Below are 288,358 nucleotides of genomic sequence, written 5' to 3' on the forward strand. Positions count from 1 at the left end.
CCCGGTGCTTGCAGGGTGAGGACCTCAGCCACCAGGACACCACGCTGGGCTCATATATCACTTTTTCTAAACTTTATCTGCTGCTACCTTTAATGTGAACCTGGGCCTGGTAGTTGCTGGTATGTTTTGGTCCACAGAAAATGCTGAAAGATCTAAACCTGAATTCTGAACCCAAGTGTACAAAAGTAAAAATCACAGTGAGGATCTGTAGTCAGTGGCTTAATATGGCTGCTGGTTATGGAAACCCAAGTTTGCACCTAGCTCTATATTATGCTCCCAAGTCCCAGTTCTCTCATATAGGGTTCATTTCCTAGGTGCCTCCAGACATGTTAGTTGGTAAAGTTTAATTTATATTTGGTGTGTGCATTAAGTTGTTGCATTGTGGCTTTTGTCTGTGTGGTATATATTTGTGAGTTATTTGAGGGTGTGCATATGTGAGTGCAAATATGTGTATTGTGTGGTTTGATGAGTATAGTAACAGATACATTGCTTATCTCTATATAGGGAGTGTGTGTGGTTTGTATTTGTGGGATATATAGATAAGCAATGTATGTGGTATAGAGCTGTACAGATTGGTTTATGTGTGTGTGTTTGTATACTTGCATACACAGTTTGTGTGTGCATGTTGTTTTGCTGTGTATAATGTATGTGTGTGCATGAAAATGTGTGGTTTACATGCGTATCCAGTGAATATATACATGATATATGTCTGTGTTTGGTGAATCTGTAGGTGGTATGTGTATGAGAATACTTTGAAAAGTTTGTGGAAAATTGAATTGAAAGAGGTTTATTTTGGTCCCGAAATGTGGAATTTGATGACTAAATCTCTTCATAGTACATCTTTGTGAGCTTTTTGAAGATCCTTCATATATATGAATTCCAAGATATTTTTTGCATAAAAATAAAATTGCATGTAATTGCATTTTCCAAAACCTTTGAGGTGCTCGGTGCACCTGGGAATGTGACACTGATATGTGATATATAGTTGTAGTTGGCTTGGAATGGGTCAGTGCATGTTGAATGTGCATATGTGTGTGATGTTTGAGTGCTTATGATATATTCATGTATCTATTTGCATTTGAGGTATGTATTTGAATTTGGGATAATATGAGTATATATGCTAAATTGATATGTGAATGCCTGTGGGGTGTGTCTTGTATTACCTTTATGTATGTTGCATGTATTTCTGCATGCCATGAATAGTATACAAACCTGTATGTGCTGTGTTCTCATTTGTGTTGAGAGTTCTTCACAAGGTCATGGGAGCAGCGCATGTCCATTAGCTTCACTTGCCACAAACTTTTTGAAGTACCTTTGTATATTGATATATGATGTATCCATGTGGTATTTGCTTGTGGCTTATATGTGTTCCATGTATATGTGTGTTTACATGTGGTATGCTAAATGGCATCCCTTATTGGCTTGTAATGATATGTCTATGTGTGCTGTGTGATAGTGTGTATATATAATCTGTGTGCATGTGGTGGCATACACACATCACAGCATTGTGACAGAAAGAAAGAAAGGCATATGTGCTATAGTTACTAATAGCCATTCAAAACTGCTGTAATTAATTCTGTCTTGAAATAGTTGAATACAATAGTATTTCAGAAATAACTTGATCCTTTTTCCTTGGTTCTTACAAAGTCACAATAGGTTACAAGCAGGAATGCCTTGCCATTCATCCTAATAGGCTTCCTCTGTCCCTCCCAACTTGTCCTCCAAAGAGCTGGCTTATGGAGCAAGTAGAGGCCTCTGTGGAAGAGTTTGAAAAAAATAGGGACTCTTTCATTGGTTTGTGCTCGTATATGTGTCTTGCTGCAGATCAGAGACACAATTTCATTTGCATTGGCAGAATCCCCTCTTCAAAGTGCAGAATGCTTCAGGTGGATTTAACTGACGCACATTGAGACTTCAACATTGGAGAGAACATTATTTCTCAATCTGAAAAGAAACTTGGCCACCCAGCAGTAGCATAACAAAGAAATCTCCATAATCTCCTTGAAGCTCCTTCGTCTTAATATCTGAAAAGTGATATTTTCTGGCTGTTAGAAATTTCAGATTTTTTTAATATCATTTTTGTTAGACTTCTGAAAATAAACCTGTCACGAACCTCTGGCTCTAAGGCAAGATGTGAATACAAACGCTGCTTGCCATTTGTGCCATTTGTCCCTACATGCACTCCATTCAGGGAGCCAGTCTAAAATGCAATTTTGAAGTTGAAACAACAAACCTTTTTTCTGAATCCTCTGGCAGAGACGCCAGGGTAACGCCAGGAAGGAGTGTGCCAAATCCTAATTACTCCCTCGAGAGCTGATCATTCTGCATAAACCTGTAAAATGCTCCGTCTCCTGTGTGGTGCAGATGCTGACGGCTTGCCTGCCTTGTTGCTTCCTGTCGGTGGGAGCTGTTGCTATTTGTCACACATTAGGCAGATGCGGAGAGGACGGCAGAGTATCTTTCAGGTATTTGGGCAATTTTTATCAAAATAACCAACAGAGGTGGCTGTTTTGAAAGGCTTTCGTCTTAAGTGTTGGCAATCGTGAAGCGCTGGTCACTCTGGTGCCTTGGCATCTCACTAGTCGGCTTGCCTCCAAGGGACTGCAGGGACTGAGCCAGGGCATGTGGGAACCAATGGTCAGGCTTTGACCAGAGCCCGTTTTCTTAAGTAGAACAACTTTACTGAATGCACTGTTTTATCCTAGGATTTGTGTAAGATTTAATTTTGAAAAACTAAATAACCTCATTGCACTATAGTTTTCAGAGATACAGGGACTGTATGAGTAAAGAACAGTATGGTAGGGAACTCACTTGTCTAGAAGAATGGTGTAAAGCAGTCCTGAAAATCAGCAAGCTGCCCCGATGCAGCAACAACAGCCTGCAGGAATAATCTCTGAACCTAAACCTATTTACTACTTCATGTCTTCCCTGTCAGAGATGGAAATAACATACGATGAAGCTTGAAATATAGGAAAGAGGTAGATCCAAAAAGGCTCTTGTAAGCCAGATGAAACGATGGACTTTATTGTCCAAGTCGTAAAGTTCCATTGACATGACTTTAGCAGGTTTGAGTTTTGGACAGACCACTTGTAGCAGTTGGGTGGCAAAGCATGAAATGGAATAAATTTGAAGTTAATAGCCTTTTAATTTTCTCTTTGTCATTAGAAAAACATACTTCTGTGATGGGTAGAAGGGAAATTATTGCCAGCAGAACTCTTGTGAATTGAAAGAAGGATAACCATTTGTTTATTTACAAAATATCTGATTCATGTATTCAATCATTTTGTTCAACGGGTATCTGCAGGCCTACCACGTGCCTGCCATGACTCTGAGTATGGGGTTCAAAGTCATTGTCTTCATGGAGCTTATGTTCTGCAATGGAAGAGACAGACAGCCAGCACAGAGAAGTCAAGACAGTGTTGGATGGTAATGATGCCTCAGACAAAAGAGAGAGGGGGCACCCCAGATTTTGTAGGAGAGATGTGTTTTGTAAAAATAATGGTGTGCTAGCAATGAAAGACATCAAGAGGTGATGTTTCACCAAAGGCCCAGAGTAGGAGGCAACTGCATGTTTGCCTACAGAAATCGATTTGGAGGGGTGGAAACAACAGGACCAAAGGCTGTTGGAAAGCACCGAACCAGAGTTTTCAAGAAAGAGTGAGAGTGAGTTTCAGCTCAGTGAGACCGAAGCTGCATAATCCCAGAAGAAATCAGGAAGAACTGAACTCAGAGAGGTCTATGATGTCAAGGACCACGGAGGGCCACATGAACATTTTTGTTTTGTTCTGATCGAGATGGGACATGCTGCAGAGTTTTCAGCAGAGGAAAGACATGGTTTAATTTATAATTTGAGAGGTCTGTCTGGCTGCTGTGTGAAGGATGGACTTTTGGAGGCAAAGGCGTTAGGAACAGAGAAGAGGAGTAGTTGTCATATTCTGCAGGCATTTATAAAAGTAGAAGACACACAACGGATTGAACTGACTCCATCAGAGAAATGAGGCTTCAGCAATGGAAGGAGAAGATTTCCATTCACTGATTGAGGGAAAAAGATGGGACCCTTGGACTTGATGGGGGGGGGGGCAGGGAGATAAAGAATTTAATTGGGGACATGGAAAGTTGGTGAGCTCTATCCAAACAGAGAACTAGCGGTGCTTGACTCATCTCAGGGATGGGCTCTGAGATGCAGTTAGGATTTTGAAATGTCTCAGTTTATAGGTTTAGGTATGGACATTTCAAAATTTGGATCACTAGGGGAGATGATGTACCTAGAGAACAAGGAAGTGAAATCAGCCCTAAATTATTATCTGCTGACTTCTAAATGCCTTAATATTCCTTTATAGCCTTTTGTCAGGAGTTCTAGATAATTACTATTTTGTTTTCAACTTTCTCATCTTTTTGCAACTTATTCCTGTTCCAATGTTTTTTATTTTTTCCCCCTGCTGAAGCACAATGCAGATTAATAGGGTTTTGGCTACCTGCTTGGTTGAAATAGAATTCACAGATAATCTTAGAACCTAATTTACAATTTCAGAAATGTTTCTATGGGAACACATAATCTGAACTCCATGGAGTTGCTTAGCAAATTACCTTGGGGCCAATACCCTGGTTCAATTTGGAAACTTCCTTTAATTTCAATGCAGAATTCTTTTTGTTTCTTTTTAAAATCATCTTTTGTATTTTTCCATTTTCCAAAATATCCTTCAGTCATCATTCATATCTACAATACAACCAAAATATTTATTTCTTTAAATTTGAATGCAGTATTCAAACTTAGTGTTTTCATTAATAAGTATTTTTCTTTCTTTCTTTCTTTCTTTTTTTTTTTTTTTTAAGATTTACTTATTTGAAAGCCAGGGTTGTAGAGAGTGGGAGAGACAAAGATCTTTCTGCTAGTTCACTTCCAAGATGGTCTTAACAGCCAGGGCTAGCCCCATGAAAGCTAGGAACAAGGAGCTTCAGCTCATGTGGGTGTCAGGGGCCCAATCACTTGGCCATCTCTCTTGTTTTTCCTAGGCTAGATTGGTACTAGTTTGGAGGTAGAGCAGCTTAGACATGAACTGCTATGCCGTGACCCTGTCCCATTATTTCCATTTTATAATCGTTTTTCCCTTTATTTTTGTTTGCCTTCATTTCTATACCTGTTGATATACATTAGTAGCTATCTAATTTTACGCTAAAGTAAGTTGTATTTAGGAGAACTCTCCTGGTTTTTATGCATATTGGGAATGTGTCCACTTGGTGCTGTTCTATGTCTATTTGCTATAATCCTGAAGTGATGACTCCATTCCTTCTTGTGTCTCATGGGTTCTAGATGGCTCTTGGTTGTAGGAGGCAGGGAAGAGTGTGAATTGCCATTGGGGTGATGGAAATTTAGGAAAGCAGCCACCAAAGCTGTTTCTCATCCTTGGTTCAAATTTTTAGAGGCTCTAAAAAACATCCCATCCTTTCCTTTAGTTGAGACTTTTTACACAAAGACTATAGTATTAATTAGTCTCTTTGAGTAAACCAACTTGCTTTTCACACTCATTTCAGAGATTCCTTTTCTGAAGGCCACTGTGACATTCTACATGAAATGGCCAATCTAATCAAGAGTATCTCCCAGATTAGATTCTTTCTGTTAATCAGTCATGCTGACCCTCGTTGTTAGAGTCAATCTCTTTGAAAACCATTGAGTTTCAGTATTTGTAAAGTACGTCCTTAAGTCACATTCTTTTTGTTGCACCATTCACTGTGTTAATCTTTGAATGGGGTGAAATATCACCAGAGGACTTCACAGTCTCCTTCATTTGTTTCAGCTGAGCAGTCCCTTTCCTGACTGGGGTAAATGATCACTAGGTCCTACAGTCAAATTCTTTGACTCCACTGAACTGAAAAGCTTTGATTTCTGTGTACACTTCTAGGTCACGTTTTCATTGCCACTTCTCATTCATATTTTCTCAAGTAATTGGAAAATAATGCTTAAGTGTGTTATTCAGGTACAATAGAAGAACACGTGACAAGGCATCTGAAAATCTGGAATGTAACCCCATGGGTCAATGGATGAATACCCTCCTTGCATTTCAGTTTAAGTGGGTTCTGCATGACCTCCTCTCCCGCTGTTATTATATAGGTTACATGAAGTGACAGGCTCAGACATGGAGGACTCCTAAGTAGCACTTCATCACAATATAGCAAGGTGCCGATCAAAGTATCTTTTATAAGTGATCCACACTTTCTTTTATTGAGTATCTTTGGACATACAAATTTCCATCCAATTAAAGCAAAACTAGTTGTTGATGACTCATTTGAAACAGGGGTGGGGGTTCCAAGATTGCGCCTCATAGGAATATACTAGAATTTTTTGAGATTCCAACCACCAATGTAACAAGGTATGAGTTTGGTTTTCATTGATGGATTGTTGTCACAGTTGGGAGTCATTTCTGGAGGATTTGAATATTTCTGTTCCCAGAGAAAGGTCAACTCTGTCGTTTGTGGAGTCAGAGCTTGCAGTGTTTCCTCTCCTCCAGGAGCTGGCACATGTATAGTTTTATGGAGCCATGATACTGTGTGGAGATAGGACTAGTTCTCAGAAGGCAGAAGTAGACACATAAATAAAGAAAAATTGATGAAATGTTTTTAAGTATTGAAAAGAAGGAGAAAATGGTAATGAAAAACTTGAAGAGAAAAAAGGAGAAGGGGATGTGTAAAGAAAAAAAGGAGAAAAAGAAAACAGCAAAATCTTTGCTGTATTGCAGGTTTCCGTTAGTGTTGGCATGAGAAAATCTCAAGAATGTAGTTGTCAATCTGACTCCCTAGTTCAGGCCGCTTCTGTCTAGACAGAACTGCAGGAGACGTCCTACCCCACATAGTAAGCCTGTGTTGTAGCTTATCTGATACCCTGTCCGTATAACCACCACCGTTATGTGATCTGTACTCACTGGCCTTTTGACAGAACTGTGGTGGTGGTCTTTCATAGTCAGTATTTCTGGGGGATAATGTTCATGCCCTTTTTAGTATACCATTTTAAGGATATTAAACTTGTGTTAGCTAATAATATATAAGGTGGCTACCATGCAAATAGATCACATTTTATGTAGCAGAATGATATAGCATTTATTTGTAAGCTTGAATACACAAGTTCTCTACATTTTGGTAGCTTCACTGCTAGCTGGAATGATCAGATTCTATTATCATTTTGTCATAAAAAGAGCTGTTTTTTTTTTGAGTGTTGGTGGGTGTGTTACTTGCATTGGCCATTTCCAAGGTGTCAGGCCCTTCTCTTTTATGTGAATCTTTCTGGTTATACATTTTCTGTGGCTGACTTTTTTGGGAAAGCTTCAGGTAGACATTGCCTTTTCTCTTTTTAAAACCTATTTATTTATCTATTTGAAAGAGAGATAGAGACAGAAAAGGAGGAAAGGAGGAGGGATAGAGAAAGATAGATGCTGAAATCTGTATGTTGAATCACTTCCCAAATGCCCACAATAGCCAAGACTAAGCTAGGTTGAAGCCAGGAACCAGGAATTCCATCTGGTTTTCCACAAGGATTTTAGGGGCCAAGCACTTGTGCCCATAATCTGTTGCTTTCCTAAGCCCATTAGCAGAGAACTAGATTGGAAGTAGAATAGCCAAGAATTGAACCAATCCTCACAGTGTTATAGGCGGCCACTTAACTTGATGTGCCGTAATACCTTCTCCAGTTATCTTATCTTGATCAGAACCATTCATCTGTAATGTCGATTTTCTGGTGCCATATCTATTTTTCCATATATCCATCTATGATCTATATCTGCTTCTCATTCCTTTGTACAAAGACCTGTGATGTTATTGCTGCCCGTAACTTTTTGAGACGTGGTCCTTCGCTCAACAGCACAAGAACAATGTGTTACTTTTGTTATCTATTAGGAATATCCAAATTTTAGTTCAAACTTCTTTGAGAAAGCATGGTCTTCTGTATTAAAAAATGAAATTTGAATCTACTTAAGAGAATCATTCTAAAATACATACAGAAGGAAAATGTTTTTTTTTAAATAATGTTACTTTCATTTTATCTGAAAGATGGAGAGAGAAAGAGAGAGAGAAACCAACAGAAATGGAAAGACAAGAAAAGATCTTCCATCTGTTGATTTATTCCCAAAATGCCCATAACTAATTGGGCTGGATCAAGCTGGAGACTGGAACTCCATTTGAGTCTCCCACATGATAGAAGGGACCCAAGTACAGATTAGCAGGAAGCTTGATTAAAGTGGAGGGGCCAAAATTTGGACCAAACACCAACAACTATATTCACTTATCTTATTGAGGCTTTAGGATAAATTTTATGCTTACCACAAAATATTGCTGGTGAAGTCTGTTGTCCCAGATCTCATGAAAAAAATAAGGAAGATATGGTTGATAGACCCACTATTATATGAGCTTTGTATCTATAAATACTATTGATATTCATCATAGTCTTATTGGGCACACTGACTCTTGGCCTATTAGGAATTCGGTCCTGATGACATTCTAAATCAAACATGAAGTTATGGATTGATCTCATGTCTATATGGTTAACAAAGCCTGTCCTCACTTCAATCCTAACTTCACTGACATCCCTTTTCTTTGCAAGTACCAAAACTTTACTCAAATCCTTATCTCTCCCTCAAGTCAGACAACTCTTTTTCAAATTGGATAAAGCCAGGATAAATTAAAAGTCAAAAGTGGCATTAGTAATGGAAGTGAGGAGAAAAACAGGTGAGAAATGCACTGGAAAGAAATGGACTTTGCTGTGATGATTGGGACAGGGTGTGAAACCCAGTTCCATATGTAACTATGCAAGATATTAAACAACCCTTTTCAAAAATATTTTCTTAATTTAAAAATTCATAGTAACCTGAGATACATATTTTATGTGAAGGCTGAAAATGATGTGTGTGTGTGTGTGTGTGTGTGTGTGTGTGTGTGTGTGTGTGTGTGACTGGATCAATAAATCCTTTTCTATTCCCTCTGAGCTCTGCCTTTCTTATCTAGAGATTGACAGGAGAGAGTTAATCATTATTTAAGCTGTTTGCCAGCTCTCATACCTTCTGACTGGCACCATAAACATGAACCCCTATAAGGAATGTTTGAGGTCTGGGGGGCAGGTAAAGGTCTAGAGTGTAAAGTCTGTATAAATTAAAAAATACTAACTGTTATATATTCATTTATTATTTAATATGTATATTTAAACTATCATTTAAACACCAAACATTGGTGAGAAACAGAGGTGGACAAGATTGTGGTTGTGGGTTACAGGGCCAAGAAAGTACAGTTTCATGGTGTGTTTATGAATTACATGGCTATAAATACTTTAAAATGTGAGAATGGTGTGTTCTGGAAGACAGAGAAGTAGTTAACATGGTCTCATTGAAGACTCTGCAGCAGAGGTGGTGTTGAAGCTGGAATTTGAAAGGTGGAGCTTTACTTGTAACCTTCAAGAGGTAGTGGGCTTTTTCTCCAAAAACTCCAAGGTCAAAGGCATAGAGGCAGGAGAAGAATGGAGCAGGGTAAAGTGACTCAGGGTTGAGTGTGTGAGAAATAAAATATGCTTTATGCCATTGTGAACATTGGAATCCTCTTCCTGGAGACAGTGAGGAGCAATTAGAGCATTTAATTGACCTTATTAGATCTATGTTTTACAAAGATAGTGACATTTTTGAAGATGAAATGATAAGGGGAAAGGTAAAATGTGGAGTTCATTATAGTTTATGCTGTTATTATCACAGCTTTTATACTTGTGAATCTTTAAATTTTTCTTTTTTAAAAGTTATGTTTATTTTTTGGAAAGACAAATTTTACAGAGGCAGAGAGATCTTCTGACTTCTAGTTCATTCCTCAAGGGGCTACAATAAGTGGAGTTGAGTCAATCTGAATCCAGAAGTCAGCGTCCAGGTCTCCCACATGGGTGCAGCATCCCAAGACTTTGGGCCATCCTCTACTGTATTCACAGGCCACAAGAAGGGAGCTGATGGGAAGTGGAACAGCTGGATCAAGAGCTGGTGCTCATACGGGATCCTGGCACTTAGAAGGCAAGGATTTAGCCACTGAGTCACCAGGCAACCCAGAAACCATGAATTTTAACTTCTTGAATATTTTTCATTGGCCTGTGAAAACTCCATAGTGCCAAGGCACAGTGTTTCTGGTATCTTGTGAATAAATGATTTATTGCTTCATTTCTTTTCTCCCCGTGTTCCCAGCTGTAGGACATAGTGGTCCCCTAGGCATTAGAACTCTTTTGCTATCCTCTGCTTTCTTGGGGTGATTAATCATGTGTTCTTATCTTTCTATTTTCCCCCTGTATTTTTGTGTTATAGGCTGAATTATATTCCCCCAAATTTATAAGTTAAAGTCCTAATCCCCATTATCTTATTATGTGACTGTATTTGTATTGGTTCTTTTTTAAAGTTAATTAATTAATTAATCTACCATTTTATGGTACAGTTCCATAGACTCTGGGATTTCCCTTTCCCCTCTCCAAGTCCTCTACCCACACTCCCAAAAAGATTCTCCCTATGTTATTACCATAGTGTAGTCCTTCACAATCGGTCATAAGTCCATCATTCTGCTATTTAAGTGTGTCCTGACATTGTTAGCGTGAACAAAGAGTCCAGCATCCAATTGTCAAGATATATTTGCGAGTTTCATTGAGAGTCCATCTTTGACCTGCAACTAGAGATGCATACTGAATTGTATCCTCACATCTGGATATATATAGTCTCTATTACACAGTTGATATCTATCTCCTTAAATGAAAAGCCATAAAACAAAATCAACATGGGGAAGAATAGAAAGTTTACAACAACATAAAGTTAAATTACATGCTACTGAGTGACCAATGTGACACTAAAGAAATGAAAAAGAAAATAAAACACCTTCTTGAAGAAAATGATGCAACTGTGTGACCTTTATGTCATCGAAGAAATTAATAAGGACAAAAAAAATTTGAAGATATGAAAATAGGAGTTTTAAGCCCCTGAAATGTAGCAAAAAAAAAGTATATAGAGGGACATTCATAACATCAGGTGCTAACAAAAAATGTAGTTACCTCAAATAAATGATCTAATAATGCATCTCAAGGACTTATTAAAAAAGAAAAATGAACAGGAAGCAAGAAATGATAACAATCACAGCAAAAACAAATGGAATCGAAACTAAATCTGCAAACTGCAACAAGAGTGAGCCATTTTTAAGGAAATCAGCAAAACCAATTTTTAGCCAGACCAGCAAAGCAAAGCAAGAGAGAAAAAACAAGTAAATTAGAGATGAAAAAGAAGACATCACAAGAAAATAATAAGGTGATCTCTTCTTGTTGAATGGATCCATTGATCATTATGTGGTGTTTTTCATCATCTCTTTTAATTTTTCATGTCAAAGTCTATATTATCAGATATAACAATGATTACCCAAGCTCATTTTTATTTCCCATTAGCCTGGACTATCTTTTTCCATCCTTCCACTTTCAGTTTCTGCTTATTTTTGTTGATGAGATGTGTCTTCTGTAGGCAACAGATAAATGGGTTTTGTTTTTTGATTCAGTTTGCTAGTCTATGATGCTAGATTAATAAGTTTAGGCCATTAACATTCAGGGTTAATATCAATAAGCAGCAATTTGGTTCTGTGATTTTAGCAATGAGTTTTTTGTTGTTTGATTTAGTCTTCTTTTGCTGTTTTATTCATATGTTCTAGGTGCTATTCCTTTTCTCTGTCAATAGAACATCTTTAAGAATAATTTGTAGGGCACTTCTGGAAGAGGCAAATTTTTGAACTTTTCTTTAGTGTGGAAGAATTTCCTTTCATTTTTAAAAGACAAAGGAAAGCTTTACTGGGTAAATGATTCTGGCCTGACTCTTTTTATTTTTTTTAAGTATCTGTAATATCACTCCATTCTCTTCTGGCTTGTAGAGTTTCCTATGAGAATTCAGTGGTGAGTCTCATTGGGGTTCCTCTAAATGTTAATTGATTTTTTTCACATGCATTTTTACAGATCTTCTCCAGTGTTCAACTAAAGAGATCTTGATTATCATGTGTTGTAAAGATTGCTTTTGGTCAACACCTTTGAGAGTTCTGCGCCCCCTCCTGTGTTTTGCTTCCCAATTCTTTCCCCAAATTGGGGGAGTTTCCTTTATTATTTCATTGAATATAGTTTAAACCAGATTCTCTTTCCATGCTTTTGGAACTTCCATAATTCTTATATTTAGCCTTTTGATAGTGTCCATTATTCTTGAATACTTTCATTTAGCTTGACTATGTTCCTCTTCCAGCTTTTTAAAAAAAATATTTATTTTTATTGCAAAGTCGGATATACAGAGAGGAGGAGAGACAGAGACGAAGATCTTCCATCCAATGATTCACTCCTGAAGTAACTGCAATGGCTGGTGTTGTGCCGATCCAAAGCCAGGAGCCAGGAACTTCCTCCAGGTCTCCCACACAGATGCAGTTTCCCAAGCCACAAGCAGGGAGCTGGATGAGAAGTGGAGCTGCCGGGATTAAGACTGGTGCCCATATGGGATCGGGCACATTCAAGGTGAGGACTTTAGCTGCTAGACCACTGCGCCGGGCCCGCTTCCAAGTTTTTGATTTTTTTTCTCCCAACTGTTGAAGGAAGGAACTTCCAATTCTGAAATGCTTTCTTCTGCCCCACTCATTCTATTATTGAGGCTTTTCCCTAAATTTTAAATTTGCTCCATTGTGTCCTTCATTTCGAATAATTGAGCTTCATTTTATTTCAGTGTTTCCATGACCTGCGTGACATATGCTTTAAATTCCCTGAACTCCTGTATGTGCTTCTCAATGTTGCTAAGAAGCTTTAACAAGTTTTAAAATTCTTTATCCTCCATTTTCTTGACGTATTCCGAAGTTAACTCTAAGGCTGGCAAAGACTGCTCCCTTGCAGGACAGGCATCAGTAGTATTGATTGTGCCTGTTCTTTTGCTCTTGGCCGTTGCTATTCTGGTTAGCATATTCCTCTCCTTAGGGCAGGTTTCCAAGTTGTGTTGCCCACTGGTCTGCAGGTCGATGTTACTGGTTGTGTTTGGTATCCAGTTATTCATTTGCAGTCACTTATACCACTGCCTCCAGTGAGTTTCAGTTCCAGGCTTGTGTGCCAAGTTTCCATCACAGTCTCTGTAGCCCCAGCTCCTGGCTCACCACTTTCCATCCTCTGTGATCCTGTGCTATGACTGCACCATTGCTTGCACAGCCTTTTTCCCACTCTCGGTTCAAGAAGTATCTGCAATTATGGAGACACCAGCTATCCTAAATCACTGGGTTGTCGGGCTGTTGATCTTGCTAGAATCTGCTGGCCGTTAGGTCTGAAGACATCCTGGACCTATGTTGATTGGGATCCATAGGATATCAAGTCACTGCTATTTTCCATGTGAGACCAGTGCAATGTGTTGAGCCAGAACTGAATTCTCTCCTGGCTCAGTGCCTATGTAGCCCACTGTTGTGCCAACAGCCCCACAGACTTCTCAGCATACAAAATATATACTCAGTATACATACTGTCATACAGTATGCCACTTGATGTGGCACTCGTGGAGTTCTCAGCCTACTGACTCTTAGGTCTAGAGACCATCTGGACCTATTTTGAGAGGAACCTGCAGAATGCCAAGTTGGTACTGTTTTTCTTGTGGAACCAGTGCAATGCATTGTATTGATGTAGGTTCTTTCCCAGTTTGGTGCATGTGGAGCTCACTGTTATTCCCAAACCCCTTCCACAGCCTTTTCCTCAGTACACAAAATAGTGCCTGATGTGGCACTGGTGAGGGTCTGGACCTGCTCTCCCTCAGGTCTGGGGACCACCTGGTTCTATCTTGGGTGGAACCTGTAGGATTCCAAATTGGTACCATATTCCCTGTGGCACCAATGTAATGTGTTAGGCCCGAAATGAGCTGGCTAGTGGCTTAGAACATGTGCAGGTCACTGTTGTCCCTCTAATCCCTCAGTCTTTTCCTCAGTGCACAAAATGGCACCTGATGGGGCACTGGTGGAGATCTGAGCTGTGAAATTTACCCTGTTCCTGTACCCACCTTCTTGGGCTCTCCCACTTTACTTCTGCTCATTGTCAAAACAAGCAATCAGCAGGATGGGCAGTTCTATGCCTGGGTTTACCTTTTGAGCTCCTGGCAACATCCGCTTCGCACACAGTGGAGCTATGATCATCAACCACCAGTGTGGTATCTGTCCCTCTACCATTGGCCAGTCCTCTTCTATTTCCCAGGATCATGGCCCCTCTATTTAATTCTTCGTAATGACTCTCCATGCATTTAAACATGTCCTCATCATATCCTGCCATCTTGTTCCTTTGCTGTATTTGTTCTTGACAGAAGTGATAAAGGGCTCATGTTGTGGCATAGTAGGAAATACTACATATTGGCATCCTATATGGGTGCTGGTTCATGTTCCAGCTGCCCTACTTCCAATCCAGTTCCTTGCTAATGACCCCAGAAAAGCAGCACATTGTCACCCAAATGCTTGGGCACCAGCACCCTTGTGGGAGACTTGCATGAATTTCTAGGCTCTGCGTTACAGGCTTTGCACAGCAATAACAATTTTTTGTCATCTGAGGAGTAGACCAGCAGATGAATAATCTCTCCTTCTGTTTTTTTCTCTCTTTGTAAACCAGAATTTTTAATTAATTAATTAAATCTTTAAAAAAGATATGATCAAGATAAAATGAAATATTTGAGACTGTTGACCTAGGAAGAGGAAATTTAGACCCACACACAAAAAAGAGGACCACATGAAGACAGAGATTGAAGTATTCGTCTTTGTTTCTGCTTCTTATGATCAGATAAACATGCATTTTTCCATGAATTTTTTTGAAATGCCCTCACATGTTCAAATTGAAATCACCTGTTTTTCATAACTTACAGCATGGAAGAATAGTAAATGGAGAGTAAATAATGTATTGCCCTTACCTAGTTCCCAATTTATCTTGATAAACTCTCATGCTCATACTCCACTCTAGGTTGATTGCAAAATGACATTGCACTCAACCATCAAGAAATGAGTTTGAAAGATTGAGCCAAGATTGAGAAAATCATTACAGAAAAAAATACAGACACAAATTCTCCAAGTGCACTATCACCTTGAGTTTGAGCTCTGTGTGTCTGAATGTGTGTTCTGGAAATGAATCAAGAAGGATGAATTCATTTCCCCTAACAAGTCAATGAAAGCCAGAAGAGAGCATTGATGTTCCACAAAACTGTCCTCTTGAGTGCTTGGTTATTTCCAGTTTTGGCAAACATTTTTATAGTAATATCATTGGTTAGGGACAGAGGGAAGAGGGGGAAAAAGAATGGGCATTATTTTAGAATCTAAATGACTGAATAATGTTTATGAACTTGGGTGACTAGGAAAGCAAATGATAAATAGAAATTATGTATATATTCTCAGCTTCTTTGGCTTTGTATTCACTTTAAAAAAAGATTTATTTATGTTTTTCTTGAAAGTCAGAGCTAGAGAGAGGGAGAGACAAACAGAGAGGTCCTCCATTGACTGGTTCACTAACCAAATGATCTAATACTCAAAGCTGAACTGATCTGCAGCCATAATCCAGGAACTTCTTTTGGGGCTCCAAAGTGGGTGCAGGGTCCCAAGGCTTTGGGCCATCCTCCACTGCTTTCCCATATAGAGAGAGCTGGACCAGAAGTCCAGCAGCCAGGACACAAACTGGTACCATTACGGGATGCCAGCACTTGCAGGCGGAGAATTAGCCAAAAGAGTCATCATGTCAGCTCATGCTAGTATCTTGTTGAAAATATTTGCATCTAGAGTTGGGCAGAGTTCCATCCTGCTAAATGGTTTGGAATAATTTGAAGATTATTGGAGTTCTTTGAATGTTTTGTAGAGTTCAGTAGGAAAGCCATCAGGTTCTGGACTTTTCCTTGATGGAAAACTTCTGATTATTGCTTCAATCTCATTGCTTTTTATGGTCTATTTAGCCTGTCTAGTAGTGATTTAATCTTGATAGTCTATAGATTCCAGGAACTTACCTATGTCTTTAAAGTTTTTCAGATTATTAGTGTCTAGTTCTTCATAGCAGTTTCTTTCTCTTTTTCTGAGATTGATTTTTTAAAAATTTTCATTGGAAAGTCAGATTTACAGAAAGAAGAAGAGATAGAAAGATTTTTCGTTTACTGATTCACTCCTGAAGTGGCTGCAATGGTGGGAGTTGAGTCAGATTAAGTCACAGCTTACAACACCAGAATGCCACATCAGGTCACCAGGTCTAGACCTAGTTGCTCTACCCCTGATCTAGCTCTCAGTTAAATACAACCAGGAAGACAATGGAATATGGCCCAAGGCTTGAGTCCCTGCCACCCATGTGGAGTTCTGTATAGTTTTCAGGGCCCATTTTCTGGGCCCTTATATCTGCATGGGAGACTTGGAAGAAGCTTCTGGCTCCTGGTTTGGACCAGTCCATCTCTAGCCATTGTAACCATTTGGGAAATGAACCAGCAGTTGAAAAAGCTCTCTTTCTCTCTCTTCCTCCTGCCTTCCTTGCAATTGTGCCTTTCACTGTTGCCTTTCAAATATAAATACATCTCAAAAAATGTATCAGCTGTCTATTGTCACAATAATTGTGCAGAAGCAATTATATGGGCTTATTAGTTTTAAAACAAAAAGCATTTGGTTACCTCATGATATTGTAGGGCTCAGCTGATCTGAACTGGTCTCACATGTTTAGGAGTTGGCTGGGTGTTGATGGTACTGCAATGGCTTGCATTGCTGCTGTTTGGTTCATGTAGTCTCAGGCCTTAATACGAGAGTAAACAGTCACAGTCAACACTGAAAATGATTATCAAATTGTTTTATGCTACTGACTAGCACAAATCACGTGACCAAGAAGAGCTAGGATACTGAGACCAACTTGCCCCACCCCCATCCTCTGGAAGCCTGCACAGCCTTTTCCTCTGTCTTGTATTTTAGGCTCCCGGCTTTTTGGTTTATGGCTTAGACCACGAGGAATCAATGATTCTGGAATGATCTATTGACCTTACCACTTTGGCCCTAAAAGACATGAAAGATTTTGGAGCCACAAGAAATGCCCTGTATAATTTTACAAGTCTACTCCATCTTTCATATTCTATTTCTTCCAAAACTCAGCATCAGAAATGGCAGCAATGAAGAGAATCCTTGGGCCCCAAATTTGGATCATCATGATCTTAGGAAAAATGAATCTATGGTAAATGAAGTGAAAATAGTGGTTGAGGTTGGAGTATGTTGACATGCAGGACATGAAGGGCTCTTCTTGGTGTGAAATGTGTGCAAGCACTAACTGGTATGGTGAGAACATGCAGGTAAAAATACACTAAGCTGAATTCTTAAGATTTTTGTATACTTTATACATGTAAAATATACTTCAATCATGCAACAAAATTCCATTGTGAAAATTATGAATAACTCTATGTACTGATGAGATAATAAAATAAGTTATTATTTATGGAAACTAAAATAATAGAGGTCAAACTCTGAAGAAGTTGCCTATTGGCAGGGTTTAAGAGAGAGGGAGGAAAATGGATAGGGCTTAGCTAGTGGCCCAAGGGAATCTTAATCTTGTTTGATCCTAAATAGAGACTAGCATGTGGCTGTCATAATCAGAAACGAAGATTGCTCAGTACATATGGGTAGTGATCGTTCCAGAACAATTCTGCTGACACATGCTTATCACCTTTCTGACAGCAACTGACAAAAGACTTTGTACCTAAAATTACTTTAATAGGACAGCATATAATTCATTTCTCGCTTATTTCCTCGTAACTCTACTCTGAAGGCAGATTTTTAAATCTAATCTTGACACAGACCCAGTTTCAAGATATCAGCTTGGATCACATATTCATTATCATATGCCACTTAGAACATGTCATGATAGTAAACTCATATAGCTTTCATTTTTCCATGGAGATGGATAAGAAAAAGAAAACAAGACAGAAAACTGCTTCTGCTCTGTATTTTCCTTCTTACAGTAGATATTCACCATGGAAGATAGATTGAATCAAAATACCTTTAATATTTCTCTAAAAGATAAAATTTAGGGAAATTATTTCTTAGAAATCAAATTGACACATGTAATTACTATTTAATAGTGATGTAATTGCTATTTAAAACATATAATTAAATAACACATGTAATTATATTTAATAACACATGTATTTGCTATTTAATAAAATAACATGAATGCCAGGAAAACTATATTGGTCAGAATTCTTCAGAGATGCAGAGTAGTTTATCTATCTATCTATATATCTAATCCATTATGACTTATCTATTTATTGTTAAAAATTGTCCCCTGAAAATAGGAAGGCTGAGAAGCACCCTGATCTGATATTTGTAAGTCAAACAGCCATAAAAGCCAGGAGTATTGGTAAATTTGAGTTCAAAGACCCGAGAACCAGGTGCAACTACGCACAAGGATGAAAGAATATGAATGCCCAAGCTTGGCTAAATGGATTCTCCTTGCTCTTTTTTTCCCTCTGTCTAGGTTCTTAAGATGGATCGGCTGGTCCCACTCCATTTGTGGGTGGAGGCTTCTTTATGAGACACACCTTCACAGACATAACCAAAAATAATGTTTTTTCAGCTATTCAGATAACCTTTAGCCTAGCCAAGTGGAAATATAAAATTAACTTACACAGAACATGAAGATAATGGGACATACATGTACAGTCTTGTAGTAGTGTAATCTGATTAGAATTTACATTTGAGGATTACTGCGGTTTCACAAGAAATAGTTTTGGTCTTTGTTCTCAATTCCTAGGATAATGATCCTTGAACCCTTGGGATTTCCTGATTAACAAGAATGTGTTTTTTAAAGGAGATTTATTGATTTGAAAGATAGAGCGGTAAAGTCTCTCTCACACACACACACACACACACACACACACACACACACACACACATACACACACACAGATACACACACACAGAGATACACACACGAGGGGCAAGAGGAGAGAGATCTACCTGCTGGTTTACACTTAGCTAGATATAGACCATTCTGAAATAAGGAGCCAGGAATTTCTTTAACATGGGTCACAGGATTCTAGGTAATTAGGCCATCATTTGCATGCCAGGTACATTAGCAGGAAGCTGAACTAGAAGCGAAGCAGCTGGGGCTCAAACTGGTATTCTGACATGGAGCGCTGTATTGCAAGTGGTTGAACTCACTGTACCACAACACTGACCCCAAGAATGTCTTTTGTTGACATGAGCTGCTTCTAAGCTCACTGTACTTTATGGTAACGTGGTCTTAAAGGGAAGTCTCGAGGTAGTCTCATATTGGCGTCAGTCATCATGAAAATCAAGTAAGGTTGATTGGAGGGTTCAGACTCTCAGGTCCCTCTCCTGACTTGCTGGAAGAAGGTGGAGGGCTGGAGAGAAGGCTCCGTAAAACACTCAAATGTGATTTCTCGCGTGTTCCAATCAGTACAAAGTTTTTCAGTGGGGATAGAGAAACCTGTGCTCAAGACGCTTTGGGATCTCATCCCAGTCAGTGCCTATTCAGCTGGCTGTCCATCTCTCTCCTTTACAGTCAATCTAACAGTAGTAAAATAGTATTTTTCTGATTTCTGTGTAGGGTGATTGTGATTATTGAGCATAGGTGGGTATTGTAGAAATCCCTGATATAGACAGTGGATCAGAAATACACGGCATCTGAAGTGAGGGCAAGCATGTGGAACTGCACCCATCAACTTGGAGGATTCCAGTGACTAAATCGAATTAAATTGGAGCATTCCCAGCCAGTGTTTGCCAGGGAACTTTACTGAATTCTTGTGGTAAAAACCTTACATGCTTTGTTTCAGATGTATGAGTAGAAAAATAGCATTTTCAGGAGAACTGGGGATAATTTTATAAACAATCTTGAGTTTTTAATTGAAAAGTCTGGCTTTGGGTCAGTGTTAATTTGTGGTCTTTCTCTCATTTGCTTGGGGTTTCAGTAAAATGTATTTTTAAGGTATGTATTAAATTTTATCAAACAGCCTGGGATTTGACACCTGTTTCAAAATCAGGCCATATGTCAGTCACACAGTGTGCCTCAAGTTTGAGTCAGAAAATCTTATGACAGGCAGGACAAGTAATTAAGTTAATTGGACTTTTCCATATTGTATCTTTTCCATGCTTCAGAAAATTATATTACCATTCAAATATTCTTCCTGCAAGAATGATCATAAAATTGCAGGCCCAGACCAGGGTTCTCAGCATGTACATGAAGTCTGATATGGGTCAGCATCGAGATCATGTGATTGGAGCATAGGTGAGGCCAAACTAAAGAAATCTCATGTGTATGTGGCCTGCTGTGTATTAACTGCTTCCTTCTTAGGATTTGTCACCTCCCTGTATCTTTTCTTTCATTTTTCTTTTTAAAATGTGTCTGTTGATATGCGGTGTAAAACAAAATCATATCTCTCACAGTCCAGGTTTAGGATCACACTGATATAACCCACCCTGTTCCCACTCCTGTCCACATTCCCCACTCATCCTCTTCCTTCCTTCTTTCTGGTTTTTACTTTCATTTCATTTCACAATCACAAGTTTAACACTCCATTAAGTAAAGATGTTAATGACTTGTAAGAAGAAAATATTAGTAACAAGGAGATGCAATATCAACAAAAACCAAAATCAAGCCTAAAGAAAACAGAAAGCAAAATGAAACAAAACAAAAACCCTACTATTCCTTGGATGTGTTAATAAAGGTTGTAACACAATAATATGATCCAAGAATGTACTTGTTCCATTAAAAAAAATTAGACTTCTAGTACAATTATTTTGGTGCATGGGTTAAGCTTCTGTTTGGAGTGCCCACATCCCATGTGACAGTGCCTGGGACCAAGCCTCCTGAAAATGTTCCTGAGAGGTAGCAGGTGATGGCCAAAGTATCTGGGTTTGGACTACCTATGTTGGTGACCTGGGTGAAGTTCTTGGTTACTAACCTTGGCCTGGCCCACCCCTGGTTGTAGGCATTTTGGGGAGTGAATCAGCAGCTGGAAGAATCTCCTCCCTCCCTCTCTGCCTTTCAAATAAATTGAAAACAAAGCAAAACAAAACAAAACAAAATCCCCAAACTCCTAAACACTTTTTTGTTGCATTGGGCCTATATTTGATGAACACAAATCTGGCAAAACCTGGTTCTTGCCAAGACATGTTCCCTGGACTCATAGAAGTTACTACGAGAAATCACAATGCCCCAAAATTGATGCTATTCTGAACCTCTTGGAGGAGACCTCATGAGACATATATGTGTCCCGTCATGAATTCCATTAAGATCTTGGATCCTAAAAACACGAAGAAATTCATTCACTTACTGTTCAAAAATTTTTCACAACAATTGGGAGTTAAAGATAGATCATAGAAACAGCACATGACTTGACTTCAGGCAAAGTGCACTTAAGTTGTGCAGGTAACCAGGAAATAACAATTACATTGCCTAGTGATCAGAATTACTGTGTCCAAGAGGTTCCTCCTGAATCAAGTTCATCTGACACACAACTGCCAAATTCATAAAGCATCAGTGCTGCATCAATGAGATGCACAGCCTCAGATTCCCTTGTGCCTTGGAAATTTTCTATCGAGCAGATGTTGAGGCTTCAGTTATGATCTCTGAAATGACCTTAGAACTCTATTATAAAGCTGGAGGACAGAGGAGTATTTTACTAAGCCTTCTGCCCAGTATCAAGGGAATCCTCCCTGGAGTAATCACGAGGATAAAAATGATCTTTTTTTCATATAAAATGACTATTTTGTGTCTGTTTTTTCTTTCAGGATGCAATTGCTAGTAAAACAGGCAAAGATACACCAAGCTATGGGCTTTCACAGGAACTGAAATTCTCAGAATCATTATTCAAATTAAATCCTCTGCTGTCTAAATCTGTTTTGTCTGTTGCCAGTGATTTATTTATCCGGAAGGTTTGGCTATAAGCAGAAGTCTAGCTCATTTGGAACTAATTTCTTTGAGTCAAATATATATATATATTTAAAGTTTAAGAAACCTGAACCATCCCTGTATAGTTCTTAATTCATGCACCAGTGCAGCTTCTGCCAATATCTTTCTCATGTTGCTAGAAAAAAAGGAGCTAGAGAATGCATTTCTCTTATCTGTCCTATGCATGTAGAGGTGATAAAACATGTATTAATTGTTTTTGATACTATAACAAAGTACATTGCATGAAGTACATCTAAGGGAGAATTATGTTCTCACAGTTTTTAAGACTGAAAGTTCAAGACTGGACAGTTTCACTTGTTCAGTCTCTGGTGATGGTCTCATGGTAGATGGAATCACAGCTTGAGAAGATGCAAGAGATTGCATGGCAGCCAGGGAGAAAATGGGAGTAGAGCCAGTCTTGCTTTTAGCAAAACTTTCCTCTACAAATCACCAGAGGCCCATGAGAACTGCATGAATTCTACCACCTGTGATCCAATTGTCTTGCATTAAAAAACCAAAACAAACCCATAACCTTTATTTACTTGAAAGAGTAATGGAGAGCTTACATGCCTGTGTGCACATGCAAGAGAAAGAGAGAGAGAAATACATCTACTATCTGCTGGGTCACTTTCAAGATGGTCCATGGCCCAGCCAGATCCAGTAGCCAAGGTCCCCAGCCAGGTCTCCTGCCTAGGTAGCAGAGGCTTAGGCATTTGGGCCATCCTCTGCTGCTTCCCTCAAACCATTAACACAGAGATGTACTGAAAGTGGAGCTGGTGCAGTGGGCGTTATTGGGGTCACTCTGACTGGGCTTCAGCTCCCCTTGGTGTATGTGAGGGCTAAGCAAGTGGTAGGCATCGGCCACAAGTGGTTGGGCTGGACCACAGCACCCATCAGTTTGCAGAGGAAGGAGGACAGAACAAACTATCCCAGGTGAAACTAAACCAGATTAACTATCTCAGTGAAACTGGACGGCAAATTCCTGGGCAATTGGAGACTCAGAGGTGGACTATGTCAGCCAACGGACTTTGGAAGGATTTCCTCATCCTTTGAGCAGCAACATCAACAGCATCTCAGAACTGTTGAAATCACTTGAGCAGAATCCCCAGAACGTGCTCCACAACAGGGACCCTGGGATGACATCAAGTACTGAGGAGTCTAGGCGTGGTCCCTCCCATTGTATTGTCCCCTTCCCCAGATAACAGAAAGAAGAAAATGTGTAAACAATGGTCTTACCCACTTTCTCCTGGTTCTTGATCCTTCCCACACTGATCAACTATGTAAGCATCATATAAAATAAAATGAAATGAAATAATAATGAGTCCTCCGGGGGGAACATATTCCAATCTTGTCAAAATCATTGCAGCAGGATCAGAAGGTATTAGAAATACTGTGATTTTTCTTTTGTTATGATGCAGAGGTAGTTGTTCTGACCACATTTGGTTCAAAGACCCAAGAATGTTCGTGTCTGGGTGTTTGAGGTACATTTACAAAGGAGTGTTTTAAAAGGTTATGGGAAGATGCAATTAAAAAATTGGTTTGTATGGCAAGTGTTTGGTATAACATTTGTTTCGGCATGTCCTGGCTTGATTTGGGCACATCCTGGCTGTGTGTTTGATTTCAGCTTCCTGTTAATGCACACTCTGGGAGACAAAAAGTGATGGCTCAGATAGTTGGTCCTTGTCATCCATATGGGAGACCTGGGTTGAGTTCAGAGTGTATAACTTTAGCCTGGCTTCATCATGGCTTTTGTGGAATAGGCTAGAAGATAGACAACCTCTCGATCTCTCTCCTTTTATTCTTAAAATAAATAAAAAATGTTAAAGAAATAATTGAAGGAGAAGACTTATTTTGGTACCAAAACTAAACTTAAATTGTATTCACTAATTCGTTAGCTTTTACAGGGTCTGTGTTAGGACCCGTTTTATGTTGACAGAGGTGTGTTAGACTGAATGCTTCCGCAAGGTGCCATTTAGGCTAAAACCAGTATACTTTCACATTGAGAACAAACTGCCTCTAAAAGGCCTGCAAGGGATTTGAAAAGAAAATTGAAAACAAACAAACAATTCAGACTTGACTTAGGAGTAGCCAGACAGAGCTATTAATCTTTCTGCCAGGTCAATTTAAGTTGGGTGATGTGCACATGGGGCCTATTTTGTCTTAACCATCTGGAGCCACCGTGAAGAATCTTTTTTTTTTTAATCTCTTCATTATCTATTTATTCCCAGAATGTCCTCTACACAATTAATCTGTGGTCTTCTTTTTCAGATATGACATTTTTGCCATCATGAAGTACTTGTAGCAAATCATATTCTAAAGAAACTAATATCCAAACAGAAAATCAGCCCCTGCTGCTTCCATAAAATTTGCTTTGGTGCTAAGCCAATGTATGTTGCCTGTGTGATATACAAATTCTGATCAGAAATCACTATGAGTATGAGTATGAAATCACACTTCCCAAGACCCATTGAATCATTGGACTTGGAACATTCTGCCATGAGCAACCTTACATTACCCCTTTTGAAAATGATGCTTATTTTGATTGACAATATCAGATATAAGATGTTGCAAGGGTTCTTGTATCCTAGGACAAATGTACTGAGAGAAGGGCCCAGAAAGATGTGGACTATTAGAGCCTTACATTGGCTATGAAGTTGAGCAGATAACTATGTAGTCAGCTAGAGGCTATGTTCTAATATAATGACTAAGTTTATAAAAAAAATTATGCAGGTGTCATCACAGGTTGGCTTGGGATTCTACCTGTGGTGGGGGTGCCCATATGGGTGCTGGTTTGTGTCCCAGCTGTTCTTCTTCTGATTCAGAGCCCAGCTAATTTGCCTGGAAAGGCAGTGGAGTGCTTGGACACTTTCCATTCATGTGGGAGACCTGGAAGAAGCTCCTGACTCCTGATTGTGGATTAGCTCACCCCAACTCTTACAGCTACTTGGGTAGTGAATCAAGAGCTGCCTCTGTCTTTCCTTCGTTCTGCAGATCTTTCTTTCAAATAAATACATGACTCTTAAAAAAATAATTATGAAAATGAGGTGGCTATGGTCAAGTATTTCTTGACTGGAAAAAAATCTTCTGGTTGTTTTTAGTTTATGTAAATTAGGTAAAATATTTAGACTCAATTCTGGTTGTTAACTTTTTTCTAACATTCTACATGAATTTATTTGTAAACAAGAGTTGGCAAGTTTGGATTAGCAAATTCATGGTGGACTCAGTAAATGTGTTTTTTAACTTTTTCTGATTTTAATGGATTTACCTTGTTCTCTAGAATGAGAAGTAATAGCTTTCAAGTTCTTAGTTAAGGTATTCCCTGTCTAGTGAATGGAAAAAAGATCTCATTTCTTCTTCTAGTATTTAAAATCCCTGAAATAAAGGTAGTGCTTGGTTTATTCTATCCTTTGTTAGATTTTCTGTCACAGCATAGATGTTAGAGAATAAGAATTGCTAATTCAAATCTCAATGAAATGTGTTTCTCTGGCTCGCAATGGTGGGACAGAAAGTAAATAGTCAATTTTATATAGTTATGCATATATATATATATATGTCTAGACAAACACATGAGGTATCTTCAAAGAGCTAACTGAAAATGGACATCATGAAAATTTATTATGGATTTTAGATTTTTCATTTCCATTGCTTTAATTCAATTTTCATTAATTTGTATCTTCACATGAAAATATAATGCCCATAATCACCATTTTTCACAAACTATATATTTTAATTATCTTTATAATGCAATACATATACAGCTATATAATGTTCCTGAGAAAAGCCTCCTAGTAGTGACTATTTAGGTTGAAAGAGCATTTCAAAGAGAGTGCTTTTGCAAAAATCCTCAGTCATTCTAAAAGTAGAATCTGAGTCAAAGGGAATGAGCACTCGATCATTTCATCATATAGTCTCTGAATAGTTTACATCAATTCATAATTCATGTTTCAGACAACCACATTGCCTAGTTCCAAGTTCCACATCATGGGATTTGAAGGCCAAGCCAGTCTACGTCAATGTCAATATAGGCATGGCCTCCTAAAACCATCTTCTCCATTGACTAGGCACTAAAGTTCACCATGGAGGACCTCCCCGTGATTGAAATGCATTAATGATCAGCATAAGTGGTTTAAGCAAATCAGTACACAAGTGTGTGTGTGTGTGTATGTGCATAGAAAATGTCAGAACAACAGTGATTGTACTTATCAGTATAGCTCATGTATCTGCCAAATTTATTAGGACAGTGTTAATCTTCTTGTTTTCTTAATTTTTTTCAAATTACTTTTTTGAAAGGAAGAGAGACAAAGAGATAGAGGCAGACTGCGCATACACACACACACACACACACACACACACACACACACACTCACACACACACACTCACACACACATCCTCTGTCTGCTGATGCAGTCATCAAAAGCCCACAATGACCAGGAGTGGTCCAGGCTGAAGCCAGGAGCCAAGAATTCAGTCTGGTCCAGGTCCTGGAGTCATCAGCTGCTGCCTGCCAGGCCGCACATTAGCAGGGACATGCAACTGAAGTGGAGATGGGACTTGGACACTCACTCTGGGACAGAATACAGTTGTCTCAAATGGCATCTGAGCTGCTCTGCCTAATGCCTCCTCTTGTATTATTTTCTATTAAAACAACTTTGATATAAAATGTGTTGACAATGAGATTATGTGTGTACATGAACCATTTTCAAGTCTTTGGTCCCCTTATTGGTGCTTCTGTCTTAGATCACCTCACTGTCATAATGGCCATTATCTTGAAAGAGTGAACCAACACTGCACCTCACGAGGGCAGGTACCCCCACGGAATGGGGTTTGTGGTTCTGGGTCATGAGGCCTGTTCAGCAGAGGAGCTCTTTAAGCTGCTGCTCGCCGCCCTAGTACTCCTGCACTGACTGTGGAAAAAGTGTACAGAGGCCTCCCTTGCACTCTGAGAAGCTGTGATCCAGGGCCTACCTCCCTCTGAGACATCTTCTCCTGCTTCTGCTCTCAACTTGTCCTCTTGTGCCTCTTTTTTTTTTTTTTTTTAAGATTTCTTTAATTTTTATTTGAAAGAGTTACACTGAGAAAAGGAGAGACAAAGATTTTCCATCTGCTAATTCATTCCCCAAATGATCACAGATGGCCACAGGTGAACCAGTCTGAAGCTGGGAGCTAGGAGTTTCTTCTGGGTCTCCCATGTGTGTGCAGTGACCCAAGGCCTTGAGTCATCTGCTTTCCCAGGCCATAAGCAGGGAGCTGGGTCTGAAGTGGAACAATGGGACCACAACCTCGGCCCATATGGGATGTCAGCATCTCAGGTGGAGGCTTAATCTGTTATGCCATAGTGCTGGCCCTGGCTTTGTTTTTTTTCATGGTGATAAAGGGGAGTCAGGAATCAGAAAATGCACCATTTTTTTTTTTCCTGCAGGCTGTGTGGAGATTTGGTGATGATTTTGTTTAAACTTCAGTGACCTATTCCAAACAGGTAGCCTTAGGCTTTCTCTCCTATGTCCCTAGCATTTTCTGCTTTGGCTTGTGTGGATTACCATATACTGGCCTGGACTCATTCTCTCCCTTCTTTCTGTGTAAAAAGATGAGCATGCCGGCCTCCTGTGCTAGCTCTGCCCCCCAAATCTGCAGCACCCCTGTTGGAGTGGAGGGTGCATTAGCATCTTGAAACATCGTCTTAGTTGAGACAGACCAGAAAGCAGCGTTACAACACCACGGGGGAGATTTTGCAGGATGCCTACACAGGGCAAAGAGCAACAGAGCCAGGGCTGGGGAGGCAGACACATCCGGGCTGCCACAAACACTGGGGATGGCAGGGGAGTGGCTGCCGGCTGCTAGGCACAGGTTTTTAGGACAATGCTTAACTCTTCTACAGGGAGCAAGGAGTGCAACCAAGAAACAAAGGCCAACGTTGTCCCCAAGGGACAAACATAGAATTCCATCTGTTCTCTTTGACTATAATCATTTCCAGAAGTTTAGAATGCCTCTCCTCTAGCCCCCCATTTTTTTTCTGATCTATTTATAACAAGCTGAGGTATGACTTCGTTGTATGCCTTCATTTCTGGTTATGATCTGGAGTAAGGGGAGGGAGTGGGGAAGCGCAGAAGAACTTTCTACCTGGCCTTTACTGAATAATCAAGGAACACAATTTCTTCCCTTTCATGTCACAGACGAACTGCCAGGGGACATTATCTATGGGGTTTTTGTAGGCCACCTGTGCCACGGCCATGAAGAAGATGACCTATGATTGAGAGCCGACTTTGCAAATGTAACGTCCGCCCGGGTGGGACCCTTCAGGAGAGCCGAGAGTGGGGGAAGGGCCAGTTAGGAGGCAGGGCTGATTTTAAGAGTATTGGATGTCTTTCAGGAGTTTCCCAGGGGAATGGAGAAATAGTAGCTTTCCCTAAGGGCTGTTCTGATGCTTGTCTTGGCAGCACTTTAATATTTGTTCATTTCTCCTCTCCTTTCAGACAGTGACTGCCCTCCCATTACACAGTGTTGCCGAGAATGGTGGAACTGAGAGCGATTTGGATGACAAAAGACATCTTCACAAACTTTGCCGTATTAAATCTTCACAGCAATGCTGGTTGTGTAGACAAGATAGCTTGCTCCATTGACTTGTGAGAAAACTAAGCTGTGAGAATGAAATGACTCTTGAGGGATCACCCGGAGAATAGCCGGCAGGCTGCGTTAAAAGCCAGGTACTCCCACTCTAAGCCATGGGTAGGGTTTCACCTGCGTGCGGTACTTTTTGCATATACTTTTGCTGGGTTTCTTGCTCATCTAATCTGTGTTCGTTTTTTATGCTGTTGTGTTGGTTTGGAAACAGAGTGCTTGTGGCTGGATAATGTGCAAAGGAAGGAAGGTTATTTGGCTCAGAATTTTGGTGAGTCGAAGTCCAAATGGCATGGAACTGGCATGGTGAGCGTCCTGCTGATTGTGTCCCAACATTGCAGGTAAGTAACGTGGGTACATGGGGCAGGACAAACATGTGGTAGCTTTGGTTTATAAACACTTACTCTTTTTTTTTCTCAGATTTATTTTATGTTTATTGAAAGTCAGATATACAGAGAGGAGGAGAGACAGAGAGGAAGATCTTCTGTCTGATGATTCACTCCCCAAGTGACTGCAACATCCAGAACTGAGATCATCTGAAGCCAGGAGCCTGGAGCCTCTTCCAGGTCACCCATGTAGGTGCAGGGTCCCAAGGCTTTGGGTCATCCTTGACTGCTTTCCTAGGCCACAGGCGGGGAATCAAATGGGAAGTGGGGCTGCTGGGATTAGAACTGGCATCCACATGGAATCCCAGTGCATGCAAGATGAGGACCCCAGCTGCTAGGCTACAGCACCAGACCCATAAGAACTCACTTTTGAGAATGCATTCTTGTAAAAACAACAAGAATCTCTTCCAGGTGCATTAGCCGCACGACTGCACAGCCTTACACCAGATCCTAATTCTGGAAGGTTCACCACTTCTCCAAGCATTGGAGTTCTAGCTTCTAGCTTATGAACCATTGAGGGACAGCTGCAAACTGTGTCTGAGACACAGCAAAATCTCAACTGCGGAAAGATTCAAAAGCAGTGAGATCCTAAATGAGTAGGAGGACAAAGGCTGGGGGCTTCCCAGTCATTCCTCATTGACTACCAGATGGAACAAGGACATAGGCCTTTCTCCTGCATAGGTCAGACTGGGGCTAACCCAGAAAAAGGAACACATTGAAAAGAGAAGATTCCCATCATGGAAAGAGGTGGGGTGGGAGAATTACGGATATGGGAGCACTCAGGTTCCAATAGCTGCCCCATGCATTTCTAGATGTGTGACTGTAGGCCAGCTGGCTCGCCTCTGCAAACCCTCATCTCGGCTCTTAAGCAGTGATCGTAGTAATTATCTCATGAGTATTAGATGAAATGACTCTCGTAGACACATAGTTAACCTTGTAGGAATCATGATTATGAAGATTTAAACATGAAGGTACACGCACGGTTTATCTGCTGTATATCCAGGGTCCTGTGGACAATGGCCAAGCGTTTTCTTTTGGGGAGGGTCAGGTGACATAGTGAAATGAATTTGTAGGACTTCAGTGAAAGCAGACTTCGAGTGGCAATGCAGTTGCTGTAGTGCCTGGTCGCCACGCTCATCCCTTTGCATGAGGGCCTTTGAAAAGTATCCCTGGAGCCCAAGAGATGAAGTCTGTGTTTCTCTCTGCACTGAACATTATGCCCGAGAATCAGTGGCTACTCTGCTGCCAAGGGGGGCCGAGGCCTCCAGACAGCCTTCATGTACCAGGTCAGGAGGGGAGAAAGTTCGGAGCTGGCACCTCACTTGCTAGGGTGACAGGAACCTTGCAATACCTGCTTGCCCTACCTGCCACCGCCTTATTTCTGCTCCATCACAGCAGAAGGGTACCCTGCGAAGCCTATGAATTATTCATGAAGCTTAATGCCTTGGTTACAAGGGAGCATTGCCAAGATGCAATTAAGTGGTGCTTTAACTTGAGACATTTCTATTGTAGTGGTGTTAAAACTTTCATTCAAATCTGAGCAACAATTTGATTGTAAACAGAGAGGGACATTCCAGAGCATTGATAGAAAAGAAGTCCCTTTCCAGGACAGCTGTTCTGCTTGCCCTGGCCTCACTACATCATAATGCAACCTAAGTCTCGATTTCAAGACATCACATTGGTCCGTTATATTGAGGGCAATGTGTTGGTCCCAGAAAGCATGAATTACCAATCACCAGGACCACAATGGCCTGCTGGGGAGTGAACAATAGATCTCATATAACTTCATTGGCTTTCCACCCGATAGAAACTGCTCCGTCCAGGGGTCTGACACAGAGGATGGGTTGTCGTGTCAGGTCAGTCCCACAACTGGGATAGCTACTTGCCACTTTGAAGGCAACATGTACCTCTTTGAGGGGGCTGTGCCACAAGGGGGACCCAGAATGTCTGCTGGTTTTGAGTGGAGCCTAGAGGAGAAGGTTCTGCAACAGATCTAGGCTACTTTTAAGCCATTTTGCCTCAGTGTCTGAAACAGCAATATAAATTCTGTGAGGGTCGAAGTTTTTGCCTACTTGTCCGCAGCTATATTCCCGGAGCTCTGAATGCTACCTATCACAGAATAAGTGCTGAGAAAATGATTTGGTGAGTGAATGAACACCTTTTGTAGTGGTACATAAATGAAAATTTTGATAGGTCTAGTTGCTCATCACGTGGAGTAAGTGAAAGCACCAGGAATCCCACTCAGGTCGGTTTGGCAAGGCGCTTTTACTGTCCTGCCCAGAAGGTCCTGGACAAAAGACATGCAATGAGCCTCCTCTCTGTAGATCTGCCTTTCCAATAAAAAATAAATGAATCTTAAAAACAAAAAAAGACAAGTATTGAGCCATTTGGGATTCCTCTCTCAATAATCTTCCCTGCAGAGGGCACGCGGGGCAAAGCTGGAAAATCAATGACATCACACGTGAATTACCTGTAATATCCACTCCCTTTTCTTTTGGTTTTTGTTGCATCCTGGACTCCTTTTATTTGTGCTACTTTGCTTGAATTTTAAAAATTATATTTGCTTATTTTCATTTTACTTACAAAGTAGAGATAGAGCTCTTCCATTTGCTCACTTGCTTCTCAAATAATCCCACCCCGTGGGCCAGGCAAGGTCAAAGCCAGGAGCTCGGAAGTCAATGGAAGTTTCCCAGGGAGGAGGATGGGCACCCAAGTATTTGAACCAAATCTTCTGCCCCTCTGGTTGCACATTAGCAGGAAGCTGGATCTGAAGTAGAAGAGCCAGATTGAAACCAAACTTCCCAAAATGGGATGCAGGTGCTTCAAAAGATGACTTAGCTGCTGTGCCAAGGACCGTCCCTATTTGTTTGTTTTTCTCTCCCTTTCCTTTAAAGAATATTTTATATGTTTATTTTATATGTTTACTTGAGATGCAAAACTGCAGAGAGAGGTTTAAGGAAAGAGAGGAAAATATTCTGGTCCACTCTCCAATGGCTACAGTGAATAAGGCTGAGTCAGTCTGAAGCCAGGATCCTGGAACTCCAGCTGGCTCTTGCACATGGATGAAGAGGCTCAAGGACATGGGCTATCTGCTGCTGCTTTTTCAGGCAGGTTAACAGGGAGCTAAATCAGAAGTAGACCAGCCAGGTCTCAATTGCTGCCTGCCTGGGATCACAGCCAGCATCAAAGGCAGCAACTTAACCTACTAAGCCACAATACTGCTGCCCATCTCTCCATTCCTGCCCTGCTTGTTTGTTAACATAAAAGAAATTTTCCCTGTTGAATAATTTCTTTCACAATCAATTTTTACTAGCTATTTTGCATTTGCTAATACTAGGTGTACACCACATTTGAGCATTTTCTTAAGTATTCTGGGAGAATCCACTAAGCCCCAATATCTAGAATTTGTAGTATTTCCAAAACAATGTTGTGAAAAATGTTGCTACGCCAGGATTAAACCGCTGTGGTTGGAGGATTCTGTATGTAATGAGCCTAATGGATATTCATCATTTTGTTGTATAGATACAGTCCGTACATACCCAAAAGAATAGTAAAAGTGTGGTGGGTTTCCTGTCCAAAACAACCTGTCTTCTAAGATGGTAGCCTGGTGGCTAAAGTCCTCACCTTGTACATGCCGGGATCCCATATGGGTGCCAATTCTAATCCCAGTGGCCCCACTTCCCATTTGATTCCCTGCCTGTGGCCTGGAAAAGTAGTCCAGTTGGAGACCTGGAAGAGGCTCCAGACTACTGGCTTTGGATCGTTTCAGCTCTGGCTATTGTGGCCACTTGGGGAGTGAATCATTAGATAGACCTTCCTCTCTGTCTCTCCTCCTCTCTGTATATATGACTTTTAATAAAAATAAATAATTCTTAGGGAAAAAAAGTGTTCTTTTGATCATTGATCTTTATCAATTCATTTAATATGAAATGCAAATTTGAGCTGCAAGTTGCCAGAGGTGATTGCCTTTGTATATGCGATGAGACTATTTAGAAGGTTTCATTTTCTACTCTTTTCCCGGGTAGTTACTGTTAATGACCTTGAAAATTTCTAGTCCATGATAATGCACATTTGCCTGTTATTTCACAATATAATAGCGACTCAGAAACCTATACCATGGCAGGGAGCAACTATAGCTGGAAGCAGTCCTATTGTTAAAAAGCTTAGTATCCATGTTGATTTATTAAAAATTAAAGTTATTTTTAAAAACCCTCACTTTTCTCTAAAAAGCATTTCCTGTTTCTCATGTGCAGTCTCTCTTTTTTTTATTTCATTTTATGACACAGTTTCATAAGCTCTGGGATTCCTCCAACTCCTCCCCATGCTCTCCCCCATATTGGATTCCTCCACATTGTTGCAGTAGTACAGTTCAAACCCAGTCATGATTCCTTCATTGCAAGCATGCACCATGCATAGAGTCCAGCATCTTACTGTCCAAATACATTCAACAGTTTCTTGGGAAGACCATCCCTGGTCCGAAGGCAGAGCTGACAGGATGTCATCCCGTCCAATAAAAAGCCTCATGTGCAGTCTCTTAATTGGATTCTCTTGCAACTTACATATTTATTATGATGATAAAGTATCCCTTATTTGAAATGCTTAGGACCACAAGTGTTTCGGAGTTTTTAAATGTTGTAATGTTTAATACTGCTGGATCTATTAAGGTGGAAAACACATGGTTCAGTTGTTAAATATAAGCTATTTTCTTCATTTCATTTTAGGATGACATGGGATGTGACATTGAGGGCCTGGGAGACTCTAGAGGGCCAGGCTTATAGACATGCTTTCCTGCTGCTGGTGGGTACTTGACCCTACTCTCCAACCTCCAGAGACACCTCCATTCTCTGAAAACCTATACCAGGGATCCTCAAAAAGATTCCCTGAAGAGCAGCCTGAACATTTCCTAGGACTTTGTGAGAAAAACAGACGCTCTAGCCAATCCTGAGAAATCCTGAATCAGAATCTATGGGATAGGGCCGAGCTGTCTATGTTTCATTTCTAATCATATTTATTCAATGTTGCTTGAGAAGCAGAGGGGGGAGAAGCAAAGATTAGGAGAAAGAGATCCTCCATGTGATGTTTCACTTCCCTGGTGCCCACAAGGCAGGACGGAGCCAGGCAGAAGCCAGGAGCCAGGGGCTTCATCGGGGTCGCTCAGGTAGGTGGCAGGATTCCAAACTCTTGGGCCGTCTTCTGCAGCTTTGTCTGGGCCATTAGTAGAGAGCTGGCTCAGAAGTGGCTTAGCTGGAATTTGAAATGATATCATATGTGATGCCAGTATAGTAGGTGTCAGGTACACCACAGCACTGTCACTGTAAAGATTTTTTTTTTTAAACTCAGGCTTCCAGACATACAATTTGATGACTATAAGGCTCCACGTGAATCCATTTAATAGTATACATTACCAATTTAAAATCTATTGTACCTTCTCAAAGTAAATTGTAATCCAATTATAAAATAACTTAAAAGCAAATACACTGTCAGACGTGGTTAATATTTAAGTTTTTAGATCTTAGTGACCATGACAATAGTAGCTAACATCTTTGAGAGCTTATTATGATTAGAAAATACATTGGGGACTTACTGTGCAGTATGCTATCCTTTGTTTGCAACAATTTTATGAAGCTATGAGATCAATTTAGAGAAAGAACACTGAGTTATCGACTGAGTAGCTTACATAAATACATGCAACTACTAAAGAGCATTTCTGAGACTCAGATGGTTTTCTATTAACTAGGTAATAGCTGTCGCACCATAGAGCCACTATGAAAAAGAAAAGCACATAAAATAGCTCATTACTCCAATGTTTGTGGCTGTTAACATTTCATGTGTGTGTGTGATGGGCTCCATGTGAGGTAAGTTAACTCTGTGTCATTAATTGGAATGTCAAGTGAACAAATTATGGCGTCTATTTGATGATCCATTCTAACTTTTCCACAGGGTTAAATTACTCTGTGGAATAATACTCAGTCATTAAAAAGTATGAAATTCTACCATTTACAACCAAATGGTCCTAACTAGAGGCCATTATGCTCAGTGAGATAAGTCAATCCCCAAACAACAAATATCATATTCACTCTCTTATATAAGGCACATTCATGCAAAATACAAGATCAATAGCCCCTGCAATACTGTTTTTGCTACATCTTAAGGGCTTGATATTTACGTTTTTATTTTTATCATTCAGAGAAAAGTTTTGTTTTTTCTCATCAGTTTCCTCACTGACTCATAGGTCACACAATAGCATCATTGTTCAAGAACTCTTTAAATTTTCTTTTTTATTGCTTCAGTGACATATTGGTCATTCAGTAACATATTATTTAATTTTATGTTGCTAATTTTCTATTTTTTCTTCCTGTTGATTTTGTTTTACGGCTTTTCATTTAAGGAGATGTATAGCAACTGAATAATAGAAACTAATCACATTTAGATGTGAAGAGACAATGCAGTATGCATCTCTGCTGCCAGGTCAATGATGGACTTCCAATGAAAGTCTTAAATATATCTTAACAGAACGCTGGACTTCCTGCCATTGTCCATACCTACAATGTCAGATATACTTAAGTAGTAGACAGATGGACTTACGATTGACTGTGAAGAACTATACTATTGTAATAATTTAGTGGAAATCAGTGTATAGGTGGGGGGTTTCAGGAGGGTGAAGGGAAATCCCAGAGCCTATGGAACTGTAGCGTAAAATAATAAACACATTTAATACAAAAAACCTAAAAAATTGTTTTAAGAAGCATCCTAGCTGTTGAAGGTGTGATAACACATGTGACATGAATGATGTAGATTGTAGGAAAGGCCATACTTCTTTTGTTGTGATAGTATAAAATAAAACCACACACTTTTCATTAAGACAACTAGAGGCAGACAAAACATCAGAGCTTGACATTACCTGCCAGATCACACGAACATTCACCTTTTTGCCAATTTTAACTACCCAAATCTACCTCTGTTCCCCTCTATTCAGTTGCATTTTTAAATTAAAATGGTTATTTTTACTGAGTCTCTAAATGCAGAAGGACTTTTGTGCTTTTCAGTGGGATGCTAGCAATGCTACCTAAAACTGCTGTAATAAATGAGGAGATTTATTGATGAAGCTCTTCTTACTGAGTTTTTCTCAAGGTTGTTTTGGGGGATTTTCCTATGGTGGAATGAATAGCTGATGGAGCTACCATGCTCATTCCGTTTAGGCACTGGATGCTCATGCTTTGGTTTCGTTGCCTGAGCTGGGGGGCACATCTTCTCAGAGGTTCACAAGTGTACCTGAGAGCACTGCTCCTTAGATTTACATGTGTAGAACAGTCACCTTTAGTTCTTGTTAAAATGCAGAATCTCTTATGCCCCAATATGAACATATTGCATTTCTAACAAACTCCCAGATGATGCTGGTGTTACTGGTTTTCCAGCCAAACTTTGAGTATCAAAGACTCAAAACAGTGGCTTTTAAACCTGTCAGGATGTCAGCTTTAAAAAATAACAGCTTTAATGAAATATAGCTCAACACTCTATTTTATTCATCTAAATGTTATACTTCAATGGCTTTAGTATATTCATACAGTTATGACACAGCTCACCACAATCAATTTTAGCATATTTTAATTACCACTCCCCTTACCTAAAAGAAAAAAAAATCCTTATATTTTTTAGCAGTAAAATTTCCTTTTCTTCTCTCCAACTTCATGCCTCCAAATTTAGGCAATCACCAACTTACTCTCCAAATCTACAGATTTGCCTCATCTCGCCATTTTACGTGAATGAAGATATATAATCTATGGTCTCTTGTGGCTGTTTTTTGTTTTTGTTTGTTCGTGTTTTTGTAGTGAAACAGTATTTCCAAGGCCCATCCATGCTGTGGCATTATCAGGGCTCTCTTGCTTTTTATGGGCAAGCACTGTCTTTGTATTTCTTGATCACATTTATCCATTGATTGGTTGATGGACCTTTGAATTGCTACGACTTTTGGCTACTAGGGATTATACTTTTCTGAACCTTTGTATGCCCGTTTTTTTCCTGGACTTAGGATTTAGTGAAATTGCTAAATCAGTTGATAGCTCTGTGTTTAAGCTTTTGACAAACTACTAGATTGTTGGCCAGAGCTAACGTACTATTTTTCATTTCCAGTAACAGTGTGTGAGATTCCAGGTTTTTTCTACATCCTCACCAATGTTTAGTCTTCCGGTCATAGATATCCTAATGGGTATGAAGTTGTATGACATTATGACTTTGATTTGCATTTCCTTGGTGGTTACTGAATAGCTTTCAAAAATTATTTTTATTGAAAAGGCAGATTTGCAGAAAAAAGGAGATACAGAGAAAAAGATCTTCCATTTGCTGGTTTACTATTCAAGTGACTGCATTGCCGGAGCTGAGCCAATCCAAGCCAAGAGCCATGAGCTTCTTCGGTGTCTCCCAGGTGGGTACAGGGTCCCCAGGCTTGGGGCCATCCTCTACTTCTTTCCCAGGTTACAAGTGGGGAGCTGGAAAGGAATTGGAGCAGCTGTAACACAAACTGGTGCCAAAATGGGATCCTGATGCACGCAAGGCAAGGATTTCACCATTCAGCCATTGCACCAGACCCGTAGTGAATAGCTTTTCAAACATATTTATTCCCAGACAATATCCCAGACTTATTTTGGGAACCTGGAGAAGTTGGAGATGAGGTGTTGGATGATTTTAATCACCAATCAGCTATCATAATTGTTTTCTATTCTAGCAATTACCCCAAGGAAATACTTTCAGCCATACAGGGAGATCTCTGTGTTGTAGATTTCAGATTTCCTTGCTATGTGACTTGGTAGAATGGATTAAAAACAAGTAGTTTTTTTCAAGACATGTGGATTAAGTAACTAGATCTCTTAAATGAAAAAAAGCATTTATGGTCACATTGATACATTTTTCTACTTTCAATAGATTTTTCAGTAGTGAATATTCTTAGCAGTTACTTGATTTAGGAATCTTTCTTGGGCATACTTATGTGACTCTATAGTTTATTAATTGAAATGGTTAGTCTGTGGTGGCATCTTTGGTTTGGGTAACTACAGAATCTAGGAGCAATTAACTAGGTAGCAGTTTAAAAATATGTGGAATCAAGGAACTGGGCGATTTAGCTGTTCCGGGAACTAGGAAATGAGAATTCTTGTCCTGACTCTAACTTATCTTGATTGTTAAACAAATCACTTTCTGTTTTATCTGAGTTGCCTCACCTACTGAGAAATGAAATAATTACAGAAAATAGAATACTCATTTGGATAATTGTGTCCTGGTGTCTGTTCTTGAAGCTATAATTAAGATGGATGCTACTTAGTTATTGAGGGCTTTGCTCTTGTGAAATATTATGTTAAATGCTTTCTACATTTCTCATTTAACTTCCATACCACTCTCCAAGATAAACATCATTAAATGTACTGTGTAAGCAAGGAAATGAACACTTTTAGCAGCTCAAGTCTACTGAGGGATATATAACCATTATGATGTAGTGCTGGAGTGGCATTTGGCATAGTATTTGAAGCTAATTGATTTTTCCACATCCCCTATTTGAGAGCCTGGGCTTGAGTGCCAGATCTGCTCCCAATTCCAGCTTCCTGTTAGCACACACCTAGGGAGGTAGCCGGTGATGGCTCAAGTAGTCAATCGCAATCGTTCATGTGGGAAGCCTGCTCTGACATTCTGGGGTCTTGGCTTTGGCCATGGTGGGCATTTGGGGAGTGAATCAGCAGAGAAGCGATCTCTGTCTCATGCCTTTCTCTGCCTTGCTGTCTCTAATTCTCCGCATTGTCTCCTGAGCTCCATGTGTGGCTCTCCTTGTTCATTCCAAATATATCCTTCTTGATGGTGTTTATGGTGCCTTCCCACATCACCAGTCTAAAAATTCACTTGGTTCTTCCTTTATCCGGTCACATGGATCCGTTCCTTCCTTTTCTTTTCTTTTTTCTTCTTTTCTCTTCTTTTTTCTTTTGCATAGCACTTAAAGTGGTTTCAAATGTGCATCTTCTTTTACATATACTTGGAGAAATAATTGCTCATTGAATATGATAACCAGAGAGCAGAGTAGTTTGATGAGCCAACTAATTATAAGCACAATGGAGTACCATACAGGTTAGAGAAGATCCAGTGGTCTCAATTGTTTTTAAATTTTGTTTTATTTACTTGAGGGGGAGAGAGAGAGATCAAGCTTCAACTTCTTGCTCACCCCCAAATGCCTGCAGCAACCGTGACAAAGTCAGGATCTGCCAGCTCAGTCCCGCTCTCCCTTGTGGGTGGCATAGACCAAGCTCTTGAGACATCACCTGCTGACTTTCAGGGTGCACATCAACATTAAGCTAGAATTGAGAACAAACCAGGACATGAACACAACCACTGTAACAGGATTCAGGAGTCAAAAGCAGTAGGACAAATGCTAGTGCCTAGTGCTTTCAATTCTGAAGTTCACAAGGAGCTGGGTTCTTTGAGCTGATTAGAATTCCAATGGGGGAAAGTGTAGAGATAGGCCAAGAAAAGCCAAAGGAATAAATTCATAATAATGAACAGCCAAGACGCAGCTTGACATGACTAGGGAAGATGGGCTGTGATGTCTCAGAAGGCAGATGGAGGCAGATGGCTTAGAGTCTCAAATGCTGATCAGAAGCTCTTGCACCATTGTGTTGGTGAAGCAGCTTTTTGTTCTCTCTGTTCAGAGCTGAGCTCACACACAATACTCTTGGGAATGCAGAGACCTATGAACTGGTGAAATAGCTGTAATTTGCATTGGTGATTTTTACCTTTATTTAGGATGTGTTGTAAAAGTTAGGCAGCCAGCCATAGAGTAAGGATGAAGTCAGGTTACATGAGATGGAAGATGAAGGAAACAGTCTGAAGAAAACCATAGTCCACTTGTCATGTTTTTCGGGACAGGCAATGCCATGCTTCACTTCCATTAGTAGCATTATCATAAAGAGATAAAGAATTTCTTCTTTTCAACGAAAATCTACAGTACTTTGTTATAGACTGCTCTCATTACTGGGAGATTATTAGTGATGATAAAAATATGTACACATTGGTAACTTCCTTGGCTCTTTTATTTTAATGCTTTAAAGAATCAGAGGTTATGGAAACTAGTGTGCTGTGGATAAAGTTTTCCAAACTGCAAAAGCCAAGGTGCTCCTAGGTATGGAAGGCACTGCCTGCCACCCAAGTGCCCAACAACGTACCCCTGGGCTGGCCTCCTCCCTGCAGGCAGGTCCCCAGCCACTGGGGTGTTCTGAGGGCATTCATTCTGGAGCTAAAACAGATGTCATAGCAGCAGTGTTTCTTCCCATTTGCAGGAAGAATAAAAGAACAGCGTGGGTTGTTGAATTTGTCTGTTTAGAGATGGGAGGATATTGGAAGCTATTGCCAAATCATTTCTTTCCTCAGGCATCCATCAACCGTGGGTAGGATCAGCTTTTAAGCTGGCCTTGCAAATCAAGTTTTGAAAACAACAAGCCATCCTGTTGAAAACCTGCTTTGTGTTTTTAATTTTAATTCTCTTGAGTTCTTTGGTTATACTTTCAGGCACTGTGGAATTGGAGCTAGGGAGGAAGGGAAGGTAATGTTTTATGGTTTTTTGTTATATATATATATGTGTGTGTGTGTGTGTGTTATATTTGTTATATATGTGTGTGTTATGTATAAGCCACATACACATGCATTTGTATAAACATGCATTTGGTGTATATATTACATATTGTTTATAAACTACGTATTACACACATATATACACATTTTTATTATATGCTTGCTTATAGAGACACGCACACAAAAGAGAGAGCTTCAAAAAGTTAGTGGAGAAGGTTTTATTTGATGCAGTGTTTGGGACTCTACTTGAAGTGTCCACATACGATGTCAGAGTGCATGGGTTTGAGCCCAGCTCTGCTTTTCATTCCAGCTTCCAGCTGATGTATACCTGGGGAGGTAGCAGGTAATAGCCCAAGTATTTGGATTTCTGCCATCCATGTGGTATCCCTGAATTGAGTTCTTGGCCCTTAGCTCAGCTCCACTCTAGCTGCGGCAGGCCACTAGGGAGTGAACCAGTGTATGGAATATTTCTCTCCTATCTATTCATGCCTTTTAAATAAAGTAAACATTTTATGAAAAGGTTAGTGGAAAGTACACAATATCTCTTAAACACATTTCACAAACTTTTTGATAATTGACAATGGGGTGTGTATGTGATTCCCCACCAGCTTTTGGACTCTCCCGTAGTTCTCCTTTTTCTCGTCCAATTTTCCCATCAACTGTACTGAGGTTGTAGCATGGGAATTCTGACTCTTCCTTCTTGACAGGATGAGGGAGACAGATGACTGAGCTCTGGCTTTTTTCCAGGATGCAAGACAGGAGACACTGTGACCCACAGGAAGCTTCCTTCTGGAGAAACACAACAGAGTCCTGTCTGAGAGACTTCCGAAAGAGTGCGCTGCCTGCCCACAGGGCTGGAGTGGTGGCTTGGCCTTGGCTTGGGTTCATAAACATTTTCCCTTCATTATGCAGACATTTAGCTTCAGTTAGGTAAGTGAACTCTACTTCCCTGTCCTCCCCGCAGCCGCACACACACCATGAGGAGGTGGAAGTAGGGATCCTACACTCTATACCTGGTTCACTGTCAGGGCCTAATAATGGTCCCTATCTTGTCTTCACACCTGAAAATTGATTATTTTTGTTCACAGTGGCAGGTTGAAAAAAAGCATCGTCTTCCAGTAACAGGTACCAAGAAAGTTATTTTTGGATGAGAAAGAAAAGGTGGTAGTAATCACTGGTTCGATGAAGCATTGACTAAATGAATAGGTAGCTGAGGGAGTTGGAACTTCCCATCTGACTCAAGTGTGGATTTTCTACAGAGGGATAATTGAACTAGGCAATGGGAGTGACTATGAGACTAAAAAGAGTCAACCTTTGATATTTGCATTAAGAAGATTTTTTTTCTATATATCTGAATGTTAAGAGTTTAGTAATTCTTGATAAAAATTGTTTTCTCTCCAGCTGGTTACATCCTTACAGTGTATGTTGTTATGTGGTCCCTGGTGATGTTGGAGTCGGGGAAAGGCCATTAATTATGTGAGTTGAACACTACAAATGTTCCCCATTTTGTATGCATTTTTCAGGAGTAAATTGAAATGTTTTAGGAGGTCTAGTAGGAAGTTATGGGAAATAATTCTGGGATAAAAGAAGTTTAGCAATGCCCTTTGTAAACACAAGGACATTGTAAATAAACCAGACCTCCCATTTACTTCCCTTTCAGCCCTAAATACAGCTTTTCCTCTTGCAGACCTAACTAGTATGTTCTGATAGGGTTCCTAGCTTGCATCATGCTTAACAGACTTAATTTATCTCTGCACTCCATCCAGTCTTTCCTCAACCAACTGGACTTTCCACCCCTGGTGTAGGATACACACCCCTTCTTGCCATTGCTTGATGAACAGAGACTTGTCTCAGGCACAGATGAGTAACCCCAAAACCCACTGTGACTGTGCTTCTCAAAGCTGGGGGTGGGTCCTTTCAGTCTTTTCCTAGCTGATAGGATTCCATCAGGTGATAGCCGAGTTTCCTACAGTAATCATGTGACTCTATACTACATTGCAGAACAAAATGAAGACACCGGACAGAAACTCCCTTAGCTTCTTCTACCAAACATATCAACATGCCTGCCCTTGCTTCTGCACCCCTCCCTTTGTTAATTGTTCAAGTAAAGCAATATTTCTTTACATTTCTTTACATTTTCTTTACATTCTTTACATTCTTTACATATTACCCAGCTAGACTACATGTGGAAAAGTCCTGGACTGAAGTAGACATTTGTCCTCTCAGTGAGGAAGCCAGTTTAGAATGCCTATGTCCTATTACGGAGTGCCACTTCCACTCTGATTCTACCTTCTGGCCAATGCAAACTTGTGGAGGCAATAGTGACAGTTCAAATGCTTGGGTTCTGTGTGGGAGACTTGAGTGCGGTTCTTCTCTCCTTCTTTGGCCTAGCCTGACCCTTCTTTCAGGGGTTGCTAATGGGGTGCTGACAACAAATGGGAGCTCTCTTTATCCCTTGTCCCACCACTAAAAATGGTAAGTGGTGCTATAGTAAAAAATTTTAAAGGCTAAACCTACTGGTTCAGAAAACTGGAGGAGGCTTGGACATTTGACCCAGTAGTTAAGACATAAGTTAAAATGCCCATGTGTCATGCTTAAATACTCAGTTATGGCTGCCAATTCTAGCTTCCTGCTAACATGAACTCTTGGAGGCAGAAGGTGATTGTTCAGTAGTTGGGTCTCTGCCACCCACAGGAGAGACCTGAGTTTCCACTTCTGGCTTCAGCTTGGAGCAGCCGTGGCCACGGTGGGCATCTTGGGAGAGAGAATGAGCAGGCAGGCACACTCTTTCTCTCTCTGCCTCTGTCTATATACATACGTACATTCATATATACATACACATATAATATAAATCATATTTTTGCTATGTATGCGAAAAAATTCAGAGATTAGGTAGGGTATAGGAATCTGAATTTATGAGCATACTTGTTGATTGCCATGTATACTTACTGGTGTTTATGAACTATCACCGCAACCCATTGATTATCCATTAAAATGTATTCATCCTTTTGTCCATACACAATAGGAGTGGATTTGATATGGGTTACGGACCTTGTAACTCTGATGTTCACTACCTGGGCAAATTACTTAAACTATAAAGTGAGAGTAAGAGTACCTATTTCTCAAAGCTGTGATATGTAGAGAATATACATAATTTGTTTAAAACATATGATCAATAAGATATGTGTTAGCTAATATTACTCTCAATTCTTCTTATATTTAAAGCAAAACTTTTCTATATTTCAAGTAAATTTTTTACAAATCTCCATAGATTTTTGTATCTATCTCATACATATTTATGTGCACATAATATATACATATATTATTTAAAAGGCAGAGCCACAGAGAGAAAGAGAAAAATCTTCCATCCACTAGTTCATTCCCTGAATGGTTGCAACAACTGGAGCTAATCCATTCTAAAGCCAGGAACCAAGAGCTTGTTTCAGCTCTGCCACATGGGTGCAGGCCACGGTTTGAGCTGTTATCCTTCACTGCTTTTCCAGGCCGTTAGTAGGAAGCTGAATCAGAAGTGGAGCAGCTGGGACGTGAACTGGTGCCTATATGTGATACCAACATCAGAGACAGAGGCTTGACCTGTTACACCATGGCATCAGCCCTTTCTCTTTCTAGAGTCACAATATTACCTCCTTTCATTTCTATCATTCTCTCCCCAAGTCCTGTTCCCTCTGGTCCTCCGTAGGCCTTTAACACAAGATGAAATGACAGTATCAACACCACCTCTTACCTAGTTATCTTCCACTAGTTGTTTTGTCAACTTACTAGTCCCCTTGGTAGAGAATCCTCAGTCTGCAAATGCTTCTACTCTCTGCTTTTAGATCCTGTGTTGTAGTTATCAAAGTGGTAATTCTATATTTATATGTACAATGATGGCTGTTTGCTTTGCTGAAAATTGGTTAATTTTGTCATAAAAGCTTCTGTAGTGCTGAACTCTGGGACTGGCCTATAGAAGTTTCTCCCATGAATCTTTGTGGACTGATTTGGTGAACATTTACACATGAAAACCCTAAGCAGAGAGCTATGGCAAGGCATAAGTCAGCATTGTTTAGAGTCAGCCTCTGGAGTAAGAGACAAACATGGGAACTGTCTTCATTATGCCAGGTGCCCGCTGGGTGAGCCTGAGCAAGTCAGCCTTCCCAGGTGCTCCCTTTCCTCATCTGTAAAAAAGCCATGCCTGTCTAGGTGAGGACCATGTCTGCCACTCACAGGCATTGTGGGGATGAAAGAGATCATGGTGCAGACGCACAATGGCTGCATCAAAACGGAAATCCAGTGAGTGTTCATTGTGACTGTCGATAATGACCTTCCTTTTAGCAAAGCTCCCAAGAAGTTGGCATCTCTCTCTCTTCCTCCCTCTCTCTCTCCCTTTCTCATTAATTTCAATAGCATATATCTAAGGAAAGCATCATACACTTTTCCACCCATTTTTACTCGTGGCAGAGACAGTATGGTGCCTCACATGTCGGCACCTGCACGTTCTCCTTGGTTTTCCTTATTCCTTTGTTCATCCTACTTCTCACTGCTTCACGAAACTCAGCCTGCCTGTGGTTTTTGTCTTGCTTGTGTATGGTGTGTGTGTGTGTTCATTTTGCTCGTGGCTCCAGCACCTGCAGCTCTGGACACATTCATTACTTGCCAAGCCTTTTCTACCCTTTCACCCTCAGTGCCATCCATGTCAGTTTGTTGGGTTCCTCTTTTTACTGCCATTGGCAGAAGATGATGATGTGCAGCCTCAACTCCCTAATTCCTTTTCTGCACTTTCCTCAGCCAGTGAGATGTGTGGTCTAGGAGGCACGGTTTTCCTAATGCTTCTGTTGAGCTTTGGGATCCCTTTCTCTAGGGCACAAACAAGAGGACTACGGTAAACAAGGCCAAGATCTTCTTAGAGATGCTAGATTGTGTCCCTCTTGCTGTATATCCATGATATGAGTGGGCAGTATGAGAAGGAAGAGAGACCCACCCGTGGAGCTGGGAACAATTATGGTGTGAGCTCTCTTTCAACTTCATGGCACCCTCTCTCCCAGTCAATAGGTCAACTTTCTGTCATGAAGAAAGTTTTCTCTTTTCTCCTGAAAAAGTAACCTTGCCTTTATCAGGTGGCATCTGATGATCCCCCAGAGCATTTAAGAAATTCCCTAGCAGTTTGTTTAAATTAAAAGTGTTTGTTTATTTTTATTTTATCTGGATAAGATATACATGTATACATATATACATATATACACATATACATATATACATATATACCTACTGAGAGAGCAATAGAAAGAGAATTTTTTTGATCCTTTGGTTCACCCCACAAATGTTAACAAGAGCCTTGGCTGGGTCAGGCTGAGGCCTGAGCCAAAATCTCTGTCAGGATCTACATGTGAGTGGCAGGCATGCAACCAGGACCCAATTCCTTTATCCACCACTTGCTGCCCTCCAGGGTGGACATTTACAGGAACCTGGGATCTGAAGCACAGCAGATGCTGTGGATGGAACATGGTTTCCCAAGCAGTACTTTCATTGTTACTCTAAGCATCCAACTGCCCCCCTGCCCCATGCAGTTTTAGATTATGGAGATGTCCCCACTACACACACACACTTTTTTTTTTTTAAATGCTGTGCTTTTGACACTAAAGTATGTACAGCTATTTGCTTATCTCCTCATGGGTGTCTTTTGGCAATAGCACTCTTCTGTCCATTGATTTCATGAGATTGCTTCTTTATGCAGAGGCAGAGGAACTGGTAGGGCAGGTAGATTATATGATCACTTGCCTTCCTAAAGCAGCCTTGATAAATGATGGAAATAATAATTTGAGGAAAATACTGGGGAAGATTTCCACTCTCCCAAGACCATCTCTGAGGAACAGAAAGAAATGCAGGCAGGCAGTGGATCAGTATTCTGAGTTTTGCTCATCTTTTCCCAAGGTGAAATGCATTTATTATTTTTTTCTCTGATTTCCTGATTTTTCTTTCAAGGACAAAAGATTTGCAGTCTGAGCAGCTGGATTGCTTCCTCCCACGATTCTGTCCTTGGAGACATTTGGCCCATTCAAAGAGAGCCCGTGGATTCCATTTCAGCAGATGCATCTCACATTTATTCAGGATATAAGTGATAGGGTGACTCATTGTGTGGCTAATACAATTACAGCCTTTGTTGTCTGAGAATCAGATCTTGGTTCCATATAGGTAAAGGGATTTATCACTCTGCTGTGTTGTAAGGACAGAGCAACAGGACAACGTGTGTGTGTGACAATGTAAGAAAGACCAGATTGTTTCTACTTGGAAATAAAATACGCAGCTTGTCATTTGACTCCCAGACATAGGTGAAGTCACATAGAATGTGGGGCTTTCTGCAGTTCAGTAAAAAATCATCATCTCCAGGTTTGCAATGTCGGAAAACCCAACACAGTAGGCTGCCTGTTGCACAGTAAGAAGGAAGTTACTTACAGGCACCTTCTTTTAGGTTTTATACCATGCTTACTTCTGTGTCCGAAAAATATGCAAGCAAGTATAGGGTTTGAATTTTAGTTGTGATCATCTTTGAACCAATGCATGTAGAAATGTCAGTTCCTCAAGAAAGGACTTCATGAGCATATCTTTGCTTCTCTCGCATGAATGTCTTTCCTCCTGTCTTCTTATCTTGCTGTCTTCCACGCTAGTTTTGTGTAGGGGCTGGAGACAGTGGGAGGAATGGAGTGGCTGCACTGAGAGTGGTTTACTTCTCCTTGGGTTTCTTTCCTTGAGCTCAGAGGTGTATTTAGATGATTATGGGGGAAAAAAGTATGTAATCTGCTGGAGGTATTATTGTTGGTAGCAGGGAAACTGTCTCTGTGATTTTTTTCCCTCCAAGGCCTAGATGTATAAATGATTTAATCCCATTTCTGCTACATAACTAGTCAGGTGACACAGAGCAAATTGCACTCTCGCTGAGAGACAATTTAGACAAAATGGAGCTATGGGGGACAGCAAAAGTTCATGGAAAATGAAATGAAAAGATAATTGTATTTTAGTGCAAAACATTTTAAATTCATAAATATGTGTATTATGAAAAAACTATGAATTTTGTGTTTTTGTGACAGCATAAATATCTTTCAAAGTCATTTTCAATAAACACAGCTCCTTGTGTAATAGCCCTACCACACAGAATGATCAAAGGTTTATTAAATGCCATTACCTATTGCCACATACTTAGTTCCTAGTAAATATTAACGATTTTTTGTTATGATTATATTATCAAACTAGGTTTTTAGCTAAATGCATGACTGTTAGGGAATATTTAGAACCTGGCTCCAGTTAACTGAGAAGGAAGAATGATATAGTTTTTGATACATGGCCTATTCCTTGATTTCTAGTGTCCAATAATCTTAGACAGGGCTACCCATATATCAATCATAAGATTTGGTGATTTTAAAAATATTTCCTTAGTTGAAAGAGGCCAATCTCCCATCTGCTGGTTGATTCCCCGATGTCCACAGAAGCTGGATTGGGCCAGGCAAAAACTACCACTCACGTGGATGGTAGAGATGCAAAGACTTGAGCCATTACTCATTGCTCCCTGGAGTGCACCTTAGCGAGAAGATGGAATTGGGACCAGAGCTGGTACCTGAATCCAGGCACTCTGATGTGGGATGTGGGATTCACAAATGGTGTTTCAACAGTTGCAGAAACACCTGCCCGATTGGATACTTTTTAAAGGCTATATTGTTTGTAGTTTGATTCAACAATGGAGAATGAGAGGACACAATAAGTGAAAGGAAGATGAAGTGAAAGCTTCAGATGAGCAAAATTCTGATGCTTGACACTCAAGAGCCAATGTTGTTTAACAGAAACCTGTGCACTGTGGAAACAGAGCTATGAGTTCAGACCTCAGTTCTTGGAGTGGTTGTGCAAATAGAGAGATTTTCAGTTATGGCATTTTCTATAATATATGGCTTTCATTAATATGCATACCCTTAACTGTTCTGTCACAAAAAAATAATGAAGAGAGATGACAATGTTAATCTAGTTCACTATAGTAACAATTTTATTGTCTGTGTGTATCCCATAGCAACACATTGTAAGCCTCAAATATACAGAGAATTTATTTTTAAAAACTTTATCTTTATGATAAAGTAAGATGTCTGGATAGGAGGAAAGACACAGAAAGACATTGTCCATCTGCTGGTTTACTCCCCAAATAGCCACAATTGCCTAAGCTGAGCCAATTTGATGCCAGGAGCCAGGAGCTTCCTCTAGGTATTTCACATGCAGACAGGGACTTTAGGACTTGAGCCATCCTCTGCTGCTTTCTCAGGCCATAAGCAGAGAACTAGATCAGAAGCGGAGCAGACAGAACACGAACTGGTGCCCGTACCTGATGCTGGTCCCACAGGCATAGTATTAACCTGATGTGTTACCATGCTTGCCACTACAATGGAATTTATGAAACAAACAAAAAGAGTGGGAACGGGCCTTGTGGCACGATGATTAAGTTTCCCACCTATCCATTTTAGAGTGCCTGGTTTCGAGTCTCACCATCACTTCCATTCCAGCCAACGTGTATCCTGTGAGACAACAGGTGCTTGTGCCCCTGGCACTGTCAAGGAAAACCAGAATGGAACTCTGGACTCTGAGCCCAGACCTGGCTGTTGCAGCCATTTGGGGAATGAACTTGTGGATGGAAAACTCTCTCTTCCTTTTTCTGTCATTCCACCTTTCAAATAAATAAAAAGAGAAATAAAATTTAGAATAAAGAAATTTACAGAAAAAAAGGAAGGGCTGCTCCATTTTAATATACTTAACGGCATGCTTGGAAATAAGTTCTCTGAAAATGTCAATGCTCTTTTTCTTCCATTCCTTATTATCATCATCATATTTCTAAATGATTTATTTATCTATTTATCTGTCCAAAAGGTGTAGTGACAGAGAGAGGGAAAGATCGTCCATATGTTGGCTCACTCCCCAAATGAGTGTAACAACCAGATCTGGGCTAGAGTAAATTCCATGATGTAGGAATTTCATCCTTGTCTCCCACATGAGTGTCAGGGGCATGAGAAGTTGACCTGCTCCTGCTGCCTTCCCAACCGTGTAAGCAGTGACCTGTGCTGGCACACGAGTAGCCAAGACTCTGATACGGGTTGTCATTGTAAGAGGTGGCCTAACCAGCTGTGTCACAATGCTAGCAGCAGTTGTCTGCCTTTAGTGTGACTAATGCAATGATTTAATAGGAACTCCAAATTTAGTCCATATTCCATCCCCTGAAATATTTTGTCTGTTAGATTGTGATCTGCTTTGGACACTTTCTGAGAAGCCCTCTATCCTTGTTATTTTTTTTTTCTACTCAAGTTTGGCACATTCAGTCTTAATGCAGTGTTGGAAGAAAGCAAATGCTCATCACTAGTGAGTTTCTACTTGGTGACATATAAAGCTGCCTAGAGTCACACTGGGTGAGGAGTTGTCCTCAATAACAACATGTAGGCAAGCCTTTATGTGTATATTCAATGACAGCTAGTTTAGATTCTTTCTGAAAGTAGATGAAGCATAAATCATGAATTAATAAAGCACTCTGACAATGAAACTACTTCTGCATCTGGCTAATGGCATTCGTTGATGTCTCGAGTGCCAGCACTGGAAAAAAAAATCAGATTGTAATTTTTAAAAAGAATAGTTTACTTTGATTCTTCTTGTTTCTCTCACTTGGTTTCCAGGTGACTTATAAGGACCCTGAAAATGACAGCCTAATGACCTTGCTACCTGCTTTTAAATTAAGTTTTATTGGAACATAGTCGTACACATTAATTGATGTACTGTCATGAGTGCATTCACACTGTGATGGTCAATTGACTGGATGTGACAGAGATTGATAACTTGCCTATGGTGTCACGGCTTCGTACTATTTGGCTTTTTACAAGAAAATGTGGCTGACCTCTGCTGAAGAGTTATAAACTTTGTTATGAAGAGTTATATAAATATACACATATCTGTATATCCCAGGGATATACATGCAATAGCAAGACATGTCTATTGAATTCAATGTCTCCAAAGCATTGGGATTGAAATATGCTCATCAGTAAATCTTAGCATAACATAATGTGATATTTTCCCTATTTATTCACTTTGTCCTAAAAATAAGAAGAGTATATATTATCCAACAAAAGGTTGGCACCACCAAAAATGGACATTTTCACAAATCCAGTAGAGATGTCAGAGGTATGAACAATCCCTGAGTAGAAATGGTTATGGGTCACTCAATACTGTTGTGTTTCCATGGCGCTAGGCCCCCTCTGAAGTATTTCTCCTGAACTGAAAGTGAGATGCAATGGTTCCTGCTTACACAATTTCAACCTGAAGCCTCCTTGTCCTTTATTTGTCTCAACAGCCTCTTTTCCCCATGGTAAGCACCGCTCTATTTAATCCTTTTTACAAGATTATGACCAAGAAATGAAAAAAACATTTCAAGTTGAAAAATTTTCCCAACTGGCATAATTTAGTTAAGTCAGTGTACTTAAATTGTCACACATTTGCAGCTTCACTGTGTGAGTTATTTCTCCAGAAAGAGCCTGCAGCTCAGTGGCAGCTTTCTTAGTTAACTCCAGCCTGTGAGTGCAGCATATGTCGCTCTTTGTACATAGTTGAACTCTAGACCCTTTCCTGTGCCGAGTGTGGGAACCGCTGTCTGAACGTCGACCACCTACTCATTTCACACAGTCCGTGAAACAGTTATCATAGGATGCTTTTGTGACTCCTTCTGTTGACCTTGCTCTGAAGGGCTGTGTGTCCAATTACAAATTACATCTCCAGCCCTGCTATGCAAATGCCATTTAATTTCCACCTCCACTCTTGGAAGCCATGCTGCTCAGCTGGAGTTGCTGTTGTAACTGCAGGAGCTAGCAGCTGCTTGCTGAGCGGTGGGTTAACATTCCATCATCACGGTCACCACTACCAGCGAGAAATGCTTTCTTAAATGAATCATGATAGCTAACGAGAAGGAGAGAGAGAACAAAGAAAGCAAGCTACCTTGTGTTTACTGTGGAAGTTGCACTACTCAGAAGCATTCTTGTGCCTCAATCCCATTACTGCTTGACATTGTACACTTTTCTGGGCCGTATGGAAACATCAAGCCACCATCTGGGAGTTCCATCATCTGAAGAATGTCTCTAAAGATTAGGCTTTGCCTACTTGGAGAGGAAATCCTGCTTTAGCTTCAGTGATTAGGAAACGCAAGCAGTGATTTCCCTCTAACCAGACTCGAAAGGCAAGTCCAGACAGACATAGGAATTCCCATGAAAACCCTCCCAACTGTAGGTCATAATTTACCTTGAGCTGCTGTAATATGTCTGCCAGGATCTTGCTAGTAAGATTTCACAAAAATTAACATTGTAAGTAACCCATTAGCCTACAGTGTTTTATAGAATGCTACAGGCATGATCGTTGTTGAACTTGAGGGAGGATATTGTTGCATAGTAAGTCATCTGAGAGTTAGAGATGGCAATTGCAGTAGGGCAGAGGAGCAATAGGGAGGTTGCTAGTAAACATTATTTTGCTGTAAACATAGGCTTCTTGCTATGTGAAGACACTTGAAGCCATCAGAAATAGTTCATTAGAACTATTCACGCCTATCAAACAAGGCTGAGTTCTGAATCTCCTGATTTTAAAACAGGAACCCAGAGTCATTTCATTCTTTTATAAATCAGTGCCAAAATCAAAGCAGAGCTCTTAACACAGTTACTGTTTTTTTGTTTTATCATGTTTTAAAATAAAGTTTTATTGAGAAAATCCTAGTTGACTATCAATGTATATTTTCTGAGACAAAGAAATAAGCAAAATATAATACTTGCTTTTGTTATTTATGTCTTCTCTTTCATTAATTTCCTTTTTTAAACATTAATTGAACACCGTATACCTGCTATTATGTTAGGACATGGAAATATCAGTATGATGTGAGAAATAATAGATTCAATTCCTACTTCATGGGGTTATGATATATCCTGATGGGTAAGATATGTTAATCGTATGTGAACCAACACATCTAAGGAAGAGCAAATATAATAACTTTATAGGTGGTTGTGTGGTGACATCCTTTACCTCACACAGGATTACAGTCTTTCTACTTTACTAAAATTCGCTATCGTCTGTTTTTCTGTCAACTTCTTTTGAATTAAAATAATTACGCATTTTCAATCAAATGGAAAGTTTGGAAATAGTCTGTGCCTTAAAATACACTCTACTTATTAGTTTTTATCTTTCAATGTTTTTGTGACGATTGAAGTTGCTCTCATTCCCAACCTGCCTTTCCAGGCTTGTTTTCCATTCTCTCTGCTCCACATTGCAGTCAAGCCAAGTCGTTTTTACTCCATGAGGATGCCTCCGCTTGCTTCTCTCTGTGTCCCTGGCTCCTTTCCTGTAAAGCTGTTATCTCCATCAGCCTCACCTAACTGATCCCGCTTATAGTGTAAAAACCAGTGTTAAGGTCATGTCTTTTATGAGGATGTGCCTACAGCCACACTTTTTTTTTAAAACGACAGAATTTTTAAGTTGAATTGAAGCAGCTTCCCAGAGTAAAATACAGTAATTGTGTGTGTGGTGTGTGTGTGTGTGTGAGTGTGTGTGTGTGTGGTGTGTGTGTGTGTGTGTGTGTGTGTGGTGTGTGTGGTGTGTTTGTGGTGTGTGTGTGTGTATTTGTGTGTGTTTCTGTGTGTGGTGTGTGTGTGTGTATTTGTGTGTGGTGTGTGTGTGTGTGTGTGTGGTGTGTGTGTGTGTTTTGGTGGAGTGCTTGCTTATAGACAGCAGATTTTTTTTTTTAGGTTTTTTTTTTTTTTACTGGAAAGTCAGATATACAGAGAGGAGAAGAGACAGAGAGCAAGATCTTCCACCCGATGATTCAGCTGATATTTTAAAAAATATTTATTTTGTGATACAGTTTCATAGGCTCAGTGATTTCCCCTCCTCCACTGATTTCCCCCTAATTTATTACAATAGTATGATCCTTCAGAAACCATCATCAGCCCCTCATTCTGCTGTGTGAGTGTATTCTGACATTATAGACACAGACAGCAGAAGTAATATCTTCTTTTTACTGTGGTGACACGGCACAAATATTTTTTGAGAATTTGCTATGTATTGGTTGATATGCAAGACCTTCAGTGATATACATATGCACTCTCTGCTATTAGGGTAGTCATTAAGCATATGAATATTTTAAGTGCGATATTTGTGAGATATCAAATTAGCTCTCTGTAAACTTGACACAATTGTTGACTTTTTACATATGATCCAGAAGCTCCAGGGTTCCAAGGTGCTAATACATCCTAGGAGCTTACATGTTCTGCTAGAATTAATACCACCTGACTCCTTATTTATCTTATATCGTGACAAATTTGATCCTAATGCAACATTGCTCGCCTAGAAGAAAGAGTTGGACAACCTTTTTGCAGTTTCACTTGCTGAGAATCAGGTCAGGGGTTGCAGCCTTTGCTATTTCCCAGGCTTCACTGCTTCCTTTTTCAGCCAGACAGTAGTAAAGTGTCTAAATGAGCAAAGTAGTCTTTGGTGGTAGCCAGCTATTCAGTGTCAAAACAGCTTCATATAGCACTAACGGTGAAGTGCTATGGAAATCAGTTAACTAACCTGTAAAAGGAAAATCATAATAGTCATAGTGTATATGATGACTTATGTAAACCCTAGAATAGGGGCCCTATAGGCCAAATTCAATCTGTGTCTGTTTTGTGGGTACAGACATATTCATTTATGTTGTATTGTCTATGTCTGCTTTTGGTTATGCTAGCAAAGCTAACCAGTCTTATTCAAGATCCAATGGCTTACAGAGTCTAAACTATTTACTGTTTGGTGCGTGAAAAATAAAGTTTGTTGAGTTTGTTGACTCCTGCAATAGAGTATGACTCTGTACTTTGGAGATGCTCAACACATATTTATTATCATATTTATTCTCTTTTTTTCACCAAGAACTCATCTAAGGTGAGAGTATACAGGAAGGAATGGCAAGGGTTGGCAGAGCAGAAACTACAGTTCGATCCAATGGAAGCTTGAACTGGAATTAAATTTGAGGCTATGATTAAAATTTAATAGGCACCTAAGGAAGTTTTTTTTTTCTTTTACCTAATTGAAAACTTTCACTGGTCCAAAGACTTTTGTTTCCTTTGGAAAGCACTGTGAGTCATCATTAAAGTTAATAGTTCGTTCTTGATAATGGTTGTCATTGGCAGAGACCGTGAAAATATTCCATCAGAGTATGGCGCTGCCATTCCAGGCAGGCTTGCTTGCATTGGTATTGATTTCAACTAAAACAAGTTATCTGAGTCGCCGGGCTTCCTGTTGGCTGCACTTATTGTCCACTGATGCAAATGGAAAGCCTTCCTTGAACCTGTAGTATCTGGTTACTTACAACAAGGTCCAGGCAGCTGAGGTATAAGCAGAACTCAAACGCCAATCAATGTACACGGAAATGATCTTCATTTGCCCTGTATGATGTCATTCCAACTTGAGCTTAACAATTTTATCACAGTTATCACCATGAGGGCAGGAATATCTTACACATTCATTTTTATCTGGGCAGGTAGTCAAGCATATCCAAAAATATTTGATTTGGTTCAGTTCCTATATACATATCTTTTCTCTCTCTTTCCCTCCCCTCCTTTGTTATTTCAACCTCCGGGGGAGGAGCTTGTGTTTTTGCACAAAGCACAGAATTGTGGTGTTCTGTGAGTCTGTGTTACTCTATGCATTTGGCTATTCCCTTTCACCTTTTAGCTTAGTTCAGTGAGAACCCCAAAAAGCTTAATCCAATGATCAGGCGCCTTAGTTTTCAAAGAATGATTCAGCAGTTTGTAGAGAATGGTGCCTTATCATCGCAAAACAGCCCTTTGTTATTCCCAAAGGTACATGACACACGAGGACAAATGTACAGAGCGTGTTGTCTCTCACGATTCTGTAAATGAACATATCGGAGCCATTGGCTTTGAGGTCTATGTACCAGGTCTGGCCACCTAGATAATGCTTATGCCTAGTCACTGTAGTGCACATTGACAAATGGTTTCTCAATTATTTCCTTTTGACACAGTTAGTCTATATTTCCCAATTCTTTTTTGAAGCCTTATGTCCTGAACTTGTGGTCAATGAACTTGGTGAAACTGAGAAGCAGCTGTTCTAGGCCACAACTTCAAATCTTCCCAAACGCAGATTTCTACTTTGCTTTCCTACCTCACTGTTACATGGAGAGGGCTCCTAGGATGTAGCAGAGGATGGAATGGAAAAAGAGTAGACACCTGCATTCCTGAATGAGTATGGAGCAAAACTTTTGCCCAAGCTCCTCCACCTCCACCAAGCCACACGGGATAGATGACAGTGAGATTAAGAATAAATGATTACTGCATTAAATCACTGAGATTTGGGTTATTTGCTATATTGGTTCATATAAGCTGACTCATATAATAATGGCTGATATTCTCCCATGGGAGATTATCCATTCCTAATTTACCAACTTCACAAATGAAAAAAAATTGATACTGCTGTGCTTTGCTGTATTTTTATGAAACAGATGATAAACTATGAAGGTGTTTAGAAACAGAAGGTTTGTTGAGATATGTGGACATTTCCCCTGAGAAACAAAGGCTTGTTAGTAGCTTCTCCTCCACATCATTCTTGTGTTACAGGTAACTTGCTCAATGGAGAGTAACTATGAGGTCTTGAGGTCCTCGAGTTGTTTTACAAACAAAACTTTTCGGGCAATACAGAACTCTTACTTTCCTGGGAAGTTTTATTACTCTGCTTTTGCTGAACAACTTATAAAAGAAATATCAAATAGCCTTTGGGCAGAAGATTGCAAATAATATTTGTTTTTTTTTAAAAAGATTTATTTATTTTTATTAGGAAGATCACATTTATGGAGAGAAGGAGAGATAAGCACATTCCGTACACTGGTTCACTCCCTGAATGGCTGCAATAGCTGGAGCTGAGCCAATCTGAAGCCAGGAGCCAGGAGCCTCCTCTGGGTCTCCCACATATGTTCAAGGGCCCAAGGCATTGGACCATACTCTACTGTTTATCCTTTATTATAGGCTGTAAGCAGGAAGCTGGATAGGAAGTGGAATAGCCTGAACATGAACCTATACCCGTATGGGATCCTGGTGCTTTCAAGGTGAGGGTTTATGTATTTATATCACACTGGGCCCAATATTTTGGATTGGTTGTATTGAATATGTTTGAGAAGGGAATGAGTAAGGCATTAAGGAGGAAAGTTAAGAAGTTATTTTTAGACAAAATCATCTTTAGCCATCATGTTTAGTTGACCAAATTATTCACATGATTTCTGCACTTCTTCCTAATTCTGCCTCTTGACTTTTACAAGTGAAATGTGAGCAAAAGTGACATATGACATTTTGAAGTGAACATGGTTTAATGCCACATGCTTCCCCCTGCCACTGGCTAGCATGATTCAGAATGGGCTTGCGCCTTTAATGATGGTTACAGAATCAGGACATTACTGAGTATAGCCTCGGGGCCATGGTGGACAGGAACATGAGCAAAGAACAAGACTTTTTATTAATTTCTTTTATTGAAACTCACGAGATTTTGGCAATATTTGATTCTGTCACTCAGACTAAGCTCAGGTACCCAGAGAATTTAGGCACTTTGCTTAACGTCACAGTGTGAATAAGTTGTGGGATTGAGATTTGAATTAAGACCAGTGACTGCAAGAATTTCCTCATCTTTGGGCAACAGACTGGAAGAGGGGAGAGACTAGGCCAGGAGGCCATGTAAGAGTACTCCAAGCATGAGGCTATGACCATCCGGAGGAAGGTGGTTATTTAGGGTCCATGATTTATGTTGAGTAGGTGCCTCATTAAAAATATATTTTGCAAAGGTGAATGAGTGAGTTCTTTTTGCTGCAGGTGCCAGTAAATGCTGCTGTCCCCAGCACATTCTGGGGAGTAATTTTCCTTCCTGTAAGTCTTTGCCCAAATATCATTGCTGGCAGGGTTCCTGAGTCACAGAAGCTTCCCAGAGGCTGATTTCCCCACAGGAATGCCTTTCAGCCTGCATCATACAAACAGATGGGGGACTCTCTGCCTTTTGCTGCTAGGTCTCCACAGCTCTCCCTTGCCCTTCCTCATCTTTTCCCTACTGATTTGGCACCATCAGTGCAACTTAATACACGATTCCTCGATGACACTTAGAAGTTCCCGACAGAACATTTTCTTAGTGTTATCTTTTCCCTGGCTCCTCTTCTCACCCGTTCTTTTGCATTTGGGACAAAGGATGGCATAGGGGTTATTTATCAATAAAGAATATCTTAACCATTTCACAGTGGACACATATATATATACACACATCAGTATATATATAAATTATGTATATATGTGATTAATATCTATAAGTGGGTAACATTTTGATTTGTTGATTTTGAAAATGAAAAAGTCTGCATTCAGTTTCACAAATGTAGCTCTTTGCTGATGGGATGCCATGTGGAACAAGTCCACATTCCAAGTCTATACGGCCTGTTCAAGATGTTACACTGGAAAAGGAATTAACAAGATAATTATCCGAAGTTTTTCTAAGTGAGTCTAGCATGTTTAAATGCCACCAATGATTGGAAAACACACAGAAAGCAGGAGAAAACATAAAGAAGCAAAGCAGTGGGACAGAAGGAATGGATTGAGCAGGAGGAGAGTTGATGATAACAAATAAAATGCATTAGCCTTACTTTGTTCTAAAAGCATGCATTCTTATCAACAAGAAGTCCGCCTGATATTAATTTATAATTGTATGAGGGATATTGAAGCTGCTTTCTGTGGATGAATTTTGTTTAATATTTACCATGATTGTTACAGGAGTGAATAATTGCATAAAAACACCTGATACAAGCTTTTAATTCCAAAATAGTAAGGCTTAGTGGGAAAATACTGACTTCTAGCTAGGTATGTAGCTGTTTTTAATGTGAGTCTCATAGATTGTGGTAACTGGTCTGGGAAGAACATTCAGGAAGACTGGGTGAATTCCATGCAATCATGAAAGATATAGCTTTGCAATAGCAACAGCTCAGGTCTGTCCATGCTTATTGAGTAGATGCTGGATTTCAAGTCATGACCAAAGCTTGAGAACACAGAAAGGAAAGATGCTTCTTCCTACAATGAACTGCCGGCTCCTCCAGTAAGCCAGGGAGAGCAGCGCTGGTGGGAGGATGTTTGAGAGCGGTCCTGCAGAGCTCAAGTCACGAATTGGGAATAATCAGAATTCTGCCCTGAAAGGAAAACACTGTAGTTAGAAGAAAGGAAAATCCTCTGATGAAATGTGAATTGTTCATAATTGAGCAAGTTTAAAATGTGAAGCAGTGGGTGGTGAAAATGAGGGGGAAGAAGCAAGTAGGGATCCCATGGTAACCTTACAAGGTGACTAGGTTATTCAAGGACTGCCTGTATTATTCTGCAAAATGGCATGCACACATAAATATTTCAAATAAAATCCTAAGAATTCCAGTATAAATTAGCAGCAAGTTTTGGGACTGTGTTTGATGCTACTCTCAGGACATAAATATCTCATATAACAAGTAAATAGCAGGGATCTTCCGTGTTTATGATATTCCTCTGTGGCCACTGTGTAAGCAGTTTTTGCACATGCAAAAACGCAAAGAGAAGTAGCAGAGAAGTGAATATGTAAATATTAAATACACAGCCCAGCAACGAGATCCTGTGTGTTCGCAGGAGAAACCATTGAGGTTGAGCCATGTCCTACCCTTTTTTTGGGCTATTTCTCCGTGTTCTGCCCCTTCACCCTACATCTTAAATTCTCTCTTCCCCTCTTCCCTCCATTATTTTACTTCCATGGCTATATAATTGTCTCTCAGTGTCAGCACACAGTGGCACTTCGAAAATGTTTGAGGAAAATGGAATTAAAGGATAAGTATGTTTGGACATAAAAATGTTTAAAATTCGTGCATATTTGGGACCTACACACATGTTACAGAAAGTGCCAATTATGAAACATTCATGCATTTCAAAATCTTTGCACTAAGATAAACTATTTGCTTATTTTTATCTGAAGGATGCGAGGGGGAGATATCTCCTATCTTCTGGTTCACTTTCCAAATGCTCCAGCAGCTTGCACTGGGAAGGGTTAAAGTCAGAAACTCAATCTGATACATCCACACAGGTGCAAGAACCCAGCTACTTGAGCCATCACTGGCTGAATCCCAGGGTATACATTATCAAGTAGCTGGAATTGGGAGAATTCCCAGGATTGGAATTCAGGCACCGAGGGGCATGTTAACCTGTCTCTAAGCTTATCTTTTAATTCCATCTTTCCATTTACTTTTTGAAGTAGTCCTGCCCATGCCAAGGACTGGAAATCTAGTGTTAAGTAGAAATACAAAAGCTGTAAGAGAATTCTGTTCCCAAATATAATAGTAATAAGTTGTCTAGAAAGTACTGCCTTTAAAAGGCAAAGCAAACACTGCACTGAGTGGGAAAAGAGATCTTGCTGGAAAGTTTCTTAAAACAGTATCTGATGCATGGTTACATGATAATGTCTTTGTGCAGGTGAAGTACATGTAGGCAGATGGAGAGAAGCAGAAGAAGCTCCTGGCTACACATGAGCCAGGAAAAATGAGGTGATGAAGGCAGAGACCAGAAACCTCCAAGAATGAGCATAGAAAATGTGGTCTCATAACTATAGTGTGGGTTTTACAATTTACCTTCTTAATTCATTTTCTTAATCCACTCTTTCTTTTCCCTACCTTCAATATTGGTTACTTTAGTGGGACTTAATAGGCTGTTTTGTTTTTCAAATCCCTTTCCCTGATCCAGTTATTTAGAACTTTTTTGGCATAATTCAGGCTCAAGGGGATGGCCCGCAGTAGACTTGGAAAGAAGCACAACTACATTTTCCCCATTTATTGTCTCATTCATCCTTTAATTGGCATAGATCTCACACTGAGTTAGTGTGGTTGCTTGGCTTTTGTAACATGGCAATTTCCATGGCAACTAATCATCAGAGCAAATGTGGCTACAAGACTGTGCTTCCTACTGGATGCTCCAGGCCACTCGGGACTCAAGGATTGAGTATAGCTTTGTTATCACTGGCAGCTGTCCAGGCACAAAATATCTTGAAGCTGATGCTTCTTCTCTTCTATATTTAACAGATGGGCTTGACAAACTTTTCAGGGCCCAGTAGCCAGTGAGCAGGAAGAGGAATATGATAGGTCTGGAATGAATCACACAGGCTATTCTAAGATTGCAGGATTTTTCTGTTTTCTTTTTCCTTAAACCAAGAAGCAACTTTTTTGGGGGAAAAAAAATCACAAAGCCAAGATGACTGATTCAGAATTCGGGAACCTCAAGCGGGCACTCACCAGCACTCAGTAATCCTATTAAGTCTCTCCATCTCAATGGGATGACTGTACCATCTCATCTCATTTTTCCTTCAGCCTCCCACACATCCTCCTCCTACTGATGACCCAGACTCATACTTCATTGAGAAAATAGAAGTCACTGGAAACGAACTCACTCATCTTCCCACCGCAGAAGCTGCCAACGCTCGGCATCTGCACCCCCATTCGCCATCCACAGTGAAGGAAATGCTTTGTCCTGGATCCCATTACCTCTTTGCTTATCCAAGAAGTTTGCTCCTAAAGTAACTGAATAACTGAAGTTATTTTTGCTTTGCTTGAACAGTAGTACCTCATTGTTATCATGTCATCAGCCTGTCATAGATGCTGTGTCTTAAAAGAAAAATTTCTCATATACCACACACTATTCCACTTGCTGCCCTATTGTTCTATTTTCCTATATAAGAAATTCCTCACTATCCAAATAGACTGTCTCTACCTCCTCTTCTCCCATCTACCTTTCACAGAGAAAGAGTGCCTTTCCACCTCCTTGACCAGATTGGACACTTTTTTTTAAAGATTTATTTTATTTTTATTACAAAGTCAGATACACAGAGAGGAGGAGAGACAGAGAGGAAAATCCTCTGTCCGATGATTCACTCCCCAAGTGAGCATAGGAACTTCTTCCAGGTCTCCCACACGGGTGCAGGGTCCCAAGGCTTTGGGCCGTCCTAGACTGCTTTCCCAGGCCAGAAACAGGGAGCTGGATGGGAAGTGGAGCTGCCGGGATTAGAACCGGGGCCCATATGGGATCCCGGGCATTCAAGGTGAGGACTTTAGCCGCTAGGCCACGCTGCCGGGCCCAGATTGGACACTTTTTGTTGACATCAACATCAATGTTAGGTTGCTAAATGTCATGAACTTCTCCCTCGCTCGCTCTTGAGTTCTCAGCACTACTTGTCAAATTTGACATTGTACCTGCTTGAAGAATGTTTATCCCTCAGCTTCCAGACTGTTAACCAAAATTGCCACCTGCTTCTCGGTCTGCTTTGTTGGGGGTCTCACATGATGGCATTTCTAAAAGGTTCTCCGAGGTTTTTGCCCTCATCTTAAGTCTAAATTCTTAGGCCACTCACTTCCACTGTTAAATATTATGCCTCCAGCTCTTACATCTCTGCTGAGCTTATCACTTGTACAGCTGACTGATTTCTTGTAACTTCACCTATATGAATGATGAGCATCACATCCTCAAATGCATAAACAGAACACAGATATGTGCCCTCACTGGACATACAAAACTCTACCCAGGTGATGACAACAAAAATCTAAGATCCATTTTTTTGAATATGTTATTGAGATGAAACTCACATCATAATAGAATTTGCCATTTTAAATGGTTCGATGCATTTAGTACAATCACAATGTCATTCTATCTGGATCCAAAACATTTTCAGTTGCCCTAAGGGAAACACTATGTCAATTAAGCATTGGCTCTTCATCTGCATCTCCCCATAAACCCTGGTAGTCAGCTCTCATGTCTGTTTTCCCTTTCCATGATATTTCACATAAATGGGATCACCTAACATGCATTCTATTGTGTCTGCCTTCTTTTATTAGTGTAATGTTTGGGGGTTTATCTAAGTTGCACATTTGATAGCCAAGAGGGGTTTCTAGAACGAATTGCTTGCAGCTGTCAAAATCTGCAGTGCTCAAAACTGTTATCTGAAATCCTGCATGTAATCTGTACATGTAGCCATGCATAGCTTCCACCATTTCCAGCTTATTAATAATACAAGATAAGGTATAAATATTATGTAAAAGTTGTTATCCTGTGTTGTGGAGGGACTATTGACAAGCAAACAGCTTTGAATATTCAACACAGAAGCCATTTTTTTTCTGAATATTTTTAATCCAAGGATGGTTTAATCAGAGGATGCCGAACCCATGAATGTAGAGGGGTGACTACAAAAACCAAAATTTGGTTGACATGTTGGATTGTTTCAACCTTACAAGTACTGGGAGTTGTTTAAAGTTCTTTCTTGATCTCTCTTGTTCTCACTTTCATATCCAGTCTATCAAGATGTCCAGTTCCTCATGGCCAGGTCATGTAGTGATCTCTTTCTTAAAATCCGTGTGTCTTCATCTACATCTCCCCATAAACCCTGGCAGTCATCTGTTATGTCTGTTCTCTCTTTCCATGATATTTCATATAAATGGGATCACCTAACATGGATTCTATTCTATTTTATTGGCGTAATGTTTGGGGGTTTCAGGCATTCAGCTTTTCTATCTGATCTCAATCAATATATTCTCCTAATAAGTCTTCTGGTTACATTTTCCTTTGTTCCAATGATTTGTCCACACAAGGGCAGGAGAAATCACCTTAAAATGACAAAAAAAGAATACATGTAACTGTTGCATGTATAAATATGCTGATTGCATGTATGCTTTTTATATGTAAAAAGGTAGCATTGACTACTTCCTCTGACGTAGCCATAGGTAATGGCTTTTCCATGATCCATTTACATCTTAAAGCAATTGGAGTAGGTGCCATGATTATTTATCTCTGAAGATAGAGAGACACAGTCTTTCAATTATACTTGGTTGAGCCAAGAACCAAACCTCAACGTTCTGTTTTAAGAATGTGCCCTCTAATTCTTACACTAGAATTTCTAAATTGCAGCCTGTTTTTCCTCTCCTGAAAACTGGCTTCCTTTTCTCCTTACTACATGAGTCATGACCTGAAGGCCTGGCATGAGCTGTCCCTTGATTATTTTTCTGCCTTCCTCTTGACAATCTCCCATTACTCATTCTTCTTTAGTGATGCTTCCCTCAGGCTTTTATTACATTCAGTTCCCTTCTGCCTTCAGGTCTACGCAGGTCCTCTTCCCAGGCCTGCAACATTTGTCCTGCCTCTATGCTTCCTAACTAAGCTTGAATGGGTAGCTCTTACAGATTCTCCTTTGTCAAATAAGTGCATTTCCTCTCTAACTCTTTCTCCTGTGTAGGAAGGATCGATTTGTAATTACATTAATAGATTTTTTTTTTATCAGTGTAGGGCTCTTTAAAACTCTAGAATACGAGCCTTGCAAGGTCAAGGTTTATATGTAGAACTTGTCCCAGCCATAATGGCACATCTTGAATTTTTCATAGTTCTTGGCACAGGCTGGATTAGTGATTAAAAACTCCAATTCTATACTTTATGCAGCAAGAAAAAAAGGAATTGAACTATTTAGATGCTTAGTTTAGTTTTTGGCTCTGCCTGCTTCAGTAGAAAAGAAGTCCCCTGTTTCCAGATGTTGCTAAATAATTATTAACTTTATTGCCTTGGGCAGGCATTGGTTGAATTCTTCACTTGATCTTAGGGAAGATTAAACAGAACTTGTCCAAACAAAATATAGCCTAAAAACATCTGGTTTCTTTGTGGTCTAATTTGAAGTGCTTAGGGGTTGGTGGCTCCTTGTTTTTGCACTGCATCTCTATTTGTTTTTTAGAAAAGTAATACCACCGGGAGTTATTAGAGCAGACACCTGGCACATTGGTCAGGAAGTGCCATTTTACCTTATAATCAGCCCATCAGGAAGAAGAAAATAACACCGTGACAGAGTGGCAATTGTAAGAGTGTAGGAAGCAAGACAAGACCCATCCTGTGATGACAACCCACATTCTTCTGCCAGCTCTCTAGAAATTGAGCTCACAAATTGACTGCTTTGAGTTCTCCCAAATGAGCCTGCTCACAAAGATATTAGTGCCAGTTTTTTTAATTTTGAAGGAACACCACTGGAGTGATGACGAGCAGAGCTGTGTGAAGTGTCCTGAAAGGCGATGTTCTGCTACATATTTATCTTAAAAATCGTACAGCAGCTGCCCCTTAGGAGAATCAGACCGAAGACTCAGAATCACACAGCTGCCATTCAGTGACCACTGGGGGCCACGCGTGCACTTATAAACATTTGGCAAAGTAGGAATTATCTTTCTTGTGCCAAATGTGGACACTGAAGATTATAGAGATTAGCCTGTTTGTCCTGAGTCATTTCATTCATCTGAAGGATGCAATTCTAACTTGTGCCTCAATGTCTAGAAAGCTACCATGATACATGGATGCCATATCTTTTTTCAAGATTCAGACCAATTCATGTTAAGTCATTTAAATATTCAATATATGTATTCCTAAAAATTAATCTCAAATCTGTAGATATTTAGCATTTTCATTTTTTAAAATCTATTTGAATTCATGTTATTTTAAGCATGATATTAATTATGTATATTTAAGTACTTTTTTTTTTTGTCCCAAATGCTGTGCCACCTGTATTTTTTTTTAAAATTTCTTTATTGGAAAGACAGAGTTACACAAAAGGAGAGACAGAGAATCATCCACTGCATCACTCCCCAAGTGGACACAATGGCCAGAGCTGAGCAAATCCAAAGCCAAGAACCAGAAGCCAGGCAGGTGCAGGGTTCCAAGGTTTTGGATCATTCTCTGCTGTTTTCCCATGCCATAAGCTGAGAGCTGGAAGGGAAATGGAGCAGCTGGAATACAAAACCAGTGCCCATATGGGATCCTGGCACTTCTGAGGTGAGGATTTAGCCATTGAGCAAACACACTGGGCTCTCTTTCTATATTTTCTTTATCATTGTAAAGACTGAGCGATGCCAGAATATTATAACCTTCACCTTTTGTAAGAAAAAATGGAGTTAGGAGGTTAATAACATACCAATTGTAAAGTTACAGATGGACTGTTGGACCTCCAAAGCAGGCTCATGGCAAACATATTACCTGAACTTGGCTGCATTACTGTAATAATGTAGCTTTTCAGCTGCCTCAAAAACTTAACTTTGCAAAGTTACTATTGATGGTTCTACAATTTCTCATAGTTATACCTAAATCTAATTATATCTCTTCAAAGTACCATTTCCAAAGGCAGTGGGATTGTCAATAATTAACCACATGAATGGAGTCTTTATTGGGTGTGTTGTATTGCACAAAGAGCAAATCACTGATATATAGAAAAGGGACTAAATGAGAATAGGCACTCATGGACCCTAGTCTCAAGAAATTTGAGAAAAAAAACCCAATAGAACACTTAAACGTGTGGACGACTTGGTAAGCAATTTAATAGCAACAACTTAATCTCAGAAATAGTACTGCTTCAGTGTATAAGGGTCTATTGAGTACAAAAATGGTATACGCCAGTGGTTGACACATAACTTTTGATCAGGTGTCTGAGAATTGTAAGACACAGATTATTAGAGACGGAAGAAAAGTTGGAAAGGAAGTCAGGCATAAATGAGATCACAGATGCAGGATGTGACAACTTGGCAGGAAGTGATGGCCATGCCCAGATCCGGAATGTGTGACAGTGGCAGTAGGGAAGGGGCAAGCTGGCAGGTTTTTGGATGAGTGGACATAACCTCCGAGTGTGCCCAGAGTGTCTGTTCTTTAAATCATCCCGGGCAGTTTATACTTTTATAATCTTACTTACTACTCTTTGTGGCATCGAACTATAAACTCCAAGCAGATCTCTCACGTGAGTGGCAGAGACCCAAGCACTTGAGCCATGACCTGATCCCAGGGTTCATATTACCAGGAAGCTGGATGAAAAACAAAATCAAGACTTCAACTTAGATATTCCAATATGCAACGCAGGCATCCCCAGAGTCTTAACTGATATACTAAATAATTGCTCCAAAATAACTTCTTAAATGTGATGCTGTTTCCTCTCTGATCTTATACAACTGGTTAGCATTTAATCTACTGCAATCATTGCCAGCCATTGACTTCTACATAGACCTTACTTAGTTCGAAAGAACCAATGAATTAACAATTATTACATTTTCTACTTACAACTGTGTCCTCTAAATGCCCTCTAGCTCCCTACCAGTACTTGAGCAGTCAACAAGCCTTTATCAAGTTTCTTGATTCTTAGGGCATAGATCTGGCTACATTTCTAAAATTTAGATGTGTTTTATAAAGCATTCATAATGGAAGAAATTTCCTTTTCTTTGATCTAAAAAAGGCTAAGTGAAATCTCTAGGCTTTAAAAAAAAATAGAACTTGGAACTTTTCAGACACACAGTGTGGGTGTTAAGTGGGTTTTCAATGGTATTTGATTCATCAAATTTATCTTGCTATCATATTGAGTTATTATTTTTGTGTTGCAAAGTCGAATTTTCAGATGGGGAATACTGCCTTTGTTTTTCAGAATGTTTCCAATTCCCTGAAAATAGAAATAACAAAGAAGAAAAAAATGATAACATGATATTGCTTTGGATTAGTTAAGGCATGATTACTTCATAATGCCCAGGAAGCTAAACATCCCGTCCTCATTATGTGCAGGCAGAGCGCTGTGCCCATTAAGTGTGGATAACAGAGTCACGTCTAATCTAGCTGTACAAATGATCATTATAGTCAGTGACTTGCTCTTACACTCCCCAACCTCAGTCACTGGTCTGCATTCATTTGTGTCGTGATTAAGAAAAGCTTTTGCCTGCATTTACATCTGAACTCTGGCACTTGGCAATATACCTCATGGGGTTGTTATGGGGATTCGGAGTCGGGATGGGGGATTAAAAAGCTGTACATGCAAGTCTTGTCTACAAATTAGTAGTAATACTCGTTAAAATAAAACTCATTAAGTAAAACAAATGTGTCACCCAGCCCTTTAATTACTATACTAAGCTTGTCTTTGCAATGATAATGTTGATATTTTTGAGGTGAAAGCTGTAATTTGTCAGGCATTGTGCAGACATTCTTTTTCACCTGAACCCTATGTGAGTGGGTTAGTGCTATGACTGTGACCCTGACCTGACAGTGGTGGGTGTGCGGTCAAGTAACTTGCCTTAATTCACAAAGACGCACAGTAGCATAAAAGCACTTGTGGTGTTGACATCTTTATGTTATAAGCACTCTTTTGCATAATTTTCCTTTATCACAAAACAGTTCTAGAAATCCAGCTAGCCATCTGAGAAGCTTTCAATATTCCGTAGGTATTCCTAGAACCCAGACCAATCCACTCCTAAACAAAATATTCACACATTGCCGTTGGTCTAGGAAAATTGGTTAAATTAGCTTCGGCTGGAAATCATATTCTCAAGATGCCCCCAGATCTCACCTAAACTTGGAGATGTAGATTAAATATATATTGTACTTCCTATTTTGGAACTTTCTTACATAGTCTTATACGGTAGAACCCCATTGTTCCCATCTTGAAGATGCAAACTGGAGGCTCAGAAAGAGTGTGTAACACTCACCAGGTCATAGAATTAGTGTGAATCAGAAATCTGAGTTTCTGTCTAGTAGTCTTTCTGTAAGAGGTACCACTGAACCAGAACCAAGAGTTTTGTTTTTCCTTGTCAGTTGTCATCTTGAGGGAGAGGGGGTGTCTGAGAAAGAAGAACTGTAAATCAGTAATCCCTGCACTGGTTTACAAAGGCAAAGGCCACACAGGCTTCTTTTTGGCTGTGTGTCTTTAAGAAAGCGTTTATCACCCAGAGCTCTTGGTCTACTACCAACGCCCTACCAAGAGCATGCAAAATGTACATGCATGCTGTGAATTGAGCTCTGAGTTCATGTTCTTGAACTGTGTTTTCCACCTACTTGCACGCTGATGAAACTGGACAGCTGCTTTCTGGGAGCAAGGCGGAGATGCGGGCAGTACCCAGCCCCTTCTCACCAGGGCAGCACTGAAGACCCCCCTCAACCTCCCGCTCCACGGATGGCTTCTCCGTGATCTGCTTGCGCATTCTTTTCCTGCTTGGTAATTAGCACCAGCTGTCTCAACTTAAAAGGAAGGAATCCCTTTGAAATCCTCCCTATCCTCTGTGAAATGTGCTACTGAAACGTGCTAATGAGTAACTGGCCCTAGGACAACAAACACGTGTTTCCTCTGAGCACTGCTGAAGGAATAGGAGAAATACCAACATCTGCTGAGCTGCGTATGCGTATATGCTTTTCTAATGTTCAAAACAACAGTTTTAATGAAAATCTCTCTGCCCAAATGTGATCAGTAGCCGGTAGCTATAGTTCTGGCCCAACCGGTGTGTTGTTTTCTCAGTCCTCCTTTAAAAAAAAAAAAATCCCTGGTAACATGTCTTTTCTCCTCTGTGTGTGTGGAAGAAGGACTCCTAGGCGAGTCCCGTGCTTTTGTGCTAGAAATCTCCCCCAACCCCTTCTCATCATAGTGGGCTTCAGGGAAATACAAAACAATCCCCTTCCCTTGGAAACGCCTGTCCAAGAGTATGCTGATTACCAAGTGGTTCTGTAACAGCACGCCCTGGAAGCGCAATGATGTAGCGAAAACTAGAGAAGCCATTGGTTTCCAAAAGTAAACTGTGATTATGTGAAAATCTGTGTCTTTACGAATTATTTTGAGCAGTAATTTCCAAGGCTTCAAACTAGTTTGCCCACGTGGAGTCAAGACCAGCTCATGACATACAGGAGGAAAGAGGGAAGATCTTGTAGAACTTGGAGATTTATCGACAGGACAGAGGTGGCTCATGGAGTCTAGGGGCATGCAGTGTCTTCTACTTCCAAATCATTTCCCTGGTACCCTCTGGCCAGGAATCTACCCTAGCATTTTTCTTGCTGCCATGGCAGTATTTCTAGGTACCATCAACTGTTCTCATATTCTTGCCTAACTAGCTGATAATTGAAAGTCTCAGTGACTATTTGACAGATTTCAATTAAGTTACATCACCACCATCTGACAGTAAGGTGGGATGGAACAGCAGATTTGTTCAGTTCATGGAAATTGTGGTTGGAGGTTGGAGTTTGTTGTGTTTTTTTTTCTTCTAATTTCACAAATGGTAGTGAAAAGACAATTTACCAGTGGGAAATGAGGTTATTTTTGGCCAGGGAGTTGAACCCCTATCTTATCTACTTCAAAAACCCACAGAAGGAAGGTTCTGCTTGTCAGTTATGGGTAGAGACTACCCAGCCTGGCATGGACTGTCCTCTGAGACCAAGCCTGTAGACCAGAACACCCAGCCCTCCCGGGCTTGCTCTGGAGAGCTGGTTATCCCCTGCAAGTTGGGGCAGGCATCTGGTGAAGTGCTTTAGAGATCTGCATCCCGTATCTGGAGATCTGGGTTTGATTCCCTGCCCTGGTTTCTGGTTCCTGCTTCCTGCCTCCATTGAAGACTACAGGAGGCAGTTTATGAGGTTTAAGGAACTGGCACACTGCCAACCACGTGGAGCCTGACTGGGCTCTGGGCTTAGGGTCGGTGCAGTGCACACTGGTTATTAGGGGAGTAAAACTGCTGGTGGAGCTCTTTCTTTTCCTCCTTCTCTCTTTTAGTATTTTTATTTGAACGGCAGCTTTTACAGCAAGGGAAGGAGAGAGAGAGAAAGGTTTTCCATCTGCTCCCCAAATAGCTGAAGTGGCCAGAGCTGAGCTGATAAAAAGCTTGGAGCCAGGAGCTTCTTCCAGTTCTTGCACTTGGGTGCAGGGGCCCAAAGACTTGGGCCATGCTCCACTGCTTCCTCAGCCCATAAGCAGAGAGCAGGATGGAAAGTGGAGTAGCTGGAACATGAACCAGTGCCTGTATGGGATGCCAGTGCCACAGGGTAGAGGGTTAACCTGATGCACCACAACACCATGCCTTCTCTTAAATAAATAAATAGACAAATAAATAAATACATTTGAAGAGTATAACGGAGCCTGTTCCTTCACTCAGGAGGGTAATAGACTTGCTGGAGAAGAAAGCTTCACCTCAGAGATTCTGCACCTGTGTGCTTTGGGGCTGTCTCAGCTCGTTGACAACTTGCTCAGCTCTGACCCATTTCCTTGCCCGCTCCTTGCCCTGAGAGTTCCAGCCCATGGCTTGACTTCTCCTGGTCTTTGACTCAGGTTGATTCTAATTGAGTCAAGCAGAAACTGCCAGAGTTGCTGTTTTGTTCTCTCCCAGATGTTTGAGACACTGACTGCCCTCAGCTCTATTGTTTAAAGTCCCCTAGTCACAGTGCACATGACCATTCTTTCTCTGCTCCTTCTAGATGGAGCCACAGGAAAAAAAAAGAGAGAATCAAACTATCGGTGTTTCTTTGGAGAGCTGAGCAGATTGATGCACAGTGATGTGAGAGTTTCAGAATGGTGTTGGCTTCCTTTCCAGCTAAAAGTCCTTTATCACCCTTGCTGCTTTCAGAAGTAGATTCAAAACCTTAGGTAGACAAACCCTTTCCTGGACTCTGCTTCACGTTGCAGGCACAAAGTTGGCCATCCCTCTTCATGCCTCACACACAGTGGCTCATTTCTAACATTAGCAGGTTTCAAGGGTTGAGGGTAAGACTGGAGGTCACTGGTTCTATTTCTAAAACCTTAATATGCATACCTGAAGCTAACACAGCATAAAAATGCCCTATCGCTCTGTGACAAAACATATCTCAATAGCTACCTGGAAAGCTTGGTTTGAGTTTTGGGCTCTCAGATTCTTGGGATTTGCACAGCAGAATGTACCAACTCAGGAGAGCTTGTCCAGGACCCAGCCTGCCAACCCTCATCCCAGCCCTCAGTCTGTCCTGAACTGCACCATGCTTTGCATGCAGGTCAGGACACCCCAGGTCCACATGCAGGTGCCACCACATCCCTTGCCGTGACTGTGCTTAGTGGCCCTGTCCTTTGGGTAGACATCTCTTGGGAGGAAGCCCTTGCACTGGACCAGGACTTCTGGGATCTCAGGTTCTGGAGCAGGGTCAGGAATGGAGAGGTTGGGTGGTTTCTGGAAGGGCATAACTCTGGGGATTATAAACTCAGTGTCATGGCAAGGGGTGTGGCTACCGGAACACTGGAGTGGGGAGACACCTGCAGAGTCCAAAGGTTATACTGGCCTATGTATCTCCTTCTTCTTCCATCATCCATTGCACTCAGGTTCATCTCTCAAGTAGTATCTCAAAATCCCTCTCTTTCCTCCAGGAAATCTTCTCAACCCTGCCAGGGGGAGATACATGTTCCTCCTAAACTGGGTATAGAACTTCTCCAGCGACTTTATAAGTGCACTTACAAAAGTTCATGAAAAAGTAGAATTACAAGGTCAATTCATTTTGGTGCTAATTATGGAAATTTATGCCATTGTTTCATAGTGCAAATTCCCTTGTATATGGATTTCAACGGTTTTGGTGCCCAAATAATCTTATCTTTTAATTCCATCTTGAATTTTTTTTTTTGCAGTATCCTTGTCCATGTTTGGCACAAGACACTCACTGTGTGTCCCGATAGAGTTTTGATCTCAAGCATTGCATTCTGTGATGTCATTTCTGTATTCACATGAGCAAAAGGGTCTGCCAAATGTTCCTAGGGCTTCAAGCCCATGTCTTTGAGGCATCAATGATTTAGGGATAAGTGCCACGGTTGGCTTTAGTCAGACACGCGTGTTCTGACGATTTTCATGTAAGTAGAGCTCAGGAGAAAGGGTCAGGAGAAAGGCTTTCCTTATGTTTCTTCGATTATGATCAAAGTGTTCTGCAGGCTTTTCCCCCCATCGTTGACTCAAGTGTGGTCCAAGTAATTTTCAATACAGTCCCACAGTTAGAATGAATGGGCCTGGCTGCTGGTTGACCAGGAAACTTTTATGCATCACTCATTCATTCATTAGCCCTAGTCATAAACCGTGACTGGGTGTGCCAAATGGCTTTGCATGGAGTCCAAGAAACAAAATGAATGAAAGAGAAAAATCCTGTTGAGTTCCCTTTTCCCTTCTAACTTTCTGTTCTATTGTTTAATCAATACATGCTATAAGTGAGATGTTTTAATGCTTAGAGCATTAAAATAAATTTTTAAATGTTAGTTAAAATAAAGCTGTCAAAGACAATATAACATTTTCTTTTTTCATGGAATAATTGTAACTATATTAATAGCATTATTATGGCAAACACCTGATACTGGCTTCTGCCAGTGCGGGCACCAACTGTTTTGAGCATATTAACTCATTCACTCCTCACAGTGGTCTGCTATGGTAAGCATTGTGATTATCTTTATTTTACAAATGAGAAAATGGAGACATGGAGAATTAGAGTTTTAGATTGAACTTCTGCAAGATGAGGATTAGAATCCCATTCATTTATTCTTTTATATATTTAAGATTTATTTGGAAGAGGGAGAGAGAGAAATCTTCCTTCAGTTGGTCCACTCTTCAAATGGCTGGGCCAAGTTGAAAGCACAACCTGGAATTCCATCCAGGTCTCCCTAATAGGTGGCAGGGACGTGAGTATTTGGGTCATCATCTGCTTTGCATGGCACATTAACAGGGAGCTGGATCAAATCGTGGCTGTAGGATCTCCAGCCAACATCTCACATGATAGCAATGGTGAATGTTACAGGGAGCATCTTTTTTATTTTTTCCCTGAAGTTTTGAAAGATTCACAGAGAGAAGCAGAGACAGAAAGATCTTCCATCCACTAGTTCATCCCCCAAAAGGCCACAGTGGCCAGAGCTGAGCTGATGCGATGCCAAAAGTCAGGAGTCAGGAGCTTCCTCTTGGTACAGGGTCCCAAGGCTTTGGGCCATCCTACACTGCTTTCCCAGGCCACAGACAGGGAACTGGATGGGAAGTGGAGCAGCCAGAATATTCACTGGTGTCCATATGGGATCATGTAAGACAAGCTGCGTGTAGGACAAGGGTTTAGCTACTGAGCGATCGTGCCAGGCCCTCAGGCAGAATCATAACATGCTGGGCCACAAAAGGAGCTCTGGGGTTCTTAGAGTCTAATCGCTTCACAAGTATTTTCTGTGAAATAAATGTATGGAGAGTTTTACAGGGCTTTATCGACCAGAGACACCCCATTGAATGGAATTTGGAGATAGAATTCTCAGGTAATGATATTAACATAACTTTGAAGTCCATATTTTTGGTGTCCTATATTTGATTTTCTCATTTCTGAGCTATTCACCTTGCTATCACCAAACAATATACAGATGTGATATAAGATCAGTCATGACATTGATCAATGGGTTTTCATTTGTGAATTTTTACCTTTAATACATTGGGCAACTGCAATTTTTGTTCTGGTAGTATTTGGGAGTGACCTGTCAAAATGAAGACTTTTCTGAATGAAATGCATTAAGTGAAGATGAATGGAGTGCAAGGTGAGGTACGTTCTGTGTCCCTGGGGCTCCTATCGCCCTGATAGAGGGGTCTTGTTTCCGTGGAAACAGATGAAGGCATTAACTGGTGCAGGGCTGACTAATGGGAAGATTTGGATGCTGAGTTTGTCCTACATTGTTCTTGCCTTTGGAGGCTCTGCTGCTGCTTGTGGCTTCTGTCCTTATTACAATTTCATGGTAATTAGTCCTTACAGGAGGAAAAGAAAAAGGTTAACATTGAATGCAACAATCTAGAACTCGATGAAATGGGCAACACTCATAAGTTTTTGTTCCTTTCCAAAGAGAATTTCACAACGATTTTAAGAGGCTTGTGTTAGTTTGTTGTAAGTTATATAACTCTTTGTACTTGGATTTATGGTGGTGGTGAAATGAAGCAAACAAAACAAAGAAAAAAAAAAAAGGACTTTTCTCCTTCCATCATTTGCATCTGCTCTTTTACATGAACAATTAGGTGGAGAGAGCAGTTTGGGGGGGGGTGGGATGAAAAGGAGAGGAAAATAATTAGGACAGTTACAATGGGGATGGCTCAAAAACTGAACCAACTTTTCAATATTTCTCCAACCCTATGTTATCCAGTGTGTGCAATCTACTGCTTGTTTTGGCGAAAATAAAGCTTTGGTGATCTTTTATAAAAAGAGGCCATGACAAGGAGGGTGTTCAGAGATCTCGCGGGTGATTTACCTGTTTAAGGAAGAGAAAACGATAGAAAACACATTGATGGAGTTAACACGTGCCAACCCCGGTTTGAAATGCAGGACCTACACTCACCGATGCTTACTGTGAAAGAGAACTGTCTTACAGTTGAGACACAGAGCTTCAAAACCATTAGTTCAGAGGCAGTTTTCCAGCTTAGACAATCTGATGTCAGATCAGCAATAGTTATTATTCCACACATCTGATGTTTCCTAAAGTGATATTTCTGCATTTCTGATTTATTAATTCCTGTTCTTATTTATGGAATTTGATAATATCATTCAGTTCTTTGGTTTTGAGGCAATACTGCATGTTTTTTATTTGTTTATACATATATGAATGCACTTAAATTTTAATTAGAAATTCACAGTCTCGTCAGTAATAAATATGCACAATGTGGAATATCACAGGAACACCTTGGGTAATTGCTTATGCAACAAATCTGTCTCCATCTGATTTTGCATTTTATTTTAAATAGAAAACACTTTAATCACCCTTTAATCTTTTTTTGTTCCAAGTTCGCTTTGACTTTTCTTCAGTGCTTATATCCTAAGGCGAGTGGGTGGAACTGACAAACAGACTGCAAGATTTAGTGATGATATTAAATATCTTTTGACACTCAGGTTTCTGCTAGTGCAATATTTCTAGCAAAAAATGAATATTAATTTTTGGATCGTGTTTGTCAAGGTTTAACAAAATAATGGTTTGTTCCAATTTGGCGTTCATTTTTAGGCTTCAGCTCATGTTCCATTTTCCTAATTCCTCTTGGGTAATATCACAGAAAGTGGATGAGTTAAATCACACAGCATAATCAAATCTTCATAAAAGCAGTTTTGCCAATATAATCATAATATTATATCATCATAATAGTTATAATAATGCCATTGGCCATTTGCTAGGTCTCCGTTTAACATGTGACATTGTTAATAGGGAGTTTTAGTTTCAGGGTTATGACAATTAGCCTTTTATAAAGATTGACATCACTGAAAACTGTCAGGTAAATGCTGACTCACTGACGGTGTGTCACTGCCCTCTAGTGGTGTAGTTTTAACTGGAAAAGCCAGCCCAAGGATCTTCAGGAATGATTGTCCAGCAATCCTGAGGTCTCCTGGCAGTGCCTCAGTCTCTGGCTTTGAAGCAAAGGTTTTCATGATCTAGACTGCTTTTACAGGCGTGGCAGAGAGTTGTCAAGTTTTTAAAATTTGCTCTTGAAGTGTTTTGCTTCTCTTGGAATATTAGAATCTACGGTATATTGAATTACATGTTGTCTGAATTTCTCATCGGTGTCATTATTGATGTTTTGCGCCGGAGGATTCTCTGGTGTGGATGCAGTACTTTGTATGGTAGGCTGTTCAAGAGATTTGCTGGCTTTTTTGTTAAATACAAATAACATCCTAAGCCCCTTTCCTCTTTGGGATAACAAAGGTGTTTGCAGCATTGCCAAATTCCTCTGTGAATGAAATATGTCTTCTGATTGAGATGTATGTTATTCTTAAGGGTGTCTATCAGGCAAATTCAAAATCCTTTGCTAGTAAAATAGAATTTTATGAATTAGTTTAGTCTGGTATGTTTTAAATTAAATCTTTTAAAGACTTCTCAAAAGTGGGCCCTTTCCTGTTACTTTCCCAATATTATCTTACAAATTGAGAAAAAGTTAAGACAGGAGGAGCTGAATAGCATCCATGAACTCACACGGGTCAATCCAAAGACCCAGGAAATCTGGATATGGAATGTGCTGGAAAGTACTTACTCCATGATGCCACCCTTCACTAATCTTTGAAATGGACTGAAGAATGGTTTGCTTTATAAGTAATAAAAACCCAAAGATGCAAATTCATGCAATCTGCTGAAAGGCAATAACACAGAAGGAAGACACAGTGGAGCAGAGGAAAAAGATGCTCCCATTCTCACTCACTCCGTGAACACCTATTGTCTGTGCAGCTCCAGAAATACATGAAAGAAATTCTTGGCTCTCTGCAGCTTATTTATGTTGTTGTAGGCAATAAGTAAATGAACAAGATGAAGTGTATTTCATATTGCAATGCGGTGGAGAAAAAGAAAACACGTGAAAGGATAGAGACGTGAGATGTAGCCGTGTGCTGCTGCTTTCTGTAGGGGAGTCAGGGAGGGCCGCTCGGAGAGGGTGACTGTGAAGGAGGAGGGTGGGGATGTGGGTGGAAAGTGTTCCAAGCAGTGGGAAGAGAGGGTGAGAAGGTCCTGAGGCAGGAGCATGTTTGAAATGGAAGCAAGCTTGTAACCATGATAAGGGGAAGTGAAGCGATCGGAGGAGCTGCAGCAAATGAGTGAAGGGAAGCAGGGGCTGGTGCAGGGGTGATGGTCATGGCTGGGAGGTGGTGAGTGCACACGGAGGTTCAGGTCCTCTACGCTCCCGTATGTCCTTCGAAGGGTTTTGGTTTTTTGCTGTAAGTGAGATGAAACTCGATGGGAAAGTGCCACAATCTACCTTGATGTTTCAGTGGAGTGGCACTGCCCAATATTCCTTCCCTTTTTGGAAGGTGTATCATAATGGCCACGGTCCTCAATACTGGAGCAGATGCAGTGAATTTTGTGATATTTCTGAAATCTCACCTTCTGTGGGCCATGAGAAAAGTAATCAAACATGTCTGTTTTCTCATCTGAAGAAAAGATGTGGTCAGATCCTGATTCGTGGAATCTGTGTGCCATCAGAGCAGAGATGCACAGTCATTCCTGGGCAAGTTAGGAAAGACGCAACGCAGCACTGCCAGGCGCATGCGTGCTAGCAGAATCTGGCGCTCTGAGACTCGAACTGCTGCTCATGCATTCCTGGGATTTCTGCCATCTGCTCTGCTTTCCCATGCATGGCTTGTCATGTACTAAGCAATTAACTTGCAGAAATCTCAGTAATAAGATGAAACACAACGGTGTTTGTTAGAGTCTCCAAAAGCACGTGGTAACTGCTCTAGAAGAAAGGTGGACATTTTTCCCTATGATGAATATTTGTTATATGAATAGCAAATCTGCACCTACCTCTTTGCACAGATTTAATGTTTGTAAAGTTGTCATTAGATGCAGTGTCAGATGGTAAAAGGCTCTTATACCACAATTAAGCCTCAGTACACACAATGCGGACAACGTGCACAAGTCTACCCAGTTTTGACATAAATACAAGTTCAGATATTCATAGACATTGGCAGGATTACGTCACGTCTGCCCTTTGCCCGTGGTGATTGTGAGGTGGCATCAATCCTGCGTTAAAGTGTCATGTCAAAGCTGTGTGTGTGTGTGTGTGTGTCTGCGTGTGTGTGTGTGGTCCATGTGCATTGCAGAATGGATGGAATCTTGATTACTTCCGGCACTCGAGAGTAGAATTCCCATGGGACATTCCTGGCATGCTGGAAGCCCTTGGTACCTGCTGGTTATCATTCCCACCCCTCGGAGGACTTTATTTTACAGGACCCCATCTCCTTCGGTTAGAGCCCTTCAATTAATTTTGTTTCCCTTATCTTTATCTTCCATTTCTAATTCTTCAGGTGCCTTTCTCTGCTTTTACTCTTTCTAATCTCAAAGGGAAATGAAATAGCATGTACCCGACTCCCTAAACATTGCCTTTTCCCAGTCATTAATCAATGCTCAGATTACGAAAACTGGTTTTCCCTGGGTCCCCAGAGAACCACTCTGTGGTAAAATAGACTTTTCTTGGTTTCTTATTGCCTGCGTAGCTTTCAGTTGAAGATAGCAGCATGTACTATGTGTTAAACATTCCTCTGGTAAGTTGAATATTTGAAGGAGTGTTATCACTGTGTCTTATCGTTTATTTGTTAGTCACCATGTTCTAAACATGTGGCAGGTGCTCTAACCTTGCTAGTGAATGCCACAATGGCATGGCTGCCTGTAAGCTCTCCTTCCACCTTGGTTTCCTGTAGGAGACATTAGGAAGAAGGCTTCAGGCAGTGATGCTATTTATTATTCTTTACCCTATGCTTTTTTTTTTTAAATCTCTTCCTGAAGTGGTGTGCTTTTCAAACACCTGCCTCATCAAATTTAGCCAAGAATGCAAACAGGTGGAGTGGGGAGCAGAGGTCAAAAGCGGGACCGTGAGGACACGCCTCTGCACGGCAGCGTTCTCCAGCGTGCTCCGGGCCCTCAGCACTCCGGCCCAGGAATGTGCTGTGTGCTCAGCAGCCCTGGAATCTCACTCTTGGCAAGGATGCTGTCGGTGTCTGTCAGCCCTAGGGCACTGAGGACATCTCGAATCTGGAAATGAAATGGCTGTGAGTGGCCCTCGGGAGCAGGGGTGCTGTGCAGAACCAGACGCTCTGCGAGTGTGGGAGGCAGGAGCGGGCAGCCGCTCGGGAGGGACGGTGAGCAGCTGGAAGGGACTCTCCACTCCAGTCGGTGCTGCTTGCTTAGGGCTGGAGGGTAGCAAAGCTGACTCTTGAAACCTGCTCAAATTCTTTATTTGCAACTTAAGTGTGTCTAACTTGCACCTTCTTGGTCATTAAAAGTGCTCTAAGCAGTGTAATTCACTTGCTACCAGTGCCTAGACTGGAATTTGTGGAGAGGGTAGGGACAAGCTATTTGCCGCAAAGGTCACTTTTCAACTCATTTCGCTGGTCACCTTGCTCCTCCAACTCCAGCTGACTTTAACAGAAACAAAGAAATATATATAAAAAGATTTATTTATTTTTATCGGAAAGGCAGATTTGCAGAGAGAAGAGACAATGAACTTTCCTCTGCCTGCTCACTCCTCAGATGGCCACAGTGATTGGAACTGAGCTGATCTAAAGTCAGGAGCCTCTGTTGGGTCTCTCATGTGGATGCAGGATCCCCAGGACTTGAGCTATCCTCTGCTGCTTTCCCAGGCCACACATAGGGAGCTGGATTGGAGTGGAACAGCTGGGACTTGAACCGGTGCCCACATGTGATGCCAGTACTGCAGTAGAGGTTAGCGTGCTACCCCGTAGTATGACTGCTGAACATGTTTCCATTAGATGTTAGTATTGCTTTGTTCTAGTTTTCAAGTCCAACTGAAACAACTCGCAAGATATTTTTCTTCCTTTTTGATTTTATTATTATTTTAAGGACTGACAATTTCCTAAAATAGTTTGCCAAATTTACTTCACGTTTTGATATTGTATACTCTATTTTTCTTAAAAACAAAAAAATGGTGGATGTCACAGAATGTGGGATTCATGGCAATGACTGGAGTGTAAAAGAAAGATGTATTGTTATGTAGATGGAACAGTTTTGTGCAGACATTATTTATATACGCAATTTTATACTCTATATATTATTGTTCATGCATAAAGCATGGTATTTGTATTTCTCTATTTTCCTTCGCATAAAGTTCTTTAGTTCCATCCATTTTGCTGCAAATGTCAGGATGCAAATCATTTTTATGGCTGAGTAATATTCCATTATGCCTACAGAGCATGTTTTCTTCTCCTAGTCGCCAGCTGGCAGACATCTATATGGATTCCATATCTTTGCTATTGTGATTTGGGTTGGTTATAAACAGGGGAGCGTGGGTATGTCTTTTGAATGCTCACTTCACCTCCTTTTGACACAGCCCCGCAGGTGAGATGACTGGGTCATAGGGTAGGTCCGTGTGTTGGTTTGATGAGGAATCTTCACATTGGTGGCACTGATCTGCCTTCCTTCCAATGGTGCATCATGGGCGCCTGTTCTCCAAAAGCTTGCCAGCATTTGTTGTTTTGAGATTTTTGGACAACAGCCATCCTAACTGGAGTCAAATGAGCCACAATTTGTTTTTTATTTGCATTTCCCTGATGGCTAGAGATTCTAAGCACTTATTTTCATTTACCTGTGAGTCATTTTTTCTGCTTTGAAAAAAGATATATTCGTTCCTTTGCCTGTTTCATAACTGGATTGTTTTTGTGGTTGCGTTTCTTGAACTTCTCATATGTTCTGGATTCTTAACACTTATGAGAGGCAGACATCCCTCCCACCCCTGCCATTCCATCAACTATTAACTTGGTTAATAGTTTAATTTTAGTGAAAGAAGAGCAGAAACTTTTTAGCTATTCAAGCTCATTTGTCTATTTTTCTATTTTTCCGGCCTGTGGGTATTTCTGCATGCCGCTTTGCATGTCTAGAGTCCTGCCTTTCCTTTATAAAAGTTTCCGGTTTTGGTTTTATTTCAAAATACACAGCTTCAACCCCTTGTGGACTTTCATAAGCTTTCTTGTGCATTTCAGATGAAGAACATAGTTGCGGCGGGTGCCTGGGCAGTGCCTAGCCCTGTCCGGAAGTGCTTGCGTTCACCATCTAGAGAGGAAAGGCCGTGTCCTCAGAGTAACTGAACAACACCCCATGTACGTGCTGTCTTTGGCATTGGAGAAAGATCAGTTTAGCCAATAGGAGCTAAATAGATTTTGACAGAAACTTACAAGCAAATGATTAGATGTTAAACACATTCTTGGTGAGAAGCGTAAAAGCAAGATGTTCTTCCTAAATGAAAACAGGTTGATATCATGGATTTTCTGTTGTCAGAGATTTTTTTTTTTATTCTCTGCCAAAGGTAGTTAGAATTTGGTTCTAAAAACACTTAAACTTCAAGAATCTATCCTAATCACCTGTGTGATGCTACATATTTTGATACAGAAATATTTGCAATATCAATCTATTTGCAGAAAATATTCTGTTGACAGAGAACTTGGGAGGATCTGGTTTTGCTTGGTCAACACAAAAACCAAGCTACCATAGATGACTTTGACTTGTCATCTGTGGCTTGTTTTTCTAGTCACCGGGGAAACTCCAGCATTGAAAGTAGGATGGTTTTCTCCATGACCTTGATCTTTCATCTGGTTCCTATATCATGTTCTTTGCTGAGCGACTTTTAAGTGCATTGCACTAAAGGAATACAGAGATGTGTTGACTGGCAGCTGATCCCAGGTTATTGAAGACTTTCCTGATTTAAGAAAAAAATCAAGGATTAATTTACTTTTATGTTAAAGGCAGATTTACAGAGAAAGGAAGAGAGAGCTCTCTCATCCTCTGGTTCACTCCTCAGATGGCCCCAGTGGTCAGAGCTGATTTGATCTAAAGCCGGAACCAGGAGCTTCCTTGCAGTTTCCCATGTGTGCAGGGTCCCAAGGCTTTGGGCCATCCTCTGCTGCTTTCCCAGGCCACAGGCAGGAAGCTGGATGGGAAGTGGAACAGGTAGGACTCAAACTGGTACCCATGTAGGATATTGATGCCATATGTAGAGGCTAAGCCTACTGTGCCACAGTACCAGCCCAGACTTTCCTGATTTTAACATACAAATCTCTGGATTCAGAGAGACCCCCACAGTTCCTGGTGACAGATACGATTTGTCACCTTAGTGAAATGTGTCTCCAGTTCGCAGAGTGTAGCCATATGATATGTTTGTGGCCAGTAGAATGAGATAGAAATGACATGGTGCCCAATTCTGAACCTGTGTCTTACCCTTTGCAAGTTTCCACTCTTGGTGCTTCTCCCACCCCTGAGAGAAGCAGGTCTGGAGATGTGTGTGGAGAGCAGAGGTGAACCTGGCAGAGTGGCCCAATCAAATGGACTTCTAGCAAAGCTATGATTACTTATATAAGAAATGGTGGTTGTTTTAAAGTTCTAATCATTAACATGATTTATTACATAGCATGTAATAAATATGAATAGTATATTATATGCTTCATTATATAATAAGTATAACATAGTACAGTTCACCCATACAAATAAGTTTTTGTTAATATAAGGAAAAAGGCTAAAAGTCTTGTGCAGATCATTCCTTACTCTCACAAGAGGTGTTATTATTATTGTCATGATTTTACAGTTGGAGAAACAAGATTAATAGAAAGATAAAGTAAATGCTGAAGGTGAACAATAGGGTTGATTTAAAACTTCTTTTCAAATTAATGTATCACCTTTAAGCCTTTGGGAGTTATCAAGGAATGCAAGCTTATTGTGACAGGCTTGAGCAAATCACAAGTGTAAGAAGAGTATTTCAGTAAGTTCATGGAGCATTAAGTTAAAAGATTTTTATTTAGGTTCAAAAAGTTTTGAAATCCATGCATAGGTTTTTCATAACGTCCATGAGATTTTCAAACACCTCCTGTATATATAACTTTAAAAATTTGCATAAAAATAATTTTATCTGTAACTCCATTTCTATGAAATTTCAGAAGTTAATAAGTTAATGTCATTTCCTTCCTTTCCTGTCTACAACTTGCCTCCCTGCCTCTCATTTCTCTGATTATTCCTCTTATTTACTTTCTTAAATGTAAATCCCCCTATATAACTTTCTATGTATTTTGTAAGCACACTTACTCATTTTAAATGATGATAGAAATGGAAATTCATATTGTTCTGAAGTTTTCTCCCTGGATATCACAGACAGCTTTCCATGGCAATCCATAGGAAGTACTTTATGCTTTATTCGGCAGTTTATTTCACAATTTGAAAATACTGTTCAAAATAAAACTTTTCAATTGTTTAATTTTACCCTTCCAAATGATAATTCCATGAACTTTTCATGGATCATTGTGCATAAATGAGTATGCTTACAGAAAGAGCTGTAGAAATCAACTCTCTTGCCAGCCAACTTCACCTCAATGTTCAGTGACTTTTTGTTTAAATAAAGTACAGGGAGCACCAAATTATAGCTGAGCTTCTCCTTCTGGCCGTGCTGCTCTTACTGGCGGCATCTTGTAAGGCAGCCAGTGAGGTGTGCAGCTGTACCCGTTTTCTCTTGGGTGAGGGCACTTATGTGGAGATCTGCTTTTGAATCTGATGTCCTTCCACTTCATCTGCATGTGTTGAATGCTTTAGGACGAATCAGTGATGAATGTCTTCAGTGGAAATGTTTGTACAGCAGGAGAAGGAAATCATGGAGTGTTCTAATTTCTTTTTCTTACTAATATCTCATTTTATGACACGGTTCCATAGGCTCTGGGATTCTCCCAATCCTTCCCCAAGCCCTCCCCCAATATTGATTTCCCTTATTATTACAGCAGTACAGCTCATAACCAGTCATAATTCCATCAGTGTGGGCATGGACCATGCAGAGTCCAGCATCTTATTGTCCAGATAAATTCAACAGTTTCATTTTCAAATACCTCTTGCATATTATAACTTTAAAATTTTGCATAAAATAATTTTATCTTAAAGTAGAGCTGGCAGAATATCATCCCCTCCAATGAAAAGCCACAACACAAATTCAACAACAGGAAGAAACATGGAAATTTACAACAGCATGAAGTTAATTGGCATGGTTCTGAGTGACCAATGTTTTAGAAAATGCAAGTTTTTAACCACATCCTGTAACTATTGACATCTCAATTTTAGTTTGGACATGACCAACTGCTATAAACCTTAAAATGGCTATAGGGTACTATTCAGCTGTCTCATCTTTTTTCCTTCATATTTATATTTAGCAGCTTATAGTATTCAACAGTGATTTTTACTGAACTTTGTGATTTTTAGGATAGTCCCAACAGGCTTATAACTCTAACAAGCCATATGTTAATGATTGAGGAGCAGAACAGTTTTAGGAGGGGTGTGCAGAGAAATCTTCAATACCTTAATGAGGAGTAACTAATCTTTATGTCCGACCTAGTAAGGTATATGGGAGTCCAAGCTGACTTTTTCCTGTCTGCTCTAAGCTTTCCTTATTGGTCTCTGTCTGTCTATCTGATCTAATTTTTGGGCTCCAGTGTGACCCTGATGGTCATTGCAAGAGAGGGTGGGAAGCCAAAGTTGAAACTAGGTAAAGTTCCTCTCCTGAGTCCCGAAGGAAGTTCTTCTGTTTCTGAGGACCACTCAGGGCTCCCAGCTGTTGTTCCGATGACATTAGATCCTGTGATGAAGGATTTGGACTTCTTCCATCATCTGGGAGATCCCATAGGGTATAGTTGACCTCAGAGTTCTCAGCCTACGAGGGCACTCCAATTCCCTGAGATCTCCTTAGCAGTTGGGATATGGTCCTTGGGGCCCATACTTTCAGTCCTTGGTGAGGTACTGGGAGTCTCCGGGGTTAGGATACAAGCCTCCTCCTGTCCTCCTGCTCCACTCTGGGGTCCCCTCCAACACAGAGTGTTCTTAGGGTACACAGACACTATACCGAGGGCTCAGTCACTGCCTCCATTTAGACTGTTAAGAAATGGTCACAGCTGGGCTTGGCACCATAGCCTAGTGGTTAATCTTGCTTTGCATTGGCTAGGATCCCATATGGCCTGCACCTGCATGGGAGACCTGGAAGAAGCTCCTGGCTCCTGGATCATGGCTCCTGGCTTTGATTCAGCTCAGCTCCGGCCGTTGTGACTACTTGTGGAGTGAATCAGCAAATGGAAGATTTTCCTCTCTGTCTCTCTGTCTTTATATCTGACTTTCCAACAAAATAAGTAAATCTTGAAATAAAGAAAGAAAGAAAGGAAGGAAGAAAGAGAGAGAGAGAGAAAGAAAGAAAAGAAAGAAAGAAAGAAAGAAAGAAAAAGAAAGAAAGAAAGAAAGAAAGAAAGAAAGAAAGAAAGAAAGAAAGAAAGGAAGGAAGGAAGAAAGGAAGGAAGGAAGGAAGGAAGGAAGGAAGGAAGGAAGAAAGAAAGAAAGAAAAAAAGAAAAAGAAAGAAAGGGTCACAGCTGAAGAGACTCAAGGGTCTCTGTGTGGTGTCGGCTTCCTTGGCTGGAAGGAAAACTTGGAGGAGAAGGAAAAGAGGAAACCTTTTTAAAAAGTAGAGCAAGAGACGGGGAGTGTTGGGGTAACATATGTGACATGCCTGGTGCAGAAATTGTTTCTTTGATCCAGAGTTATTGAGAATCATCCATGTTTCAGGCTCATTACTAACCCTTGGAAATGCAGGTACATCCTCTGTAGAATATTCACAGGTTCCAGGATCAGGAATTGGATGTTTTGGGGGGCTGTAATCAGTGTAACAAATACTTCTACCATTTAGATTTACAATTAAAAATGCATGCACTATGTTGTTCTCTGGGAAAGTTACACTTAGATGGAAATCAATGGTTCAGTGCCCAATTCACGTAGGTGGGGGAAAAAAGTCACACCGTTTTGAAAACTTCTGTTCAGAAGTGTTAGTCTTTGTCACTCATGAATCTCTTGCTTAAGATCTGTTCAATTTATGCTGGGCAAATGCATGACATGGAGAGCGTTTATATTGTTGCACAGATAGAAATGTTTCAGATGATTCATGAAGCTGCCCATTGTGAAATTAGCTTTCTCGGAAGCTTCCTTTTCTAGGAACTTGATATGCTTTCAATTTTTCTATTTAAAAAAGACCTTCCTGCACCACTTCTATCATGTACATCGTGCGAATCCCTGTCAGCAGTGACAGGAAGCTCACTTCCGATGGAGGGCTGGCTGCTCCAGGACACCTGTTGTACTGGCGGTGAAAATGAGATATGAACCATGTGCTTCCTTGCCCCATCACAGGCTGCCAGATGGCAAGCTCAGCTGTGCCTCCAACCCGGGGATCTTCACTGCCTTCTTCAGCGACCTGAGGTCCCCAGGTCCTCTGCATTTCATCTTCCACATAGTTCACATTGTGTGAGACTTGAATGCTGGGGGCCTTGAGAGAGCACTTGTCTTCCTTAGCGTTTGTTGTCAGTTCACTCAACATGTGCTTGTCAAGTGTCTACTCCGTGCCTGGCATTTGGCTGGGTGCTGGGGATAGCAGGATGAATGAAGCAAGAATCCTGTCCCAAGGAGATTATTTAGTCAAAGGATAAACCTTCCCTTTTGATCATGGCAAATGAGTGACAGAAATCAAATTTACATGGCCTTAAACATTGTGGAATGGAAAAGCCCAGAGTTAGTGCTCTCTGTGTATCAGGCAGGATCCAATCAGAGAAGCCTTCAGTCAATCAAGTGTCTTAGGGCTTTATTCCAAGAACCTGACATATATGACTTGAAGGTTAGTTAGCCAGTACCTATGAATTTGTTGTCCAGGGGGCAGATGTCATGCGTACTGGTTAGGGTACTGCCTGGGATGCCCTCTTCTCACCAGTGTGCCTGGGTTTGTTTCCTGGATCTATTCCTGACTCTGGTTTATGGCTAACACATTCCCTTAGAGGTAGCAAGTAGGGGCTAAAGAGGCTTGGCTACTACCATCAAACAAAGGGTCCAAATGGAGTTCCTGGCTCCTGCTCTCATTCTGGTGCAATCTTGACTATTGCAGGCATCTGGGAGATTTCTGTCTTTCAAATTAAAAGCAAAATTTAAAAAGCCTGCAGTCCTTACTTCTTATGGGGAAGCTGGAAGACTTCAGAGATAGTGGTCAGCTGTGGAAGCTGCATAAAAGGAGGAAGCGTGAAGGCAGTTGGCACCTGTGAAAGCAAGCCGACATCTCTGAGGATACACAGGAGCCAAGGTCAGTGTCTTTCTTACTTGTGGGACACGATGACTCCTTCCTGCAGAAAGAAAGCTGGTGCCATTTGTCACACAGCCAAGCGTACACCTCGCCTGGGGTTTGGGGAAGCTTGTAAGAGCACTCACGTGGGTGGCATTGGGTGTAAGCCTGGATGCCACCCCACGGCCAGCAAGGCAAGGGATAGTTGGGGCATGTGGTAGTGACAACGTGAACCTTTGCCTGGAGCTTTTGTGCATGAAAATAACACGAGTGCCTTCACTTCTGCCTTTTGAATCCCCTGTAAATTGTATTGCCCTCAAACCCGAAAGCTATAGTGGAATTCTGGGAGCGGTGGTGCGGTCTCCTGACTGGTTTATTGGGTAGGGGGCTGGCTGGCTGGCTGGGGGTGTTTAGTGTTGTTCTAACAACTCCCTGAATTACTTTTCCCTGTTCTGAGTTAATCGAAGAGGTTCTTGTTCTCGTTCAACTAAGTTTATAAAGATAGACTATCTCTTTCTCAAAAGTTCTAGAAAATCCTAACGCTAACATTCAGTCTCTGGCTTACTAAGGTACAATAGAGCATTCTTGTTGGGAACTTCTAGATTGTTTATCTTCCCCTGAAGTCAGTATGAGGCCAACCCAGCCCCATTTTAAACTACGAGCACCGAGGAGAAAGGACTAGAAATTATCTAAAATAATATCAAGTTATACATGCAAAAAAAAATCTAGAAATAAAAGCCCACTAAAAAGATAGTGGCAAATGTGGAAGCACAGAGCCCTCAACCAGGCTGGAATCCCAGCCTTATGCTGTTTGCCATTGTGGGCTTTTCTTTATGGTTTCAGCAATGTTCTTAGAGTCTCGAGATAAATCAGATCACAGGACAAGCGAAAACATTAGCCTAGGCAGTCGTTCCCCCAGAAAGTAGTTATTGAATATTCCACAGCGTACCACTCCTGTGACCAGCCATAATCCAACCAGGAGCGTGTCTAACGAGGTAGACAAGTGACTGAAGTTGCAACATGTCTTGAACACTGGAAGAGAAAAAATGTGTCTCTCCAGAGCAAAGCGGAACTTTCTGAGGAAGGCTAGCCAAGAGAGCCTTATAGAAAAGGAGCAGAATTTTCTCAGGTTTCAGGGAGCTGCTCTTATTAGCAGAGATGCACTGCAGCAGGGCAGCCTCATCTTCAAGGTTACAGAATGACCAAATGCGGCACAGCTGTCCGCAGTCGGGGGAGCCGGGGAGGAAAGGTGCTGTACACCAAGCTCATCTCTGCAGTGTCTGCTCTCTATGGGGTGAGCTTCAACAGGAAGCTCTGAACACAGCCGTCTCCAGGGTGCCATGTAACAACTTTGATATCTAAAGGAAGAAAATGGTGAAAATAGAACAAGGGCCTAGCTGAGAAAGCATGTCCAACACCCAGGGAATGGAGTGCCTGAAGCTGGCTGGTGGCGGTCTGGGTTAAGACAAGGGAGGTTTACAGAATGGCTTGTTGGAATGTAGTAACTTGCTGACTCTGAGCAGGCTGGGGAGTACCAGGAGCAAAAGCCAAGCCCCAGATCCTTGGCCAGTGTGAACAGAAAGGGAAGGCCACAGGGACAGAGGAGGAGACTCAGTTCAGCTGGGGGCATGGAGGATGAAAGTAACGGTCAGTGTGTCCAGGTGAATACACTGATGAGAGCTGAAGCTTCGTATGGGGAGTTGATGTTCTGTTCGGTTTATTTCAATCATGGAAGAGAATGTATCCACTCAAAATAGAAGCATATGTAAAAGTGTGGGCTGAAGCCCAGAAGTGGTCGGTAGATGAGATCGAATTGTCTCTTGATATCCTGATTCCCAAAATTTACTAGAAAGGGTGAACAGAAGCTGCGATTTATGGCTGTTACAGCAGGGGAGCGACAGCAAGTTGTGTATTCACTTTTTTTAAATTTCTAGCACAGAGAAGACTAGAGCAAGGCAAATCTTTTTGGACAGTTCTTTAAAAAACAAAATCCCCCTACTTCTCACTATCTGACATATCTCTGAAGAATTAGTTTGGTAAAGAAATGCATTTTGTAAAAGATTTTACTGGAAAGGCAGATTCACAGGAGGAGAGGCAGGGATCTGTCCGCTGGGTCACTCCCCAAATGGCTGCAACAGTTGCAGCTGAGCCAGTCCGGCCTGGGAAAGCAGCAAAGGCTGGCTCAAGCCCACGGGCACCTGCACCGACATGGGAGACCCAGAGGAAGTTCCTGGCTTCAGCTCAGTTCTGTTCTAACCTTTGTGACAATTTGGGTAGTGAATGAACAGATGGAAGAAATCCCTCTCTCTGTCCTTCTCTGTAAATCTGCCTTTCAGATAAAAATGAATGTCTTCATATAACTGCAAAGCAATTTTTAAATCTTTGTGTATCTACATCTTTCTTACAGAAATGTGATGTTTGTGCGAGAGAAATTCTGGAGACTTCAAATGTGAGCATTTTCAAGTGAGTGTGACTTTGTATTGAATGTGGCCTCAACTTTGACAGGAACCATACTAATTACACAGATTGAACAGAAAAGCTCTTGAGGGTTTAGGGAAAGTAGGATTCACATTTTCTTTTTTTTTTCTTTTGGGGCTAAAAAATGGCATAGGAATCGCTATGCATTAACTCTCCATGGCAGAGAAAAAAAGACATCTATTTTCCTTGCTGATTCTTCCTTAAGGTCAATTTCTTTTGGTTAGAACCAAAAATGCAGTGACCTTTGACCGGCTTGGAAATGTGGAATCTCTTTCTCTAGGTGGCAGTACAGAAAGCAGCTGGGATTTCTCAAGTGAGAACTGTAATATAAGAAACAAGGCTACCTTGTTAGCTCATTGCTCTTATGATGCTCTTCTACATTGCATTTGGTTTCACCTAAACCCTACCCTATGTATTGGGCACCTGGGCATAGATACCATACCTTCTCGGTTGTGGGACTGGTAAGAATGGGTTCTGTGTTACTAGTTAATAGTTACTGACTTATTGTCAGTTGGATCACACCTCCACATTTAGTTTCTAAATTCATGAAGATGTCTGCATCTGTTCTTCCTAAGCTGGGGGCATAGGAATCGTGTGCATGCCGGAAGCCAGGTTGGTGTTGGGGGAGAGAGCAAAGGAGTCAAACTGGACATCCTAGCCAACCACTTGCTTAGCAGCTCGGCAACTTTGAGCAAGGCACTTTAAAGTCTTTCACTTCCTTATCTATTAAATGAGACTATTCACCCAGGGTCCTCCTATTTTGCAGAATAAAACATCCCAATGGAATGTGTATTAATCAACTTTTTATACACAGAAGTTAAAATTCTAGTCTTCTGGATAGAATTTATATTGGACAGCAGAGTATAACAAAACAAAACTATACCATATGCATATGGTTTTCTTCACTATTACCAGCTTTAGACAAGTGAGCTAAAAACAGGAATATATTACCCTGCACTGTCAGCAGGTTCGAAGTCCAACGCTGATCTCAGTAGGCAAGGACTAAGGTACCAGCAGGCAACAGCAAGTTGTTCACGTTCTTTTTTGCATCATTTTCTCTTTGTGGTTTTAGGGGAAAATGTGTTGCCTAACTTTCAGATAATACTGACCTGTCTTGGCTTCTGGCTCCTTCACTCCTCCTTCAGTGTTACTATTGTTGCATCTTGTTTTGCTTAAGATTTATTTTTGATGGAAAGTTAGATTTCCAGAGAGAAGGAGAGAGAAAGATCTTCCATCTGCTGGTTCACTCCCCAAGTGGCCCCAACAACCAGAGTTGAGCTGATTCGAAGCCAGGAGCTTCTTCAAGGTCTCCCATGCAAGTGCAGGATTGCAAGGTTTTGAGCCATTCTTTACTACTTTCCCAGACCACAAGCAGGCGGCTGGAAAAGTAGAGCAGCCAGGCTATGAACCGGTGCCCACATGGGATCCTGGTTCATTGCAAGGTGAAGACTTTAGCCACTGTGCTTCCAGGCCGGGTCCAGTGTTGCATCTTTTCAACATCATTTTGTTCAATCTTGCTTTGATCACAGCTAAGTAATTGTCTTTCATTTTAAAGGGAGTGTTAGGGAGTTTTTTTTCCCCTAAATGACTGCAGAAGTGGGGGTTCCACTTGATTGCGGGGGCCGAAAGACTTGGGACATTTGATTTCCCAGACACATAAGCCAGGAGCTGGATTGGTGGTGGAGCATCCATAACTCAAACAGGTGCTCACATGGGATGCAGGCATTGCAGATGACAGCTTAACCTGTTAAGCTACAACGCTGGTGCTAAGCTGCTTCATTTGTAAGGATTCATGTGATTAGACTGGACTTAGGTGGCTAATCTGAGGTACTTTCTCTATCCCCATCATTACGTCTATAAATTTGAGCACATCTACAAGTCCCTTTGAGCATGAAATATAATTACAACTTTTGAGAATCAGAGGTGAACTTTGGGACATAGTATCTGTCCTGCCAATGACAATTAGTAACATGATAGCAATGCTGGAAGTTATTGAAAGCATGACTTTAAATTATCCAACCTTTCTCTTTGTTAGAATTTGATCCAACTTTAAATATTTATTCTTACCCTGCCACAAAAATCATTTCCCTGATAGTATTAGTTCGTTAAACCATCATTACTAGTTCACTCATTGGCTACCTTTCACAAGAGGTTCTCAGAGTGGCTGGCAGCAGCACCTCTTCTAAGAAGGAGCACTTGAGTCTCCTACATGCAGTCTGAATTTTCAATGTTCTACACTACTACACTCCCAAGACTTAATGGATTCATAGTTACACAGTGACTGAGGTTAATTGTAAGGGAACATCCTTTCTTTGTAACTTGCTGATGAGGAATTTTGTTTTCTTCTGTGGGCCAGAATTTCCTTTTGGGACTTTTTCTGGTTCAGGATATCTTGTTCAGAGCAAGGTGGCTGTAGATGATTCAGCATTTTTTGTTTGCTTGTTTCTTGAGCTGGAATTATTCTTCCTGATCTTGCCGCTGCTCATTGAGAGGTGATGAAGGAGTCTCCCATTAATGCCTTTTGTTATCTAAGCACATTGCTCTGTTTCATCAGTCACTGCTCAAATGGGAAGACTGGGTGAATGCATGAGGGCAGGTAGGCACCAGCATGGTTATTTCCTAAGTGGGAAAGCTAGGACTGAGAGGTGTCAAGATTTGCTCAAGGACACACAGTTAGTGGCAGTGCTGAGACTCGAGGAAAGTCTAGCCTGCCTCAAACTCATGCTTCCCAAGAGACTCGAGCCCATTAGAGGCAGCTACGAACTTGACACTGAGAGTATCACGGTGAAACCAGGACAGATGCTGGATACAGATCTCCTGAATTTAGGTGATAGACTAGTTTATGTGCATTTTTTTAATTTATTTAAAACTTTTTGATACAAACATGTTCCACGTATTCTGTGGCTATGGTTGTAAAAGAAAATAACCATACTTCCTCCCACCCGCTTCTCCCTCAGTCAAACTCTCCTTCTTAATTTTTACAGACATAACTTAGATCCTCTCTACAAGCACAGCTTAAATCCCCACTAACCAAAAATTGAAGTATGATGGCCATTTCCAAAGGGGTTTACTTAGAGACAAAAAGAGGTTGAAACACTCTCCAATGGAAAGGAAAAACTTAGTACAGCCATGTCCTGACCTAATGCACAAGCCGGCGGACTGCAGGGCACTCGGAGGAGGGGGCCTCAGTGACAGCTGATGTTAGCAGGAGGGAGCCAGGACTCTTCTGTGTTCATATGCTGTGTGCTACAGAAGCAGTGCTTAACCTCTAAACAGAATCAAGCTTGTGTTGCGAGTGAGAACGGTCAAGTCGGAAGTGGCACTCTGTTTTTTCTACATGTTCTGTATTTCAGAAGAGCTGACCGAGTAGCAGAACTGTTCATAACTAAGGCTGAAATCTCCTCTTGGTCATTATGTTACGATTTCTACGAAGTGAAGAATGAGAATCGTGTGACTTCTTGGGTAGTTCTTCAGATCTGAGTGAAGCAGCACGTTGTAGACAAGGGAGAGCTGGGAACTCAGAATTGCCTGATGCGATATGCCAGCTGATCAGGGGCACAGCAACCAAAGCAGCTAGCCGCCTGAATTTTCCTAGTAGATTATCACATCATGCTGGAAAGCTACCCCCCCCCCCTTCAGCAGGGTATAATTTGCTTAATTGAAATTTTTATAAACCCGGACACACATGTTAGAGTAAAAATGCAATGTCCTTTTGTCTTGCACCAATGTTCTATATTTCATGAAGGCAATTTTGTCTTGCATTCAAATTTGAAAGGGTGTTAAGTTTTTACTCATTTGTACTTAACAAGCCAAAAATTATGATGGCCAATTTAAGCTGCAAATCGTTTCCCTATTGAAATTGGAAAACCCTGGATAATAGGTGCAAGTTCAGTGGGCCCCATTTCCTGGAAAAGGCTGCTGTATATATATCCCTCATGGAAGCATCTTGAACAGTATAAGAAATACGTGGGCCTAAAGTCCTTGCTTTGCATGTGTCAGGATCCCATAAGGGCACTGGTTCCCATCCAGCTCCCTGCTTGTGGCCTGGGAAAGCAGTAGAGGATAACCCAAAGCCTTGGGACCCAGAACCAATATGGGAGATCTGGAGAGAAGCTCCTGGCTTCGGATCGACTCAGTTCAGCAGTTGCAGCAGGTTTGGGAGTGAATCACAGACAGAAAATTTTCCTCTCTGTCCCTCCTCCTCTCTATGCCTCTGACTTTCCAAGAAAAATAAATCTTAAAAAATGGAAGTTAGTACAGTGAAGGAGCACACTTGAGGAATGACTGTGGGAATTCAGTCCTGGCATAGATGCGGTAGGTGAAGTTTTTCTTTGATATATTTTAACTTGGTTACATTAGTCCTTCGTGAACCCCCATAAGCATCTACTTAAGAGTGTTAAAAATTATGTGCTAGGGATGCTTTGCCTTTTCCTAGTATCCTAATTTAAGCACAATTTAGCATCTGATAGCATTATATTGCCCCATCAACCAGTTCACTGCCTATGTCCCACTTAAAATACCCAAAACGGGAGTATATAAAATCCAGTTCAAAATCACATCACTAAAGAATGTACAAAGATTGGATATATTGTCAAATTTTAATGTTTTATCAATGTGAAAATGTATCATGTAATGGTCTATATTTGTTTTGAATATTTCATATTTATAAAACAAAAATCCACAAAGTCCTACTTATTAATACAAGCTGATCTCATGTTTGTCTTATGGCTTCCTGGACAGAACACTGAAGTTTAGTTCCAGTCTTCACTTATTCATTCCTTGGCCCAGAATTTCTCCTTTTTTTCTCAGTGGCCTGAGTCCTGGTCTTTAAGAGCTGTATCAGACTCGAGGGACTTGACTTTAATTAGCATAGGAAATGTTTCTAAGAAAATTTGAGAGGTGAAAATACTGTGTTGATCTGCTCGTTCACTCTCCAAATTCCCATAATATGGCAAATGCCTGTTGCTTGGAGCTCAGTCTAGATCCTTCATGTTGGAGGCATAAACTCCATAAACTCACTAAACGATCGCTGCTGCCTTTGAGCACCAGTATTAACAGGAAGCTGAGTCAGGAGTGCAGGCAGCTATCAGACCCAGGAACTCGAGTAAGGGGTTTTGGTGTGTCTTACTTGGGAGCCAGATGCTTGCCCTTCTCCTTACTTGGGCACACTGTTATTATCAATCGGATTTTGGTAGAAAATTTTGATAGAAAATAAGCAGACCATCTGCTCATGTCCCAAGGTGTGAGCGCTGGAAGCAGTTCTCTGTTGGTGTGGTGAGAACTGCTGGCCTCATTCTTGGGAGTCCTGATCCCAGCTGCAATAGTGGACAACGGCAGCGGGTCGAACGTGGGCCCATCTCCTCTTGTAAATACGTGAAATAGCAACTACCTGATTGATGTTTGTGTCCCAACCTACCCTGTCAGGGTTATCTTTTCCTTGATGTTCCCATTCCTCCCCAGTTAACTGGTGACAGTAAGCATGTCAAGCTTTTTTAGGAAAAAAAAAATGATAGAAGAAATGTAGTTTGTCCAAGTTTATCAGCTGCTTTCATGTGAATGGACAGGAAGTGGCTCGTATCAGTGATGGTAGGTGAGTCATTGCATGAAATCATGAAAATAGACGTTTTGAAGAGGAAATGAATATTTGCAAATGCTCCTGTAGTTCGTTGACTGAGTAATAAGGTATTTTTGAATGCCCATTTAGCTAAGTGCTATTCTTGATATTTGAGATGTAGCCATATGCAAAACAGATGAGGGTGGGGGTGGTGTTGTGACGGTGCTAACAATTTTCTACTGGCCATGTCTTACCTGGAACATTGTTGCAAATAAGGGCCCGTTGAGAGGTTCCCAGTGGGAAAACTGAGCAGTTATCTCCTTGTCTCGAGATACAAGAAGCCTGCTGGTTGATGCTCACAAGCAAACCTTGTTCCTTAACTCCCCAGTGAAGTGATGGGGTAGGCGCTGCTGCTTGAATCATTTGGGCTAAGTTGATAAGGATGTATATCATACTGTAGGGCAAAGATTTTTATTCTGCTGACTGTGTATAATTGTGGAAATCCTAAACGAAGGAAGTCCATGGTAGAGAAGTAACAAAATGTGAGAACCATACCAAGAAAGGCAGTAATAGTTGGAGCCAAAGGTAGTTTTGTTTTGCACACGCAGTAATGGTAGAATACAGCACCCAGCAGTTACTTGCGATGCACAGGTAGGGCTTTCAGGTATTATAATGTTTTCAGTATTTGTAGGTAACTACATTCCTTTAGAAACATTAGAAAATGACTAAAGGGGAATGAATAAGGAGACAGACTAAGTATTTTCCCATGTGTTCGTTACTTTTGCTTGGTTTTATAGCATTGAACAGTGCAAAACTTATTCTCAATAAAGTGTACTAAGTTCATCTTATAGAGCATATACTTTCCCCTAATTCTTCATGTATTTTGTACAAAAGAGGAAACACACAAGTTAAAATCATCCTTGACTACATTATTGCTAATGTAGTGTTTTGATGTATTTATTTAGCATATGTTTATAAATTAGCATATGTTTGTCTTATATAGGGTATAGTGAACTAGGAGTATGTTTTCTATTGCTGAAAACAAAATGTCAATGTAATATATTAGGAAAGTTACAAAGGAAGGTTTGTTTCTGGTCATGGTTCCTGAGGTCAAGGGTCAAGCAAGGGTGCATGTCCGGTGATGCTGAAACTATATCCAAGAGGCCAATTGCTTTGCTTGACAGGAGACAGGAAGTGGGCAGGTGTCTGTGGACTTGTTTTGAACTTTGTCATACAACGCAAGAAAGACTCTATCACCAAGGCTGCACCCTAGTGACATTCTATTATCCTAATCACTCCCCTATGACAGCTCTCCAAACATCAGAATGAGATTAAATTTGAATCTTCTCAGTACCTCATGGTTATTAGAGATTAACACATAATCTCCAGGCACACAGCAAAACCATTGCACCAACGTGGATATCAAAAACTCTGCACAGAACATGTTCATGATATGATAGAGTATGATAGAACATCTTTCACACAGATGGATCTCTAACAGTGCCTTAGAATTATGAGTCTGGTTCCACCTTCTGGGGTTAACTGCTACACTTTTTGAGGAAAAACTAGAGCAACTCTCGGTGCAGAAAATTCTTGCTTGTACAAAACGAGGGAGGCCTGAACATTTCCTCTTACCTGGTTCTCAAGCCCATTCAGAGAATGCATAGGGCGCATACTGCCTGCAGAGATGTTCAGTACTGGATGCTGACAGCTATATGTTATTAGTGAGCGTTCAAAATATCGACATCAATATTCTGAAAACCAGAAAATAGAGGTAAAATTTAGGGTAAGATTTAGGGTAAAATCTTGGACATTTGCCTACCTCACCCCCAGTACCTTGTAATGACGACTGACACATTTCTCTGAGTTGGTTTAGTGTCTCCTTAGCCCTGGATTTTCAAACTTCAGAAATACCACTTCTCAGGCCGTGGCTTTGTACATCCAGTGTAGGACTTGGAAGATCTGTGTTTTACAAAGTGTCCCTCGTGGTTCTGCAGAATAACCAGATTTAGAAGGTGCAGTCCTGGGAGATGTACGGTCCAGTTATCCCCTGGCAGCCTGATGGGCAGAAGGTACATACCTTGATTTACAGTGTGAACCATTGGTTCCCCTGAGAAGCCTTGCCCGGAAGACATTTTAAAAACACTATTTCAGGATAGTTGCGATGGTCATTGGAAATCCATGGCAAAGATTTGATGAACTTTGATATTACTTCCTCTCATTTAGTTTTATAAAAATGTCCCTACTCCTGTAAATGTGGAAATGATCTGTAGAAAAAAGTTCTCTAGAGAATAGCATATTTATTTCACACACATTAAGCTAAGCAATCATGCCATGTTTACACCCTGGAGCGTGTTTAGTCCTTGGTAGAAAATGAGACATTTAGCTTATTGTGGGCACATGAAGACATTGGTGATTCATTATGGCTTTCATTTCTAAGAAGGAAAAAAATCTATTAAACATAACACTAATATTTCCCCCCTTTTGTAGATTCATTTTGAATACTCTTATGTTTCTCAATCTTCATCTTTATCAAAAACATTTAAAAATTGTACCTTACAGTATACAACCATGTCTAGTTTTCAGTTGTCATAACACTGTAGGTAGATGAATTAGCTTTTTGGAATGAAATTGGTATTGCTGTGTTGACTGCTTTCTGCTGATGGGGATATATTTTGGTCTGTAACTTGCAGGCATGGTGAAGCTACCAACAGCTATATCTACTCCTCTGTTCTTCGGAGTTTAGCATATGATCCATGGACCAACTGCTCTGTTTCCATAGTAGTGATTGGTCTCGCTCTTACGCCAATCATCTACTGGGCAAGATAGTTAGCTGTTGTGCTTTTGTTTCTAATTTCTCGAGCTTGATAAAGTAGATGATGTATAATTTTGCTCACCAAGTGAGTTTATTTGTACAATGGCATGAATACTTGGAGGGCGGCAGAGAATAGGAAAGTAGATTTAAGACATCCTGTAATTATTAGTGCTTCTGAAGTTCTGGCAGTGTGAAAGCCCTGAAGTTGTTGTTTGAATTATCTTGAATTTGTACATTGAATCAGACTGCCAACGGTCTATCCTGGTACAACTATGACAGTGGACCTAAGGAACTGGTGGAAGGCTTGCATCTGCACTTCCTATTTCCCAAAGATAGACATGTTTTGATCAGCAGTCCCTCAACACTCTAAGTCAGCTGTTAGTAGTAAACTCGACCAAGGTATGCACTATCCGGAGTGTTCTGCGCTGGAGTTGAACACAGCTCTCTGGTGGCAAGCAGGTGTTTTGTGAAAGGAAGTGTCTTATTTATAACTGGCCCTGAAAACAGTAGGTTGGCTTGAAATGACTGACAGCCTATGCAGATGACTTTTTTTTCAGAGAAGCAGGATTCCTTTTTTACCTAGGGACAGATCAAACTAGTCTCTTTAGGACCTCATTGCTCCTGGCAGCAGTGTTTGACTTTTTTTTCCCCCTGATTCCATTCCTAATCGGTTCTGCTTGGACAGGGCTCTTTCCCAGAAGAAAGAGTGTGAATGGCATGAAGTTGAATATGAACATGTAAGGGAGTATTAAAGGAAATACAATGCAGAAGAAAAGCGTGCTGCTAGACGTGCCTATTGGGTGGGTTGTATTTTTCAGTCAGTGTTAAATTTACAGGATGTAGTTATTGTCGTGGAGAAGGCAGTACTGTTTTTGTGAGCCATGCAGCATAGTAATACAATGAATCCCTGTGACCCTCCTGGCTTTCTGGACTGGAGAGTGATTAGTTCTTGGGGGAATGGGATAAGCCCACTCATCAGGCTCACTTCTCCAAAGTAAATACTGTCTGGAATTTTATGTTTGTCTTCCCTTTGCAGCTTGTAGAAGTAGTTTCTTTTTGTCAAATATTTCCCTTATGATCTGAGACGAGACAAAGTTTTATGTTCTCATGTGATTTGCCTGGTTGTTTCATTGCTACTAAATATGCATATTTTCTATTTACATGCATGGATACACTGGGAAATTACATTTTGGCTTTACAGATGATCTTTCTTCCTTAAATAATTCATAAACATTCTCAGTGAATATTTTTATCTTATCATAAAACGAATTCTTTAAAATTGGTACAAGCCTACTCCTATCCATAGACACTTAATGGAAACGATGTCTCAACCGGTCCTCTCGCTCCAGGGAAAGGCCGTTCCTTAGTGGCAAGATTCATGTGGTACCCCTTGGTCCCTTCGATCCTCTACCCACCAGCCTTCTGCCCCTCCTTACCCCATCCTTAAATCTGGTGAGGCATTTTTCCTTAAACACACTTATAGAATTCTTTATAAAATTATGTATAGAATTATAAAAATTCTTTAGAATGCTGTTGACTCCTGCTTACTGAACCAGAACAGGGGAATGATAGAGATGAATGGGGGTGGGAGAGAGCAAGAAGGAATGGATGCATTTTTTATCATTACAACTTGATTAGTCCTTATCACTAAGAGATGGACTAGCCAAGAGGTCCTTAGCTCTGACCCCACTGTCACCCAAGGGTGAATGAAGCAACACTCCCACCCAGCGCGTGGCAGCACTGTGGTTCCTTCCGCTCCAGTGTCTGGAGATTCCACTAGGCCTAGAGTTTGTATCCCGCCACCTAGTGGCCATTCTTGCTAACTGTGATCTGATGTCCCCACAAGGGTTTTGGGAGTCAGATCACATTCCCACTTTTTCTGGGTGAGACAGTGAGGACTTTGTGGCATCGATGACGGGCTTAGGGGATAGAATAAGTGAATGGTGTCTGTCGAAGTAGACCGAATCAACTCTAAATTCTAGGGTGGCAAATCATACAGATGATCCTACGCTCACTGCTGATTCATTGTTGATGATTTCTAATAACTACGCAAGTACACAAGATGAAGGACCAGTGAGAACTTGGCTTTCTGAAGGAGCTGTCCACCTTTGCAGCCCTGAGGCCTCTGCTTCCCTGCTTTCCTTTCTGCATACAATTGCTAGTCTCCCGCTGCCCCCTGTGAGCTGAATCAATGCACAGTGGGCAAATTCGGACTCCCTCTGTCCATCTGGGCAATTATTTCCTGTCTGATAAGGTACAACTATTTCAGATAGAACGATTTCTCCCAACTTGGTTGAGAGTTTAACTGCATTCAAGTCTATATGAGAATGTGTGTATGTGAAAGAAGTAAAGTAATGAAGAAAATAAAACCCCATTTTTAGTTAGAAGTTTGAGAGAGAGACATCCAGGTTGTCCATCTGCTGGCCATCTGTAGCAGGAGGGGCTGTGTCAGGCTGCAGCCAGAAGACTGGAAATGGATGTAGGTCTCCCATCTGAGCAGCAGAAACGTAAGCATCGGAACCCTCGCTCTTGCCCAGAACTGACAAAGGAGCTGAACTTGGAAGCCAGGTTCTGTGATCCAGGGTATGTGTGCCCCAAGTGCGTGTGTTCCTACCAGATACCCTGGCTGAAAACAGGATATTTTTAACAACTACCTTTTTGAGGCAGTGTTGATGACTAAGTATTGACTTTGCTAGACTTTTTCCAGCATTTCTATATTCAGCACATTTATATACATGAAAATCTTCCTATATACACACATCAGGTTTTCATAAATGAGACCTTCCAATGGTAATGGTGACTACATCTTTTCTCAGTATGTTTGGGGAGATATACGTCCATTTCTATATTTAGACTGTAGCATTCTGTTCAGTAGATTCAGTGAACTCCATAGCATGAATGCCTCTTAATGTTAAAAATCACTTGCGTTTGACATAGTAGTTAGGACACTTCTTGGGTTACCCCTACATTAATATTGGAGCACCGGTTAAAATCCTGGATCGTAATACCCCAGATTGCAGCTTCATGCTAACATGTACTCAGGAAGACTAGGCCTGAGTTAGTCGAATTCCTGCTAGCCAAGTGGGGGAGGGACTCACAGTGGGGTCCAGGCTCCTAGGTTGGGTTGTCTCACCCATGCAGAAAGCATGTTGGAGTAAACCAGCAGATGGGAGCTCTCTGTCACTGGTCTGTCCCTCTGTAGTCATATCATTCAGATAAAAATATATCCACTAGAGGGCACTTGAGATGACCCTGCCCTGTGTGATCTGTGAGCACAGATCATTGTGCACCTACAGGTGTCTGTGTGCAGGCCGGAGTCCAAGAAATGGGCTCATTGGTCGAAGTGCATGTTTGAAATGTCTTGATAAACATTCCCACGCGTACGGATCATTACAAGGGCGTTTTCTCACGTTTTCGGGCTGATGGAAATACTTGAAGTAGTGGAAGTTTTAGACCTGATCCTCCATGTGGAGAAGGCTTTAGTTTCCTGACTTCCAACCGAACAGTGTTTAGTCCCTGGCCTGAGACAAGGAAATACAGCAAGGGCTTCTGTTTGTCTTTCCCTCGCTTTTCCTCTGGAGGTTTCCAACCAGAAGGCAGGACTCTGCCCTCGAGGAGTGCTCCCCATGGACTCACCTGGCTCGCAGAAGGGGCACCTTTTGGTACTCATGTTGGATAAACGCACACATACAGAAGATACTTGTGTGTGTGATTAGAAACAAGTGCAAAAAAATGCTCATTACAAAAAGTATGTTTTAAATGCAGGAACATATTCAGAACATTATGAGCTATGGTTTCATAACCAGAGATAATAAATTTTAATACTTTAGCTTATATTCCATGAGATACATATCTTTTTAAAAGTGAAGTTGGGCTTTACAGTGTTATAACATCTTGCAGTCTGTTTTGTTTTCCACACCTGAACTTCGTACTGTAGTTATATGCAGTCTCTTCAATGTTTGGTTTAGAGAAATTGAGACTTTCAACTAGCTCAGAAGTTATAAAGATGGTCTCTGTTGCTTCAAATTCAAATATTTATGACCCAATCCAGACCAATTAAAACTGTTTACATTTTGTTATTTTAATAGTTATTTAGTGCTTACCATATACCAAGTGATTTTTGCAGTGCTTGTGCTGTGGAAATGGTATTCGCAATTGTCAGGACTATCTTGAGAGACAGGTGTTATGATGAGCATTTGGTAAAATGGAGGAGTGCCATTCAGAGAGGGCAATTTCCAGAAGGATACGAGGTTGTCAAATGGTGGGGTTTGTATTAGAAACCAGCTTTGCTTATAAAACTACCATATTTAAACCTGCCTTGCTGTCTGGATAACAATATTTATGTGTCCCTTCCTCTTCTCGCTGCTGTTGTGTGTTCCCAATTTGACTGGAAGTAATCTCCAGGGGGAATTTAGAAGCATAGGTTAACTTTTTCTACTTACCTGCGTGCAGCTACAACTCTTACCCTTCTTTGTTGGAAATGGGTGTTTTGGGAGAGAGCAGAGAAGCCATTGTGACAGCTGAAACTTGAGTGCCATCTACTGGTTATAGGATTTTATGCATTTTTATAGTAGGTGGATTGTCTGCATTAAAAATCAGTGAACACATCCTCCAGGCCATAACCAGGGAGCTCAATAGGAAGTGGAGCAACTGGGACATGAACCTGTGATCATATGGGATGTCAGTGGCATAGGTAGAGAATTTGTCTGTTATGCCACCGTGTCAGCCCTCGCATAACTATTTTAAAGCAAGTTTATTCCAAGAAATAAATCCGAACAAATACCAACAGCTTACATGCTTTCATTCTGTTAGCAATATGCAGGAAAGTGATTAAATACCTTGCAGAAATTCTATAAAAAGAGCCTTGTCCTTCTGGTAGGCTTGTCTCCAGCATGTTGTACATGGCCAAGGGTCCAGCAATGGTCATGGGGCCTGTGACAAGGAGAGAGGGGATGGATTAGCAACTTCCACAGTATCAAAGATACAATATCTTGCTAATACTTACGAAATATATCTTGTATGATTTCAGCCAGTAAAGATAACACTGGCTTCAACCAGCTACCATTTTATGTTTGGGATACCCATAAGCCAGTATTTTAGTTATAACCTTCTGGAAGTTTCCTTGGTATAAATTGCATCCCCCAAGGTAAGATTGCCATTTCCTTAGCTGTCCTTGCTCAGCTCTAGGAGCTGAGGTTGTTCAATGCTGAAGCAATCGCTCAGAAAATATCAAGCTCCCAGAGAATGATTTCCCAGGGTCAGAATCTTGGACATATTTTGATATGCTCACAGCATTCCTGCTTTAGTCCCATCAGCTTAGAATGTACTCTTCCAGTTTTAATATGAGCACAGCTTTTTAATCAGCCTTTGTGTGTGTGTGTGTGTGAGTGAGAGAAAGAATTCTAAATGTCACTTGTGTTGTGGAGATCACATCTTGGGTGATTCTGTTGGGCTCTTTCTGGAAACATTGCTGCTTTCCAGGGAGTGAACAATTCTCAAATAGCCCAGTTATCAGAGAATTTCCTTTGACATGTTCACTCCTTTTAGCTCTCTTTTCCTGTGGTAAGGGGTATTGATTGATCCACAGCCCACATTAATTCACGACCTTATCATTCCTGATAAAGTTGACTGTGACCTCAGTATCAGCTCAGTCCTTTACCTCACTCTGCGTGTATTCATCTATTCAACTAACACTGAAGGGTCAACAAATGCCAGGTTGTGTCCTGTGTACTGGCAATACAAAGCTGTAAGTGACAGAGCTAGATCTGAAGTGGGACAGCCAGGACTCTAAGTCCAGGGCCCAGCCACAGGGAGCTTACACTGTAGTGAAGGATGGGAGAGTGAGAATAAACACATGGAAACAGGAACAAGCAGGACATCAGAGGTTGAGATGGGTGATGACTGGATCAGAACTGAGGCCTGCGACAGATGGACTTGGATGTGGGTCAGCCATTGTAGACCAGATGAAGACCTACCGGTAGCAGGAAGTAAAATTGGAACTGGGACCCACTGAATCCACCCAGGAGCCATGTCATTACTCACTCATTTCCATACACATTCAGCAATATGAGCTCCACCAACATTCAACCGTGTGACTTCTCAGCCTCAGGAGATGAAGATCATACCATGAGGGGGTCTTATTAGGAAATAGGATTGGCACATCATGCCTCAGTGCAGCCCAGCTTAACCTGCCAGTGTCATTCCCAAGAGGCCATTTGTCAGGGAGGAGACCTTGAGAAGTAATGGGTCTTTAATTAGGGCTGTTTCAAGTGTTTCAAGTGCTAGACTCTCAAACCTTGGAAGAACGCTGATCAGTGAAGCTTTTTTGTAGGTGTGTACCACCAAAAACACTATGCCCAATTGATATGTTGGAGTTGCTCCGTAATTATTAGGAAGTATGTGTGTGTTTTAATGAATAAATTGACGCAACTATGTAGTTATGGATGAGATTCCTTCTCCCTCCATGACCATCTATTTGGTTGAAGTTTTTGCCTTAATTCCTTTAATACATTCCTACAGCTTCTCCATCCCAGTCCTGCTCCATGGTCATATGAATACAGAAAGACAAGTTCACATGACTTGACAGGAAGGGTACTTGGTGGAAGATTTGTAAATTGCTGTCCTTTACGCTTAATAGATTGATGTGATTATTTATGCTCATGCTAGGCTAGTAGGTGTGCATCTAAAGGAAATGTGGGGCTCAGCTTCTCAAAAGAAGTTCTGTGTAGTGACTAAGGCTGCAGGTGCTCAGGAAATCCCATAAAGTCTCGGGAAATTCTAAATAGCCACACGCACGTCTATCCTGATGGAGAGAGTGGCATACCAGTACTTTGCTCTTGTTGTCTCTCATTTTGCGTTATTAAATCTTGCATAGGATGATTGCTGAGTAACAAAGATGGCATTTTGATACTTGCCAATTCACATTGACAATATGTTGAATGGCAAATGTGTTCAAGAGGTGGGTGTTGTGGTACAGCAAGTTAAAACATACTTGGGACGGCTGTATCCTTTATTGGAGTGCCAGGGATTATGCCTTGCCTCTACCTCTGATGCAGCTTCCTGCTCACACTGCCTTTGGGAGGCAACAGGTGATGGCGCAGGTACACAGGTCCCTGAGGCCCCTGTGAGATCTCTGGATTCCTGTCTTCAGCCTGATCCAGCCACAATTGCATGGGCATTTCGGAAGTAAGCCAGTAGATGGAAGATAATCATATCCTCTTCTCATGTGCACACACTACTTGCTTGTTCCCCTTGTGACTCTACCTTTTCCCTAAAGGTTTATTTTATTTGAAACCCAGATTTATAGAGGAAGAAACAGAGGACTTCATTTGTCTGTTCACTCCCCAAATGGCCACAGCTACCATGACTGGGTCAGGAGATTCTTCAGGGTCTCCTACATGGAAGCATGGCCCAAGTTCTTGGTCCCCTATGCACTGTTTTCACCAGGTCATTATTAGGGAGCTTGATCAAAAGTGCAACAACCAGGACTCCAAAAGCTGCCCATATGGGATGCTGATGTCGATGGTGTCTATAACTGCAGTGCCACAACACTGGTCCCTCTTCTGCCTTGCAAAATAAATACTAAAATGATCTTCAAAAATGTATGTCTAAATCCTAATGCCTGGAATGTGTGAATATTACCTTATTTTGTAGGAGTCAATGTTGCCTTATATGGATGTCAGGAGGAGGAGTTTATCCTGAATTGTCTGGGAGCACATTAAAAGTGGTTGCATGTGTTGTGATAAATGGAGCGGAACAGAAGAACATGAGGCTGTCGGACCTGGGAGCCCAAGACTGCAATGACACAACCACAAACCAAAGAACATCTGGAGCCATCGGCAGCTGGAGAGGTAAGGCAGGGACTCTGTCCCTGGAGATTTGAAGCCTGGCTGACTCCTTGGTTTTGAGCGTCTGACCTCTGGAGCTGTGGTAAGTCATCTTGTTGGCGTAACTTTGTTACAACAGGTCTAGGAAGTGAGGGAGACACCATGTGGTAAGATCTCTTAAAGAACGTGAAAGACCTCATAGTATGCAGAAGCCTGAGACCTACAGATTGTGTTAATGCCTGTTCAGTTCTTTCATGGGTTAAAGTATGTTGTGAACCACCAAGATTGTAGCATTTCTCCGTGTCCTTAATCGGTCACTTTTCCACCACGGAGCATATATTAATGCATTTCACCATACTCTAATGTTCTACAGCACGGAGTTCTGTACTACTAAAGGCTCCTTTGCAATGGGACACAGTAAGGATGTTGGGACAAGGTGGAGAAGGGCATTGTTCTTGTACAATGCGCACAGGAAACCACTGTGAGCAGAAGAAAATGCTTTTGCAAATATCTGGTGTTTGCTTGGCACAGCTTCTGTTGGATTAAGCTTTGCAAAATATTCCACAGCTTTTGTTTTCTTGATTGCTATGGAGTCGGTTAACTTCTCAAGACAAGCTGGGGCTGGGCCTGTGGGAAACAATTGGGGAATTAAGTGACTGCTTGGCCACAGGTAGAAGGGAATGGCTGGCTCAAGATGTTATTTGGAACAATAATATTCATATTTTGTGCACGCCCTCCTGCTCCCTCTACTATTTGTCTTCCTGTGTTAGTCTCTTGGAATTTTTTGCCAATGTAAGAACCCAGTGTTTATTGGGGGCATTTTGGTTTGATGATGTGAAAGTAATGGCAATTGCATTTGTTTTGGCAATGCTATGTGTGCCTGAGGCAGGGAGGGGAAAATCGGGAAGCCAAACAATTATGCATTGCACATGAATAAATACGGCTAATAGAAAAGATCTGGAGGGAAGTGTGGGTTTCAAATATAAGGGAAAAGTAATATCTTTGCAGGTTCTGATTTGAAGTTTGGTGTGTTTTCCAAACTGTAGAGGATATTTAGGAAAACATGAGCCAATCTCCTGCAAACTTTCAGGTAGGAAAAGAAAATTTTTAAGTAGCTTCAACTGATGGACCTTGACAATGGTAAGAAGAAATTCCAGAAATGTTTTTTGCCAATAACTCAAGTCTAAGGATTTAGCGTTCACCCCTGCAGGGTTATTTTTCCTTGAAGCTGTCAACTGTGCATCACTGCCATGGTTGTTTGCCTTTATTTGATGGTACCCACAACATGCTTATTTCCCCAGCATGCTATACCTTCTGCAGTGGTTGGCTCCTTTGCCTTTAAGTGCTGCCTCCTCTTACCTGATTCCCACATGGACGGACCTGTCCTGGAAATGGTTAGTTCAAACTGGCGTGTACATTTGGTTGAGATCAAATGTTTCAATGGGAAACAACCAGAGTGGTCTGGATTCTGTATAGAGGTATAGAGAACAAAATCTTGGGGTACCGTGTTCTAAACGCATCTTCTGAGCCTTGGGAGATGCTGCTTGACATGTGCCTACCATTTCATTCTGTCTTCTCTGGACAGCTTTATTGGCTTTGCCTTCCACCTTCAGAGTGTCTGAGCAGCAAATAGAATCCTACTGTACCACATAACCTACTAACCCAGTGCAGAACAAATGTTGGATGCAAACTCTGAAGAGCCTTGAGCTGTTACCCTGTTTGTAAGCTAACAAGCCAGCCTTCAACAATGTGTGTTTACATACACACATATGTGTGTGTGTGTGTAGGCATGTGTGTAATACCTCTGTATTACCTACATATACAATCTTACGGAAGCTGTTTCCCCATGTTCTATCTTCTGACAAAGCAACATAGCGAGCACGTGGTGTTAGCTGCATGTGCGGCATCCTAGGTGCTGCAGAAGAGGAAGCATGGAATGGTGACACTTGCAGCTACTGGAGCGGCTAACACTTGCATTTCTTCCCCTTTGGAGGAAGGGAGCTAGAGAGACTTTGGCAACATCCAGAAATGGTCTCTGCGGAGAGAGGGGAGGGTTTCTAGGTCACCACTCTGGAATGTAAACCAATGCGTCTGGAGAGGGAGAACTCCAGGGTGTCTATTTTTGTACTGGAATGTTTGTGTCTTTCCCCAAACCCAAGTGCTAAAGCTTTAATCCCCAAATTGGTGATACTGGGAGGTGAGCAGAGCCTCATGAATGAGCTGCATGTATTTGTAACAGAGGGCAATGAGCTTGCTCCTGTTGCCCCCAGTGTGTGGCCACAGTACGGCACCTTCTCTGAACAGGAAGCAGACCCTTGGCAGACATGGAGTCTGCTGGTTTGCAGTCTCCTCAGCTTCTGTAACTAAGAAAATAATGTGGATTATTTATATGACACCTGTCTATGGTAGACCTTTGTAGCCCCCAAATAGACCAAGCCTCTTCATCGCCAATCATCCAGAATCCAAGTGCCAGTGCTGGTTGTTCAGAATTCTCCACATGACGAAATAAGAAAATATTTATAAAGCATTTTGTCTCTGTATGAACATTTTGAAAATCTGTGAACAGTTGAAAGTAGAGCATGCAGTAAAGTGAGGAAAGAGTGAAGATGGAATGAAGGATTCGTATGTATGTACAGCTCTGGGTCCTAGTTTGACCAGCCCTAAACAACCATTGTAGTTTATTGCTATTGTGGTATGTTATATACATGATATTGTGAGCTTGCCTTATGCTAATAGGGGTAATTCTATTTCCCATCATTTCTTCCTTTCTCCCTTCCATCTTCCCTCCCATTTTGAGAAGCAGCATTACAGCAGACATCCACTTTGTAGTATACACCGTGCTACATATAGGAAAATGGTGGCTATTGATATGGGCATAGCCATGAAGACTAGGGCCTAGTGTCAGAGGCCATTCATAAACTATGATTAAAAATAATTTCCTACAGTTTTCCAGTTACCACAAAGCAGCCCATGGCACTTTCCAGGTCTATTCTTCTTGTTATACATTGACCTGAAAACACAGGGAGGCGGTCTAATTTGAATTTCAGATAGCTAATCAGATTCTCAAATATTGTGTGAAGCATACTTAAGCCAAACTGAAAGGTTATTCATGGTTTATCTGAAATTTGAATTGGTTCCTCGATTTTATCCATTTGGGAGAGAGTAAAGGAATGCTACTCTTATGAAGTAACATCTAAACCAGGACCTGAAAAGTGAGTTGTGTTACCCAGGTTGAGGTACGGCATTGAGATCTGGGGGCCAAGAGAAGGACTCTCTGTGGAAGTGGGAAGGATCTGGCAATCCTAGTTACTGTTCTTGGAATGTCAGATTAAAAAGAAGTGGCACTCAGAAGCCAGAAAGTCAGGGACTGTCAGCAAGGATAAGATGTTAACTGTTCAACAGCTTGGGAAGGGGTAATACAACCGGGCTCTTGTCCAGAGGCTAAAATGAGCTGCCCAATGGCCTTAAGTTGGTCTGTTCATGTCTCTGGTTTGTATTTTCTTCTAAAGAAAATTGTCTCGAAGGAGAGGCAAGAAGACAGATTCTAAAGAATTCACTGGTGGTGGTGCTGGGGGAGTGGAATCAAGGGCATTAGGGTCTTCAAGATCAGGGAAACTGGGCTCCGACAAGACACTGATCCTAAAAAGCAGGAAGTACAAGGCACTTTGGGATAAGACGGTTTTGGGGTCAAAGCCTGACTCTCCAACTTGTTTGCTGTAAACAAGTAAACCATTTTCTAAACTTCCACATTCTTAGGCATAGGATGAGATCAAAATCTTCCTCAATTATTGCCAGGATTTTCAATGACATGACTAGAATCTTAAAGCTGGTACAGAAGGAAGAGTCTATCCAATGATATGCTTCTGTAGATTGGTTCCATGTTCATTGCTTTTTAAGAATTTAGACACCTTTGACAGGAGGTTAGAGAGTTAAGGAGAAGAGAAATGGCTGTTCTGTGTACATGAGAGGCAGTTTTTGGCCATAGTTGTCTCTAGTCCCAGCCTTTGAATTTTGTTGTGTCCATTCTGGAGAAGGTATGGCTTTGAAGAAGATACAGGGGAATTCAAACAACAGATGCTCTGAGGCCTTGAGACTGAAGTGTCACACATTGGAAAGTTTTGGTGGAGAAAGTCGGGGACCCTGAGTTTCAAAGTTCCCTCTCTACTCAGATTACATCCAGAGGTCCCTGCTAAAATGTTATCTCATTCAAATAACTGCTGTTTGGTTAGGCAAATAGTTGTAAAAGCAGCTATTAAGCAGCTTACATTTTAGTTAAAGACAGAAGCAAACAGATACATTCAACAGATAGCAAGTGTACTCTTCCAGAAATCAGCAAATGCCTGAGAATCCCATACCAGGCAGGAGAGGACCCTGAATGGACTTCAGTTTCTTGCCTCAAAATAAGCCATGAAGCTTTCCCTAGTCATGGACTGTGGTAGGGTAGGGGCTAGGTCCGTTTTTCTCCATTCTTTCTAGAAGGTACAGCCAGTTAAGGCCATGCAGATGGTCTGAAATTTAATTTCTGCACTCCTTCAGACACAGGAAACAAATGTTAAGAGCTTGCAATGATAGTTGGCATTTGATAAATGTTGGTTGTACTGATTGTCTAATGACTCAGTGCTGGGTAGATAGAAAAACATCTAATAGAATATTTGATACATTCAGATGGCCTAAGAAGTACATATTCATTGTGGTGCTAACTTTTTTTTCCCAGCAAAGATGAACGTTTGTGGATCCATCCGCAACTGAATCTAGCCTACACTTTTGTGAAGCAAATGGCCATATTAGGAAAGAAATGGGTGGCTGAGACTAGACAGGCTAATACTTTTAACAATGGTGATATCTGTGGCTGAAGCTGAAAAGACAGAATCCAGAATGAGGAGAACGTAAGCATTTATAACTTGGGTTCTTATGAAATACTTGGTTTAAAATGACCAGGATTTAGTGCCTTTAGACAATTTGCTCTTTGTTCCTCTTTTTAAAGAAGGAGGCAAGCCTGAGAAAACAATCCAGTATAAAGGACTCCCAAGGGCCAACTTCCCACACCTTTACAGTGATGGCTTGGGTTAAAGGAACCTGTTGTTTCTCATGACATTCTCAAGGCACCAGATTTTAGAACCATCAAAGACACAATTGTGTTCAGAAAGACTGAATTTCCTCAGAAGAAAGGAAATCCATTTTATGATTATTGCCAACTACATGAGTTGAAACAAAAAAAATGTTTGCCTGAGTTCCACCCTCCCAGGGAGCACACATTTCAGGTGGAGAGTATTTGGGGCCAACTGAGGAAATGTGGACTTCCAGACAGTTCCAGCTGAAAAGGCAAAGAGAGGACAAGGCAATGGGAGCATATCCAACTCCATGGCTCCCATGGCGTGAAAATGCTTCGCATCGCTCACATGCATTGGTTGGACTGTCTCCAATTGAGACTGTTTTACAGCACTTTTACTCCTTTTTATGGGCCTTTTTAGAAACAGTCTTTGTTAGTAGCCTTTGTATAAATGTTTGAGACCCATAGAGTTGATCAAAAAATGTCCTCTAACCACTTTGAAATGTGAGATACAATAGAAATGCCATCCTAAGTATAAAAAGAACATGACCATTATCAGAAATCCTAAATTTTTTTTTTTTTGATGTAATGGTGTTGCACTGAAACAGCCATTTCCAATTTGGATTTGAATTTATTGGGGCATGGATTCACAATGAATATGGTAATCAATAACACAGCTTAATTTTCTCTACCCCAAATCCAATCAGGGACTGATCAACTTGTTGAGCTTATATAATTATTCAAATATGTTAAAAAAAACCCAACACTCTAAAATTAGAAAAACTTTTGCTTCCAAGCACTTTAGAAAAGGGAAGCTCGCCCTGTAGGGAAAGCCACATCTATGTGTTCTCCAGGGAAGAAGGGCTGTGTTCTCCAGGGGTTCACATGTTGGAGGCTTGGTCCTCAGCGTGATACTAGAGTTCTGGCCCTTTAAGAGGTAGAGCCTAATAGTAGGCCCTTGGTTCACTCAAGTGCATCTTTGGGAAATCCTATAGGATGCCATTCTTCTTGGATCCCTGACTGGTGACATGATCTCCTGCATAAGTGCTTCAGCTAAGATGCAGTCAGCCACCAGGTAAAAGGACTTATACCAGAGACCAGCTGGTGCCATGCCTTTGAACTTCCGTAACTGAGCTAAACACAGCTTTTTATTTTTTTCCTAAGTGTTTTTTTTTTTCTTAATTTGAAAGTCAGAATTAGGGAGACCAAGAAGATACATGCTAGTTCAGTTCCCAAATGACCACAAGGACCAGAGCTGAGCTGATCCAAAGTCATGAGATTATTCTGGGTCCCCCACATTGGGTGCAGGGGCCCAAAGAATTGAACCATCCTCTGCTGTCCTCCCAGGCTATTAGCAACAAGCTGGATTAGAAGGGGGAGAAGCTGGAGCAGGAGCTGGCACCCACATGGATTGTAGCCAGAGGATTAGCTTGCTAAGCAACTGTGCCAGCCCCATAGCTTTTCTTCATAAAGGTGGCCTGTCTCATGTATCTTGTTGCAGTGTTTTAAAACAAACATAACATATTCTAGGAAATTAAGAAATCTAAATGTTGGCAGCTGGCATGGTGGCATAGCATGCTAGTCCTTTACCTGTAAGTGCCAGTATCACATGTGGGCACAGGTTCAAGACTTAGCTGCTCCACTTTTGATCCAGCTCCCGAGAAAACAATGGAGGATTGCTTAAGACCTTGGTCCCTTTCACACACATGGGAGACCAAATCTTCAGATCAGCTCTGCTCTGATCCTTCTGGTCATCTGGGGACTAGACCAACCAATGAAAGATATTTGTCTCTCTAAAAACCTACCTTTCAAATAAAATCAATCTTTAAAATAAGTTTAAGTATTGGGACAGGAATATAAGTACAAATGATAAACTGTTACTATAAAGGGAGAACTTTGATTTTTTTCTTCCCCCCAAGTATATTAAAAACAATAATCATTTAAAGATTGGATTGCAGATATTTAACTACTGTGTGTATGAGTGGGCTTGGTCCCTGCAAATAGAAAATGTCCCTGTCTTCAAATCTTGTCTAAATCATTTGCTCTATGGTGTCTAACAGCATTTGATAGAGTAATTGGCAAATAACTATCATTGGGTACTGGAGATGTCCCTGTAGACATGTTTCTCATGGTTGTATTTTTAAAAATTATTTTGACTTCTGAGAGAGGTAGACCTGGTTCATCCCCAAAATGCCCAAGTTGAGGTAGGCCTAAACTGGGCACACAATCCTGATCTTCCACAAGGACCCCAAGTATCTGAGTCATTATTTGCTTTCCCCTAGTAAGCTGTCCCCTAGCATGCCCACTGTCAGGAGGTTAAAACCAGGAGCAGAGGAGGGGTGTGGAACTCAGTTTGATTGGGAGTTGGGCATCCCAGAGGTGCTTGAACTGTCAGGCCAATCACCTGCCCATGTTTTTAGTCCCTGGAGGCACTTGTCATGTGTGCGATAGGATTGAGTAGGTTCTGCCTATGCAACAAAAATCTGCAGTACCCCACACATGGGGGAGAAGTGTCTGGCTGCTTTCTCAACTGTTGAGGGAAATAGTTGCGAAGTAGCTGTAGCTATTTGATGCTCTGGGTGATATTTTGGTCCATGGAAAAACTGGAAGTATGTGCTACTATGGATGGCATCTGAGAGAAGTCCTGTTACATTAGGGGTCTACTCTAAGCAACACTTGAAAAACTGTAAGCAATGAATTGTCTCGGGCCTAGTCATTCCACATCTACAAATTTCGTTGAGGAATAGTAACAGTTAACCTTCTGAATAGTAACATTTTCCTTGGTAACTTTGGTGTGGCCCACCTGTTTGGATTAGTGACTCTTGCCTGTTAGTATGGTGATGACCTCAAGGTTAAGCAAGTTCTGACCCATCTGCGGTTGACCACCATGTAGCAGGACTGCCCTATTGAAAGAAGGTTGGAGATGCTGCCCAGGCAGATGAGAATGACCCTGACATCAACTGCTAAGAATTTAATTAGCTTTTGACTTTGCTTTTCAGAATGGACCCTTTGAGTAAGGGGCAGAGATGAATTCTTTGGCAAACACAAGAATATTAAGCTAAATGAAGGGCTGTAACTGTAGAAAGTTGAAGTCAAGTCAAAGAAGGATGTTTACAAAGTTGGTTGCAAGGCATGCACTTAATATAAAGTTTCTCATTCTTGTGACCCTTTCTGGCTGATGTTAAAATTTGATGCATTAAATGGATTGGGTACCAGAAAGAGAAGGAGTTCCCAGGACAAAAAGATCCCTGCTCTTCCCCTACCTCCTGCCCCTGAAGAAAAGCTCTAAAATGCAGTAGGGGAAGAAAAGTTTTAAAACTGCAAAAAAAAAAAAAAAAAAAAAAAAAAAAAGACAGTTACCCATAACTGCCCATAGATTTGTATTCAGAACTGTAAATGAAAAGATAAAAACTTCCTAGTGAAACGAAGTACACAAAAATAAACAGAAAATGAGCAAATCAAAGATGAGCAAATCATCAAAAGAAAGGTAAAAATGAAATTTGCTTACCAACAAAATGGAAATGCAAATTGAAGCTTTTAAAAAATTGTTACTTCTGGTTCTTAACAGACTCAGTATAATTAGTAGGTAGAATTCTTTTAAGATTGATTGATTTTGAAAGTCAGATTTACAGAGGGAGAGGATGAGAGAAAGCCTTTATCTGCCAGTGAACTCCGAGAGTGACTGTAAAAGCCAGGGCTAGGCCAGGCTGGGGCCAGGCTGGAGCCAGGCACTTTATCTGGACCTTTCATAAGGGTGCAGAGGCCAAAACATCTGGGAAAACTGCTGCTGCTCTCTCGGGCACATCAGCAGGGAGTTAGATGGGAAACAAAGCAGCAGGAAACTGAACTGAGTTGCTGGGGTCACTGATGGCAGCTTTAACGGCTACACCACCATGCCAGTCCCCATAGAATTCTAATGGTATAATGATGAACTTAATATCTTTGCCTTCCCTCTCCCTTTTATTCCTTCCCACATTCATTGTTTATTTTCAGTTATTTTTATTTATGTTACAGTAAATGCATTAATGCTCTGCTTAATAAGGTATTCAACAAGTTAAAAAAAAATCCTAGTTTAAACATAAGCAAGGGCTATGAATAATAATATATATTACTGGGCTCTTCTGTCCTGTTTCATGGATCTAAGTGTTGGTTTCCATGCTTTTTAAGTTACTGTAGCATTGTTGTACAATGAACTCAGATATTGAGATTCCTGCTTTTTTTCTCCCTTACGCTTGCTTTGGCTATTCTGAGTCTTTTAAGAACCCATATGAATTTTAGGATTTATTTTTCTAAATCTATTAAAAATAGGTATTTTGATAGTGGTTGTATCAGGTAGACTTATTTAGATAGTATGGGGATTTTAATGATAATGATTTTTTCAACCCGTGGGCAATGAATCTTTTAATTTTGATTTTGATTTCTTTCAGTATTTTATAATTTTCATTGTAGAGATATTTCGTTTTTGTTAAACTTTTTCCTAAATATTTTTTTTTCTTGTGACCTTCATGGATGTGATGTCTTTCATGATTTGTTTCAGTGAATCATGATTTCTTTCAGTGAATCAATTAATTTGTAATGCTTTCATGATTTTGAGGTGAGCCTTATCATACAGTGGTATGAATCTTAGCAATATTTTTTCTATTTATTGACATGGTCATGTGGTTTTGTTCTTTATTTTGTTAAAATTCATGACATACTGTTTTGTATATGTTGAACTACTCTTGGCTATCTGGGGTAAATCCCACTTGATTCTGCACAACTTTTTATATGGTTTAAGGGTTGTGTTTCTTGGTATTTTGTTGAATCTTTGCATTTATATTCAGCAAGGATATGTCTGTAGCTTTCTGTTGATGTTGTAGCACTGTTTGGTGTTCGTGTTTATGGCTGTGATTTCAGCATCAGAGTGATGCTAGCCTCATAGGAATTTGAAAGAGTCGTGGCCAATTTAATTCTTTGGAATAGTTAGGAAAGTTTTGGAGTAAGGCTCTCTGAATGTGTTGTATTACAGCCATCAGGTTTTGGATTTGTTCTTGATGGAAGACTTGGTTATTGTGTATCTTTATTGCTCGGTAGGATCTTCTTAGGTTGTCTATATCTTATTGATTTAGTGTTGGTAGATTATATGTGTCCAGAGACTTAACCATTTCTTCGAGGTTGTTGGGTTTATGAGCAAATAATTTTCACAGTAGTTTCTTAGGGTCCTTTGTATTTCAGTGGTGTCACTCATAGTGTCTCATTTCTCACATAATTTGAGATTTTTCTGCTACCTTGGCTTACCTTTTCAAAGGGAAGCTTCTCGTTCTGTATTTTAGGTTCAGTTTCATTTCTGCTCTGATTATTTCTCATCTCTTGCTGAATTTACATTTAGTTTTTTTAAGTCCTCAAGATGCTTCACTGGATCTTCAACTTGAGGCATTTTGCTGTTTTTTTAAATGTTAACAGTGAGTGTTACAATATTCACTCCTATGATTGCTTTTGCTATTTTTGCAGGACTTCATATGCTGTTTTTATTGTCATTTATTTCAAGGACATTTTCATTTCTTTTTCCATTTCTTTCCTGACCCATCAATGATTTGGTAGCATGCCTAATTTTCATACAGTGAGTGCTTTGTTCTCCTTTGGTGTGTCCTGTTCTCTTTCCGATTTATTCCTAGTTTTGTTTTTATATTCAAATAAATGGTATGATTTCAGTGTTTTAAATTCACTGAGTCTTTATTTGTGGCATAATACATGGTGTCTCCTAAAACGCAGTTGATATGGTGATAAGAATGTGCATTGTGTGGTTTAGTGGAATGCTAAGTCCATTTGCTTGATTGTATGCTTCCACTGTGTTGTATCTTTGAGGTTTTGCCTGATTTGTCAATGAAAGCAGGGTACTAAAGTTACCATGGTTGAAGTCTAGCTGTCCCAGCAGGTCGAATGACATAGTGTGTATATCTGTGTGGTCTGTGTTGAGGGCAAATGCTCATTTATGGTTTACATGTTCATGTTTCTTCCAGCCCTTCACTTCCAGTTGATGCTGATCTTTGTGAAGTAAGTTTCTTGTAGGTAGTACATAGTACTCTTTTTTTTTTTATCAACCAAACTTGTTCTGGCTGCAGGATTTAGTCAATTGATATCCAAGGTCGGTATTGAGAAGAGCTGATACTTGTGTTGAATGCATACCGTTATACCTGTTCCATTAGTGAATTTGGTGTTGCAAGTTTTTATGCTGTCTACTTCTAATGCAAGATTCCTCGCAGAATTTTTGTAAGGCTTGTTTCATGGTGATAAATCTGTATTTGTTTATAAGGAAAATAACCCTTTTCTCCTTCACTTTCAAAGAATAGCTTTATTGGACATAAGAGAAAGAAACTTGACAGCAAGAATATTAAAACCCTGAATGTGTCATTCTACTCTCCTCTGGCATGTAGGGTGTCTGCCGAGAGGTATGCAACTTTGTTTTCCTTTATATGGAATTATACTTTTCCTGTTACTGTCCTTATGGAGCCCTTGTTGTCCCTAACTTTTGGTTATTTGTGACATGGGTTTAAGAAAAGCTTTCTTGATTGAATATGGTTCGTTATCTGAACTCCTTATATCCGATGTCCATGCCTTTTTCAAGACCTGGGAAATTTTCAGCTATTTCATTTAGCAGGTTCTCAGTCTCTTTCCTTTTCCTGTTTAGAAATACCTATAATGCGGATAGTTAGACATTTAATGGTACCCCACATTCTGCATAGACTTTACCTGTTTTGTTTTTGTTTGTGCTATTTAAAAAGTCTTGTGCCCCTCAGGTGAGACATTCTTATATTCATATGATGTATCCTGCTGATACAGCACTCACAATTCATTTCACTAACAAAGGATTTCATTGTAAAAATTTCTATTGGATTTTTTATTATTTATTTTTAATTTATTACATTGTATTATGTGACACAGTCGTAAGTACTGGGATTCCCCCACCCCTACCCGTCCCCCATCCCCCCTACTCCTCCCCCCATGGTGGATTCCTCCACCTTGCTGCATTGCCACAGTTCAAGTTCAGTTGGGGTTCTTTCATTGCAAGCTTATATCAAGCATAGGGTCCAGCATCTTATTGTCCAGATAAGTTCAACGGCTTCTTGTGGAGACCATCTCTGGTCTGAAAGTAGAACCGGCAGAGTGTCATCCCAACCAACCAAACGCCCCAACATAACATCAGCAACAGTCCACAACATTATGGAATTAGTGGACATAGTATTGAGTAACACTTGTGTTAAAAATAAAGTAAAATAAAACTTAAAAAAATTACATTTTACAGGTACTATTTTTCATATTGACATCATTTCATCTTAAATTCTTAAATTAAGGCAAACATGTGATATCTAACTTTTTGGGATTGATTTCTATCTCATTAGTCATTTTTTCATTCATTCCATTGATTGATTTCCTCATTCTTTGTATTCTCTTGTATCACATTGAGTTTTCTTACAATCATTATTTTGAATTCTGTTTCTGGTACCTCATAGATGTCCTTCATTCAGTTCAGGTTGTGGAGAACAATTGCATTCATGCTACCTTCTTTATGTCTCATGTGACCTTAAAGTTGGTGTACATAATGTAATTGTCCCTTCTACATATGAGATACTTAGAAAAGTCTGGTTTACATATAATACAGGAGTCAACTGGGGCTTTACCTTGACTTTAGTTTTGGGTGTGTCCATGTGTATAGTCTGTTTTTTGTCTTGATGTTAATTGGTTCTATAGTGATTTCATCCGCTGCAGCTCGTAGGGCTAAAATTGTGTTTTCAAGATGAGTGTGGGTTTCCTGTGGTATGTATACATAGTCTCCAGAGAATTCATTGTGAGTTACCTTGGAGACTGTGATAGGACCTTGTCCTTCATGCTGCAGGAGACAAAGGTGGATGTCCTTTTGTCTCACTGGTAAGTCTTGAGTGATGGGGGAGGATGAAGACCAGCCTCTCCTCTGGACCTCCTAGGCAGAGGCAACTGTTGCTATGGCTTGTAACACTAACAGCTGTAGCTGTAGAACTAAGGGAACCAGGAGTGTTAACTGAACCCTGCTCCACTCCTACAGGGTGCTCTATGAGATCTATGGGAGACTTTGCTCCATCAGGTGTGAGTCCAGAGAGGTGGAATGTGGGGGTGGGGGTGTCTTTCTAGTGGGATTGAGGAAATTGTAAGTAATTGTTATAGTGTCAGATTTAAGGTGGGGTCATGACCCAGATCTCTCAGATAGGAGCACTTTTTAAAAATCAGCTACTGATGGTGCTAGCCCTCAGAAGCTAAGGGGAACCTGTCAGGCTCACACCGAGGAAGCATAAGTCCAGGGCTAATGCCTACAGACTTTCACGGTTGCAGGTTGCAGGATCCAGGGGCTCTGCCCTCTATTCCTTAAGTTTCCCTAATTCCAGCTGTATTATAGTAGGACACAGATGTAACTGGTTCTTGGTGGGATGGGTAAGGCCAATGCGGTTATCCTTCGGGGGTGCCAAGTCACCTCCCCAGGCTGGAGTGAAAGTCAATGGGTGACTGTGTAATTCTCTCTCAGCTAAAACTGCAAGAAATGGGTCACATGGCATTTTTCTTATCTTGACCTTGTAAAATGGCAGTTCCCAGCTGGCAGCTAACTGCACTGCAAAGCTGGCCATGACAATGAACAGTCTCCTTATCCTCCCTTCTCTTTTCCTACTGAGTCTTTGTCATTTTCTCAACTGAATTTACAGCGGTATCCAGATGCCTGGAAACATGGTTCTTCCTTTATTCTTTTCATATCCCTAAACACCTAGAGCTAGTGCGACCATTCAGCCATCTATATTTAGATGAGACAGCCATTCAATAACAAGCATGTGGCTTGTATATTTATTCATAAGAACATCAAGCCTTACCGAGTGTCTATATTGGTGGGAACTCATATCCCAATAGTGGATGTGTTAATTGGCTCAAAATTGTGCACAGCAATTTAGCAATATACATTGTAAGATGTAACATGACCCAGCCTGATCTATTTCCAAGGATATTCTGATATATTGCATAAGAAGATGGATCCAAGGTCTTTTTTTTTTTTGAACATTAAAAACAATCAGTAGGCAGGGAACGACACAGGCAAATAAGAACTAGCAGACAGAGCACTCATCAGCACAAATGCTCACAATGGTTGTAATTGACTTGGGCTGAAGCTTGGAGACAAACTCAAATCAAGTTTCCCTTGTGGGTGGCAAAGACACAAGCCCTGGAGCCATTAGCTGCTGTCCTCCAGGATTTGCATTGACAGGTAGCTGGAATTGGTGACCAAAGCCAGTAATTGAGTCCAGACATGCTGATAGATTTGGACATATGGTCATCTAACCACTGTCTAAACATGTCCCCCTACAGCATTAATTTATTTCCTTTTTTCTTTTAAGATTTATTTATTTGAAAGGAACATGGGTGCAATGCGGAGCAGTGGGAGAATCATTCTTCCATCTGCTGGTTCACTCCTCCAATTCATAACAGCTGGGGTTATAGCAGGCAGCCCAAGCCAGGAACTAGGAACTCCATCCAAGCCACTTCCAAGTGGGCAGGTGCATGAATATTGTGGACATCACTTGCTGTCTCCTAGGCACATTAGCAGGAAGTTGGGTGGAAACCTAATGTGGTAATTTCAAATGGAAGCTTAACCTACTTAGCCCCCACCATTGTTTTTAATAGTGGGGAAAAAAAACCTGAAAGCTATACTTTATTTATTAAGTTCAAATCCCAATGATATTGTTCTCCAATAGAAGGGCATTAGTTAGTGCACTAGTACCTTCCTCTCCACAGGATGAACTATAAATTATTGCTGAGTTTAGCATAATTTCTTTTTCTTTTGTATTGACTCAGCCTGTGAGAATGCTCTGCTCACTGCCCTGTTTGAGCAGGGAGGAGCACCCTTGAGCAACCTCCACCTATGACTCAAGTTTTGGAGTTCAGCAATAGGAAGCCCATTTACCCACAGATAGAAGCCAGATTCTCCACTTCAGTGCTTGCTAATTAGAAGGTGATATTTTGATCTCTACCTTTTCTCCCTTGTAGTCTTCTTTCTCAATGGATCAGTTAGTTCTATGCTCTTTGTTGGGAGTCCTTGACTCCCCAAATTGAGAAACATAGTTTGGAGGAGCAAAGAATTTATAGACTAAAGAGACCCTTGGTATTGCAAGATTGACCAATTTGTGCTCTGGGGATACAATGCTAGGCTGTGGCCATTGAGGTTTTTATTTGAAGGAGAGTCATTCAGCATAAAATGAATTGGCCCTATGTGCGTGGTTTTAGATTAACAGGACTGCCTGCATGACGTCTTAAACACCATGTGGCTCTTCCTTTCATTCAACAAAATAAAGTACTGATAAGCTATAGCTTTTGACAGATGCACAGACCAAGGTGACAGCTTAATTGAATGATGGGGATTTGAAAAATGCAGATTGGAGCAGCTTGACCCACATCTTATACTTGGGCCAGATACTGAAGGTCAGGCTGAGGCAGAATGGACTCTTCTAAGCAGTTATTGAGAATAACAGTATTGACTAATGTTTAACTGAGTTCATGTGAGTTATAAAATAGCAAAGGTTCTAGCTTTAAATTTGTCGAAGTAGGCTTACACAGAGAGCCCTATATTGATGTCCCCAATCCCATTTTGCTTTGAAGACTGGAACTTTAGAGGAATTAAATTTGAAAAAAAAATGTATTGGGAAATTTAAAGACTGGATCTCTTGATGAGTGAGACAGAGCTGCTCACGTTAGAGGCAGAAAAAATTTGGACAAATTTCAAAGAAGAAAATGAAAACAGGTCAGCATTATAGTCAAATAATGATTGCAAGAGTATCAAAGTTCCAGTTTGTGCAGGTAGAGCATGAAGGGATTTCTTGTTCTAAGAGGGAACATGCCCTGGCAAAGGTAGGGAGTTAAATGGCCTACGGGAAATAGAGCAAAGGTGAACTGTTAAAGGAGTACTAGACGATGCAGTGATGGGCTGAGCCCTGAATCAAGGTTGAAAGCTGACTGAACAAGTCATTTTCAAGATGATATTCTTCTTTTTAAAGTTCATTTTATTTATTTGAAAGAGTTGGGAAATACAGAAGTGTCTTGCATCTGCTTGTTTGCGCCCCAGATGCTTGACAGCCAAGGGTGGGTCAGGCTGGAGCCAAGAGCCTTATCTTGCTCTTCCCCGTGGGTCCAAGGGCCCAAGGACTTGGTCCATCTTCTACTCCCCCAGGAAGATTAGCAGGGAGTGAATCAGAAGCAGAGCAGCTTGAACTCAATCCCAGTACCCTTATAGGCTCCTGGCATTACAGGTGGCAGCTACACCTATTTTGCCACTGCACCAGCCTCAACAAAGATGGTTTAATGAAGGAGAGTAAAAAAAAAAAATGTTTAGTTGATCAGTGGATGCTTTAGGCAAATAAAATCTAAAGGAAAGTGGAAGAAAACTGAATATCTGGGCCTCCCCCCCAAAAAAAAACTTATGGGAAAAAAATTGAGTGCTAGCAATGGGATTAGATAAGCAAATAAATTAAGGAGCAGAATAATCTGTTTACAAACTTGGTAGAAACTTTCATCCAACTACTTCTCCATCTTCTTTTTTAAGAAAGCAAATATTAGAGAATTGTCCCACTGTTACAACACCTACACCCTCACTCATTCACTCATATACATATTCAATGGAAAGAAATTCTATTGAATGATGCAGCATTTAAACTCAAGATGAACAGTCTTCCAGAAAGCCTTAGAGTAACTGGAACTTGCTGTGCTCCAAGCATACCAGAAATAGGCTATTTCTTTATTTCAGGAATAGGGCTAAAAGAAAGTTCTCTAGATGAAAACATTGAGAAAAGTGGGGAAATTTTTCCCTTTGAGGTCAATATCACAGGCTTAAATGATTCTGTATGAAGTGATAATGGGGGAAAAAAGCGACCATGGGTACTAGAATGATGTGTCTGTTCACAAGAGTGGGTAGGTATTTTGAGGCTACCTTCAAATTAGTACGGGGGGTAGAAACATTTGGGATCAAAGAAGAAATGGAAATTGAGAGTAATTGGATATTTTTGGACAAGATTGGAAAGCATGAAATGAAACTCAGACTGCCACCACTAACTTTTGCAAGGACTAGAATAAGGCTGCCGTATGTCACATGGCTATAGTCTGAGAGATCAAGAAGTTTTAGACAGATTTTTCTCTACTCTTAGAAAAGTGGCAACTGCAGAATTAAACCTTTGCTGGGAGGACTTTCTCCTTTGTAGTTTAACTTCAGTTTATAGATACTGAATGCCTCACCCAGACTTATTTATTGGGAAACTGATGAGTTGTAAATGAAGTTTTTATATCTTCCCTCACTGAAGTTTTGCTTTGATCTTGGTCATCATAGTCAGTTTGAGGAGTCTGATTTCTCCTACAATCACTAGTTCAGAGGTATTGTTTGTTTCTAGTATTTTGTAGCTATGGCACAGGGGCTGGGATAATGCCTATTAATCATTTGGTCCGTTTAATAAGTGAGGCACCTTATGGAAATTATGTACGTTTTTAGAAGTTGAGGAAACTAACCCAGTGCTTTTGAGTGCTTCAACAGAGCCATGAATAGCCTTCCCAGCTGACCGTGAAGATGAAAAGATTAGCAGAGCTGACATTGAGATCTGTTTAATTCCTTCCTATCTCAAGTAAATGTGGCAATAGAATTAATTTTTGACCTTCTCAGTCATCTTTGAATTTTAACTTTTTATGAGCCACACAGGATAAGTAACACAGGACAATTTATGATGGGAAATGGAACAAGCAATACATTTTGGCATAGGTATGGAGTTATTCCTAAAGTCAGTGTAACTAATTTGCTGTGTTGTGTTGAGAAATATTTGGAAAGATGCTCCATTGAGTTCCAACAACTCAAAGGAATAATAGTAGTTTAGGAAAGAGGCCGTAGGGAGGTAGGAATAGTTTTACAAAGAACGACAGTTTCTTCTGTGTTGATACTATGTTACATGGTTAGTCTCAGAAGGTTTGTAGAAATCATTGGTAAAACATTTTTTTCTGCTTTTTAGGCTTAATTTTTCTCTGTCCACAATTACTCATCCCCACGAAAAGTGAATAACCTGATGCTGAACTGGGGATGTGGACCTAGCATGCCCACGTCTGGGGAATTGGTGTGATTCGAGTTGCTCTCAAGATCTTGAGCAAGCCGAGTGGTGGAGTGTTGTCCTCACAGCCAAAGCTTGCATTCAGTCTAGCCCTAGCTCTGTTAGGATATGTGTGGGGTTTATTATGATGAAACTCACTTTTCTACAAGATATAATCTACATTTCCTGATAATCTGTTTTATATATTGTGGTGACATTTTGTCTCTTAACCTGCTGATCTAGTCTCGTTGGAGTAAAATGTTCCTGATGTTTCAATTGAATAACATTTGTGAAACATTTTCACTCCCTTTTCATCCATTTCATTCGCCAAACAGAAAGGTGAAATGACTTAGCCTCCGTCTTAGAATAGTCCCACTATTGGTTTTGGCTGTATTATAAACTTGGTGGGCAAAACTTTGCTTTAGGGAATACCTATGTAAATTTAAAATGTTTACTTCTCCATCTCGACTGCGCTGTAGAGATCAAGAAAAAGTGGATGGATGGTATAGTCCAAGTAAGTTGATCTATAAAATGATCTGCATGGATAAAGAAGATATGGCATATGAGTGTTAAACACAGCTAGGAAGACTACCAACAGGAACTGAATATTCACAATCTGTTAAACACAAGCTACAAAGCATCTCATTGATGGCATTGACAATGAACATTCACCAGAAAACATTTAGGATGAAAGGGAGACTATTTATCAGGAGGCATTAAAGTGAGGTATGCAATGAAAATGATGTCAGAAGGAACCCATAGAGGAGCTGTTTATACAGAGAAAGCTCCTGCCCAAGCTCCCAATTCATGTCACATAAGAGGGAAGCAAGCTTGCAGAAGGGGCTCTGTCTTGACTGGTGTTTTCGTTAGAACACACTCAAGTCATAGTTCCTTGTCTACATCTCAGTGGTGAAATGGGATTTTCAGGTTATTTACTCAGGCAGTTGAAATAAGAACATAACCAGACAAGTCAATTTTCCAGAAGCCCGGATCACAGCAGAGAATGCCTGTAACTTAGAGTCAGCCCAGTTGACTCCTCAAAACCCATCAAAAGATTCTGCTGTGTTAGGGATCACCATACACACACAACAGCAAACAGTGAGCATGCAACCTTTAATCATCTACCCATTGTTGCTGCTCACACTGGCCCCAGACATTTTATGCCCAGGAAATGCATTGAACATCTGTAGTTTATCAGCTTAATTGCCTCTCAGTTTGCCAACCACACAAGAATGATTATGTTGGCTCAGTCATATTCTAACTTGGGCGCTCCTGGTCTCCAACCTCAGCTCTGATGGTTACAGTCAAAGCTGCAGGGGAGGCTGAGAGCCAGTGATGGCATTCGGCTTAGGTGGTCCTTCTGTGGCATCCAGTATCCAGTCCTAACTATGCAAACCCATTCTTACCTTTCCTTTTGCCTTCCAGTGTGTCTTTTGATATTTACTTGACCTGGCCTGTGAATCTTCCTGTTATTGGGATTTTCACAATGACTTACCTGGTGGTAACCAATTTTTAAAGGTAATTTCCCAAATGATAAAAACACACTCAGAACTGGTCCAATGCTGTGAGAGGAGATGGCTTTGATTTAATAATTTTTGTTTTTATGGTGGAGTTTGTTTGAAAGACAGTGATATAGGGAGAGATCTTTATTTACTGATTTATTGCCAGAGAAATCAGTGTTGTGATGGCTTAGGGCTGTCCCAGGCCAAAGCCAGGAGCCCAGAGCTTCCTTTAGATTCCCCTTGTGGGTACAGAAGCCCAAGTACTTGGGACATGATCTGCTTTCCTATGTGCAGTTGTGGGGAGCTGGATGGCAAGTGGAATATTGGTACACACCCGTATTAGTTACATATACTTCAGTTATGGAATTTTTTACATTAGATTTTTACCTTGAGTGATTTCCGCACCGAGCACAGTTGGTGTCACACTGCATGTGCTTCCTGAAATCGGAACAGGTGCAGGCCGCCACCACCACAGTGCTGCACAGCTTCCTCGGGGGCCAGGAGTTTGTCCCTCTGTAGTGCAGAGATTTGGCAGAGCTTTCTAAGAAAAAGGTCTTTTGTATTGAGTATATGCTGAAATACCTCCAGGAACGTAGGGGTGTGTGCTGCAGTATTCCTTCCATTGACCCGCACCTCCGTGCTGTGTCTTGCCTGTTGTAATCCTGCTCCTCGTGTCTGCTTATGCTTTCTGAGATCTCCCAGTCTTCAAAGTTCATTATCAACGCTCCTCTTCTGAAGTCCTTTTCTCACATGGTGATCTTAACGGTGTAGTTTCTGTGAGAGGAATAAGCTTATGTCAGCGCGTGCAGAGAATTCATGTCCAGTTTGGAATATGTTTGAGGAAGAGGTGAGAAAGAACACAATTGCTGAGTTCCCATACATTTCTTGGCCGATGCAACTCATTAAGTTTACTTTCAAGAGGATATGTCTTAGTTGTCTTCCTTTTTTAACCCCCGTTTTGTGAGTTATATTAGCACTTGGGAGATTTTGTTTTCTTCCTATGTGGGAGTTCTCTGCTCACAAGGCAGTGTTTGTGTTAAATATGTTGAGTAATGAAAAGTAAATGCTAGGATGATTTGCCGAAATCTTTGTTTCAGCTCTCAATTTAAAAGCACTTATTTCCAGATGCACTCATAACCTACCAACACTTCCAAGGCTCCAAGGCACAATTAATTTTAAGTAGGAATTACAGACTTGTTAGCACACATTAATTTCTAGATGTTCAAAATTCTGCAGCAGAAGTCTCAACATCCATTTATGGCCTGAGGAATGTAGGGTTAGGTGTTCCAGTTCTTGATGTTTTAGTTTGAGGATAGAAATATGGGGAACTTAGTGTTAGTCCAGCATTTTGGGTCTGCCATTCTCTTGTTCTGCAACAACTTAATTGGAGAAATTTCAGTGCATAGCAACCCAAATTTTATAACTGAAAGCTCTTTAGAAGGGTTAATGTACAAAGTTACATTGTTTTGAGCACACTGGTTGCAGTTTTTTCATGCCAAAACCAAATTCTGAAGTACAGCAAAGGCATGTGAGCTAAATGTTTCAGTGTTCAGAGCTAAAAAGAATTAGGGCTGAGCAGTTACATGTTGGAAGGTACTTGGGTCTCCCAGTAAATCTCTAGGAAACGTGGAACAAATGATTCTCGTCTCCTTTTATGGCTTCAGTTCCCTCACTAATAAACTTAAGTCCTCTTAAATTGTACATAGATGGTTCTATGAAATCGGAACTTGAGAAGTGACAAGTATATCATTTGACCACTAGTCGTCGTCCTTGTGCAGAAGATGAGACCCAGTGAAATGCTTTTAAGTGACTTGGCCATATATCAAAAATAGGAGACATGGTGCCTTCAAAATTCTTGACCTTTGTTTCCTAATTGCTGTCCAAAGCTCTGTATCCTAAAGAAAGTGATCTTTTGCAGTTAAGCAAATTGTAGTCTATTCAGCCACTAATTCTTCTTATAACAGAGTTTTCATTGGTCTCCATCTGAAAGCCTATGGATCCCGAGAAGCAGTTTGACGAAAGAGAGTCCATGTGTTCTAAAGACTGATTTGTAAAAATGCTATCTACACTCGGAGGTGTGCATAGCTACCTTTCTGGGCTTTTGTGCAGGAGGGAACTGTGAGGAGAAGGGGCCAGAGCCCACTGTAGCTTCATGGACCAGCAAAAGCCCAGGCTTACAGGGTTTTTTGTTTTGTTTTGCTATAATTGTCCACAGCCCAAATTACTTGCTTGGAGAATGAAGGAAAAATATACCCAATAACGAACTATACCTACAAGTATGTTTTCAGATACTACGGATTCCTTAAGTCCCAATAGCAAAAATGACTTTTTATTCTGTAGTTGTTTCAAACAAAAAACAATTCCAAGTCACATAAGAGTAAAACTAAATGTCCCACATATATACCCGAGTTAAGAGACATTGGTTGAAACTTATGTGCACTTATGTGCAATAGTGAAACTATTGAAAGTATATTGTACCTCACTACAAATTTTGGGAGCACTCAATTCAAAGGAGCCAAATTGACAGGTAACCTTTATTTCACATTAGATGATTTCAGAGAGACTTCTAAAAATTCATGGAAAATGGGATTAAAACTTTATTTTGATCATATATGTTGGAATATATTTTTAAAATATATTCATAGAGGGCTTGGCATGGTAGCTTAGTAGCTAAAGTCCTTACCTTGTGTGAGCCAGGATCCCTTATAGGTGCTGGTTTGTGTCCCTGTGGCTCACTTCTCGTCCTGCTCCTTGCCTGAGAAAGAAGTCAAGGATGGCCCAAGGCCTTGGGATCCTGCACTAGCATTGGAGACCCACGGGAGGCTCCTGGCTCCTGGCTTCAGCTCAACTTGGCCCTGGTCATTGCTGCTATATGGGGAGTGGATTGACAGGAGGAAGATCTTCCTCTCTCTCTTCTCCTCTCTGTATGTCTGGCTTTTCAATAAGAATAAATAAATACACTCACACACACTCACACACACACATACACACACACACACAAGCAATTTTCAAAAGGTTCATGGGAGAAATGTATTATGAGGAAACCATACAGATGTCAAAAAAATCTTTCTGTTCCAAAATAAGTTTTTTATTTTCTATTAACTGTGTGAAGTACCCTCATAATCATGGATATAAAAGTCACAATATGTTACTACAGCTAGAGTAACACGTGTTACAAATTGAATAAGTATATATACATACATAGCACTACATATATAGTACTATAGAAATACAACATGTAATATGCATAGCAATCTTCTCTATTTATGCATTCAAACAACTATAGGTTGAAGGTATTTGGATTAAAAAATGCATATACCCCGATTATTCAGATATTTTTGACATTATTTCCTAAATAATGCATAATACAGTATAAGAACTCTATGATAGTGTTAATTTTGTCCTACGTATGACAAGTAGTCTTGGGCCCAGTGCAGTTGTAAGGGAAGCTAGCCCTCCCCCTACAGCATTGGCATCCCATTTAGGTACTGGTTCTGGTCCCCACCTCTGCACATCCCACCCAGCTCCCTGCTTATGGTCTTGGAAAGCAGCAGAGGATGGCACCACTCCTTGGTCCCTGCATATAAGTGGGAGACCCAGAGAAGGCTCCTGGCTTCAGATCAGCTCAGTTCCAGCTGTTGCAGCCATTTAGGGAGTGAAAGAGCAGATGGAAGATTTCATTCTCTGTGTTTTTATTTGAAAGAGAATTAAAAACAAGTGGTCCAGAGATGACCCAAGGTATATGGAAAGATGTGCAGAACTAATACATCTCATACCATTTTCACAAGGAACTTGACATCTGTAAATTTTTATGTCTTAATGGAGTTCAAAAACCAGTCATATACTGATCAAAAATGGCATAAATAATAATATAATATGCTACACTGTAATGTTACATGCAATTACTACTATATAATGAGTGTATCACAAGGATTTTTACAACATTCAACTAGATTGTATATTATATAGTTCACATTGTTAGTGCATCTGATGAACTTTAGTTAGTATAAATACAGCATTTATTGGACATTCTTTGTATCAGATACCATGTTTGGTTATTTTAATTAATTGATCTGTTTAATACTCATTTGTGCCTATGAAGAAAAAGTAACTTTTCCCACTTTGCCTATTAAGGAATTAAGGATCTGAGAGGACCCAAGGAGACATAGCCATGATGACATAGGGCCAGCACTGGAAGCCATAGAATTCTAAGCACTGTACACTTGCCACAGTTGAAGGGTTTGCCAATGGCCTCAGGGAAGGGTGAATAATTTAAATTTTTCTTTATTGGCCAGATATTAGTCTTGTGCCAACTAGGAGTTTTAATTTAAAAACCACATTTTGGTGAGATAAGCTTAGTTCTTGCTAAGATTTGTGAAATCCTCATGTTTTAAGATTTGTTTTGGACACAACATGATGCTCCATTGGCTAATCCTCCTTTGACAGCACCAGGATCCCCTGGAAAAGCAGTCAAAGACAAACTGAAGGCTTGGGACCCTGAACCCATGTGGGAGACTTGTAAGAAGCTCCTGGCTTCTGGCTTCAGATCAGCTCAGTTCTGACCATTGGGGCCATTTGGGGAGTGAACCCGTGGACAGAAAAACTTTCTCTTTCTTTCCTTCTCTCTAAATTTTCCTTTCCACTAAGAATGAATCTTAAAAAAAAATTTGCCTAGATAGTTATAGAGAAAAAGAATCCATTGAGTGTTCACTTCCCAGGTAGCCTCAATAGCCAGAGCTGGGCCACATGAAAGTCAGGAGACAGTACTTGAGCCATGTTCTACTCTTTTCCCAAGCCATTAGCAGGAAGCTGAATTAGAACAGCTGAGACATGAGGTAGTGGGCACAAGGAGTGGTGACATCACAGGCAGGTGGCCTTACCTGCTATACCACAGTTTGACCCTATTGGTTACAAAATGTAAATGCACTCCATGAGTATTTTCCTGAGGATACACTTCAGGGAACCTCTTGTAGTCATGCAAGCTAACAACTTGTAATAATTCAGAGACACTGGTGGCAGCAATGACAGGCAATCAGGCTTGATAAAGTGATGCAGAGATCTCGGGTGTTAGTTGAGAGAGGATAGAGACTGAATTGATTATGTATTTGTTCACTTGTTTAAGAATGTATTTTCCATTTTCCTGGGAACAAGAGCTTACTCTGAGATCTAGGCAAGTGTGTTGCTGTGGTTTGTTTTTTGGCTTGTGTGTGACATTGTAGAATGGATGCTGTAAGCTGTCTGTGTCACCTCACGTATTAGGGCAGTGTTTGTTTTTTGACATTGTCCAAAAATTGAGTACAGTAATGCCTTCCATTTAATATGTACTCATTACAACATGCCTTTGATGCTATTCATCTTGATTCAGCATCTATATCTCCTACTTTTAAATTTGAGTAGAGACTTGGCAGTCGGGTATAAGTGACAGTATGTGACCTCTGTGGTCTCATAGTGATAGAGTTGATCATCTGCGTGAGCTACCATTGTTTTGTAAGGATGCCCAGTCAAATCCCACAGACAGAACCACACAGAGAAGAACCAAGACCCCAGCCTTGCTGAACTCACAGGGAACATCCATATAAGCTAGGCTTTAGGGAAGTAAATCTACATTTCTCCTTAACTACCTCAGCTGACATTGCACTGAGCTTTCTTTGCCAAACCCTGCCCCAACTGTAAAAATCTGTTCCAATTTAATGTTACTCATTGTCTTTAGTAAGTTCTGAAGTGCAGACTTCAGTGGTAGTAGATTCTTGTAATCCATGTTATTTTGAATGTGAGATATTTTTTACTATTAGAGGATAGGAAGAAGTGAAAAAGCTCTGCTTTGGCTAATACGGACTTATGAGATTTATGAATACTTTTATACATACATACACATGCACACACAAATGAGCATAGTATTTTCCAAGCTCTCATATTCTGTGTTGCTGAAAAATATCCATGAACAATACATATTATGGGAAAACTGTGAACAGACTCCAAATATTTTTATAACAAAATAACTTACTCTTTAGTACCATTTCCCAAACTTTTAAAGAAAGTACATACTATAAAAAGCTTCTAAACCAGCAATATAGTCATTTATCACTATCAAGTATTATGTACACAACTGTGTGTACTACATTACTTGTAAGACTGACAGTGTAATTGGTTGGCTTATACCAACATCACATAAATGCAAGTAACACATTGTGAAATCGCATCACCAGGCAATAAGAGTTTCTAAAGGCCAGCATGTTATGGGACCACTGTCATCTACTTAGTTGGTTGTTGACTGAAGTACCATACTTGAACTTGCAATTCCTAATGTGTGAACATGGCAGCCCTCCCATTCCTTCTTTCCATTCTCATTCTTTCCTTCTTTTATCATTATTTTCTAATAGACATATTAGTATTCTAGCATTCTCATGGCATTTTTTCTGCTCCCAGTGCTAAATTTATCCTCTCTTCCTCAGGTCTGCTGGTATCACTCAACTTTGAGTCAGAATTGTTTTTTGCCAATTTGCCTGCAACCATCTGAAAATGGCCTCCTGTTTTTATTCTTTCTCCTTCCCGTTTCCTCACAAAGCACCAAAGTCATCTCCCAGAAATATGTCATGTTTCCCATGTGTTAAGCTTGCCACCCACTTCATGCTGGATTGAGCTTCTTCCTTGCCAGGCCCCTGCCAGGTACCTGCTGTCTTCCCTCCTCCGCTCCGTTGCTGCTCACTGCTTCCTTCACTCTTCCTCCTCTTTCTGGAACAATCCACATTTCTCCTAGGATTCTTGAGGTTCTTCTGGAATGGTTTTTCTCCCAACCTTCATGTGCTGATTTCCTATGCCCTTCAGCCTGTTTAAATGTCACCTTCTAGATCCTCTGTCCTTCAGTTTTCCCAGGACACTCTAATTTATTCATAGATATATCACTCTGAAATCGTGTACTGATATACTTCTTTGTTCATGTCCCCAAACTACTCTTGTCCATCTTATTTTCCATTTTATCACAGCACCTAGAAAAATGCCTGGCATTCAGTTAGCACTCAAAGCAATAACTGTATGCACTGATAAATTTATTTTGTGGAATAAATCATGCTAAGATTCAGGTTGTGAATGAGTGGTGAACAAGGACTGCAAATGGTCTTTAATGAAAAGATCTCCTGGCAGCGGGGGTGGAGGGATTGTATATAAGGTGCTATCACCAGTCCTTTGCAAAAAGCCCAGAAATGATACCCAGCCACATGACTTATCACTCCCTTTCTTAGGTATAATATGAAAATAGAGTTGAAAGAAGCCTACATGGCCTGATTTAATGGTGCTGAAAATTTGCTGGGCTCTGCAGTCTCACATTTTCTAGTTCAGGATTGTCTGAGAACCTATTATTCATGGGCTACTTAAGGATATCTTTGTCTTCTTTAAAGGTCATGAATTCTTGGAAGGATTAGGGCAAAGATGGAAGAGCCAAAAAAAAAAAAAAAAAGTTGGTCTGGGGCAGAAATTTAGCCTGCAGGTAGGTTTTGTGTGGCCCAAACTATTGTTTAAGTACTTGAATCATTGCCAACACTTAAAAATTAAGAGGTTTTTCAAGTAAATATCTTCTCATGTTGAAACCAGGTTCACTTTCTTGATGACAATTTAGTGAAAGTAGAAGTACTCTGTAGTGGTGTCCCATTCTTGTCTAATTTACAGGTTCACAAAAATGAACCCTGTAGATTTTGGACTTTGTAAGAGACTGCTATTCTGTTCTGTGAAATAATTAACTGAAGCTTTTTTTTTTTTCCTAGCAACTTAGGTAAGGTTTCTGTTAAGGAACTGGTGGGTTTTTTTTTTTTAAGATTTATTTTTATTATTATTATTATTTTTTTTATTGGAAAGGCGGATATACAGAGAGGAGAGACAGAGAGGAAGATCTTCCGTCCAATGATTCACTCCCCAAGTGAGCCGCAACGGGTCGATACTATGCAGATCCGAAGCCAGGAGCCTCTTCCGGGTCTCCCACGCGGGTGCAGGGTCCCAAAGCTTTGGGCCGTCCTCGACTGCTTTCCCAGGCCACAGGCAGGGAGCTGGAGGGGAAGCGGGGCTGCCGGGGTTGGAACTGGCACCCATATGGGATCCCGGGCGTGCAAGGCGAGGACCTTAACCACTTGCGCCACCGCGCTGGGCCCGGTGTTTTTTTTTTTTAAAACTGGGCAGTCATAGATATAGAATGAGCCTTAAAAAACAGCTTGGAGATCATGTTAGGCAACTCTGTATCAGTGAAGGATTGTTTTATTTCAGACAATTTTTATAATAAGTTATTCTCCCATTCTTGGATGACAATGACAAAAAGATCACATAGCAAGTAAGTGTCAGAATCTAGGTTCTATTGCGTGTGAGTTGGCTTGTAAATCCAGACCTCTTTGTACTCCACTACTTACCTGTAAGGCACATTCGGTGTGTGGCTGATTTTGCCATGGCCAACATACTCTCTAGCTATCCAGGCTGTGCTTTCCTGTGCTGGACACTGAGTGTAGGCTCAGTTCTGGAGTACTGTGTTGCTACTGTAATGACTAGGTAATAGGATTCTGCCCTTGATTTTTTTGCTCTCTTGGTTCAGGTTCCTTTCTTGGTGTCATTACTCTTCAATTTGGCCTCTCTTCTCTTGTTTTGTTAACCTATAGGTCCTGGGATTTTTTTTTTTTTTTCGTACTTGCCTGCTTAGGAGCCCCACCCTCTTCTCTAGAGTGCAATTCCAGCAGCAGTGAAAGTCAAGCAGCCTGGTATCATCTGGGACCTTGTCAGAAATGCAGCATTTCAGACCCCTTTCCTGACTCACGAAATCTACATCTGCATCTGTGTGTATCCCCCCTAATGTTTGCGAAGCATCACTAGGCCACATACAGGATTTTCTTACTCATTGTAACATGCCGTATGCTTACTTTGGCAACTCTCGTGTATTCATTCTCAATCAATTCTAGCCAATTAGAAATCTTAAGATAACTCTTGTATCTTTAATAGTGCTCTGTGTCTGTCATATATTTCCCTAGACTACTATGACATTTATTTGGATGACATTGACAATGGTGTGTGTGATTGTGTGGGAGAAATCACTTAGTTGAGGAATATATTTGTGTCAACTGTTGCCATAACTGAATACCTGAACCTGGGTTATTTAAGGAAAGATGTCTATTTCTTACAATTTTGAAGGCTGAGAAATCCAAGAGCCAACATTTTCTCAAAATCTGATGAGGGTCGTCTTGATAAATCCTAGCAAATAGAGTGTCACAAGACAAGGTGGAACAAATATGCTAGTTCATGGGTCTCTCCCTCTCGATAAAGTCATAAGTGCCATCATAGAGGGAAATATCACTGTGATATCATAGAAGCCCACTCAGTTTCCAAAGCTCTCACTTCCAAACATCACTAACATATGAATTTAGACAAAATTTCTAACTTACTGACGAGCAATTGTAGTGTATTTATTATGTAAGTAGTAAAACATGAGAATTGCAAAAGCATGAGATAATACACAGCCTGAGATAATCTCCTGAGAACCTCTGCACCATGTGGAAGCCCTGTAGCAAGAGAGCCATAAAATTGATCCAACATGGATTATGATGAGAGTTCTTGCTCTATGCATGAATGAGAACTGACCTCGATCTCATAAATTATTGACAATCTGACCTTTGAATAGAAGCATCAGCTTATCAGTCAATACATGAATGTCTTTTGGTAAATATGAAATCTATAAAACTGATGAATAACCAAATGCATAATTCTATATGTAAAAGCTCAGACAGAGGTAGAATGTTCTTTTTTTCTAGTCCAATGCAGTTGTTTTCTTTTGCCAATGGAACTTGAAGGTTGATTACCAAATCCTTCTAACATGATCTTGGATTGCTTAATAACTTTCCTGATAACTAATAAGGTGAAATGTATCAAGATCTTTTTTGTACATTTTGTCTGAGTTTGTCTCTGGATTTTCTTTACTGGGAAATAGCATTTCAGAATAAAGGTCTGAGTTAGAGGGGATTTATTGCTCTTTGAGTCATGGTTTTTAGGTATCTACATTGCACTAAAGTCAGGAATTATTTGAAGATAATCTACAAGATCTTTACTCTGCTGATTCAAATTCAAGACTACAGGGTTTTTCTTTATTTTGTATTCACATCCCCGTGAAGTGATATCACTTGTTCATTATACTTGGCAAAATAAATTATAAATACATAACAGAAATCAAAGAAAATTGACAGGATGCATCTCTAGTCAGTAAAAGTAGGTCTCCAATAAGATGTCTAAATACGTCTAGACAGCAAAATAATAACCTTTCTATCATTCGAGAGGGAAGCCCTATGCCTTCAATATTGTATGTATTGACTCCAGAATAGAAGAGAATCAACTTACTATTTTTAAAACTGCTAAATAAAGGAAAGAACAGATTAATCATTTACCCTGGCTTTCCTATATCATACCACTGGATAAAGCCAAGTAATAGATGCGACTTTTCTTTATAGAAAGTATAGGGGAAATAAATGACTAAGGTAGAATGGCAACATCTTTTCATCCTCCCCACCAATCAGGGATCAAGACACTATGCAGCAATGACATTTTATAAGATGGAAAGAGAGATGGTGTGATTTAGATGTAATGATGCATCATCTTACAAAGCAGGCTTGTAAATAAAATTAAATCTGAATTTGATAATGCCTTTGCTTCAACAACTGACAAGCAAAATAGAGAACATAGAAGCCTTCTAAAAACACCACAGGATGCAATTAGCAAATTCCAGACTGAGAGAAACTTGGATGCTTGCAAAAGATCTTTACACTGCATGTTTTTGACAAATATTGAGAGAATAAAATGGAGATTATTGATTAAAATACACTTTCGGGAGTATCAACTAAAGTCAATGCAAATAAGAGGGAAAAGTAAGATTTTTTTATTTCCTATTTGAACTTGGATAAGCAAGAGTAGACCTCTTCTAGGCTCCTTCCACAGCACCTGTTTCCAAATCATCTGTTCCAGCTTATGGGACACTGAGGCTTCTGTGGGGCCTTATTTATGGCACTGCCAGTGCATTATTAACAACGATAACACTGCTAATTTCTTGAGTCCTGATGGGTGAGGCACCGTGTATTATCTTTCACTGTGATGCTACTGTAGTTCTTTATTCTCAATTTACAGATAAACAGACTGAGAAATAAAGTAGCTCACAATCTTACAGTCCATCACAACTTAGAGACGTGTGATTGACACCACGATCCCTGCTCAAGGATAATGCCTTCTCTATGCTCGTGATTGACCATAAAAATAAAGGAACACACTGCCTTTTGGATTACATGTGCTCTGACACTATCAATATAATTAAGAGGTTTGATGGTCTCCAAAATGAGTACTAGGAAATGCAGTGGCTGCTCCTTTTATAGCTGAGGGATCCTTGCCTATACATCCAAACGAGAGCTCTGCTTAAATGAATTGCTATTTAAGGATTGCTTCAGGGATCAATGATAGTAACGATGAATGTTTGAGTCTACCAGTATTAACCTGAATATATAAAATTTGCTATCTAGGGATATAACGTACTTTCACGTTACAGGGTAATAAAGAGAAAAAAATTAAAAACTAGAGCAGAGAGGTAGAAAGGTGAGGAGAAAAATAGGTTATGGAAATGAGAAGTCATACTGGGAAATCAGCTCAATGAATAATTAGTTAGGAGGGGAGGGATTGATGTAAGGCTGGCCTCACTTTGCAAACTGAAAACTACATGACACTTGGAAGGACACCACGTGCTGCATAGGGTTCTGCTTTGTTTTTTGTCATTGATGGCAAAAATTCAAACACTATAAATGCATCATAGATGCACGTGAGGCAACCGAATGGATTGGATAATGACATTTACTTTTTACTTACTTAGCACATATGTTTGGCATTCAATTAAGACCCACTGGGAACCATGCAGATGACACTGGAACTTTGCTCTCACTATGCTCTATTCAGGACAGAGGATAATATGGCTGTGCTGTGCCAATATTCTATTATGAAACGTCACTTAGAAAATAAGAATGGATTGGAATCTTCACTCTCTAAAGCTTCATTCTGATATCTATGAGCCAGGCAGTCCCAGGAGAGTGGTTGACAAATGGATGTTCAAGTTGTGTTTGAAAATGTACCCAGGTGTTCTTCAGGCATGGTATTTTCCTTTGTTTTATTTTCCATTGAGCACCAAATCCTATTCCATGCGTAAGATGTAGAATAATGAAAATAATATGGATGACAATATCTTGAGCATGAGAAGTACTGACTCCAGTAGATTTTAAGGTATAAATATGCGTGGCCAGACCCAGAGGTAAAAGCTGGTACTATTGATTCAAAGCTAAAACAGTTTTAATTTAAATCCTCCTTGACACACAGCTCACATAAATCAATGTCCCTAGGCCTGCCCCTCTGGCATATATCTTAATGTTTTGTGATGTGTTTAGTTACTGATCTGACTTTATTGAACAATTCACAGCCCTGAGATCAGAGGGTTACCTTTCTATCTCCAGCTATACCTTCTTTCCCAACAATTTGCATTCATTAGAGGCTGATGTGATCTCAACCATGAAAGGACTTGATTTGTTTCCTGCCTTCCAATTCCTCCCTAAAATGTAACTGACAGCCTCTGGAATATTATGGCTAGTTGTTGTTTGGGTTTTATCAGTACTGCAATTACTAATTCCAGGGAAGAACAGTGCATTGCTAGATACTCGATAAAAGTGATTTGTGATGGAGTTGTGTGTCATCCTTAACTCCATCCAAAACATTTTGGTCAACTCGGGCAGGCATTATTTTCATTTTGGCTCAGAGTGAAGCCTTGGCTGCTTTAATTGGTTTGTTTTGCAGAATAACAAAGCCACACCCTAACTCCAAAAGCCCGTATAGTATAGGATTTCCTTTCTGCAAGGCCAAATGGTCATTGCACTTGCTATTGTAATAATTTATTAGGGGCTTGCCACTACACAAACAAGATAAATTAAACACATTGACGTAAATTAAAAGCAATGCCCTACAAACAATTTTCTTAAAGGGGTCTCTATTTGCCTCCTAAGCCCGTTAGCTTTGCTATATATAATAGGCAGTGAATACTCGAAATGTGGCTAGGGTGAATTGAAATGTGCTTTAATCTATAAAATACACATTAAATTTCAGATTTATAAAAGTGTAAAATATCTGTTTTTACTTAGATTGCAAGCTTAAATAACAATTTATTAAGCTAAATAAAATAAATGCCAGTTGTTTACTTTTAAAATGTACTAGAATATTTCAAGTTAGATAGCCCACATTTTATCTCTACTAAAAAGAATTTTTTACAAATACTGTGATTTATTAATAGCATGTTATTTGGAATGGGAAAAAGCTAGTTTTCTAGTCAATTACTTTTTTTCTTAATATATGCCTATATGCTCTTTTTTCTAAGAATTATTTTGTTCCATGGTGCAGTTCTATAGGCTCTGGGATTTCCCTTCCCCCTCTGCAAAAAGTCCCTGCCCTCCTCGCACTAATTTATGCCATGTCATTACAATAGTATAGTCCTTCACAATCAGTCGTAAGTCCACCATTCTGCTCTCTTTAAGTGTATCCTTACATTGTAGGCATGGACACTGGCAGACAATCCAGCATCCTGTTGCCTAGATACATTCAACAGTTTCATTGGGAGTCCATCCTTGAATCGGAAGTTGAGATGCATACTGCATTGTATCTTCACATCTGTATGATATAGTTTCTATGACATAGTTACTGTATATCCCCCTACCTCCAGTGAGATTGGCTTAGATTCAACCTTAACTAACACCTGCTGGCCTGGGTATGGAGAGAAAGGTGCCCTCCTTCACTGCTGGAGGAAGTGCAGGCTAGTACAACCACTATGACAGTCACTATGCAGAATGCTAAGGGAACTGAAAATTGACCTACCGTATGACCCAGCTATCTCACTTCTGGGAATATATTCAAAGGAAATGAAATCTGCATATGAGAAGGTGACCTGTACTATTAGAGTGACACAGGTTGTTCAGTGGCATGTTATTTAACTTCATGGTTAATTTCTTTTAACTAAATTACAGTGTGACTAGTTTCTAGGACTTAAAATACTGTGTCTATAATCCTGGAAGCAAGTGATTTTTATTTTTTCATCACAGTGGCCATTTAAGAGAGTTTCCATATCTTATGGAAACTAATTATCATATTTTATCCATTTTGCAATTATATTTATCAGAAACATTAAACTAATGTGTCATCCACTTGTTATTTTAAGAATATTCTGTTTTTAAAAAAGATTTATTAATTTTTATTGGAAAGTCAGATATACATTTGAAAACTCTTGGCATCTAGCTCCTGGAATCTCATGGCAATAGAAAAATTTTTTATTTCCTAATCATCAGATGGGAAGAAGTTCTTAAGGAAATGCTAACAGCTTTGAAAGTGATTGTATTTGGGCCCGGCGCGGTGGCGCAAGTGGTTAAATGTCCTCGCCTTGCACGCCCGGGATCCCATATGGGCACCGGTTCTAATCCCGGCAGCCCCGCTTCCCTTCCAGCTCCCTGCCTGTGGTCCGGGAAAGCAGTCAAGGACGGCCCAAAGCTTTGGGACCCTGCACCCGCGTGGGAGACCCGGAAGAGGCTCCTGGCTTCAGATTGGCATAGCATCGGCCCGTTGCGCTCACTTGGGGAGTGAATCATTGGACGGAAGATCTTCCTCTCTGTCTCTCCTCTCTGTATATCCGCCTTTCCAATGAAAAAATAATAAATATAAATCTTTAAAAAAAAAGTGATTGTATTTGACTAGTTATTGTCTCACTGACAACGCCTGTATAACATTAACGTTATCTTCTGATGACAATGAAATAAACTTACGTAATCATTAAGAGGAAATCTTACAGAATTGTCATGTGCCAACACAGTGGGAATCCAGGAGTCCTTTCTGCTAGGAAACTGATTCGCTTCCTGGGAATCTTGATAGGATTTCTGATGCCTTTTTAAAAAAAGTTCTTAATAAAACTATAGTAATAATTTTTGAGGGGGTAGAAATTGTATAACATTTTTATTAATACAAGGAGATTTCAGATTTCATAGGTATAGTTCTAAGAAAATAACTATCTGTCCTCCTCTCTCCTCCCTCTCTGAATCCTCCTCCTTCCTTGATTGAATTGTTGCCAGGACATAGTTTAATTCACTCTACAATCACAAGCTTAATTCACCACTAACTACAATATTCAACAAGTAGAAAGCATGGCCTTAATTCCTTCTGAGATAAAAGGACTAAAAACCGCCATGTCACAGGATGTCTGTTTCAATGCCATGCATCCTTAAAATTTCATATTAGTTGCCACATAGCAGAGAAACATTTGTCCCTTTTGTTATTTTTGTTAGAGAGGCAGATTCACAGAAGGGAGAAGAGATAAAGATCTTCCATCTGCTGGTTTACTCCCCAGGCGGCTGCAATGGCTAGAGCTGAGCTGATCGGAGCCAGGAGCCTCTTCCAGGTTTCCCATGAGGCTGCAGGGCTGCAAGGCTATGGGACGTTCCTCCACTTCTTTCCCAGGCCAAAAACAGGGAGCTGGAAGGAAAGTGGAGCAGCCAGGATATGCAAACCATTGCCCATATGGGATCTTGGCACATGGAAGATAAGGACTTCAGCTACTAGGCTACCACACCACATCCCCCCTTCTTTTTGGAAAATACTTTGATTGGAAAGTCAGATTTACAGAGAGGAGATTCAGAAAGATCTTCCATCTAAGAGTTCACTCCCCAAGTGGCAGCAATGACTGGAGCTGAGCTGATCCAAAGTAAGGAACCAGGAGCCTCCACCAGATCTCCCACAAGGATGCAGGGCCATCCTCTTGAGACTATTTTATTACACCTATTCATTTCTAGTTGAAGCCATTTTGCAAATGAAAATTTCATTTTTTTATGGCTGAGTACAATTCTACAGTATATATTTAGCACATTTTCTTGACTCTGTGTTTATGGCCATCTGGATTGATTTCCCTATCTTAGCTCTTTTCAGTTGATCAATAAATATGGGCGTATAGATAACTCTTTGTTTTGATTTTATTTAGTTTGAGCAAATTATTTAGGGTGAGCTAACTGGATCATATGGTACATCAATTTCCAGATTTCTGAGAAATTTCCATGTTTTCAAATAATGGTTGTGCTAGTTTACATTCCCATCAACATTGAGTTAGGGTGAACGGTGCCTGGGGCTAGCCCACAGGGGCTACACCCCTCATTCGCAGGTGCATGAGCTGCATATAATTCACATGCATTCCTCAGTGTGAGCACAGAACCCTCTATAATCACCCATCCCAGGCACCCGGGAATGCGGAGCATCTGACACCAGATGCAGTGATTGTCCAGACACCCAGTCATACCCCATGTTCTGTTGGAATTACCTTAATGATGCAAACTGAATTTTTGTTTTTGTTGGCCTGCTGACTTGATTTGGATTCCTTCACCATATCTTCAGCATTTTGTATGAAAGTCTTTTAAATTCCACCCCCCCCCTCTTTCTTTTGGGCGAGTCAGAGTCGGAAAGTAAAACAGACTCACTTCTAAAGATGCATCCTGGAGAATTTTGGGTTCAGGAAGCCCATGCTGGAAATACTCCATTAATGTTTTCTGCTACCTTCCTCCCTGCCTGCCTAAATTCTTCTACTTCCTGTATCTATATTTTAAACTTTGTGTTCCTTTTCACAATTCTTCTATAAAACTACAAAGTGGCCTTTCCACAGGTATGTTTATACACTGAATAAACATTGGGTTTCTACTGTATGTAATTCTAAGGATTGTGGCATTCTAAGAATACAGGGGTGAAACTGCAGTTCTCATTTTTAAGACAATCAGAGTCTATTGGGACACAGTCAACATATCCACCATTCTAATATGGTTTATAACCTATGCATATACTCTTTCGGTAACCTAGATGATTGCTCGTGTGATGCTAAGCAAAGGATTTGGGCTCTGGATTACTCTTGGCATTTTCTTCATTTCAGGGGAAAGACTAAATTCACCAGGAAATGATAAGTTATTGTTTGGTTTTGAATTTTGAATTAGATTGTCCACCCCTTCTTTGAGGAAAACCACTGAGAATAAAATTTGTGCAGGAAACTGTTAGGAGGCGATGTCTCGATCATGTACTTGATCACATTCTGCTGCTTCTCACACTTTGCATTTCCATCGAATGAATCAGGCAGCAGAAGTGGTGGGGATTGGGAGAGAGGAAATCTTGACAAAAAGATTATAGGATGAGGGAATCCAAGAGCAAGGAGCTTGTTTCCCAATTCTTACTTTGAGAATTTCTCCCTGGAGATCCTTAATCAGTTGGGTTAATAGAAGAGTATAGATACCTGCCATGAGTAGTTAACATGGAAATATGAGAAAGTACTGACGTGTTTTCATACCCAGTGTGTAGGCTATCCGAGACAGACAGATAAAATATAGGTAAACAAGAATATACATAAAATCCCATATATGAGCTGTATAATGTAATGGAGAGTTGCATGCTAAGAACTGAAGACAAGTTGCAGTATGCATCTCCCAAATACAAGGAGGATTCTCAGTGAATCAGATAAATATCTCTTGACACATTTGCCTGTTGCTACAATGACATCATACACTTAAATATAATATTAAACTTAAAATTGCTGCTTATGGACTATGCTACCATGATAATATGGGGGGAGTGGAGAATGGGAGGAGGGGGATTATAAGGGAGGGAGGAAGCTCTATACCTGCAAAACTGCATCGTGGAAAACAATAACAATACAAAAATCTATGTGCTCTAGTGAGTGAAAGTGACATCATAGACCTTTGTTTATACTTTCTCATCTAGGGTTGAAATAGGAGGTTTCACAGTATACATGCTATACTAATTCACATTTTCAGGCTTGTAACTTTTGTTTCTCTCATTAGACAAAACTGTCATGGAAAATAAGCTTAGCATCTGAGTTTTTATTTGGTAATATACAACTGTGACTCTGTGTTTTACCATGACAAAATATTCCCTTCTTCACATTACAATTACATATGTGCTGTGCTTTCAATATGGATTGCCTCTCACAAAATGTATGCTTAAAATTTGATTGCCAGCATGGCAGTTTGGGGAGATAAGGCCTTATGGAAGAGGATTGTGTTATGGTCCAGAGTTCCTATGAATGTATTCATGGAAAAGGATTAGTGAGCAAGAAAAATTGGCTGCTTTTCTCTTCCGTGAATATCCAGTTTGCCATTCTGGAAAGCACTCTTACGATGTGATGTTATCTACCATAGTAGGATGCATACAAGGACCTCAGAAGATGCAGCAGTTCGGTTTTCAGCCCTCATGCCTCCAAAAGCATGAGAAAAATGTGTTTTTGTGGTATTTTGCAATTTTATAAATTACACAGTTGTAACTCTGTCTTACAGCAAAAGGCAATAAACCAAGGTATTGTGAGTCAGCTACTCCTCTGCCCCAAAGGCACACTGGCCTGTGGTTGTGCTCCTTGTGTCTTCTCACTCCAAGATCTGGGCTAAAGAGGCTTCCTGGGGACTAGTCTGTTCCTGTTCTTAAGGGTGGGGTGAGGAATGAGAACTGGTAGAAACTCCTTTGGGCTTTAAAGCTTCTACACATAACTGGTGCTTCTTCAAAAAGAGTGTATGCAAGTCAGTCAATGACTTGACACATGTGACAAAGAAATACACTATTGGTTGGTCGTCTCATGCAGTAGCTGAAGATACTGTTTATGAGGACTGCAGAGAGTGCCTGGAATGCAATCTGCATTCTGCTTCTGATGCCAGCCTTTTGTGAACAGGTGCTCTGGGAGGTAGGAGAAGATGATTGAAATAGTTGAGTACCTGCCATTCACCTGGCCTGGGTTTTTTTTAAAACAATGTATTTACTTACTTGAAAGTGTTCCAAAGAGAGTGTGAGAGAGAGACCAAGTTCCTCTATCTGCTGGCTCAAGCACTAAATGGTTGCAAAGTCTGGGGCTGGGCCAGGGCCAGGCCAAAGCCAGAAACTTCTTCCAGGTCTCCCATGGGAGTGCAGAGGTCCAAGAATTTGGACTATCCTTTTCTGATTTCCAGGCACGTTTGTTGGAAGCTGGATAAGAAGTGGAGCAGTCAGAACTGGAACTGGCACTTCCATGGGATTGCAAGTTTGAAGGCAATGACTTAACTCACAATACCATAACACAAGCCCAATATCATAATACAAGGGCCATTAGGAGCATTTGAAAAATGAACTGCCAAATGCAGGATCTCTTTCAAATAAGATCAAAGCAAAAAATAAAACATATGTATCACCATGTTATTTTGATTTTTAAAATGTCGGCTTCCTTTGCAACCCAAGTTCACTGTGCTTGCCCTGAAAGGAGAAACCCTTTTTATTTCATCCAATATCAACTCCAAATTCTAAAACCTAGGATCTCTTCAGTTTTTCCTTTGGATAAAGCTATGCACTCTCAGGAAGGCTTTATGGCTTTTCTAGGATGCCTACATCCCATTTTGGATTGCTTTAGGTGGAACATTAATTCTGCTTTGATCCTGCCTCATTTCTAGGAAGCAGCAAATGATGGTTCAAGTATGTGGGTCCCTGTTACCTACTTAGGAGACTGGATAGCTTTCCTTGACTCCTGGCTCAACCTGGCCCAGTTCTGGTTGCTAAAGCCATTTGGGGGAATGACCAGCAAATGGAAGATTCTGTTTCTTTCTTTCTTTCTCTCTCCCTCTCTCTCTCTCCCTCTCTCCCCAATAAATAAGTCTTTCTTTTAAAGTTTATTTTAAACAATAACTGCAGCACATATGCCCATTGAAGAAAGGATAAGAAATACTGTTTGAGTGAATGGACTTTTATTTTACTTTGAGTTATCTATTTTTTTTGAAAGGCAGAGAGAGGAGGGAGACAAACAGGACTTCTGTCAACTGTCACTCCCCAAATGGCTTCAATGGTTAGAACTGTGTTGATCCAAAGTCAGGAGCCTGAAGCTACCATGTCTCTCACATGGGTATAGGGACCCAAGGAATTGGACCATCTTCTGCTTTCCCAGGGGCACTATCAGGGAACTGTATTGGCAGTGGAACAGCCGGGTCTTGAATTGTTTCACATGTGGGATAACAGCACTGCAGAAAGAGGCTTATTCTGCACCCCAGGCTGTCAGTACAGACTTTTATTTTGCCAAGGCTATGGTGCTGAACTCTGCTCTCTGGAAGAACCTTTATTTCTACTATCCTATTTGGCCACGTCTCAGTTGAGTTGAGTAATGTATATCTTGAGCATCTGAGCAGCTTGTTAAGCCTGCTGCCAACATTTACAAAGTTGGATGTCCAAAGGTGATTTCATACCTTTGTAGTTAATCTCTTTTAATTAAAACTATTGGAACTTTTGGAATTATAATGTTATAGAAACATGCTTTAAAAATGATTTCAATCAGTAATAGTTGCAAAAAAAAAAAAACACTATACTGCTGTTTTTGCACGTAGTGGTTCATTTCCAACAGACCCATTTGTAAATAAAAACAGCTGAAACTTCAAGGAGACTACCATACTCTTTCTGCTCATTTTGTCCAAGTAGCATGAATTTATAACAGTCCTCTTAAACCCTTACACCATTCCATTTTTAACAAAGCACATTATAAATGACAATGCCCTTTATTTGGTCATATATGTTCATTTGAGCTCTTATTACTCAAAATTGTAATTTCCCCCTTTTATTTTTTCTAATCAGAAACAGTTGTGTTTTCCAGTTCCACAACCTTGGGAATGTCTGTCTGCGCTTTTTACCCTACCTTCAAAGCAGTCAATATCTTTTCTGAGTATGTTCAACAATTGTAGCATTCTGTTTGGAAATCTCTTCCCCCAAAGCCACGCTTAAATAGCTAGGTAGCTTATCTTCTTTCTCTGTTGTTGCAGGTGACAATTTGCTAAATATTTTGCCATTGTATGCTATGAGTCATCATCTTCTCATCCTCCAGGAACAGCTACTTTGCAACTTGTCTCTTGGCCTCAAAGTCAATACCCAGCTTTTACTGTGGTTTGTTATAGCAATGTCTCACTTAGAGATACTGATATCTGTTTTTGGTCAGCTTTGCTATGATTACAAAGGTACAAAGGAACCCCAAAGCACAGTGGTTATACTAACAAAAATTGATTTCTTGCTCATGTGACATGAAATTTGGGGTCAGTTACAGTTCTGATAGAGGGTGTTTTTTCGGGGAGGGTGGTTGGAGTGAGGAATGGGAAGTGTGGGGCTTGGTCTAACTATCTTCCGAAGCTGTAATCCAAGCTCGAAGTCCAACTTCTGTGAAAGTAGTTCATAATATCTCTTAAAGATTCTGCTCAGAATTGAAAGTAAAACAATTGGAATCCTGTCCTTTCTGCTCAAATTACATCACATAACACAAGATCCACAGCTTAGGTCAAATTAATGTGTAGAAAATCATGTTATAAACATGATGATGTAAATGATCACAAACAACAAAATTTAACACAATCCCATTTTAAACACTTTGAAAGAGATCAATGGGGTAAACCAGTCCTTAAAAATTGCAAGGGGAGGGCCCAGCGCGGTGGCGCAAGTGGTTAAAGGTCCTTGCCTTGCACGCCCCGGATCCCATATGGGTGCTGGTTCTAATCCCGGCAGCCCCGCTTCCCTTCCAGCTCCCTGCCTGTGGCCTGGGAAAGCAGTTGAGGACGGCCCAAAGCTTTGGGACCCTGCACCCGCGTGGGAGACCCGGAAGAGGCTCCTGGCTTTGGATCGGCATAGCATCGGCCGTTGCACTCACTTGGGGAGTGAATCATTGGACGGAAGATCTTCCTCTCTGTCTCTCCTCTGTATATCCGCCTTTCCAATAAAAAAATAATAAAAATAAATCTTAAAAAAAAATTGCAAGGGGAGAGCACCACAGCTTGAAGGTCACCTTAATGCTGGCCCTTAGAGTACTCTTAAACAAAACTAATCAAAGTGAGACCCTTCAGGCAATTAAGGCCAATGTAGCTGACAGGAACTCCACGAATGCTTGGACAATCACTTGCAGCCTTCCCAGGCATGTTAGGAATAAGCTGTATCAGGAGCAGAACAGTCAAGACTTGAGCTAGCAGTCTGATGTACAGCATACGGAAGTCCTTAATGGCGGGTTAATCTGTTGTGACACATTGTCACTCCTTAAATTGTCACATAGAAACAGACTTGACAGATGGATAGCTTCTACTCCTCAAATGACCAAAAAAGCAGGGCTGAAGTCAGGATTGCCAGCCACATTGTACAGTTGGCTGGCAGAGAATTAAGCATAGACCATCCTCTGTTGCCCTCTCAGGAACATTAGCCAAGGCGCTAAATTGGAAGCAGAATAGCTAACACTTCAATTTGCACTCCTGTATGTGATGCCAGCATTGCAAGCAAAGGATTAACTCAATTTTTCCCCAGAACCTTACCCCGACCCCAGGGTGGGTGGAGAAAGAGAAAAAGATCTTGAACCTGTTGTTTCACTTCCCAAGTAGCTGCAACTGTCGTGATGGGATCAGGCAGAAGCCAGGAGCCAGAAACTACGTCCCAGTCTCCTATGTGGGTGGTAGGTGTCAAAACCTATGGGCCACCCTTATGCCTTTCTGGCTATCTGGATATGAAGTGGATCAGCCAGGACTTGAACAAGTTCTCCATTGAAATGGATTTTGAGCACCACAAACAGCAACTTCACCTAATGTGCCACGATGTTGGTAATTTAAAGTTCCAGGTCATACATTTAGGTGTTTAACCCATGTTGAATTGATTGCAGTACTTAGTGAGATATGGGGTCTAGTTTCATTCTCCGGTATGTGAATATCGAGTTTCCTCTGGGCCATATTACAACATTTTTTTCCAGTTTATGTTCTTAGAAATTTTCTCTAAGATCAGTTGACTATACATGCACAGGTTCACTTCCAGAGTTTCTGTTCTGTTCCATTGCTCTCCAAATTTGTTTCTGTGCCAATATTGTATTGTTTTATTTACTGTAATTTATAATATCTTAAAATGAGGTAGTGTAAACCCCTGCTTCGTTCTTTCTGTTCAAGATTGCCTTGGCTAATTAAAGTCTCTTGTGGTCCTCATAAATTTTAATAGGTTTTTTTCCAGTTGTGTGAAAAATGTCATTGGTATTTTGGTAGGAATCACACTAACTCCATAAATTTCTTTGTACACCATAGACATTTTACAAAAGTATTTCATATATGGAAATAAGGTGTCTTTCCATTTCTTTGTTTTCTATTTCTCTGTGATTTACAATTTTCATTGTAAAGATCACCCACATCTTTGGTTAAATATATTCCTAAACATCACATTTTTTGTATGTTTTGGAAATAGGATTGCGTTAAAGGCACATTGTGACCCTAGAAGGTCAGCGAGCACAGGATTACAATTGATAGGATAATATTTGCATGGAAACAACTGAGTGGGTACCATTCATGTAGTTAAATGGATATCACTTGAGAACAGCTGAGTGGACAGCATGTGAATGAGAACACTTGGTGGAATATACAAAAGAGTTCTAAACGAAAGTATAGACACAGCTGATGGGTTTTGTTGATAAGCTCAATACCTCCTCCCTTATCCTATATGGCCCCTGGTGTATAAAATCTGATGCCGGTAATAAACTTCCACTTTTGACCATCAGTCAGAGTCCACGTGTGTTATTATCCGCACTGTGCACCAAGTCCATCGCTGTAGGACAGCGACAGATTGCTTTCTTTGATTTTAGATAATTCATAACTAGTGCATAACAATTGTGCTAATATTTGTATATTGGCTTTGTATTCTGCAACTGTGCTGAGAATTTACGCTGGAGTCTAAGATTTACTATATATAAGGTCATGTCATATCAAAACAGTGAATTCAGCATCATTTTTACTGGTTTGTCCTCTATTTCTTTCTCTAGCCTAATTATAACTGAGGCTTCCAGGACTACATGGCATAAAAGCAATGGAAGTGTACATCTGTCTAGTTTCAGATCTTAGACAACAGAATCTTCAGATTTCCTGTATTCCAAATGATTTTAGTTGGCTTGTAACATATGCCCTTTATTATGTTGAGGAGCATTCCTTCAATGGTTAATTTGTTCAGAAGTTTGTGATGAGGCATATTGAATTTTTTTGTCAAATGGCTTTTTCCATCTGTTGAAATAGTTCTCCATTTTATTGATATTTGCATGTTGTGCTTATTGATTTGCACAAATGGAATGGCCCTTGCTTACCTGAGATAAATCCCAAATGAGTGTTCTTTTTTTTTTTTTTTTTTTTTTTTTTTTTAGATTTATTTTTTTATTATTTTTTCATTGGAAAGGCGGATATACAGAGAGGAGAGACAGAGAGGAAGATCTTCCGTCCGATGATTCACTCCCCAAGTGAGCGTAACGGGCCGATACTATGCCGATCCGAAGCCAGGAGCCTCTTCCGGGTCTCCCACACGGGTGCAGGTTCCCAAAGCTTTGGGCTGTCCTCGACTGCTTTCCCGGGCCACAGGCAGGGAGCTGGAAGGGAAGCGGGGCTGCCGGGATTAGAACCAGCGCCCATATGGGATCCCGGGCGTGCAAGGCGAGGACCTTTAACCACTTGCGCCACCGCGCCGGGCCCGAGTGTTCTTTTTAAATTTTGTATTGCATTCAGTTCTTTAGTGTTTTGTGAGAGATTTATGGATTTTACTCAGGTGATAGAAGGTTAGGCATTGTCAACTAACACTTCAGCTTAAAGGGCTGAACTTACTGCTTTAGGGTCTTAAGCTTAGGAAGAAACCAAAAGTTAGTATTTACACACTGCAAGTATGCTTTCCTTGTTTTATGTACATCAAAGATATTAGCCTGTAGGTTTTTTGTTGTTGTTCTTGTGTCCTTGTCTGATTTTAGAATCAAAATAATGTAAGCCTCTTCAAATAGATTTTAAAGATGTCTCTTCATAATAATTAGTATTAATTTCTCATTAAGTACTTTGTACAATTTATTAGTGAACTGCAAAAGTGGAAAATTTCCTTTCTAAATTATTCCTTGACACAGTGGCTGCTCTAAATTGTATAATTTCCTTGTATTTATGTAGTCTCGGAAGATTTTCTTATTATTGAGTCTAGTTTATTTGTGGATAGGAGATACTCCATGTGCTTTGCATTTTTGAAAATGCTTTTATTTACCTATGGTATCATGTACTGGAGAATGTCCCATGTGCTATTCAGAACTTAAAAAAATATTTTATTTAGTTTTATTGAAAAGACAGATATACAGGGAGGAGGCGAGACAGAGAGGAAGATCTTCCCTTACATGAGTCACTCCCCAACTGGCCACAACGGCTGGAGCTGAGCCAATCCGAAGCCAGGCGTTTCTCTCCAGATCTGCGCAGGTGCAGGGTCCCAAGGCTTTGGGACACCCATCCTCTATTGTTTTCCCAGGCCACAAGTAAGGAGCTGGATGGGAAGCAGGGCTGCCAAGATTAGAGTCGGAGCCCATATGGGATCCTAGAATGTGCAATGCAAAGACTTCAGACAGTAGGCTACCACACTGGGTCCAGAAGGACTTTGCTTTTGTAGCTGTTGGATGAAATGTTCTGAAGATATTTGTTAGTGCTATTTAATCTAGGGCTTAATAATTGTTGAAGTTTCTTGGTTGACTTTCTGTCTGGAAGATCAGTACATTTCTGGGAGTGAGATGGAGAAGTTCCCTACTATGGTATTATAATCTCTATTTTCAGGTTTAACAATATTTACTATCTGTACATGGGGCTCTGATATTAGGTGATTATGTATTTACTATTCTTTCTATTGCTGATTTGATTCATTGCCTCTTTCACAGTTTTAATATTTCAATATTTTAAGCAAATAGGGTTTATTTATATCATTGTCATGAATGATAGGATTATCTCTTTTGGATTTTTTCGTGTGCCCTATCTCAGTCTATACTTCACTTCCAGTTTATACTTACTAGAGGTAGTTTTGTTTTTTTCTTGTAGCTTAGTATTCATTTTTTAGTCAAAGCCTATTTCACAGAATCCCAAGATTTTCTTTTGCCTTTGAGAAGTGTGTTTCTTATAAGTCACATGTAGTTGGATTTGCTTTTAATCCACATGACCACACTCTATATTTCATTGGAATAATTTAGTTAGTTTCCATTTAAGGTCTTTATTAATAGGTCATGTCTTATTAGTCTCACTTTGATACCTGGTGTCTAGTTTTATTTTGATGTTTCTTTTCCCTTCTTATCTCCCTAGTAGCATAATTAGGTGGGGCCCTAGTAGCATGCATTAATTCCTTTTTACTTTTCAAATTTATTATTTTTTTGTTATTTTTTGTCCATGATAGTTTTGTAGGTAAAGGGATTCGTCCTTTCTCCTCTCCATCCTCCCTCTTTTTCCCCTCCTGTCACTTTCCCCTTATCACAGTATAGTCCTTTAGTAACAGTTACAACTTTAACATTCTGCCACTTAGGTGTATCATGGCATTGTAGGCACGGACAATTAGAGAAAGTCTAGTGTACTATTGTCAAGGTATATTTAACTATTTCATTGGGAGTTCTGATTTTAAAGTAGAGATGTGTACCGCCTTGTACCTTTACTTCCTGATACGCTGGTCTCCATTATACACTTCATCTATGCGAATATATGTATATACTTGCTCACCTATATCTATTTGTGCTGTGTTTTGCATGAAGGTTGCCTTATATTACAGAGAACATAATGGTCTCTAGTTGGAACATTTTGTTGCAACTGGTAGAATTTCATTCTTAATGGCTGAGTAATATTCCTTGGAGAAGATGATCAGTTTTTTCATCCATTTCTGTTTTGATGGACATCTGAGTTGTTTCCATGTCTTCACTATTGTGGATTATGCCACTATAAATATAGGTTTCAAGTAGCATTCTCATGTTGAGATTTCACTTCCTTTGGATTGTTCCCAAGAATGGGATGGCTAGTCATATAGTGGATCAATTTTCAGTTGTCTGAGCACTCTCCGTGTTGATTTTCATAGTGACTGCAGTAGCCTACACTCCCAACTATGGAGTAAGGTACCTTTCCCTAACTCTTCCTTGCCAGCAAATGTGCTTTGCTTTCTAAATGTAGGCCATTCTCATTGGAATTAGGTAGAACCTCATGTTATTTTTATTTGTAATTCCCTAATAGCTAGGGAGCCTCAGCATTTTTTTTATCTGTTAGCCATTCAAATTTGTTCTTTCGAAAAATACCTGCTCATTTCTTTTGCCCATGTTTTCACAGGGCTGGTTGGTTAGCTGTTGCTGAATTTCTGAAGCTCTTTGTAAATCCTGGATATTAAACCCCTACTTGTTGTATACTGTGCAAGATTTTCTCCCATTCTGTTGGTTGCCTTTCCAGATTGTTGATCAATTCCTTTGCGGTACAGAAACATTTTAGTTTGATGCAATCCCATTTGTTTATTGTGGCTTTGAATGCCTGTCCCCTTAGTGACTTTTCTAAAAAGTCTTTGTGTATACCTTGTTCCATGCTTCCTATGTTTTTCTGTAATAGTTTGATGGCTTCTGGATCAGATTTAGGTCTTTCATCTATTTAGAGCTTGTTTTGTATAAGGCAAAAGGTGGGGGTCTTGTTTCTTCTTCTGCAAGTGGATATCCAGTTGTTCCAACAGCACTTGTTGAATAGACCAACTTTTTTCCTGTGTTATTTTCAGTCCTCTTGTTGTACATGTGTGGGCTCACTTCTGAAGTTTCTATTCTATTCCATTCATTTTCTTCTTGTATTACCACTGCCTGGTAGTATGTCTTGAAATCTGGAATTGTGATTCCTTCAGCTTTTTTTTTTTTTCTTTTTACTCTTTCAGATACCTTTGGCCATTTGTGGTCTCTTGTGTTTCCAGGTGATTTTTAAAAAAAATTTTAATCTCTTTTTCTGCTTCTGAGAAGAATGTTGTTGGGATTTTATTTGGGATCACATTGAATCTATATCACAGTAATACACACATTTTGACAATATTCAGGAATATGGCAAATTTCTCTGTCTTTGAATGTCTTCTTTATTTTAATGATTTGCTTATTTATAAAGCAGTTGCAAAGGCTCAGGGATTTCCCCTTCTTCCCTGGCCATTTAAGTTTCATCATAGAGAGCTTTCACATCTCTGCTTTGGTTTTGGTTTATTCCAAGATATTTAACGTTCTTCTCCACTATCTTCTCAACTTCGAATGGGATTGTTCTTACAGGTTCTTCTGGTAATTGTTTCGTAGATTTTTGATTACCACGAGGCTTACAAAAATTTTTTGATTGTGTATAACAAGTTATTTTAAGATGATGATTTGATATCAAGAATAAGTATAAAAAACCAACAAAAATAGTCTACCTTTGCACTCTATTCCTCCCCACACTTCGAATTTTTGATGTCCTGTTTTTATATCTTCCTGTATATCCTGTCACATTAATCCAGTTATTTGTTAGATCTCATTAGATGTGGTCTATCAATTCTGATTGTTGACATTCCCAGTAATTCTATTTTCTTTTACTTGTTTTTGACTTTCAGTATAAAGAACTGCTTTTAGCATTTTTTTTTGTAAGACAATTTGATGACAAATTCTGTTTGTATTTGAGAATTTTTTTTCCTCCATTTTAAAGGAGATTTTGGTTGGTGTTTTTTAATCCTTTCTGTGATGAGAAATATTTTCTCATTTTTTTATATTTTTCATTCTCTCCTGGCCTAGAAGATCACTTCTGAGGAATCTAAAATCAATTGGTTCTACTAGTTATCTGTTCCTTTTTTTTTCTTGTAGCTTTGAGCATCCTTTCTCTTAGTTAACCTTGGAGAGCATGGTTATGTGTCTTGACGTGTACTTGGCTGAGTGGAATCTGCCTGGTGCACTAGGATATTTCTTTGTCTTCATGGTTGTACTTTCTCTAGGTTGGGGACATTGTTATCTTTCAAGATGTCTTCTAGCCATTGGCATTCTGAAGTCCCTCTTAAACATCAATTACTTGGATATTTGCTATTTTTAAAAAGATTTATTCATTTATTGAAAAGACAGATACACAGGAGAGAAAGAAAGACAGATCTTCTTTCTGATGATTTGCCTCTCAAGTGGCTGCAAATGGCCAGAGCTGAGCTGATCTGAAGCCAAGAACCAGGATCCTCCTTCGGGTCTTCCGCACGAGTGGAGGGTCCCAAGGCTGTTCTCGACTGCTTTCTCAGGTCACAAGCAGGGAGCTTGATAGGAAGTAGGGTCTCCGGGACATGAACCAGTGCCCATAATCATCCCAGTGCATGTAAGGCAAGAAGTTTAGTCACTAGTCTTCCACACTGGACCCAGATATTTGCTATTTTTATGCTTTCAAACTTTCCATAAGCTTTTTTCTTTTCTCTTTATTTCCTTTTCCAAATCTGCATGTTTAAATTGCCTATCCTTGAGTTCATTGATCCTTCTTTAATGATTCCTCATTTTTATGTTTTTAATATCACTGAATTTCAGTTGAGTTCTGATTTTTCTTAAGCACTTAAGCATCTTGTCTCTGTTAGAGTGTTACATCATTTTTCTGCCGTCTTTGAAGTGTTGAGTTTCCTTACAGCAGTATTTTAAGTATAAGCATTTAAGAATGTGCTGCTATAGGTGCTTAGCATCTGGTATCTTGTTTTGTTTGGTGGGTAATGTCATGGTTTCCTGAGAGTTTTTGATATTTGTTGGCATATATTGCCTGTGTGCTGAAGGGTGGTTTTCCAGCTATCCTTCCAGCACGTCTAAGCAGTCTACATATCTTCTCTGAACCAATGGCTACCTTGTTACTTCAGCACAGTACAATGCCCAAATGCCAGTACTGTCATTGATTCAGACCCAGAGGATGCTCTGGGTTCATATTTGGAGCAAATCTTCAATAAGCATTCCACTCAGAAGGCACTTGGGGGACATCCAAAAAGAGGTAGTCAGTCCCTATAAACTTTCTGCTGGGGCAGGCATATATTCCCTGTTCTTTGGTTTCCAAAGCTATAAAACTTGATGACACCCAGATCTCGCAGCCTAGCAAGAATGAAGTAAGACCAAAGCCCAAACTGCTATTGCTAATTTTCTAATAAGGTGAACCCCAAATCTGTGGCAACATGATTTTGCTGGGATATAAATACAATTAATTGGGGGCCGTAGGACTTCACTTCTAACACTCTGATGTTGGTTTTCAGTGGTCTAGCACTGAGTCTCAAGGTCCACTGCTGTGCTTCCTTCCCATCAACCCAAGGATAGAGGAAAGTTAATAAAGGCAGCCCTTAGCTGCTCAACCAGGTCCCACCTAGGTTTGAGTCATTAGGCCTTGTGCAATCTCAGAGGTGTATACTAAGTCCATGTAGGGCTGGAAGAGATAAATCTGTGACATTGGTAATCGGATATACCCAATGCCAGCGGTAACTTTACACCATCATTTGTGAGTGCTTGCCTGTGGACAGAGGCCTTTAGTCCTCACCAGTTACTGGAACTCACTGCAGCAGCCCTAGCTCTAAGCTTCACCACAAAGTCTGTTTCCCTTCCCTGCTCTACTCCCCAGGGGCTGGAGTCTTATTTTACTGTCTTTTTGAGGTAGCAGGAATGGTGGTGGAGGAAATATCATGGCTTCCTGGCTAAAAGAGGATCAAAAGTCACAATCTGTAGGTATGGGAAATGGGGCTCTGTGGAACTCTGTGCTTTTTATCTTGGCAGGCTGGGTACTGAATTAAGTGTTAGGTCCCAACTTCTTTCACTCTGTCCCAGGTGACTCATTCTGCACTGCTTAGAGCTAGTGGAAGGTGTTGCAGGCAGTACTTTCCTTCCAGCTTTGTCAATGCACCTTACTAATGCCCTAAAACTAGGCACTGTGGTTAATAAACCTTCTGAAAGTGACTTCTATCACATTTAAACCCTTAAGTCGGTGTGAGACCAATTAAAAAAAAATTGGACAGCATACTGTTTAAAATGTATATCAAGACATTAAAATTACTTTCACCCAAAAAGACAAGTATATTACAAGCATAGGGCATGCCCATGAAAATTTACAATAAGCAAGCAAAAAGGCTGATTTCAAAATTTGTGAGGCATAAAATGCAAAATTATGTATACTAAAATTCCTTCTTCCTATACTGCCCCCCCCAAAAAAAACTCAAAAGAATAAATAATACTTAAAAATCATTGACTTTATGCAATGAGAATGATTGCCAGTTAATTTAGGGAAAAAATGCTCATTCTTATTAGCAATCAGGGAAGTATAAATCTAACTATAATGAGTTAGAACTTTTCCTAATTGCTGGACAAGAAATTATTATCTTAAGATATAGAAGAATTTGAACATTTGGGTGCAAAGCATGGGACTTTTGCATGAAACCATTTTGGGGGAAATGTTAACTTTTTATAAGGATAGAAATATGTGCATCTTATAGAAACTTCACATGAGAAATTTCACATTTAGGTACATATTGCAAAATGGTCTGAATATGTTAAGTAGAACATACTGTTTATAAGCAAACAGAAACAAGATAAAATTTAGAATCTAACCATATTGACCATTAACAGAAGTTCTAAACAAATTCTGATTTCTTTATGGAATAAAATACTGAGTTTAAGAACATTAATAAATTAGTCATGTAAACTAGTTGGGGTGGATTTAACGAACATAATGTTTGGTGAAAAAGATAAGCTTAAGGAGGCCAACATATGTGGTAAAACTATAAAGGAAAGGGAGTTAAGAAAACAGAAATGAGGGTTATGTTATGCCTGAACAGGAAGAGAGCTGGGCAAGATGAAAAGCACAGGAGAGAGAAAGAGTAATGGCAAAGGCAGGCAAAAGTTCTTATTAAACTGGGTACTAGGCAAATTGGAATTGTTGGAATTGTTGGGTATAAATACTTTTGCATACGTTAACTACTTTATTACAATTTAACAATGAAGAATTGAAGAGGCAGAGGAATTCCCCACTGCTCAGGATGTTGCTGGGTGATCTTGGGTCATCTTCAAGGATGATAGTCCGTGCATACTCAGGATGAGAACCCCACCCTGAAATCGTAAAAAAATCAGATTTCTCTTCTCCAAGGTTTTAGGGAAAAGAAAGTGAGGACAGTCCATTTCTTTTGAGTTAGAAGAGAGGGCCCTAATACATTTTTAAAATCTATATAAATTGCCTAAAGAGTTAAAATTCTTAGAAGATTTAATCATTTTTGTAAGGCAAAGTTCTGAAAAAGAGGCAGAGGCACTGAGAAAAATTTTCCGTGTGCTGGTTCACTCCCCAAACAGCCACAGTGGACAGGACTGGGCCAGGCTGATGCCAGGAGCCAAGGGCTTCATCTGAATCTTCCATGTAGCACCATCTTCAGCTGCTTTCCTAGGCACTTGAGCAGGGAGCACCTGTGACTTGAACCATTGCCCCTATGGGAATGCTGGAGCTGCCGGTGGTGGCTCAGTGCCACCCCCATCCCCCAGAAGAGCTCTATAAAGAAAACTGCTTTAGGGGTTGGTATGTAGCAATGGCGAGTTGGGCTGCTCCTAAGCATAGACTTCAGTCCCAGCTGCTCTGCTTTTACCCTGCATCCTGCCGATGCTCCTGGAAGGCAGAAAATGGCCATGGACTTGGCCACTGCCACTCACCTGAGAGACCTGGATGAGGTTCTGGACCTGGATTCCTTGAGCCAGATTCTGCCCGTCTGTTGAATCCATTTGGGGAGTGAACTAGCAAATGGAAGAGTCTTTCTTCTTAACCTATAATTACGCCTTTAAGGTCAATAAAATGTATGTTCTTTTTTTTTAAGATTTATTTTTATTATTTTTTTATTGGAAAGGCGGATATACAGAGAGGAGAGACAGAGAGGAAGATCTTCTGTCCGATGATTCACTCCCCAAGTGAGTGCAACGGCCGATGCTATGCCGATCCCAAGCCAGGAACCTTTTCCGGGTCTCCCACGCGGGTGCAGGGTCCCAAAGCTTTGGGCTGTCCTCAACTGCTTTCCCGGGCCACAGGCAGGGAGCTGGAAGGGAAGCGGGGCTGCCGGGATTAGAACTGGCGCCCATATGGGATCCCGGGCGTGCAAGGCGAGGACCTTAACCACTTGCGCCACCTCGCCAGGCCCATAAATGTATGTTATGTTCTTAAGCACTTTTATCTGAAAGGCAGAGAAGGGGAAACTGAGAGGTATTCCATCTGCTGGTTCACTCTTCAAATGACTTTAAAGGCCAGAGCTTAGTTGATCGGAAGTCGGGAGTTGCTTCTGTTGTTGTCTCCCAGTGAGAGGCGTGATCCCCAGGACCTGGGTCATCCTCCTCTGTTCCTCACGCCATAAGCAGAGAATGGGATCTGAAGTGGAGCATCAGGGACACATACTGGTGACATTAAGGGATGCCGGTGCTAGTAAGTGGAAGATGAGCCTTATACACCACCACACTGCCCACTAAAACATATTTTCTAAAAGAAAACTTTTAACGGAAAGAGGCTGAATTATTGCTGACTGTCCCCCCCCTCATGATCAGTGCCAATAAAAATCTATGGGTAGCCAATATAAAACAAAACATATTTGGAGGTCCGTAAGTCATGTGGTATATGTGCTGTTTCTACCCTTTAGGAATCCTAACCCACCAAGCACAGGGTGATATTGTGACACATTATCAAGCTGTCCCCATTTCAGACTTAGGGTTAGTTTGGAAAGCAGTCAGGGAAAGTTTCCTGAGATCTAATAAATGAGTATTTAACTTTTAATTAGGGAGATTTTTCAATCAGAGAGCAAGTGTGTAAGGGTCACATTCTTCTTGTCTTTCCCTTGGCAAGGCTTCAATAAAAATCTGGTGCCCTAATTTTCCAGGATCTATAGTAGGAATCATTTCTTAAAGGTACTTTGTAGCCTAAGACAGATCCAGGCTCCATGGGTCACAGGGTTCCATCTGCACAGCGCATGTCCCTATGAATTTTAACATTTTTTCCTAATTTTTCTTCCTTTGCAGATTTAGGGCTTGTTGAGGACTTTTATCAATTCTCCACAATGTTTGGTGTAAAAAGTGACACAAAGAAAGTATTCCAAAAAATCGAATGTTTAAAAAAAAACCAGAAAAATGGACAGGATGTGTGCAGGGAACTGTGGGACAGTTTTCTGATTTCTTTATAGTCAGGAAAGTAGTTCAGCAAACTGCAAAGAAGAGATGTTTTAATTCCAAACACTTTTTAGTTTGCGTTGACCTCCTATCCATGGGTAGTGCTATTCTTTACTATGGCCTCAGTGGCTTGTTATTGGCTTGTTGGCTCTGGGAATCAGGATGGGCTTGTCCAAACATGAACTTTGATTTTAAGATCCAATTCTATTAGATATATAAAAAGGTGACACATTTACAGTATAACAAAGCAGACTGCGTTTCTAAAATGAATGATTGCTGTAAATGAATTCGTCCTTGCACTACACTCAGCAAGCCTGTGTTTCTTCCAGGTGGGACAACTTTGACAAATTAGAAAGGCAGGCAGAATAAAATTTTGCATTACATTCTAGCCTCACAAAGAGCCATACAATATCACTCCAGGGGGTTGGGGCAGGTACTATAATGAGCGCTTATTATTGGGCTGTGGCTTTGAAAGGACCTTGAGTTTTCCTTTTAAGTAGAAGGCTGTATTATAGGACAAAGAGCTTTATCTCTTGTGACGGGAAGGCTAAGAATAACTGTTCTTTGAGTCATGCAAACACGTTCCAAAAAGGGCTTTCCTCTCTTGAACATCTGTAGCGGCTCTTCCTGTCCTTTCCTACCACCTCAACCCAGGTAGGGCTGACAGGCAAGGAATATAATGGGCAGCGGTTATTTTAATTCTATTGAATTTCAATAAAGGAACAAAGGAATTCATGAGAACAAATATTTCAGTTCTCTCTCTTCAGAAACAAACGGTGGTCAGGAATGAGCTCTGGGGACAGGCACTGCAGAAATCTGAACTTGCACTTGGTGCCAGTTTCTCAGCAAAGGAGAGGATTGCAGCTTCATGGCCAAGTTCCTCTCTGTTAATCCCTGTAAGAGAAAAATCCTTCTGGGACAATGTGTTTTTCCCTGGGTGGTATTCAGGATTTACCAGGACACTTCCTTAGTGTCATTTATTCCTTTATGGATGAATTAAATACTTCATAGAAAGTGATCATGGGCCAGTGTTACAGCATGTAGAGTAAGCTGCTGCCTGTGATATTGGCATCCCATATGAGCAGGAGTTTGTATTCCAGCTTCTTCACTTCCCTTCTGGACCCGTGCTGATAGGCCTGGGAAAGCAGCAGAAGACAGCCAATGCATATGTACTTGGGCCTGTGCACCCTCCTGGCTTGGACCTTGCTTTTGCAGCCATTTGCGGGAATGGCCCAGCAGATGAATGATCTCTCGCTCTGTCTGTTTATCTGTCTGTCTCTCAGCCTCGCAAATAAATCTTTTCAAAAAATTAACCAGAGAGGTAGGCATTTGGATTGCTCACATTCCATTTCAGAGTGCTTGCTTTCACGTTCCAGCTCTGCTACTAAATCCAGCTTCCTGCTCTTGTGTATTTCTGCAGAGGAGGGAGGTGATGGGTCAAGAACTTGGATTTCTACCAACCATGCGGATTGTCCTCTGGGATCCTAGCTTGGACCTGGCCCAGCTCTGATTTTTGTGTGCTTTTGGATTGGACCAGAACATGTGAAATACCTTCATCTCTATTTGACTAGGTGTGTCTACCTTTCAAATGAATTAAGAATTGGCAAAGGAGCATTCATTGAAATGTAAATTGACTTTTTCTTGGCTTGTAGATATTGGGTGAGAGACAGAGGGCAATGACTTTTTGGTGGTATCTTAGGCTGAAGAATTCTCCTGTCTTTGAATAGTGGGGAAGGAGGAATTTGGCTAAGCAGGGATCATGAGTATTCATCTTCAGCAGGACTGCGCAGTAGTAGCGAAGGGACAGTGTCTGATTTCCCATGTCCTGGAAGCCATCCTTGCTTCTCACAGGTGACTTTCTGCGTAACAGACAAACTAGATGTTGCAAAGTGGTTAGGAAGAATTCTTTACCCTCCCTTCTGTGCTAGCTGAAATCCAGAAAGCAAAAAAAGCAAAGGGATGGAAATGTAAATATTCAGGATTATAAATAAGAAAATACTCGAAAAGGGACCAGCTCCTAGCCTTGTGCATTTATCCTAAACAATTTGTCACTGTATAACTTTCTCCATGAAATAGCAACTACACAATATTGAAAGAGCACTTGTACAGAGTAATTTTCAATAATATTTATTGAATGAATGAAAGCCTACCCTTCTGAGAAGGAAAAAAAAAAACGATTGCATTGTCTAGGGGAAGAACTGCGATCCCCCGGTGGCTTAATCTCAGAATAAAACAAACAAAAGCCAATCTGGCTTGGGATATGAATGCCTCTTACACCAACCCTGCAAACCAGCAAGTTTCTGGCATCTACTGCATCAAATAAGTAACAGCTGCTTAATGAATCCTCAAATTAGGGGGTGTTTTTTCCCTCCTTTATATCTCAGCATGATATAGCTAATGGAGGGCAAAATTTGCAAAAATAATTAAAGGTGCCAGCTTTCACAAGGAGGAGGAGGGGCCCTGCTGAATGAAGACTCAGGACCAGCTGCTGCAGATGCCCGTTTGCAGAGGCAGCAAGCACTCCCAGCGGCAACCCCTTTCACTAACAAAAGCCCGCTTGGACCTGGAACATGTGCCAAATGGAAGACGGGTCTTTGTGGGTTGTTATTCTGGTGGATTGATTTTATCGTTAACTCTAGCAACTTTTGGTTGTATTTCTGTGCTGCAAAAGCAGCAGAAAAAAAAAATAGCTACGCCTACAGGGCTTGGAGGGCACACGGAATTGTACTTAGTTTTGATATCTGTTGCCACCTGCATCAAAAGACTATTTTTAATATTTAAGTACCCTCAATTTGCAAGCAATTCAGATAAGTTGGTGAAAGTGTCTCATTTTTAAGTTCTCCTTAGCCACCTTCAAGATTCTCAATTAATACATATTTTCTTTCAACCCATTGTTTCTCGCTCTTCCATGGTTTTAGCTGTTTTCTGATTCATCCTTATGTCTGCGGAGGGAATGAAAATGTGTTTCCTTTTTTCCCAATGGTGGAATTACTGATTTTAGCTACAATTGAACTAGATGGGACCTCCTTACAGCTGTCCCTCCAGAAGGGAAGTTTTTAAAGTTGACTGAATGTGAATGTGCCATTGGTTTTCCTGCCACTGGTTTCCATTATAAACTTGGGAAAAGCTCGCTTCTGGGGAAAATGATTAGTTCTGACATACTTTTGGAAGGCAGCTCTGCTCAGCACTATACCACCAACGCTGTTCTGACATAATTTTGAAGAGTCGCAGAGAAAGTAATTTGCAAGCCGGTATGTAATTCTGCTTTGTCAAACAAGGTGCTTGGCTTGAGATGTCTTGTTGACAGTCATGTACTCTGTTCAAACTACTTTGTTAAATAACTGTTCTGTTCTGCAGCAGTAAGAGATGGCACAGCAATAGCAAAAGCATTTTTTGAACCTAAGGAAGTGATGGGAGTATTCTTCCTGTAGCCTTGTTACCACTTGAGTTTGGCCTCGGCATCAACCTGTGCCTACAGAGAGAGCAAGACAATGTTAAAACAGGTACCTATCGAGCAGCACGGCCAGCACTATCATCAAACACATTAGCTGTGCTAATCCATAATTTTGGCTACGAATCACAGAATATACACAGGAAGTCCAATTTTTTAAAAGATTTATTTATTTTTATTGGAAAGACAGATATACAGAGATGAGGAAAGACAGAGAGAAAGATCTTTGTTCCGATGGTTCACTCCCCAAGCGGCTGCAATGGCTGGAACTGAGCCAATCCAAAGCCAGGAGCTGCTTCTGGCTCTCCCACATGGGTGCAGGGTCCCAAGGCTTTTGGGCCATCCTTGACTGCTTTCCCAGGCCACAGGCAGGGAGCTGGATGGGAAGTGGGGCCTCTGGGTTTAGAACTGGTGCTCACATGTGATCCTGGTGTGTTCAAGGCAAGGACTTTTAACTGCTACGCTAATTGTACTGGGTCCATGAAGTCAAATATTTATTGACACAGGAATAAACTTATTGGCATAGGCAGGCGTGGCCTGACTAGTAGCAGGTTTAGAGGCTCAATGGCATGTGTTTGAGATTATCTCTGCTCAACTCCAGAGTTTGACTGCCTCCCTAGATGAACATGACAGCAAGATGGTTCCAGAAGTTCTCCAATTCACTTCCTGTTGAGTAAGGAAGAGTTATTTCTTGCTGATAATTTTTCAAGTGCTCTGGAGTTCTGATGTAACTGCCCCTGGCAGATTACTATTGTGAAGTGAATGGGAAATCAGAGCAGTGGGATTATGTTGATTGGTGCAACTAAGTAGCATGACAGAAAGGGGTTCAATACTCTGAGGACTCAGGTTTCAGTCATGTGCCCCAAGAGAATTCAGCTATGTTACTGGCCAGAACTTGGATCACATTTAACTCCTACAGTCAGACACCCGAAGCGAGCATTGATTACTTACTCCTTTTAGGGAATTCCTTCTCTCTTCCTCCCACCATTCTTTTGAAAGTCAATTACGGAGAGGCTGAGAGAGAGATCTTCTATCCACCAATTCATTTTCCACATGCTGGGGATGGGCTGGCCTAAGATGTAAGTCAGGAGGGTCTTCCTAGTATTCCACGTGGGTTCCTGGGGCCCAAGCCGTTGAGCCACCATGCACTGCTTTTCCCAAGCGATTAACAGGGAACTGGAAGTGAAGCAGTCAGGACTCCGACCTGTGCTCATATGGGATACTGACATCACAGGGAGTCGTCTTCCTACCTACCATGGTATAAAGCCAGCCCACAGAATTCTTACAATAAGGAAGATGAGTGACTTAAAAAAAGGCCAGGAGTGCCTTAAAAAAAAGGCCCTTATAGTGTTGTCTGGGGCGTTTACATAGTATATTTGAAAACTTACTATGGTCTAGATCTAAGGGCTTAGCACTTACTGGCTTCACCTCATTTAATTTTCTTATCAAACTTATAAGGTGCTTGCAGTTGGTAGTTAAATGAAAATTTTGAAGTTATATAGTTAAACGGATGGTAGAACCAGGGTTTGAGCTGTGCTGCTTCAGAGGCTGCACCCTGAAATACTGTTATTTCACAGCTCAAAAGGACACAAAAATATCCAACCCACGAATCCTTATTTGTATGTCTACTATGCCATTTTGTGAATTATGACAAAGTGCTAAATTCATACAGAGTACTTATCTTCCAAGAAGATTTCTCACAGAGCAAGCTGTGAACTCCAGATGCGAGCTTTGCCTTGGCATGAGGAAACCAGCGAGCCTAGGGAAGGCAGTTAGGGTGGTGAAGCGGGCAGTGCCAGGTGTTTGGAAAGCTGATTTCAGTAATCAGACGAACTGAGAAAGGGCCAGGAGAGGCAACAATTGATAACACAGAGAAAGCAAAGAATTGTTTAGGCAGCAAAGTCTCAGGGGAAGAGGGAGGAACTGTGATCAAGGGCTTTGATGGGGGTGGTTTGTCCTTGGATAAAAGAGGGATACCTTTTCTGTTAAAACAAATGAAAAAAGGATGGACGGAGTAAAGAAAAATAATTTGTTCCTGAAAGAAAAAGACATCTCTTGTCTTTGTGTCAAGGTTACCTAGCCCTACACAGGGGTTAAATGGAGTGCACCTTTACTCTGCTTACATTACGTCTTCCTCAAGGTCAATAATCTTTTGACAACACCAATTTACCAGGTGTTGGCTTGCCTTTCTATAGTATTTTAAAGACATTTATTATTTCATTATGGAATTTTTTGCAGGGCTTTTGTTTGATTTCTCTATTAACGTGATTAAAAAGGCATTTCCCCCCTATCATTCTGGTGTCTTTTTGTGGTGAATGAACACAGAAAAAAGCCCTTTTTTCATAATTTGTTGGAGAAGAATGTATGAACTTTTGATTCCTAGGTAAGTAAGCAAGTAGTGTGTTTTCAAAAAAGACTGAATAAACTAATTAGCTACAGTTCATAATGTAGATATATGGGTACCTGGAAGTGACAATCCATTACTTTATAATTAATTGACAAATTTAAAAAAATTAATTAGTTGAGAAGTACAGCTGGGCAGAGATTGATGCATGGGTTTTTGGACTTCACATCAGAGACCAAGGTCAAGGAGGTGATAACACCTATTCCAGTTGCTTGTTCAGCAGTAATTTGCCCAGGCAATTACTGCTGCAATACTCCTTGAATTGTCTTCTCCAAGTTCTGTTGAGTCTTCAAGTATATCCATAGAAAATACGTTTCCTAGACATTAAAGAAAACACATATTATTTAATATCAGGTCACTTAAAATCATGGGATGTGGTATAAAAAGGTCTATATTATACTTTTTGAAACTATACAGAGGTTTCCTGTTACATATTTTCTATGCATTTTCTGAAGACTCCCTTATATATATTGCCAGACCGTCTACTGAGCCTCTTTACATTCTTTGCTGCATTTTCTTCCCAAGATGCTTACATTATAAATTAAGTATTCTAAAAGATGGTGAGAACACAGACTCAAATGCCTGACCCACCTAGGTGATTTTCTGTTCTGCTATTCACTGCTGTGTGACTTTCAGCAAATTTCTTTACTTTTTCTCTCTCTCTCTCTGTCTTCATTGGCAAGATAGTAATAATAGCTTCTTCATACACTTAAGGATTTAATTTGTCTACACAATGCTTGAGGAAAAACAGAACTGTCACAGAACGTTTTCACATTCTCACCTACCACTAATGTTAACGGATGTGTTCTTTTGAGCACTTAAGTCATTTTAAATATGCTAGATTTGTTACCTGACAGTCTTTCAAGAATCTCATGAGGGAGATACAATGTGAGTTGAATGAATTACTGTGCCACAGATGAAGGAGCTGAGGGGCAGAGAGGATTTACCTTGGGTCACCTGGTACCAGTGAAAGAACCAGGGGCTGTTGTCCGAAAGTCTAATTTCAGGACATGAGATATTAACCACTCTGCTCTGAGGGCCACATGCTTGCAGGTTCACCTGTTAAGTTCAGACCCACCAACCACAGTGCATGGCTCAGCAAGAGTGGTGTTGTGTTGTGACTTTGCCTATTTGTTGAACATCTCCTAAGTTCTAAATATTCAGCAGTTACAAAATAGTTAACTCTTCTGAAAAGACTTCATTACTGTTCTCACAATGGAACTTTTATGGTCTTTATCCTTGTAGTGTGATGCAATTATTTTTCAACTTAGCATTTTTATTTATCTTCATTGTTTTATGATACAGTTCCATAGGCTCTGGGATTTCTTGTCCCTCTCTAAGTTTCCTTCTCCTCTTCACCCCCCACTGATTTCCCCTCTAGTATTACAAATGGGTAGTCCTTCATAAACAGTCATAATGCCCATCATGATGTTATTGAAGTGTTTCTTGGCATTGTAGGAGTGGCAATGTCGGAGAGTACAGTGTCCTACTGTTAAGATAATTTCAACAGTTTTGCTGGGAGTCCATCTTTGGTCTGGATGCGTAGAGACATACTGCGCTTTGTCTCCACATCTGAACTTGTCAGTCTCTGCTACACTTCCATTATACATCCCCTTAAATACAGAGCCAGTGAACACAATCCACAACAGGGATAAAGAGCAAATTTTCATCAACATGAAGTTAACCAACATGCTACAAAAATGCCAATGCAACACTAGACTGATGAAAAAGAAAATCAAAAACCTTTCTGTAGAAATTGATGCTACTGCAAGAGAGCCATGTGGCTCTGGAGAAATTACAATTAGCACTAGAATATCATTACCTATGAGATGTTGCAAAAGCAGCATTGATGCAATTCTATGCTTATCTCACGGACAAGATATCAAGTTGTTAGTCAAATAATTAACATCAGTGACTTTTCCCAAGTCCTTTTCCTTGAGGAGTGTGTATCCTAGTGGAAGAAGAGAGGCTTTCAATCTGGGGTAATAAAAAGAACTTTAGATTTCAAATGACCTTTGGGGAGAACACAGCGAGCTAGTGTAGAAAAAGACTGAGTGTGCTGCTTCCATTGGCTTGTTGGAGAAAACTGATTAATGGGAGGTAGCCAGTCATGCAGATAACCGGGGAAAGCATTCCAGGCAGAGGACCCGTGACTGCAGATGTCTGTTCACAGGACCAAGGTTGCTGCTTTTAAGGAATGAAACAGCACAACCCAGAAGAATATGAATGGATGTGTTCATTCATTTATACATCCATTTACTCCTAGTTTCATTTATTATTTACTCCCAGCTTTATTATTTATGTCTCTGTCAATTCTGTAGGGTTAGGTTTATGCACTAACTTTGAACTGCCGGTGTTTAGGATGCTTCCTGGACAGCGGTCATTTTGGCTTGGATATGCTGTTGAGAACAAACTGATGCAACATCTTTGTCTCCATTTTCTCCTTCTTTTCTGTTTTTACTTCTTTGAGAGCTGTAGTTCTACTTCCCACCATGTCTTCCTTTCTACATTTCTGTTTTCATTTGGTGCAGTGTGACCCTCCATGTCTGTCTTAGCCCTTCTCCCTTGTCGCTTCTATTGACCCATGTAATTCCATCCTGATGTTTAGGTTCCTAGCAATTGACATGGTCCTAGGGATAGCGGATACAATGAGGCAGCTTAGACAGCTCTCATTTCCTTTTATGTCCTCTGCTCTTTCACAGATCCTGAAGAATCCCTTACATTTTGGGGTCAGACATCAAAGCTGAAAGCATAGCACAGTCTGGATGGTGTTTAGGCGAGTGAATGCAAGTTTGGTCTCTTTTAAGCTCTTGTTTGGGATGCTGGCTTCAGCAGAAGAGGGACTAAGGTGAGCCACCTTGGTGCTTGCTGCTCACCCAGGGAGAAATTTTATTGCTTGACTGCTCTGAAAGATCGAGGTTAAAGAAGTTGTAAAGAAGTCAAAAGGAATGAGCAATTTTAATAGTTCACTGTAAAGGATTTTTACAGTTCCTTTTCTTCCATCTGTTAGAGAGAAGAAGCTACTCCTGTGCCTTTGTCTTGCAAGGCAGCTTTCATCTGCTCCCTGGGAGTTTATATTGCTATTCAGGGAAAAAGACAACCCAGGCTGGGCACTCGCCTCCCCTGGTGCCTTAAAGGCCACCTCTTGTAGTTGCTAATTGACTAAACCCAGGAATCTTGGCTATATAGAATTTAATCAGCTGTTCTTTAGCATTTTAAATTCTCTCAGATAGTGGGTTCGCTGTCTAAGGAGATTGGAAACAATTTTAAAAATATGGGATCGCTGTATTGCTGCCTGCCATCCTTCCTGAGGGGCCAGCCATAGTGACCTAAATTGGCTCATGATACATTGATTACTCTAAGTTTCGGCAGAAAGAATCTTGCTACTTACTAGTCTTAATCAGTAAGATATTTTGCAGTTAGTTGGAGGTGGAGAAACAATAACAGATTATTCACCTACATTCTGGTATTTTATTACGCGGGACAAGAATGCTTCTTTGGCTTAGTTTTCTCATATTTAAGTGAGAATAATAGTCTTGTGTTAGAAAGCATGGGGGAACTAAGTAATGCATTGACTGTAGTGCCAAAGTCAATATATGTAATATTAAACATGGCAATTATTTTGAATATGGTAAAGAAATAAGTGTGCCTGAATCTTCCTGGTCTCAGCCATACTGGTGCACTAGGCATAATCTTGCCTGTTTTACTGCCCTTCATACCACAAAAGCTGTTCACATATAAGCCAAAGCGACTTACAAGTTCTTTTTCTTATTTTTTAAAAACCTTATTTTTATTTAAAAGGCAGAGACAGATCTAGAGATAGATAGTTGGGGCTGGGCCAGGCCAAAGTCAGGAGCTTCTTTGGGATCTTCCACATGGATGCAGGGGTCCAACCACTGGGCCATCCATCCTCTGTTATTTTCCCAGACACATAAGCAGAGATCTAGATTGGAAGTAGAGAAGCCAGGACTTTGCTTAATCCATATAAACCACAATGGCAGCCATGTCCCTGAGGCATAGAAGTTCTAATGTAGGGATAGGTACTGTGGAATAAGATTAAGGTGTCACCTGTGTTGCTGGCAACCAATATGGGTGCCAGAGTTCCAGCTGCTCCATGTCTAATCCATAGCTCTTCTAATGTGCCTAGGAAAGCAGAAGATCTCTTATTTATCATTCTGTCACTCTGACTTTCAAATAAATAAATTTTATATAAAAATACTTTTGATTTAGTCATGGAAGCCTCATATTTGCCAGTATCACTTTGGGCAAATAAAAACAAAATACTCAGAATTTTCAGATCTTCTGGAAGGGGATAGTAGCCATTAAGAAAGGAAGGACCAAATGTAATGACTTAAAAACAATTGTTGTTCACACTATCTAGGGCTCTTTTTGGAGATAAAGAGCTAGGAAATGTCCTCAAAAGATACAATATCAAGCAAGAAGTGTTTGGCACAGTAGCTGGGATCCTGACACTCTGTCACAATGTCTGAGTTGAGGCTTCTGCTTCCTGCTGCTTTGTATTCTGGAAGGTTCTATGTTATGGCTCAAGTAGTGAGGTCCCTGGAGGACAGGCGTGTCACATGTAGCTGTTGCAGGCATTTAGGGGAACGAATCTTTCTTCATTTTACATAGAAATATATTGCTTCAAATTTTAAACTACACAGTATTGGAGTCATATTTTTCAAAGATTGACTTATTGGAAAGAATTAGAGGGAGAGATGGATCTTTTGGTTCACTTCACAGATTGTTGCAATATCCAGCATTGGGCCAAGATGACCACAGCACTCTCATCTTGGTCTCCCATGTTGTATGGGGCTCACGGACTTGGGTCCTCTGCTGTGCTTTTTAAGGCAGGAAGCTGGATCAGAAGTGAAGCAGCTGGGACTTACATTGGTGCCCATACAGAATGCTGGTGCAGCAGATGGTGGCTAAAGCACCAGCCCTTTAAGAGTAATATTTTTTTAAAAAGAATATGCTTCCTACCTGTGGCCTAGGAAAGCAGCAGAGGATGGTCCAAATCCCCAGGGACCCTGCACCAGGGACCCTGTGGGAGATCTGGAAGAAGTTCCTACTCTTGGCTTTGGATCAGCTGAGCTCTGGCCATTAATGTCACATAGGTAGTGGACCAGCAGATGCAATGTCTTTGTCTCTTCTCTCTGTAAATCTACTTTTCCATTACAAATCCTTAAAAAGATGTTCCTTATCTGACAAAGGAGTATATAGTCACTAGGAAGAAAGGATATGCTTCACTCTTTGATTTGTTAGAGCTGCTGAAAACAATGTGCCATACAGAGGCAATGCTTTGCTGCATTGGTCACAGAGCATGTACAATTTCAAATGTGCAAGAAAGTGACAGCTTGTCCCAACAATGGCATCATTGCTGTGGAAAAAGTCAATGGTGTGAACTCTGGAGACAGTATGTCTGAATTTGAGTCCTACTCTCGCATCATTTATCTGATGTTGGACAACTCACTTTAATCTCAGTGTGCTTTAATGATCTCATCACTCAAGTGGGGTCAAGAATAGACTAGCCCCCTCAACGCACACTCCATCCTGCCAATGGTCTTGTCAGCACTGCATGAAAAAATGAACAGAGGCTCATTACAGGGGCTCAATGAATGATATTTATTGGTATTATTAGCAAAGGTTAAAAATTCATTTCTGTTTGACAGGCTTGAATAAATCAATTTCATCCTCACCAGCAAGTGCTGGGTAGTAGATGACTGCTTGAGAAATCTATTACGGTCTTGAATTTTCTCAAAATTTTTGCTATGGTGATTGTAGACACACAAATGACTTCATACTGATAAAATGTTCGTCCTGCCACAAATGCACCCAAGCACTGATGTTCTCATTCCACATTAATATACAGCAATGAGAATCTTAGATGTGGGAGGTTATCATTTCCTGCTAGTTAAAACAGACTAACTAGGCATCACATGCAGAGATCCTTTCTGCCTTTACCACTGGCTTGCTTGGCCAGTCTGCTCACCTCACTTAACCTGCCTTTCCCAGCTTCCAAATTAAGATAATAAGATACTTCTACCCACACAGGGATGTTGGGCAGCTTGGTTAATTGATGTTTGCAATATGTTGGAAGATAAAAGGCATTGTGGAAATATAAAGTCTGTTCAAGGAGAACAAAGTAAGATATTAAAAGTGATACAGAATGCATTAGAAGTAATAGGTAGATTGAGTAACAGAATCTAGAAAATAATAAAGTTGGAGTAACACTAAATTGTCACATTGATTCTGGGTTTTGAAGCGTTCATTGAAAAGAATGCCTCTTTGGATTTATAACAGTTATAATCTCTGAGTTTTGCAATGCCTGACTTCTTTCCCAAAGGAATGTTCACCTTAAAATAGAAGGTGATTATCTCAATCAAAGCTAAGTGTCTCCCAAACCATTCTATGCATTAATAAGACCTTTATAACACTAACCCTTGATGTTAGATGTTGGGTGTCTTTCACATATGTATTTTATCCTTGTGGCATTTATTCTAGAATGAAGTTTAGAGACTACCTGGAAAAAGAATTTTTAAAGAAATTATTGCCAGATTTTCCTATCCCCCAGTTTAATTCAATTTAAAAAAAAAGGTTTGACTTTTCTGTCCATGGTAATAAAAACTGAATTGACCAAAATAATATATTTTTTCCTCTGTTATCACTAAATCTAATACCTTCTCCTTAGCCATCTGGTTTGACAGCCATAATAGTTGAAATACTTTCCTTTGTGATCTGTAGAAATGTCCCCTGGAGGTAAATAAGCATGTGGTAGACCAGTAAATGTAACCCTAAAAAAGGACATTTTCTGCTTGTTCTTTTCAAGGTGGTATGTGGAGAGTCAGAGCAAGGGGTAAGAACACCTGGTGTCTACTGACAGATTTATAGAAGCACTTCAGGTGGGCCATGCATCTTCAGGGTCCAAAGAATTTACTTCATTCTATAGCATGTTGGTATTCAATTATGGATGTGAGTGGCCTTTGCTAGTTTCACAAGTTGGCAGAAGTTGCCCCTACCCTAAAATTCATCTGTTAGCGTCTGTTGAAGTTCTAAGAGGAAACCAAGTTTGTTCATGTTCCCCCATCACCTTTGTCAATGTCCTTTACAGATTAGGCATTCTAAATTATAAGACTTTGACAAGTCATGGACTAAGACTTGAGGAATAAATACTAATATTTCTACTCAAAATTGTTACTTTGGTTTACCTGGGGGCATGAATGCATTGCTCTGGGGTCCAAAAGTGTCATTAGGTGACATTTCATGGTTTTTGCATTTTGTCCAATATGTATTGGACTTTATATAGAAAAAAAATTAAAGGTTAGTTGAAAAATTAGAGTTGTTCGTCAAAATGACTCCACGTCAATATCCAAAAAGTAACTGGAATACCACAGGAGAAGAAATATCAAAGAATCAGTTTCTGGTTTGCCCTATCTCCCTTGAACTGCATGTAGTATCCTGAATTTGATTTTAAGTTCTACTCCAGTAAAAGTGCCTGCCAAGATCATGAACAAGAGTTTAAGTTTGAAAAAAGTGGAAGTGACTGGTCTCCTTGTACAAACAATAAGCTATAAATAACACAAACAATGACAGGATTGTGTTGGTTTCCTCCTGACGTACGTTGGCTGAGAGCCTTGATCATATTCCTAGGTGGGAAGCAAGAGTTATGTCTGGGCTGCAGTGTGATCCATGGATTTTTCCAAGATTAACAGAAGAGGCAACTTTCAGGAAGCAGGCCTCTCTAGCCAGGCACTCATTGTGGGAGTTCCGAATTATTTATTGTGTAAGAGGGCCCCTGATTTTGAGCACACTGAGTGTGGTTTCCCAGGCCACAGAGGCTTAAAATAGATGTCCATCCCTCCCTTCATACTATTTATGTGCAAGAAAATGATTCCTTCCTCTCCTCCCTCCAAACATACATATTCCGATCCCCCGACCCCTACCTCTGCCCGGCCCAGTGGCAAGGGACAGTAACACTTAATTTCTGCTTCTTAGGAGTTGCTCTCAGGATAGTTCTTTTCCCCAGGGGAGGGCTTGTGTAATGGGCAATGCAAAAATCACATTCATAACTTCATTGTGATTCATTCCGGTGCTATTACAGGCCCTTAGAAATTAGCATTGCATTTAAGCACAGCCACATAACTGGAAGATTGCTTTGGGGTATGCTACATGCCTGATTACTTTTTTCCATGTTCTTAAAGTGTGTGCCTTAATTATTGATTAATTACAAGCTTTTATCAGAATCAGCCCATCATTAATTGATATTTACTTCACCTAGAAAACTTAAAGAAACTGTAGTTTACCTCGATTCCTTGGATGAAGACTGCATGATAAAAATCCTAACTGCCTTATGCACATTACTACTATTTGTTTCATGCCTTCATTTGGCCACACCATGCATGGAAGGCTGCCATTTCCTTGGCATAAATGATGTTCTTAAACAAACCCAAAAGACTGTTGGAGGGTAAGGATTTATAATAGGAGACCAAAAGAAGTGCTTCCATTTGCCTTGCCCAGAGTAGATACTCAGCACATTTTTGACCTTTGCATAATTTACTTATCCATTTGAAAAGTGACAAAGTATTTAGGGGAAAAAAGGTCAACTTGGGCAAGTTAGTCTTGATTCCCTGCTTCAACTTTGGTTATCGCTGTTACACTCAAGCTCAGAACTCTTTAAGTGAATATCCTCAGTTGAGCTTAATACTGCTCATCTATCCTCTGCTGGGCTAAGCAGTGTGCTACGTGCCAGGAATAAAAAGATGAGTGCTCAAGGATCTCGTGGTCTTAAGAAGAACCTCCCATGAAAACATATTTAATTATGCCAGGTGTGCTTCTAGAAGTACTTCCTAGAGTTGCTGAGGCAATAGTTTGTTCTTAACTGGTCTGTTCCTCTCTTTGCATTTAAAAATAGCTTTCGCTGTGTGTGCTGTGCAGCCTACTTTTCAGATAATACTAAATGTCCAGTGCTGTATATTGAAGGTAGATTGCCACTGCCACATGTTGAATTCTGGCCTCTTTGTTGAGCATTCAGGGCTCACAGAAATACCCACGGGTATTACTACTATCTTGAGAGTACCATAGAGCTGAACAATGTTAACAGCCTTTTCCAATTTGAAGTTCAACAGTGTATGTAGGGATTGAAAACAATTTTCTCTGGAAAGGGCTAGATAGTATTTTAGGTTTTTCAAGCTGATCTCTTATCCAACCAACTGCTGTTCATAGTTTAACAGCAACAAGCTGTAGACAATATCTAAGTGAATGTGTGGTATTCTGCTTCAGTAAGACTCAATAAAATGTGACAGGATTGGGATGACTCAGCTCTGGGTCATACAGAAACTTTTAAAAGTTCATGTAAAATGGATGAAAAGGCAGATTCATTGAAAAAAAAATGCACTGACAAAAAATATTTGAGACACACCAAGTCTGCTGTTACTGCTGGTCTAGGCTGAAGCCAAGAGCTGGTAACCAACCTAGATCTCTCATGCAGGTGTCACAGAACTAATTTGAGCCATCCCTGCAGTCTGACAGAATACCCAACATCAGAAAGTTGGACTCAGGAGCAGAGATAGAATTTGAATCCAGACAGTAAGATATGGGATGCCGACATTCTAATTAAAAAATTAACTACTAAGCTAACCATCTGTTCCTTCATGGTATTTTGAAATAACTTTGTAATTTACTGATACTGTAGCTTTACACAAATATACAGCTATTCTGAGGTTGAGAAAGCATTTTAAATGTTTAAAGATTAGGACTTAAACAGATTTTAAACCAATGTTTTGTTGTATTTCATAGCCAATCCGTGTGACATTATGTTGAGATGGTGAAAAAAAGAAATGAAACACTGTTCTGTTAAGCTTGTAATTTAGTGAGAAGCAGTTTTTACACACCAGGAAACACTGGTGCCCAGAACCAAATTCCTCTGGCTTATACTATCATAGAGCCAGAACTCAGGGGCTGGGATTTCAAGCTCCTTTGCCCCGCTGTGCAGGATTTGAGCAGTGATCATTCTTGGGTTAGAATGAAGTCTGAAGGGAGGATGTGTGAGTCATTCAAGTTCTCCTACCCTTGCCTGTGAGTTTCAGCCATCTGTTAGGAATAACTGAAAGAAAAAATTGAAGCTGTTTTCTAAACAATGCCCTGTCATGCTATGGCTCATGGTAATAAGAATTGCTCGACTTTCTTTGTTGCCTGAAGTTCAAAGTTGTATAGTAATCATGGACATCTGTCACCTTCCAAAACTGTTTGGACATTTGGCAAACAATTGTCTTTTCCTTAGATCTTCATGTTTACAGATATCTTTAGCAAAAACAAATTTTTTTTCCCCTAAAGAGATCATTGGGAATATTTTTATAGTACTTTGATTCTTTAATTTTCTTTTAATTCAAAAGAAAGAGAGGAAAGGAGAGAAACAGGGACATATTCTATCCATTGATTCATACCCAGGATGGTCACAGTGGCTGGAGCTGAGCCCATCAAAGAGGGCCAGAAACCAAGAACTTGATAGAGTTTCCCATGTAGGCACTCAGACACCCTCTGTGGCTTTCTCAGTCCATTGGCATGGAGCTATACACGTGACCTATGTTTTCTCAGTCACATTAAGAAAAATTAAAAGGCCACCATGATGGCCAACTGGCTAATCTTCCACTTGCAAGCACTGGCATCCCATCTGGGCACCAGTTCATGTTCCGGCTGCTCTACTTCCCATGCAGCTCCCTGTTTATATCCTGGGAAAGCAGTGGAGGATGGCTCAAAGCCTTGGACCCTGTGCCATGTGAGAGGCCAAGAAGAAGCTCCTGGCTTTGGATTGGCTCAGATCCAGCTGTTGTGGCCATTTGGAGAGTGAATCAGTGGGTGAAAATTCTCCTTTACTCTGTGAATCTTACTATTTGTTGAATTTCGTCTGCTTTTAACTCTTTTTTTTGTTTAATTCAACATATCCTTACTATTATTTTGACACATAATAAATACATTTATGGCATATTTAGTACTATTTAAGCCTCTGAAATCCTGTGTGGATTTTCTACTTCACAGCACATCTCCATTCAGATGACTGCATTTCAATGTCTACATATGGTCAGTGACTATTTATTAAATAATGTAGTTATAGAGAACCTTAAGCCAAGACTTTATAAGCTATAAAATGATTTAACTCTCCAGTCTTCCACCATTTCCCTTCCCCTTACAATGCATTTTACTACTGTGTTTGTATATTTTCTATCACTTTAATAAAACAGACAAGGTTAGGTGATTCTATAAACAAGAGGTTCATTCAGTTTATTGTTCTGGAGATCCAAAGGCCTGCCACTTACTTCATCATCTCAGCTCTGTCGAGGCTGCTAGGTTAGACAGTTGCCTGATGGGAATGTGCAAGAGGAAGAGATTACATTGCCAGGTAGGAAGCTAAGCCTTTCAGGCATCAGATTTGCCCTTTAATCAATCCACTTATGGGAAAACTAACTTAGGATTCTATGAGAGCTGCCTTAATCCCTTCTGACTATAGTCCTGCCAATGATGTAGACTTGTTGCGGGGCTCCATGATCTCCCAGCATCACCAACCTTGATACCAACTTTATAACATAAGAACTCTTGTGGGGTGGAGAAGACATTACTGATGTCATAGGCAACCCTTTGCATGACCCAAATCCAACCAACTGGGAATCAGGTGAAGACTGGGGGAGGGGGAAGGGTGTGCAGCAAAGAAAAGCGAAGTTTATCAAGAAAAGGATTTCTGCTGCAGGTAGAGCATTTTGTTTTTAATGAATTTCTGATCTGAAAAATGCCAACTATGTTTGGCAGACAAAATTACACAGGTGCCATGTTAATAGGAATGATCTGTTTGTGTTGAAACCAATATCTGGAGAACATGTAATTAACAGATGCCTATCTAACTCGGATAGGCATGGAAAGCATGTTGAAAGATGCTCTCTAGGGATGAACTGAAGAAATAAAAAGGCTACAATTTTGCATTTTCTTTTCATTTACTGCTTCTATTAAATTATGTACAATTATTAGTAAATATCTCAACATAACATTGATTAAACACACACTAGTCTTTGTTTAAGGATTCCTTTTTTTTTAAATTCAAATCAGAATGTCCTTTCAGTCCTTCTTTTCTTCATTCTTTCTCCAATGTATACCAAATCCTATCTTTATTCACAGAATTGTTTGCCTCGTTTACAATCTGTTTTACTCTTACGCTATTTGTTTAATTAAGTCACTGCATAATTTAGCACGTGCATGGTCCCTCTAAAACTCATTTTTACCATCACCTCTGTTTATAAAACTTACTCTTTCAAAGATTTACTTATCTATTGGATGGAGGGATGGACAAAGACAACATTTTGGAAGTGAACCAGTAGAAGAAAGATATTTGGAAGATAAAGAATATATAGAGAGAAGATATGAAATATCTGTTGATCTATCGATCTATTGATCTATGGAAGATTTAGGAAATATTGTTCATCTGTTGGTTAACTTCCCAAATGCTCACAATGCTAGAAGCTGGACCAGGCAGAAGCCAAGAGCCAGAATCTCCTCCTGGGTTTCCTACACAGCAGCAGAGCCACACACCAAGCTATTATCTGGTTCCCCCAGGGTACATCATCATGTGCTGGTGTTTCATTTTGGGATGCAGGAGTCCCAAATAATAGCTTACTGTGCTGTACTACCAAGCCTGCCTCTCAGATTCCAATCAGTTTAGAATTTGAGACTACCTACCTTCTTTTCATCATTCCTCTTCACCTAATGACAAGAGAAATAAACTCTTCTAACATCTTCACTTTGTAAACAGAAGTCTAAATTTGGTAGTAGGAAGTGACTTAGTCACACAATCCAAAAATAGAAGAGCTAGATTTAAACCTATCAACAGGGGAATGGATGCTAAATTATGATGTAAACAGTTGAACATTGGATAATATGAAAATATAAGATTGGAAAGATAAACAAGCGATAGACAAAATAAATTGTAAATGTACGGGAAACAAAATACACGGAAAAGCGGGTTTGAGAGAAATACATCATTTCACAAAAATGATAGTGAAGATTTGAGTGGAGGGAGATCATAGAAAGTATTCTTTTATAGGTTGTAAGTAACCATAAACATGGATTCCTTTATAATAAAAACTAAGAAATCATTTAAAAACATCCCATCATGCCCCCAAAGTTTTGTTATAGAGCCTATAATTTCAACTGCTTGTGAATAAGTTCAATTGCCTATAAAATGGAGATATCCCATCAAATTCAGTGAATATATCAAGCCTGTTAGAGCTGGTTTAGATTGTATCTTCCACCACAAAATTACGAACTACCCAAGAAAGCTATTTGGGAGTTTGTATGATAAGACAGCATCCATAGGGATGACAGGTAGAATAGTGGTGGTTGGCTCTGGCAGACAAGGCCAACCTCCTCAAATATTCCCAGAGCCTAGGCTGTAGGGCAAGTATTTCCCCATTCCAGTCTTGAGATTCTGACTGATACCAATCAATCATAGCTGACAGTGACATGATACAGTGAATACAGAATGCATTTGAGTATGGTTCTTGTTCTATCACTGTTTAATCTGGAGTTAGAAAAATAATGCTTAATGAGACTTTTTAAACTATCAAATTGAGCATCATCCCCTCAATAGTTTTTTCATGAAGTGAAATCTTATTCTAGCTGAAAGAAACATTCAGCATCTTTCTGTATTGATATTTATGCTTATATCCAGTTAAAGGCTTTGTCTGAAAGAACTTATTCCTTCATTGATTGTATTTGGAAGCATTAGTGAGTGCAAAATATCAATTCAACCTCATCTATTCATGTGTATGGGCCAACAGCGCCAGGGACAATTCTAACGTCTCTCTCAAAACTCATGATCTTCAGTAAATCTCATCAGTTGTCCCTATCTTGAGTCTAAGATCTTTGATTCTTTTTGTCCCTCTATTATATACATAAAACCTTTGGCTGAGTGCCTGAAATAGGCCATCTGTTATGGAGAACTATTCTGAAGTTGCTCAAGAATGTGTATCAATCCAGAATGTCACCTAGAAGATGTCAAGTACCCATCCAGCCCCTCATCCAACCATCCATACTCATGACTAGGCTCTGTAATAGACATTGGGATTTAGCAGTCAGACACACTGACAAACATCCTTCTTTCCTTTATGTACAGTCCCTTGTGGAGAATCCAAAAATATCTGCTACTAAGTATATAAATAATGTGGAGTACTTTTGGAAAGATTATTTATTGGAAAGACAGAGAGTGATCAATCTTGCATCTTCATGTTCACTCTTCAAATGGTCACAATGCCCGGGAGCTGGGCCAAGTGCTTCATCCAGGTCTCCCACATGGAAGCTGAGGCTCAAGCACTTGGGGCCATTTTCCAAAGCTTTCCCAAAAACATTAGCAGGGAGCTGGATTAAAAGTGGAGCAGCTAGGACATGAACCGGTGCTATAAGCGATGGCAGCATTGCAGCTTAACTGGTTCAACCACACCATGACTCCAAATAGTGTGATTTTCAAACTAAGAAATGTGAAGACAAGTAGACAAGTTCTAAAATGAAGCATATCTTGAAGACAGGATGCAAATGGCTTAATGTAGTGGTTACATTAGAGGTCTGGAAAATAACAAGTCAGTAAGATTGGGAGGAACAATCAGATCACAACTGATGTGACACAGGGCCCTGCGGAACACAATGAAATGGGCCAGATGCAAAGGAAAGATTATCTTCAATCTCTCTTCGAGCTTCTGTTTGGGAAGGAATTTCTCTCAGTATCTGGGCTAATAGGTTGGTGGGGGTGAGGAAAGCAGCTATGTCTAATTATAGAAAGACAGAGTCAGCTTGCCAAGTGACACTCTATTGCATAGGGTTTTCATAATTTGCTAATTTCAAAGAAGTGGGTCAAAGGTTGGGCATGAATAGTGTGCAAAAGTAAAAAAAAAATTCTTCTGGGGGTGTCAGTGAAGCCCCTTATAAATTCTTCCCACAGATCACAGCCTTCAGCACAATGCTTAGGCTTATGATTAAACTGCAGCAACAAATTAGGTACAATTAAATGTTTTCAATGCCCCCACGTACCTGAAAGCAAAGCTGCGAAAAAAGGGCGTATCTTGGGTGATTAATTGGCAAGACATATTTAATAACATCTCCTCTGCTACACTTAACATGAGGGATGAGTACTTTATTCCGACTTAATCATGAAGTCCCCCGGAGCCATGGGCATGTTACTGCAGCAACACTAAAGGAAAAACCTCCAATTCAGATCTTGTTTGACTTGCAACTCTTGCCACAGCATTTCACACCTAAATTCTTTATCCTTTGGGCATACATAATATAACCACAATGCACTGTAGTAACATCTACTTTATAGGCACAACTTTCATCTACCCACAGTTTCCTCTTCTTTGTAAAAGCATTCAGCTGACTGGCCCAAAAATGACAGTAACCAGCCTTCTCCCTTTGTAGCCTCTTTGTAGTCAAGGACTGTGTTGAATTCAGGAAAGAGATTATTTCATGCCATTATTTTACTCTAATAACAGAGCAGGAACCCCTTTAATGTTAAGGTGATATAGAGAAGGAAGATGTTTTAAAAGTTCAGATGTTCCTTGACTTACTATGGGGTTGCAGCCCAACAAACTCATCATACTCTGAACTTCTTGTTCAAGGAAAATGCATATTTCCCACCTACCAAACATCATGGCTTAGCTCAACCTATCTTACCACTATCGGAACTCTTGCATTAACTCATGGGCAGTTAGAATCGGCTAACACAAATCCTGTTCTATAATAAAATGTTGTGCTGAACACTGCACTGAAGAAAAAAAAAAAGGAATGGTCCTATGATCACACTTTCATGTTGCAGTGAAGTTGCTGAAGAACCATCATTAGAGGAAGCAGGTACCTGGAAACTTTCAGAACGTGTCACTGTGTCATGCCACCTTCCCCCAACTCTCTCAGGCCCACTCCATCTTCTGAACACATTTAGAATGAGAGATTTTATAAGAAAGTTTATCTCTTAAATATTATCCTAATACATTAGGTGGAATGATGGACAGATGTCAATTACGGTTGTCAAAATTTGCAGACAGATCTCATTATCTTTGGATTTAGCATGGTGGATGACAATGGAAATGTCTAACACGTGCTTTGAAGACAGTATTTACTAAGCCATATCTCCAGATTCTATTGACGAAGAATTCACACATCTGACAGAAGGTTAGTGTTAGCCATCAAAAGGTGACAGAAAACTTAAAATTCAGTTTTTTCAACACTACACTGAAAAGAAAGCTACTTTAAAACCAGCAAACAAAACTGATTTGTTCTTATGTCCTCCACTACAGTTTCTCTAATCTCCTGTCATCTGTGTATTACTCTGAGCGCTCTTTGTAATATATTTAACTAGGATATACAGCAAAGCCAGTGAGATTGTGTCTGATCTATAGCAGCACAGCTGGTTAGAACATGAAAAATCCATGAACTCTGCTAGTATTCCAGTTTTTACTCCATTTATCATTTTTTAGGTTTTTCATTTTACATACCTGCTGTTTTCTGATCCTGCTCACAGGACACAAAATCCTCCCCTTTGTTCCAATAACAATTCTCAACAGAAACAGATTTATAGCTTGGTCTGGTTTTTCTAGATGGCCCTCGGGACAATAATAGGGCTTTTATTTTGTTTTTTGTTTGTTTTGACCTGGACTAGGGACTGAAATTTATATTTGTAAATGTGGTAGCCGCTTTCTAAAACCCTTACTTCCTAAGGGCGAAGAAATATTGATTGCTTGAGAATTCCAGAGGGATGAATTTGTAATCAATACCCAGTTTTTAGAACAAGAGGGCTTTCTCTTTTGTGTCTTGGTATTTGCGGCAAAGGGTGAATTCTGTCAATCTGAATTGAAAAGCTCAGTGAAGTGCTAATGAAATAAGGCCGGCGGAAGTGCTGTTTTTAGGAGCTAGGTGTGTTGTTAAAACTTGAAATTGTCTGAGTCCGTGACTTCTCCAAAGGAATCCAGTACATGAGTGAAGAAGCATAAAGCCCAAAGAGTCTTCTCAAGGCTGCCACTGGACACAACCTTACAATCTGCAGTTTTGACTTGTAAACACCAGCAGATTGTACTGGTGGGGAGCTACTTGCTTGGATGGGCTCCTCAGAGGTCATGGAGTCCAGAATCCGAATCAGTAGGGACATTATCTCAGAACTTCCTAAAAAAAAAAAAAAGTGGATTCCTTGTCCCACTTCCAGAAACCCTGCTTCGGCTAGTGTGGGATAAGTTCCAGAAATTCATAATACAAACCCTAAAAATAGCAATGCCAAGGTGACCTTAATGCTTTGCCCTGTCAGGTTTGGTGAGGCCACTGCTGCTCACACACTAACCAGCTTGTTTTGGAACTGAACCCTGACCTTAGCCTCATTAGTACCACATGCTAGGTTTTGCAGCTAACCAGCTCCATTTGGAAATATGCAACCTTGTCTCTGATCTTGCTAGAGGGCAAACATGTGAGAAAATCACCCCTCACATTATTTCCTACTATGGATATGTGATTTTAATACTGTTAAAAGTTGCCTTTCAAAAAGTGTCTTAATCTTCAAGAGAGTATCTATACTAGAATCACATCTCCCATATGCTTTTTTTTTTTAATCCTCACATAGGAATTATATCGTTTCATGTTGTATCAGAAGGGTAGAAAGAAATTTCCTCCCTGCCAATCCCACTATGTTGTGCTAAGGTAATAGGTCTTAGATTGGGTACTCTGTGTGAGAGCCATACAACACTGGTAATTCTTCAAAGTCATGTCGACATGATCAAACTGCAAGATGACATTATCGCAGTGATGGAAACTTCTGTAGTTTCACTTCACTTTGATGAGAAATGAAAAAATTAAAGAATACAAGGGTTTAGTTTGTACCAAGATGAAATTTAAGGAAAAAAGAGATACTGGTCATTAAATAAAGTAACTGAATACTATTAAAGAAGATAAAGAAATTTCATGAGCCAGTTGATGTGTCTAAGTCTGTATGAAACGTAGTAACTAATATGCTTTATTGAGTAATCTCTCTCAGGCACGACCACAGTGGAAATACAATAAGGAATTCGGGAGCTCAGGAAAGTTCTATGCTCAGTGAAGCAGAGGAAGGCCTTTGCAGAGGGTATAAATGCAAACTGGTTAGCATCAGTGCAAAGAGATAAGGCAATGTTCTTCGGGTCTCTGCCTGTGCACTGGATCACTGGTTCATGAACTTTTGTGTGTCTAAGAACTTTATGGTAATTTAGAAAATGCGAATTCCTCAGCACCACCTGATGAGACTCTGACTCATCTGGACTGGAACTAGAGAAAAAGAGAGCAACTTCAATTAGCTATCCCTATGCTTTGGGTCACAGTTGAAAGATGTTACTCCATACAATGTGTTTGGTGAAAATCAAGCCAGATTTGTAAACAAGAAAAAATACTTACTTTGGAAAAGAGATGGTAGTTGTAGAGACTATGAAAAAAAAGTGGAAGAAAACATTCTGCAAATGCTCCTGGACTGAGTTTTCTGTGACATCATCAACAAATCTCTTTTCTGCCTTCATTTTCTTGTAGATTTTCTCTATCGGATTTCCTAGGATCACCATGGGAATGTTACTCCCCACTTCATTATGTCCACTAATCCCTCTTTGAGGTATTTCCAAGTTTCCTTTGACTTGTCCCACATACATACCCTACTCTGACATCGAATTTGGGCATAAATTTAGGGATTGTAATCATCCCATTTTTGTTTTACCATCAAAAAAAAATCAGTTAATTTTTGTTAGAAGGAGCAAAAATGTTCCACAACACGTGAGCATGTTTTATTTTTCACATCATCATTTTCCAAGTGGTTGTTTAATTTGAAGTCTTTTTTCCTGTGTTCTTGACAATTATTCTTGCTGTCCATAGAATATGTTAAATGGTTTGCATTATTATAGCTATACCAACCATGAAGTATTAACGCTCCTGCCTCAACGATCTAGCAACATAATAGTAAACACTTGAGCTTACTTCCATGAGTCCTGAGGACTTGAGCTCCAACCCTCACATAGCCTATCTTCTTGCTTCCCTTCCTATCTAGATGACAACAGCCTGGGTTCATCCACAGTTCCCACATCAAGCTCTGAACTTACTGAACTTTAATTATGCATATCCAACACATCTGCCTTCCTAAATATGTGCTTTCATCATAAGTCTCTGTTGCTTTGAAATCTTAGGTAAGTACTAGATAACTACTGAATTGAGCTAGGTAAATTCAATTCAGTAGTTATCTAGATTGTACTGTGTGATGGGAGGTTGCGAAGTAGAATTAGGTAGAAAACTTAGGAGGTCCAATATCAATGAAAGTAAGAGAGGGCAATGTAAAAAGGAAAGAGGAATAGAATATTCTGTAATTCAGCTGGCCAACTATAACCTGAAAGTCTTTTAAGGTCAATGAGGAAATACAAGCTTGTCTTCCACCACAACATCAAAATTACTGTCTTATCTGTTTGTTCATAGCCTCAGGCCTCATGTGTCTGAGTAAGGCTCATAACTGGGCCTTTCTTTTTCCCATGGAAATAGCTGCAATTTTAAAGAGCAATCAAATTTCTCAGACAAAGGGAGCTTAAAATTTCAAACATGCCCATTGATTGTAGTGGTTAGACCAATGTAGTATTTTATAGCATTTTCTGCATCTTATTTTTTAAAAAACTATAAAAATTAGAATTCCCCTATACCACCAACATATATATTTTAAAATCCTTTTGTTCTATTTCTGTTTTCAGAGGTAATAAATTAGGAAATTATACCATATTAAATTAAGGGAGTGACATCATAGTGCACTAGGTGGAACTATGTCTCCGAAATTGGCATCCGACATGAATGCTGGTTCAAGTTCTACCTGCTATGCTTTCAGTTCAGCACCCCGGAAACATGGATGGGAAAATTTTGTCCCTGATATCAAAATGGGAGATACAGATGGATTTCGGGGGTCCTTGGCTATGACTTGGACCAGCCCTGACTGTGTTTGCCATTTGAGGAGTGAAGCAGTAGATGGAAGGTCTGTCTCTCCCTGACTTTGTATCACTCTGCCTTTCAAATAAACAGACAAACCTTCCAAAACTTGATCAGATTGGCATTTCCATGTTAGGGAAAACTGATTTGTATATTGTATTGCCACAATGACATCCTTTCACATTTCAGATTGTTTAATCATTCTTTTCTGTTGAATCATTTGGGCTTAGAAAATTTTAACCACTATAAATGATGCTATATGACTTAATAAAAATAAGTTCCTTCTCATGTTATCATAATATGCATAATCAAGAACAGTTTATGAAATTTAAATGATTTTAGTTTCTTACCAAATAGAATCAACTTATTTCCAAAGTATATTTTAAATAATTTGCTACTTCCACAAACAGGAAAAAACTCATTTTGTTATATATTTCCATAATAGTGTTACTTTAATTCTCAGTTGATAAGTAAAACCTTCTTTCTTTGATTATAATTCCAATTGACACAAATTTTCCTATTTGGTAGTCAGTTTTTATAATCAATATAATAACAACGTTGATTGTCTTCAATCAAATTTGAAAACAAAGACATGAACTGGAAGGTTTTTGTGGGTAAGAATTAGGAAACCCTTTCTTTAATTATTACTTGTTGATCATGGATCTTTGACTTAGCTTTGCCCAAAATGACATGTGCTAATTGATATGTCACAAGAGCATCATGAGGGACTTTATTGAACAGTTCTAAATGATGTAAAAATAAGTCATGTTATCTTTTCCTTAACAAATGTGAGTAAAAGAAAAACCATTGACAATTTTAGATAAAATTTAGTTCTGCATTCAGTGATATATGTTGATATTAACAATCTGCCACTCACAGAAAGTAAAATAAATTAGGGACCCAGAGCTTAAGGCTTAGAGTCTGGAAAAAAATACATAAAACATACAAAGACACATACATAAGTACAATATCATACATGTAATAAGAATATATAAAATACTGTAAAAGCAAAAAAATAAATCGAGAGTTTCAGGATAGACATTGATGCTTAAAGTCCTTAGGAATTCTCTAGGGAGGGAAAGAAGGAAAATGATAAAGCAAGTGATAAAATACAAAGTGGCACTGATAGGTGCGAGCCCCAAGGAATGGTGGAAGGTTGGTGTTATAGGAATATAGTTGCACAGAATCTGTAATAGTGTAGACACGAAGAAGGCAGGCATTAGCTTGTAAAGATCTTTGTATGCCCATTATGGAATGTGCATCTAACCAGATCCAAACGTGGCATTAGTGATTAACACACCACATCCCAGTTTCAAACTGGCAAATGTTGACCAACACATAAGTATCTCTTTTATGTGATGTAATTAATGTGATTTAATTTTTTCAAATGGGAGTCAAGAAAGCATTTGTAGTTATGGTCTCTGTATAAGTTCAGGAAGCAATTACTGATGAATGTTGATTCAACTATTCATTGAACTAGTATATGTTAAATATCTAATTCAGTAGACACAGTACTTAACAAACAGTTAAGCATTCAAATGAGATTTTCCATGACCTCTTAGAGAATGCATTGGAATGGAAGAGATAGTCACTGGGCAGGTAAACAAGTAAGCAAGAAAGAAACTGACAAACTGCAATAAAGGTCATGAGGGAAATAAGTAGGAATCTTATCCAAATTGATTTTTAGGGCCTGCGCACTGTGGAGGGTTCTGACAATTCAGCAGTATGTAAGATCATGTGGAGCCACACTCTCGGTATGCTTGCATTCATTCCACTCAGTGATGAATACATTTAGATAGTGTTATACTGCAGACACTATATTCTCTGCAAATTTATGTTACAAAACCTTATGCCCAGTGTGATGGTGTTTGGAGGTGATTCCTTAGTAAAGTGAATGAGCTCGTGAGAATTTTGTTCTTAGCAATGGTACTAACGACTTCATAGAATAGACCCAGAGGGACCCTTGTCCCTTTAACAGTTCTTCATGCATCACCAGGCGGGCACACACCAGATGCCAGATCTGCTATTGCCATGATCATGAACTTCCTAACCTCTAGAACTAAGGGATACATATCTGTTGTTTCTAAGCCACCTTATTTATAGCATTTGGGTTCTAGTAGCCAAACTAAAATAAAGGCTAAGTAAAGTATTTCTGAGAAAGGCTATTTAAAGTAAAACTAACAAAAAAAATGCAAACAGCTTGGAGAACATTTAGGGCCATGGGAAAGAAATGGTTTGAACTCATAGAGGAACAGAGGGATGACGGCATGACTCCAGTATAGCAAAGGATTCGGAAAGCTTCTGCAGACAGTAAGAGCATAGAGCACTCCAGTGCTGGATAGAAAACTGGGCTAGAGAAGAGGGAGGAAATCAATAGCCTTCTGTCATGACAGTGAGAATTAGGTTGCCCTATATCAGATGTTAGCAACATAGGTGGATGAATGAAACGATAGATTAGAGTGTATTTTTAAACTATGGATTGTGTGATTGTCTGAAGTAGACATGGGGGCTGAAGAAAAGCTTGGAGACAAGAATATTGCCTACATTTCAGTTTTAAGCAGCCTACATCTTTAAATTAAGGGATCATTGAATTTGATAGCATTTAATGAGATGCTAGTGAGTGCTTACAATATATAAATAGAGGAAAACAAGATTGGAAAGAACAGACATATCATGTTTAATATGAGATGCATATAAATGTCTGGGGGAAAGGTAAAATAAACAGAAATCTGCATCTGTTAGTAATGGGGGAGATTGTTTATGGAGATACGAATCTGTCAGTCCTCAGCTTCCTAAGTACATTTAAGTTATGGTTCAAGAAGTGTCTGCAAGAGGTGGATATAGAAGAAAAGGAGACTTGGAACAAAGGTCAGAACTTCCCCAACAGTTGCAATTGATGTCAGAAAAGTACATTGAGAAGGGACAGGAACAGAAACTAGAGAGGAATGTTACAAAGGCTCTGGTGTGTGTGTTTCTCCTTGGTTGGTCGTTTGCCCATAAAGATTCTTAATCCATGAAGTTCAGGTAGAGCTTATTCTCCTAACACATGAACTTCCCTACACCCCAACTTTCAGGATAGGCATGATAGGAGGCTTGCTCAATTGAACCTCCAAAGAGGCTTGGTTTCCAGTCCAATCATAGCAAAGAGAAGGATGACTCAAATCTAGAACTGCCAGTAGCCATCTCACTTTGGTTGTGAGCTTTCCGAACAAACAAGAAGCCAGGGCAAATGTAAGCTAAGAGTTAGAGAAAAATAGACTTCTGATAATACTGTTTAAGCTTTAGTTCAAATGGTTCTTTAAGCTAGCATCACTCCTTGGACTTCTTGGATAAACAACCCATAAATTCCTTTTGTGTTTAAACAAGTTGAATTGTACTCCTATTAACTGAAGCAAGGAGACATGGCTACTACAGAAGCCCAGAGGGAAGATATTTTTGAGAAGATGAAGGTAGACAGGCACATATTGGGTTTTGCTCTTCTGAGTCTTTCTTGCATTGAAAAGCGTCAGTGCAGTGGTGAGATTGGGAATGAGAAAATGATCAGGAGATGGCTGATTTTTAAGGGAAAGTAAAACTGGTATAAATGCTTGTAGATGTCAAAAATATGATGAGAACAATATTGTTAATATGACTCATTGCTATAAATATTTCCTGAGAGTTGCTGAAAAAAATGTTTGAAATATGATGAGATGGGCATTAGCTCCTTTCAAAGAAAAATTCTTTCTCCATGGTAATTTAATGAAGAAACCTTTCAAGACAGCTAGATCATCTTTTCTCAACAGTTTTCAAATGTAACAAATAAGTATAAAACAACAAAATATCTAATTTTTTGGTGTGCTAGGCACTATGCAAGCTAAGGACAGAGAAGAAAAAAAAATATCACTCTAAAAGCTCACTATCCATTAGGGGGACAGACATAAAAGATTCAAAGCATGATCAGCCATGATTGAAACAGTACCCAACACAGAATGTTAGAAGGAACACTTGGTGAGAGTTGACGCAGTGACTTTCTCCAAAAGGAATGAGAGTTTGGGTTCAACTCTGGAGTTGTGAAGAGGAATTGGAAAGATGGTTGATTAGCTTTATTTAGCGGTTTACTTCTCATACCAAGATAGAGCCTGCTCACATTCAGCTCTCTGGACAGGGTTGCACAGTGAATGCTCAAGAAAGGCTACCCAAGGCATGATCAGTAGTTGCCCATCCATGTTTACAGACACACCAATGATAGATTAATATAGGCTAAGAAGATCCAAGGAATTACTTGCATAGAAAGAACACGGTTTTGGAGTTTTTGCAGGTGAAGCTCGGACTTCCCTTCAGCTACTTATTCTGTGACTATTGGTTTGGTAAGACTGCCACAGCAGAATACACTAGGTGGTTTAAACAGCAGACGTAATTGTTCACAGTTCTTGTGCTTGGAAGTTGGCAGGTTAGGTTTCCTCAGTCTCTCTCTTGGCTAGTAGATGCTACCTTCTTGCTGTGTCCTCATAGGCTCTTCCCTTAGTGCCTCTGTGGGTTCAAACGTATTCTCAGGAAGGAAGCAGTGATGTTGGAGTAGGATTCATCCCAGCTGCCTCATCTGAACTTGATTACCTCTTTTAAGACCCTGCCTACATCAACAGGAACAGGAGGGTATACAACTCAGTCTGGAACTAAAATCTGACTTTGGAAACAGCACAACCAAACTTTTGGGATTCGGTCCTCATCCTTTTTTTTTTTTTTTTTTTTTGAAAGGGAGTGGAGAAAGAAGTCTGAGCTTCCTTTCTGTTCAAACTTTGGTTCTTTGAGCAGGTCGTGGTCTGCTGGTTCGACCCGGTTTCTACAAAGATTGCCAGCAAATGACAACACTTGCCAAAGTGTAAACAGAGGAAGCTTTTCATTTGGTTGTTTTGAGCACTGTCATGGGAGAGCAAGGAAGAAGGTGCAGTCAGTGTCCTCTGAAAGTGGCACACAGTCCAGGGAGGGAGGGAGGAGGGCATAGGGAGAGCGGCAGGCCACGGTGGTTTCTTTGAGACTCTGGTGTAGAGAATGTTCCTTTGGGACCCAAGGGTAAAATTCCATGGAGCTGTAGGATGAGGCCCAATGTTCCCATATATGCAAACCATATCATCCTGCTTCTTCATTTGCCTTAAATTTCTATTAGTCGGCTTTGCTGCAGTAACAAATTGCTGAATCTTAGTTTCACACAAACAAAAAATTGCTAAATGCATATGTATGAGCTCAACACCTATTGGATAATTTCAGTCCTTTTATGGGATATGTCATTTTCATAGCAGTGAGGAAAGAGCTATAGAGCTGGTGAAAACAAGTATTGGCTCCAATATCTTCTGCTCCAGTGTAGCAGACAGCGTAAGTCAGGCCTTTTACTAAAGCAAGTCTTATGGTCAAGCATTCAGGAAAGCAGATAACATGTCCTTGGGAGGCTAGAATCTCAAAATAGAGCATCTGGTCTAAGTTTTGGCTTCTTCACTTCTGATGCAGTTTCTTGTTAATGTGTACACTGTGAGGCAGCAGATGATGGCTCAAATACACAGACCCTGCCACTCTCTTTTGGGAGACTTTCATGAAGTTCTGGGCTACTAATTTTGGCTTGGTCAAGCCCTAACATTGTAGGTATTTGGGGAGTGAACCAGTGGATAGAAGACTTTTTTTTTTTTTTAACAGAAGGCAAGGGTTAGGGTTAGGGTTAGGGTTATAACAGTTCTACAGAGAATAGCAATAAGCCAAAATTTTTTTCTTACAAGGAAAGAAAAGGCAAAAAGTGCAAACAAGGATTCCTAAACTCTACTGTCTGCTGCCCATTCAAAGCTTAGCCCTCATCCACACAGAGAAAGTGCTAATATGTTTGGATAAATCATGTCACTCTATTTTCCTAACCTGCTGATTCACTGCCTCAGTAACTCCTTTCGGTGTCACTGTCATTTAGAGCTATGTCAGGATTTCTGAAGGTGTAGAAATACCAAGTCAATATTCATAGTAATCCTCAAAATCGGTGACATATTTATAGTGAACTTCAAATGTCGGCACATCTGTGGCAGGAGAACTTTTCTGCTAAGATCTCAGTCAAAACAAGGCACCCTGGGAGGAGAATGAAAGTGGCTTACATTTACTTAGTTTGACATAACATATGTATTATATTGTGTGTTCTATTTTTAAAATAATTAAAAAAAAAAAGAACTAAACCCTGTATTAGGTCTTTCAAGCTTACACCTCTTACATACAGGAATTATGTGACTAATTACCTCTGCTTTGTCTTGATGTTCACTATGGAAATTATTCATTCATCCATATCGTTCATTCTTACAATCGTGACACAGAACATATGATGTATCTCACATTAGAGAAGCGAACATGTATTCCTAGATTAAAACAGCTCTTAGTCTGGTAAGTGATACAGATGTGTAGAAAAGTAATTCCAATATGAGAGACTGATGCAAAGCCAAGAAAGATAGCCCAGTATCCTGGGAAAAAAAATGCATCTTCTAGAGCCACACCATTCTGAGCTCCATTCTCAACAATGACCACATGTGTGACTCGAGACAGTTTACAAATGCTCTGCACGTGCCTAGGTTGCCTATCTGTAAAATACACATTGCTGATTTTTTTTTCTACAGTGGTTAGGGTAGCAAATAGTTGAAAACCTAAGTGGTTAAGAGGTGATGTAGTGCACCTGGGCAATTTTCTCCAAAGAAGTGACAACCAAGAAAAGGGCATTATAGTAAGTGGCAAGGGACAAACGTGTGAATTTGGATGTCGCTTAGCAGAACCACTGAGGCATGGGCCAGATGTGAGCCTGTGAACACCGGGTGGCAAGAGCACAGTGTCCCTGTGTGCCATAGGAAATAATGTGAACTTAGGAACCCTAACCACAGCTGTCCAGCTTACTTCTCCCCACTCTCCTGCCTCTGTTGCTTATATTTGTGACTCTTATGACTCTTAGTTGCAAAGTTGTTTTATCAAACCACAGTCATTTGGAGAGTAGATGTTACCCTTTGTCCTGCCTCTTCCCTCCTTTCTTCCCAACAGATGAATCCCCTCACCCCTACCCTACCCCATCTCACCTCTGCTTTGCAGGTTCATGTGAAACATTATCATGACTGATCCTCTCTGTACGGAGGTTTCTATTTCCAGAAACTTGTTAAGGATCTTTTTAATGAGCTCATCCTGGAGACCAATTATTTTTATTTTGGAAACACAGACCTCCTTTGAATAGTTTTATAAAGGAAAGCAATAAGATATTTTATAATTGCTTTAATGTTTCCTTCCATCCTTAACCGTTTCCTTCATCACATCTGATGTTGAAATTGGTTACTTCAACTTTCGAAAACCTTTGTTTCTTTACCCAAACATTGTATTCATTCATTCCCCCCCCCCCCCCATACAGAGAGGTGGAATTTGAGGCTTACTCTACAGTGATAGTTCTTGCCTTTAGTACGGAAACATTCACAAAACCCCATTCAATTGTGAAACAATTGAGCATTATTCAAGCCCAATTCTGCACCTCTTCTGCCCCTGGCAGGTAGAGAATGTGTCCTTTGAAGCTTGCCCTGTTGCAGGCAACCACGAGCACTGCCAACACCAAGGGGTCTGCATCCTACCTCTGGGATCTATGTATAGTTCACACGCAGGACAACCACGCGAGGGAAGCTTGACCAACACCTGTCACGGTACTTTCTGAATCACTCACCTTCACTTCCTTTCCCTGTTTCCCTGATTTTGGTTTCACTCTTCTATCATTTATTCAGTTGCGCTCCATCCTGCAGGCAGTTCCCCCACTGTCCCCTTGCTTATATCCTATTTGTAATCTTTGATTCTCTGATTGTCTACTGTCTCATTTTTTATGTTCTCCTATTTCTCTGAGGTTCTTTTTTTATATACTCATTCAGCATTACTTTAAACACCACGCACCTAACATTCATCCTAGATGATCTCAAGGACTTTTAGGTAGTGTATTTATTCTTAAACATCAACTTTTGGAATGACAGTTTACCTAAGGCACCATCAGCATTTTCAGTGCAGAATTGGAGGAGTGGTCACAATTAGACATCCTGTGCAAACCTCCAGGCCAACACAGAGCATTCCCAGCAACTTGGGCACTTGCCTGCTGCCCTTCTAGAACCAGTCTTTGTTATATTCCCAGTCTCTTGTGATTAGCATCTTTCACCTGGTCACTTTTGAGATTCATCAATTGTTGCACGCATCCGTAGTCTGTCTACTCCTTTGGGTGGCAGAGCAATCATTCAACGTGTGCATATACACAATTTGCTTTTCTACTTAGAAGTTTGGGGGCTTTCAGAGGTTTCAGGTTTTATGGCAATACAAATCAAGTTTTTGTGCGTATTTACACTCAAGTTTCCCTGTGAAGATATGTTTTCTTACATGAGAACCTAGATGATTGCATGAACTGGCCAGTGTAACTGGTTTTTATACCATTTGGCATTCCCAGCAGCAACATGTGAGAGTTCTTTATCTTTACCAAAACTTAAAATTTTCATTAAAAAGATTTTTTTACATTTATTTGAAAGTCAGAGTAAGCTAGTGAGAGTTCCCATGAGCAAGTTTACTTCCTAAATATGTTTAACAGCCAGGGTTGTATTACAATGAAACCAGGAGCCAGAAACTCAATCCTAGTCTCCCAGGGAAGTTATAGGGACCCAAATACTTGAGCTATCCCTGGTGCGTTGGCTCCTGGCATATGGCATTACCAGGAAGCTGAAATCGGCAGTCAAGCTGGGATTCAAACTCAAGAATTTCCATTTGAGAAACACGTGTCCCAAGTGGTATTTTAACTGCTAACCAAATTCTTGCCCTGGTATTGTTAAAAATAATCATTCTAGTGTCTCTTAAGACTGACATACAACTGTGGTTTCAATTTATATTTCTATAGTGACTAATGAATTAAACATACTTCATGTTCTTACTTGTTCATATATTCTTTTGATGTAAACATTTATCTTTTTTATTTTTTAAGATTTACTTTTTATTGGAAAGTCAGATATACAGAGAAGATGATGTTCCCTCCGATCATTTACTCTCTAAGTGGCCGCAAAGGCTGGAGCTGCACTGATCCGAATCCAGGAGCCCTAGAGACTCCTCTGGACCTCGCACGCATGTGCAGATTCCCGAGGCTTTGGGCCGTCCTGTCTGCCCTCCCAGCCACAAGCAGGGAGCATGATGGGAAGCAGGGCCACTGGGATTAAAACTGGTGCCCACCTGAGATCCCGGCCATGCAAGGCGAGGACCCCAGTCGAATCTGAGGCAACTGCTTTGTTGTTAACTACTTTACCATCTCTAAAAGCAGTTATTGTCCCAAACTGGAAGAGCTTAAGTCTTCTCAGAAAAGTATGTGCATGAATGGAGTGAGATAAACAAAAACTAAGATGAAAAAAATGTGGACTGATAGGGGAACAGCCAAATAAGAAAATTTAAAAAGTAAAAGTTGGTCCAGCAGCCTAGTGGCTAATCTCCTCGTCTTGCATGTACTAGGATCCCATAGGGGCACCAGTTTGTATTTCAGCTGTTTTACTTCCCTTGCAGCTCTCTGCTTGCGGCCTGGGAAAACAGTAGAGAATGTATCAAAATATTGGAAGCTTGCACCCACATGGGGAACCTGGAAGAAGCTCCTGGCTCTTGGCTTCCAATTGACTCAGCTCTTGTTGCAGCCACTTGGGGAGTGAAACAGTGGATGCTTTCTCTGTCTCTACTTCTCTCTGTAAATTGGACTTTTTAAAAAAATTTTTAATTTTTGAAAAGAGTAATTTCAAGGTTATTCCAACTATAACATAGGTTTCTCTGACTTTAAGATAGTATTCCATGGCATATTTCTGAGAAATTGTTTTCATTGCACCGATCTAGAAAAACAGAGAATCTGGCACTAGGTCATCTGGGTTTGGATCACTAGCAATGAAGAAATAACCTTAGAAATAGCCAAGGTCACAGTGGTTTCCTGTTCTACATGTCAAGACAAATGTTACATTGCTGCTAATATTTGGATGGCAAATTCTTGCTGTAAATAAATTAATGCAATCTTAGGTAGCTTGAAGTGGTAACCCGTGGGGAAATGAAATGTCAAAAAGAATCCACTGTCTAGATGTGTGCTCTCAGTAGATCCCATAAATCTGGGTTGCCAGTGGAATACATCTCCACTGGACGTGCAGAACATTGTGCTGGAGGATCCTGAGCCACATCATTAAGTTGCTCATTAGTCCAGTTCAGTGCCACAGTCTATGTTTTTGTTAGGTTCTCTCTCCCTCTTCTCCCCTCACTCTTTTCTCTTTCTGCATGCTCTACGGTCCAGCCAAAATTTCAGGGAAAGGTTGTCTCAATCTCTCATCCTGGCTCTGTCAGACACAGGTGCAGAGGGGTCAGGACCTCCCTCAAGCTGACACCTCCTTCCAGAGTGGCAGCTGGTACCTCTCCACTCCCATGGGGCGCACATGCAAGACACAGTCAGAAGATGTCCTTTCATGTTTGTTTTGGTTAGTTCCCCCCCACCCCCGCCCCGTTTGCTATTTCTCTGCTTCTTGGTGTGCCTTGTAGCTTTCAACTGTTTACCAGATCTTGTGAATCTTGCTTGTTAGGTGCTACTTTTTTTGTATTCATCAAATCATGTTGGAATTTCTTCTAGAATGTGATTGGTTGAGATGGTTATTATCCCTTTGAGGTTTGTCTTTAGTTCTGTGGGGTAGATCCAGTGGCAGTGATTCTGAGACTAACTTAGATGGGACTGACAGATAAATGGGGCTGAGAATCCCACCACATGTCTTGTGTATTATGGGGTTATTCTACATTAGCTTCTGTGAATGCAAATGGATTCAAGAGGTGAGCAATTCCAGGATCTGTTCATTTTGATATTCTCCCTTTATGGCCTTGGACAGTTTTACTTCATGCATGGACATATCCACCATGCATTTGATAATAGCCTTTTGTGGATGTTCTAACCATCCATTCATTCACTCTACAACTGCCTGCAAAAGCTGGGGCTGAACTGGGACTAGCGGCAGAAGGCAGAGATTCAGTCTGGGTATCCTACGACAATGATGGAAAACCAATTGCTTGAGCTTTTACTACTTCCTATGTGAGTCTGCATTTGTAGGAAGCTGGAGTCTGAACCAGTGTTTGACCCAGGCACTCTGGTTTGGGACATAGGTACCTTAATTGTTAAGATAAATTGTTGGCTCTAGTACATTTATTCCTAATAATAAGCTAATGTCTGTAAGTGCCTGGCATATAACAAGCATTGAATACTCACTCTTTATCTGTATTTTCATGCCCTGTCTTTAACTATTTATTGACTTCATTTCCTTTTGCCACAGCTATTCTCTAACACGTCACTCAACCACAAAGACTTGCTTTTCACATTGGGTTTTAGTCCTGCCCTAAAACTTTCTTTTACATTTACATCTATCCCACCTGTAGACAGCAGTGACCTGGAAATCTGCTTGCCTACTGAGAATTTCAATTTGTTTCTATTTTAGTGACAATTTCTTAAACTATCAAGTGCAAATGCTCCCCAATAAGACAGCTCTGCTTGCAATTGAAACTTTATGATGGTTCAAAAGCAAGATGTACTCAGTGGAAAGTGCTTCACTGTTAGAACTTTGGTATTTCCCACTGACTAGCAGTAGTCAATCACTAGCCTACTCTGGAGTTGCTGAGCGTTGGCTAGGAGCCATAGCTCCCAGTGATCCGTCCTATCATGAGTAAATAAACAATATTCTATGATATACCGTATCACTTAGCTGTGATGGTCAGTAGGCTAGGTATATTAAAATTTTTTTTATCTGAAAGTACTTTCAACTTGTGATACATTTAACAGGATGTTACCTGATAAAAATCAGAAGCATCCCTATATTGTTAACTCTTACCAAGTAACTAAAATATAAAGTTTGTTTTTCATATTTTTCCCACCTTATTTTGTTAAGACGTAGAAAGTTTCTCAACTTCAGCTTTCTTGTATTTACTATAACTTTATAAAGCTTCACTATATATTTAAGATTTATTATAGTAAAGTTAAAACATATTTCTAAATATTATTTCATACATTTTATGTTGCAGAAAGATAAATATAGAATGCAAAAACCTCAATATGATTCCTTACTTCTTTTTAATGTTACTTGAGTCCTTAACTATTCAGAGGGTTTGGATTTAATATATTGATCTTCAGACATCTGATCAAACTTGTGATTTAAGTCCCTCCCCATTCTTTAAGATGCAAGAACTATGTTAAAAAATAGAGACAGTTTAGTGGGAAAGCCAGTGCTAGTTCTGAGAATGAATAATAATTTACCAGCAAATATTGCTTCTTTGAATGATTCTTACTAGACTATTACTGACTACTTCCCTACTCTGTAGGATTGTAAGGAGTTAATGAAGATACTCCTATGTGGAAAGTTTACATGTTTACTGGTTTTTATCTCAAGGACTAAATTCATTTTGCAAAACCCAGTGAAGTTATTTGTGCTGGTAGGTTGTGTCTGACAGGTCCAGTTTTGAGATGTGGAAACTGGGACACAGAGCATTTTTTCTATTTTTGCTTTGATGATCCTACTACTATTAGAATGACATGCATTTGTGTCTCTAGGAAATACTGGAAAAATAAAGATATTATCACAGAATGGATTTTTTTCATTTTTGATTCTCGCTAAAAAGATGTGAAAATGTGGTTGGCAAACTTGAGTCCATGACAGCCCCAGACAGTCTATACCTTAAACCCCTGAGTATCTTTACTTATTCCAGACACTGAGATACACCCTGTAATATTACTTTCTCTTTTATACTAGACTTTTAGAAAAAAGCCACCAACACATCCCGTATGACAGGTTGTTGAATACAAAATGCTATTTATGTAGTTGAGTGGGTTAATTTTATAAAATTCATTTTATGTTATGCCTGGTGATGAATATTTGATTGATTTGTCTTTTTCAAAAGAGTATTTGGCCTGAAAATTAATGTTTCCAAAATTGATAGCTACATCTCAGTCACTTTTAAGTGAATTTTAAGAGATGGCATATTTCTTGTCACCACATGCCTGTCTTTGCTAGGACTGTAGCGTGGTTTTTATTTTATGTGAGTATAGGAAGGATTGTATAGATCCATATTCCAATTGTACATTATTCACCTGAAGCAATGCTGGAGTAGGCAAGCTTCCTTTTGAAGGGTTGACTCCAGAAAAACATGGAGGTTTATATTCAGTCTTCATCGGTGATGATCAACCTAGCCTCCACCTAACAAAGGTTCATGGCAACTTTTCAGGTCATGTAAAGCATTCAAATGCTACAGTAAGAATCTCCAGAACTTCAGGATCGCTTTCTGAGAAGCTGTGAATTGCAGGGAATCACCGTATGAGAGGTTAACCCCATGCCAAGTCCTGCAATAGCTGGGAACTTAATCAAGTTCAGAGTGAAACGGCGGTTGATCCCCTTGCTATATAGGAATGTAGTGATCATGTCTACTTTCCTGGGATTAGAACTGCCATGTCCCGCATGGGCAAAGCAGAGAAAACTCCATGCAAACATACAAGATGCTATGGATGGGGAAAGGCAGAAACCCACATTTTATTTTTGTCTCTCATAATTTTTGTGTCTCATTATTTTTGTCTGGCCCAGAGTAATCATTTAGTTGTGGTGGAGTGGAATGAATCCATGCTAGCCCACCTCTGCCATTAATCTATTATCTTAAAATAGTATGGACAATCAACTTCATTTTTCTGAAATATAAACTCCTATGTAAAATGAAAATAACAATTCCTCCCTTGAAACAAAATGTTGAAGCACCAAAATAATGCATTTATAAAAATGTCTTTGTGATAGGACTCAATTAGGAAATAGTCATCTTAATAAAACCTAATGGGTCCTATAATTTCATTTTTGTTGAATTTCAAGAACACTGACAACCTAATTCCTGAAATAGTCCCTGGCAGTTTTGTATCACCCTTTTGTTTTCTCCATACATCCCATGTATCCTCCTCTGTGCCTCCCAGTAGCTGGTGAGGTAAAACTAAGATGTCTCCATCTCTGAAAATGCAGCAGCACGCCCTGCCCGTGGAGCCAGTAATCAGTATTTTGGGATTCCCTGCACTGGCAGCTCTACCTTACAGGGCATGTTGCCTCTTGATCTTGTGTGTCTCCTCAAACTTTCAGATACAACACTCAAGAAGAGCCTCAAAATGAGCCATTAGTGGTGGTTGGTACTTGCCGGTTTTGTAGTTTGTTTCCCTCTAACCCTATTTCCTCCTCTGTTACTGGATTATGAGCTTCTTAAGACATACACCTGAAAGTAGTACCTGTCCACTCTCTATATCCTCCCTTCCTCTCTGGCTTAGAACATCTTAACTTTTCCATTGTCCTGAAAATGTTGCCCAGATTTCTTTGAACTAATGAAGCAGAATTTTATTAATCAGCTCTTCTCTAAGCCTTAGGTTGTCTTTTCATTTTAAAAACTTACTTGAAAGGAAGAGACAAAAGGAAAGAGATAATGCCTTATCTGCTTGTTCACTCCCTAAATGCCCACAAAAGCTAGGGCTAAACCAGGGTGATGCCAAGAACCCAATTCAGGTCTGCCACACAGGTGGAATGGTCAAAATCCCCATGAGCCATACCTTTTGCTTCCCAGAGTGTGTGTTAGGAGCAGGAAGCTGGAACTGAAACATACTTGAGAATCCAATCCAGAACACTGATAGGCTAAGACATCACTTTGCACACCCACATACCTAGCACTGTAACTGGCTTGTTGTAAACATTTACTGTATGTTGAACAATGGACTCATTTGTAACTTTTTAAGTAATATCCTTGGAAAATAGTGAATTTGCTTTTTACCTCTGCAAAAGCAGCAATTTTGAGTAACTAGGTAAAATCTTGTGGATTACTTAGGAACAATAATAAGTTTGCCTGATGTTATAATTTTGCATGACATGACTTCAGCTTTTGTAAATACAACTACATCTAAATCTTTATGCCTAAGAATTCCATGGATAAATTCCAATCTAATAAACGTCAAATAGTGATGGTTACACCCAATTGAGAAGCATGGAACTTGCCTTGCCAAGCATTCTAACAGAGTCAAGAATGTTGAGCATTTTACTTAAACAGGAGTCAGCATGGTGTGATGCAAAATTGAATTCTACATAAATGTATTAACTTTTCATAGAAATAAAGGCATTTTTAGTATTACTGGGCTACAGTTCTAAAATTTAGAGCCATCTCATTTGAAACTGCTTAATACATTCTGTTGAAACTAGGTCATTGTCATCACTCAAAGATTGACCAATACTCTGACAAGTGTTGTTGCTTAGAAGAAAAGCTATCTGTAGTACATATGGGAAAACATGAAATTAGCAAAAATGAAGAGATGACACAGTTCCTTAGTAAAACTAATTACTTTACTGTGTTAGAGTGTTATCAATTCTCAAGAAAATAGACTGCAGTGGATTTGCCAATAAGAACATAGAGAAATAATTTTGTGTGTGTGTGAGCTGAGAAACTACAGCAATGAATGGTCTTTGGCAAGACCAACATGAGCCCAAGACCATACTTACCTAGTGAAAATAATCAGAATTTGGTCTTGGTTAGTAAGGCAGCTAATTATGGATTTTTGCTTTTCATTTTGCCAATTGTGCGTTCTGACATGGCATAGACAAACTCCGTTTCATGTACTATGGATAAGTGTGGAGACCTTTTCTTAGTGTAGATTTAAAAACGCAAAATCTGCCCAATGAAGCCTGAGTTACACTAGCTAATTCTTTAATGGGAAAAGCCAGAGCACAGTGGTGGAGGGACAAGGTGGCTCCTTTGCTAAGTATATGCTATTATGTTCATTATAATGTTTCATAACTATCTCTTTTGCTCCTAATGACCTACTTATGAATATAATTACCTGAATGAAAAGTTAAGGACATTCTGTTCTAAGGGTGACCATCAACTCAGAAGATGAGCTGATGCTTTTCTTTTCAAAAGCACACCCTGTAGACGGTGATGAAGGGACAGGTGCAATAGATCATCATCCATGGCAGAACCACATAGCCTAGGCTTGCAGGGTAGCTTAGTCAAGACGGAAGTCAATTGCAGCTTCTGACAACTCTGACCAGTGACAGCAGAAAATGCTGAGATGAAATCACGAACCTTACGTTTATCCTCCAATCCATAAACTTCTAGTTGTTTCCATACAGGACCCTGTTGGCCACTTAGCAATGTGCTTAGTGGTTACTTAGCTCACAGAGCTCATGGCATTAATCTTTTTTTGGAGTGATGGTCCTGAATGACATTGTTTTTACTTCTCATACTATTTGTTTGAGCTTTAGTTTCAGTTGTGTGGTGATGAGTTTGACCTTGATCTAGAACTTGACTAACTCTCCCAGTGTTGACACTAAGTGGGTGGCCTTAAGCAGAGGAGCTGTTTCACCTTTTGAATCTCCTATCCTGATCTGTCAACTGGGGTAAGTGGGTCCAGCAGATCTACAACTCTATATCTGTCTGTGCTATTGCTGGTTCTTTTACTCAGATAAAACTGTTCAAAATATTAGTCCAGTGGCATTTTGGATTCTAGTATAGGTGTTTATACATTTTTAAGGCATCTACTACTATGGCATAGTAGATTAAGCCTCTGCCTGTGCTGCCAGAATTCCATATGAATGCCTGTTTGAGTTCCAGCTGATCCACTTCCAATCCAGCTCCCTGCTAATGTGCATGGGAAGATAGCAAAAGATTGCACAATTGCTTGGGCTCTTGTACCCAGGTGGGAGACCCAGAAGAAGCTCCTGGTGTTGGGCTCACCCAGCTCCGGTTAGAGATCATCATCTGCTGAGTCACTCCCTGTTAGTGTGCTTTTCATATGAAGATAAATCATATCTTTTACCCACCCCCACTGTATTTGTGACTGACATTTTTCATCTGTTGTTCACTTCACACAATGACCATGGCTGGGCCAGGCTGAAGCCAGGAGCTTTATCTGGGTTTCCCATATGAGTGGCAGAGGCCCAAGGACATGGGCCATATTCCTTAGCTTTTCCAGGCCATTAGCAGGGAACTAGACTGGAAGTCAAGAAGCTGAGACACAAGCTGATGTGCATACAGGATACTAGTTTGGCAGGTGGCAGCTTTACATGCTATGCCACAATGCCAGCCCTAGCATATATATTTTAAACTCTATCCTTAATAAGCTCATTACCATCTCTTTTGGATTACAAAGAAGTTTTTCATGTCTGTGTACAAGCCCAGACTAGTGCTGAAGCAAAGGACCTTGTGGGGATGAAGAAAACTGAGTGACACAAGAATACAATAGCCATGTTTATTCTCTTGCTAAGCAGCAGCTCCTGGCCTTGGGCTGGCCTTTCGCTAGCCATTGATGTCATTTGGGGAGTGAACCAGCAGGTAACTGAGGTGTTAGGTTGGGTAACTGGGGCAGCCCCTTCTGAAGAGCTGCTGCCTATTGAGCTGGTTCTGAATGAATGAGTAGATCCCAATCACGCAAGGATACCAAGGGGAGAATGTTAGAGACTCTAGACTAAAGGTTGGGAGTAAACTTGGCATTTTAAGAAAGTTCGGGCTATCGGATACTTAATTATGTAACATTTGTGGTTTTTCTGTGAAGACTGTATTAAAGCATCTTCAGATCATTGCAATGTTTACAAGACACCATTTTTAATCACAATTTTCTGAGGTACGGGGGATTTTTGTCTTTGTTCACTGAACCACTCTTTTGGAACCTTGAAGTAAATTTCAATGTGGTAATGTAAGTAATGATGCAATGAGTTACTTGATCCTTAAGGGATGTAAACAAGATGTCATACGAGAAAATAATTCAGCATGGTTAACATTATGTTAAATGTAAAATCATTTTTAATCTTTTAAAATTAGAAAGTCATATTTAGAGAGAAGGAGAGACAGAGAGGAAGAGCTTTGATCCACTGGTTCACTTCCCAAGTGACCACAGCAGCCAGAGCTGCTCCTGATCCAAAGTCAGGAGTCGGGAGCTTCTTCCAGGTCTCCGACGCGGGTACAGGGTCCCAAGGCTTTGGACTGTCCTCTATGGCTTTTCCAAGCCACAAGCAGGGAGCTGGATGGGAAGTAGAGCAGCCAGGATATGATGCCCATATAGGATCCTAGTGCATTCAAGGTGAGGGCTTTAGTCACTGGGCTCTTGAGCCTAGTCTTAGCCCTTAAAAATATAGCCTAGGGCCTGGTACAGTGGCCTAGCAGTTAAAGTTCTCACCCTGAACGCGCTGGGATCCCAAATGGGCACCGGTTCTAATCTTGGCAGCTTCACTTCCCATCCAGCTCCCTGCTTGTGGCCTGGGAAGGCAGGTGAGGACGGCACAAAGCCATGGGACCCTGCACCTGTGTAGGAGACCTGGAAGGAGCTCCTGGCTCCTGGCTTCGGATCAGCACAGCACCAGTCATTGCGCTCACTTGGGGAGTGAATCATTGGACGGAAGATTTTCCTCTCTATCTCTCCTCTTCTCTGTATATCTGACTTTCCAATAAAAATAAAAAATCTTAAAAAAACATATAGTGTTAATAATGCCAATTGCATATTTTGAGTTGTAGTGTGTCAAGAACTTTACTTATTGAAATATTGTTTCATTTAGTTAAATGCCCAAATAAGTTTTTCAATAACTTCACAGGAAAATGCAAAAGGAATACTAAGCAATTACAAACCATGTGTGTTACAACACTTGGCTTGTAAGTGAAAAACAAAAACCTGAAAAAGTGAATACTTACCCATTACAAGACTAACATATAAACTGAACGTTGAACAAGACCACAGGACAACCTCATGGGGGACACCTTATAAAGTTTAAACTTAAGTTATCCTAAAGACAATGCAGCAAATATAACTCTAATGGAATTTAAAAATAGGGCCCTGCACAGTAGCGTATTAGCTAAAGTCCTCGCCTTGCATGGATCGTGATCCCATATGGATGCTGGTTTGTGTCCCAGCTGCTCCACTTCCCATCCAGCTCCCTGCTTGTGATTTGGGAGGGAAGTTAAGGCCACTCCAAAGCCTTGGAACCCTCCCTGTACCTGTGTGGGAGTGTCCCTAAGGCTCATCCATGTCATAGCATGCATTTCATTTTTCTGTTAACATCATTCCACTGTGTAGATACAATTTGTTTATTCGTTCAACTGTGGACCACTACATTCTTTATCAGAAATTTAACAAACAGTCCATGTTTGTCTAATGAAAACTTGAAATCATAAACTCCATGATGTCCAATTAAATCCCATATCCAGTTATTATATATAACAGCCTTTTACCATTTTATCTTGGGTTGCCGCTTTGTTACAGTGGCCTTTCTAGCTATCTGTTTCGTTTTAGTATTACCAATTTTTATAATTTTGTCACTACATATAATCTTTGACTCCAACTTGTACATCTCCTAACTATATTAACTGTGTTCTTGTAGCAAGACTACAGAATTTCTGGGTAAATGCACCAACTGTACTAAATTGAAAATTGGTCCCTTACAGCCACATCTTAATCCCCCAAATCTGTGAATCTTACATCACATGACAGAAGATTCCTTTGCAAATGGGATAAGGATTTTGAGATGGGGGCTCTTGTGGCACAGTGGGTTAAGCCACTACTTCAGTTCCCTCTTAATACCTTTGGAAGGTAAAAGTACTTGGGTTCCTGCCCTGCATGTGGAAGACTCGTATGGACCCAATGTTCATGGCTCTTGCCTCCCTTCCCTGCGCCACTCACTTTGCCTTTCAAATATTTTTTTTAAAAATAGATTTTGACATGGACAAGATATCTCAAGAGAGTAAGAAGGATAGTAGCAGGTGGAATGAAAGACATCAAGGGTCAAGAGCCACGAACCAAAAATCAAAAGGAGCCTTTGGAAAACCAAAAGTAAGACCATGAGTGTTCTTTAGAGTCTCTAGAAGGAATGAAAATCCTGATGACACGTGAATTCCCTATTAATCTTACATTTATGATCTCAACACTAGGAAAAAAGTTTTGTTTTAAAATACTGTTAGTGCTAGTTTGTGACAGAGCAACAGGAAACTAATATACTCCACTTCTGAAATGCAATTTTAAATAACACTAAAGTTCTGCAGCTACATAGATCATAAATACCTGCCTTGGTATTAAGTGTATGTATACATATATATATATGAATATTTAACAAATGAGCTTCATGTACAGTCTAAATGAAAATAGATAAAATCTATTAAGGAATGAGACATGAACAAAGTTCTGTCTATTTTGGCAGTGAATAAATCTCTTAGTAATTACAAAGTCTTAATTTTCAGGCAAGTTGAAACATTAGCCCTTTTTGGACTCCTTAAAAGTCTTGTGCATACTCTTATTTCCATGACATTATGTTTCAAAATCATGGCCAACCTCATGTTCTCCACCCAAGTCTTCCTGTGACCAGAGACAACACAGGATGTGCAAACTTGGTGCGCCTCTCCAGAATTTTCTTCGGACTTACAGATGAGAAGAGAGGGTATTGCATTTTTTACAGAATGAAAAAAAAATGCAGTTTACTCAAAAGCATTTTTTTTTAAATGCTTAAGATGTGTCTGCTTATGAAACCAAAGTCCCAAACTCCTTTTTTTTCTGATTTTTTTCTAAACTATCTACTAAGTCCAAGGGTTCTTGTGCTTTAGTCAGTTTAGGGGTCACCATCAGTGTCTTTTTTAAATACAAGAGTTTTCTTGGCACTCTTTTTTTTTTTTTTTTTTACAACCTCAAGCAGCTGCTCCTCTGTATGTCATGTTTCCTTCCTGCCCTTGGGAGTGACATTAAAAAGCAATCATTTCCGCTACCCAAACGTGCACCTTCTGAGTCCCAAGTCATGCTACCAAAATAGTCCATTAAACTATGCTTTTCTGCTTGGTTACATCACCATGAATCAGTCTCTTCTCCAGACTGTGTTGATGACTTTTCCTCACCTTGACCAATGCCACTCTAAACAAGTTTCCCTCTGAGGCATTAGGAGGGGCTGAGGAAATCCTATAGGAGAACAATGATAGGAAACTGACACAGTCATTAAGAAGTCTGGAAAAATTAAGTTAGAAGAAAGTGGGACTCGGCTTATTGACATTTTTGGAATAAGAAAAAATTGCAACAAGGGATGGCTTTAGGAAGGCAAATAAAACTTAAAATAAGCAGGACTGTATGTAAAGCCGATAGAATTAAAGGCCAATAATTTTGAGACATAAGGATATTAGTAAATGACTTTCTAAGGGAGAGATAATAGCATTGCAATTCATGTGGGGCTCTGGTTTCTTTTTGTTATTGAAGACAAAGATCTTCCGGGGCTTGGGACCTATTGAAAGCCAATGTCTCAGCATATATTTGATTCACTGAATTAGGGAGTTAGAGAAAGGAAAGGCTTGTTTTCCTTAAACATCTGTAGGGAAATATATTGTTAAATATTTATAGATTTAGTAAGCAGTCCACAATCACAAAGTTAGCAAATCCCAACACAATGTATTTATTTATCTTACTTTGAAAAAATGACCTCATTCATGGTGTGATACAACAGGAAGCATTTTTTATTTAGTTTCAAGGAAATTCATCAATGATTATTTTGACCTCATCTCTATCAGATGCCTACATCTAAAGGCACTTAAGGAAATGACTAATAATGGAGGAAAATCCTTTATGAATGATTGGCTGGGGCAGGTGACTAGCTTATGTCCAAGTTCCTCTTTGTTTTACAAACAGTCTTTTATGTGTGTGTTGATTTCAAACTATTAAAGATTGGAGATGCTTTCATGAAGCAACATTATCTTCACAAAGAATAATTCAATGTTGTACATCAGAGAAAGTAACTTTGTGGACTTTTGGAGTTGGGAGAAACCTTTATCACATCATTAGAACACTGTCATAATAGTGTTAGGAAGTTATGGCTTAGAGCAGATAAATGAATTATCTGAAATCACAGCACCAAAATAATAATTAAACAAGAAACCCAAATACCAGATTTCCTGACCTCCAATCCAGGGCCACCACAGAAAACTTTGTTTATCGATTAATTGTTATTTTTATTCATCTTTCAACTCTATCAAATGTTGCTTCACTTACTAGCCTAACCTATGGGAAAGCATGTTTTATGAGGCAGGAGAGAGGATTTGAGACAAAGTTGACCTGTGGTTACTCTGGAATGCATCTGGACTTTCTCAAGAAACATGAACATTCCAGGGAATAGATAAGGGACATCCCAAGCTTGGTAGGCTTTGGAACGACTTTGTTTACCTTGTAGCATTTGGGATGACTCGTAGGGTTACCTAAAGGGCAAGAAGGTGGTGAAGTCCAAAGTGGCTGCTATTATGTTAACCTGGATCTCTACTCTTCCTTTAGAGTAAGAGTAAAGGATTAAGGTCATGTGATTTTGCAAGATGCCTTGAATCAAAAAACCTTTGCTAGAGATGGTTACTGTAGTCACACTAAATTTCCTGCAGTAGTTCCTTGCAGGAATTTCTTTATAAGTAAAATGAAGTGTATCATTTATACACATTATATTGTCCTTGGCTCTCCACTCTGAGGTGAAATTTATTGTATAGTATGTATTTTATTAGCTGGATCTATTCCTTTTATAAAGCTTCATGTTTAGTGCTTAAAATTTATTATTGTCTTAGATTTCCACTGAGGAAAGAGGTCATTGAAACTGCTACAGCCCAGGTTTTCTGTTCATTCAAAGAGAGGTTTAAACTTACATGAATTTCATTTACAAAGAACTGTTCAGGTTGTGTACTTATTGACAAATACAAATTTTAACTGAATTTAGAGGTAGCAACTTGAGTTACAAATTGACCGTTTAGGCATACTACAAGTTAGGCATATATTACTAAAAAACTCACCTGCTTCAGATGAAATGCTCAGCTTATGCCTGACCGAATTATGAAAAATAACTTGTATTCTTATGCAAATGAACTTGCACAGGTGAGTAGGAAGTTGGCAGGTGTGCCAAACAGGGCCAAGATGCTTTCTATCCATCTTTCTGAAGCTCAACTGCTCACTTCCTTGATACCCCACTTCTTTCTAGCAGAAGTTCCTATTGAAGAGATCTATAGCATAATCCCCCATAGTAACTTTTTCCAAATCACTCTCTTCACAAACTCACCCGATTTGAATGCCCAAAAGTGAGGCCCCAGTTCTGAGTGCTTCAAAGCAAAGTACCTGAGGTTTTTTGATATAACTCCTATAGGAGGGCTCTGACGCCAGAATTTCAAAGGATGTGTAATTACGCTAAACGAGTCTCTAGATGAGCTTGTTCTGAAATTTGTCACCCGAAAAATATCTTACAAGACACAAGACACTCAGTTTTCTGTGGGACAAATTATTTAGAATTATATCAAAATAGAAACTACATTTTATTTACTGAAAATTACACAGTCTGGTGAAAGTTCAGATCGACTAATATCAGTACAGATAAGAATGTTTAACCTCCTGTTTGGCATGGCAAGAAAGCACATGTCAAACAACAAATTATTTATGTTATTTGTTCATGGCTAAGTCATTTTACAGAGATTAGAAAGTCTTTCAATTGAAAAGAAGGACGTCTGGAATGCAATCTTGTTTTCTTTGGGAATTTGATCTACCTTGCTTCTTTGGGCTTTTATGAAGCTTTCTGGGCCAGCTTTGTACTTTCCCTGGGGGTTCTCAGCTAGTCTGATGGCTAAACAGAAATAATTCCCACAGTTACATCTCCTTCCTCAAACTCTCCACGGATGACGTGGGATATCCATTTGGTTTTCTAACAAGCAAATTAAATTTAGTATACCAGGATAGAATTTTTTATTTCTTATATACTCAACCTCTCCATCCCAGGAACCCTTTCTTTTCTAGTTTTTCCCATTTCACTGATTCATTTTAAACTCTCATGAACAAGTTCAATCTAATTCCTTGCCATTGACCTTGATTGACCATATCTCAATTGTAATTTTCTGGTAGTGGTCATGTTAGTCTTTTGGCTTCCATTCTTATACAAAGCAGCCAGATTATTTTTCTTATTGCATCCCAGTTGATTGATAGTATTTCCTATAAAAAGATCATTTGAAAAAATCTACAGGTACTGTTTCCATTCAAATGTGTTAAAGACTAATGTTGGTAAGATGTTTAAAGAAGCTATATTAAACATAAGGGAAGTCATGATAGCAAGCATTTAAAAGTATTATGGGATGTAATCTTTGGAAGTGATTAAGCAAAGAAAAGTGGTACAGGATTAAGCCATCATTTGGGACATGCTCATTCCATATAGAATAGAGTGCCAATTTGAGTCTCAATTGCTCCACTTCTGAGCTGCCTTACTGCTAATGTATCCTGGGAAACAGCAGATAATTGCCAAGTAGTTGGATTCCTGCCACCCATGTGGGACACGAAGATGGAGTTCCTAGCTCTTGGCATCAGCCTGGCTCAACCCTGGTTGTTGCAGGTAATTAGAGTTGAATCAACAGAAACTAGGTTTTTCCCTCCAATGCTCTTTCATGTAGTTAAACAAGTAAACAGTTTTTTAAAGGTAAACACAAGAACTGATGTTGTAGCACAGTTTTTGAGAAGTAAATAGAGAACTAGTTGGTGGATAAATTTGAAAGATCTTATAGGTTGTGTAAAATAGAAAAGGTTGAAAAGGAGTTTTGTACTAGCACAAATCAGCAATGCAGCAAAAAAGCACAGCCTCCAGGTAGAGAAAGATCCCCCTTAAATACTTAGTAGGGAGGTCAAGTCACTATTACAAACATCCCAGCTGAAGCTGGAGGTTTGATAGTTATTACTTAATAATGTTCGCTGTTAGATAACTGGATGAGATTGCCTTGGGAAGCCACCGATTTCTACCTGGTAGATAAATGAAAACTAATTTGGACATTGAGAAGCAATTGTTACTGATGAAAAATCTAGTAGATTATGGGACGACAGAGTAAGAAAAAAGTATTTGAAGAATGCAGCATCAAGTATTGAGTGGTCAAATTAGAAACAATTTTAAAATGTACCTCCCCCCAGCCTTTCTTAGATCTAGCAATAGAGGATCACAGATTATTTGGATGAAAATGATATCAGTGAGGTAGATTTTAATTTAGAAGCTTCTCACTATTCCAAATGGTAAGAAACTTTAGTATATTTTATATCCTTAAACATAAATGTTATGACTCACACATTCAGAAATACCTTTGGGAAGGTCTCAAAGCCACCTTTGTGTACCCTGGAGATGGTTTAGCTAGGTAACACCTGATAACATTTCTCATCTTACCCTTCTTTTACTTTCTCTTGAAAAAAGTGGTTTCAATAGATTAGTAAACTTATTGCAGAAGATTGACTCAACATTCCATATGGCATGGATTTACATTTGTGTGCAGCAAAGTATTTTGTATGACTGAAATAATTTCCTTATTAGAAAACGTCATCTTCCGTGATAACCATACAAATTGAGAAATTTCTGGAATTATTTAAATCAATCAAACAAATTCATATTGGGTCAACTAGATGGAATTTAAACAAGGATGTCAAATGTTTTTGAAGCACTTTGAATAATTCCAGAAAATATAGAAATTTTAACCCTATTTTTGAGTGTGACTTTTTGGTGCTTAAACTGCTTGATATTAAAGATCACGTTCCTGCAATTACATTGGTGTATCACTGTACGCTTAAATAGTAACCCTGATAATAAGACGTTGGACTTTATGCTAGGTATATGCTTGCAATGAAGGAATCTCAACTGAACTTGAACTGTAGTTATGCAGCAAGGTGGAGGAATCCACTATGGGGGGAGGGGTATGGTAGGGGTGAGGGGTATCCCCAGTGCCTATAAAACTGTATCACATAATACAATGTTAATAACAATAAAAAAAATAGTAACCCTGAAAGTGTTTTTAACTAGTTCAACAATTACATGAAGATACTACCTTAAGTAATTTCTGTAAGTTGTACTCATAGTAAATGGAATCAGAATAAAAATGAAAATTTGACTCATAATTTTATCTTATAGTGTTGAATTTAGGAATATTTAGGTTTATATTCCTATATAGTTTATGAACTATGTCCTAAGCGGAATCAGGTGGATCTCTCACATTTACAAATAGCTTGATTTAAAGCAACATAAAAAGGGAAATAAAGACTATGGAGCTAGAATTTTAGATCATTTTGCTGAAAACCTACAACATAGTTTATCACCTCTAAGAAATTTATGTAACCATTTGCTTTTATATGAAGTACAATTTCCATAGATACACAAATCTTAAATGTGCAACTCAATGACATTCTCATTTGAATGTAGGTATAATCACCTTGGTCAATGACAGAACATCTTCCTCATCCTGAAGGCACTCACAGTTCCCTGACAAGTAAGTATCACTCTAACTTCTACTTTAGTTTTGCTTATTTTTCAACTTCGTGTAAATGGCATTAGGTTATTTATGTATGATCACTTTTACTTAGCACTGAGAGCTATCCATTCTTTTTCTAATAGGTGTGCAGATTTTTCTTTCATCCTCATTTCACTATTATATAAACACATCACCACACATCTTTGCAGGGTAGGTAGCACACAAGTGTTTTCTCAATTTTTTTTTGATGTCTCTTAACTAGCATTGTTTCTTTTGCTGTCTTGAAGCCTTTGATATAATCCCATTGGGCCAGCTTTGCTTTCACTGCCACTGGTGTGGATGGTCACTTCTTGGAGAGAAATATAAAGCAATGTCTTGAAGTACTTCCCTTACATTTTCTTTCAGCTACTTCACAGTCTCCACTCTTAAATTTAGGTCTTTGATGCATTCTGAGTTGATGTTTGTTTTTATGATGCCGGGATCTAATTTCATTTCCTTTGTATGTACCTCCATATATATATATATATATATATATATATATATATATATATATATATATATATCCATTTAGGAGCTACAAATGCTTTACAACTTATTTTATATGAGTGAAATATACATTTTTATGGCTGTCTCCCATATTCCTGATTATTTATTCAGTGATGCATTAAACCTTTGACTATAATGCAAATGTAGAAATCTTGCTTCAAAAATACAGCTAAGGGGATTTAAGATGGCTAAACAGGGAACAGCTATGTTAACTTCAGCTGCCCTTGAATATAACAAGAAAAGAAGAATTGCATGTCCAGGGGTTTAACTGATAGTTATGCAGTGGATAAGCAAAAAAAAAAAAAAAAACCAGTAAAAACTCCAAGAGATGATGGGGATGCTGCTTCCTGCGCTGGCTGGCATTACTGTATAACCAAACACCTGGTAAGAGTCATCGCCTTCTTGAGTCAAGGTAGGAAGCGGTGACTGTGTGGCTCACCAGCTGAAGCTGCACAGGGAGAATCCTGCAGTCACCCATGACTTACACTCTAGTTGGAGAGGTGACTTGGGTCTGAGCCATGCCCTGGTTCCACACTGCCTCCCTTCCAACCCCCTGACTAAACTGTGAAATGTTACGTTGCACATCTGTATTCTGCTGCTGCCTGAAGTAACCGTGGTCACAGTCAAGTCAATTTGGTAGAGGTAGAGGACTGGTCTATGGCATCAGGCCACGATAGAAGTTATTTTTGGCATTAGATCACTGTGTGAGCTAGGGAGTTCACTTAGTTCCTGAGGCTAGCACAGCAGCAGTCCATAAAAAGCCTTCTACCACCTTGGCCAATCTGGGAAATGATCCCTTTGTACTCTCTAACACTAAGACTGATCATTAGTTCCATTTTTCTTACCCCCACTGGAATCTTCCTGGTGGACTGAGGAAAAAAATCTGCATTACAGATTTCTGGACTTTTATGTGCCCTAGCAAAATCTACTCTATACCCTGCAATTACCTTATAGGACTGGAGCAGGAATTAGTTCACAACACCTCAGCCCAGAACTAGGAGGCATTATAAGCTGCCATAGCAGCAGCTACAGGTCCTAGCATATCCTAAGCAAGGGTCCATTCCCATGATACCATTCTATGACCACAGCACTTGTTCCCCTCAGCCCCATCTTGCTCAGGTTTGCCAGTGGGACAAGGGGGCAACTGGCATCCTTCTCTCCTTCAGTTCCAAAGTAAGGTTTTAGCTATTACAGTCCCCAGGATGACTAATCCTAAAGTCAGTGATGATGCACCCTAGAAAACACATACTCACTTCAAACTTCTGTCCCTACCAACTGCAGAATATTTTAACACTTAAATAAACAATTGACATTGCTTAACCTACCCCCTAAAGAAGGGATGATCATACCAGATGTGCAGGCATCAATGCAGGGACACAAATATGAAGGCAGCAAGGTAGCATGAGGCTTCCAAAATTTTTTTAAAAATGGTTCTTGAGAATTAGCTCCAGAACTAAAAAAAAAACTCCATGAAATGCCAGAAACTGTTTACCAAATAGTGGTTGAAAGGAAACTCAATGCAAGAGGATAAAGATAGACAAAAGAAATGAAACAGAAATAGAATGCAGAAACACAACACAGGTATAGATAAATTACAAAGATGAGGTCCAAGAATGACACAAATGAGAATCTTACTAGGGAAATAAAAACCATTAAGAACTTGAAAGACATGTCAGAGACAGAAATATCCATCAATGAAATTTTAAATGTACATCTGGGAGTCTTAACAGTGGCATAAGCAAGTGGAGGAAAGAATTTACGACCTCAGAGAAAATACTTTTGAAACAACCCTATTCAAAAAAAACAGTCAAAACCACTGAAGGAAGTCTATGTGAAATGTAGGATGCTATTAAATGATTAAATAGATTATAGGCAGTCCTAAAAGAGATAAGGGAAACAGACATTGGGACCCAGTTACATGATATAATTGAAATTTTTTCAGGTCTTGAAAGAGACATGGACATCCAGGTACCAGAAGCTGCAGACCTCCCAGGAGACTCAACAAAGAGAGGTCTCCACCAGAGTCATCTCTGGGGCAGTCAATATCCCACATGGATATGGGTTGGAGTCCCGGCAGTCCACTTCTCACTCGGCTTCCAGTAAGTGACCTGGGAAAAGCAGCAGAGGATGGTCCAAGGAACTGAGTTCCTGCACTCACACGGAAACCTGGATGAAGTGCCTGGCTCCTGGCTTCTGCTGGGCCATGCCTTTACTGTTAGAAACATCTGGGTAGTGGTCCAACAGACACATTTATCTGTCTAGTTATCGCCCTCTTTCTGTAGCTGATATTCAAATACATTAAATACTTAAACAACAGCATCATTATGGCATACTGTAATTAGATTTTCAAAAATTAAGGGCAAGCAAGAACTCCTAAAAATAGTAAGAGAAAGCTGTCTGTATAAATAAAAGGAAAGCCCACCAGATCAGGATCAGACTTCTCTGCACAAATGCTGTGAGTAAACAGGGTGGGATGATATATTTAAAGTATTAAATGAAAAAAAAAAACAATATAATATTGTATCCAGCATAGTTAGACTTTAAAAGTGAAAGAGCATGGTGGAGGTATTTTCCAGATAAGCAAAAACATCCCCATGATCAGACTAACCATACAAGAAATTGTGAAGGGAGTCCTGTGTTGCAGGTACACAGCATGAGAACACATGACAACAGCAAATTCACTAACACAGCTGGTGTAATCAATATCCAGTCAGCAAAAAGACTAGTCTTAGTTCTTGTCTGTCAATACTAGCTTTGAAAGTAAATTTATTCCATTATCCAGCCAAACGGCTTAGTTTGCCTGGATGAATAGAAAATTTCCCTATATGCTGCTTACAAAGATACAAAGACTGGAAGGGAAGGGATTGAAAAAGATAAACCAGGAAAATGAAAACCAAAAAGCAGCAGTAGCCATCCTATATCAAACAGACTTTAGATCAAAACCTGTCAAAAGAGACACAGGAAATTGTATTTTGATAAAGGCTCACTCCAGTAAGAACACAGAACAATCAAATATACTTCCCCCAAAACACAGGAATACCCAGATAGGTACAGCAACTATTAGACCTAACGGGACAGAATCTCTGGTACCAAAATAGTGAGTAAGTATCTTCAACATCCCACTCTCATTGACGGACAGATAATCTAGACAAAATCAGTGGATACTCTGGAGTTGAAACATACTATAGAGCACATGAACCCAAGGACACTTTACTAGAAGCTACAGAAAACATGTTGTTTTCATCAGTGCATGGGACATTTTCTAGAGAGACCATATAGTAGAGCACAAATCAAGTTTCAGCAAACGTTTTAAACAATTGAACCCATTCCATGTATCTTCTCAGAACACAAAGCAAGAAGACTGGAAGTCACAAGAAGAATAAAACTGAAATGCAGGGACATTAAACAACTTGCTACTGAAGAAATTAAAGAGGAAATAAACTTTCTTGAAGAATGAAAAAATGAAATCCTGTGGGACACAACATATTGACAGGTAAGTCCACGGTTAAATGCTGACATTAAGAAAAAAAAAAGTATTGAAGATCTAATATTGCTTCTCAAAGCCCTTAAAGAACAAAACAAGCTCAAAGTTATGAGGTGAAAAATTAGAGCAGAAGTAAGTAAAATTGAAACTAAATATTTTAGAAGATTTTTCCTGTTAGATAAAGCTTAAGCTATGTTTTATTCAAAAACAATGTTTTAATTTTATTTTAAATAGTTTATGAACTATCCCAAAATAGGATACATTCCTTCCAAACTTTTGTTGATGCCAGTTTCACTTTGATATCAAGACCAAAGATATGACATAAATTGAAAACTACAGACACACATCCTTGATGAACATAGATAAAAAGATTCTAAAAGAAAAAATACTAGCAAATGAAATCTGAAACCATCTAATAAAAGATCATACGTCATGATCAAGTGGTATTTATACTCAGAAATGCAAGGGGGAAGGTAACATATGCAAATCCATAACCAGTAAAATCACATCACTGGAATGAAGAGAATGTGTGATCATCTCAATCCATGTAGAGAAGGCATTTTCTAAGATTCAGCATTCATTCATGGTAAAAAAAAATACTCAAATGTAAATATAAAAGGATCATAGGTCAAAATTTTCACCTAGGCTATGTGAAAAATCAATAGTCAATATCATACAGAATGGGGGAAAGTGAAAGCATAGCCACTCAGATCTGGAAAAAGACAAGGATGTGTCCACTCTTCCCAATTGTATTCATTATAGTTCTGAAAGCATTAGCAGGAACAATCACAGAGGATAAAGAAATAAAAGGCATTGAATTTGGGGAAGTCAAAACTTCCAGGTTTTCAGATAATGTAATGATTTCATCATGAAAAAAACTAAATGTAACTAAAATGCTGTTAGCAAAGTTGCTGTTTACAAGGTAAAAATCTAAAAATCACTTTACACATGCTAATGATGAATTCGCTGAAAGGGAAATCAAGTAAAAAATAGTCAATGATCATTAGCCAAGACCAAAAAAAAAAAAAATCCTACTGAAGGTATCAAAATACTTGAATTCAAAGCACAGTTCAAAACTGTAACTAGGACAGCATGTTACTGGCATAAAAACTCAAGTATAGGGCTAGGAGCAATGGCTTAATAGGCTAATCCCCCCTTCAAACTCTGGGATCCCAAATGGGTGCTGGTTTGTGTCCCAGTTGCTCTGCTTCCCACCTAGCTCTCTGCTATGACTTAGGAAAGCAGTAGGTGATGGCCCAAGTTCTTGGGACCCTGTACCCATGTGGGAATCCCTAAAGAAGCTCCTGGCTTTGGATCAGCTTAGTTCCGGTCATTGTGGGCTCTTTGGGTAACATACCAGTGGATAAGCCTCGGACTCTCCACACAGCTCCACAAATCTGCCTTTCCAATAAAAATTTTAAAAAATCTTTGCTAAAAAATCCTTTGGATCAATGGAACCAAATAATAAAAATAAGCATGATTAATGAACAGTGCTGGCAAAACTGAATGTATGTAGAAGAATGAAAGTAGATCCATACCTCTTAGCCTACACAAAAATCAACTCAAGATGGATCAACAACCTCAATTTAAGACTTGACAGTATTACGTCACTGGAAGAAAATGCAAGGGAAACACTGTGAGACAATGATGTAAGTGATGATCTCCTGGTTGACATCTCCCTGCCTCCCAACACACACAACTCACACATTGTGTCGTCATCTAATTCTTACAGCAACCTTTAAAGGTAAGTGCTATCATTAAGTCCATTTCAGGAAAGGAAACTGAGGTTTACAAAGAAAGGTTCTTTAATTTGCATAAGATCTAACTGCCAATAAGTGGTGAGGGTTAAAAAAAAAATAGCCAACCTGTGTGCTTGACTGCAAAGCCAGTGTTTTATTGTCTAATTCAATCTGAGATGTTCATAATTATACTTATCAGAGTTCAGAGTATAATTCCCTTATGCTTTCAAGTAGATGCCTAAGTGGTAGACAATTGCATTTCATCAGCAGTTTTCTGAAGGAATCTACTGGGGACTTTGATGTCTTAGACAATTCCTTTAAGGCTATGAATATGCCTCCATTATTTCATGAGAAATGGTTGCACAATAGGAAAACTCTCTAAGGAAATCACCCATTTTAGTGATGGGATCAGTTGAACCTTGTTGTGGTAATTATATACTTTTAAAATCCATGTAACTTAGAAGATTAGATCATGACATATGTATTGCTACCTAGAACTTTTGCTGCTATATATTCAGCTTCTAAGAAAGACCAGGAGAAACAGGAAATCTGAGAAGTATCAGGAGGAAGGTATTGACTCTGGCATTTAGGTTTATTTCCTGACTTTGTGAATTAAAAAATCCAGCTACTCTTAGTTATATGCTCAAGTATGGTCTTTAATTGTGGATGGTCCTACTTTGAATCTCATAAATGTCCTTTTATTAACCATCTAATAAATATTTGGAGAGTAGGAAAGGAAGAAAAGACTACAATACTTAGAAATTTTAAAAGTCAATGTTCTGTTTTCTTATTCTTATTTTCAAAGATTTTTGATCAATAGGCAGATAATCAAGAAAGTGTTTATGTTTTTAACTGATGCCTTAAAAGTCCTTTTTTAGAATTTGTTTTAGTAAAAGCAATAACTTTCACTGGTGTTATGGTTTGTAAAATATTCTACATATAAAGGTTGTCCCAAATGAATCTACAAAGAGCAAAGAAATTGGGAAAATTACATTTTCTAATATCAGATTACTTATTTTGCCTTTGTCATTTACTGTCTGTGGGAACATAAGGCTTAATGTCTTTTTGCTTCAATTTCTATAACTGGAAAATACATATATACTATCAATTTAAATAAAATTTCTAATTCATTTAAATCTCAATTTCATAATCATCCTTGTTCTCAACCTTTTTGAACATTTTAAATGGAAGTTATATTTTCTCTTTACATTGTATATTTCAATAAAATAAACCTTTTAAATAAATATATTTAGTTGACTTAGTAGTTTCTAATAGAAATGAGTACAACATTTCTCAGCACAGATGAGTGCACTATAGAGATGATCTTTCCTTTGGGGAAAGGACCACAGGGTCAGGTTTTAAATTTCAGCAGCTTGATTAATGTAAGATTTCATTATTTGACTAACAGTATGAATTTTTTTTTTAATTTCTCTGTTTTATACCCACAGCCATAAGCCTATAGTTAATACTCCAAAGCATATTCTGATTGACATTTTTGGGAAAATATAATAACAAATATGGAAAGATATGATAGCATCATATTAAATACTAGGGTTTTCTTCCAGCTAAATTAATACAGAGTATATAACTTGATTCATTCTTTCACACATAAATGGGGTAGAGATAGTTACTTGTTCGTATCAGTTCAGAAAAGCTGTTTTAATATTCATCTTAAAGTACGTGACAGGACAAAGTACAAGATAGGCAAAACCACTAGTATGTAAATATAAAACTCCTGTTTTTTTAACCAGGGATAATGAACATATACTCAGCAAGCTACACAGAAAACTTGCAATGCATAAATATCTATGTATTTATACAAATAAGTATATGTAATCTATAATCTATATAATGTTCTAGGCACTGGAAGTTACCTATGTTGTGTAATTGTGTGTACATGAAATAGCTCCTTTTTCAATAAAGATTGAAATATATATATCATTTATAAATCAAAATAAAGTAATGCTTTTTTACAAAAGTAACAAATTGTTCTGCTTTGTCTGTCCAGTGAAATTCACTTAAATTATGCTAATATATTTCAAGCCAAATTTCCATAATCTCATTTTGAATTGTAGCAACATGAGATAGCAGTAAAAAAATATGAGGTAAGCTTTCACTTGAGGAAAATCCAAATAATAAAGGGCACAATAAATCAAATACTTCAGTGATGGAATAACAATACACCCAGGTCAGAAGTAGATTATTCTGAGTCTAATCTGAAAAAAAAGAGGAATGTAATTTTGAGTTTCCTTGGAAAGATATTGGATGACTCAAAGATAAAAGGAATAAATGGCTAATAAAATGGTTTAAAGACATTCCTGAAGATCAAAGAATTGTTGCTAAACAAAAATTTGATCAAAGAATGAATCAGAAACTTAAAAGCTAAATTTTACTTAAAGTACATATGGGCTTAACTTTTTTGAAATGTGTGGTATGATCACAACTTAAATGGGTGGGCTCAAGTATCTGGATGCTTGAGTGTGAGTACTAGACCCACTTAGGAATTCAACTTCCTTGTAATGTGCATTCTGGGAAATGGCAGATGATAGTCCAAGTACTTGGAACCCTGCCACACATCTCTGGCTATTGCAAGTACTTGGGGAGACTAAACTATGGGTTGTGAGCTTGTTCAGTCTGTATCTCCCATTTCTGAAGTAAAGTGTTACATATTTATTTTCTTCAAAGAGATGAGTCACACATCTGACTTGGTCTCTACTACCACATGCCTTCTTTGTAGTCTGGAGTTACACTGAACTCATTTATCCACATAATGCAAATCACCAACACCTGCTCTGCCTCTCAATGCAAGGATTGAAGGTACAGATGAAAAAAAAAATGTATACTGTGAACTTAACACATTTGGCAAATGTTACATCATGAATAATAGGTTAATTAAGCAGCACCATGTTTGAAAAATGCATTTCTGGTTGTGATTCAAACACATGAAAACTAATTGTGTCTCTTCAGAAAAATGTTTATGTTCTTCATTATCTATTGTTGTATTTTCTGTCAGCTGTGAATATATGTATCAGCCTTTTTGCTTCCTTAACTGAAATATCTGAGAAAAGGAAGGGAAGTAGTTCTGTCCTAGCTATCAGTATGGAAGTTCATTGTCCAGGGTAAGGCAGCCTCATTAATTCAGGCATCTGGAAAAGCCAGAGGCTATCAGAGGGGGCAAGCACATGCTAGCCCAGCCAGCAGAAACAGAGAAAGAGATAGACTGAAGTCAGCTTAAATGAGCACTCCTCTTGACATGAACCCCCTCCAAAAGCCACGCCCTCAATGATTATGCCCACTGCTCAGATTTCAATCTTAATTCATCAATTGTTAGCACGTAACCTTGAGATTTAAACATATACACTAATTTGAGCAGCCAAAACCTATTCAAAGCAGAGCGCTATGTAAAAAGCCACTTCAAAACCTGCTAGTTTAATTTGTTTCCTCATAATTTTATGGTTCAACATTCTTTGATGCCACTGAGGACACCTGGTAATTTATCTAGGTTTAGATGGTATGAGATGACCTCACTTGTGCTTCTGATGGTTGCTATTGGCTGTCAGCTGATTGGTCTAGGAATCTGAGATTTCTGCTTGCTCCACAGTGGTTTTCTCCTTCAGTGGCTAGGCCATGCTTCTTGAAACAGATGTTACCACAGTGTTCTAAGACTCTCTTTGAATCAGAACTCAGATCGTGTTTATTGCATTCTATTGGTCAACTAATGTTAGGCCAGCTAACATTTACATTTGGAAAATGGATTTTTACCTTTTCTAATGGAGAAAATGTCAAAGGAGCATGCCCACAGGATGCACCATTCCCCACAAAAGAAACACAAGTGATCTAGGAATGTATGAACAGTGTTCAATATCACTAGCCATTAGATAACCAGAAATCAAAAGCAGACTGATATGTCACGTCCATCAGAATGGTGATTATCCAAAAAGACAGTAATATGACAGGGTGTGGAGAAAAGAAAATTCATATACAATACTGGTAGAATGTGAGGAAAGCAATATAGAGATTTCTTTAAAAATAGCGTGTGTTTAGGGTGGGGGCCCTGTGGCATAGTAAGTAAAGCTGCCACCCGTCATGCTGGAATCCCATGTCCTGCTGATTTTCATGAAGTGGGAATTAGATATTTGTCTTCCTTAAGGTGCACAGGTACTCTTTCAAACTGAACAGAGGATATACAGAGCTGCCTTTGGTATTTAGTGGCCCATCTGTTGAATACAAAAAATCAAACCTAAATTTTCCTATAGGAGAATTTATGGGTTCTTAGTGTTTTATAATGTAAATACCAATGATCTTGTAGATTTTTAGTCCTTATTTGTCAAGTTCCATTTGCAAACATTTTAATGCAGACTGAATTTCCCACACCCAGATAATATCTGACAATGTTTAAAAATCAATAATGCACTTCAGGAAATAAAGATTCCAAGTTAGAATTTTGCATCACACAAGTGAATAATATCAGAAAAATTCACTTACAATTGGGTTGTAAAGCAAGCTACGGTCCCGCTGAGCTGTATCCTGCTGCTGTTTGTGAAAAGCTTCAGTGTTACCTGCAGCACCAAATATAGCTGGAACACAGCCTGTACCATCTCCCACAAGGGCTTCTGAATCTCTAGTCGTACTGACCTCCAAACATTCATTGTTAGCAGAACAGTTGGTGAGAATCTGAAAAAAATAAAATATTGTGGATCAAATTGAGTGGGCTTATTTTTGTTTTGTGTTGTCAAGCTCTAACAGAAAGCACTTAGTGACCATCTGCTTCTTTGCTTTTTATTAAGGAAAATTATGCACTATTGTAATTCCGCATTGTAGAAGCCCATAGGCATTATAAGGGAAGATGTATTTTTGCATAATTCATGAAACTTTTATAACAAACTATTCTTTATACTGAATGTTCTGTTAGTATTTTGATCAATCATACAACATGCACATTAAAAAAAAACAAGAAGTATGGAATAATTTCCTACAGATTAGATGGTAATCTCTTTACTTGTAAAATACTGCATAGCAAAATATAACAATCTCCAATGTACTGACTGAATTGTCTGCTGAACTACAATGTTTTTAGTAAATACTCATGAAAGGGAAGGCGTCATAATCTGTGTTTTCATTTTGTATCTTCAATATATCCCTGGTGCTAACATTAATAGAAGAGGATTTGGTCAGTGGAGACCAAAAAGAAAGAAAAAAAAAACAAAACAGAAATCAGGAAACTTTAACATCTTCTTTCAAGGAGAAAATAAAACTTTGCAAAGAAAACAATGAAGTTTATCTGATTATAATTGTCACAAAATTACCAAAATAAACATATCCAAACTTCTGCTACATAACAGATGGTGCAGACGCTGTCCATGGTCCTGCTATTGCTCCACCCACCACTCCTTCACACCTCTACTGGCCCACAGTTCCCAATTATTTTATCAGGTTAGTGTTAACTACCGTGGGCTAACACCTGAATTCTTTGAGAAGTGCCCTAGGTTGATGGAAGGCACTGCATCAGAAGATTCTTGGAACTCAAAACTGATGATTCAAGTTGCAATGGCTCAGTCCTTTTGCCTTTAGGCAGGGAGAAACTATAATACAATCCAAGCTCCAGAACCCCCAACAATATAAGTCTCTTTTTGAAAGCTCATAATTGTTTAACTTGCCGGTACCTTATCTTGCTCTCCATACATCCTTAGAGATTTCTGTAAGAATGGTTACTTTATCCTTGGGATAATTTTAAATTTTTAATAACAAAATCATATTTTCAGAACTATCAGTTTATCTTGATGTGGCCAAAAATGCATCCATAGTCATTCACTGACATGTATATGTTGCTTGCTATTCTTTGGGTTTATTTATAGGTATATTCATCAAATAGAAAAAAAATACAATTTCTATAAAGGGAAAAGCTAAATGCTGATGCTGCTCACTTTGTTTAATAAGTGAGCTGAGTACAGTGGATGAAAACAGGATTTGGAACCAGAAAAACTTCAGTGGTAATAATCCTGGCTCAATCATTATCTGAGTGATGTTGTTAAACCACAAATTTAGTTAACTGCCAACTAATTTTACTTAAAATTTGGATAACCGCAACAATTCCCTTTCATTTCTGTGACTACTCGAATCATGATAGTGTACACTAAATGCTTGGACAAGTGTGTGTCTGAGTTCATCATTCATCCTGTTTCCAGTTCATTAGGTAGGGTGTTACTGATGGTGGTGCCTCTTTCAGAAGCATTCTAACAGGGTCTGCATCATCTGAACTGCTGTGTACACATGAATATCGTTGGTGGATCCAGGCACTCCTAAAGATAAAACAGAGGAGAAATGGTAGTGCAGAAACCCCCTAGCTGTAGAAGTTCTATGTCAAAGAGAAAAGCTGCACATAATTAGCATGCAAATAAATTTGTCATTCAGTCAAGTTTTGTATCATGAAACTAATACAGATAAAAAGTAGACAGTAGCAGCAACATTAAATATTGGCAGACTTGACCTATACTACAGATTTGGTGTCTTTTAAAAGGCAATAGTTTTCATTGCTACATGATGACAATTGGCTACAATAAGTTAGGAGTCTTCTCTAGGAGGAATATTTTCCCACCAATTATGCAGTTTCAGGATGACTACATCATTTATTGTCAAAACCAGGGAATTGGGTCAGCCATTTGGCCTGCACTGCCTTAATAGCTACAATGCCAGTTAAGATGCCTGTATTCCACAGCAGAGTGCCCAGTTCAAGTCCTGGTTTCCCCTCCTGATGCACATATCCTGAGAGGCAGAAGCCAGAGCACAAGATGGTGGGATCCCTGCCACCCAAGGGAGAAATGCAGATTGAGTCTCCAGTTCTCTGCCGTACCCCCTGACCCAGTGAGGACAACACTCCCCACGTCTTTGTTTTCTCATCTGTCTCCCTCTCTCCTCACCTCCTAAATTAAAAAAAAAAATGCATGCAAAAAATAAACAAGATACTTTGAGAATGTTAGGGTAATATCAATAGTGATGTTAAAACAGCATGGATGATTCAAACCTTGTCCCCTCCAATTGGAATAAACACCATAACCAAGTCCTTCCTCTCCTTATTACTCCTGCCCATCAGATATAACCTGATTTGGACCTGTAGGTGCCATAAGGGTCTTTTGAAGAGCATCTTTTGTTGTTGTTGTTAAATATAATAATTCATTCAGGATTTTGGCTTCTGTATCCTAAGAGATTTCTTATTAAGTAAAAAAGATGCAAAACCTCTAATATGTCTGATGATTAGTCATCTTCCTTTCTTTCTTCTATGGTATTTCTCTAAATGTTGCTCCCTGTAATTACTGCCCAGGATTTATCTGCATCAACAGAACCTATGTGTTATATTTATATAAAACTACCATTGAAGCACACATAGCTAAATGATCTTTAAATATTTACTCTTTTGAAAGACAAAGTTACAGAAAGGGAAGGTGACAGAGGTCTTCCATTTCCTAATTTACCCCGCAAAGCTTACAAGGCCAAGGGATGACACAGAGTATCCAAATAGTTGCATGTTTCACTACAGATGGGGATGAAAATATTTCACAACCAAAAATTTTTCACAGCTAAATTTTTTTCATACAGACGAGCATAAGCAATGTAACGAGAAAAAAATAACATAGTTTTAATATCCTTGAGATGTTCACAATTTCACAAGTTGACCAGACTTTTGGGTTTTCTGGGGGCGGGAGGGAGGGACACATTTACCGTGCATGGTGAAACATCTTTTGCAAGAAGCAATTGGTGATGAGGAACCACCTGGTTATATCTTTTCTCTGGTTTTCTATATGTGCACATATCTTATCTACATGTGTATGACAGAGTTGGAGACGTGAAACTACTAGCTTGAGAGAGAAGCAATGCAAATATATTTGGAATGGGCAGCAGGCTTTGCAATCTGTTGTGCTGGAGTTTTAGGGACTTACCAAAGACACTGTTTATTATTGCAGAACGTTTTGTTTCCCAGGAGCAGAGATGATTAACCAAAAGAAATGCAACAGTAAAACATACACAGATGATACAGCAAAATAAAGCCCAGCACTGTAAACCACAATTGGCTCAATATATTTGCTTGGGAATTATTGGAGGGGCTTGCAATCTAATTCTTCCATCCTAAGATGTTTACTAAAAAGATTGAGTAATGCTGTGTGGATTTTCAGCTAAGCACCCTCAAATCTCAACTTTCTGTGGCTTCCTGGCTTTTTATAATTTCTTTTTGGCACATGACATCTTCTGAACTCTGGCTTGCTTGAGGAATGTGTGTCAAGAAGCAAGCCTTATTTACTCATTGGGAAACTGACCATCACTGAAGAATTGAGATAACTGAAGGGAGGAGAGGGAGCAGGACCACATTCTCACTCACTCACCACACAGGACACAGGCTTCTGGGCTATGGACCATTTTGCTTCCAGTATAACAACCGAAACAACACAGCAACAGACTGGCATCTAAGGGAAATGTGGCTTGTTCTGGACAATGGCTCCTTCAGCCACAAGATTTTTCTAATTCCAGAAATTACTTCCACATGGTCAGGGATGTGTAAAAATCTTGCTCCCATGAGAGAACCTTCTTTAGGGGCTGTTTTAAGACATTTTTGCTCTGTATATCAACTGTAATTGAGGCGGTTAAGTTAGGGTATAGAAAAAATGTTTTCTAGGATATTTAACCTCTTTCTCTACTTGTTACTAATCTCACTCTTAATTTTCCTACTATAGCAATTTTATGAAGGAGAGAAAATCTAAAACATCACAATAGCCCCATTTTATAAAAATGATAATGTTTTATCATAGGAGAATGTAGGCATTTTCCCAAAGTTCCATGTTTTATATTTTTTAATATTATCAGGAGAAAAATGCAGAAAACATTGGTTACTAATTCTATGTACTGGCTATTCCTATGCTGTACTTATTGTACTCCATGAAAAATATAAAATGAAGCAAAAATTTTAAAAATTGAAAATGGTATTAGAAATTATAACAAGAAAATATATAATTTCACATTGAATATCTTATTTTTATCATGTTGTGTTTTTATGTAGTCATGGCAAGAGTTAATGCTTTGCATCAGACAGCTAGAAAACGTTATATGTATTTTTTCATATTAAGTCATGGAGCAACTCTTTCCAGTAATTTTGGCAGTATCTAATTCACACATTTTAAATTAAAGCGCACAGAAATAAGCAATTTATCTGAGGTTATATTTCTCATTAGTCATAAACACAGCAAATTCTTATACGTATGTGACCCTAAGAAGTGTACCAATCTCCGATGTAGTATTTACTACTCCGTCTTGGGTGAGAAAGGTCCTGTAACTGCTTATTTCCCTTTTATTTATTTATTTTTAATTCAAACAATTCTAACCACTGCTGACTAAGTCCTGACACCATTCTAGGTATGTGTCCAAAATATTTGTTTTGATAGTAGGATGGTTTTCTCTGTACTTGCTAGTTTGCTCTATGTAAATGAATATCTCATAGAACTGTTGGAGGATATGTTATTAATGTTACCTAGCATCCGTCATAGTATTACTCAAAATGTAAGTAAGCTCTTATCATAAGGTGACATTAATGAATGAAAGAGTGAATGAAGATATCAAATGAGAAACAATAGCAGCTTCAAGAGGTTTGGAGTCTTGTAATAGGGATAGAAAATTAGTAACAGAAATGCCAGGAAACTGGTAATGTGGTGCTAGAGGACTACGCTGCAGCCTACAAATTATGCAACCCAGAGGAGCAGTGGTTTAAGTCACATCTGGCTCAGCACTGGGCCTGTAAACTTTGGGGGCTATGTGTGCTTCAATGGCAGTTTTATATAAATGTAACACATAGGTTCTGTTGATGCAGCTAAATCTTGGGCAGTAATTACAGGGAGGAACATTTAGAGAAGCCTCATAGAAGGAAGAAAAGGAGGGGAAAGGAAAGAATGTAGCAAGCAAGAAAGCAAATATCAGGGTAGCACAGGGATTAGAGTGGGAAAGAAAAGAAATGGTAAAACCAATTATATTATTATCCTAAAGATCAAAGATAGTAAGCCTCTGTACTTGTTATCAACAGTAAACTAACAGAGAATGAATTCCAGCAAATTTGAGAAGTTGACAGATTCTGATTGGCTCAGTGAAGCAGGTGAACTAGGTTTCTGGTTTATTGGACTGATTGGATTATGATGAGGTCATTAAGAAGGAACCCACGTTTCAAAGTGTGAATCCAGGCATTACCTTCTTAATCCTCATTTTCTTTATCTGTCGATTTAAGATAAAAATAATCCATGATGCCCACATTGTTCTGCAGAAGATGTGAGGGCAGTACGAAGGCAATAAGCAGACACACTTAGTTTTAAAGCATATGAGTTCGAGCACTTATTTTCCATTTTTTAATAAGATAAAGAGAACAGGTTTCATGCATTCAGTAGGTATACTTCAAGAAGAAAATAACACTTCTCTTACTACCTTCTGTCCTTTTCTCTAAGCCTCCCATCTCCCTTCTCTTCAACAGTGTTTGGGGAGGAAGTGTTACATTTACTTTGTAAAGAAAAAAGTTGTTATTTCACAGATTTTACTTCCAAGTATTCCCATTTTTGAAAAATTACTGTATACTTTCCCATTCCTATCAGTTTAACTTCCTACATATTCATTATACTTTTGTGTTTTTAATGTGTAACAAAAGTATTTTATTTACTTTTATTGATTTTTAGTTATAAGTTTTTTTTACTTTTAAATTTATGTGAAGAAACTAAGTTTCATGTATTTCATAGAGTTTTAACAATATAATGATACTTCCCAGTATTTCCTCTTCTTCCCTCCCCATTTTATTTTTATTTTAATTTTATAATGGCATATTTTACATTTGATTTACAATCTTTTGCTTATAGTTCTTGTCTGCAGTCTTGAGGAACAGTGGTTTTTCTGCCTTCTGCTTGTTGAATTCTTTCTGCAATGAAAGGTCAAGCTTGGGTTTATTTTTCTCTTAGATCCAGATTTAATTTAGTATTGTATTTTCAAGTTACTGCTTTTATTTTATAGTAGTGCTAGCTGCCATCATTCCTCCTGCTTTCTGCTTCTGTTTGGAATATTTAAAATTTCTTAAATATTAGCCTAATGATTTACAATAGCCTATGCTGTTTGACTCTTCATTAATAAAAAGGAAATTATTTCTAGTTTATTCCTTAGTATGCATCATCCTCTACGCCAATCAGAAACAGAGGTGGGAGGTGGGCACCCCCTGAATTTTGTGGAAACTTTGGTGACTGAATAAATGTAAGTGAATGGGAAAAACAAACTCTTCCACTACTAAGTGCAATCACCCACTTAGCACCCAGCTTTCTATGAAGAGAAAATTTATGATACACAGTATCTACTGCCAAGACAGTGAAGTAGCTGTTTTTAGGGTCTTAATGCCATTTTTTAAACAAAAACAAATATTCAACTTGAATATTTTCTCTAATTCCTGGGGTATCATTCTGTGATATGTCAATGCATTCCTTTTTAAATTATTATGCACACTAAAGCCATAAAAAATGTAATGTAGTTTTCTTTGTGTGACAAAGTGAGGTAGAGTTAAAGAATATGGATGTTCTGAAGAAAATAGAAATATTTTCTTGTGAAGGAAACATTTAGCACACGCACACATACACACACACCCAATTTGAAGAACATTTTCAGCTACGGAATTGAGGGCAGCAGATTAACAGCACAATTTGTCGAACCTTTGTCTGACATATATTGTTCATGCAAAATGTTACTACTAGTAGAATGATATCTCAAACCACCCCATACCAAATGCAGCACACACTACTCTTGTAACCTACGCACATACTGTTGAAGACACTCTTTTTTCTGAATAAGCAATTATGAAGCAAGCTTAGTAAATATTCAGCCAATAAACATTTAAAATCTTCTTTCAGTATGGGAACTACTTAGAGAATCAAACTTCAAATTTATTTAAAGAAAAAGAACATAGGCTCTTTTCCAAAGTTTAAACTAAGACTAGGAGATTTCTGCTTTGACTTCACTCACATTGAATACTTCAGAGTACTTGTTCCTTTTTGTCAAAATGTCAGTGCATTCATTATATGGCTTGCTCTATCTATCTATCTATGTATAATTTTTCTTGAGTGTAATTTTTCTGTTCTATAAGCAGAAAGTCACCTTGCTGTATAAAGCAGAGTAAGTGACCTTAATCCAGTTTCCTGTGTGAACCTGTGTTGTGCATGGCTGCATGTCTGTAAGCATGTGCGCACATGCGTATGTCTGTGCATGCAGAGTTAAAGCAGAAGTTCTAGGAGTTCCTCAAGCAGAGTTTTGCTCTCCTGGATACTGGGCAGATCACCCATTAGCACTGTTCACCGAGAGATGTATAAGGATGTTGTATACGGATGCCCTTTTCAGGGTAGAAAACTAACTTCCTGCAGCTTTACATTGATAGACTCCTAGGAAAGAGAGGGCAAAAGGTTTTAGTTCAGAAATGGGACCTGAATTAGTTTTGACTAGAGGCAGCTGGCATTTTAGGGAACTGGCCTGAAAGGTTATCAGTTTGAAGCACTGGGATAGCAAGAAATGTAGGCTGAGGTAGGCTTGAGGGGAAAAAAAAAATCTATATTCATTCATCTCACATCCATATCATCTCTGAGACTTTAAAGCAGGCAGAATCAAAGTCACTTCTGGCTACACCACTCTCTAAGGTGTAGAAGTCAAGACTTCTATCCCTCATGTTCCTTCTAAACCACAAAAACTAAAACTACTAGATTTCCTACTAATTTTGAGAGGTAAGGATTTTGGATAGTTTTATCTATTTTGTTTTAAAGATTTGTTTATTTTTATTGGAAAGTCAGATATACAGAGAAGAGGAGAGAGGAAGATCTTCCGTCCATTGATTCATTCCCCAAGCAAACGCAACATCTGGAAGTGAGCAAATCCAAAGCTAGAAGCCTGCAACCTCTTCTGGGTTTTTCACACAGGTGCAGGGTTCTAAGGCTTTGGACTGTCCCATCTGCCCTTCCAGGCGAGAAGCAGGGAGCTGAATGAGAAGCAGGGCAGCCGGGATTAGAACAGGTGCCCATATGGGATCCCAGTGTGTTCAAGGCAAAGACCTTAGCTGCTAGGTTTACCACATTGGGCCCAAGTATTATCTATTTTTAATAAGCAAACTTATTTAAAATTGGTAGAGCTGTTCCTGGCAACTTTATTTCATTGATTTTTATCATATTGCCTGCCTTTGCAACACACATTCATGTGAAATTACCATTGTGAGAGTTGGAGCCAGTTGCCTTTCTTAGAGTAGTCATGCAATGTCTGCTAGGCTCCTGTGTAATAGGAGAAGGGAACATTGATTTATTTTTTGTTCCAAAGATGATCTGGATATTTAGGACATTGTTTGTGGGTGATACAGAATGAGCAACTTAAAAAAGAGCCTGCTATAGATTTATTGAAATCTGAGTCCTGCCTGTGGTTGCCTTGCAGGGCCAAACCAAATTATTTTATGGGCATTACACAGCCCGAAGCCTGGACAGCACCCACCCCTGTTCTACAGAGTGTAAACATAATCAGAGATGATTTAAGGGTATTGGAGAATGCTGTCAAAAGAGTAAGGTTATCAAAATGTTATTGAACACTTAGATGACTTGGACAGCAGAAGAGTAAAACGGAAAGACGTGTGAAATGCACTCTACTCTAGTCATATTTTTCTCATAATGTGTGTTACTCTTGCCTCCAGGGAACTACCCAAAATAAGGACACTGAATGTAATTGCTAGATTTTATATCAATATTTACCAAAAAAAAAAGGCTGCATGCCTATTTCTTGTCAAATATTCCATGAATCCTTCATCTTACCCTAAACCCTTGAAAATAAAAGACAAAGTTACCAGTAATATAGGTAACATGTGGGAAAAAGTGCCTGAGAATGCTGTGGTAGGAGCAAAGCAAGGGGCAGAATTTGAGGCTATTTTCTTGGACACAAAATTTCATTTCATTTGAAGATATATTTGTCCTTTGGGTAATTCAGCCCACTAAACTGTCCCTAGAGTGACAAATAGCAGAATGAAATAGAGACAGCTAATGATAGCTTGTGTGCTCTGGAGGTTACTGAAGCACTCTGGAGAACAAGGTCAAAGCTACAACAGCAGGGGTTTCAAAGAGCAAAATCTGTGTCTGGGAATATAAAACACTGACAGGCCATGCTGGGTCAACTCCTGACACTCACTGAAACATACTAAAATTAGAAAAATGTAAATATACTCCCTTACTTTAGTAATTCTACTATTGAAATTTTATCCTAAAGAAGTGAAAGCCCTATATATATTCAAAAATGTATAAATGTGGGGCAAGATGGAGTTGAAGACTCTAACATTAACCTATGGACATAAATATAGAACTCTGATGAAACATCACATCTATAATGGACAAAAGAACCTGGGAAACTGACATCTGTCAGTTGTTACTCAATTGCATACAGGATGGCATATCCATACAATGTGTTTTATTACATTAAATTAACCTAAATCTATCACATTTAAGTGTATTTTTTCAGATTTACTAGTAAAAGAAAAGCAGCTTGCAGGCTAATGCGTATAATGTAATCCTTTAAGTCAAACTCAAAACTCTGTGTGAACGAGCACATTTTCATGAGCACAGAGAAAGTCACAAAAGATTGCAACAAGGTGTTTTTAACTGCATATTCCAGTGCGGAATGACTGAAATATAGAAGGGGTTAGGATTAATATGATAAATCATTTATACTGATAATATTTGTTGAGAGATGCTTAGGGATCAGACATTAGAGATGCAATTTCTTTACAAATGAAGCACAAAATGAATAAAACTAAATCACCAGGGGAATGGTCTACAGCTACTGACATTTTGCTTAGCCAAGAAGTTTGGAAAATACTACATCTTATAAAAGTGTCATTTTGCCTTTTATTTCTTCATTCCAACATAATCCAGTGAAAATTTGATCAAGGATCATGTTTGTCACCCAGGTATTAGGAAGGAACCACTGCCAGCAACTATTTCAGGAAACCCACACTCCAGCAGGTTGCCTACTTAACCTTTAGACAACTTAAACCCTTTGATCTGTCTTATCAGGAAGGCTTAGTAGATTTGTTCCGATTGTCTTCAATGTGGCTTTGCCTTGCTGTATCTTGTAATTTATGATTATCTCACTTTTTACTCTGGGCAATTCCTGTCTCTTGTTTTAAATTATTAATGTAGCAAAGACTGAATGAACACTATGATTAGAAGGGGCCTTCAAAAAGTTCATGGAAAATCTACATCATAAATTTCATCTATGCAAAAATTTCAATTTTTTTAAACACCAAAATACACTCATCTTTGCAATCCATGTTTCAGGGACTTTTGTGAAGCAGCTTTGTGTATAATAGGTATTGCCATCGCCACTGGTAATGCATAAGCAGAAAGGACAGGGGAGGTCATGGCACTCCTGCAGCTTATATTCTCTTGGAGTGACAACAATGGCAAGCCGATGAGTAAATAGAAAAACAGTTACACTATGATTGTGGGGAGGGCTACAGTGGAGTAAGCAGGCTAGTGTGACTAAAAGCATAGAGTTTGGGGAGGCTCTTCTACTCTATACACCCATAGAAAGAGTTCATATCAAATCCTCTTCCAGGCTAAGAATGAGTAAGCATCACCCATGTAGAGAGCTGTGTGAAGACTCACCAGGCAGAGGCACAAAAACCAGTAAAGAAGCTGGTTTTCCCAGAGACAGAAAAATGATGTCAGTTAGGCCTAAATGTAAAAGCATATGGAGAGTGACGTGAAGGTGTAAGTGGTACAAAATTATGATGGAGCAGAAGGTGTCTAGATGGTGGAGTATATGGGAAGGATTTGGATGGTCATAGAATTGGAAAGTCATTGGATGGTTCTGAAATAACTGGATGACTGGAATTTAGGAAACAGGGAAAACAATTTAGAAACAATCTAGAAAGAAATGAAGTTGCATTGACTAGGCTGTGATAGTGGCATGAGATGGAATAATCAGAGGAAGTATTAGAAGATGAAATAACTAGAATTACTGGATTAGATAGAGTGGATAGGAAAAAAGGATCCAATGCTTTCTCTGGCTTTTGACAGATCAGTAGGAGGGGACCTCAACATGTTGGAAAATGGAATTAAAAGATGATAAATATAAAGATAGTTCTCAACAAGTTTCATCAAGCTCGAGATTTCTGTAAGCAACATCATCCATGGCCACAGAACTGAGGGTCCTGGAAATATCTGATGTTCACACAGGCTTTTTTCTATTAGTAGTCTAAGTCCAAAATTGGTTGTCTTTTAGAGCATTTTTAAGATTAGAAAACAAAAGGAAGTTAGAAAGAATCAAAGCAGGCCTATAAAGTGGATACCTAATGATTTCCCACTGAAACTCTTGATATAATTTTTCTTGATACAGAACCATTTTTCTGATGTTGGAACACTCCCAACTGAAGCCTTCCATGTGTTACTCTTCTAATCGCTTTGCCTATTCTCAAGGCACTCTCGCAAAGAAATAGTTATCATTCTTTGTTCCTACAGAAAGTCAACAAGCAAACCACATTTGAGCATCTCACTCTTCCCCACCACCCCACCAAAAAAAACAAAACAAAATGAACAAGCACAAAAACACAGCTGTAACTTTCAAAAGCTATCCATCTGCAAAGGGCTGATTCTGTTGGGGCATTATCCCCAGAATTTTCATAAAGAACCCATAATTTCAATATTCTTCCACCAAAGTTTTAACATATATTTGGTATTCTTGCTTCAGTTTCAGCAGAATTCTTGTTTTTCTGATAGGGCCTATTTTCAAATCAATCTTCTTGGTGCCTTAGTTAATGGGTTATAACAAATTGGTATGAATATATTTTGGTACAAAATAATTTTGAAATCCACACATAGCTTTTTATAGTGTTCATTTACCACAGAGTTTAAAAAATTCACAAAAGATTATTTTCTGACACACAGAACGCAGAATAGAGCAGCATTTTAAAATGATGATTATTTTTCAGGTATGGTGGAATCAAGAAAATGTTCCAGTTGTGAGGAACCCTAAGGCTGATTAGCACATACCTGGAGATGTCAAGCAGGCAACTGCATTCGAGCCTCTGAGGTCAGAAAAGAAGTAGAGGCCAAAGAGTTCTTTCTAGACTCATCATTATGTGAGTGGTGTTTACAGAAAAACTACAGCTGTCACGCTTCAGCTCTAGGATGCAAGTATCTACTGTTAAGAAAGTTAATTAAGAAACAGTGAAGCCAAATCAAAACAGTCTATATTGTCTGCAATTTATTTTGAAATATGTCAGTATCCCCTGAGAGGCAGCTGATAGTTGCATAAGAAGTTGGGTCCATGCCACACATATCGGAAGTCCTGATTGAGTTCTAAGTTCTGGCTTTGGTCTAGTTGAGCCATATGGGTCACATTCATTTGGAGAATGAATCAGAATATAGAAATTTTTTGTCTCCTTTTTTCTGTTTCTCTGCCTTTCAAATGAATAAACCATTTTAAATAAGTGATCTCAACATATATACTATGATATTACATACGTTTCACAGATTGCCTCATTCTAAATTCAAAGGCAAGATGAGGCTAAATTCTTTTTAAAAAGATTTATTTATTTTAATTGAAAGGCAGATTTTCAGAGAGAAGGAGAGAAAGATCTTCCATCGGCTGGTTCTCTTCACAATGACTGGAGCTGAACCGATCCAAAGCCAGAAGCTTCTTCCAGGTCTCCTTCACAGGTGCAGGGTCCCACAGCTTTGGGCCATCCTCCACTGACTGCTTTCCCAGGCTACAAGCAGGGAACTGGAAGGAAAGTGCAGTGGCCGGGACATAAGCCAGCACACATATGGGATCCCAGCACATACAATGCACAGATTTAGTCATTAGGCCATTGAGCTGTGCTATCAACTGCTGGCCAGAAATGTCACACCTCAAATATTTTTACCTTATGTTGACATGAGAAACAGTATCAAGTGGTATTTTATTGTCAAAATTAATAGCTTGTTAATCAGCATAAGGTATATTTATAGGGCAGATTTTGTGATGTCATGAGTTAGGCAGACTGGAAGAGACAACAGAATAAAATATTGAAATATTGAAGGAAAATATTTCAAACATTGAAAGGAAGAAGCAAAAAAAAAAGATAAAATATTGGTTTCAAAGACAGTAGGAAAGGAGATTTATGCAGTCAAAATAAGAAATATTTCTATCACTTGTTATTTTTGCTATGAGGCCACATGAACTGACCACATAGCTCCCTGGTGATCCCTGGCTAGGGTAAAAATGATGGTTACTGGTACTGCACCATGTTCAAACATAGCCCCTAGAGAGTCTTTTGTAATTTGTAAGCAATTCAATCGCATTGTGGTTTTCAATCTGGAAAAAAAGAATGAGCTCAGAAACAGTCCAACGGTTCTAGTGTGATGCAGGTCCTTGTGAATATTACAAGAGGTAATATACAGCCTGAAAACCACAGGGGGGACCCTTGGAGAACACCATTATCCTGGTGGAAAAAATAAACACGTTTTTGGCCAAATTTCCATTGTGATCAAGGAAAATTTGCTGAAGAAACAGAACTAATCCACAGAGAATTGTGAAATTGAAGAGAGTCACATTACCCACAACTTGTCATTGAGCCAAAACAAATGAAATACTTAGAATTTCTTTCCCATAGGTATCTAAGGGAAAGTGGGAATTTAACCATAAATACCTCCTTTGCTAAAAGGGTATCATGATTTTGATCATGTGTGGTTTCTAGAACAGTAACATGAGGTGTGCATATTAGTAAAATTTTCTTTCATAACTAAAATCAAATATTGAAAAAAAACCCACCTGGGTCCCCTTGCATGGATGACAGGGGTCTGATGCTTAACCTATCACGTTGTCTTCACAGGCACATTGACAGGCATTTGGATTGGATGCCAAACAGGTGGGAATATCAGTGGTACACCAATATGGGGATGCTGATTAGCAAACTATAGCTTAACCCACCGAACCACAGCATGGATCTCCAAAACCCAACTTTTTCTTATTACCAACTTCCTACACATTTTCTTAGCAAGTAAAGTGAAAGAGTAAAGCAGTCATTTTAGTTAGACTCATGCCCCAACTACTTCTGTTAGATCTCTGAGTTTGAATTTCTAAGTATTAGCTTCTTTAAAAAAATGTTAGAACATTAGGCTGTTAAAAAAAAATAAACCTACTGAAACCACATGGCCAACCTAAGTACCAGGCAGAGCCATTTGCCTTGCACTGAAAAATGATGTGACTTTCCCTACAAATAGACTTAAGGGGCCCAGTGTGGTAGCCTAGCAGCTGAAGTCCTCATCTTTCATGCATTTGAATCCTATGCTGCCCCGCTTCTAATCCAGCTCCCTGCTTGTGGCCTGGGAGGGCAGTGGAGAATAGCCCATAAAACCTGGGACCCTACTCCCACATGGGAGACCTGCAAGAGGCTCTAGGCTCCCGACTTCAGATTGGCTCAGCTCTGGCCATTGCAGCCACTTGGGGAGTAAATCAGCAGACAGAAGATGTTCCTTTTTGTTTTTCCTCTTCTCTGTATATCTAACTTTCCAACAAAAATAAATCTTTTTTTTAAAAAAAGGGATTAAGAATGTTTGAGCATTAAGGCACACATTCATTCAGGGAAGAAAATTCAGCTTTAGTTGTTGGTATTGGGCAATCTTTGTGGTTCAGGTAAGCACTCACTGACAAATCCAAAGGTACCTAGGAAACAAGTGCTCCTTTGGAGTGCAGACTTCCATGGCAAAGACTTAATAGAAATATCTGTGGACATTTTTAAGTTTTGCAAGGCTTTGTAAAGTGTGTATGCTGTACCACAGTGTCACTTTGAAGTTTTGGTAATTGTTGTTTTAACACAGTGCAAGGAGTTAGTGATATGATCACATTCCTGATGGGAAACCCCAGACAGTTTGCAGTTCAAAGTCCATGGGCAACCTTCCCCAAAGTCCTGCTCTCTTGTCCCTTTGAGAAACAGCAGAGCACTAATTAGGGGAGCAGATCCTGTATCGTACGGCATTCTCACCATTTGTCTCTTCCTATCACACTGTCTATTCTTCCTTTCCATCTACTCGCTGTGTGATATTGATCACACTCGCTGTGTGATATTGACAGAAGGATCTCTTTGTGCTTCAGGACTTGTTGTCTGTAAATATCAAGCTCCTTAAGCTGTTATGGGACATCATGAGCTCCATCTTGGGCATTTTGTTGCTGTGACTTCACTGAGCTGTTCCCAACAGGATCTGTGATAAGAGACTACATGGAAGATTCCAAGGCAGAATCTCCCCGAGGGAAGAAGGGATTTGGAGTATTGACCTGTGCTCAACGCCACAGAAGTCACAGAAGTCAGGGGAAGTGACTTTGTTTTCCAGTATGTGATAGAGTTATGGTGGTTTCAGGATTTCAATCATTCTGGGCCTGATGGCCACTCACTGGTAAGGAAAAAAAGAGCAATGAAGTGAAATAAAGAGCTTGCTGAACAGGAGCTTTCTAAATATTGTCTTGAGTATATAACAAAGATGATGGGAATCAAGGAAGAGTCAGGGTGTACATTTCTCTTGAATTTCACTAAAACTTATATATTAAGTGTGTGTGTATAGACATATACATAGCATATACAAATATAGTTTGTACAAACTCTACATGAACAAAAAGACATAGTTCATAAGAAGTCATAAGAAATTTCTATTTCTACCAGTTTTTTGTCAAAGAAAACTGAGGAGACAGCTGCCTGCTAATTTCATTTGACATACACTTAAACATCTGAAGGCATAGGAAAGAGAATTTGTGGCTGTATTATTTTTCCAAATATGGACCCAAGTAAGTCTTGGTGGGAAAAGAGGAATATTTACTTTTCTTTGAAAAAATACATGAAACATTATTATGTTTATTATTAATTTATAGACAATATCGTTTTATATAAGTGTATTAATGTTCACATTTACATAGCATGCTTATTCTAAAATATATAGCGATTGTTATAACTTTTTCAGGTTATAATAAATAATACTACAATATGGACATTTTAAAAGACTTTTCTAAAAATTACAGGATGCATGCAATGTTTTACAAATTTTACTTCAGCTGGGTTCATGGACATTTATTTGAAAAGTTCATTTGTGAAAAAAAAAGGCTCATCTTCATCTGCCTCGTCATCTACAAAGGATGACAATGATACAGAAACAAGGTGCTGAGAAAACACAAAACAGATGTTTAAATCCAAGAATTTCCCTCTAGTAAGCTTTCGTTTCCAGGTTAGAAGCTGGAATGTTTTTCAAAATGGCCTAGGGAATATTGACTGTTTATTTAAAATAGATTAGTGCACTCCTATTTTTATTCCTTGCATCAATATTAGAGAGTTAAACAGTTTGCAATAGAACAAGTGTATTAGAGGAAACATAGAAGAATAATGTTGAAGTGTTTAGGATAAAGGGTTCCTTGACAACACACAAAATTCCAAAGACAGAAAGAAAACTATTGGCACTTTCACCAAAATATAAATATCTCTTTAATTAAAGATACCTTGAAGTTGCTCAAGAAGCAGTAATTAGAAGCGTATTGTTCAACAATATAAACAAAATTAATAGTGCACCAGATTTATAAATAATTTCTATAAATAAACAAGAAAAAAGAAACAACTTATAGAAAGCTTAACAACATGACCAATGGCCAACAGTGAACGAACAAAAGGATGTTCACACTATCTTGTAATCAGAGATGTGTATACCAAAATATTTATTCAATTAGAAAAACATTAGAAACTACTCAATTTTAAAACCAGTGAAAACTTATAGGGGGACATGGAAAGTAGAAATTACCCAATTCCTCTCATGTAGTCCTTATGGAGCCATAAATTTGCAAAGCCTTTCTGCAGGATTATTAGCAAATATATTTCGAAATCAGAATAGCACATATCACTTGCTCCACTTCTAGGAATCTATCTTAACCAACAATGCTTATACTATGTACATACATGTATTTCTCTAAAATCATTTTTGTTTATTGAAACAATGTTTTGTGAATGAGCCCACAGTCTATCAATTTCCCACTGATACATTCACACCCTCTGTCAGGTATGTGAAATGAGGAACCACATCATGCCTTTTCCAAGACTGATCAGTCCAAATTCCCACACAGGGAGACTTGCAGTGTCTCTAGATTATATACAGTATAAGGTCTACTAAAAGAAAAAGCACACCACTTGGAACATATCCCGTTTCAGGATGAGCAGATAAAAGTTGTCATTTTGACAAGGAAGAGCATGAGCATCTGCGCATCACCATCAGCACTGATAAAATCCTCTGCTCCAGGTTGCTGGCCCCTGCTCTGACTCTTCTGGCCTCTCTCTATTGCTATGTCTGCTGCTTGTAGATCCTGATTAATAACTCTCAATCAACCTGGATTACAGAAATAGACTGATAGCAGATCATGATCAGAACTGCACTGCATTCCATTTCTGCTTGAAGACTATCTAGGTTGAGATTGTGTTTGTGAACATTCCTATAGCATTTTGTTTGAAAGTCAAAGGGGATGCCACGTGGGATATGCGAGTTCCATGCCAGAGTGAACAGTTTGCAGTTCCAGCTTGTTCTTACATAACCTTTCATTTTGTGCGCATCATTGGAGACAGCAGTGAAGCCTCAAGTGTACAAGTGTCTACCACAAAAGAATTCAAAATTCCTTTGCTCACTGTGTTTAGTTATAGGTAACATTAACTATCATACCTATTTGAATATAAGAAATTATTTGGGTTCAGAAATTATAATTTAAAAGTGATTGGAAAGGTTAAAACGCAACCTTAATCCCAAGTTACCAGAGAGGAGACTATTCTGAAGGTAAACAAGAAATGGTAGGCATTTTGAAGCTAGACACCGTGCATAGGCCCAGCAACTATATTTCCAAATGCTTCTATAAACTCCGATTATGAGAAACAGAAAAAAGCTCAGGCTGTATTCACAATATACGTCTGTATACTGAAAACTAAGCTAATTTGCAGCCTCATTTAGAAGGGAGTTTGAGAATAGTAGCCTGCAACTTCACACATTGTCATTCACTCACTGATTCTACAAGGTGCTTGAAATACACTCAAGTGAGACAATGTGCAGTATGTGCTACAGGACTTGAAGTCCATCCACGGTAATGGAATTAAGTGAATTATACAATATTCATGCTAAGAAAATTTAGATGCCATTAAGCAAGAGTACATATAATGAAATAATTGTTGTCATAAAAGTCTGAAACTATAAGAACACAAGCTTCAGAAATTACCACTGAGATCTGAGTTTTTTTGAGTAATGAGTTGTACATGTGTAGGGTAAAATGCAACAAAGCTGAACAAAAATCAGTAAGTTTCAGATCCTTCATGATGCAGGAAAACATTTCATCTTTGACTAATCTACACAAATACATCAGTTACTGCTGAGCCATACTTTAGAAATCAAAAATAAGTCACATCTTGGTAAAGGGACTGGAGGGTGTCTGGAAAGGCGGCTATTCAATCATGCCATAAGAGTGCTTAAAACAGAAGTTAAACCAATCAATCTAATTTTCAAGTAAGACAGCTGCCTTCTAGAACAAAGTACACTCTTTATGATATCAACTTGAAGGATATCCAGTGTCGCTTCACCAACATCTAGTGTATATTAGAAAATTACTACACCAGGCAAAAAAAAAAAAGCAAGATATTACACTGAATAAAAAGAAAACAACTAGACAGACTAAGAAATGTCCGAAATGATGGTCTAGCCAATAAGGACATTAAAATAACTGTAAAATATGAATACATTTAGAGATTTAACAGGAAAAAAAGAGGACCTGGCACAATGGTTCAGTTGGCTAATCCTTCCCATCAAGCACTGCGATCCCTTATGGGTACTGGTTCTAATCCAGGCAGCCCCACTTCCAATCCAGCTCCCTGCTTGTGGCCTGAAAAGCAGTAAAGGGTGGCCCAAAGCCTTGGGACCCTGTACCTGCTTAGGAGACCTGGAAGGAGCTCCTGGCTTGAGATCATCAGCTCAGCTCTGGCCCTTGGCGGCCATTTGGAGAGTGAACCAGTAGATGGATGCTCTTTGTCTCTCCTTCTCTCTGTAAACTTGCCTTTTCAAGAACAACAAATTCTTAAAAAAAAAAAAAAAAAAAAAAGGAAAGGAAAGGAAAGGAGGAGAGAAAATGAAGCCACAGACCAGAGTGAAATCAAATGTACGTAGATGAAGGTAGGCTATGTGAAATTAGAAGAAATTCATAGGTAAAAATAAAGCAAAGCTAGATTATGCAGACACAGCAACAGAGTCAATTCAAACCAGACCAAAAAGCAGGAAGAAAACACTGAACAACCAATGTGCAGACTGTTAGCAACCTGTGTGACAGCACCAACTACTTTAATGCAGCTGTGAATAGAATCCTAGAGGGAGAAGGTAAGCATGTCTAACAAAGTCATGGATGTGACAACAGAAAGTCAACTTAGTGCCTCTGGCCTATCAATGAGAATGAAACTTCTAAATTTGAATGTTTATAACAACAAAGTGACATACTCTAAATTCTATTTTATAAAAGGTGGCACAAATCCTTCAGGTTGAGAACACTGTTGCCTTTCTTAAGATTCTTAAGATGGAGGGATCAGGATGAAATGTTTCCAGCTCTGAGAGAAAAAATAAAGTCAGCCCTTTTTATCCCCTCTCATAAAGTTATCCTATGGAAATGAGGAAGAAATATTTTCCTTAAGATGCAGAAATAAGGCATTGATCGCCACTAGACGACCCTACAGGAAATGCTCAAAAGGAATCCTATGTTAGAAGTAGAAAAATGATTACCACCACTGTGAAAACACGCAAGCGAAGACACAGACAAGGTCATTAAATCTGGACATATGAAGGAAAATGAGCAAGAACTATACAAAGCAGACAGGAATAAAGATAACAAAATTACAGAAATACGCTACCAATAATAACCTTTAAAATGAACGGATTAGGTATCTCAATTGATGGAATGGATTCAAAACAAAAGATAGAGAAGGGAATCATGGCAGTAGGTTAAGCTGCCACGTGTGATCCCAGCATAACACATGAGTCCTGGTTCAAGTCTCAGCTGCTCCATTTCAAGGTTGAGCTCTCTAAAAATGTACTTGGGAGGCAGCAGAAGATAACCCAAGTGCTTGAGTCCCTGCCACCCACACGAGACCCCGATGGAGTTGCAAACACCTGGCTTCACCTTGGCCCAGACTAGGCTGTTCCTGCCACTTGGGTAGTGAATGAGTAGGTGAGATTCCTGTCTCTGCATCTCTCCCTCTCTTTCTGTAAGTCTGCTTTTCAAATAAATAAATCAATCTTGAAGAAAGAGAAATACAATAATCAATTCTATGCTGTGCACAAGAAACTGACTGAGGAAAAATGCACATAAACTGGAAAGAAAGACATGTCACGCAAATGAAAACAAAGTGAGCAAGAATAGTTATGTTCACATCATGTAAGATAAACGAGAGGGCTGGAGCTAGGATAGAGCATGTTAAGTCATTGCTTATGATGCCAGCATCCTATATGAACATTGTTTCACGTTCCAAATGCTCTGCCTCCCATCCAGTTCTCTTCTACTATGTCTGGGAAAGCAAAAGATCCTTGGGCCCCTACTGTACGTATCAGAGATGCAGATGCAGCTTCTGGCTCCTAGATTCAGTCTGGCCCAGCTCCAGCCACTGTGGTCACAAGGACAGTGAACCAGTATATGAAAGATTGAACTCTCTTTCTCTGTTTCTTTTTTTCTCTGTGCAATTCTTCCTTTCAAATATTATAAAACAAAAATCTTAAAAATAGTCATTAACTAAAAAAGGGACAAAGCCAATTTATGAGGAAGAAATCAATTTAATAAAAAATAATTATAAATATCCATAAAGACAACACTGTAACACAAATTATACAAACTTAACATTTTTAAATCTAAAAGGAGAGATTTAAAAATATATATATAGGTAAAAATGACAGTGATCAAAGAATAGAAAACTAATGCTGACTAAAAAAATCAACACAGCTAAAAGACAAATACCACTTTTTCTTTGATTTTTAGCAATTTACATATGTAGAGCATAAAAGATTTACTGTCTATGAGTGCAACTGGCATCTTGATCTGATTAGTGTTTTTACCCCTTGTTGATATTCTTGCTGAACAATAATGTTTCACTTTTTACTTGTTGACCTTAATATTTAGTGGAGTATTAAGATTTAAAACTATGCCATCTCAAAGTTTAAAGAAAGGGAAGGAAGAGTAGAGGAAATATATCATTGTGTTCTTTTTTTAAGCTTTATTATTTTTTCTTTTTTGGAAAGTCAGATATACAGAGAGGAGGAGAGATGGAGAGGAAGAACTTCCACCCATTGATTCACTCCCCAAGTGAGCGCAACGGCTGGAGCTGAGCCAGGAATCATTGTGTTCCTAAAACTGTATCTATGAACTACATTAAAATATTCTCTATTAACAGGAAGTTTTAAAAATATTACAGATCAATAAAGTCAAAAGTCTGTGTTATGAAAAGATTAACAAAATCAGCATGTGTCTAGACTAAGAAAGGGGAAAGACCCAAGTAAATAAAGCCACAGGTGAAAAGGAGACATTACAACTTATACCCCAGAAATATATTGAATCATTAGGGACTATCTTGAACAATTACACATCAATAAACCGGAAAACCTAAAAGAAATGGATATATTTCTGGGTACATACAACCTACCAAAACTGAGTAGGAAAACATTGAAAATTCTAACAGATAAATAACAAATAACAAAACTGAATAAGTAATAATCACCCAACAAAGAAAAACCTAGGCATGCTTAATTCCATGGCTGATTTTTATCCAACTTTAAAAAATTGCTGACAACTCTCCAACTATCAACAGAATGTAGTGTAAAACACCATATGGCATAGACTCAATTAGCTAATCTTCCACTTTGCAAATGTCAGGCTCCCGCTTGAATACAGTTTGTGTCCTGGCTCCTACACTGCCCATCCAGTCCCCTGCTTGTGGCTGTGAAGGCAGTGGAGAATGGCCCTAAGCCTTGGGATCCTGTATCTGCATGAGTGAGTTGGATGGAGCCCTTGGTTCCTGCCTTAGGATTGGCCCATGTCCAGTCATTACGGCCACTTGGGGAATGAACCAACAGATGGAAGTTCTTTCTCTTTATTGCTCCTCCTTATAAATGCGCCTTTTCAATAAAACTTACATATATCTTTTAAAACTATATGTGCATCTCAATAGAGATGTTTTTATGAAAAGCTTTCAATAAAATTCAACATTTTAATGGTAAAGCAAACTATGAACAAAAACCTGCACTCTAAAAAATTTTGTGTATAGTATGCCTACAGGTAACAAACCCACAGTCTACATTCTATTGATTGGAGGAGCTGAAATTATTTCCTCATGAAAAAGATAAGTGTGTCCATTTTCACACTTTTAATCAACAAGGTACTGGAAATAAGCCACTGTAATCATACATGAGAAAACTAAGGGCACTCAAAGGAAAGCAGGAGGTGAAAGACAACATCATTGTATATAAAGCAGAACCTGCCCATTCCACCAAGATCAATTACAACCGATAAATAACTTCAGTAACATCATAGAACTTCAGAACCTAAAAATTATTTTTATACAATTATGAAAATTTATGAGAAATAAAAAATCAATTTCATACACTAAAGTTTTTTTAATATAGGGGAATAAATGTTACTAAGAAAATGACTAACCTCTACGAGGAAAATTATAAATGTCAATGAAAGAAATTAAAGAGGATACAGAAAACAGACATTCCATTTTCATGAGTTAGAAAGATTGACATTGCAAACTGTCTGTACTACAAAAAGCAATTGGCTAATTCAATGAGATTCCTGTTGAAACACCCATGACATTCTTCATAAAACGAGGGAAAAGCCATAAATTCACGTATAACATAAAAGACCTCAAACGGTAAAAGCAACCTTAAGAAAGAACACATCTGGAAGCTTTAAAATACGTATCTTCAAAACACAAAGCTATAGTAACTGAAACACAATACTCATATAAAAACAGCCACTTAGACCAATTGAACAAGTCAGAGAACTCAGAAATATGTCCTTATATTCACAGTCAACTCATTTGACAAAGGCAGCAAGGAAATGCACTGCAGAAATAGATGGAAAAACCGTATTTTCATTTTCAGAAGACACTATACCTTCTCATCAAATGCAAAAGTCAACCCAAAATGACTCATATATTTAAATTTAAGATCTAAAGATCTGACACCACTGGAGAAAAAGGAAAATAGCCTAGCTCATTGGTCTCAGCAAAGATTTTTTTGGAGGTGTCCCCAAAAGCATAGACAGCATAAGTAAACTTTGACAAGCTAAATTTTACCAAGCAAAAAGCTTTTGTGCCATGCAGGAACAAGAAATATTTGAGGTAATATATAAAATCAGGAGAAAATAAGGAATTGATTTCAAGAATAAAAGTCAAACAACTTGAGAGCTAAGCTACAGATAATTGGATTTAAAAACAGGTGAATGGTTTGAATAGTTTTTTTCAGAAATTGATATTAATTGACTAAATATATGAACAAGTGCACAGCATTGCTAATCATCAGACGATAGGCATTTAAAACAAGTACTTGTATTCTTACTTGTTTCTAAGGATCATGTCTGTGAGTCAGGATTCCTGTTCAAGAGTCATTGCCCTGAATGGAGTAGAGCCTGAAGTGTGACTGCTGACAGCTTGGATGCCCTGAACCTCTCCGAGTTCCTCCTCTGTGCTGTCTATACCAATGGCTTTGAGAGGCCCTCTGCTTAGCCTCAGGTGAGATTTAGTCCTGGCTGCTGAGGAGCCTTAGAAGGGAGAGGGGAAAGCCAAGTGATGGATATCTAATTTTTTTCTTTGAATAAATGCCACTTTCTGGGGCAAAAGACACATACACAAAAGCTTTAGGAATATTTAAAAGCATTAATTTTGAAAAAAAAGTATTTATGATAGCAACTAAGACTAAAAACTTTTTCAGGATAAATCTAGCAAATATGTTAACACCTGTGTTATGCATATGTATGTGTTTTTCTCCAATCTATCGCTCTGTTTTGAAAAGCAGATTTTCAAAGGGGAGAGACAGGTAGAAAGAGCAAGATATCCCATCCACTGGGTCACATTTTAAATGCCTTTAAGAGCAGAAATTGAGTGAGGCCACAGCCAGGAACCAGGAATTCATCCAGGTCTCCCAGCCAAGTGACAGGACTCAAGACATTTAATAAGCATTCTCACAGGTGCATTAGGAAGAGGCTGGATACTACAGCATATCCAGAAATCGAACCAGGCACTTGGTTATAGGGGTGTGTGTTCCAAGCGGTGCCATTTTCCACTGTAATGTTGCACTACAACATCTATCCCATCAACATATTTTATAGCTATATTCTGTCTTGCAACGTCCTCTTTAATACAAATGGTTTCAATTCATAACAGGTTTATTTTTTCTTTTGTTTCTCGTGATTTACAAACTTCCTTTTTCAAATATTTCTTTTGTTTTAGCATATTTTGACTTTTGCTTGAGACTATGTTCATCCAGGTTACTATGTTATTTCAATGCATATGAAATTATCAGAACAAAATCTTTTTCCGAATAAATATATGATATGGATCTTTCCTTTGCTTTTATGTGAATTTCTGCATTGATTTTTGTATTTGTTTAGGTTCTGTGCTTTGGACTATTAATCAGTTGAAATGAAAAAAAAAAGTTTGTTCGTATTAATAATATAACTCCAGACAGGGGATCCTTCCAAAGGAAAAGTGGGATGCATTCTGTAAGTAGTAGCAGTAATTGCTGTGCCTTTAACATCCAAAATCCTGTGATGGAAGGGTTTTGTCTTAGGCTGTTTCAATTTCATTAACAGCAAAAACTAAAATAGTTTTTAAAAATGAACTACTAAGGCTGAAGAAATAAAGCAATTGGGATAGTTTTAAAACACAGAACTGTGATTACTATGTCTTACTTTCCTTATTCATGTTTGAAAGGGACAGGACAGCTGGGTAAGCAGGCAACACTGGAAATTTCTTCCCCATAAAAGCATTCCAATTTTTTAAAATTTTTGCTAGGGTAATTTTATATTTAAAAAAAATGTTCATTTAGTGGAAGCTGAGACTGGTTGATGATAAATATTGTCAAAGATTCTATCTGTGATTTCCAAAGTTTTTTTTTTTTTTTCACCTTTATTGAAAGAAGCACTAAGGACATTTGTATCTACTGAGGCAGTACTGTACAGTCTAATAATTGTGGCCCATCAGGGTTTTTCCATATTGAGGTCCATAAGAGTTATTTTATGTTACTTTATGGTTTTATAGACTTTGATCTTTGGCCATTGAATTTCTACTCTCCCCATGTCTCTCATAATTAATATTTATTTTCTGGAGGGTTTCTGAGACATAGCACATTAGTTAAGAGTTTGGGTGCTTAATTTTACTGCATCATGATGCTTTTTAGAAAAATTTTATATTTACATTTCTTTGAAGGGCAGAGTGCAAACTAAAGACACACATCACACACACACACACCCCCACAGAAATATTGTCATTCTGCTGTTTTTCACCTCCAAATGCCTAAAACAACCAGTATTGGATCAGGCTAAAGCCAGGAGCTGGAAATCCAATACAGAGATCCTATTTTAAGTCGTTACCTGGTGCCTCCCAGAGTGTGAATCTAAAGGAAGTTGCAACAGAGTGAACAAATGAGTCTTGAACCCAGGCATTTGGATATGAGAACAGGTGACTCAAACAGTGGCTATAACCACTGTGCCCAATGTCTATCCACTAATGTTCGGGGGTTTTTTAAATTATTTTTATTGGAAAGGCAGATTTATATAGAGAAAGATCTTGCACCTGCTGGTTCATTCCCAAGTGGCCACAAAGGCCAAAGTTGAGCTGATCCAAAGCCAGGAGCTAAAAGCTTCTGCCAGGTCTTGCAGGCAGGTGCAGGGTCCCAGGATTAGGGTTGTCCTCCACTGGTTTCCCAAGCCACAAGCAGGAAACTGTGTTGGAAGTAGAGCCCAGCATATATAAGGCGAAGAACTCAGCCATAAGGCAACTGCGCCGGGCCAAATGATGTTAATTTTTAAATTAAAATAAAATGACTTATTATTCACAGCCTTCTCCCAAGTTAAATACTTTCAATTGTAAAACACAGTAATTCTACAAAAAAATAAAGGAAAATACCTCTGTAGAGCTAAGCAAGGAAGTTCCAAACCCTTAAAACAGTTTTTCTAGTTTCTTTAGGTAGATCTTTAAAGTTGCAATATTCATGATTTTCATGTGGACCCTAACCAAGTACTGATGCTTTTATGATGTGGAAAATTTCAGCATGAGACTATTGGGTGCTGCTCTTTGAGCTTTTCTGCACTCTTCTTCTGAGAGACACAATAAAGAGACTTGAATGTTTCAATATATTATGCATACTGACTGGTTAATAATTAGGGTAAAAGGAAAACCTTTTTGATGCATATAGTATATTTCTTTATGGATCAATAATTCTAGGACTACAAATCATTCAATACAGTTACCTAGTATTCAGAATACCCAATAAGATTTCAAGTCCTTCTAGTTACTTCATCATTTGAATTACTTTTCTAAACTTTTTAGTCATGACATGATAAGAAAACAAAAGTCATAAAGACAATGAAAATGCAGAGTTCATATAAGACATGAAAAGTCAATCTGTCTCTGAAAATATAGGACTATCCTAGCTCATTCATGCACTTTGATTTGAAAATTTTCTTAAAATAAGCACAAACTAGATTTCTTTCATCTTAGTAACGCAAGTCATCTTGGGCGTGCCTTTCGGAGTCTCATCAGTGTTCACGGAAGTTTTCAAGAAAGAATATTTGCAGGTAGCAAAAGTAGTAGAAAATATATCCTTATTTGCAGGGCTGCTTTGTAAGTGATCCAAATGCACGAAAAAGGAATACACTTGAAGATACTAACCAAAAGATTGGCAGCGTGATATCAGGATGAAAGGTTCCCAAGATAAAGGTCATTCCTGTTTATACATCATTGTATGTACTCTTGAAATAGGCATTCCAGTTTATTCTTATTAAATGAATGATTTCAGTGCTCAGACAATACAATAGCTAAATAAATTATAGAAAAACCCATTCAGCTGACTGCCATAAATTCTCTAATAAGCTGATTCTTGTAATAAGATGCTGAGATATAAGCTGATCTATTATTTCAGGAAGGCAACTTGCCCTTACAAAAATTTTAGAAGTCATATCTGTTGCTCTAACAGCTTTATTCATAACACTTTTTCTAAAATTATTTACAGCATATGGAATCATCTAGGTATAAAGAAGTGCATGTTTATTTTTACCTTTCTTTGAAAGGCAGAGAGAAGTGACTTTCAATTGCTGGTTTATTCCCCTAAGGTTTACAAAAGCCATGGCTGGACCAGAGTAAATCCAAGCGCCTGACTGGAGCTCAATCTGTATCCCTCCATGGAGACTCAGGCACTTGGGTCATCACTTTACTTTCTTGCCTCCCGGGGTGCTTATTAACAGGAGGTTGGGTTGGGTGTTGAGGTGCAGGGAATTGAACCAATCATTTAAATATGGAATTTGACTATTCCAAGCAGCGTCCTAACCTCTTTGTCAAATCACATGTCTGTCCCCATTTCTGGCATACTTAAACCTGTATTTGTGGGGTTTGATTGGGGTCATTTTGATTATTGGTCAAAGTATTTTCTTGAACCAATAAATCTTCCAGAATTTGCTAAAAAAATTTGTGTTTGTGGAAGGACATTTTCAAAGTTAGCCAGTGTACATATCTATGTTAACTTTTACTTTCCCTTGCACAGGTTGTGAAGTTCAGTGGGATATGAATAAATAATTGTGGCTCCATCAAATCTTTTGTGTGTATGTGTACAACTGTCTGTATTTGGACCTCTAGACACACAAGAACATATCCCAGTTTTTCAAAACTCTTTGAAAGACAGAATTAACAGAAGTGTGGGAAGGGTGGGAAAAGAGAGCAAGAGAGACCTTCCACACTTTGGTTTACTCCCCAAATGTCCACAACAGCCGGGTCATGCCAGCCCAAAGCCTGGGACCAGGAGCTTCATTCTAGTCTCCCATGTGGGTACAAGGGCCCAAGTACTTGGGCTATCATCCACTGACTTTTCAAGAGATTAGCAGGGAGTAGATTGGAAATGGAGCAGCAAGGATTATCATTGATGTCCTCATGGGTTGCCAGTATCCCAGGCAACAGCTTATCCACTCTGTTATGATTCACACACAACAGTCAGCATCCTCTCAGCCCATAGAGCTTTCTTTGGAATTTTTGGATACTCTTGTTTTTGATAGTCTCTTAACCAGCTGTAATAGTAACTGCTGCAGTTAAATATGTATGCTTTTGACAATGACCTGACAATAGTTTTGAAACAGACGCAAACTTCTTTGGGTCAGTTTAAATACCAAGAGTGACTGGAAACAGAAAGTTTTCCAGAAAACTAAACCAGGTAAAAATAATCACATCATTCTGGAGAGTGGGATTTTTAATGAGCTCCAAAGTAGATCAGCCCCAGCAATGACTGCACAGCTACCAGATATCACAGCCACCATACCACAGAGTCAGTGTTGGGAGAGGAGTCATGACTCCACTTCAGTTACACAAAGTCCAAATTTTTCCCTTAAACATTTTTCTACATGGTTGTGTGATTTTGAATAATGATCAGAATTTTGCAATGATTAGTTTTAAAGATTTTCTGATTTTTTTAAAAAAGGTTCTTTTTTATTGGAAAGTCAGAGAGGAAGAGACAGAGAGGAAGATCTACTGTCCAATGATTCACTCCCCAAGTGGCCACAATGGCCAGAGCTGAGCTGACCTGAACCCAGGAGCCTGGAGCCTTTTCCAGGTCTCCCAGGTGGATGCAGGGTCCTAAGGCTTTGGTCCCTCCTCATCTGCTTTCCCAAGCCACAAGCAGGGAACTGGATGGGAATCAGGGCCACTGGGATAAGAATGGGTACCCATATGAGATCTCAGTGCATGCAAGGCGAGGACTCCAGCCAAGAGTTTACCATGTTGGGCCCTGACTTTCTCTGTTTCTAATGTAGGATTTTTTTTTAAGATTTATTTTTATTATTTTTCATTGGAAAGGCGGATATACAGAGAGGAGAGACAGAGAGGAAGATCTTCCGTCCAATGATTCACTCCCCAAGTGAGTGCAACGGGCCGATACTACGCCGATCCAAAGCCAGGAGCCTCTTCTGGGTCTCCCACGCGGGTGCAGGTTCCCAAAGCTTTGGGCCGTCCTCGACTGCTTTCCCGGGCCACAGGCAGGGAGCTGGAAGGGAAGCGGGGCTGCCGGGATTAGAACCGGCGCCCATATGGGATCCCGGGCGTGCACGGCAAGGACCTTTAACCACTTGCGCCACCGCGCTGGGCCCTCTAATGTAGGATATTTATCAATATTCTTACCCTACCAATCTAAAAACTCGGCCTCGAGCAATTGTTTTCATGATTTTTCCTGGAAAATAACATTTCTAACAGCCAGCCGTATATGTCTTTACAACCTACTACTTGTATACTTACTTAGCTAAACTGAAAAGTTGTCAAATTTATTATAGTCATTTTTACATACTTATTTTTGTGCATCTATGATATATACTTGTTTTTTGCTGTTTACTGTAAGGCACATTGAGGAAAACTGTGGAGATTCACTCCTAAGGACATTAAAAAGTAAGTTTTAAAGTTTTTAAAAATATGAAACCCTGATTTATGCAGTAAGTTCCATAGAATTAGATTAGGTAACTGAAAGGCCCCTAAGGAGTAGCAGACACTTAGAGACATTGTAAAACAGTTTGTGAAGGGCATATACTTTAATTCATAGAGGATGACATCACCCTCTGGTAATTTCTGAATGCATACTTATTTTTACACTTGGTCTTAGTTATTGAATTCATACTTATTTTTAACATTTTTTACAGATTGACATGATATGCGTATGGCGATTATAGGCTCTGATACTGATCAATGGGGAGATAGAGAGTGGGTATGCTTTCAGTGCCCATCAAATCTTGCCAAATAACTGATACTCTATTAAACTGTGTCATACCATTATCATCACCTGTCATTTTTAAAGATAACAAAATATATTTATGTTTGGCTATGTCTAGCACTGCAATCCATTGTTAAGTTATAACAAATACATGCTCACTAAAAGGCAGGAACAGTGTTCCACACAACTGGGGAAAATTAAAAGCCAAAGTTATATTTAACAGACCAGCTGCAACTATTTTCATGACAAGAAAGTGTTAACTTCTAGTTCATCTGTGAGCACACTGCTCATGTCCATATTTGGTGCACTGGAAGATACTGAATGAACAAATGGGGCATATGTAGAAGCCCAAAGAGAACTAACATCTTCCAAATAAATGTCTGGGCAAAAATAAACAATCAAGGAACAGGTCTGCTCAGGTCCACCATTGGCTCTAAAAATAGTTGTACATGAAAATAGAGTCAAGTGTTTTACAAAGTACCTTGGCAATAACAAGTGCTTTTGCAATGAAGTGTAATTCCTAGGAATTCAAAGAGTTGGGGCAAAGCAACTAAATGGCTAAGTTATAAACACAAGTTGCTAAAGGGAGAAGCATTAGTAATAACGACATGCATGGTGGGAACCCCTGCTCATGGAACCATAAATCTGATTACCTAATGTCAGCAAGACACAGAACAGCAGCCGAACAAAAGATCCGAAAAACGTGCTAAAAAAATGCCAGTGGGGAACTGTGAATAACTTAGCCAGAACAGTAATGGACAAGACCAGCTCGTCTTTCTATGTGACTAGAGCATTATAATTTTAAAGTACTCAACTAAGGATGAAATACTAGATGCTAAAATGCATTTTGCGTGTTTACTGGAAGGTGGTTGATGCTAATCCTTTTAAATCTCTGTTCAGTATTACAGCTTAGAGCACCCTTCGTGTGTCAGCAAGGAGTCATTTTTCAAAGGGGGTGTAATGGAAGGATAATCCTAATATTTGTTGCTTGAATTTTAGTTTTCATTCAGCTCATGTGAAACTGGGACTCATTTTGTAGGTTGGTTATGAAACTTCTATAAATCACAAAAAGCATGTACAAAAAGGAACCCCCAAGTGTTTAACATGTGAAGTGTGGGATTTGGGACAAAGAAGGTGGCTCAGGGCCAGTGGTGATGTTACTATTTTGTAAAAATGCACTATTTTCTAAATGTCTTAAACTATCAAGAATTTGTCACAATAACATTTAGTCAGCAGTATAAATCCAGATAGTAGAACAAAGACTACCACTTAAGTCTGACTCCTGTATTGCTCCCTTGGGGACAATTTGTATAGTATAAAGCAACATAGTTACCTCTTGTTCACTTAATGTGACACCTTGGAACTTGAATCTAGGGCCAAGTCTCTTAACGCTGATCTACAACTCTTCTAAGCATGCCGGATGAGGTGGTTAGAGTCGCACAGCGATGGAAAACCCAGGTTTAGATATTGCTCTGAAGGGAATTTTTTAGATTTGATAAATATTTAAATATTGAGATCATTTTGAATAAAGCAAATTACTTTCTATAATATGGCTGAACCTTTCCCAATCAGTTACAAGCTCTAGGAGAAAAGATCAAGACCACCTCAGTCACAGTGTATTGTATCCCTAGACCGTTTTGGAGATCAGACGGAAATGTCACTGTTGTCAAGATTTCCATACTCCAGCCTGCCCTGCAGGTTTTGAACTTGCTACTCCCTGCAATTACTGAAGCCAATTCTTAAAAATTCTTAAAATCACTGAATCCTGGCCCGGCACGGTGGCTTAGCAGCTAAAGTCCTCACCATGAATGTGCCAACATCCCATAAGGACGCCAGTTCTAATCTCAGCAGCCCCATTTCCCATCCAGCTCCCTGCTTGTGACCTGGGAAAGCAGTCGAGGATGGCCCAAAGCCTTGGGATCCTGCACAAATGTTGGAGACTCGGAAGAAGTTCCTGGCTCCTGGCTTCAGATTGGTGCAGCTCCGGCTGTTGTGGTCATTTGGGGAGTCAATTATCAGAAGATCTTCCTTTCTGTCTCTCCTCCTCTCTGTATACCTTTCCAATAAAAATCAATCTTTTAAAAAAATCACTGAAGCCAATCATACCTATACTATATTACAGGTTTATATAAATATACTCTATATGTAAAGAGATATACAATATATTTATTGTACACACAGAAAGAAAAATATATACAAGAGAGCAATTCTATTAATTCTATATATATATACTCTCAACTACAAGAGGCACTCTTCAATCTCTGCAGCATGTGAGAACCACCTGTAGAAGTTAGCCAACATAAGCCATGTTGGAATCTGCAATAAAGATACGTGAATACATAACAAACTTATTTCTTAGAGTTATGAACTGGACCTTCATGAAATGGAGAACAAGATACCTCTGAATGGTATTTTCCAGTTGCCTAGCAGAAGTAACCACTAGAAATTGGATTACAATTCTACCCCAAGAAATGTTGCTCCTATTCCAAAACCCACAGCAATGTTTGGGTATCGCTTTCCAAAAGTGTATCCTGAGACAGATTATGTGTCCATGTGACCAAAAGCAGACCAAAAATTCACCTCAATTCTAAAAAAAAAAAAAAAAAAAAAAACAAAAAAAACTGATAGCCCACCATACTCATAGCTGAAGACAAAAAAAAAAAATGTTTTGCCTTCAATTGGTTGTAATTCAGCAGGAAAATAAGATAAAACAGACCTACAGACCTACATATGAAAATATCTAAGGCAATGAGTGAAAGGCATTTTTGCTGTGTACTTCAAAACTCATCAAAAATAACAAAAATAAAAGAATATCCTCAACACTGAGAAATTGCTATGATTCTTAACATCAGGATGTAAAGCTTATCTAGACAGAGAAAAGCACACTGTCCACACAGTTGTGTTGTACTTCATATAAACTCCTTCGCACTCCTGAAATTGTCACATGCCAAAAAATCATAAGAAACATACATATTTAATTAGGACATTCAGGAGTGGAAACTGAATGGCAGAATAATCTCTAGCAACTAATAACAAACAAATTCTAAAAAAAAATCACCTCAGTGGGCTACTGAACTTATTCTGTGTTTATTTGGGGATTGAAATACTGTAAAAGAGGTGACAGAACTATTACATAATTCTGTCAAAATGATACTTTATAAATTGGTTTAGAGTGAATCAACAGATGCAGCAGCTTTCTGTCCCTTTTCCTCTCTGTATATCTGACTTTCCAATAAAATTTTTTTAAAAGAACATTATACCACAATAGTTTTAACTATTGATTACTTTGAAATTTACTGTCCGGGCCCGGCGCGGTGGCGCAAGTGGTTAAGTCCTCGCCTTGCACGCCCGGGATCCCATATGGGCGCCGGTTCTAATCCCGGCAGCCCCGCTTCCCTTCCAGCTCCCTGCCTGTGGCCTGGGAAAGCAGTCGAGGACGGCCCAAAGCTTTGGGACCCTGCACCCGCGTGGGAGACCCGGAAGAGGCTCCTGGCTTCGGATCGGCATAGTATCGGCCCGTTGCGGCTCACTTGGGGAGTGAATCATCGGACGGAAGATCTTCCTCTCTCTCTCTCCTCTCTGTATATCCGCCTTTCCAATAAAAAATAATAAAAATAAATCTTTAAAAAAAAAAAAAAAAAGAAATTTACTGTCCATGAGTAAGACAAAAGTTGATCTAAATGAATGATGGTAATTATTGGAGGCTGGAAGTGTGGGAAAATAAAGCTCATTAAAATGGTGGTATAAGGCTGGTGCAGTGGCATAGCAAGTTAACCCTCTATCTACGGTGCAAGCATCCCATATGGGCATTAGTTCATGTCCTGGTTAGTCCAATTCCCAATACAGATCCCTGCTTATGCTCTGGGAAATCTGCAGAGCATGCCCCAACTCCTTGGGACCCTGTACCCATCTGAGAGCCTTAGAAAAGCAACTGCTGGTTACAGCATTTGACTGAACCATCTCTGCCCAGTGGCCCTAGCTGAGGAATGAACTAGCAGGTGAAAGATCTCTATCTCTCCCTCTCTGACTCATTCAAGTAAAGTAAATGTTAAAAACAAATGGTGGTGTTGTACTGTAATGGTATTGTGGTGTGAAACAAACACAGAAAGTTGAACGGGCAGTCAAAAAGCACAAAATGAAAGGGGATTTTCCACAATAAAAAGCAAAGCAGGACCTGGCAGAGTAGCCTGGCGGATAAAAGTCCTCACCTTGAATGTGCCAGGATCCCTGATGGGTGCAGGTTCTAATCCCAGCAGCCCCGCTTCCCACCCAGCTCCCTGCTTGTGATCTAGGAAAGCAGTCGAGGATGGACCAAAGCCTTGGGATCCTGCACCCATGTGGGAACCAGAAGAGGCTCCAGGCTTCTGGCTTTCAATCAGTCTGTCTCTCCTCCTCTCTGTATATCTAACTTTCCAATAAAAATATATCTTTTTTAAAAAGCAAAGCAAAAAATCAAAATCAATAGAAGTTGAAGCAGAGATACAGAAGGGAACAGAAGAAATTTTTTGTAGAAATATAACTGAAGGGCCAAGCAGCGTGGCCTAGCGGCTCAAGTCTGCGCCTTGAACGCACCAGAATCCCATATGGGCACCAGTTCTAATCCCGGCAGCTCCACTTCCCATCCAGCTCCCTGCTTGTAGCCTGGAAAAGCAGTCGAGGATGGCCCAAAGCCTTGGGACCCTGCACCCATGTGGGATACCCAGAAGAGGTTCTGGGCTCCTGGCTTCAGATCAGCATAACATCAGCTGTTGTGCTCACTCGGGGAGTGAATCAGCAGACAGAAGATCTTCCTCTCTGTCTCTCCTCCTCTCTATATATCCGACTTTCCAATAAATAAATAAATATTTTTAAAAAAGAAATATAACTGAAGCTGAATCAAAATTAAATTCAATTTGAATTAAGAATAAAAGACACTAAGATTCAGAAAAAAGCTAATATTTGCAAATAAAATGAAGGATCAAAAATGATAATTGATAAAAGATAAACTTGAAGAATTTCAAAGAAAAAAGTAATAAAGTCCTAAGAAAGAACAGATACATTTTCTATAATTTTCTTAGTGTTTTTAAAGTAGGGTAGTCTTCAAACATTGGAAGCCTAAGGCTAGGTATTCAGGATTATGAGAGTTGTAATTTCTTAAGAAGCCAGTTTCCTTCCTTTAAGAGAAGATTTGTGTCAGAAGCATGAAATAGCTGACTATGACACATCTTGAGGTGTGAGAGGTAAGACAGTCTCTAAACTGCTATTGTGGGACTGATTTTCACGTGAGTATTAAACCATTGTTTGAGATAAATAAGATCAGAAACTAGAATACTGAACAGAAGGATCGAACAAGGAACATGGGAAGATTGGAAATTATGGCTGGAAAATGCCTAAGAGCAGAAGAAAAGCGACATCCCTCTGGGATCAACTATAGAACGCAAGTACAGAAGATTAACCTGGTCTCAATGCTGTGAGTGCATGTACGTTTTTAGGTGAAGAGCATTTAATAGTATGAGAAGAAAGCAAGACATCCCTATATGCCCGTGAGACAGAAGCAACTGTCCTGTTATGAATCAAGAGGCTATAGAGGTTACATGCAACACATGACAGGCCACAAAACAAGCCTTAGCAAGTCAAAAGAACCAACCTCTAATCACGCATCTTGTAAGAGCATGAAGGAATGAAGTTGGAAACCAAGAACACAAGAAATTTCAGAAAATATTCAAGCACATGGAAACTACAAAATATGCTACTGAATAGCAAGTCTATCCTGAAACAAATCAATAAGGAAATTAAAAAATTCTGGAAATGAGTCAAGATGATAGAACAACACACCAAAACTTATAGGATATAGCAAAAGAGGTGCTAAGAAGTTCATAGAAAACAGTGGATATCTCTTAATACATCACAAGGATCTAGAAAAACAGCAAACCAAACTCAACTAGCTGAAATAAAGAAATAAATTTAGAGAAGAAACAAAATTGAAACAAAAAAGTGATACGTAAGATTCGTGAATCAAGAAGCTGGGTTTATTTTTTTTTTAAATTGATGACATTAATACCGCATTGGCTTAACTAATAAAAAATAGGGAAAAGATCAGTAAAAGTTAAGCTGAATGGGAAATTTAACAGTGGCCACCACAGACATCAATAACCTAGATAAATAAACAACCAGGATAGAGATTGAATCATAACAAATTCTCCTAATAAAGATAGTCCGGGACCTGATAGCTTCACTGCTGAATTCTACCGTACCTTTAAAAAAGATCTAATTCCAATTATTCACAATCTATTCAAAACAACAGAAATGAAGGCAATCCTTCCAAACTCTTTCTAAAAGTTAAGCATCACTTAGTTCTGACACCAGAAAAAAGATACAACAAAGAGAGAACTATGGACCAATATCTTTGAGGCAAAGGTATTCAACAAGATACTAGGTAAGCAAATCCAACAACAGATCAGGAAGATCATTCATGGAGAGCACATAGGATCTATATCAAGCATACAGGGATCCTTCAATATGTGCAAATAAACCAATGTGACAGACCACAATAATAAGCTGAAGAATAAAAACCATATGATTATCTCAACAATTGCAGAGAAAACATTTGACCAAATGTAGCATTCTTTTATGCCAAAAACGTCAAATAATGTGTATTGAAGGATCATGCCTCAACATAATCAAGGATATATATGAAAAACCAATGCCAGCATAATTACATAGGGGAAAATTTGGAGGCATTTTCATGCCCACTATCATCACTGCATTCAACATAATCCTAGAACTTTCTAGCCAGAGCTGCTACTTAAGAAAAAGAAATCAAAGAGATACAAAGTGGAAAGGAGGAAGTCAAGCAACCTTTGAAGATGACACGATTCTACATAGGGGAACAAAACACTCTGCAAAAACAGTATTGGAACTGTTGAGAGTCTGGAGAAGTTGTACGGTATGAAATCAACATACAAAAACTGGTAGCCTTTGTATACACAATTCCATAGCTGAGACAGAACTCATAAGATTGGTGCCATTCATACAAACAGTAAAAAGGTTAAATTTCTTGGAATAAATTTAAGGACATGCAAAAATAGTAGATGATGGCAAAGTATGGGAAACTCTGCTGTATTCAGAGTATTTGAATTATTGTCATGAAAATGTCCATGCAATGAAAAATTGAGTTCAATGTGACCTCAGTCAAAATACACACAGCATTCTTCTCAGAAAATTATGACAAAATCCATATAAAAACAGATGATACCTTAAATATCTGAAGCAATCTTAACAAAATCAAAGCTATAGGTATCACAATGCTAGACTTCAAAATTTATTATACAGCAGTTATAATCAAACAGCTTGGCACTAGCATAAGATACAAAGATTAATGGTACAGAATAGAAATCCCAGAAATAAGTCCACACACACACACACACACACACACACACACAAAGACTATAGCCAACTAATTTTTGACAAGTATACAGAAGTCAACCCAGGTAGCAAGGGCAGTCTTTTTGAAAATGGTGCTGATAGAATTGGATCTATGCTTGCAGAAATAAGAAGCGAGACCTGTATCTTACACCTTCCATTTAAAAGGATCAAATCACTAGGGGAAAACAATGAGAACAGCCTACAGGACATAGGCATAGACAAAGCCCTCTTAGAAAAGACCCCAGAAGCACAGGTGATTAAAGCAAATAATAAACAAATTAGACCATATCAAATCAAGAAGCTTCTGCACTGCAAAAGAAAATCAATAGAATGAAGAGGCAGTTAACAGGATGGAAGAAAGTATTTATGAACTACATAACAGCTAGAGGACTAACATCCAGGATTTATAAAGAACCCTAGCAACTGAGCAACAGCAAAAAAAAATAATCCAGCTAAGAAGCAGGCAAATGACATGAAAAGGCAATTTTTAAAAGATGAAATCCAATTGGCTAACAGACATATGAGAAAACACTCAGGTTTCCTAGCTCTCTAGGGAATGCAACAAAACAAACAAAACACATGAGTTTTTACTTCAGACCAGTGAGAATGGCTAGCACAGAGATCAGGAAAGAGTAAATGCAGGAGAGATGTAGGGGAAAAAGCACATGAATCCACTGTTGGTAGTGATGTGAACTAGTGCAAACACTACGGGCGACAGCATGGAGATTCCTCAGATATATGAAGATAGATCTAGTAGGACCCAGCCAGCCACTCTATTCCTGGGAAAATATCCAAAAGAAATAAAACCTGCATGTGAGAGAGTTATTTGCATCACCATGTTTGTAACAGCACAATTCACAATAGTTAATATATGGAATCAACCCTGATGCCCATCAACTGAAGACAAAATAGAAATATGTTACATACACAGCATGGAATACTATTCAGTCATAAAAGAGAATGAATTCACATTGGCTCTAGCTGAAATTTATGCTTAGTAAAATAAGCCAGTCCCCAAAAAAAGCAAATTCATATGTTCGTTCTAATCTGTAACAACTAACACACAGTACACAAAAAGCACATAAAGAATTAATTGCTGTTCACCACCTGTTACTATACTTCTGAATAACAGTAGGATATCCATTTTTTGGCAGCAAGGGAGAGGGGCTTCTCTCTGCTTGCTATGTGATGCTATCTTCGTATATTGGAAGTGAATGGATATGTTGCTGTAATTATTTGGGAACAAAAGAAGCTGGGGGAAGGAGAGGAGGAAGGACCTCCTATGCTTCTAAATTTGAATCTTGAAAAATGTGAAATTTACTCATCTTGTGTAAACAGTAAAATCACATTTGGTTCCTGCTAAAACAACTGATAACAAAACACTACCGAATAGCCTCAGTTGGTAGGGGAATTACATATGTCTATACCTTCCCACTGATTACATACTTGTTCATTCAACAAATGTTGATGAGCCACCAGTAGTTGTTAAGTATTATGCCAGTTAATAGAAGTACAATAAAAATGATCAAATATAGGCCTGCTGTTTTAGCGTATTGGCTAAAGTTCTCGCCTTGCACATGCCGGGATCCTATATGGGGTGTTGATTCTAATCCTGGTGGTCCTGCTTTCCATCCAGCTCCCTGTTTGTGGTCTGGGAAAGTAGTTAAGGACTATCCAAAGCCTTGGGACCCTGCACCCATGTGAGAGATCTAGAAGAAGCTCCTGGCTTCAGGTTGGCTCTGCTTCAGCCATTGCAGCCAGCTTGGGTAGTGAATCATTGGATGGAAGATCTTCCTGTCTCTCCTCCTCTCTACATCTAAGTTTACATAAACAGAAAGCATATATTTGATCATTTTAAAATATTTTATTTTTATGGTTCAATGGGGGGAAATAATATGGGTGACAGTCACTTCTGAAAGAGTCAAGGCCTTTGGAAAGTAACGCTAAATGTGAAGGTGATAGCACACACTCTGACAATGCAGCTGCATCTTTGAGAAAGTGAGATTCATCATGTAGCAGGTCTCTCATCCCAAAGGTAATGGGAAGATACAGGATTTGAATTGGAATTGGATCATTTTTGAATATTCTTAGACTATGTCCTCACTTTCTTATGAAATATAGGAAGGAAAGAAAGACAGAAGTGTACTAAATTTTTCTTCTTCATATTTGACATTTGATTGTGCCAAAATCCCAATCCCTAAAATAATACTTGGTAACTGCTATGATTTGAATGTGGTTTGTTCCCTCCTAAATCCATCTTGAAATTGGGAGGTGGAACTCAGTCAAAGTGTTGGGATCAAGAGGCACAGCCTTCTTGAACATAAAATTCTCCCCCGCCCCCTTGGGGAAAGAATTAGCTTTCACAGGAATTCAGCTGCCTTTTCCTTTTCCTGCAAATATGCTCACTTGACCTTCTGCTTTCCATGATGGATTCCAAGTAATTTAAGGTCCTTGATTGGACGTGGCTGCCAACTGGACTTTCCAGCTTTCAAAACTATAAGCAAAAAAAAAGCAAAAACAAAACCAAACATCTGTTCTTCTTCAATTGCCAAGTTTCAGGTATTTTTGCTATTAAAACAAAAAAATAGACTTTGAGAATAAGGACTAACAGGTTAGAATAGGGTGGTTGGCTGTGTGTGTTTCAGAGGGAAAGTAAGAGAAAAGAGGGGAGAACTGTGGTGTGTTGGATTGTGTATGTCAGTTATGGTGGTGTAAGGAAAGAACAAAGAGGAGATTTTCTTATCCTGATGTGAAGGCTGGGCACTCCTGATGTCCTTCTATCCTCCTCTTGCTGTGTCCCTGTCCTCCTCCCAGTCCCTGTTCGTGCCATAGACATCAGGCCTGTCAGAGCAACTTCGAAGCTCTGATATGTGATGTAAAACCCCTCATTAGTTCATGGCGCAGCATAATTTCCTTCATGAACTATCAACCCATCTCATGTAATTTCATTATTTTAAGCATAAAATGAATATGTAAACTAGGGTCAAAAGGTCTCTGAATTTATAAGAAATGAATTTGCAAAGCTAGGGGCATACCCCTTTTTTATTACAGACATTTCACTAATTTTAAATGTAACATCAATCAAGTGAGTTTGAGAAGTGAAAAAGTTTCAAGATTTGAAATCATTTTACTGGAAAATTCTATTTTTATTTTCAAATATTTGCCTCTACCTAAGTTCCTATCTAAGCCACATTATAATTCAAAAATATTCAATCAATGCAAGGCTGATTGTACAATGCTGTGTTTTGGGGTATGATTTGAATGTCCCCTAAGGCAGCTTTGGTTCTTCAGGTGGTGGAAGGGTTGGAAACTTTAAGGAGGAGCCTAATAGAGGTTCTAAGTTCTTAAATCAACTTGAGGAAGTTCATGTACAGTTTCTTGGATTCTCATGAGACAAAAGAAACTGCCCTGGCTCTTCCTGTCTCTTGATTCTTGGCTTATACTGTGATAATTTGTTCCAATGGAAACTCCTACCATTGCTGCCTTCCTTGGATCTCCTTTCCCAGGGATTTCACCGCAGTTGAGCTAGTACACGTGCTGTGGCCTCAACCTCGAAGTCAGTGAGCTGAAAACAAACATGGAAATTCTTTTAGAAGATGTGGGATACTTGGAGAAGGAAACTTTCTTATTAATGTGTATAATTCTATGAAGTGTGGCTATAGCACAGAACAGTACAGTAATATGTTGCTTAACAGACACATTCTAACAAAGAAATAGATAATTTAATCAATATGCAAGCATCATGCAGTGTACTTATCCAAAAGCAGGTGGCAAAATCTACACACTTGGTCTGCACAGAAGATACACACACATACACACACACACACACACACACACACACACACTCAATTGCTCCAAAGGCCATGGTGAATAAAATGGCATGAGCTCAAGTCAAACCCAGGATAATCTGATGCAATCAACAAACTTTATAAGCACATGGCATGTGAGGCTGTTGGGGGACAAATGTGACATTTCCAGGGAACATTTTTACAAGGAATATACTCTGATTATAAACAGTACAGTAAACAAACATATAAACCATTAAGAGATATCTTATGATGATCAAATATTATGTTGTATACATCTTTATATTGCTATGTTTTATATGACTTGCAGAGGTGGTTCTGATAACCTTAACCCTTATAGGGACATTAATAATACTCAAATAATATATTGGAATATAAGAACATTGATTTTGCATGCTACAAATTAGAATTTTTTTTGAGTAAGTTTTAAAAATATAGTGTGTCACCATGCATTGTTGAACAGGTTTGGCATTTAGACATACTTGCCAATGAATACAGAAGAGGGAATTACAACGTGATGTAATAAAGGCAGTAGTGGTAAATGTTGATTTAATATTTTGCACGTGCTTACAGTGTTATTGAGCACTCCCCTTAACATGGTATCATTTAATCTGCAGGACATGCTTACTGAGTGGGCATCTACTTTTCAGATATGCATGAGAAGACCAAAGAGAAAATGCATCATGGAAAAAACAAGACCAACAAGAGTAAATTCAAGCAGGAGGGAATGGTCATTTGCGGCTAATGTCAGGACTCTGACAACTGAAAAGAGAATATAAAATATACATGTATTTACCCAACAAACGTATGCTTTGAGACCTTTGCAAGGAAATTTCACCATCATGGTAGGACAGAAGACAGAATGGAGTACTACAGCTCAAAAACTGAGGAAAGGTTGAAGGCTGAGTATCAACCACTCTTAACTATGAAGAAGTAACAAGTAAGATGACACTTAGTTACGCGATTACAGTTGTGTTAATCAGGAAGTAAAGGTGACCACTGATTTAAAAACACACCATTGTACTAATCACATCTTTCCCCCCTCCTAGCACGACCTCTGCACTAGTGTTGTGCAACAGACATTTCATTGAGAAACAGAGAAAACTGACACCATTTCTAACAATAAGGAGACAGAAGCTACTCTGACACCATGACTCTTGCAATTTTTAATGAAGGAGGGCCAGAAGAATGTGAGGACCTAAGAATGAAAGAACGGCTCTATAAAAAATTATCATATGTATGAAGAAAAAAAGGGGTGTGGAGATAAAAGCATTATTTATTTGAAGCAGAGCATCCTAGAGAGAAAAGATGGCCGCAACCAATACAGGCCAATCTGAAGCCAGGAACTTATTTTGCACAGTGACAGGGGCCCAACCACTTGCGTCATCCTCTTCTGCTTTCCCAAGCACATTAGCAGGGAGTTGGATCTGAAGTAGAGCACCATATGGCAAGTCAATGCCACAGGTGGCATACGCCATAGCACCAGCACAGATGTCTTTGTGTTTCAATTTTCTCATTGGTAAAGGATGACTAACAAAAATAAGGCCTACTAAGTAAGCATGCTCAGAAGATTAAGTTATATCATGTAAGAGACGCATTTATCATAGCACTAAGAATATGCAAAGTGTTCTAAGTCAACCTCCGTGGCTACTACATCTTTAATTTATTGAGCTTTGCTCAACAACAAATGATGTACTATGAAAGTGAAAATTTGGAGCCCAGAGTAGTAGCCTAGTGGCTGGAGTTCTCACATTATATGTGCTGGGATACCATGTGGGTGCCAGTCCATGTCCTGGTTGTTCCACTTTCCTTCCAGATCCCTGCCTGTGGCCTGGGAAAGCAGTGGAAGACAGTCCAAAGGCTTGGGACCCTGCAACTGCATGGGAGATCAGGAAGAGGTTCCTATGTCCTGGCTTCAGATCAACTTAACCATTGCAGTCACTTGGGGAGTGAACAAGCAGATGGAAGATCCTTTTTTCTGTATATCTGACTTTCCAATAAAAATCAATAAATCAAAAAAAGTGAAAATTGTTCTCCATTTGTAACATTCAAATTAAATTCTTATAGCTAAGTTTCAGTAGATTGTTTGACTATTAGTAACAAAAATACGAATGAGAAGACTTGTAAACTGTCCAGTCAGATAATATGTTTTAATTAAAGTTCAGTTTCTGTAGGTAGGTGTGGATTTTTTAATACATGCACTCCTTTTTAATGCTTTTGTTAAATCTAAGTCCAAAGTACCCTCGGTTCAAACTCCAGTGAATCCCAAATTTGCACTGAAGCCTGGATTCAATTTAGGAAATGTCTGCCTTCTTATTTTTGCTATAAAATAGCAACTGAAATATTTACCAGCACCTCAGTTATAACAAAGCTTCCTTTTCCACTCATGTCATGATTTTCTCCACATCCACGTCACAGGATTGCTGATTGTCCCAAGCTAATGTATGGTTCAGACTATTAACTGGTAGATCTTCAGAGTAGAAGCAGCTCAGAGGAGAAGTAGTGTTAAAGTTAGTTTTTCAAACAAAAATAAGAAATAATGCTCTTAAAAATTCAAAAGATGTCTGGGATTGTCTTTCATTAAGTGAAAAACAGTTTTTCTTCTCAGAACTATGTTCTGTTTTCATTTTGATTAAGGATCAAATTACAACTGCCTTGCATAATGTGGGATAAATACCACATAGCTAGAAATGAAGATCACATATGCAGGGGTACAAAATGTTCACGCTCTGGCAGGCCCCAACTGCGATGCAGGTAGGGTAGTCTTGTGCCTTTCATTTCATTCTCTCCGAGCCACAAACTCATCATGCAGACAGTGGACACAATTATGCTGCCTTTCCATGTGTCCCCTGCACTGTACAACTGCAAGTTGTACACATTTATTCGAGCTACCACAAGCATAAGTTATGTCAAATATAGAAAATTAAAAAATGACAGAGCTATTATCCACATTAGGAGCATAACCATAATCACAAAAATTATGGAGGCAAAATATCCAGGCTAATTATTTGCTGGCCTGTCCCAGTACAGCTGTGATGCTTAACAGGACTGTGGAACATCTGCTTCTCTCTGACACGGGGATGGAAATGCATGGGAGGAAGTGTTACAAAACAGTCAGGCCATATTGAATTCACTAATTGCTGCTGCCTATGCCAAAATGCAATTGTCCTAGTAATTAAGGTAGAAAGATTTTCTGAGTGAGCACAACACAAAATTCTCCTAGTAACACAAATTTTTACTAGATCCTTACAGGATAAACCTGCCACTTTGAGGAAGAGCAAATTTACTCAATGTAAAAATCTTATGGATAAGCCAGTAGTGCGTGGCTCTTGGGCTCAATCAATAATTAAAATTGAGAAATGGGAATTTGTTTCCTTCCTAAGGGAGAACTGTTTTTATAGGAAGACCATTTATTTCACAAGTATTGATACTCATCGGTTGGTTGTAAGCAAAATCAGCACTGAGTATTTAGGCAAAACAGAACAATACATACCTTCTTTATCTGCTATCTTTACACTGACTTTTGTTAACTTCATATACCTGCCTTTTCCCCCATAAGCTTTTAAATATTTCATGCAATCTCACCAAAAGTAGAGGAAAATATATAGGATAAGATTGTTTTAAAGACAAGAAAGTGAAGTGTGGTGGTTGTGCCACAGGCTATAACATATTCTGCAATACTAGCATTCCATATGAGCGGTTCCATTGCAAGCTGTTCCATTTCTGATCCAGCTCAGTACTAATTCCCTGAGAAAGCCACAGGAAAACCCACCCACATGGAAAACCAAGTTGGAGTTCCTGGATTCTGACTTGGGTGTGGCCTACATTTCGTCTTTGGAGCCATTTGTGTAGTGAACCAATCGTTACTGATTCCACTTCACTCTAATTTTTAAATAGGTAAATTTTATTATGAAAAAAATATTTCAAAGTGGAGGAAGAATGATTAAATAAAAAATAAGGAAGTGATGGAGAGATGGGAGGTCCAAGATGCCATTAAAGCACCTTTCAAGCACAATTGTTTCCCCAACTTCAAATGACATTCAGATAGCTAGTTGAATATTTTTCAATGGTGACTTATTTGAAAGACACCTGTTGGTGCATTTCCTTATTGAATTAGTTTGATTTTAGGCTAGCATCACAATTTTACAATCAAGGTTACAATTCACGAATTTACAAAAATTGCTATAAAACGGAAGTATATTTAAATCATCAGGTGACATTTTAAGGAAAACACAAAATTTTAAAATTAGAGTTTTCTTGGGTCAGTATTGTAGAACAAGTTAAAACAACAGTATCCCATATGGGCAGCTGTTTCTGTCCTAGCCGCTCTGCTTTTCTATCCAGCTTCATACAAATGGTCTGGGAAAGGCAGTGGAGGATGGCATGAATACTCAGACCCCTGCCACCTGTGTGGAATATCAGAAAGAAACTCCATGATCTTGGCTTTCTCATGGCCCAGCCTTTAGCCATCTGGGGAGTTAACCAGTGGATGGAAGTCTTTTCTCTATCATCCTCCCACTTTTCCCTCTCCCCTCCTCTCTCCCTTCTTTTCTCCCTTCTCTTCTTCCAATCTCCCTCCCTCCCTCTCAGTAGCTCTTTAATCAAATCTATTTTTTTAACTTTTTTATTTTAAATTTTGAATTTTATGGTGCAGTTCTATAGAATCTGGGATTTTCCCCATATCATCACAATAGCCTAGTCCTACCTAAGGAGTTTTAATACCATCAGTCAGTTATTTAACTGTGCCCTGACATTGCTGGTACAATGTCAGACAGTCCATCTCTAGACATGTCCATCAGTTTCACTGGGAGTTCATCCCCGACTTGGAAGGAGGGATGCATGTTGCATTGTATCCCCGCATCTGGATATGGTAGTCTCCATTACTCACTCAATTACTACACATTCCAATTTGTATGAGGGCTTCCTTATATTAGAGAGAACATATGGTATTTGGTATTTGTCTTTTTGGGATTGACTTATTTCACTGAGCATAATGGTTTCTAGTTGGGACAATCTAGTTGCAAATGGCATAATTTCATACTTTTTAGTTACTGAATAATATTCCGTGGAGTAGATGTACCACAGTTTCTTTAACCATATTTATTTATTTTTAAGTATATTTTTATTTTTGAATTATGTGGTACAATTTCATATAAGCTAGGACTCTGCCCCGCAAACTCCCACCCCCAACAGACTTCTCCCATTTTACAATAGTGTAGTCCTTCATAGGGCATCCTAACTCTCTCAGTCTCTATGTAAGTGTAGCCCGGCACTGTTGCTACAATGTCAGACAGTCAAGCATCCCTTTGTCTACACATGTCCAACAGTTTCATTAGGAATCCATCTTTCATCTGAAAGCAGGGATGCATGTTTCATTATTCCCCCACATCTATATATGATAGACCCCAGTACTCCATCAGTATACATTTCCATAATTGAGAAGCCATGAAACCAGGTCAACAACTGGTATGAGTTAGAACAGCCGCAACAACAACAACAACAACATCAACGGCAAATTACAGCACCATGAAAAAACACACCACTGAGTAACCAACACATGAGTGACAAAAGTCTCTTGGGAAAAATGATGCCACTGTGTAATCCATGAGCCAGTGATGAATTTGACAAGAGAAAAGAAATTATTTGGAATAAACAAAACTGAAATAAAAAAAAAATCAAAACACATGGGATACAGCCAAAAAAGCAAACAAAGAAACAAAACAGTATGGATCAGATTATTGAAGTTACACTTCCCATGTTGGTTTCCTCATATAAGAGAGAACATATTAACCATATTTATTTTTAAAGGCTTTTCTAAAATGATATGCACACACATCATTTGTCTCTGAGGTAATCATTACCTGAAGTCTTAAGATTTGAGTTTACCCTACTTTGTTATATGTATGCCTCCCTTATATTGATATCAAGGTATAATAAATCAGTGTCAGATTGTAAAAAAAAAAAAACTTGAGAGATAGTAATAATTTAGGTAAGTCATGAACAATGTTCATAGATCACTTCATGCATTTCCAAATCTGATGTTAAACTGAATGAAGATGAACCAGGCTTTAATTGGGCATTATGTAAATAAAGTTTCCAGCTTCCGTAGATAAATATGAATCTACTTCAGTTTTAAAGAAATTCTAAAATTATGTCCACAACTTGTACAAAGCAGCATCACCTTTAGAAACATTCTCTCATGATGCAGAGAAGACAAAAGGAGAGGACAAAGGGAGAGACAGAATAGATTCAGAACTAGTGATGAATATCTGAACATGCTGAGCCCGGTGCGTTTGCAGCAGATTCTGAGAAACTGAATACATCTTATCCTGTACTGTCAATTGCCATGTTGGACTACTTATCATTTCCAAATAAGTTGTAATCAATGAAAAACAGCCAAACATTGAATTATTTGAGTTGTGCTTCTATATGTATTTTCTCATTGAATTTGCTTTATTTTGAGCTACTTACTTTATTCATCACCTTAAATACAAAAAAAATGAAGATTTAAGAAAGTGCCTTGCCAAAGGTTGTATCTATCATTTGGTGGAATATGTTCAGAAAAGCATAGATAGTAAGCCCTTCATACCTTGTTGTATACTGAATTCTTTTCCTGGGATTTCTTCTAGAGTTGAATCTACCAAGTCCAGTTTACATGTGAATAAGTCAGCTTTTCCAGACAGAGTGCATGGGTTAGCTAGAGGTCAGGAACGGAGGAGAGATTCCTTTGGATTCCTCTGTTTAGTTGCACTTGGCATGAGACACACAAACTGTGAAGATGCAAATTACTAGAAACCATTTCTGTGTGCATCATGAACTTTTAAACCCTGATGGTTAGTTCTGTCCCATTGCTGAGAGCCAATCTTCTTCCTTTCCCTAATTCCTTCCTCAATCCTTTCTCTGTCCACTCTCCCCTTCTCATGGGAAGAAAAGAGGAACAGATAAACCAAGGCCAGAGGTAGGAGGGACATTACCCACAGCTGAACTAACAAGATCCACACAACTTGTCTGGCTCGGATACCATTTGGATTCTCAAGAACTGCCTCTGCCTCCTTCATTTTTCTGCTTTTCATTGTGGTATGCTCTAAATGTGTATTATTTAGATGTGAGAGAGGAAGCAGCGAAGACCTTTCCTAACCTGATTTACAATGTGAATGTCAGTTGAATATGATAGGGATCTTCATTTTATTCTCGCTCCTGCTTCAGAATTCAGAAAGACACTGGAATATAATCCAAAATCTCACTACATTTTTCCATTATTATTACTACCAAGAAAGTAGCACATTTGGTGCCCCAGAGAGAACATATTAATAAAGTTGGGCCCATTTAAAAGATTCTGACAATTTTAAGAAGGTAAAAATGCTATGTTTTTGATTTCCCCCATGACTGCAATAACTAAAATGAGAAAAAGTCTAAACTATGCCTTTGGGGACATGTAAATCAAAATTAGTAATGAAAAGATAAAAGTAAATATATATAAGCCTTTAAATTTTAGAGCCTGACAGTTTTACTTTGAAATCTGCACATCTTTGACACATCACAGTTTAGGAGTGTGCTTCCACAAAAATGTCTAGTTGGTAGCTGATAAAAAGACAAGAATCTGCTTTGAATCTAAAGTTCCCATCTGTAGCTGACTGTTTTTAGTGTGAATTTACTAACAATGAATTTTATTTTAAAAAGCGATTATTTTGAATTGAAACCACAAAGAGGTCCTTCTCCATTTTTAAACAACAACAACAGAGATTTGGATTTTTGTTAACTCCAGAGTTACAGGGAACATGTGAAAGAGGAAAGAGGAAAAGCACTAGAGCAGAGGAGATACCGCAGGGGATAGCTCAGGAGAGGGGGAAGAAAGAGACATCAATCTTCTATTTACTAGTTCACTCCCCGGATGGCAAAAACATCCAGGGCTGTGCCAGAATGAAGCCTGGAAGCAGAAACTTTTTCTGGGGTGCCATATGGGTAGTGGAGACCCAGACACTTGGGTCACCTTCTGAAAATTTGCCCAGGTCATTAGCAAGGAGCTGGATTAGAAGTAAAGCAGCTGGGACACAAATCAGTACTTACATGGGATGCTTTATCCACTATGCCATAGTAGCTGCTATTTCACGGACAGGAATGAACTTTTTAAAAAATTATTTCATTTTATGACACAGTTTCATAGGTTCTGGGATTCCCCCAATCCCTCCCTAGAGCCTCCCCCCATAATGAATTCCTCCATATTGTTACATTAGTAAAGATCATAACCAGTCATGATTCCTTCATTGCGGGCATGGACCATGCAGAGTTCAGCATCTCAATGTCCAGACATATTCTACAGTTTCATTGGGAGACCATCCCCGGTCCGAAAGTAGAGCTGGCTAGAGTATCATTCCCTCCAATGAAAAGCCACTACACAACCTCAACAACAATTTACAACATCACGAAGTTAATTAACATGGTATTGAGTGACCAATATGTTAGAATATGCAAATTCTTAACCGCATCCTGTGACTACTTCATTGACATCTTGATTATAGTTTATATATAACCGGCTGCTATATACCTTAAAATAGTTATAGGGTACTATTCTGCTGTCTTGTGTCTATTTTCATTTTTATATTTAGGAGCTTATAGTATTCAAGTGTGACTTCTACAGAACTGCACGAATTTTAGGATAGTCCAAACAGGCTTATAACTCTTATCAAGTCATGTGTTAACGATTGAGGAGCACAACAGTTTTAGGAGGGGTGTGTAGAGAAATCTCCAGTTCCTTAGTGAGGAGCAATTTTGTGTCCTACCTAGTAAGGTATACGGGAGTCCAGGCTGACTGTTTCAACAGGAATGAACTTATTGGTATAACAGTCATAGATGGGCTGCATTCCTCAATAGACTCAGATTCACAAATAGAAGGATCATGTTTGTTTGTTTCTCATGTTTCCACTGTCTAGCACAGAGCCTGATGTGTGACTCAGAGGCAAGTTTCAGCAAAACAACATATCCTATTCTGAATGCAGAGCAGATCTTGGAACCAGCAATATTTAAATCAGATATAAGAAAGATTTACAAAAATGTAGAATGTTACCACTGTTCCCAATAATTATTTTTGCTTTGGAAAACATTTTTTCATGGTAATGATGGATTTTACTGTCCATGAGATAGTAGGTGGAACATAGCAAGTGCCTAATAAACATTACTATCATTAATAAAATCATTATGGTCTGCTATGAAAAGCTGTTGTCAAAAGTAGTTTTCAAAAGTAGTTCTAAAAGCTATGAGAGATATTTCCTATCATCCTTCTCTCTCATGATATGTCTTAGGTCACAAAACTGAGATTGAGTCAGAACATCAATGTGATTTGATCCCTTTAGCTTTGCACACAGCACAACTCTGCCAGCGAGGCTCTGCTTGTCCTGCCACAGGAAGTTCCTATTTTAAGGCTTCCATGTTCAAGGTTAATCTGTATCTTGTGAATTTGGACCATGGAACTTTCTATTTAATATTTGTCTTACTGATCTGTGTGTCTTTCAAACTTCTATAGCAAAGCTTGAACTCTAACCAGCACTCAGGACATGGATATCGTGAGGACATGGGGGTGTGAGTCAAGTTTCCTCGGAAGAGAACAGACTACTTCTTAAAGGTTATTTCAGTTTCCTTTTCCAGGACTGGTTTGCTCAAAGTCTAAAAATGAATCCATTTTTAGATGCCTATGGAATATGACAAATGTCATTACAAATACATTCTTCATGGACTGTTCAAGAAAACAGTCCTACTTCACAGGTCGCTGGGGAGAAAGCCCTTGCCAACTTCTGGTTACTAATCTTTATGAAAATCACAACCTTTGTGACCCAAAATAATGAGCTGGGGGCTAGTGTTCATGAAATGCAGCGCAAAAAGAAAAAGAACCAGTAAGAGTCTCATGGCACATGTGGAATTATTTTTTTTCTTAGTGGCAAGGAACCCCACACTCTCATTCCATTTACATGAGTCCTTTTGGGAGATCAAAGTTTGGTTGATTGAAAGTCACAAAGTGGTCACTTTTAAAACAGGAGCATTAGGCTAGAGCATCTAAGGGGGTTCTCAAAAAGTTTATGGAAAATGTCAATGAAGGTACTTCAAAAATTCCTGGACAAATGGAATAAATGCTTGTTTTAATTCAAAATATTTGAAACTCATAGTTCATTTATCATAATACATATTTTTGTGAGCTTTCTGAAGAGTCCTCATAATATGAAAAAAATTAGGTCTGCATTTCAAAATGTTTTTGCAGTACAATAATCCGAACTCCATTTTCTATGAACTTTCTAAGAACCCTTGTATTTGCTATATTTTCTTTGATAGAAAATTTTCTGCTTGGTAACTTTTAGTTGGAATGGCTAACTGCTTGGTAACTTCTAGTTGGAATGGTGTTAGAGCTACCACCAAACAACACTTATCATCCATGCTGATTACCAACTGTCCCACACTGCAGGATTTTCCTGGAATGTGTGACCATTCATGTCCAAACAATGGAAATCCTGAGAAAAATTGGGATTTGTTGATCTTTTTAGCCAATCCATTTATGTCATGTTTGGAGAGCTTAAGCAACCAAAGTGTGCAGCATATCTGCTTTGACATCTCTGAGTTCTCATATATAATTATATTGATGCTTAGTTTATGGAGAGATGGTACAGAAAAATGCTCATGAACTTGATCCTAATACCCAAATCCCAGCACCAGTATTCGTTCTCTTAGCATCCTTATGTCTTGGGACTTTTATTTATAGGTTTTTTTCTTCTTCTTTAAAATTGCTATTTCTTAAATTCAGGGATGGCTTATAAGCCTCTGAAGACCTATTAGAATGGAGCTATATACCCAAGAGCATTTTTTGGGAAAGCAAAAACTGGAAAACACTTTTTCTGAAAACAAATATTCCTGACTACTCATCATTGAGAATCAATGTCATGTTTGAGTTGGGGAATCAAGAACAGGAAGGAAAATAAAAGAAGTGTGAATTGTAATCCAGTTAGTACAGCTTAACTAAGCTTTTGAGGCTCCCAGGAAAACAATATATCAACACCATATTCTAAGCTTAAAATGTGGCTATAGATTCTTACATCTCAATTTGGCATGACAGGTCACAAGTACTGTAACTCCAGATGCAGGCGAACTCAAAAGAGCAGCTTTAGTATTCAAATTATGACACCAGGGCAAATACAAATGCAAGCCAACCTATAAAAACATTTGAAATAATTGGGTCTATAAACAAAGTATGCAGTTTTTAAAGTGTCCGAAAAGGTGTGTTACCAAGTAAGGAATATCTGTCCTCACACAAACTTACGGTACAGTGGAAGGATTTTAAAGTAGCTGCATTCTATTTGTAGGAAAATGTCCAAACTTGCCAAAGAGCTATCAGATACTTTCAGGTGGCCTAATCCCTGGTTTGAACAAATACATTTGAATGCTCAGTTCATCGAAATCCTAGGGCTAGATTTGAAGATCTCTACACAAAATCAAAGGAGTGCAGCCAACATGTGAAATGAGATCTGTTTTTATCCAGTTTCTGTAACTTAGTACTGTGTGGAGTAATTAGAAAACCTGAAGGTTTAGCCTTCCCTCTGAGGACAGGATTTTAACCTCAGCTATCCCATAGCTTGCTCTGTGACGAGGGTGAATTACAGTGAGCAGAGGTAGCATGCCAATGGACAGCACATGGCATTGGAATGGATGCAGGGGGCATATAGCTGTGCCTGGGCACACTTGTACAGATGCATCACCAGTATGCCTGGATGCCATGGGAGAGAAATTGTCACCACTGTATAAGGTGAGGAGATCATTTTTCCACATGTCTTCATGAACTATCATCATTCAAACAATTTTATGAATAAAAGTCATTTCTGGTATTCACTGTGAGTTCCCAAAGTCACTGTTTGAGGATATGCTCAGAAAGTCAGTTATGAAACGCAGGTGTACACAAACCAAGCAAATACAATGCATTTTTTTTTCTTGGGGAGCAACAGTCATTTTCTAGGAATTACTTTTTGCCCTTCTACCTTTCTTGCTTGGAATTCATGTGAGAACAGGAGAGCACTGCTCCTGAAAACCATCTATTATGTCATTTTCCAGGGTGTGTGTGCTTACTTCTTTCTCTCCCCCTTTCTTTTGCTCAAGATTTATCAGTATGTACATTACTGCATAGGAATAGCCTATTTATATCTATATAATAAAACTGTTTCACAAGAATTTTCTCATGTCATGATTGAATAGGTTTGGTTTACATGGAGCTTTTTAAAAGGATCCTCAGACCATTTTGATTTTTCCCAGAGTATGACTGGCCATGTTTGACATCTCAGTGGGTCACCACTTCACTCTTCCTATCAGTAGCACAAATCAGATGCAAAAACCTGACAAACAGGGATCTCACCAGTGGGCACTACTCACTAATAATTTCGTGATTTTGAGAATATATTCTATCATTCAGTCAGTTCAACTACAACTAATATGTCCGTACCATGTTAGTAACTACATGCCAGTAACTATATGTTTCTCTTGTGAACTACTAGGTGTTTTATTATAGGTATTCCTCAAACAAAAGCAGGTATTTTACATAATATCTTTGATCTCCCTTCCTGATCCTGATACTCTTCTGAATATTTTACGCCTATTATTTCTAATCTTCCTCTGAATCTCTTCTAAGCAGGATTTATTGCCTTTGTTATGGATGAGACATTACAATTCTCACAAACTGAGTAACACACAAAATATATACAAAAAGCAGAGGAAGAATGTCCCAAAACGAAGCTGATGTCACAGCTCATTCTTCCAGAACACATTCAGGATTGTCTGCCGAGCATCATTACGGAAGAGTTTTTAGAGTCAGGAAAACAGATCTTAAAATTTCACAGACTAGTACACTGCTTCTGATGGTTTATTTATTCAATGCATTTTCTGACTACTGATTAAGCAAACAACTTGGCCATTGGTTTAGGAGATGGATCTGCAAAGCAACAAATTGGACAAAGAAAATATCTGGGGCATTTGTGTCAACATTCAATTTCGCTTTGGCAGTTTTCTCAAATCTGGACAAATTTTCAACATCTGGAGTCACAATGATCATCTTTACAGGTCTTCAACCCCTCCCCTAAATCAACTTCTTCCCCATGACATCTTTCATCCAGTTTGTTCCTGTTGTCCCTCCCTCCCTCCTACACTGCCTGCCCCTTCTTTTCATTCCTTCTTTTCTTCCTCATTAATTCCTAAAACACATTTTTTCACTTGGATGCTAGCACTACAATGATGAGTCTGGAAGGATACATATATAAAGAGACATAAAAATATAATCAGGTGCTAGGAAGGGAAAAGTTGAAAACTGAAATAAAAAGTACTTATGACTTTCATATTTAATTACATTATAATTCCCCTCAAGAAATCTTTAGATAACATCCATAATACATAGATAATTTTCATTGATTCACAAGTTTTGAAGTGTAGTCACATAATTATTTGGAGCTGGATGGGAAGCGGGGCTGCTGAGATTAGAACCAGTGTCCTTATGGGATGTTGGCACATTCATGGTGGGGACTTACCCACTAAACTACCACAACAGGCCCAGACCAATATTCTATAGGAGTTGGGGATGATCAAGAAAGAGAATACACTGTAGATTAAATTTGCCCAGAAAGCTAAATGGGTGAAGATGAAATTGGCCTTTAGTGGAAAACAAGTGTTAAGATACCAAAAAGAAAATTCCAGGTAGAGGAATAGACCAAGAAAGGGCAGGAAAGAGAAACAAGGGAATTAGAATTAGAACTCCAGTTTGATCAGGGCAGATTCATGTTGGGAAATCACAGGAAAAGAACAAAACCATGAAGTAAAGAGAATTTAAGGGGGTTTACATTCTATGTGAGAAAATGTGAATTGGTTTACCTTCTACCAATTTTTGGAGCAGGGGGCAATATTATGGAAATAACACATCTAGAAAGGACCTCTAAATCTAGACACATATTCGAAGGAAAGCGCTTGAGATAATAATTAATGAGAAGGCCAACCCAAAGTACATCTTAAATAAGAAGCAGGAATAATTATCTCTGTCTTCTCAAAAGTCAAAGTCTATAATTCTACAACCACTTCAAATATGCCTTCCATTCTATCTCCTTGCACTCCCAACAGTTTTGTCCCCCATGTTTAGTAATTATCTTTAACACTATCTTAGTCCTCATTGTGCCCATTTAGTGACAAACTCCAAATCAGTTGTTTGATAAATTTGATAGATATATCTTCCCAATCCATGTCCAGTGCAGATACTGATCAAGTACTAAGTCAGAAGCAGAAATCACAGTTCGCCACAGGAAACAGAAATGGAGTAAATGTCCTGGGGTACTCATTGCTACAGAGGAGTGCAAATGCAACTGTTACACATCGCCAAGTCATGACGAGATGTCTAAAGGCTCAATGAAAACTCACCAAGGGAAGTGATACTAAAACCAAAACCACAAGGGTGGCAGGAGGAATTCAGAGCAAAAAACCACCATCTGCATTGCTCCAGCATCAAGAAAAGTCATGGTGTGGGTGGAGAAAACAGACAATGTCAAGGAGCTAAGACGGTCAGTTCACACTGCATGATCTTTCTCTACCCTACAAAATTTAGCGCTTTTTGTCTCTCTTGGATCACTCTCATGAGTTTTCCATCTTTCTGCTGAAGAAGACTTTCCAACAATACAAACCTCATCTTGGCATACATCCTACATGAGTCCCCCATGACCTACACAGTAGAGGTCAAATCCTCAACACCCCCTAAGTGCAACAATGGTATTTACTGCTCTCCAAAGGAGCTATAGCTCTTCAACTTCAACATTTGCCAACTATTTCCTTCACCTGCAATGCCTTCTGCCTGGGAAACTCCCACTGATGTATGCCCTAAAAAGTAAAAAATCATTTTTATATTTTGTAAAGTTCATTTTGTAAAATGAAAAGTAATCATTATGTATTCCAAAAAGTATAAACAATTCAAATTTCAATGCTCATAATTATTCTATATATAAGAATGCAGCCATGTTTAGTTATTTATGCATTACCTGTGACTAGTTTTGAACTATGTTGACAGAGCTGAGTTATAAGAAATATTCCATCCTCAATGCTAAAATATCATCTAACCTTCAACATAAAAAACATGACTGACTCCGTTTATAATCCAATCTCTTCGAAGTGTTGCCTATCTCTAGAAAAACATTCTGGGAGCAAACTGCTTATCCTCAAATGTCACCTAAATCATTCAAGGTGAGTTTTTCTTTTTCAAATTTGAGCTTCACTGTGGGCACGGACAGAGCCTATGAAACTGTGTCATAAGATGAAATAAAAATCTGAGCTTGCAATCTGACTAGATTTTGCCTTAATTTCCTTGCTTGTGTATTAGATAAGTAATAGTAACCACCTTGTAAACTTTTCATGAGGACTGAAGTAGTTCATACAATAAAGGGTATAGAAAGGTGCACCGCATGGCACATAAACAGGTCTCTAAGTCAACCATTAACATTGCCCTTGCAACGTATCTTCATATTCATCTCTCATTATGCTTTATCATATTTCAGCTATTTTCTCATTATGCGTTAGCTGGGATTTTTCTTTTGACTTGTACAAGGTAAGTCCATAATAAATACTTATTCAACACAACAAAGAATGAAGTTCAATGGAGTCATGGCCACGAAGAGCAAAGCTGAATGTAGATTGTGTTGGATTGTGTGTACACTAATATTTAATGTTCCATCATGAATTTTGGGCTATTTCCCATTATGAGTTTTAGCTGAAGGTTTAAAGTACAGCAAAACAAGGAAACATTTTCATTGAAATGCTGGAAAACAAGAGATTTTTGGTCCAACTGGAGGGCAATATTTAGTACTAAATTTAGTAGCTAACTGAACTTTAAATATCATGGGGGACTATTTCCTGACTTTTGTTACAGCCATTCTAGGCAGTATAGTTTGGCTTTCTGATAATGCTCACTTCCTTTTCATTGGCATCTTCCCACTGACCTCTTTTTTTTCTTCACATGAGGTTGAACTTAACTTGATTTGGAAAAAGAGGAGGGAGCAGGTATTGGCGCAATAGATAAGATATATTTGAGATGCCCACAGAATACATTAGATTGCTTAGTTCAAGTCTAGATTCTCCCCCACCCTGAGTCTAGTTTCCTGCTCAAGTACACTGCAGGAGACAGAATGTGACAGGTCGTACACAGGGTCCCATCACCTATTTGAGATATCAGGTTTGAGTTCTGGGTTTCTGCCATTCGCCTGATATTTGGGAAGTAAACCAGCAAATGGGAGGTTGTTCTTTGTCTCTTTCTCTATCTTTCAAATACAACTAAAAAAAAGTTTTAAAAGGAGGATAATAGATATTATCACAATGTAAGAAATTTAAAAGTGTTTCAACCTTATAAGACATGCACAAAGTCTACAGAATATATAGAGATTTTTTTTCTCGTACATTGACGTAATGGACATTCCAGCTTTAATTAAGAATATGTACATGGCTGAAATTTAATAGATGATCATTTTCATTGAAATTCTGCAATGGATTCTGCAGACATTCCTTTCCAGGAAGGGTTTGAAAATCCATTTGGAGGTAATTCACCTTGATCAAAACAACTCTGGGCAGGGGCAGAGACGGGACTTCACAAGCAAGATAGTCTCCTTTCCGTCTGCCACACTAGAGCCACCTGTATGGGTTCATTTCTCATCCTCACACCTGAAGGTGAATCCTAAAGGGACAGCTTCTCTGCAGCCTGGCAGGATGCTGAGTTCTAAGCAGCACTGTTTTCAGCTCCTTCAGCACTGTGCATGCAAATGGAAAAGAAAGTAAATACAAAGAAACCAAAAGGAAGGATGAGATGTGTGGAGGGAGGGGAAAAGGGGGAAAGAAAAGCGAGGGGTTAAGTTGAAAGCACTTTCTCTTCCTTGGAAGTCTTGAGTTTCAAGCAAATCCCTGCTACTTCAATGGCAGTAGCAGGGACAGGGATGACAGTGGCCCTGAGCAAACACACAGATGCCTGCAGAGGCGTTCTATGGGAATAAAGCTGTGCCAACTCAAACATCAGTAAAGAGTCAGCATGCTGTCTCTGCAACACTTGAAAGGTCCATCTAAACTTGAAAAACCAACCATTTCCTAGAAGATGGACAAATGAACCAGATACCTACATTCAGCAATGGTGAAGTACAGGGATAGCTACTACAAAGGCTGGTTGTGATGAGGATCACATCCCATTTGCAGAACTACGACTCACGTAACTTTGACCACAACCCTATGAAGTGGGTACAATTACTGTCTCCATATAAAATGAGAAACTGGGGACTAGGGCTGTTAAGTAACCCCCCTTCAGTTGCCTAGCTAAAAAGTGATAGATCTAGGATTAAACCCAGACAGTCTGACTCCCAGAACTGTGATCTCAACCTGCACTTTATATCATTCCTACTATAATAGCCACCTTTAATTAAACATGTATTATAAGTTGCACCCTATTTTATGTACTTTCATGTATTATCTGATTTAAAAGTCCCAGTTATCTCTTGCTTCACACCAAAACTTCATGACTGAAATCAATAAGAGTCATTTGTTTTGTTCATGAGTCTGCAATTTGGGCCGAGCTCTGTTCCACCCACCACCGACTCAGCTGAAGTCCAGAGCATCCGCTTTCAAGATGACTCACTCCTCTGCTGGGAAGTTGTCGGTGGCCAGGGGGCAAGGACCAGGAGCCACAGTTCCTCCTGAAGTGATTCACTCTATCTGGCCTGGGCTGGCTGAGTTTCAAGATAAGGCATCCCAGAGACAGCCTGCTGGAAGCTGAACTCGTTTTTACCACTTGTCTCCAAGGGCACACAGGAGCATGTTCACCACAGCCTCTTGATCAAAGCAGCCTTAAAGACCAGGTTGAGGGCAAGAGATTCTGAGTCCACCTCCAGAGAAGTCGAAGTTTCTGGAAGCACTTGTGAGATCAGGAACATTTTTGGTAGTATTTTTAGGGGAAAGACATTCATATATGTGTGGATTTCCAAAGAGTTCATAGAAAATACCTGTTACTGAAATATTGTGCACAGATTTGAAATTAATTCATAAGATATTATATTGGGTAAGTTTAACACAAACTTGAATACTCTTACATTTAATGATTGTCCACATAATGTAGAATAATCAAATATACCCCATCTTAAATGCCTGTGACAATAACTGGGTTTTTTTTTCCTGATCTTGAAATTTTGCTTATGTATAATATGGTATCTTGGAGATGGAAAAAAAGCCTAAACACAAAGTTACCACGTCTCATATATGCTATCCACACATATGTACAGCATGATGCTAATTTTGCACACTCTTTAAACAACATTTTGTTGAGTTTAGTTTAATGATGAGTGATACTAAAGTTTAAAAAGGTAAATGTAAAGCACTTCATTTTGGGATTAGGAATGTCAACCTGTATAATTACAGAGGCTTTATCATCTTCATTTTGAAGATGAAATTTGAGCCTTAAAGGGATTAAGTAACTGGACCAAAACCACATGGCTGGTTGTCGGAGAGACGGCTCAAGTCTGACTCGTTCCTCCACATCTATGGTCCTCGGCTTCACCTATACCTCCCCCATCACTATTGTCTCAAAAATTACTTCTTGGTCATATTTTATACATTTTCCTATGCATTCATGATTTCATGAAACATTGATCTGTGGGGAAAGATGAAATCACATGCTATGATATTAAAGGCAAGATTCAGTAGCCAGACTTTCTAAGTTCAAACCTGACTGCTGCCTTTGACTTTCTCATCTTAACAAGGATAAAATACCACCTTCCTAGTCAAGTTGTGAAGAAAAGTGACAAGTATAAAGTCCTTAGAACCATGTCTACCCTGCACTGATTGCTATTAAAATATTAGCTATTACTTTTGTTTTCATCATTTGATTATCTACTTGTTCCATGAGATTCTTGAGCCTTCTGAGTACGGTGCCATGTCATGGTCTTGTTTTTCATAAACGTTATATTTTTAGAGTGTTTTGAAGTAAACTGAAGGGGCAGTACACAGATTGCCCAGGTATTTTGCTAGCACATCTGTGTAGCCTCCCCATCACCCATGTCCCCTACACCAGACTGGTACTGTACTGATAATGGATGAACCTATATTCATACATTGTTACAATACAGGCTCCGAAGCTGACATTAGCATTTACCAGTGGAATTACACATTCTATAAGATGGGATAAATGTGAATGACATGAGACTACCATTACAGTGTCAGACACAGTTATCTCCCTGCCCTCAGTATCTTCTGTGCTACACGCATTCATTCTCTATCCAACACCACACCACAATCTCTGGACATCACTGATGTTTTTACTTTCTCAATAGTTTGGTCTTTTTGACATCATTACATAATTGCAATCACAGTATGTGGCATTTTCAGTTTGGTTTCTTTCACTCAGCAATCTGTATTTGAATTTCTTGCATGTCTTTTCTTAGCTGATGGCTTCTTTCTTTATAGCTCTGAATAATATCCCGTTGTTTAGATAAGCCACAGCTGATTTACCCATTCACATTTAGGAATCTGACACTCCAGGACATTTTGGTTCTTTCCAAGTCTGGGCAGTAATGAATAAAGCTTTTATCAACATGCATATACAACTTTCTGAATAGACAAATTTTCAATTCCTTTGGCAAGTAACATGATTGTGGGAATGCACTGTAAGAACATTTTTAGTCTTTCAAGAAAGCATCACCTTATCTTCCAAAAAGTATGTCATGTGACATTTCCATTCAGTGAATGAGATGTGTATTCCCCACATTCTTGTCAGCATTTGAGGTTGTCAGTATTCTGGATTCTGGTCATTCTCAATTCAGATTTTTCCCAAAGATAGGCTATGAGGTGACTCTAGTTACCTGCTTATTAACTAATCCATAAATATTCTAAGGTGAAATGTCTCCTAAGTCTTGGGTTACTTTGTTTTCTTTTTCTTTTTATCTCAGACCCTCTCACCATGGTCTTTTTTTAATTGGAAAGTCAGATATACAGAGAAGAGGAGAGACAGACAAAGATCTTCCATCCAATGATTCACTCCCCAAGTGGCCGCAACAACTAGAGCTGCACGGATCTGAAGCCAGGAGCCCAGAACCTCTTCCGGATCTCCCATGTGGGTGCAGTGTTCCAAGGATTTGGACTGTCCTCAACTGCTTTCGCAGGCCACAAGCAGGGAGCTGGATGGGAAGCAGGGCAGCCAGGATTAGTCAGTAACCATATGGGATGCTGGTACATGCAAGGTAAGGACTTTAGACACTAGGTTACTGTGCCAGGCCCTGGGTTACATTTTTTTTTTTCTTTTTATCTGAGTTACTTTTAAAATCAACTTGTTAGTGATAAGTTTCCTCACCAAGTATAACTTCTGCAAATATTTTTATCCTACTCTAGGACTTCTCATTTCCCTTATCGTTCATTTCTCACCATATAAACTCGATCTTGATGAAGTTTAGCTTCTCTATAGCTTTTTTAAAGATGTGTGCCTTCCATACTGTACCCAAGAAACTCTCACCACACTAAAGGTCATTGTGACTTTTTTTGTTATATTATATCATTCAGCATGTTGCATTTAGGTATATGATCCATTTCAGGTTCACGTTTGTAAAAAAAAAAAAAAGTAAGATCTGACTCTGGAATAATTGTTTTGCTTGTGAATATCCAGTTGTTCTTGTACCACTGATGAAAGACTTTTCACTCTTACTGTATTGCTCTATTTTCAAAGATCAATTGATTATATAACCCAGAAATAGACCCACATGAATACAATCAGTGGAACCATGGGAATTTGTCTATAATTTCTACCAGTTTCATGCTTCCTTGATTGATGCAACTAGAAGATCTTGAGGGGGGCTGGATTATCCTCTGACTGTTTTCCAGGTGCTGTTATCCAGGGTGCATGTTGGTTTGAGTATGGCTGCTTCACTCCTGATCAATCTCCTTGCTAATGTGCCTGGAAAGGCAGTGGTAGATGGCCCACTGTACCTGGGGGTGGGAGACACCTGGAAGAAGCGCCAGTCTCTTCACTTCAGACCAGTCCAGTTGCACCACTTGTGGTCATTTGGAGGGGTGAACCAGTAGTTGGAAGATTTATATGTTCTCCTTCTCTATCTAAATCTGCCTTTCAAATAAATTTTTTTTTTATATTTTAAGATTTATTTTGACAAGTCAGATATACAGACAGAAGGTGACACAGAAAACTGAGCCGATCCAAAGCCAGGAACCAGGAAATTCTTCCACGTTTCCCACACGGGTGCAGGGTCCTAAGGCTTTGGGCCATCCTCAATTGCTTTCCCAGGCCACAAGCAGGGAGCTGGAGGGGAAGCAGGGCCACCAAAACACAAACCGGCACCCACATGGGATCCTAGCACATGCAAGGCAAGGACTTTCTTTAGCCACTAGGCTACCAGGCAGGGCCCCAAATCTTAAAAATGATAAATATTGACCCAGGTTGTATAAGTCTCCTAGCTTTGTTATTCAGTAGTGTTCAACTATTCTTGGTCTTCTGCCTCTCCAAGTTAACTTTAAAATCTGTTTGTATGCATTTACCAAATAATTTGAGAGAGATTGTATAGAATCTATGAATCATAATGAAGAACTGACATGTTGTTAATACTGATTTTCCTTACCATGAACATATTCATATTTACTTTTTTAATTTCTTACATCCAATTTTTTAAAATTTTTTCTTAGATAAATATTATCTATAATTTTCAAGATTCATTTCTCCAAACTATCCAGTCTATGTTGCAAAGCAAAATCCTGAAGGCTAAAGATAAAAAAGTCTGACATTGTCAAATTACTCATGTATGTTGTCATTTGATTTCACACATTGAGGATAAAGCTGAGAATATGACAGCACAAGCAGATATTAACCCAAGGCCGGACACCATGCTGCACGTGCCCCCATCCCAAGTGTGCTTGCAGGAGTCATCTTAGCAAGACTGGCAGCCAGCAGTGCTTACCATTTCCAAGGCAGGGTCAGCTGCCAGGGAGGTCCTGCTGTCAGAGCAGCCTTTTCGGGTAATTCAGATGGTGTTCTCCCAAACCTCAAATTTACTTACAAGTTATTTGGATCCTGAGATGGTTTTAAAAATATTTCTCTTTTCTCTGAAATCTCCAAATGAAATCTGAAACTTGTTGCTGTGAGGTTTGCACTTGATTCAACAATAGTGTCATTTTTTGGGTCTCCAGAAAAACCACGAATCCAGGGTTTAATTAAGTGACAAGAAACATTTTAAACGTGTAGCCAGCCTGTGAAATATACATTTAACAACAAAAAAAAATTTGCATTCCCAGATGGGAAAACAACACTTGCTTATGTTTTTTTTGTTTGTTTGTGAAATTGTCAAAGTGAATATCCCACAACTGAACTTTATAGTCTGTGATGCTCATGCTGAAATTGTCCTCTTTTCTCAGACATTTACAGATTTAACTATTGCCAGATTGTCTTCTTTAACTTCTTCTTTTCCATAAGGTTTTCCTTTTTGATAAGCTGCCATGGCCCCCGGATAGCACAAAGCAGAAGAGACTTTAAAACTTCCCAAATACATTCCACAGCATGTTAGATCTTGCTGAGTCATAGCTTTTTCAGTTTCTGGCTGCATTATCAATGGTGTTAATACCAAATTTCACTCTTTTTTTTCTGTTATATAGTCAAGCAGTTGGCTTCTGATTACACTATTAACTGATATTATGTAAAGAAAATAAAATAATCACTTACTTGTTCTAGGAGATTGTCTGTTGCTTTTCAAGATTTCTTTGCTACATAGATTATTTTGTCAGTTGCATACAGATAGGTTTTTTTTATTTATGATTTTTAGTTCATTTTCTTGCCTCATTGCTTTAGTCAGGTTTCTACTCTGATGTTAAAAACTTGGTGAGTGGGAACATTCTTGCCTTGTTCCAGGATCTTAATGTGAAATCTTCAAGTTCTTCATCATTGAGCATGACATTAGTCACATGATTTTTCTAGAGGTTGTTTTAAAAATTTAGGAAGTTCTCCAATTTATTTGACTGAGAGCTTTTTTGAATAACGAATGAGTGTTTAATTTGATCAAATGCTTTTTTTGCATCTATTGATAGGATTGTGTAACTTCTTTTAGCGTGTAACTGTGGTGCATTATATTGATTGTTTTTCAAATGTAGAGCCATGGGGCTGGTGCAGTCACTAGCCATGGGGCTAGTTCCCCTGCCTGCTGCAATGCCATCTCACATGGGCACTATCCTGGCTGTTTCCCTTACAGCCAGCTAACTGATTAAGGCCTGGGTAGGAAATGGAGAGTGGCTCAAGTCCTTGGGCCCCTCTGATGCTCATGCTGAAATTGTCTTTTTTTCAGACATTTACAGACTCGGAAGACCCAAATAAAGTTGCTGGCTCCTGGCTTTAGATCAGCTCAGCTCTGACCATTGTGGCCATTTGGAAGTGAACTACTAGATGAAAGACCTTTCTGTCTCTCCTTCTCTCTGTAAAATCTGCCTTTCAAATAGAAAAATAATGACTAAATCCTTTTTAAAAAGTTGAACTATGCTCGCATACATGGTATAGTGAACTCAACTGTGTATTAATTGTTTACATTTTTGATTTACCAATATTTTGTTGTAGATATTTGCATATGTTCATGAGAAATGCCAGATTATAATTGTATTTCTTGTAAAATATGACTTTGCACTCAGAGAACGTTGGCCTCATATTGTGAATTAATAAATACTCCTTTTGTTCCCATATTCTGAAAGAAATTGTGCACAACTGGTACCATTTCTCCTTAAATGTGTTGTAGAATTCACCTGTGAACTCATACGTAGATTTATCTTTTGTTTGAATTGTTATTCAATTTATTTTCTATAGGTTTATCCAATTGTCTTTTACTTCACTTTTTTTTATTGGAAAGGCAGATTTACAGAGTTGGAGAGACAGAGAGATCTTTTGTCTACTGATTCATTCTTCAAGTGGCTGCAACGGACATAGCTGAGCCAATCTGAAACCAGGAGCTTCCTCTGGGTCTCCCACATGAGTGCAGAATTCCAAATCATTGGGCCATCCTCCTTTCCCAGACCAAAATCAAGGAACTGATTGGGAACTGGAGCAGCCAGGACACACGAATCAGCTCTCACATGTGATTGTGGCATATGCAAGGCGAAGGTTTAAGCCACTGAGTCATTGCTTCAAGCCCAATTATCTATTTCTTATGTGAATTTTAGTAGATTATACCTTTCAAGGCATTGATTCTTTTCAATTATGTCATCAAGTTCTACATTCTACACTTAGTTTTTAAATTTATTTATTTGATGAACAAGAGACAGATCTTCCAACTGATGATTTGTCCCTTAAATATCTGCAATAGTTGATTCTGTGCCAGGCCAAACCCAAGAATCCAGAACTCAACATCAGTGTTCTCTGTGGGTGGTTTGTAGCTTGAGCTATTACTTACTGCATCCGAGGATATGTATAAGCAGAAAGCTGCGACCACAATGGGGCTGGGACTTGAACACAGGCACTCCACTCGTGTGGGCATTCCAAGAGCCCTGTTCACCAAATACTCACCCTATATTTACTAGCATGTTTACTATTTCTCTTAGTACCCAGAAGAAACTTCACAAATCATCATTGGCGTCTTCCTTGTCTTATAAAGGGAACTTTAAAAAGTTCACAGAAAGAGGATTTAAAAGAGAATGAAAATCCTTCATGAACTTTTCAGAAGCCCCCAAGTAGATTAGAAAACTGGAATACGGAGACGCTTGTTTCCATTGGTCACTCAGTGGCAAAGTTCCTAGTAAATCCAAGATGCCAGATATCCTCATTTTCTCCACATTTTTACTCCATTTCTCAGAAAAATAAACATTAATGTGATGATCAAGAAGAGTGTGATAACCAATAAGCATCATTTTGGAGTACTCATTCTGCATATGCCATTCT

The 288,358-nt window shown here is 39.4% G+C and overlaps 2 long non-coding RNA genes across 3 annotated transcripts; both read left to right on the top strand.

Annotated features, from left to right (window-relative positions):
- The first annotated feature begins 11,883 nt into the window (after positions 1 to 11,883).
- On the top strand, positions 11,884 to 28,872 carry LOC121162542. The gene is made up of 3 exons (XR_005884811.1): positions 11,884 to 11,920; positions 28,393 to 28,623; positions 28,752 to 28,872. It is a non-coding gene; the product is annotated as an uncharacterized LOC121162542 (long non-coding RNA).
- Positions 28,873 to 41,065: 12,193 nt separating this feature from the next.
- On the top strand, positions 41,066 to 237,456 carry LOC121157062. 2 transcript variants are annotated; one of them, XR_005883980.1, is made up of 6 exons: positions 41,066 to 41,454; positions 105,455 to 105,651; positions 211,364 to 211,430; positions 213,901 to 214,057; positions 215,303 to 215,451; positions 237,434 to 237,456. It is a non-coding gene; the product is annotated as an uncharacterized LOC121157062 (long non-coding RNA). The 2 variants fall into 2 exon arrangements; XR_005883979.1 differs by lacking the exon at positions 237,434 to 237,456 and having other exon boundaries at positions 215,303 to 215,594.
- Positions 237,457 to 288,358: the final 50,902 nt, after the last annotated feature.

This window comes from Ochotona curzoniae, unplaced genomic scaffold, assembly GCF_017591425.1.
Source record: "Ochotona curzoniae isolate NIBS_2020 unplaced genomic scaffold, NIBS_Ocur_1.0 contig_1014, whole genome shotgun sequence".
NCBI classification, from domain to species: Eukaryota; Metazoa; Chordata; class Mammalia; order Lagomorpha; family Ochotonidae; genus Ochotona; species Ochotona curzoniae.